Genomic DNA, 280,577 nt, shown 5'->3' on the forward strand with positions numbered 1-280,577 from the left:
GCAAGTGCTCCATACGTGTTACTATGATTAAGATTATGTGTGTGTCCATCCTGACCAACATGATGAAACCCCGTCTCTACTAAAAATACACAAATTAGCTGGGTGTGGTGGCATGTGACTGTAGTCCCAGCTACTCTGGAGGCTGAGGCAGGAGAATTGCTTGAACCCGGGAGGCAGAGGTTGCAGTGAGCTGAGATTGTGCCACTGCACTCCAGCCTGGCACCTGGAGCCAAAGTGAGACTCTGTCTCCAAAAAAAAAAAAATTATGTGTGTGTGCATCCCTATGCAAGTGTATGCATGCATGTGCAAATATGAGTATGTAAAGGCAATAGGATATGTTTAAAAACAAGAAAAGGAATAAGAGAAAATATTATTGCCAATCTCTGCAACAGGAGTTCCAGCATAGGAGTGGCCCTTTTTAAGGAGTGAGACCACTGCAGGGTACAAAGGAAATTGACTCAGCTTTGCTAAGTGGGAAACAGAGTAAGAGGATAGTAAACCATAAGGAGAATCCTTAGTGGCACAGACTCAAGATTAGGAATTAATAGAAGGAGACAGGCAAGCAGAATGGGATGGGTTGTTATCGAGCTCAAAAGTAAGGTTAAAAAAGTAGTAGTTGAAACTGGTCTATGAAATTGACCTACATCAAAATTAGGCCTCAGTGCTCAGAAAATAGATAACCATCTCCCCCATCCTAAAGTTCTGGCCCAAGCACATGTTTGATTTTTTGGAACTAACATGAAAAAAGGTGGAAAAACATGTAAACAATGTTTTCAGACCTCCTGGTCTCCTCTTAAGATTTTCCCATTGAGCTGTATCTGAACTCAATCTGCAAAATAACGGTCATCCTCAGTCTAAAGAGAAGATATAGTAATAACAATAATTTTTAAAAGAACACCTAGTTTCTTTCTCTTTTTTTGAGATAGAGTCTCACTCTGTCACCCAGGCTGGAGTGCAATGGCGTGGTCTCAACTCACTGCAACCTCCAGCTCCCAGGTTCAAGCAATTCTTGTGCCTCAGCCTCCCAAGTACTCCCAGCCACCACGCCCAGCCAATTTTTGTATTTTTAGTAGCGATCAGGCTTTACCATGTTAGCCAGGCTGGTCTCAAACTACTAACCTCAAGCAATCCACCCATCTCAGCCTTCCAAAGTGCTGGGATTACAGGCGTGAGTCACTACGGCTGGCCTTGAGCACCTAGTTTTTAGTCCCAATTCTGCCCCTAACTCACTGGACAACTTCAAAGAATCCCATGATCATTTTGGTTGCAGTTGCCTTATCTGCAAGAGAGTAGCCAGTTTTGGCCATTATCTTTTGACTTCTTGCTCTCTTAGAGAAGACTTAGCTCCCTTGAACCACCTCTTCACCTCTTGTTATTTTTGGAGTCAGAGTCTCAGTCTTTCGCCCAGGCTGGAGTGCAGTGGTGCGATCTCAGCTCACTGCGGCCTCCACTTCCTGGGTTTAAGTGATTCTCCTGCCTCAGCCTCCTGTGTAGCTGAGACTACAGGCATGCACCATCATGCCCGGATAGTTTTTGTATTTTTAGTAGAGACAGGGTTTCACTGTCTGGATTGGCCAAGATGGTCTCAATCTCCTGACCTCATGATCCACCCACTTGGCCTCCCGAAGTGCTGAGATTACAGGCATTACAGGCATGAGCCATTGCCCCACCCTGCCAGCCTCTTAAAGTTGTATCACTCCATGACATTGTTAAGAGCACAGACCACTTGCCTTCCACTAACTGTGAGTCCTGGGATGAGTTATTTACCCTCTCTGTGTCTCAAGTTACCTCATCTGCAAAATAAAAGTAAAGAAGAATTTAGTGTATCCTTTAAAGAGTTAAAGGGCTAACATAGGTATTTAGAACAGTGCTTGACACAGATAAGGGCTACCCTGGTATTAGGTAAGATCGTTATTACTCACAGTTGGATACCTTTGTAATTTTAAATGAAATGTATTATTGATAAATCAAAAAATAGAAACATGAGCATAATCTGAGGATATGAAAAGACTAGTTGGTAACAGACAGGAGGACAACTTGGAGACCACTGCTTTTCATTTTTTTGAAAAAGCTTCTCTGTGCTTTGATTTTTTGCATATGTATGTATATACATGACACTAGTTTCTTAATTTAAACAGATTAAGCAAAAAGATCACTGAAGTCCCTCTAAATTCAGTCTCTAAATTCAGAGATTAACTATGATTTTTAAAAAGCAGTATTTTCTGTGTGTCCAGCTTATCCTTATTTTCATAGCTTGACCATTTTTACTTTTGACCTTCCCAGGAAATCCTTATGAAGTTTTAAAATAAACACAATCACTTTGGTATGTTTGGAATGGAGCAGGTTCCGATTCCTTGGATACTAGAGAAAATGGGAAAGGTGAAAATAGGAACTTTGTAAATACTTGGCCTTGGGGACTGGCTTAGGTTTTGCCTCTTATAATCTTTTCCAGAAACAATTCAGTTAACTAAAGGAAAGGACATCAAGTTAACCACAACAAAAGCGTCGTTGGTAGGCAGCAGCCTGGCGGTGAAAGCGTTAACAGGGCTGGGTAAGGCGATCCCTTGAAATGAGTAAGACTGAGTGGTTAAAGTTTTTGAGCGGTGGCTGCAGCGGCGGCGCTGGGGGAAAGGAAGCCAGTTGGAGGGAGCCGCGCACCCCTGCTGCGCGGAGGAGGGGGCTGAGCTGAATTCAGCAGAGGTTACGCGCACAAGGTTAGTGGCCCCCACACGCCGCCCCAGCCCGCCGCCGCGCTGACATCTTTGGAGAGGAGTCTTAGGCAGCGAGGCGCCATCGCTCATCCTGGCGTCGTGTCTTTCCTGCTTACTAGTCGCTAATGGGGCCACTGCCCTTCTTGCCAAACCTCTGGGTTCGGTGTTCACCGAAGCCCTGGCACTTGTAAGGGGCAGCTCACTTTTCCCCAGACTTCTAAACTGGAGGCTTCCTTTCATACATCCAAAAGGAAACTTGTTTCTGGAACAAGCACTGTTTTCAGACCGCACGCGCGAGCGCACACACACACACACACACACACACACGCCGACCCATACCTGTGTATGCTGCCCTAGTATGGTTCTTACAGGTTGTGACCACAATCCAGAATTCCTATCTGCTTCATTTGAAACTGAGAATAATGTCAAAGTAACTAAACAGGCTGCACGACTTTACCTTGTGGGAGGAATCTTGTTTCTGAGCCTTAGGTAATCAGAATGAGGAGGGGAAAAAAAGCTGACAAAAGAAAAGAAACAAAGCTTCCAAGTACCCTAGCCTGTAGTTAAGGCAAAACCATTTTTGGAAATGGGTTTATAATGGAAAATTTTCTTGTACATTGCTAGAATAATGTGGGAAGATGTATTATGAAGGAAATAATTCTACATCTGCATGAGATTCAGATGTACTTACCCACCTAAACTAATCCTCATGTGATGCAGATGATAGATACACTGAGATCTAGGGGATGGAGAAGGAGGAGATAGCTATTCAGAAATTGTGTTTGGAGGGGGCTTTGTTGTTAAGAATTGCAACTGTCCAGAAGATTTCACCAGGCAGGTGTAAAAGACCTCTTCCCGCCCTGGCTGGGCGAGAGGGGTTGGGTGGCCACTTCAGCAGGCCGGTTTATGTCCCTGCTCTCCTGTCCCCTACAGGCAATGAGCAGTCAGTCCTGTGCTGAATGTTCCCTCTGATCCTCAGAGCAAGCATGAGTTGAGTCTTATACCTGCTAGCATTGAATCAGAATGAGTCATTTGAAACTTGGGTGCCAGAACAAAGTGCTTGCGAACTGCCTCATGAGACACTGCCTCCATGTAGGTGGGATATACCTCTCAGAGCAGTCACATTTTTTTCCTCTCCTCTCTCTCCTTCAAGCAGGCAAGAATTCTGACGTTTTCAAGAGACCAGCTCTTCCCCGGGTGGCTCAAAGGACCCTGCCATGTGGACTCTGCTCCTCCAGGTGGGGACTGGAGTTTTGAAATAAAATGGATGATTTGACGTTACTTGATCTTCTGGAGTGCCCTGTGTGCTTTGAGAAGCTCGATGTCACGGCCAAAGTCCTCCCTTGCCAGCACACCTTCTGCAAACCATGTCTACAGAGGGTTTTCAAGGCCCACAAGGAGCTGCGGTGCCCCGAATGCAGGACGCCAGTGTTTTGCAGCATCGAGGCGCTACCGGCCAACCTGCTGCTCGTGCGCCTTCTGGATGGCGTGCGCTCAGGGCAGAGCTCCGGAAGAGGGGGCTCCTTCCGCAGGCCCGGCACGATGACCTTGCAGGATGGCAGGAAAAGCAGGACCAACCCCAGACGTCTGCAGGCCAGTCCTTTCCGGCTAGTGCCTAATATCAGAATCCACATGGATGGGGTAAGAGAGATCTTATTTGTTACTGTCATGTCCACTTTGGGGTTGGATTTGTGCATACAAGGAGCTAGAACTTATCTTCTTTTAGTTACATTTCAGAGTACCGCTGGTGATTCCTAAGTGATGTTTCTGTGGGCAGTGATCATTTTACTCAAATACAACAGAAGCCTGAGCTTATCTAATCATTCTCTTTAGAACTATCAAAGCTTCCTAGGTTCTTCTTTCCCTTTTGTCCAGAAAGTAGTAGAACAAGGAAAGCCTTTTAGATTATAATTTTGGTCTTTCAATTCTGCTTTTCTGAGGCCAAACCAGTGTCTGGCAAACGCATGGAGGGTGGGGAAAAAAAGAAAATAAATCCAACTGCTTGTTGCTTTTGAGATCTCAGAAATTTCTAAATGTCAGGTTGTTTTTTTTAATTTTACCCAAATCCATCATCCCACCCCTAGTCATAAAGTGCTGTTATGGCAATACTCATTCATAATCTGTTTCAAGCTATCGAGATACTTGATGCAGGAGATAGTGCAGGAGGGAAGCGTCTATGTGGGTGGACTGATTGATAGCAAAGGCTGGGCTGTGAAGTACATCAGCTGTGTATAGGAGCTCTGCACATGTGTCTCGTTTTGCAAAATGAATGAAATACACAGAAGATACACAGCAGAGGCTGCAATTAAAAAACCAAATGGACCCAGTTGAGCCTCACAGGAGATCACCCAGTAATGCTTTTATGTTTGGATAATAGGAATGCCTCTGTCCAGAGCTGACAGCACACCCTGAGGACTTCATCTGACCTGGCTATGAGCCTTGTTGTGGACTAATGTGTAGGGGCACATCTGGAGAGAAGGACATGCTCCTTGTGAGTCCAGCAGAATTATTTGCACTGTCACCCCTGGAGTCAGTGTGACAAAGTGGACATGGAAAGCTGTGGCTTGGGCCATTGGCATACTTAGAAAATCAAAACTGCATTCCTTGAAGTCTTACCTAGAGCAAGCATTAGAGTCTAAGGCTTGCTCGGGCAGCAAGGTCCCATGTCTCCCTGCTGTGAAGAGGATCAGCATGTGGGAGAGTCTTGCAGGACTCCTTCCTCACTCAGGAGTGAGGAGTGGCTTGAGATACACATTTGGAACAGTTTTCCAAAATTTTTCTTCCAACAGCTACCCTTCCTGGGTTCACTGCACCTTGAAACCACCCATGTGTAAACATTCAAAAATGAGGTTGCGAAGAAGTGGGACATTTTTTCACTATAGACTCTTGATTTCTTCGCCGTAGACTCTTTATTGCCATTGTGCTTATGTGCGAATGCATTCCAGAAAAGGGCTTGGAACTCTTTTTAAGTCCCTCCACTAGCCCTGGTCTAGTCATCAGTCAGAATCCACAGGTCTGGAAATGGCGGAGTCGAGGGTAAGGAGGCAAATTGTTCTCCAACATGCCTTGTTGGTAGAGAAAAGGGCTCTATCTCTGGGTCAGCAAATCCTCCTTGAATTCCTAAGACCCAGCAACCTCTCCCCCTCCCCACCTTGCAGAAGTCTGACTGCCTTTTAGCAGAGTATCATCACTCACTCAAGAAGTGGTGTCACGCTGGGAGGAGGCAGTTCCCTTATCAACTTGAAATATTTTTGCTGTGGTTTTCATCTTTCTCAATGTGGCTGTGTTGCAAAGAAAAGGTAGCGATGAATTGATTTACAGCTACCGAGTTTTTAACCGTAGAGGATTCCCAGAGTCCTTCTGGCACAGGCAATAGAGGAGAGAGCTGGCTGTACAGAAGAGACAGCCTTTAAGATACAGGGTCTCTCTGGAATTCTTTCGCAGGGACTTATAACACCAGACTATGGTCTGTGCCCACCCTCCAAGCTGTGATGGACCAAGTCCTGTCCTGAGGCTGAAACTCAAGAGCTCCTGTGTTCAGGCAGGACCTGGGCTAGAAAGATGCTCTGTAAGAGAGCAGAGCTGGCACTCCCTTCCCCCCACCTCCCAATTCCTTTGCTTCCTACCTATCCTTTCTTGAAGTGACTCCTCTCATCCCTTTTGCCTTCCTCAATGGGAATATGAACAAACCCATTTCTGGATGTCAATATGGCTGTCGTTCTGCAACATGCGTCTGCTCCCAAAAATATTAACTGTATTTTCGGCAAGCATGAAAGCAACCATGCATCCCTCAGTTAAAAGAACTAAGGCTTGTCTGGATGCTATGGTCTGTTCAAAGTCAGAGGAATGGACTTTCATCCTTGGTCAAATCCTCCTGAGTTCCTTGCCCTCTCTGCTGTAGTTCAGCCAATCTAGTCAAATGCTAATAACACTTGCTACCCATTTTCCTCCAAGATAGTGTGAAAATTACCTTTGCAACATATACTTACTGCCTTAGAAAACATCTGCTACGTGAATGCAAAGCATCATCATTAAGATACATATAGACATGCTGTGTGACTTTGGGCAAGCCACTTATGTTTGCTGAATCTCAATGTAAAATTCTATAAAATGGGAAGATGTCTTTTATAAAAACAGACAACCACTGTGAGGCTTTACTAATTAATGTCTACCAAACACTTTGAGAGCCTTAGATGAAACACATTTGGAAGATCGTTATCACAGTGAACATGATTATTGACTGTGTATTGTGCCCTGCCACGCATGAGGCATGCTACAAAATGTAGGAGTAACAGCCCTCGCGGGAGAGTGTCATAGGTATGATTATTATTAAACTTGATTCTGTGATGAGTGCAGGCCAGGATAACACTAAGTATAAAGTACTCCTCATGGAGAGCATAAATAACCTGTTGTCATAGGGTGCCATTTTGTAAAACACCTCTTTCAAAGGACTTGCTGATAACCTGGCACTCCAAAGAGTTCATTTAACTTTCTGTCCATGAGCTTTTGAAGCTGAGAGTCTGTTCTGTTCACCTAGACTCATCTAAAAAACAAGCTCATCGAGCTCTTTTTGTTGGCTCAAAGAGGCCCGATGCATCCTGTGCCAGCCAGTGTTCTAGGGTGGAACCAATCGTCACACCTCATGGTGCCAGCCCAATAGAGAGAAAAAAAGTCTATTGTGCCTACATGTCTAAAACCCTCCCAAGATGACTGTGTAAAAAGAAAACTTGAGAAACAGCTGTAGGTTTCTACAGCATGCAATTATTTCAAACCAACAGGCAAGATTACCAGACTCCTCCAGGAGGAGCCCATGGTGGTACAAATCCCAGTGGTTCCTACTCCTTCCCCTACTCCAGAGAAAGCAAAGGAAATTGGCAAGCCTTCAAAAGGATTGTAGGTTCCTGAAAGCTGACCTCTCTTCCTCCTCATTCTGTTACACTTTAGTAATATTTCTGACTTAGGATAGGTGGTAAAGCAGAGAAGTTAAGAATCTGTGGACTTGGGTTTGAGAAATACCAAAATTCAAATCCCAACTCTGACCCTCAACAGTTGTGTACTTTGGGTGACTCACTTAAACCTCAGGTCCTCCAATTTCCCACCTGTAAATTGGAGATAATAGTAGTACCTACCTCAGAGGGTTGTTGTGAGAATAAGTGAGATGATTCATGTCACTTAGCTCTAAGCACAGTGACTGGGTCATATTAAGTGCTCAGTAAATGTTAGCTGCGGTTGTTATTGAAATGACTCAATACTTTCTACTCTAAATTACACATACCTTTCAGCCCCTTATTAAGCAAGTGCCATCCAGGGATGGTCCTTGGTGGCCTGATTTTTCACTGTTTTGTTTGCTTCCATATGATCTGTGGCCATGATTCAGTTGTGTGATTCTTCCCAGCATGTGCTGGCTTCGCAGCTCACTTCCAGCACCCTTAAGGTGCTAATGATCAATTCTAGGAGAAAACTCCCTAACTAATTTCACTTCCCCAAACAGCGCATTCAAAGGAAAACCATGCACAGGGCAAGAACGTGGTCTACTTCCTCAGCATCATCAATTCTTCATTAACTTTTCTATCTTTCATTTTTTTCCTGCTCACTCTATGCCCCAACACAAATGTTGCCATGGGTTCTGCGAGCCTGGACTTTCTACATTGCTAGTATCATGCCAGTCACACACATTTCTGTCTTATTTGCCCCTTGTCAGCAAGAACATCCCTGCCACCTCCAGCACACAGACCAGGTGGCTTTGTCCTAGAAACTTTTCAGCTGGTGTTGCAAACAACCAATGGGGAAAAAAATGAGGTCAGAAAGCACATCAGGGAATTGAGGTTGGGCAGAAACCAGAAGGCAGGCCAGCCCTTTTCCTGGGTCTCAGACGCTGTATCCTGTGACAGAGCTGTGATGTAGACAGTAGGGTTTTTTTTTTTTTTGCTAAATTTGCAAAGGAATTAAAATCATACCAGGCCCCTGAAAACAGCAGATAAGTGCCATTTGGGACAGCAAGGACCATATGTGGCAGGTGGAGAAAGACATAAAGGTAGGGGCTGAGGTCGAAAAGTCAAGAGACCCAGATGGTTCTCCAGCTTCACACACATTTGCAAACATTTTTAATAACCACATGGCCCCACATTGGCACTGCCTCCAATCTCTCTCAGTGCACCTCTTTCCTAGTTAGTTTCCTCTCTTTTATTGCTTACTGTAGCATTTTAAGGATTTACGGTGAAGTGGGCTATATTTGTGCTAGGATTGAATTGCTGGTTGGCTGTGAGGCCTTTGGCAATTCACTTAACCTCTCTGATCCTCAGTTTCTAGATTTGTATAATGGAATTAATAAAGGTGTACATATATCATACAGCTATTGTGAGATTAAAATGAGATAATATATATAAAGAGCTTAGCACAGGTGCGTGGCACATAATAGAAGCTAATAAATGTTAGCAACAGTAAATAACAAAAGAGCAAGAACAGAGGAGAAAGTCTGCTGGCACTAGAGCTCTTTGCATATACACAGAAACATGCAGGGATCCCTGCTAAAAAAAATAATAAGCAAAGAGAATTGCAAGAGGAAAGGGAGTTCTCAAAAAGACAAAACCATGTGATGGAAAATAGATGAGTGGTTGCCAGGGGTTACAGGATGGGGGAGGATATGACCATAAAGGGGCAGAATGAGGTGATGGAACTGCTACGTATCCTGATTGCAGTAGTAGTTACATGAAACTGTGTATGTGTTAAAATTTGTAGAAATAAATGCCAAGAAAAAAGAGTCAGTTTTGCTGTATAACTATTTTCAGAAGGGAACGTAAGCTCCTGCGTGTTTCTTTTAGACTCTGCCTGATTTTTACCTGACTCACTCTGATCACCTTTCATTTCGATGTGTATTAGATCAATGCTGTTTCCGAGAACATCTTTGCTACCATTTCAGTGACCAAGTAATTCCTGTGAAGGGCCCCTCCATGTTGTAGCCAGTCATTCCATTACCTACTTCAGGACTTTTTTGTTTGGTTTTGTTTTTGTTTTTATCAGTTAAAGGTGTCTGGCCAAGCAGTGGACAAACACAAACAGCTTGCTGCCCACAGGATGGCCTAAGCTCTGAGGCAGTGGGTGGAGCATAAGCTTTTTCTTACTCAACCTCAATTATCTGCCATGTGCATTAGGGACATGTTACCTAAGGGTTTAGCCAATGCATATTTTTGTGTTGTTTTCATTTCCTCTTAGGAAGAGTTGCCTGCCCACCTGTCCCTTCACACTACAAAAAAGACTTAGGAGAGAAGAAAAGTGTCTATTCAGCCCTTGCCTCTTGAAGAGCATCCTCATCTGGCCCATTGCAGGCACCGTTATATCACTTTGGGCTTAGCTGGGACCAGCTCAAATATGGATTGTGTAGCCCTAATTTGAAAATCTGATATTCGAAATGCTCCAAAATCCAGCCCTTTTTGAGCACTGACATGATGCTCAAAGGAAGTACTCATTAAAGCATTTTGAAATTCAGATTTCAGATTTTTCAATTTGGGATGCACAACTAGTGTGTATTCTGCAAATATTCCAAACTCCCCCCAAAAAATCTGAAATCTGAAACTCTTCTGGTCCCAAGGGATACTCAACTTGGACAACTTTACTCAATTTCTTTTCCCTTTAAAAAAAAACTGCTTTAGAGACGGGGCATCACTCTGTCACTCAGTTATAGTGCAGTGGCCCAGTCATAGCTTTCTGCAGCCTCAAACTCCTGGGCTCAAGCAATCCTCCTGCTTCAGCTTCCTGAGTAGCTACAACTACAGATACATGCCACCACACCTGGCTCTCCCTTTCCCTCTCCTTCTGTTTATTCATGCTTGTACTTTAGACCAGCCTTTCACATGGTGAATTCTGTAATGAGGGGTGCCACAAAATGCCAGGGTCAAACAAACCTGAGATTAAAGCTAAACATTTTCTCTTTGCTCCAGGACTTTTTGCAAGTTTTAGCATGCTAATGAATTGTGGATTTCCAAGTGAGATTTTAATAAGAAACATGTCCCAAATTCCTATGGCACTGACAGCCCCTTCTTCTCCCTTGTGTTGTATTAGCATCTTAGTAATATTAATTGTCCATGGAACAAACTTGAGAAATGCTGTCTCAGACTTCACATGCTCAGTCATAATGCAAAAGATATTTTTAGAAAACTCTTGGAAACTCACTATTGCCACCCTCTGTGGTATTTATTTAGTTCCTACCAGTTTTCAGCTATAGGCTCTATGGTAACCTACACAGCAAAGCAAAGATTCTCACCTCCTCAGTGCAAAAAACAGTCAAGACTAGTTGGTAAACCAACTTGTCAGTATCCATGTATACAAACATATATATATATTATATACGTAATATATATAATATAGATAAATATATCAAAAGTAGGGGTATTGATGCTGATTTTAAGGTATTCGTATAAGATGTATTGTCTGTTTAGTTACAGTTCTTAGAGAGAAAGAAAAACACTACCATGTTAGATACTCACTGTAAGATGCATCCAATTTTAGAAATGTTAAGATGTGAAAAAAAGAAGTGTCTTTCCAAAAAGTACATATTGTCTTATTCTACTTATATAAAATTGAAGAAAAGACAAAACCATAAACCATAGCAATTTTTTTGGATAATGAAAATGTTTTATGCAATGGTATAAAGGTTTACCAAAACATCAAAGCGGACACACTTAAATGGGGTACATTTTTTACGTAAATTATAACCCAATAAAGTTGATTAAGACAAAGAATTCTTAGACTCAAGAAATGATGGTTTATGAAAATGTCAGGTGGTGAGGCAATTCATACTGAACAAAATAAAGCTTGATTAGTAAAAAGAAACTTCCTAGAAACATGTTTTAAGGGTCATTACACTTATGATCAAGGGAAGAAAAGGGAGGGTCTGTCCTGGGCATGTGGACCTAGAAAAGGCAGGACAGGGCAGGGATATCTTGAATGAGAATGGAAGCTGAAAGAGAAGGGACAGAAACAGATGGAGGAGAGGCAGAGTGACTAAATACTTGCCTTCCTATCAGGGTGACTAGATACCACTAGGAAGATGCATGTCAAGTGCTCTCTGTAATAAAGTTTCTCCAGCAGCTGTCACGCCAGACTGCTTGCCTGCCATCATGAGGCCTATCGGCTGTATCTACAGCAACTTCTTGGATTCAAGGCAGCCAAACAAGAAGTTATCTCTACTCCAAGCAGGTGACCAAGCTTACTGGGTAACTGTGGAGCAGTCTCCATGTCCCTGGCAGACAGAGCCGTTCTTTTCTATTGAAATGGTCAGGTTACCCGATACCCCTAGCACACATGAACACAAGCAAGAACATCCAAAGTAGGTGATAGAAAATGGGCAGGGAAAGATAAATCCATTCACCATGACCTGCTTCCTACAACTGGGACCTGTGCCAGCCCCCAGGGTCACACTGCTCCAGATCTCCAGCTCAGAAGCCAGAGGATTCAATAAACTATTCCTAAGTGCCTGCTATGTCCCAGGCTCTGTCTTGAGAGCTCACACCAGAGACACTCATGAGCTCAGACTCCAGGACTCAAATAGAAGCTGAGTTCATCTCAGAGCTCTGTCATTTCTTCGATCTTTTTTCCGAGCACCACCAGAACAAGCACCTCATCTTATCTCTGAATACTGTGCTCAGAGCACCCAGCGCACAGCTTGGCCCATATTAGGAATTTTTTTAATGGAAGAGTAAATAAATAAACATGGTCATGTCTGTGGCAGACCTCATAGGATCACAGAATAACTCCTCATTATGCAGAAATGCACCCTTCATGAATTAAGCCATTACAGAGCTATTTGAGGAACAAGCAGCACATTATATTAGGCATAAAGTCATGTGGTGATTGAAACATTCTTGCTGTGAATCACCTTACTAAATACCTTTTTTAGGTGATGAACATCATTCTCAGGAAAATACAATGGGCCAGCTTCAAAATCTCTTAGCTCATGAGTTGCTAACCCTAAGAAGATAGGCAATGTCACTCTGCATATGTCTAAACTCTTGCGTCATACACCACAAATTTCATGTGCTCTTTGATCTTGAGAGAAACACTTCATCTTCATTGATACTTAATTGTCACAGGGATACCAGTGACAGAAAGGCAGAGGCTCTGAAAGAATTTGTCACTGCGTTTATGAGTTGAACTGATATGGCCTCCAATATGAAGGGAAGACAGCATTTCCAGTGGAAACATGGCCGCTGTACTCATGCTGTACTCCTGATGCCAAAGCCCTAATTTTATCTGTTTTTTCAACAATTGTATTTTTTATTGTGGTAAAATACACATAGCATAAAATCTACCACACTAGCCTTTGCTACATGTTCAGTTCAGCAGCATGAAGTACATTGACCTTGTTATGCAAGCATCACCACTATCCATCTCCAGGACTTTTACATCATCCCATACTGAAACTCTGTATCCATTAAACAATAACTTCCCATTCTCCCCTCCCTCCAGCCCCTGATATGTGTGTATATGTAAATGTGTATATATTTATATTTAAAATTACATCTCAATAATGGGAATACATAGTTTAGTATTATTTTTAAAATATGTATTCCAATTTTCTGCTGCTTCTGACTTGAGACATCTGATGAGACAAGTAAACAAGATAATGTGATTTGGAACAAAGGCTGTCCATCATGAGTACTGGCTGTGTGCTTCTGCGCAAGTTACTTAGTGACTCTGAACATTGTTACTATGAAATAGAAATAGTAAGGCTCACCTTGTATGGTTATTGGAGGATTTAATGGGATGATGTCTACAAAGTGCTTAGTACAGGGCCTGGCACCAAATAAGCTCCCAGTAAGGTTAGCTACCTGCTTGCACTCATCCAGGTAGGTTTCTCTTTTCACATGCTATCATGTCTGCCACAGTTGGACTGCTATTTCTCTGTGCTATAGACATGGGGATAATAAAAATCATAGCATCACTTGGAGGCTTTATCAAGATAACTTTTATAAAGCTCATAACACAAGGCCTGATTCAGTAAGCTCAGCAGCAATCAATGTCAGGCATTGTTATTGTTAATATTTCTCAGGTATCACTTATTCAACAGAAACTTATAAGATGCCTTTGATGGGTAAAAACTCTTTGCTTGGGATCCAAAAGTGAGAGAGACAGGATCCATGTCCTCAAATGGCTTGTGGTCTTTTATGTAAACCACATACCACTTCAACTTTAAAGTTTATTTTAAAATTTATCAACTGCATCCTACTTATTATGCATGATGCAGTTAATAAATCTTAAAATAAAGGTGTTCACATGTGTTACAAGAGCACAGATGTGGGACTGGTCAACTCTTCCAACAGAGTAGATGTATGGAGGACTGACTGTGTGTCATTCACTGGGCTCTACCTACAGAATCTCATTTAACCCTACCTACACACAAACCACTGAGAACAGTGCTGCTGCTATCTCCACTTTAGACAAGAGGTTTGTGTTCTGTAAGTGTAAATATTAAGAAAACAAAATAGGAAAATATGATTACACACCAAAATTTAGCATCCCTCTAGTTGTGGGAACGTTCAGGGAAGATTTTGAGGTTGTACTTTTTAAAAATAGGCATCAACAGAAACCCACGACACTGAGGATTGCAAACCTCAGAAAGCATTGAGGGGCACATAAGTTGGGTGGTGAGTCCTGGCCTTGTGGTCCCAACACTGCTGGCTTTGGAAAATGTGCCTTTCAGGTGCTACTTGCATGCACAGCTTAGAGGAACCAAGAGCAGACATGAGAGAATGTGGATCATTCACTGTCACCCTTTCCTGAAAGGCTATTAGGAAAACATTAGCCTAGAGATAGGAGAAATGAGGCAAATAATCCCAGAGTGTCTGAAGCAGACCACCGAGCTGAGGGCATCAGACAAACTGCCAGTGTTAGAGAAGGCAAGAATGAAACTGTCCAGCTAAGGGGGAAACTCCCCATGTGGCTGACTGCAACCCATCTTCAGGTACCAGTGTAGCCTGTATTCCCCCAGAAGTCAGCCCTCTGTCTCAAAGCCAGGTTGGCCTTAGGTTCCTCCTCAGGTTCCCAGAGTCTCCAGTGCTACCCTCCAGCCTCCAAAGCATGTATCAGACTGTACAGTGCTATCTGCTCATGTCTCTTTTCTACTAGACTATAAGCTCTATGAGCAAGGAGATATCATGTCCTTCTCTGTACCTAACACAGGGTCTGAAATGCAATCAGCATTCACTAAATACTTAATTATAATGCATGATGTTTTCCATATTGCAAGAAACTGCGGATAGATTAGCCAGCCTCGTGGCTGAGCTCCTGGTATCTTCCCTTGAGGCTAAACGAATGGAAACATTATCAGCCATTTTGTCCCCAGGATCTCTTCCAGCCCCTGCCTTGTTGATGAGGGTGTTGCTTGACTTGAGGCCAGGTGTGTTAGGAATGACACGTAGGTGCTTGCAGGGGATTCGGAGGTAATTGGGAGGTGAAAAAAGAAGTCAAACCAGAATGCAGCCAGATACCAATGAGAACACCACTGACTGGCATGCCAAAGCCTTCTGAGCAGGTTGCCCTGGTTTTTGCAGAATTAAGAATGATATCGCTGTACACATTAAAGTATTTAATTGGTTGCCAAGGCAATACAGCGGAATCACGGGGCACAGAGCAGGAACAGAACTCTGCAGGACTCTGCTCAGGAAAGGTGTTCATCTGCGATATTAACGAGCTGCCTGGATATGAGAAAGGCAAAGTGGCAATAAATCTTATCTGAGACTTTTGCTTAATAAACAGGATGGCAGAGAAATGGAGGGGCAGAAGAGAAAACTTCCCTTCCCAGCTCTCTGGAGAAGGAGGAGCGGTAATCTTCTGGATTCCAAATTTCTCCTCGGAGTGGTGGATTCCCATGGATGAGAGAAAGCCAAGTAGATTGGTTTGATGCGTAAAGGAAGGAGGAATAGCGGGAGAGAACAATGGAAGGAGAGAGCAGTGTTCTCTTCCTACTGAGAGGTGATAAAAAGGATCCTGGATGCAGGAGGCTGCATTTCAACAGGGGAAAATGAAATTTACCATCTCCCTCTTTTACTTCTCTTTGTATTAGAAAGAAAAATAATTTGCAGTGAGAGAACAATGGAAGGAGAGAGCAGTGTTCTCTTCCTACTGAGAGGTGATAAAAAGGATCCTGGATGCAGGAGGCTGCATTTCAACAGGGGAAAATGAAATTTACCATCTCCCTCTTTTACTTCTCTTTGTATTAGAAAGAAAAATAATTTGCAGTTAAACATATTTCTTTCTATTGTTTCTGTTTTCTGCAGCTTTTCAAACACTAGGATTTTTTTTCACAACATAAAGTTTTATAGCTGAGATATTTCTGGGATTCCTACCTTCCTCCATTCCAGTTGCTATACCAAAGCCTGGAGAATTGCACCAACATAACCAAGTGGAACGATTATTCTCACTGACTGGGCATGGAGGGGAAAAAGGAGCCAAAGAAGAGGTAGATACAGCTGCTAATCATCACCTTAATAACTACTACCATCATGTAGCTCACCCCATGTGCCAGGAACTGAGCAAAAGTAATGTATTTTCTTTAATCCTCTCAACTCTCCTTGGAGGTCTGTGATATTTTCCCACTTTACAGATGAGGAAACGCTTAGGAAGTACAGAGTCAGAACTTGAACCAGGTCTGCCTGAATCCAAGGGCGGGGTTCTAACCGAGAGGCAGGGTTCTAACCGGGGTTCACACCAAGACTGGTGTGGTGTTTTCTTTTGGAACCTCATGGATCCCTGCACTGGCTGCCATTGCTGGTTTAATCTTTTGGCACCAATATTTCCATTCTAATGTCAATAAGCTTCTGGAGCATGATTTAATCCATAGTCAATCTAGCTCCATGTTAATTGTGTGCTGTGTCTTCACTGGGTACTTCTTGATCAGAAATTTAGGAACTTAAGTAGTAAAATCAGTGTTGGTGAATAGAGAGGGAGACAGGAGAAGGGGAAATTGAGTGAGAGAAAAGAAGGAGCTAGAGAAGAAAAAAGACAGAAAAGGTATACATGTGATCTGGATGGTAAAAAGGAAACCCAAGAAGAAGGAGGAGAAAGGGAGGGAAGCCAATCAGAAATCAAATGTGCAAGGGAGGGAAATTTGGGAGAGATGTTTTATCTAGAATATGACAAGCTCTGGTCCAGAACTGATCTGCTTTTCCTGAAATGTAAGCAGATTCAGGACAAAACATATTTCATTCCTAATAGAAACCATTATCTACACAGACAAAATGGTCCATTGTAGGTGAGGAAAAATGGAGCCTGAATTCAGGAAACTCAGCTTCCAATCCTGTTTTAGCTGAAAACCAATCATGTGACATGAAATGTATCTGAGTGCTTAATAAATCTTAGTCTTAATTATGGTTATGGAAAAAGTTCCAAATTCTTTAAGTCTCAAGATTCCAGCAACCCAAATTTAAAACTTTCTCTTTTCATTTTTATAGAGTATGCAGAAGATACAGAAATATTTGCATTTATGTTTTTAAGAAAAAATACACATTTAAAGGTTTTCCGAAAGATAGCTAACATTTTTGAACCCTTACCATCTTCAAGGGCCTGCGCTAAATCCTTTACTCACAAAAGCTTACTTAATCCACAGAGCAACACTTGTTTACAGATAAGAGGCTCAGGAGTACTTCGGGCAAGCTACCCATGTAGAGTGACACTAAGCCTACATTCTTGACTGTCACTTTGTCAGCTCATCTTGCAGCACAGCAGCTCTGCTCCCTCATGCAAAGAGTATGCATAGCATATCTTTTTGTTTATTAGTGTGGCATTAGCAAATTTCTCTCAAGTCATATAACCAGTTTAAATCTGGGTTCTCCAAAACTACATAGAACCAGCCACATATGTAGGGACTGAGCAAGTCTCCTAATTCCTTTGCATTCTATTTTTTTTAATTTTTATATTGCATTTTAGGTTTTGGGGTACATGTGAAGAACATGCAAGATAGTTGCATAGTTACACATGTGGCAGTATGATTTGCTGCCTTCCTCCCCTTCGCCTATATCTGGCATTTCTCCCCATGCTATCTCTCCCCAACTCCCACCCCCGACTGTCCCTCCCCTATTCCCCCCAACAGACCCCAGTGTCTAGTGCTCCCCTCCCTGTGTCCATGTGTTCTCATTGTTCATCACCCACATATGAGTGAGAACATGTGGTATTTCATTTTCTGTTCTTGTGTTAGTTTGCTGAGAATGACGTTCTGCAGGTTCATCCATGTCCCTACAAAGGACACAAACTCATTGTTTCTGATTGCTGAATAATATTCCATGGTGTATATGTGCCACATTTTCCCTGTCCAGTCTATCATCAATGGGCATTTGGGTTGGTTCCGGGTCTTTGCTATTGTAAACAGTGCTGCAATGAACATTCGTGTGGATGTGTCCTTATAGTAGAATGATTTATAGTCCTTTGGATATATACCCAGTAATGGGATTGCTGGGTCAAATGGAATTTCTATTTGTAGGACCTTGAGGAATCGCCACACTGTCTTCCACAATGGTTGAGCTAATTTACACTCCCACCAACAGTGTAAAAGTGTTCTTATTTCACCGCATCCTCTCCAGCATCTGTTGTCTCCAGATTTTTTAATGATCACAATTTTAATTGGTATGAGATGGTATCTCAAGGTAGTTTTGATTTGCATTTCTCTAATGACCAGTGATGATGAGCATTTTTTCATGTTTGTTGGCCTCATGTACATCTTCTTTTGTAAACTGTCTGTTCATATCCTTTGCCCACTTTTGAATGGGCTTGTTTGTTTTTTTCTTGTAAATCTGTTTACGTTCTTTGTAAATTCTGGATATCAACCCTTTGTCAGATGGGTAAACTGCAAAAATCTTTTCCCATTCTGTTGGTTGCCAATTCACTCTAATGCCTGTTTCTTTTGCCATGCAGAAGCTGTGGAGTTTGATTAGGTCCCATTCAACTATTTTGGCTTTTGTTGCCAATGCTTTTGGTGTTTTGGTCATGAAGTCATTGCCTACTCCTATATCCTGAATGGTTTTGCCTAGATTTTCTTCTAGGGTTTTTATGGTGCCAGGTCTTATGTTTAAGTCTTTAATCCATCTAGAGTTAATTTTAGTGTGAGGTGTCAGGAAGGGGTCTAGTTTCTGTTTTCTGCACAAAGCTAGCCAGTTTTCCCAACACCATTTATTAAACAGGGAATCCTTTCCCCATTGCTTGTTTTTGTCAGGTTTATCAAAGATTGTATGGTTGTAGATATGTTGTGTTGCCTCTGATGCCTCTGTTCTGTTCCATTGGTCTATATCTCCATTTTGGTACCAGTACCATGCTGTTTTGATTACTGTAGCCTTGTAGTATAGTTTGAAGTCCGGTAGTGTGATGCCTCTCACTGTGTTCTTTTTACTTAGAATTGACTTGGCTATGTGGGCTCTCTTTTCGTTCCATAAGAAGTTTAAGGTAGTTTTTTCCAGTTCTGTGAAGAACGTCATTGGTAGCTTGATGGGGATAGCATTGAATCTGTAAATTACTTTGGGCAGTATGGCCATTTTCACAATATTGATTCTTCCTAACCATGAACATGGAATGTTTCTCATCTGTTTGTGTCCTCTCTGATTTCGTTGAGCAGTGGTTTGTAGTTCTCCTTGAAGAGGTCCTTTATATTTCTTGTTAGTTGTATTCCTAGGTATTTTATTCTCTTTGTAGCAATTGTGAATGGCAGTTCGTTCTTGATTTGGCTCTCTTTAAGTCTGTTACTGGTGTATAGGAATGCTTGTGATTTTTGCACATTGATTTTATATCCTGAGACTTTGCTGAAGTTGCTTATCAGTTTCAGGAGATTTTGGGCTGAGACAATGGGGTCTTCTAGATATACTATCACGTTGTCTGCAAATAGAGACAATTTGGCTTCCTCCTTTCCTATTTGAATACCCTTGATTTCTTTTTCTTGCCTGATTGCTCTGGCTAGAACTTCCAGTACTATATTGAATAGGAGTGGTGAGAGAGGGCATCCTTGTCTAGTGCCAGATTTCAAAGGGAATGCTTCCAGTTTTTGCCCATTCAGTATGATATTGGCTGTTGGTTTGTTGTAAATAGCTTTTATTGTTTTGAGATACATTCCATGAATACCAAGTTTATTGAGGGTTTTTAGCATAAAGGGCTGTTGAATTTTGTCAAAGGCCTTCTCTGCACCAATTGAGATAATCATGTGGTTTTTGTTTTTGGTTGTTTATGTGGCGAATTACGTTTATAGACTTGTGTACATTGAACCAGCCTTGCATCCCCGGGATGAATCCTACTTGATCATGGTGGATAAGCTTTTTGATGTGCTGTTGCAATCGGCTTGCCAGTATTTTATTGAAGATTTTTGCATCTATGTTCATCATGGATATTGGCCTGAAGTTTTCTTTTCTTGTTGAGTCTCTGCCAGGTTTTGGTATCAGAATGATGTTGGTCTCATAAAATGATTTGGGAAGGATTCCCTCTTTTTGGATTATTTGGAATAGTTTCGGGAGGAATGGTAACAGTTCCTCTTTGTGTGTCTGGTAGAATTCGGCTGTGAACCCATCTGGACCTGGGCTTTTTTTGTGTGGTAGTCTCTTAATTGCTGCCCCAACTTCAGGTCTTGTTATTGGTCTATTCATGGTTTTGACTTTTTCCTGGTTTAGGCTTGGGAGGATGCAAGTGTCCAGGAATTTATCCATTTCTTCCAGGTTTACTAGTTTATGTGCATAGAGTTGTTTGTAATATTCTCTGATGATGGTTTGAATTTCTGTGGGATCTCTGGTGATTTCCCCTTATTTATTCCCAAATAGATTATTGCATCTATTTGGTTATTCTCTCTTTTCTTTTTAATTAATCTGGCTAGTGGTCTGTCTATTTTGTTGATCTTTTCGAAAAACCAGCTCCTGGATTTATTGATTTTTTGAAGGGTTTTTTATGTTTCTATCTCCTTCAGTTCAGCTCTGATCTTAGTTATTTCTTGTCTTCTGCTAGGTTTTGAGTTTTTTTGATCTTGCTCCTCTAGCTCTTTCAATTTTGATGATAGGGTGTCAATTTTGGATCTCTGTTCTCATGTGGGCACTTATTGCTATATATTTTCCTCTAGAGACTGTTTTAAATGTGTCCCAGAGATTCTGATATGTTGTGTCTTCATTTTCGTTGGTTTTGAAGAACTTCTTTATTTCTGCCTTCATTTCATTGTTTATCCAGTCTACATTCAAGAGCCAGTTGTTCAGTTTTCATGAAGCTGTGCGGTTCTGAGTTAGTTTCTGAATTCTGAGCTCTAACTTGACTGCACTGTGGTCTGAGAGACTGTTTGTTATAATTTTCATTCTTTTACATTTGCTGAGGAGTGATTTACTTCCAATTATGTGGTCAATTTTAGAGTAGGTGTGATGTGGCACTGAGAAGAATGTATATTCTGTGGATTTGGGGTGGAGGGTTCCGTAAATGTCTATCAGGTTTGCTTGTTCCAGGTCCTGGATATCCTTGTTAAATTTCTGTCTGGTTGATCTGTCTAATATTGACAGTGGAGTGTTAAAGTCTCCCACTATTATTGTGTGGGAGTCTAAGTCTCTTTGTAAGTCATTAAGAACTTGCCTTATGTATCTGGGTGCTCCTGTATTGGGTCCATATATATTTAGGATCATTAGCTCTTCTTGTTTTATTGATCCTTTTACCATTATGTAATGACCTTCTTTGTCTCTTTTGATCTTTGTTGCTTTAAAGTCTATTTTATCAGAGACGAGAATTGCAACTCCTGCTTTTTTTTGCTCTCCATTTGCTTGGTAAATCTTCCTCCTTCCCTTTATTTTGAGCCTTTGTGTATCCTTGCATGTGAGATAAGTTTCCTGGATACAGCATACCGATGGGTTTTGGCTTTTTATCTAATTTGCCAGTCTGTGTCTTTCGATTGGTGCATTTAGCCCATTTACATTTAGGGTTAATATTGTTATGTGTGAATTTGATACTGCCATTTTGATACTAGCTGGCTGTTTTGCCCATTAGTTGATGCAGATTCTTCATTTTGTTGATGCTCTTTACCATTTGGTATGTTTTTGGAATGGCTGGTACTGGTTGTTCCTTTCTATGTGTAGTGCCTCTTTCAGGAGCTTTTGTAAAGCAGGCCTGGTGGTGACAAACTCTGAGTACCTGCTTGTTCGCAAAGGATTTTATTTTTCCTTCACTTCTGAAGCTCAGTTTGGCTGGATATGAAATTCTGGGTTGAAAGTTCTTTTCTTTAAGGATGTTGAATATTGGCCCCCACTCTCTTCTGACTTGTAGGGTTTCTGCTGAGAGATCGGCTGTGAGTCTGATGGGCTTCCCTTTGTGGGTAACCTGACCTTTCTCTCTGGCTGCCCTTAGCATTTTCTCCTTCATTTCAACCCTGGTGAATCTGACAATTATGTGCCTTGGGGTTGCTCTTCTTGAGGAATATCTTTATGGTGTTCTCTGTATTTCCTGGATTTGAATATTGGCCTGCCTTGCTAGGTTGGGGAAGTTTTCCTGGATAATATCCTGAAGAGTATTTTCCAGCTTGGATTCATTCTCTTCATCACATTCAGGTACACCTATCAAATGTAGATTAGGTCTCTTCACAGAGTCCCACATTTCTTGGAGAGTTTGTTCATTCCTTTTTGTGCTTTTTTCTCTAATCTTGCCTTCTCATTTTATTTCATTGAGTTGATCTTCGACCTCTGATATCCTTTCTTCTGCTTGATCAATTCTGCTGTTGAAACTTGTGCATGCTTTGCAAAGTTTTTGTGTTGTGTTTTTCAGCTACTTCAATCCACTCATATTTCTCTCTAAGTTGTCCATTATTGTTATCATTTCCTCAAATCTTTTTTCAAGGTTCTTAGTTTCTTTGCATTGAGTTAGAACATGTTCTTTTAGCTCACGGAAATTTCTCATTACCCACCTTCTGAATTCTGATTCTGTCATTTCATCACACTCATTGTCCATCCATCTTTGTTCTCTTGCTAGTGAGGAGTTGTGATCCCTTGTAGGAGGAGAGGTGTTCTGGTTTCGGATGTTTTCCTCCTTTTTGTGCTGGTTTCTTCCTATCTTTGTGGATTTATCTGCCTGTCATCTTTGTAGTTGCTGATTTTCAGAGTGGGTCTCTGCGTGGACGTACAGATTGTTGATGATGAAGTTATTTCTGTTTCTTAGTTTTCCTTCTAACAGTCTGGCCCCTCTGCTGTAGGACTGCTGTTGATGATGAAGTTATTTCTGTTTCTTAGTTTTCCTTCTAACAGTCTGGCCCCTCTGCTGTAGGACTGCTGTTGATGATGAAGTTATTTCTGTTTCTTAGTTTTCCTTCTAACAGTCTGGCCCCTCTGCTGTAGGACTGCTGTTGATGATGAAGTTATTTCTGTTTCTTAGTTTTCCTTCTAACAGTCTGGCCCCTCTGCTGTAGGACTGCTGAGGTCCACTCCAGGCCCTGCTTGCCTGGGGATCACCTGCAGCAGCTGCAGAACAGTAAGAGTTGCTACCAGTTTCTTCTTCTGCTATCTTTGTCCCAGAATGATGCCTGCCAAATGTCAGTCTGATCAGTCTTTTGTGAGGTGACTCTTTGGATATACAGGGGTCAGGGAGCTGCTTGAGAAGACAGTCTCTTCTTTATAAGAGCTCAAGTGTTGAGCTGTGAGCTCTGTTGTTCTTTCAGACCTGCTAGGCAGGTACGTTTAAGTCTGCTGCAGCAGAACTCATAAATCCCCTTTTTTCCCCCAGGTGCTCTGTCCCAGGGAGTTAGGGCTTTATTTATGAGTGTCTGTTGTGCTGCTGCCTTTTTTTTTGTTTTCAGGGCTGCCCTGCCCAGCAAGGAGGCAGCCTAGTCACTGTCTGCCTGCAGAGGCTTTGCTGAGCACCGCCCTACTGCCGTTGAGCTTCCCTGTAGTCCTGTTTAGATGGATGTGGTTAGAACTTCCTCAGCAATGGTGGCCTGCCTTTGTAATGGCGGACTCTCTCTGTTATGGTGGGTTGCCTCAGCAATGGCAAGCTGCCTCAGCAATGGCGAACTTCCTCCGTAGGGGTGGAGTGCCTCAGTAATAGCGGATGCCTATCCCCCACCAAGCTGCACCATCCTGGGTTCAGCTGTGCTTGCCGTGAAACTCTCAACCCCGAGCATTTCCAATTGCTGTTTTTTTTGTTTGTTTTTGTGGGGGTTGGACCCGCCAAGCCTGATCACCTGGTTCCCTGCCTCAGAGCCTCTTTTTTTGTTTAAGTTGAATGGTTGACTCTCCTAGGTGTTCCAGTCGCCTGCTGAAAGGGCACCAGGATCTGAGTGATTTCCCATGCAGTGACCCACTCTGCCGGCTAAAACAACCGTGCTGCCTGGGAATCTCCTGGCCAGCTTAAAAGGGCAACTTGACCAGTGTATTTTATACAGAGAGCTGCCCCGCCACAGTGCCGGCAAAACAGCCGCCCGGCTAAAACAGCCACACTGGCCAAAACAGCTGTGCTGGCGACCTGTAGGGCTCCTCCACCTAGGGATCTCCTGGTCTGTGGGCAATAAAGATCCATCTGGAAATGTGGCGTCCACTCACCCTCTACGCTTTCACTGGGAGCTACAATCCTGAGCTGCTCCTAAAAGGGCCATATTGGATCTTCCTCTTCCTGTGCATTCTAAAATCTCACATCTGCAAGACATTTTGAAGGTCCTCCAAGCCACCCCCCTACACTTCAGTCCTCTCACTGACTTCCCCCTGAGAGGCCCACACAAGCAGTCCATTTGAATCTCCAGTTCAGGGAAATTTTCTGTGTCTGAGCACATACTATTCCCTCCACCTCTGAACAGCAATATTAGAAAAGACTCCCTGAAATTAACCCACATGAAATTTGGTTAACCCACATCACTCTTTGATGGGCATCTGCCGCTCTTTGAAGGCAACTCAGAAGGGTTGCATCTTATTTTAACAGCTTATTTTCAACGTTACTTTCTCTAGGCTGGACTACTTCACTTAGTTCTCCTGTTGAACTGGTTTTAAGTATTCCTAACCCAGGGGGCAAGATAGAGAACTAGTTAAGAACAGGGGCTCTGAAGGTAATAGCTAGTTTCAAATCTCAGGTCTACCTTTTGATAGCTGTATAACTTTGGATAAGTCAACCTCCCTAAGTCTCAATCTCTTCATCAAGAATGGGAGTAATGTGTCATCTACCCCCTACATCAGTTCTGAGATGAACAAATATACTTGAGGACTGACCCATAAATGCACTTACCACATGTTAATTATTTTTGTTATTATTTAATATTATTATTGCCACTCTCTCTGCATAAGTATCCATCTTATTCCATTGAGGGTCCCTGGTCAAGGGTTCAGTTGATTTCTGTTTAAATCACCCAAAAATAGGCAGAATGGGGTTTTGTTGCCTAAAACATCTCTAGATATTCATATGCTGGGGTTTCTGGTCATTCCAGGAAGAATTGACACAATCCTAGATAATCTTTGTTGAGATTCCTTCCCATAAAGAGCCTCTAGCCATAACAAACCTTGCTAAAACAGTATCTTAACGGTAGTGCTACTTTTGAGCACTATAGGAAAAAACAACTTTTCTTCATCTAAGTTTTGGAAGGCACAGCTCACATTCTGTGGGGGCATGGTAAGCTACTGATATAACACAACTCAGTGAAAGGAAGAAATTCTACATTTCAATAATAACCACAAGTATTACTCACTACACAATGTATATTGAGTGCTCACTATGTGTCAGACACTAAACTAAGCTCTAGGATATACCATGAACAAGACAGACATGTAATGTATACTCTATTGGGACAGATAAAAAGAACAAAAAAGTTTATTATGGCAGCTAGGTTCCCCTCAGACACAAACCCTAAGATGAGGATTGAATGCTTATAGATTATTTGGGAGGTGTCATTGGCAGGGGCATAGTGACATACAGGGAAGAGAGGGTGACCAACAAAGCTGTGTTATGAGGCCAGCTACCGCAGTTGTCAATGAAGCATAGTCTTTTGAGGAAACTCTGAGAAACAGTATAAAACCCAGACCTTAGAACTATGCTGGCCAATAGATGAGAGATCTGGGGTATTTATACCCTCATGCCTGTCAGTCGTTGGTTAAGCGCTGCCCCCAAAGGCAAAGTACATTCTAGAAGCTCAGTAGAAGGCATTCAACAAAATAGTAGGTGCCAACTATTGGAAGTGAAGCTGAATTGCACAAAAATGGTAAAGGCCCTTTAAAAATGTAGGCAGAATACCAACAGTATCTCTCTCTCTCTCTCTCTCTCTATCACACACACACACACACACACACACACACACGCAATAATAATAATTGCAAATTGTGAAGTGTCTGCTATTTAAACTAAATATAGACAATGGTATGAAATGGAGGATAAAAGGAAAGATCTTTGATTAGGGTGGTCAAAAAAGAGGCCTCCCTAAGGGAGGCATTTATGCTGATACCTGAAGGATAAGAGGAAGGCAGGGAAGTGGGTTCCAACAAGGGAGAACATCCTGATCCTGTTCTCAGAGAACAGAGAGAACTTGGCAAGTTCTCAGTCCTGGAAACTGAGAGAAGACCCACGTCGTTGAAAGTTGAAAACACTGAGGTGAGTGGCATGAGATAAACTGCAGAGGAAGGTGCAGAGGGACTAAGAATCCATTCCATGGTAATTGTGTTAGGCCATTCTTGCATTGCTATAAATACCTGAGGCTGGATAATTTATATACTTTTTAAACTTTTATTTTGGTTCAGGGATACAGGTGAAGGTTTATTATTTCAGTAAACAAATGTCACAGGGGTTTGTTGTACAGGTTATTCCATCACCCAGGAATTAAGCCTAGTACCCAATAGTGATTTTTTCTAGTCCTCTCCCTCCTCTCACCCTCCCCCCTCAAGTAGATCCCAGTGTCTATTATTCCCTTCTTTGTGTCCATGTGTTCTTATCATTTAGCTCCCACTTATAAGTGAGAACATGCCATATTGGTTTTTTTGTTGTTCTTGTTTCTGCATTAGTTTGCTAAGGACAATGGCCTCCAGCTTCATCCATGTTCCCTCAAAAGACATCATCTCATTCTTTGTATGGTTGCATAGTATTTCATGGTGTATATGTACCACATTTTTGTTATCCAGTCTGTCACTGGTGGGACTTTAGATTGATTCCATGTCTTTGCTATTGTGAACACTGCTGCAGTGAACATTCATGTGCATGTGTCTTTATGGTAAAATGCTTTATATTTATCTGGCCACATACCCAGTAATGGGATTGCTGAGTGGAATGGTAGTTCTGCTTGTAGCTCTTTGAGGAATCGCCATAGTTTCCCACAATGGTTAAACTAATTTACACTCCCACCAACAGTGTATAAGGATTCCCTTTTCTCCACAACCTCACCAGCATTTGTTATTTTTTAACTTTTTGATAATAGCTATTCTGACTAGTGTGAGATGGTATCTCATTGTGGTTTTAATTTGCATTTCTCTAATGATCAGTGATATTGAGCTTTTTTCATATGCTTTTTGGATGCATGTATGTCTTCTTTTGAAAAGTGTCTGTTCATGTTTTTTGCCCACTTTTGAATAGGCCTGTTTGTTTTTCTCTTATAAATTTAAGTTCTTTATAGATGCCAGATATTAGAACTTTGCCAGATGCATAGTTTGTAAATATTTTCTCCCATTCCGTAGGTTATGGTTACTCTGCTGATAGTTTCCTTTGCTCTGTAGTAGCTCTTAAATTTGATTAGATTCCATTTGTCAATTTTTGCTTTTGTTGCAATTGCTTTTAATGTCTTTGTCACAAAATCTTTGCCTGTTTCTATATCCAGGGTAGTATTACCTAGGTTGTCTTCCAAGATTTTTATAGTTTTGGGTTTTACATTTATATAATGGATAATTTATAAGAAAAGAAGTTTAATTGGCTCATGTTTCTGCAGGCTGTCCAGGCAGCATAGCTCCAACAGCAGCTTTGGAGAGGCCTCAAGAAGTTTATGATCATGGCTGAAGGCAATGTAGGAACAGGCATGTCACAGTGAAAGCAGGAGCAAGGACCAAGAAAGAGAGAGAGAGGGGGGAGAAAAAGGAGAGGAGAGGGTCGGGGAGTTGCCACACACTTTTAAATGACCACAGGTGTGGGGAGGTGCCACACACTTTTAAATGACCGCAGGTGTGGGGAGGTGCCACACACTTTTAAATGACCAGATTTCATGAGGACAGCACCATGGGATGGTGCTAAACCATTCATGAGAAATCCACCCCCATGATCCAGTCACCTCCCACTAGGTCCCACCTCCAATACTGGGGATTATGATTCAACATGAGATGTGGGTGGGGACAAATATACAAAGTATATCAGTAATGAAGGGGGCTAGGTACTAGATCTAATAAGGAATATTAAAGCAGGGAATAACCTGATCTGATTTTCGGTTCACAATGTCACATGGGGTACAAAATCATGTCCTGTGCAGCAACATGGATGCAGCTGGAGGCCATCATCCTAAGTAAATTAATGCAGGAACAGAAAACCAAATACTGCATGTTCTCACCTGCAAGTGGGAGCTAAACATTGGGTACTCATGGACATAAAGATGGCAACAATAGACAATGGGGACTACTAGGTGGAGAAGGAAAAGAGGGGGATAAGGATTGAAAAACTACCTATTGGGTACTATGCCCATTACATGGGTAACAGGATCATTCATACCATAAATTTCAGCATCCCACAATATACCCAAGTAACAGACTTGCACAGGGACAGGAATCTAAAATAAAAGTTAAAGAGAAAAAAAAAAGATGAGGGTATTAGAAAAGTGGAAAGAATATAAAATGAGCTTCCATTACCAAAACTGTCAGAGAAGTAGAGCAAAATTTTTCTACTCTCCCTGTCTTTCTCTTGTTGGAAGGGCATTAAGGATTGAGGTACCTGACCATACAGAGCTGTTTTATCTGCCATAGATAAACATGAGCATATATGGTCAGCCAAACGTGTCTATAATTCAAGGTCATATAAAATGTTACTTTGTCTACACATAGAAAGGAACAACCAGTACCAGCCATTCCAAAATCACACTAAATGCTAAAGAGCATCAACATAATGAAGAATCTACAACAACTAACAGGCAGAACAGTCACTTAGCATCAAAATGGCAGTATCAAATTCACACATAACAATATTAACCCTAAATGTAAACAGACTAAATGCACCAATCAAAAGATTCAGACTGGCATATTGGATAAAAATCCAAAACCCATCAGTGTGCTGTATCCAGGAAACCCATCTCACATGCAAGGATACATAAAGGCTCAAAATAAAGGGATGGAGGAAGATTTACCAAGCAAATGGAGAGCAAAAAAAAGCAGGAGTTGCAATTCTCATCTCTGATAAAATAGACTTTAAAGCAACAAAGATCAAAAGAGACAAAGAAGGCCATTACATAATGGTAAAACGATCGATAAAACAAGAAGAGCTAACGATCCTAAACGTATATGGACCCAATGCAGGAGCACCCAGATACATAAGGCAAGTTCTTAATGACTTACAAAGAGACTTAGACTCCCACACAATAATAGTGGGAGACTTTAACACTCCACTGTCAATATTAGACAGATCAACCAGACAGAAAATCAACAAGGATATCCAGGGCTTGAACTCAGACCTGGAGCAAGCAAACCTGATAGACATTTACAGAACTCTCCACCCCAAATCCACAGAATATACATTCTTCTCAGCACCACATCACACCTACTCAAAAATTGACCACATAATTGGAAGTAAAGCACTGCTCAACAAATGCAAAACAACTGAAATCATAACAAACAGCCTCTCAGACCATAGTGCAATCAAGTTAGAACTCAGAATACAGAAACCAACCCAGAACCGCACAGCTTCATGGAAACTGAACAACTGGTTCTTGAATGTTGACTGGGTAAACAATGAAATGAAGTCAGAAATAAAGAAGTTCTTCGAAACCAATGAGAATGAAGACACAACATGCCAGAACCTCTGGGACACATTTAAAGCAGTCTCTAGAGGAAAGTATATAGCAATAAGTGCCCATATGAGGAGAATGGAGAGATCCAAAATTGACACCCTATCGTCAAAATTGAAAGAGCTAGAGGAGCAAGATCAAAAAAACTCAAAACCCAGCAGAAGACAAGAAATAACTAAGATCAGAGCTGAACTGAAGGAGATTGAGACACGAAAAACCCTTCAAAAAATCAATAAATCCAAGAGCTGATTTTTTGAAAAGATCAACAAAATAGACAGACCACTAGCCAGATTGATTAAAAATAAAAGAGAGAACAACCAAATAGATGCAATAAAAAATGATAAAGGGGAAATCACCACAGATTCCACAGAAATTCAAACCATCATCAGAGAATATTACAAACAACTCTATGCACATAAACTAGTAAACCTGGAAGAAATGGATAAATTCCTGGACTCCTGCATCCTCCCAAGCCTAAACCAGGAGGAAGCTGAAACTATGAATAGACCAATAACAAGGTCAGAAGTCGAGGCAGCAATTAAGAGCCTACCACACAAAAAAAGCCCAGGTCCAGACGGGTTCACAGCCGAATTCTACCAGACACACAAAGAGGAGCTGGTACCATTCCTTCTAAAACTATTTCAAACAATCCAAAAAGAGGGAATCCTTCCCAAATCATTTTACGAGACCAACATCATTCTGATACCAAAACCCGGCAGAGACCCAACAAGAAAAGAAAACTTCAGGCCAATATCCATGATGAACATAGATGCAAAAATCTTCAATAAAATATTGGCAAGCCGAATGCAACAGCAAATCAAAAAAAAATTATTCACCATGATCAAGTAGGATTCATCCCGGGGATGCAAGGCTGGTTCAACATACGCAAGTCTATAAACGTAATTCACCACATAAACAGAACCAAAGACAAAAACCACATGATTATCTCAATTGACGCAGAGAAGGCATTTGACAAAATTCAACAGCCCTTTACGCTAAAAACCCTCAATAAACTCGGTATCAATGGAACGTATCTCACAGTAATAAAAGCTATTTATGACAAACCAACAGCCAATATCATACTGAATGGGCAAAAACTGGAAGCATTCCCTTTGAAATCTGGCACTAGACAAGGATGCCCTCTTTCACCACTCCTATTCAATATAGTTCTGGAAGTTCTAGCCAGAGCAATCAGGCAAGAAAAAGAAATAAAGGGTATTCAAATAGGAAAGGAGGAAGCCAAATTGTCTCTATTTGCAGACGACATGATAGTATACCTAGAAGACCCCATCACCTCAGCCCAAAAACTCCTGAAACTGATAAGCAACTTCAGCAAAGTCTCAGGATATAAAATCAATGTGCAAAAATCACAAGCATTCGTCTACACCAATAACAGACTTAAAGAAAGCCAAATCAAGAACGAACTGCCTTTCACAATTGCTACAAAAAGAATAAAATACCTTGGAATACAACTCACAAGGAACGTAAGGGACCTCTTCAAGGAGAACTACAAACCACTGCTCAACGAAATCAGAGAGGACACAAACAGATGGAGAAACATTCCATGTTCATGGTTAGGAAGAATTAACATTGTGAAAATGGCTATACTGCCCAAAGTAATTTACAGAATCAACGCTATCCCCATCAAGCTACCATTGACTTTCTTCACAGAACTGGAAAAAACCACCATGAACTTCATATGGAACCAAAAGAGAGCCCGCATAGCCAAGTCAATTCTAAGCAAAAAGAACACAGCGGGGGGCATCACACTACCGGATTTCAAACTATACTACAAGGCTACAGTAATCAAAACAGCATGGTACTGGTACCAAAACAGAGATATAGACCAATGGAACAAAACAGAGGCACCGGAGGCAACACAACATATCTACAACTATACAATCTTTGATAAACCTGACAAAAACAAGCAAGGGGGAAAGGATTCCCTGTTTAACAAATGGTGTTGGGAAAACTGGCTAGCCATGTGCAGAAAGCAGAAACTCGACCCCTTTCTGACACCTTACACTAAAATTAACTCCAGATGGATTAAAGACTTAAACATAAGACCTGGCACCATAAAAACCCTAGAAGGAAATCTAGGCAAACTATCCAGGACATAGGAGTAGGCAAGGACTTCATGAACAAAACACCAAAAGCATTGGCAACAAAAGCCAAAATAGACAAATGGGACCTAATCAAACTCCACAGCTTCTGCATGGCAAAAGAAACAGTCACTAGAGTGGATCGGCAACCAACAGAATGGGAAAAAATTTTTGCAGTTTACCCATCTGACAAAGGGCTGATATCCAGAATTTACAAAGAACTCAAACGGATTTACAGGAAAAAAACAAACAAGCCCATTCAAAAGTGGGCAAAGGATATGAACAGATACTTTACGAAAGAAGACATATATGAGGCCAACAATCATATGAAAAAATGCTCATGGTCACTGGTCATCAGAGAGATGCAAATCAAAACCACATTGAGATACCATCTCATGCCAGTTAGAATGGCGATCATTAAAAAATCTGGAGACAACAGATGCTGGAGAGGATGTGGAGAAAAAGGAACACTTTTACACTGTTGGTGGGAGTGTAAATTAGTTCAACCATTGTGGAAGACGGTGTGGCGATTCCTCAAGGCCTTAGAAATAGAAATTCCATTTGACCCAGCAATCCCATTACTGGGTATATATCCAAAAGACTATAAATCGTTCTACTATAAGGACACATGTACACGAATGTTCACTGCAGCACTGTTTACAATAGCAAAGACCTGGAATCAACCAAAATGCCCATTGATAATAGACTGGATTGGAAAAATGTGGCACATATACACTATGGAATATTATGCAGCAATCAGAAATGATGAGTTTGTGTCATTTGTAGGGACATGGATGAATCTGGAGAACGTCATCCTCAGCAAACTGACACAAGAACAGAAAATGAAACACCGCATATTTTCACTCATAGGTGGGTGATGAAAAATGAGAACACATGGACACAGAAACGGGAGTACTAAACACTGGGGACTATTGGGGGGAAAAGGGGAGGGCCAGTGGGAGGGGGAGGTGGGGAGGGATAGCCTGGGGAGAAATGCCAAATGTGGGTGAAGGGGAGAAGGAAAGAAAAGCACACTGCCATGTGTGTTCCTACGCAACTGTCTTTCATGCTCTGCTCATGTACCCCAAAACCTAAAATCCAATAAAAAATTTAAAAAATAAAAAAAGAACGTGATTCACTGGTTCTGGGAATCAAGACAAAAAAAAAAAATGTTACTTTGTGTGATCATATCATATAGTCCAAAAGAAGAGAATTGGAAAGAAGAGCAGTGTAGGGTTAATTATGCGGAGATCAAGGAAGCGGTAGTCTTATTTAAAAAAAAAAAAAAGGCCATTCACACTTTACGACTTGTAATGAAATTTAAGTTCGAAAGACATGAGGAAATGGAGTCCAGATTCCAAAAGGGTAAGTTAAGCTAGAAGAGTGTGGAAGCATATTCAGAATAGACCAGAACTTCCCAAACTCCAATAAGTCAGCTGAGGACGCTGTTAAAAATGTACATTCTGATTCAGCAGATCTGGAAATCAGAATCTCTCATAAGTTCTCAGGTGATCCTCTTGCTGCTTCTCCTTGAACCACACCATAGAGAAAGCAGGAAGGAGAGTCACTGGATAACATTTCAAGATATAACAGGTGACAGAAAGCATTCTTTAGCTTTTGTATTTTTACTATTTTTTTATTTTTGAGACAGAGTGAGACTCTGTCACCCAGGCTGGAGTGCAGTGGTACAATCTCGGCTTGCTGTAAACTCCACCTCCCAGGTTCAAGAAATTCTCCTGCCTCAGCCTTGCCAGTAGCTGGAATTACAGGCATGCTACCATGCCCAGCTAATTTTTACATTTTTAGTAGAGATGGGGTCTCACCATGTTGTCCATGCTGGTCTCAAACTCCTGACCCCAAGTGATCTACCTGCCTCAGCCTCCCAAAGTGCTGGGATTACAGGTGTGAGCCACTGCACCTGGCTGTCTTTTGCTTTTGTTTCTACCTAGAGGGGAAAGAGCAAAGAGATTAAGAAATAGAAAGTATAGATGTCTACTACCATTGAATGAAAACGAAAGAAGGGATGGGAATAATTTGTAAAAAGCTTGTAGAAGGGGCCGGATCAAGACCACAGATGGAGAGATTACTTTTGTAAAGAAAGAAGGACTGTGAAGGGAGAAGGAGGGAAGAAAGAAGTTACCTAGGTAATTTGGGAGTTAAAGACAAGGAAATGGGAGACAACTCACTTCAGATGGCTTCAGTATATCCGTTCTCAAACAGAAGACTGGGTTATTTCTGCTCCAGATCTTACTGGAGGAAGGAAGCTGTGCTAGAATTGGTATAAACTGCAGCAACTTATTTCTCCTCTTCATAACAATCAGGCAGCAAAGATAAAGTTTTGTTGTATGAGTTAATCAAATGAAATCAAGTTGATCAATGAATCTTTGGCTGTCTTTTTCTTCTGAGATAGTCAATTCTTTTATATAATACCTGTTTCAGAAAAGTCCTTTACAGAGCAACATGTTAGACCAAACCAAACTAATGTTAGAAACAATCACATTATAAAATTTATTCCATAAATACCAAAGTTGTTACTTTCAACAAGTATTGCATTGATCTTGAATTACAAAATGTTGTTAATGTGTAAAAACAGACAAGCAAACAAAAACCCCTACTTTGGCTCCTGTTTGGGAAATGAATTTCTGCGAACAAGAGTGAAAGTAGAAAACCAATTCTGGTCTTCTCGGTGGGTGGCCTGGCCTAAGATAGTAGCTGTAATGCAGAAAAGTGGATGAATTAAAGAGTAAATTGAAGGTAGAAGAGTAAATTTGCAGTAGAACTTGCTGCAAGTTGGACAAGCAAATTGGACCCTTTGCCTATCGCTAACCTTACTGAAAACGCAGTATGCTAAGCACTTCTGTTCAACTATTGCAGCCCCTATGGGAGGCAGGTATTATTATCTCTATTCCCATTTTGCAGGTAAGGACACTGAGGCTCAGGAAGATTAATCTGCTCAAAGTCACACAGAGAGCAAGAAACAAACCTGAATTTGGCCAAAGCTGATGTTCTGAAGGTGCTATACTATAACATTATAAAAACTTGGGCTGGGAGTCTGTCTAATGTCACCTTCTCTGAATATGCACCTCACTGTTCACTTCAACAATGTTCACCTGTGGGTTGTTTTCAGGCAGGGGGAACATCACAGGCATTAAAACCAAAAGACCAGCCAGGTGCAGTGGCTCACGCCTGTATTCCCAATTTGAGAGACTGAGACGAGTGGATCATTTGAGGTCAGGAGTTCGAGACCAGCCTGTCCAATATGGTGAAACCCTGTCTCTACTAAAAATACAAAAATTAGCTGGGCATGGTGGTGCATGCCTGTAATCCCAGCTACTTGGGAGGCTGAGGCAGGAGAATTGCTTGAACCCAGGAGGCGGAGGTTGCAGTGAGCCAAGCTTGTGCCACTGCCTCCAGCATGGGCAACAAGAGCAAAACTTCATCTCAAAACAAATAAAAAAGAAAAAACCAAAGACTTGTGTTTGAATTCAGCTCTCTCAGATGCCAGATGTCACTAGAACTCTTGGAGCCTCAGTTTCCTCCTCTATAAAACCATAACACCTACTTCAAATGGTTGTTAGACTAGATGGAACCCTGTAAGGCTGAATCATTAGTTGTTCCAGAGTCAACTCAGACCACCTCCCTGGGTGCCTCCAGCTGGGAGCAGAATTGAGGTGCAGTCAGGCCAACATTCTTAGAAGTTGATTCAAGGGACTCAGCTCTAAGGACTCAGGGACAGATTTTCATCTCAGAAGAATGCATTCAAGCAAATTCTTCTCATGACTCTGCCTGAGGCCTGATCTGCATTAGATATGACATCAAAGGCACTCCTAAACCAAGTTTATCACGGGTTTTCTTTTAAAATGCCACCGTATAAGGAATCATAAAACATAGGTGCTGAGAGCTGACCATATGAAAAGGTCCATAAAACACACCTGGTCCAATGTCTTATACAAATGTGCGGTGTAGGCTTAATGAGAAAATTGGAACTTTTCAAGGTCGCCCCATTTGCAGGGAGCACACACAAGGAGCAAACTCCAGGTTTCCTAACCCTCGGTCCATGTATTTTGTATTTCACCAAACTGCCTCGCTTCTTGCCCGGGCCATTGTAATCAGTTTGCTGGGCTTGGGTCAGAAGCCTTCAAACCAGGCTGCAGCATAAAAAATTTCATTAGAAACACGACCACATCCAAGATCATGTGTGGTGTTTTACAATGTGGCCTGCTCAGGGCACTTTCAGACCTCTGGCGCTCAACTGCAATTTAGTCTGAAAAGCAAATAAGCATTTACATGGTCTCACAGGTTATGGCAATTTTGAGCCTCAAAAAAGCAGTTTTCAAAGACTCCAAGGAGAGAGGCAGGGAAAAGCTGTCCAGAGAGACATAAAATAAAACTAAGGCAGCAATGAAAACATCTCCAAAATGTAACGTGAAAAGGACAAAAAATGTGAGCATGGAATTGATAGCAAATACCTCCAGCTTTGTGGATATTGTCATCTAAAGGCTCTTTTTATCCAACCATTTGCCCAATCCCATCAATTATTTTGGGTTTGTTTTTTAACATTTTAAATTATTTCCAAAGAATAGAAAAATAATTACCAGGTCAAAGGGGTGAACATGTTTGAGACTCCCGATACGTAATATTACTTTGCTTTCATCTGTGTTTGCCAGAACTCTTTTAGTCACAAGTGATAGAAACCACCACAAACTAGCTCAAACAGAACTTGGTATTTGTTAGCTCACAGGCTGGAAAATTCAGAGTGAGAGCCAGACTAAGAGCCTGTAAGGACCCAGGTAGCTCTGGCAGATCATCACCCTCTGCCTTAAATTCTCTCCATTTACAAAGGGCATTCTCTATGACTTAGATTCCCCAGGCTTCTTGCAAGCAATAAAATCTATTGCAAAAAGAAAAGAAAAGAAAAGAAAATCAGCAGAGGCAGGATTAATAAAAAGAATCTTAGGTTGTTCACAGAACCTCTAGGAGGGCTGGAAGACTGGTTTGAGGCCACCTTGCAGGAACAAATGCCCCTTGGCCCCCTCCTATTGCTGTAGTTGGAGGTCAACCTGCTTTAGCTTCTACCAGCATCACATGGAGGTGGAGAGGAGTCTTCCCTGGTCCTCTCTTTGGGTCACTAACTCCCAATTAAAAATTCAAGTCAGGTACATCTAATTGACAAAACCTAGATCTCTGGCTGAAAGCAACACTATTAAGCTGGCATTTTCAACTTCTCTGGGTTTTTTTTTAAATTTATCTATTTAATTTTGTTTTAGCGACAAGATCTCATTCCATCACCCAGGCTGGAGTGCAGCAGTGATCATTGCTTGCTGCAGCATCCAACTCCTGGGCTGAATCAAACCTCCAGCCTCAGCCTCCTGAGTAGCCAAGACTGCAGGCATGCGCCACCATGCCCAGCTGTTCAACTTCTAAATTTTGAAGCAAGTTCTGCCAACTACCTACACTTATAAGCTGGATGAATTCCCAAACATGGAAAAGGGATTCAGATGCAGGACATTCAAAAGAATCAAAAATATTTACTATAAAAACATTGCAACAGATAGCTTAGACGTATATAGTTTCAGCTCCACCAGCCCAGAAAAGAAGGACTGTCTCTTACAGTATCATTTAGTTTAATGCATGGCCCTTTAATAAACATGGATCTGATTTAATTGATCTAGAAGCTTCCCAAAAAATCCCTGATTCTAAGTCCTAAGACTCCTTTATATCTAATACTGACAAAACTAAGATGGAATTAAAGTGCTATGCCCCCTGGTTTCCTAGTGTCTGAAACATTTTTTTCCCCCAACTTTTGTTTAAAATGGGCAGGCTAACCTGCCTCACTTGTGTTTAACTCCTATGGCTGTCTGATTTTTTTTGTGGTAGGTGGAAAAAGATATAATATTTCTGAAAAATGGAAACCTCGCATTTTTACTCCTGGAAGTCTACAGAGACAGAAAATGAGATTCTTACCTAGGAAGAATATTAACAAGATGTAAAACTGCTATTGGCACTTAAAGATACATTAGCAGGGTCAAAACTGGGATCAAAACGAACTCAATAGGCAAGGCAGCTGGCAAACAGAAATCTCACTTTCATTGAAAAACAGAGCAGGAAGTTAAAATGCAATTCCTCAAAGAGTTTCACAGGTAGTGTAATATTTGATAGCAGCAAGCAACTGATGGAAATTTTTTATACATGTGCTGAAATTAGTTTTGCTAACACATACTCCTACAGTGAACACCACCCAGCCTTGACTCCTGCAAAGTTTCCCATGGAGATAAAATGAAGAGGGCAAATTGATAATGTTCTTGAAGACAGTGGGATTTTTTCAGGAGCTGCGGCATTCTTGCATCTTCCTCTTCTTTTATTATTTATTTATTTATTTATTTTTGCCTCATATCAATTCCAAAGAGTTTGTAGTGGGGGAAAGCTCTGAGGGGTCATCTTTAGTTGTCACTTATGATAATCTTATTTGGTAATAGAAATGAGAATGTGGTGACTCATTAGACTTTTCTTCCTTCTCAGGGCTGTACATTCTTTAACATTTCTCTTCTCTAAGAACCACTGCTTCATTCTGGCCTAAGGGGAGGGAGGGAGCTGAGGAGAGAGATAATATTTCAGATATGGATAAAGTGACCAACATTCATAGGATTCTTGGTACAGATAAGAAACTATTTTGGGAGTCGTTGGGATGAAAGGACTCAAATACCTAAACTACAGGACATAATTATGGCGAATAGTTGTTAAAATGATTGATCTGAAAAGCAGAAGTTTGGGCAACCACCTGGCCACATTCTATAACCACAGTGGTGTTTTATCATTTTAACTGAAGTCGTGAACAGAAGCCATCAATTCAGCCAGAAAGGTAAGTTGATCAGGGCAGATGTGAGCCTGAGTTAAGGATTTTTATTAATACTCATCATATTAACTTACCTAGGAAAATTATTTCCCTTGTGTCAATACAGTTTATCTCTCTGTGTAGGAAGACATTTTCAGTTGTAGTTTGCAAAATTCCTCTTCAAACTGGTTTAAGATTAAAAAAAAAGGCAAGAGAGTTCATTTCATGGGGATTCGGAGGGTAGACCTCAGACCCAGCAGGATCCATGGGCTCCTTGTCATTTTGATTCGGCATCTTTCGTCATCTCTCAGCTCTACCTCTTGCTTTCTGCATTCTCAGACAAGTTCTTTCCAGGAGCAATATACTGACAGCCAAGGCCTACATCATTCTTTAAGCTCTTTATCTTAGATAAAATATGGGTGTTTTTTGTGACAGCTTTGCCAAGAAGACTCCAATTAACTTACCTGGAGTTCTGCATGCATCTTGGACCAAAGGTTTTGGTACAAAGCATATAAGGAATACTCTGATTGGTCAGACCTTGGTCATGTGGACACCCCTGAAGCCAGAAGTCTGGGCAGAATCAGCCCTCCTGCACCACATGGCCTGAGCAGAATTACTAGGGAATAAAGGAAAGATGGCTCACAAAAGGGAGAGATCCTGTGCAGACAAATATCTCAGTGAGAACACATTTAAGCCCTAAATGCATTTTTAGGATTACTAACATTTTATACGTAAGTGTTAAAAGCAAAAAGAAACCAAAATTCAAAGTACTTTCTAGTGCCTTATTCTCTTTTTTAAAAATATTTATATTTTATTGTGTTTTAGGTTTTGGGGTACATGTGAAGAACATGCAGGATTGTTGCATGGGTACATACATGGCAATGTGGTTTGCTGCCTCCATCCCCATCACCTATATCTGGCACTTCTCCCCATGTTATTCCTCCCCAACTCCCTACCCCCAGCTGTCCCTCCCCTAGTTCCCCTGCCACAGACCCCAGTGTATGTGATGCTCCCCTCCCTGTGTCCATGTGTTCTCATTGTTCAACACCCACCTATGAGTGAGAACATGTGGTGTTTCATTTTCTGTTCCTGTGTCAGTTTGCTGAGAATGATGGTCTCCAGGTTCATCCGTGTCCCTACAAAGGACACGAACTCATCGTTTTTGATGGCTGCATAGTATTCCACAGTGCATATGTGCCACATTTTCCCTGTCCAGTCTATCATTGGTGGGCATTTGGGTTGGTTCCAAGTCTTTGCTGTTGTAAACAGTGCTGCATATAACAGTGTTAATAAGGACACATGAACATTCGTGTGCATGTGTCCCTATTAATTCTCTTAACACTTTGACTTTTGATCTAACCTCTTCACTATTTGACAAATCAATCTCTCAAAATCCTGTCCACAGTTATTAGTGTTCTGGAAAACACTGCCTCTTTGGAAAATCTTCTCAGCTGGTCTCTGATTCTGTCTCCCTCTTCAGCTCCTATGACAGGACTTCCCTGGTACCTACTTCATCCTGCCCTTCTACGTCTTACAGATACATGGTTGTCCCTTATGCCATCCTTCCTCTCCCACCCCTCCACCAGATTAAAAGCTCAGAAAATAAAGAGAGTGAGGGAGCAAGAGAAGGAAGAAGTGAAGGAACTGTCTGAGTCAAGACCCCCTTAAGACTTCGTACCTCCTCCATTGTACCTACCTCCCTTTATTGGCATTTATCTCTTATCTGTTTGTCCTTCTGAACTCAGAGTTCCTCAAGGGCAATCACTCTATTATTCCACTTTTTTAAAATACCTTGCACAAAATAAATACTGGATGGATGTATAAATGGATGGATAGAGGGATGGATGGATGAATAACTATATATGTATAGAGTTAGCTGTAGTTTCTGACATAAATCTTCCCCTTGGCCAGCCAGAAATTTGGGAGGCCAAGGCAGAAGGATCACTTGGGCCCAGGGTTCAAGATCAGCCTGGGCAATATAGTGATACTCTATCTCATTTTATTTAAACAATAACAACAAAACCTTTCTCTCGCTACAATAAGTAAGAGTTCCATACAATGAAGGGATTAGGATCAACTGAGTGAGGTATGAAAAATTTTATACTGGAAGGTATCATAACCATATTGGAACACAATATGTTTAAACTATTGCACAAGAGAGTTTGTTTTAATATTTAAAAATTACTGTCCTGTCAGGCTAATTAGACACCCAAATTCCTCCCATCATTATTTATAACTGGTTTCCAAGTCCCTTGGAGACAGAGAGCAGAATTAAATGGCATCAGGTAACTTTCTGCAGACCTATCTCTCTCTCTCTCCCCCTCCCTCCCTCCTTCCTTCCTTTTTTTTTTTTTGGACAGACTCTTGCTCTATTGCCCAAGCTGGAGTGCATGGCGCCATCTCAGTTCACTGCAACCTCCACCTCCCTGGTTCAAGTGATTCTCCTACCTCAACCTCCTGAGTAGCTGGGACTACAGACAGGGACCACCACACTCAGCTAATTTTTGCATGTTTAATAGAGACAGGGTTTTGCCATGTTAACCAGGCTGGTCTCAAACTCCTGACCTTAGGTGATCCACCCGTCTTGGCCTCTCAAAATGCCAGATTACAGGCTCACCGTGCTCGGCCAGTTTTGGTTTTTTCATTGCTGCATTTCCATACCATAAGAAAGTCCATAAACTGCAGTTATAATTAAGTTACATTTGCAGCAAAATGAGAGGTGAGCAGGCTATAGAGATTTGCCCTGTGTTCATTTTGACTGTGGGTCCTTAAGTGATCCACCGAAGGGCTCCCCTTTGGTGCTCACAAAGCACGCTCCAGCAGAAAGTAATTTTCTCATATGTCTTGAGATTAATTAAATGAAGTGACAAACTCATTTTGTAGGCTTTTGTTATTTCTGACAAGGCTGTTCACAAAACAAAAACTAGAACTGTAGGCCACATGCGGTGGCTAACACCTGTAATCCCAGCACTTTGGGAGACAGAAGCAGGAGGATTGCCTGAGCTCAGGAGTTCAAGAGCAGCCTGGGCAACATGGTGAAACCCTGTCTCTACTAAAATACAAAAATTAGCCAGACATGGCAGTGTGCACCTGTAATCCTAGCTACTTAGGAGGCTGAGACAGGAGAATTACTTGAACCCAGGAGGTAAAAGTTGCAATGAGCTGAGATCACACCACAGCATGGGAGCATGGGTGACAGAGCGAGACTCCATCTCAAAAAAATAAAAATTTTTTTAAAACCTAGAACTGGATTCCAGCCACCCACTGCAATTTTTAGGTTTTTCTCCCAGAAATGGCACTGCCTGTTTTGTCAATGGTATTTACCCTCTGGCAATGTCTGATTCTGTAGGTAGCCACTAAGTGAAGAGTCCTGTGAGTTCACTTGGTTATCTTGGGCTTTATTAGGCCAGAATAAATGGCCAGCTGATAAGCTTTGTTACAAATCCTCTTAAATCTGTTCTGAGCCATCATCATTTTTTGCCATCTAGAGCCATCATGGTTTTGGACTAGGGTGGGGCAATTTCCTCTTAAACTAACAGGAAAAAAAAGTTGTAGTTCAGTTGTATTCATTTCCATGAACATTGCCTTTTGTACAGAGAGCATTAGACTAGGCATTATGAGGTTTTGAAAGTGGAAGAGAACTGAGGTAATTAGTGTTTACACTCACTACTTGAAGTGTCATTCATCCTTTCAACAAATATTTATTTGTTAATGCCAGCCACCATATGCCAGACAGACAGGCGACTAGGCCATTGGGTATACAGTGCAGAAAAATGAGAAAAATACTCTCACCGAATGTGCAGTCTCATCAGAGAGATGTTAAGAAGTAAAACGCACACATAAATATATAAAGTATGGTTAGTAATAAGGAGAAATAAAAATATTGTAAAAATATTTTAAATGTTATTGGTAGTAAGAAAAAAGCCTGAAAGCTCTGGCCTATTTGAGGAAAGAGACTTAATTAAAATGAGAAGCATTTTATCAGAAAAAGCTATTTCCTAAGGGAGTGAAGGATGAGTCTAAATAAGCCAACCAAAGAGTTGGGCGAGAGTATGTGAGGCAAAGGGAACAGTAGCTTGTGCAGAAGCGGGAGGAGGGAGGTGGAGTTGTTGGAAGCCACGATCTCACGCCTGTGCAGAGGGGTAAGGAATCATGAGACAGGCGTGAGGGAGACAGGGACCCTTTAGATTCTTTGGACAATAGGAAACTACTAGGAAGATGGAACCGGGAGCAGTCTCATCAATTTATATTTTCTAAAGATCATTCTGGCTGCCTTGGTGAGAAGGATTGCGCGAGGACAAAGTGGAAATAGGAAAACCTATCAGGAGAACATGGCAAACAGGAATGATGGTGGCAGCAGAGACAGAGTGAAATGACTGATTTGAGATGGATTTTGGAGACTCAATTTCCTCACTGATGTAGGTGAAATCGATAACGCCTACATCCTAGGGTTGTGAGAATAAAGGGAGACAATGAATGTAATGAGTTTGTTACAATGCTTGACATGCTGTAAATACTCAATAAATGCTCGCTATTATTGTCGTTTTTATTATTTTCAGGTCAATGGGAATCATTTGAATAAAAACTCACTTCTTTTCTGTTATTGAAAACTCTCAAGACAGGGGTTCCAGTTCACAAGAATTAAAATACTCATTCTATATCCAGCACTGTACCAAACGCTGTGGGGGAAAACAAGAAAAAGATCTCTTTGTCACTCAGAACAATCCACATTTTGTGGATGGAAAGAAAGAGGTGATAAGAGGAATACTCAGGGAACAAATAGAAATAATTACTTTATAAGGCTGGGCATGGTGGTTCATGCCTGTAATCCCAGCACTTTGGGAGGTCAAGGCAGGTGGATCATTTGAGTCCAGGAGTTTAGGACCAGCCTGGGCAACATGTTGAAACCCTGTCTCTACACAAAACACAAAAATTAGCTGGGCATGGTTGCACATGCCTGTAGTCCCAGCTACTAGGGAGGCTGAGGTGGGAGCATCACTTGAGCTCAGGAGGTAGAGTCTACAGTGAGCTAAGAGCTCACCACCGCACTCCAACTTGTGTGACAGGATGAGACCCTGTCTCAAATTTTAAAAAGAAAAAGAAGTAATTACTGTATACGCAGGGACCTAAAGATCCTTCAAAGGAATAAGAACTCTTTAGCTTCTATAATTTAGGTGAAAATCATCCTATTGGAACAATGATATTGGAACAGAAATCCTAGTATGAGCTAAAGACTGTTTAAAGTTTCCTGTTTGGGCAACTGCTTCAAAACAATAGCTTTGTGTGAAGAAATGGCTGCAAATGTTTAAGTAAACTTTCTATATAGATATCAAAGGACTCCTCTAATTGGCCCATTTATGAATCCTGAGCCAGTCAGTCTCTGACCATTAGCTGAGCACTGAAAGCATCCTGATAACTCTAAGATACCTCAAGGAAAAAAAAAATCCCACAGAAGTGACAAAAAGAAAGCCATATTTATTCAGTACCTGCCATGTGCCAGATCCCATGAGTAGGTATTATGCTTCCATTTCATGGAGGAGGAAACTGAGGCGTGTTGAGTTTCAGGTAAGTCCCTATGATTACAGAGATTAGAAGTGTAATCTCTAATTACAGGGACTTAATTAGAGATTAATTAATTAAGGTTGCCTAATGCTTGATGCAGGTTCTTGACCACAATGTGGGACTGTCTCTGTCTTTTCTAGCCAACAGTTAGAATACAATGTACGGTGAGTTATTTATTTATTTATCTATTTATTTTTGAGACAGAGTCTCACTCTGTTGCCCAGGCTGGAGTTGCAGTGGTATAATCTCGGCTTACTGCAAACTCCCCCTCCCAGGTTCAAGTAATCCTCCCGCCTCAGACTCCTGAGTAGCTGGGACCACAGGCGTGCACCATCATGCCTGGCTAATTTTTGTATTTTTAGTAGAGACGGATTTCACCATTTGGGCCATGCTGGTCTCGAACTCCTGACCTCAAGTGATCCACCCACTTTGGCCTAAGAGAGTAGGCCCACTCTTGAGTTAAGAGAAATAACTCACCATAGGGCCAGGCGTGGTGGCTCATGCCTGTAATCCCAGCACTTTGGTGAGCTAAGAGAAAAAGAGTTGGCCCTATAGTGAGTTAATAGAAAGCAAAGTTAAAGATCAAAGTTAAAGATCTTAACTTTGCTTTCCAGATATCTGTGAATTCCTGACACTGTAAAAAATCTGTATAGATATTTGCCTATGTACAGTTTCCTGGGAGAATCTATAGCCTTCACCAGATTCTCCAGAGGGTCCATGACACCCAAATGTTAAAAAGTTTGCCTAATCTGTCCAAATTATTGTACAGTGTATGCCTTACTGATTGAATAAATACTAGTACACTGGTTAACAATATTTATGTCCAGATGCTCAAACATTGCCACACTGTTTAGAGAAAAAAATATTGGAAACAACCCCAAATCCCATCAACAGGGACTTAATTAAATAAACAGTGATATATCTCTACAGCAGAATATTATGATCATTTTTTAAAATGAATTAGCTCTAAATATTCTAATAAAATATGTCCCAAAAGTACAGCTAGAGGAAAGCAAGTGGCAGAACCTATCTACGTATTTTTGTTAACAATTATGTCTGTGTGTGTTTGTTCACGTATGTGGAATTGATTATGTATGCATAAAGAAAATCCAGAACGTTATTCTATAGTAGAAACACAACGTAAGTCACATATGTGATTTTAAATTTTGAGTAGCCACATTCAAAAGTAAAAAGAAAGGTGAAATTAATTTTAATAACTTATTTAATCTATCAAAATTTTATTTCAACATGTAATCAATATAAAATACTATTAATGAGATATTTTACATTTTTATAGTAAGTCTTCAAACTCCAGTGTGTTTTTCAGTTACAGCACATTACCATTCTGACTAGTCACATTTTAAGTGCTCAATAGCCACACAGAACTAGCAACTGCCATACTGGACAGTGTGGTCTGGAAGTATATGTGTCAAACTATGGTCACAGGTTGTCTTCACTTGGGAGTGGAATTGGAAGAGAAAGAAAACAAGATATGCATATTTTCTTTATATATTCTATAGTGTCCGGATCTCTATATAGAGAACATATAACTCTTTTTTACTTTTATATATATATATTTTAAAGAACTCTCAGGTGCAACTTGTAAGTATCTGAATTTGCTTCTCAGGTCCCGCCAGATAATTCACCCAGGCTAGAACTTACTTGATATCAGGGATTCATGGCCAAGGCTTTGCAAATATTTATGTGCTTCTACCAACCAGACAAGCCAAGCCTACAAGTGTTTATTAAAACTTTACAGTGTGAGCTGCACCCTACAGAGCGTATGAAAAGGCATGAGCCACAATTCCTGCCCTCTGGAGGAAAAGACTTATTTATGAAACATTTAGAGGCAAAACCTCTCAAGTCTGCATGTCTTCACCAAATAGTGTAGGGTTAATAGTGCAATCAGAATTAAAAAGAAGAGGAGTTGGTGGGAAGTAAGAGGTACGAAAGCAAGGGGAGGAGGAAAGGAGACAACAAAAGATGCTCACTATCAGCATATTGGAGCAGGCAGACCCCAGACACTCCTGCATCACTGAGTGGGGATGGAAAAGAGGCAGAGGGCAGATTCCAACACCCCCTGATTCTCTGCCTGGTTAATGTAATAGCTACAGACTTTAGAGGGCAAAACAGGTTACAGGAAAAAGAGATTCAGCCATGTGTGGTGGTGCATGCCTATGATCCCAGCTACTTGGGAGGCTGAGGCTGGAGGATTGCTTGAGCCCAGGAGTTCAAGACTGCAGTGAACTGTAATTGTATCACTGTACTCCAGCCTAGGCAGCAGAGCAAGACATTATTTCTAAAAAAAAAAACATAAAATGTAAAAATAAATAAATGATTATTCTTAAAAAGAGGGATCCAAGCCTTGAATTGGCAAAGAATACCAGATAAATTGGGATGAGGGTGATTGATATACACTCTAGTGCCAGCATGCAGTTCTTTGGCCTGCTGGTGACCTTGCTCATGAGGTAGCCTTAAACGTGAGTACATTTTCCCTGGACTCTACGTTATTACCTCCCCACTCCCTTAATCTGAAAATTCTCTACATTCTCAAGAAAGAAGAGATTCAGGTGCAAAATAAATCTACTCATATTGCCTAATAGTGACAATGGCTAACTGTGACCAAGTCCTTACTCTCATTAGCTTTACATGTGTTAACTCATTTAATCCTTCACAGATATATCACTATTGTTCCATTTTTAAATTTTTTTTTAATTTCAATAGGTTTTGGAGAGCAGGTGATTTTGGTTCCTTGGATAGGTTCTTTAGCGGTGATTCCTGAGATTTTGGTACACCCATCACTCAAGCAGTGTATACTCTACCCAATGTGCCTTTATTTTTCACCCTCACTGCCACCCTTCCCCCAGAGTCTCAAAAACGATTATATCATTCTTATGCCTTTGCATCCTTATGGTTTAGCTCCCCCTTATAAGAGAGAACATATACTATTTGATTTTCCATTCCTGAGTTACTTCATTTAGAATAAGGGTCTCCAACTCCATCCAGGTTTCTGCGAATGCCATTATTGCATTCCTTTTTATGGCTGAGTAGTATTCCATGGTACATATATACCATATTTTCTTTATGCACTCATTGGTTGATAGGCATTTAGACTGGTTCTATATTTTTGCAATTGCAAATTGTGCTGCTATAAACATGCATGTGCAGGTGCCTTTTTCATGTAATGACTTCTTTTCCTTTGCGTAGATACCCAGTAGTGAGATTGCTGGATCAAACAGTAGTTATACTTTTAGTTCTTTAAGGAATCTCCACAGTTTTCCATAGTGCTTGTACTAGTTTATATTCCCACCAGCAGTGTAAAAGTCTTCCTTTTCACCACATCCATGCCAACATTCATTACTTTTTCATTTTTTAAATTATGGCCATTTTTACAGGAGTAAGGTGTTATCTCATTGGGATTTCATTTTGCATTTTCCTAATAATTAGTGATACTGAGCATTCTTTCACATGTTTGTTGGCCATTTGTATATCTTCTTTTGAGAACTGTGTGTTCATCTATGGCCATACCACCCTGAACGCGCCCAATCTCATCTGATCTCGGAAGCTAAACAGGGTCGGATCTGGTTAGTACTTGGATGGGAGAACTGTCTGTTCATGAACTCTGCCTACTTTTGGAAGGGATTGTTATGTTTTTCCTTGCTGATTTATTTGAGTTCCTTGTAGATTCTGGATATTAGTCCCTTATCAGATGCAGAGTTTGCAAATATTTTTTTCCCACTCTGTGGGTTATCTGTTTACTCTGCTGGTTATTTCTTTTGCTATGCATAGATTTTTAGTCTAATTAGGTCCTATCTAATTATTTTGGAGGGTTTTTTTGCATATGCTTTTGGGTTCTTGGTCATAACTCTTGGCCTAAGCCAATGTTGGAAGAGATTTTCCGATGATATCTTCCAGAATTGTTATGGTTTCAGGTCTTAGATTTAAGTCTTTAATCTACCTTGAGTTAATTTTTGTAGAAGGTGAGAGATGAGGATCCAGTTTCATTCTTCTACATGTGGCTTGACAATTATTCCAGTATCATTTGTTGAATAGCGTATTCTTTCCCTACTTCATGTTTTGGTTTGTTTTGTTGAAGATCAGTTGGCTGTTAGTATTTGGCTTTATTTCTGGATTCTCTATTCTGTTCCATTGATCTGTGTGCCTATATTTATATCAGTACCATGTGCTCTGGTAACTATAGCTTTATAATATTGTTTCAAATTGGGTAATGTGATGTCTCCAGATTTGTTCTTTTTGCTTAGTCTTGCTTTGGCTATGTGGGGTCTTTTTTTGGTTCTATATGAATTTTAGCATTGTTTTTTCTAGTTCTGTGAAGAATGATGATGGTATTCTGATGGGAATTGCATTGAGGCTAGATTGTTTTTGGCCATATGGTCATTTTCACAGTATTGATTCTACCCATCCATGAGTTTGGGATGTGTTTCCATTTGTTGGTGGTGTCAATGATTTCCTTCAGCAATGTTTTGTAGTTTTCCTTGTAGAGATCTTTCACCTCCTTAGTTAGGTGTGTGTGTATACATCACATATAAATATAAATTTTTTAAAATATATATAAATATATATATAATTGTACTTTAGGTTCTGGGGTACATGTGCAGATCATGCAGGACTGTTGCATACGTACATACATGGCAAGGTGGTTTGCTGCCTCCATCCCCTTGTCACCTATGTCTGGCATTTCTCCCCATGTTATCCCTCCCCAACCTCCCTACACCCCACTGTCCCTCCCCTAGCCACCCCCCAACAGACCCCAGTGTATGATGCTGCACTCCCTGTGTCCATCTGTTCTCGCTGTTCTACATCCCCTATGAGTGAGAACATGCAGTGTTTGATCTTCTGTTCTTGTGTCAGTTTGCTAAGAATATGTGCCACATTTTCCTCATCCAGTCTATCACTGATGGGCATTTGGGTTGGTTCCAGGTCTTTGCTATTGTAAACAGTGCCTCAGTGAACATACGTGTGCATATGTCTTTGTAACAGAATGATTTATAATCCTTTGGGTATATACCCAGTAATGGATTGCTGGGTCAAATGGAATTTCTATTTCTAGATCCTTGAGGAATCACCACACTGTCTTCCACAATGGTTGAGCTAATTTACCCTCCCACCAACAGTGTAAAAATGTTCCTGTTTCTCCACATCCTCTCCAGCATCTATGTTGTGTTGCCTCCTAGGCCTCTGTTCTGTTCCATTGGTCTATATCTCTGTTTTGGTACCAGTACCATGCTGTTTTGATTACTGTAGCCTTGTAGTATAGTTTGAAGTCTGATAGTGTAATGCCTCCCGCTTTGTTCTTTTTGCTTAGAATTGACTTGGCTATGCGGGCTATATTTTGGTTTCATATGAAGTTTAAGGTGGTTTTTCCCAGTTCTGTGAAGAGGGTCATAGGTAGCTTGATGAGGATAGCATTGAATCTGTAAATTACTTTGGGCCGTATGGTCAGTTTCATGTTATTGATTCTTCCTAACCATGAGCATAGAATGTTTTTCCATCTGTTTGTGTCCTCTCTTATTTCGTTGAGCAGTGGTTTGTAGTTCTCCTTGAAGAGGTCCTTTACATCCTTTATTAGTGGTATTCCTAGGTATCTTATTCTCTTTGTAGCAATTGTGAATCAGAGTTCGCTCTTGATTTGGCTCTCTGTTAGTCTGTTATTGGTCTATAGGAAGGTCTGTGATTTCTGTACCTTGATTTTGTATCCTGAAACTTTGCTGAAGTTGTTTCTCAGTTTCAGGAGATTTTGGGCTGAGATGATGGGGTCTTCTAAATATGCAATCATGTCATCTGCAAATAGAGAAAATTTGACTTCCTCCTTTCCTATTTGAATACCCTTTATTACTTTTTCTTGCCTGATTGCTTGGCTAGAACTTCCAATACCATATTGAATAGGAGTGGTGAGAGAGGGCTTCCTTGTCTAGTGCCAGATTTCAAAGGGAATGCTTCCAGTTTTTGCCCATTCAATATGATATTGGCTGTGGGTTTGTTGTAAATAGCTTTTATTATTTTGAGATACATTCCACTGATTGCTAGCTTCTTGAGAGTGTTTAGCATAAAGGCTGTTGAATTTTGTCAAAGGTGTTCTCTGCATCTATTGAGATCATCATGTGGTTTTTGTCTTTGGTTCTGCTTATGTGGTAGATTATGTTTGTAGACTTGTGTATATTGAACCAGCCTTGCATCCCCGGGATGAAGCCTACTTGATTGTGATGGATAAGTTTTTTGATGTCCTGTTAACAATCAGTTTGCTAGTATATTAATGAAGATTTTTGCATCTGTGTTCATCATGGATATTGGCCTGAAGTTTTCTTTTCTTGCTGAGCCTCTGCCAGGTTTTGGTATCAGGAAGATGTTGGTCTCATAAAATGATTTGGGAAGGATTCCCTCTTTCTGGATTGTTTGGAATAGTTTCAGAAGGAATGATAACAGTTCCTCTTTGTACATCGGGTAGAATTCTGCTGTGAACCCGTCTGGACCTGGACTTTTTTTGGTTGGTAAGCTATCAATTGCTGCCTCAACTTCAGCCCTTGTTATTGGTCTATTCAGGGTTTTGCCTTCTTCCTGGTTTTCTATTTCTTCCAGGTTAACTTGTTCATGTGCATAGAGTTGTTTGTAGTAATCTCTGATGGTAGTTTGTATTTCTGTGGAATTGGTGGTAATATCCCTTTATCATTTTTTATTGCATCTATTTGATTCTTCTCTCTTTTCTTTTTTATCAGTCTGACTAGTGGTCTGTCTATTTTGTTGATCACCCCAGAGGTGATTGCTCCTATATCCTTTGTGCCTTTCCAGGAGATACGGAGGCTACATAAATTATCTTTAACCCTAATTATTTGGCATCATGGCAAGTCACATGGCTTATTTGGTAAAAGGACCTGGAGGGTAAATAGGGCCTTACAGAGCTGGGGCTGGCAGTGTGTAATACCCTGATCCTAGTTTGAGCTCCATGAGGGAAGTACTTTGTTCTGCTCACTGCTATATTCATAATACCAGGCCCACAAGTAGATAAGAGAGCTACAGGAAGAATCAAGGCATGAACCTTGCCCTTAAGGAAGTCATGGTCTACTGGAGTGAGACCAACATGTAAACATGCAATTAAAATGCAGTGTAATAAAGCCTATGACTGGGGAAGGAAAGGGAAAGACACCTGACCTGTGCTTGGGACTCAGGAAAGGCTCTCTACAGTAAGTGACACCTCAACTGAGACTTGAAAGATAATAATGAATTTACCAGTCAAAGAAATGAAAGTGGTTTCAGAGCAGAGGAACAGCATGTGCAAATGCTCTAAGGCAAGACTCAGAAATCAGAGGCAGAAAGGGAAACAATGAAGCTGAAGACGTTGGCAATGACCCTTAAGCCAAATTAAGGGGTCTGGACTTTATCTTGAGGACAATGGGGAGACTGCTGAAGAGTTCTGAGTGGGAAAATGATATGGTCATTTCAGAACTGGGCATTCTCAACATTATCTTCCACATCACCCAGAACAAAAAACAGTGGATCAGAAACTAATAGAATTTCTCTCAGAATTAAATCTTTTGAGGCTCTTTTACTCTTTCAAGTTCTGGGTCATTTATGCAGTGGATATTGAAATGTCCCAAAACAGGTTTATCCTTTTAAGAAGGATGAGAAGTCAACTTTCTGTTGGTCCATATAAGAAGAAAGAGACAGTGCAGTGCTTCCGTTATGCCATAAAAATGACTGCAGCTTTCGTTTATCTTCCTCTAAGGATTCTTGAGCCCATTCAACAGAACTAAGCTCTGTTCTTTGTGGGTTTTTTGTTTATTTTTGGTTTTGACCTTAAGGCAAAATTGTTTTCTTCTAAATATTTCAGTAAGGGATATATGGAAGTGGTTCTACTGCATTTTCTACTTAGACATATATTTTTATTATGGAATTTGTGAATGAGTGAAAAGGGGTGAGGAAGAGTTAGAAAAGAAGGGACATTCATTTTCTATGCTGTGTAACAAATTATCACAAATTTAGAGGCGTAAAACAACACACACTTTTTATCGCATAGCTTCTGTGGGTCAGAAGTCTGACACACCCTAGCTGAAACCTCTACCATCAAGAGGTTGGTCAGGGTAGGATTCTCATCAGGAGGCTTGACTGAGGAAGGGTTCACTTCCAGGCTTGCTCAGGCTGTAGTCACAACCTCTCCTTGTGGCTGTAACACTGAGAACCCAGGCTTCTTGCCTGCTGTTGACTGGAAGCTGCCTTTAGCTCCTAGAGATTGTCCTCAGCTCTTTGTTATTTGACCTTCTAACATAGCCACTTCTCCAAAGCCAGCAAGAGACAGAGTGTCTAGCAAGATGGAGTCTTATATAACATGAATTAATCACAGGGTAGAGATATCTCATCACCTTTGCTATCTTCCATTGATTAGACACGAGTCACAGATACCACCTACATTCAAAGAGAAGGAACTTCATGGGGACATGAGCATCTTTGGTCATGGCAGGGGTTATGAGGGCCACCTTAGAGTCTGTCTGCCAAAGATGGATAGGAAGGGAAGGAAAAGAAGAGAGCAAGAAGAAAAGAAAAATAGAGGAAGGAGAAGAATGTATCTATGGTATATAGCATTTATTAACCATATATTATGTGCAAAGTACTGTGCCAGTTATCTTCACATGCATTTTATCATGTAATTTTTCTCTAAACCCCATGTGATTGGTGTTAATATTATAGCCATTTACAAAAAAAGAAAACTAGAATTCAGAGATGTGAAGCAAGTTTCCTGAGGTCATACAGTGCAAAAAGTAAAACTAGGAGTCACACTTGTTTCTACTACACTCTGTAGCCCAAGCTTTACCTACCACATTGTAGTTTAAGAGAGGTTGGGGAAGGAAGAAAAAAGGAGAAAAGGAAAGAGATAGAGAAATGAGAGATAACAGAGCTTCCAAACATATGCCAAGTTGTTCCTAAAAGAGATGGCAATCAATAAGGAAATCTGTAGGTCTATAATATATTGAATTGGTTTTTCCAAGAACCACCCAATTAAAAAAAAAGAATCTAGAACTGAAGCCTGTGGGACCACAGCTGAGTCTCATGCTTCTAAACTTTTTTCTGGCCCCCCTGAGTTTCAGAACCTGGAGCCGAACACTACAGCCAAACTGTGTCCAGAACCTTGGAGACACCTGGCTCATCCAGGCAGTGCCCTACACGCATGCTCTGCCAAGCTTCTGTGGGAGCACATCTGGGCCCAGGCAGCCAGGCCAGGGCCTGGGTTTGTTTTTCACAGATCATTTGCAATGTCCTGTTCTATTTTTGGACACTTCATCTTTCCCAACTGACACCGGAGCTCAGTTTCCCAATAGCCACTTTAACAAGATGGCTCCAAAAGTCCCACTCAGCATTAGTCCATGGAAGCCAGAATTTTCAAATACTTACTCTAAGAAGGCTGGCTGAACATGGCACATCCCTGACTCCTATCCTAGTTGGCCGAGTCTCTTGTCTTAGAGGGGCAGCTGCAGACATCACAGGAAGCCTCCTCATGCAGACACAGGTGACCCACAGCAGTGAGAAGAAAGGAAGGTATTTGGAAATCGGATCCCCCTTCCACCAAGGAAGGGAAGGCAGGTGTGCAAGGCCCAGCTCTCACCCCAGCTGCCTGCACTCTGACTTGATCAAGGCGATAGCTGGTTCCCTCTATGCACTTCCAAACCCACCTTTCCAGAGGAAGAACATCTGTGACCTTGGTGGTTCATAGTCAACCCTGCTACAGTTTAACGAAGCAATGAACTTTATTAAGTTCAAACTTAACGGGGCCACTGGACCCTTCGTAGAGAGTCAAAGGAAACGGAGGATGTTGAATCATTCTCATACCTGGGACAGTGCCTGGCTGTGGAGCTGTGGGGTTGTAGAAAAATCCCTGCTCTGTGCCTCACCTCCCTTATCTGTAGATAATTAGAGGCCCTGCTTCCTGGATTGTTGTAAGGCTTAGATGAGAGAGTACATTAAGACATGGTATCACTTGACCAATAAATATTACTTACAATAGGCACTCAGTAAGAGATCAATGGTGTTACCTCAAATACATCATTATACAGCTTGCATAAGATAATGAGACAGGTCACATACACACCAATGAAGGACCTTCTTTTGCAATGAGGTGGGTTTTTAGTAAATATTTATGGAACATTAATCGACTTAGAATATTGAGCAACTACAATAGAGAAGCCACTTCACGTAACGCTACATAAAGATAAATAATTAATAAATGCAAGATATTGCAGGGGAAAGAGACCAGGCTTTGCCCTCAGACCCCATCACTTACATATCAGCTGTGTGAGCTTAGGCAGGTTACTTCACCTCCCTGAGCTTCCAATTCTTCACATCTAAAATGGTAGTAATACCTGACTCATCAGCTGGTTGTAAGGACTCAAGGAGATACTTTATCTAAATGCACTTTAGCCCAGTTCCTGACTTACAACAAACTCAATAAATGGTGACTTTTATTAGATATTTTGCATATGGAACGGAATTACTAATGGAATTAAGAAGGAAAAACCAAAAAGGGGGGTTTTGGAAATGCACTTGCCTAAAGGCTAAAACACTGACTGCTCGGAAACCACCTTGCAGTTTCACTCCCTAAATTGAAAGAAAGATTGCCTCATTCAAGTGCCTGATAAGGAATTTGAATAATCTAGTTCTAACTAGAAAAGTCAAGAAAAAGGGAAGGTGTTAGTCACTGACTGATGGACTATCTGAGCTGGATAGAATCTTAGATCACATTGACCAGAAGTGACCTAGCCACTGTTAAACCTAGCCCAGGCAAGACTAGAATACAACACAAAATCTTGCATGCTTAAGCCATCGATTAACAGCTGGGTTTGCTAGCCAGTTCTCCCCATGGTTCTCAGTTAAAGGTCATTTGACACCACATAGTGGTCACCCACTGTGTGGCAAGTCTGTCGTCTCAGTTAGAGCCTGTACAGTAAGGCAAGTTGGAAGAGGAAGTCCCAAGACTCAGTCACAGAAGTCTTCCCTTCCCCGAATCTGGCTCATGCCCTTATTTGTCTAGACACACTCTAGGCAAAGTAAGAAACTGTTACAATGAAATGCACTCAGGTGATCATACCAGCACATGATTCAGCCAGCCCACACCTTCATCTCATTTACAAATGGGAAAACTGAGGCTTGGTGAAGGTCACCTCGGCAGAGGCCAAGCAAGGGTGAGCTGGAGCAAGAGCAATATCTCCTTCCTAGTCCAGGGCTCTTTTTCTTAGGCCCAACTACTTCTTGCACTTGGTAAAACAAAAGACAAGACAGTTTGCTAGTGGTCGCTCATCACCTACACTGTTAGTATAATGTTACTACTACGTGTTACTGTAACCATGACATAGACAGTTACTATTTTTCTACAGACCATGAGGAAGGGAGCTAACAGTTACTGAACACCAACCATACACTGTCGATGCCTTGCTTACATTCATTCTCATCACTCACAGTAATAACAGCTAGTACTTATTGAATACCTACTATATGCCAGGGGCTTTACATGTACCTGTACAAGGTACCCAGCCACGGAGGGACTCTGTAGGCTGAATTCGGCCTCTGCTTACCAAGTTCTGAAATGGGACCACATCAGCCCCATGATAAGACTGCCCCTTCATGTAACTCCTGTGTCCAAAAAGATGCCCTTTCCAAATGTACACAAAGGCAAGTATGGATACGCGGTGGGGCTTTTACAGTATCCCCATATGGCTGGTCCTATTACCATTAGCTTGCTGAGATGTCACAGCTAGTCTGTGTTAGAGGCAGGACTTGAACCCAGGATTTGGCTCTTAGCTTACATTTCGCCTTCCTGAGAAGCAGCTTGAGATCAGCTCTAATGCTCCATACACATATACCTCGAGGACAGGAATTCTGACTGCCTTGTTCCCTAATGTAACTTCCATACCTAGAACAGTTTGGCACACACAGGCACTCATAAATTTTGTGGATTGATGGACCCCTCTTTCACAGATGAGAAAACTAAGTGTCAAAAAAGTTAGATGACTTGCTTAAGGTCACACAGATAGAAGATATAGATGGGATTTGAAAGCAAATCACTAACTGTAAAACTCTTGTTCTTTCCAAATTAATATTCTGTCATTCGTAAGCATTGGTTGAGATTCTTAAACACTAATTCTGTGCTCAGGAACATAGGGCCAGAAAGATTTGTAAGATTTTGTTCCTACTCTCAAGAAACGGTGATTCCAATTATCTGCAAAAAAAAAAACCATATTCCTAAAATCAGATTCCCTAAATGAAAGCAAGTCCATATGGTACAAGCCCTTGGTACATTTTAAGCCAAGGGTACCTTTCCTATCTCCCAAACCTAAGATTATAAAAGTGGCCACAAGAGCCCTCGCCCTGGTCTATTACCTTCTACAATATTGGCCAGCACATTCATAGAACATGGTTGCAGAGATAAGTCAAGTCTCTGCAAACTTGAAATGGCCAACACCCCATCCTAGTTTCTCTAGATTCCTTTGCAGCAAGGTCCACAGAGTGTTTTTATATATGTCTTCATGCCCTCCTGCTTCATCTACCCCTCATGCCCCATCTAAGAGTTTGTGAAAAATGAAATAAGTTAGAAAACTAGACTTGGCAAGTTGTACTTCCAAAAGCAGCAATTGTTTCAGTAAATAAACATGTTCTGATTGGGAACATTAATTCAGGGTTTACCTCATTTTCCTTCCTGGTTTTGTTTTCCATAATATTTAGGAGGCAGGAGGTAGTTAGGAGGGTGGTTTTAAGAAAAACAAAAACAAAACAAAACCTTCTAAATTCATTCGTTGAATTCCACCAGACTGTGTGAGAATCTCATCATAATCCTACATCAACACGAGAGAAGTTGTAACTAGTTCACTTAGGGTAATTATAGGGCAGCTTTCTGCCAGGTTTTAAAGATAGACTTTGAAATGTTCCTTTTTTCATTTGCCTCCTGCTGTGTGTGGGGAGAGGCCCTGGCTCCTGGGATACCCGCCAGAGCTAGATGGGGGCCAACTGGAGAGCAGGCACCAAGATTGGGTTCCTGTTTTCCTGTGCTCAAACTTCCGGGAAGACAGAATGGTCTCCTGTGAAAAACTCATGGCCTAGAATCTAAATTCTTTTGGAAAAGAACTGATAAAGCCCTGACCCTAAGTAAGATTATGGCAAGGTTTGTAGCAGAAAGCTTCAGATATTGCTCTAGAACAATGGTTCCAAAGTATGGTCCCCAGACCAGCAGGGTTACCATCACCTAGGGGAACTGACTGGAAATGCAAATTCTTGGGACCCACCCCAGACCTACTGCAGAAGCAACTCTCAGGATAGGGTCCAGCAATTTATTGCAGCAAGCCCTCCAATGATTCCAACACACCCTAAAATTTGAGAATCACTGCTCAAGTGATGTGATGTTAAAGAGCCTGTCCAGGACATAAGAGTCACTTTTAAAGAGGGATTTCTTCAAACAAAGCATATCTACAAATATCCAAACAAGACCTTTGGAATTAGCTAGAACTAGGCTCTGCCCCTCGTCAGCCATAGGGCCTCCGCATAAGCAGTAGCGTGCTGGTAAATGTTTAACAAGCGGCTCTGTGAGGGAAACAGGTGTCCTCATTTTCATGGCAGAAATACCCTACCATAGCTACTTTCAAACTGTCGACATGATGTCAGCCAACTCGAAAGATTTGTGAAAATTTAACAGCTAGCTTTCACAAGCCCATGGAAGCTGGCTCTAGCACACCACTGTCTCTAAGACTCAATTTCCTCAACTGTCAAATGGATGAATAATAGTGTTTACCTCATAGGGATTGTTGGAAGGTTGAAGTGAGAAAATGATAGTGGACTTTTATTGAGTATTTATTTCTATCCACTAGGCACTTAGTATGCATTATTCACTGACTTCTCATAACCATACAGTAGGTACTGATATTCCTTCTATTTTATACCTGAGAAAGTTGAGCTGAAGTAACTGGTCTAAAGTGACATAGTGGCAAGTGGGAGAATCTGAATTTACTCTAGAGCCCGTAGGTGACAGAGACATTAGCCCAATGCTCAGCATGGGGTAACACTCAATAATTGTGAGCTATTAAAATAAATAAACTTCTGAAACGTGCTCCGCTTTGGAAGTAGGGATGAACAATTTGTGCTGGAAACTTGTCAGCCCCAGAGACACGTTCATTTTCTTCTGGGAGAAAGGGCCAGGGTGTCTAATGGGAGTATCAGCTGTTGATTATCCATAGTAACGAATGACAGGAGTTGAAGCCAATTGACACCCACAGGTAACGGGGTGGTTGTAAGCTCCTCGCCTCCCTAGATCAATTAGGTGTATGTTTTTCCAGGCTTTATCTGTGTGTACACATACACATATGTATTTTGTATTGCATCAGAGTGTACATATTTTTTTTGCAACTTGCTTTTCTTTTTAACCTAAGGCTAAATCATGAATCTTTCCCATGGCAGTCCATACCAATCTATCTCATTCTCTCTCAAGCTGCTTAGCATTCCACAGTAGTTACTTGCTATCATTTATTTAAGTAATCCATGGCAGAAGGACACTTAGGCTATTTCTAATTCTTCACTATTATAAATGATCCTGTACTCCATGATCTTTTACATAAATTCCAGCATATGTCTATGGGAGAAATTCCTAAAACTAGGATTTTTAGGATTTGTAAGGCAAAGAAAACACGTAATGGTAATCTTGACCAATATATGCAGTCACTTCTCACTGTGAAATTTTAAGCTCCCAACATTCAAGGAAGGTGACTTTTTGCCCATACTCTCACACCAACATTAGGATTCCTCTGATGATTTGGTTTTTCAAACTTATTATAAATATTTCTATATATAAAAATAGAGAAAATAATAGTCATGAACACTTACGTACCTATCACCCGGCCTCCATAATTATCAACATAAGGTCAGTCTTAATGCATCTACATCCCACTTACTTCCTCCTCCTTCTGGACGAAACTGAGGCAAAGCCCACACATCATAATCTTTGATTGGTAAATACATCAAGGGCTTCCTCTAAAAAATGTTCAAATTTCCTCAATTGATTTTTTCTTTTTTCCTTTTTTTTTTTTTGAGACAGGGTCTTGCTTTGTCACCCAGGCTGGAGTACAGTGGCATGACCATGGCTCACTGCAGCCTCAACTTCCTGAGCTCATGTGATCCTTCCACCTCAGCCTCCCAAGTGCTTGAACTACAAGCTTGTGCCACCACATCCAGCTACATTTTTTTTGCAGAAACAGGGTCTCACCATGTTGCCCAAGCTGATCTTGAATTCCTAGGCTTAAGTGATCCTCCCACCTCAGCCTCCCAAAGTGGAATTGCAGGCACAAGCCACTGCACCTAGGCAGTCTCATAATTTTTTGATGGCTTGTTTGAATCACGATTCATGAAGGTCCACACATTGCAGTTGGCTGATAAGCCTCCTAAACCTTTTAAGCTCTAGGTTCCCACACCCACATACCTCTGCTTCCTTTTTCCCATGCAATTTACTTATTAGTGAGATTGGGTCATTTGTCTTATAGTTTCCCACTTTCTGAATTTTTCCTGTTGCATCCCTGTGTTGTCATTTAAGATGTTCATCAGTCTCTGTATTTCTTGTGATAGTTAGATCTTGAACTATGCTGTCTAACACAGTAGCCACTAGCCATATGCGGCTCTTCAAATTTAAATAATTAAAGGTAAATAGAATTTGAAACTCAGTTCCTCAGTCGCACTAGCACGTAGCACGTGTTCAATAACCACAGACAGGCAGTGGCTGCTGTATTGGACAGCTTAGAATAGCACATTTCCACCATGGCAGATAGTTTTGTTGAACAGTAGTGCTTCTAGAGGTATCATGCGATCCTCTGATAATTGTTAAAATATTTTTTTCTCATATGAACTCAAGAACAAAGCTGAACACCCTGAAGCCTGTGTCACTAGTTTGTATTGCAGGCTCACATAATATAAGAGAAGTAAGTAATGTGTGGCAGACTCTACTGCCTGTTTTAAGTGGCAGTGGCTGTGTTTACAGAAAATGATTAAATATTTGCACGAGTGCCTCAGGTATGTATGACAGTCTGTGGTGACAAAAGGTCAGCAGCTCCCCAGCATGCAAAGCATTCCGACTCTTTCCTAGCCTCCTAGGAGGAAAATGGAAGGAATCCGTGCTAATCCATAAGGCTCAGTCCTGCAATGATACTAGGACATGCTGGTTCCAGGATATCCATAAACATTCATCGTCTCATCAAGGTGCAGCTGCTTCTGGAGGCTTCTTCCTGACTATGTCTTTGTCTTGGCATGCATGTAATGAGCACATTTCGTAGCACACCAAACAGGTTTCTCAGCTTGCTTCTGTGACATTTTGCAAAGCCCAAAGGATCCATGTCAAGACAGAGGAGTTAGGCATCTGTACCCAGCCCACAGAGAAGTCTGGCTGACTATGCATTCTAACAGGAGCCTCCCTTTGTTCTTGAAAACCTTAACCAATCTATGAAGAAATTGGTATTTGTGGGTTCTGGTAGGACATATTTGGAAAATTTGAAATTAAGAGACGATCATTCATGGACTCATTTCTTCTCACAATACTTACTGGGCCAGACCCTGTATGAGGCACTGAAATCAGTGGTGGGCTGTGTAGAAGTTTCTGCCATCACAAAGTTTAGAGATGGTGAAGGAGGCAGATAAATAAACAAGCCACTTCAACACCACTGGTCAAATTCCACCATGAGAGCATGAGAGAGCATCATGAAAGCACATGGAAAAGGTCCCTAACCCTGACGTGGACATTCAGGAATGTGATATATAAGCTGAAACCTAAAAGACAAATGGTGATTGTGGAGTAGAGGGAGAAGGTGGAGTGTAGAAAGAATATTCTTAAGATTTACTCCAGATCTTAAGAGGTGAGAGAGCGTGAGGCATCGGTAGTACAAAAAGGATGTTTAGTTTGGCTGCCATGGGCAGTGTGAGAAGAGAATGGCCAGAGATGAGAGTGGAGAGATAAATAATAATGGTGTAAATTGTGCAAGTTAAGTCATATCCCCCCATGCCTCAGTCTCTTCATCCACAAAATAAGCATAATACCCCTCAATGTCATGATTAGAGCCCAGTGAGATAGCAGATGCAAAAGAATACACTATATCCTAAAATCCCAGTTGTAGAAAGGCAACGGTGCTAGCCCAGAGCAAGCTTTCACTCTGGAGTGAATGTGAATTAGACAGGGAGCTGTGTAGTGGTGTTTTGGAACCAGCTTCTACCAGCTCTTAGGAGGCAATCGGATACATCTCTTCCCAACTTCACATTCAGCGATGTCTGTTAGTAGCCAAAATAGGAATATTTAAACCAAGGAAATTGTCAAATGCTACAAACCAGAGTCTTTTTTTCTTTTTCTTTCTTTCTTTTTTTTTTTTTTTTTTTGAGAGCTGACTTACCAGCACTTACTGAGTGAGGGTGTAAAGCAACGAGAAGAGTAGAACCCCAGGCTGTAGTTATGAAGGAATGTCCACCCACAACAAAAACAAGAAAGTCTTTGGCATGATTTTCAAGAGTGGCCATTTAACCCTTTCTGCCATTTGAAACAGGCCCACCCAAAGCCTCAGGGATGAAAAGAGGAAGACTACTCCTTGATGCCAATTCATTCCCAGACAGGCCAGATGAGTGTCGATGACACCCTGCTCATGGAAATGAGATTGGAGCTTCTCAGATCAACAGCTGCTGAGAGCTGCTTTCTTTGGCTCATGAGGCCAGCGATAAATTGGGTTTCAATGTTCTGAATAGGCAGAAAAAGATACCTCCTTGATCTCTCCTGCTCCCTTTGCTGGAGCTGCCAGCTGGTACTTTTTGTCACTCATCATGGTTGCCTGCGGTGGTGATTATACACTCAGTGAAGAGGGCATGTGGGAAAGAAAAAGTTTTCGACAAGCGAGAGTCTCCAAGGCAAGTACCCATTGGAAAAACTGGGATGTAGATACAGCTTAAGGCATGTTTTAAATAATGGAGCCTTTTTAAAGGATGACCTAGAAAAATGCTATATTTACCTTTGCCTAGCATGCTTGGATGCTCCCCAATCTTGGGGAAATAACTACTTGGGTATGTTGGAGTTTCTTTGTTAAGAGTAGCGTTGACTGAATACCAAAGTTTGGGTTGGGTTTAACTGGCATAGTGTGATTTAATATTCATTTACTTATCTACTCATCCATTTGTTTGTTTAACAAATAAATGAGTGTTTACTAGATGCTACTGGAATGTAAGTCCCATAAAGGCAGATATTGTGTCTGTCTCATTTATGGTAGGCACTCAGTACTTTTTTGTTGAATGAATGAGTAGATGTAGGGAGTATACAGATGAATAAGTCACAGGGCCTGCTGCTACAGAGCTCACAATCTGGTGTGCAGGCAGACAAGTAAAACAGCAGTTGCAATGCAGGGTGAGTGATGAGGGTTGTGATAGGAGAAGCATAGGGTGCAATGGCTCACAAAAACGGGAGACCTGACCCAGCCTTTAGGGAAAGAGACAGGAAAGGCTTTCTAAAGACAAAGATATGAAAGACCCAGAGAACAATGCCAAAGATATTGGCACCTATGTGGATACAACCTTATGGAAAAGGAAAACTGTTACATTTTGGCCATATCTCATATTCCTAAGGAAGAGTTTTGGCTCTATCTCAGAGTGGAAAATGATTGCAAATAAGTGCTAGAATACTTCTTTTTTTTTTTTTTTTTTTTTTTTGAGACGGAGTTTCGCTCTTGTTACCTAGGCTGGAGTGCAATGGCGCGATCTCGGCTCACTGCAACCTCCGCCTCCTGGGTTCAGGCAATTCTCCTGCCTCAGCCTCCTGAGTAGCTGGAATTACAGGCATGCGCCACCATGCCCAGCTAATTTTTTGTATTTTTAGTAGAGACGGGGTTTCACCATGTTGACCAGGATGGTCTCGATCTCTTGACCTCGTGATCCACCTGCCTCGGCCTCCCAAAGTGCTGGGATTACAGGCGTGAGCCACTGCGCCCGGCCCTAGAATACTTCTATAACTTACCCATCGGTGATGTTTTCCATTTCTTAGAGACTTTCGGGAGGTTTCTCTAAGTTCAGCCTTTATGCCAGTAAGACAAATGGTGTGTGAGTCTTTAGACCCCTCTGATGCACTCCTTCCATGGAGTCCAGCTCTGTAGGCAGGCAGGACACTTCTTCTCCAAGGTCACGTCTATTTCACTAGGTATAAATGAGAAAAAATGCTCTGAATTTTGATTTGAAAGAGGCAAACTGCAGATTTGCAGAAAGTCCTGCTGATTAAAAATCATGGCTTCAGCTTGGCATGTGGCTCATGCCTATAATCCTAGCACTTTAGGAGGCACAGGCAGGAAGATGGCTTGAGCCCAAGAATTCAAGACCAGCCTGGGCAACATAGCAAGAATCCATCTCCAAAAAATTAAGAAATGATCTGAGCATGGTGGCACATGCCTATAGTCCCAGCTACGTGGGGCACTGAGGTGGGAGGATCTCTTGAGCCCAGGAGGATCAGGCTGCAGTGAGCCATGTTCATGCCACTTCACTCTAGCCTGGACAACAGAGTAAGCCCCTGCCTCAAAAAAAAAAAAAACAAAAAACTTGGCTTCAGGGGCAACTGAACTGAGAGGGAAGAAGTCCAACTTCCCCAGGGCTTGCGGTCTCCAACGAGGGTCATGCCAGGGTTTTTCCTTTGGTATCACCAAATTAAACTGCAAATAAGTAAAAATATGCACACACAAAAACACGTAAGTCTTAAAAGATGGAGCTTAAGAAGTAAATCACTTGAAATCAAGATGTAACTTTTTGACAACTGAGGACAAGCCAAGCCATTTCAGCTCTTCTTTTCAAAGTCATTTTCCCCAAGGGCCTGGGAGTATTTACAGTCATTTCATTCCTTCCACAACAGCCTGTCAGATTGTGGCACCTTTAACTCACTGACAGTTCTAAGGAGGAACACATACACGGAAGTGGAGAGAATAATCAACTCTATAAAATAATCAAAAGCAGAGAATGTAATGATCTGCCTTCTACCCATGACTAAAGTTTCAGCGGTTATCATCATTTTGCCAATTTTGTTTCAGCTCACCTGTCACCATTGTTTCTGATGTATTTTAAAGATACTCCTGGAGCTTTAATTATTCACCTTTAAAAAGCTCTGGGTCTGGTACAGTGTGACTCATGCCTATAATCCCAGTACTTTGGGAGGCCGAAGCGGGAGCCCAGGACATTGAGACCAGCCTGAGCAATATAGCAAGACCCCATCTCTAACAAAAATAAAACAAAAATAAAAATTACTGGGATATGGTGGCATGTGCCTGTAGTCCTGGCTACTTGGGAGGCTGAGGCAGGAGGATCCCTTGAGCCCAGGAGTCTCAGGCTGCAGTAAGCCATGATCGCACTGCTACACTCTAGCCTGGGCAGCAGAGCAAGACCTTGTCTCCAAAAAAAAAAAGTCTGTTATCCTTACAGTTGAGAAGAATGGTAAAAATCACCTTCTTCACTTTGCAGTTGAGGAAACAGGCCCAGAGAGGTTCAGTGCCTCACTCAAGGACACAGTGTAAAAGTTGTGAATCAAAGCCAGGGGCCACCTCCAGCCCCCAGGCCAGTTGGTCACATTACAAGAAACCTCCACGTCATTAGTCATTCCTCCTTCAATTCCAAAAACCTCTCAGAGGAGAAAGTGAGAGTAGAGCAACCAGAGTTTTGCTTTTCTTCTAAGCCAGGGGAGAAGTAGTGGTGGGAGGGTCATTTGACTCATTTTTTTCTCACTCTGCCTGGTGTATTTGGCTCAGTTTCTCAAACCATATGGAAAAAGACTCACCCACCAAGTGCCACACCTACTGGAAAACTCGCTCAGGAAAGGGGGATAATGAAAGAGGGCAGAGTTGCCTCCCAGGCCAAGTGAGATGGTGCTTTTCCTCATCCTTCAGTCTCCCACGTACCCCTTGTCCTTCTCCACAGGTGCCCTGTGCCCTCATGGAGAAGAGATGGTGACAGAAATGCTTTGTTTCCCTGGGGAGTGCTATCCCAATGAACATCTCTGGGAGTTGGTATTTAGCCCATTTCAAAAACAAACCCAAGCTGTTTATTGAGAACCAGCTTATATTTGGAGCCAAGGATATGGCTTCGGACATATCTTCAATTACCTCATAGAATAGGGAAATAAGATCAACCCAAAGAAATCTCAGAGAAATGTTTGGAGAAAAAAATGAAAATATGCCGGTGGCAGCCCTGAAGAGGCACTGCTATGAGCAGCTCTTTCTCTGCCCAAGTGGTGTAAACTCCTGCTTCCTTCCCTTTTCCCTGCTAAAGAAGCCCTGGAACTGATGAAGGAGGGACCAAATACTCAGAAAGCCTGGCATATTCTGAGTGTCTGAAAAATATTTGCTTGAAGGAGGAAGGAAGGGACGTCATGTCCAAGGACTCAAAGTGGCAGGAGTTAGGTAAAGAAGGAAAACGGAGCCAGTGATATCTTAGCATTCTACCAAGGACTGGAAGAAGAAAGGCCAAAGCAGAAGACTGGGGGGAGACAAAGAGAGAGAGACTTGCTAATATAGTCCAGGAATGAGAAAACAGTAAAATATTTTTTAAATTTTATTCCATAGGTTATTGGGGTGCAGGTGGTATTTGGTTACATAAGTTCTGTAGTGGTGATTTGTGAGATGTTGGTACACCCATCACCCCAGCAGTATACACTGCACCCTACTTGTAGTCTTTTATCCCTCATCTGCCTCCAACTCTTCCCCCCAAGTCCCCAAAGTCTATTGTATCATTCTTATGCTTTTGCGTTCTCATAGCTTAGCTCCTGCATATCAGCGAGAACATATGTTGGAGAAAACACTAAAATAAAGAGAGAAACACATAACAAAAGTCACAGAATAGAATAGAATTTCAGATTTAAATATGCAGCCAATAAAGAGAATCTTCCCTATGTTGGGTTCCTTTCCATCCCTCAAGTCTCTTGACCTCCCTTGAGGTCATAACATAATTCTCTCCCTTCATAACATTTATTCCAGCTTGCAATTATATATTGATTTGTGTGTTTATAAATCTGATCTTTGTTTCCCCAACTAGATTTTAAGCTCTCCATGAAGGGTCTTGAACATACCTGGCATGGTTGGCACTCAAAAAATAATCGGTGAAAGCAAAAATGAATGAATGACGCATGGAGCCGGGAAGTCAGGCCAGAAGCTATAGCCGCAGGCCTATTACCCCTCTCCTAGGCACCCTGATTTACGGAGCACTTAATATTTGCCAGGCATTCCACCAAGTACTCTACATTGTTTATCACATTAATCCTCTCCAAAACCACGAGGAAGTGTGCTCAGGGGTCCCAAGATCACCTTCACTTTCAGCTATTCACTAGAAGGGCCCACAGAACTCAGCAAAGCTGTTATACTCATGGCTATAGTTTAGTCCAGTGAAAGAGGATAAGTTAAAGTCAGCGATGGAGAAAGGCACATTCGGGCAGAGTCCAGGAGCTTTTATAAAGCTTCCAGCTGTCCTCTCCCAGTGGAGTCATGCAGACAGCATTTCTTTCTACCAGAGACTCTCTGTCCAGAATTTTACTGGAGATTTCATTGTTTGATGACATTTACCATCTCAGACCACCCATGTGGCTGCCCTCAGTCTCCAGTCCCTCCAGAGGTCAAGCTTCTACTGTTTGGCCCAAAGCCCCCACCATAAATCACATTGTTAACTTGGACTATCTCGTGTGACCCAAGGCCTCCAGGTAGACAAAGTCTCTCTGATCAGGCGAAATATTCTAAGGCCTTAAAGGTTATCTCCCAGGACAAGAGCCAAAACCTCTGTCAGAATATGCAGGGTTTGGATGACCCAGACTTGCTGAGTTTGCTGCACAGGGAAATACTAGCATTCACCCCAATTTGTGGATGATCCAAATCAAGGATCAGGGATGCTGAATGATCTGGCCAAAGTTAAAAAAGCCAGAATGCAAACCAACATCCCACTTGATTCTAACATACGTGTTCTTAACTATTGCATCCTAGTACCTCTCCTGAACAAGTAAAATTTTCTGTGAAAAACAAACAAAAAAACAACAACAAAAAACCTCGCACAGTGTCTTATAAAACGGTCTGAAAACTGAATGTTTCCACTTAGTAAGATCATCGTGAGCTTTCTGCTGATCTCAAGCACCCCAGCAGTGAATCATCTGGGATTTGCCAAGGCCAGGTGGATCTGATCCCCCTGTTGAGTGAGCACTGGGGGTTGCACTGTGTCTCCCACCTCACCAAAGAAGAGAAAATATGCACAAGGGCTAACCAGACCTTTCTAATATTTACTCATTTACCCCAACAAATCTGCTCCAAAAAGATTATCACTATACGTGAGGGAGGCAAGGTGTCTTCGCTGGCTAAGCAGCAACTACAAAGTTAGGGTGCAGGACAATTCTTGACCCCTTACCTCATCAGTAAAGTGAAGTTATATTATCCCTGCCCAGCATTCCCAAGACACGTGGGCTCTTCCTGCAAAGTGGCCCAGATGCACTTATGCAAATCATTCACAAAAAAGAGCTTCTGAAAAGCAAGTCAGCAAAGGAACCTGTGTGATTTTGCTGACTCAGTGATGCCTAACTTTGAGTATGGAACGTTCGTGTGTATATAACACCAAATCATTAACATTGGGGGATGTTTGGATAATATAATGAAAACAATCCTTCTTTACCCTAGCTCATACCAATAGATCTGCATTTGAGTAATTATTATCGGCCATATTTATTAATCTTGCATGCATTCTGTATATCTGAGAACACCAATTCCTGAATGTTTTCAGAGTAATTTGCTTATTCATTCATTCATCAAGCATTTCTTAAACACCTACTTATGTCCAGGGTTCAAAGATAGAGAGGCAGAGATGCTTCAGACACAAATCCTGCATTATCCAGCAGCAGAGAACTTAGCCCGGGAAATGATAGGTAACTTGAGTCGAAGAACAGTATGGTTTTGGCTTTGGGCTCCATTCTCCAGTGATGGGCGAGCTCATGACCAGCCCAGGGAAGTAAACCATTGATGATGACCATTAGCTCAGCATATTGATTTTGGTCCCACCTGATGCAAGGAGTAGAGAGAACCAGGCCAACCTTTATAAATTGGTGCGAAGTGTTGCCAGGGTTTGTCAAAGAGCTTGTTTCACAGCAACAGGTTGAGTTCTCATCTCAGCTCCGCCTTTTCCCTTGTTTGTGTCACCGTGGTGATCTGGCTCCACGTGCGTTCCTTTCTCCTTACCCTGTTATCAGTCTATACCTCCCTTTATTTTTAAAATTGGAAATAAACTCAGGGCTCACTGGCAGCTGAACCTCTGACTGTTTCTGAATTTTTCTATTTGTCTATTACATTGTTACGAAGTTTGTTGTTTCTGGGCTTCAAATATGTATTAATTAGGAATTGTTCAGTTTCAAGTGTCAGAGCTCCAAGTAGTTTAAGTAATCAGCAGTAAATTGGGGATATAGAGGATTAGAGATCTCATCTAAAATAACCTTCAGGCACCATTTAATCTAGGAGTTCACATTTTATCGTCAGGGCTGTAGCTATCTAGTCACCTATCTAGCTTGCTGTATCTAGTTCTGCTGTCTTCTACAGCTTCTTTCAGGAAAGTGAGTCTACTGGTTCAGAAATATCACCAATATTATAGTCAACATTGGACTGCAGCATATTGCACTGGTGGTCCAAGGTCCACAACCTGAAGGCTCATGATTCAAAAGCAATAGAGATTCTTTCCCAGTATCTCTATATCAAATTTCAGGTACTAATTACCCCTGACTGAGGCACATGCCTGTCCTGTACTGATCACTGTGCTGAGGATTTGGGATATTCTAACTGGCCAGCCTGGCCTGCATATCCTTGTGTGTATGACGTGGCCAAGGCGAATGACCTGCCCATCAGAAGGTAAAGAGAGAACAGGTGGTTCCTCACAGAAGGGGACGCTTCCCAAAGCAACAACATAATGTTATTACTAGAGTGTCTGCAAGGTCTTGTCTCTGAAGCCTATGCATCATCTTTCTAACAAAATCATGCTTCTTGGGGCTTCCAGACCCTACTGAGGAGACAAATGAATAGGTAAATTACAAGAGTATAAAGTCTTGAGCTTTTTTTAATATGAGAAAAGGAAAGCTTTTTAGGTACACACAAGGAAAAAGAGTTTGGTGATGACCTCACTGTGAGACCTCCATGCAAACTTTATCCCTGTGCCTTCTCACCCCTGCATTGGTAGAGACAGAAAACAATGATGGGTGAGAAAAGCTAGCACCAACAATACAACAGGTGAGAGGTGTTGCAGAACTTGGAATCTTTTTCCCTTGAGAGAGCAGTGGGGGACTGGATAGAATCAACCAGCTGAGTCTTCAGGTGCTTAACTTTTATGTGAGAGCTCTGGAGTTCAATAATTCATGCTCATGCAGCCAGCAGCAAGCAAATTGCATTTACACTCGATTCAGATTTTGATTACAAAACAGAGCCCCAAATGAGTTTTATGATGGAAAAACATGCTAGGTGACTTCAGCTTGATGGCAGACAATGAGAATGGTAAAACACCCAGGCTTTCAGGTCAAATGAGCCTCAGCCAATCTTGGATCTGCCATATACTGGCTGTGTGACCTTGTTTGGTGACATTTACCATCTCAGAACTTCTGTTTCCTCATCAACAAAATAGGGTAATACCACTTATATCAGAGGATTTTGAGAGCATATGAATGAGATAATATATGGAAAGTGCAGTAGTGCAATAATGTAAGAAAAATGTCTGTGGCCTGGCAGAACCCCAATAAATGTTAATTTCCTTTGCTCTTCAGAGTCATTCACTCTCCCTCTCTCTTCCCCTCACTCCACCCCTTCCTGCTTCCTTCTGCCCTGCTTTGCACTATGGAAGCCAATGTTTTCTGTGAGTATGACCATAGAAATGAGAATACCAGAGGAGGTATTGTCCAAAATGACAAGAAAGAAGAAAGAGGGTCTTCTTGTTAAAAATAGAATTTATGTATAGTTCATTTCTACAATTTTTATTTATGTTGGGGGAGATGGAGAAAAGTAGTACTATTTTAGGGTTTCAAGGTTTTGGCATCTTCAAAGAAATGTGAGAATTTTGTATAATTTTAGTTTAATACACTGTCTCAGTAAGTCATTAAAATATGTAAGCCACTTGCACTGCAAATATCTTTCAGAAGAAGAAAAGAAAGAAAGCAGCCTAGCAATTTACAAAGCCTACGTCAAAACTCCATTTATTGCCACCCTTTTGAGTTAGAATAAGATATAGCTTAGACCTACAGCAGCATCAAACTTGGTGAGGAAGCTTGGTAAAAATGCAGCTACTTGAATCCCACTCCAAGAGATTCTGATCAAATCAGTCAGGAGTTGGAACAAGGCATTTGCACTTTTAACACCTCCTAGAATCTCATACAGGGAAACCACAGATTATATTTTAAGAAATGGGTCTGGTGCAATGCCTCACACCTATAATCCTAACACTTTGGGAGGTCGAGGCGGTGGATCACTTAAGCTTAGGAGTTTGAGACCAGACTGAACAACATGGTAAAACCCTGTCTCTGCAAAAAATACAAAAAATTAGCCAGGTATGGTGGTAAACACCTGTAGTCCCAGATACTTGGACTGAGGCAGGAAGATTACTTAACCTGGGAGGTTGAGGCTACAGTGGCTGAAACCATGACATTGCACTCCAGCCTGTGTGACAAAGTGAGACCCTGTCTCAAAAAAAGAAAAAGAAAATAAATGCAGGCTTGGACTTGGGGATAGAACTGAGTTCAAATCCTAAATTTACCATTTTCTAGCTTTGTGAACTTGGGCAACTTTTAAATTTTTTGTATTAGTCCATTTTCACATTGCTGATAAAGATATACCTGAGACTGGGTAATTTACAAAAGAAAGAGGTTTGATTGGACTTACAGTTCCACGCAGCTGGGGAAGCCTCACAATAATGTCAGAAGGAAAGGAGGAACAAGGCACATCTGACATGGATGGCAGCAGACAAAACGAGAGAGCTTGTGCAAGGGGACTCCTTTTCTTAAAACCATCAGCTCTCATGAAACTTATTCACTATCATAAGAACAGCACAGGAAAGACTTGCCCCCACAATTCAGTTACCTCCCACTGGGTCCCTCCCACAACACATGGAAATTCAAGATGAGATTTGGGTGGGGACATAGCCAAATCGTATCATTCCACCTGGCCCCTCCCAAATCTCATGTCCTCACATTTCAACACCTATCATGCCTTCACAATAGTTACCAAAGTCTTAACTCATTTCAGCATTAACTCAAAAGTCCACAATTCAAAGTCTCATCTGAGACAAGGCAAGTCCCTTCCACCTATGAGTCTGTAAAATCAAAAGCAGGTTAGTTACTTTCTACAGTGGGGGTACAGGAATTGGGTAAATACAGCCATTTCAAATGGGAGAACTTGGCCCTAACAAAGGATCTACAGGCCCCATGCCAGTCCAGATTCCAGTGGAGCAGTCAAATCTTAAAAGCTCCAAAATGATCTCCTTGACTCCATGTCTCACATCCAGGTAATGCTGATGCAAGAGGTGGGTTCCCATGGCCTTGGGAAGCTCTGCCCCTGTGGCTTTGGTGTTGTGCCTCAACACCAGCCTGTGAAAGCAGCCTCCCTCCCAGCTGATTTCACAGGCTGGTGTTGAGTGTCTGCAGCTAGCTTTTCCAGGCATAAGGTACAAGCTGTCAGTGGATCTACCATTCTGGGGTCTGGAGGACTGTTGCCCTCTTCTCACAGCTCCACTAGGCAGTACCCCAGTAGGGACTCTGTGTGGGGGATCCAACCCCACATTTCCCTCCTCCACTGCCCTAGCAGAGGTTCTCCATGGTAGCCCCACCCCTGCAGCAAAATTCTTCCTCAACATCCAGACATTTCCATACATCTTTTGAAATCTAGGCAGAGGTTTCCAAACCTCAATTCTTGACTTCTATGTACTCACAGGCTCAATACCACATGGAAGCTGGCAAGGCTTGAGGCTTGCACCCACTGAAGTCACAACCCCTTTCAGCCACAGCTGGAGCAGTTGACACTTGAAATAATACGCACCTCAAAGGTTGTAAGAATTAGAGAGTGGTTAGCAAAGAGAATTAGAGCACTTAGTAAGGAATCTGGCATAAGGAAGAACCATTCAGTAAAGATTAGCTATTGATATTCTCATTATCATGCAAAGCCAAAGGGACTTGGATCTTTTCTTCTTTATCTTTTTATTCTTCCTTTCTTTCCTTTTCTCTGATTTTTTTTCCATAAATCAAAAAATAAAAAAAGAAAACACACAATGCATTCAGCAAAGTAGAAGTTTATTTAGCTCTCAGACAAAAATCCAGGATGGGTGCGGCAGCTCTGAAATCCAGGCTTCTTCCCTCCCTATTAGGTGTGGCCGCCGTCCTCAATATTCAAGATGGCAGCTAGAGCTCTAGGGCTCATGTCTGCATTCCACATAGCAAGAGAGAGGAGAGGAAAAGAAAACTCCGAAGTTTTGTTTTCCTAAAGGTTTCTTACTCAGGAAGTTTTATTCCTAAAGGTTGCTTACGTCCACACTGGCCTGGACTTAATCACCAGAGAGGCTGAAAATATGACCAATATTCCAGGTAGTCATGCACCCATAAAAATGTGATTAGTATTACAATGGAAAATTGAGAGAAAGAAATATGGAGGGACAACTACTGTTCCCGGATGTACCCAGCCCTCGAAGTCTAACAGATTTAAGTCATTCCCCAGAAATCCATTCTCATCCAGTTTTACCTGCTTATTTCTCAGATAGGGAACACCGTCTCCAAAAAAGGCAGTTGCATAGTTTGTTTATCCTACTCAGCTTGGCCTTCTTTCTTTCTAAATTCCTCTTACACTTTTAACCCCTCATCCACAAATGTCATTCATTTTCTTTTGACTGTCCAATTTTAATAAGCAATACAATTACTTTATTGTAGAAAAGTTAGAAAACACAGCTAGGCACTTAGGAATAAAGCATTTTTACAATATTAAAAAATCATACCACTTAGCAATAACCACTTCTAAAATATTGGTCTATAGCCATCTAGCATTTTCCCAGGTGAAAATATACATGTGTATTTATAATGAAAATCTAGTCTACATAATTGTTCTTAACACCTTCTGTTATACTTAATGGTATATTATCAGTAACACTCAATGTTATTAATTATAGATAGATTGATACATCATCAATTTTAATGACTGCAAAGTTTTTCATTGTATGGGTATGTAATAATTTATTCAACCAATTCCTTGTTTAATTCCACAGCATTTTTTAAACCCCCCATTACATACATCTTTGCTCATTTGTCCACCAGTTTCTTGGGGATGAGCTGTATTCCTGTGGTTTTCTCACCCCTGGGGTCTCCTTACTGTATGTGCAGACCAGCAGGAAAGGACAGCTCAACCATTCCATCAGCAAAGTACTGTTAGGTCTTGTCTCTACTTCTGAGTTGCTTGGAATTTTTTTTTCAAATGAACATTGCAGATTCAGGAGATCCATGAAGACCTAAATTAATGCCTCTCTATACCCCATTATATGACTAGCAAGACTGAATAGCAAGACTGCTATAATGAGAGGGGATTACATAATCCCACTGTGTGGAAAACCACAAAATAAAATATGACCCTAGGTGGCTGAAGCACTTCCTCTTAAACATAATCTGTTAGAACTTGCAGTTTGTCAAGCTGACTTCAAGCAAGACTGGAGTAAAGCCATTTCTATGTGGAAAAAAAAACAATTTTAATTAGTAAAATTGTATTTGACTGAAATAATTATTTAGACAACTGATTTGGCGAATGATTATGCTTGAACTGATTTTTTTTAAACCGATGATCGATTTCTGACTAATTGTTTCTTTGTGTCAGTTGAGCTTCCTAATGATCCAAATGCTCATTTTATAAATGAATACAGTTTAGGAAAGACTGAGTAACTTGGCCATGATTACGCAAATGGAAAGACGTGAAGCCAGAATTCAAAATCAGTATGCAGACCCAGAGTCCCTGACTCCACTCTCATAGATGTGGAGTCGAGTTCCTGACCCTGTTGCTGGCATAGTGATTAAGAAAAAGAGCTCTAGCATCAGGTAGTCTGAGTTCATGTCCCATATCTGCCATTTCTCAGCTGTGTCAACTTATGCAAGTTAATAAATCACTCTATGTCTCTGTCATCCTGTCTTATAAATGGAGATAATGAGTGTCTAACTCCAAGGGCTATATAAATGAGATGATCCACATACACACTTAGCACATAGGAAGTGCTCAGTAATTAGTTATTAATATTATGCAGGTGCTGTCTGAAAACCTTGGCCGAAAGGGTCATAGACATGGCGGCCATCAGGGTTCAGGTATACCTGTAAAGGTATATTACACAGGTAAACTTGTATCATGGGCATTTGTTGTGCAGATTATGTCATCACCCAGCAATGAATGAGACTTCCTGTTGCTCTTCATTCTCCCCAGCATTTACCATTGTCAATGTTTCAGATTTTCACCCTGCTAGTAGATGGGAAAACTGACAACCATGCCTGCAGGTCTGATATATGCATCTGTAAATGTACATGCAGCCAAAAAAGAGGAATCCAAAAAACAGCTAGTGAAACCAGAGCAGCTCCCCATATATGCTGCACTATCGCTCCATTCTAAATATGTTGAAGAGCAGCCTGGTCATTTACAAATGGGCTTTGCTTCCATCTGCACTGCAACTGGTCATTATATTGGCTGGGGCAAGGGTGTTTATGTCTTTGTGAAAAATGGGATAATGGATACAGTACAATTTGGAAAAGATGCTTATGTCTATATGAAAAATCCTCCTTAGGATTTTCTTCCAAAAATGGTAGTTATTACGGTTTCAAATGGGCTTGGTTTCAGCACGAAAAAGTTCTAAGTTTAAGAAAATTACTCATCCTCTAGGACTGGCCACTTTAGGAGCAACTGTTTGCTACCCAGTTCAGTCAGTAATAATTGCTAAGGTAACAGGGAAATGGTATACGCTACAAGCCAGCAGATTTTGGGAGTAGTTAAGTCATTGTGGATAAAAAGCAGCATAAAAGAGTCACTTCCTAAATCTAAAGAAAAAACTAAGCTAGGATCCTCTGCCAAAATAGAAGTGCCTGCCAAAACAACTCACGTCTTGAAACACTCAGTGCCCTTGCCAACAGAACTCAGCTCTGAAGCAAACACCAAATCAGATTCCACTTCAGGGGCTACACAGTTTATGCGTGACCCCAAGCTCATGGATCACGGGCAGTCCCACCCAGAAGACATCGATACGTACAGCACTAGAAGCTGAAGTAGACTGCATAGAGAGACTACAAGATGTGTGAAGTTGCAAATAATGATGAAAAAAATCACATCATGGGTAACTGATACATAGAGTATTACCTAAACCAAGTTTTTCCCTTACCTCTCCAAATGTGCAATTCGGTAAATTACATAAGTGGTTAACACACAAACTCTGAATGCAATCCAAACAGTATTAAATGACTGACGAGGAGACATAGGTAGAAATATTAGCTTGCATTTGATGACCTATAAGGGCATTTATTTTTTTTAAATGAGGATATGAACTCCAATGAGACTAAAATCTGAAAATGCATATATGTATGTATAAAGACATACATACTTATATGTATAAATGTATTTCTGCTCTACCTTTCCCAAATTAATGTTACTTAAATTAGAATGGTGTGTGGGAAGATGTGTTTCCCTCTGGTTTTTGTTGTTGTTGCTGCTGTTTTGTTTTGTTTTCCATGTCCTACAGCTGGAATAAAATATCCATGTTTTATGGGAAAAAATACTATGCAGGTATACCCCAGATAGTGTAGGTTCAGTCCCAGACCACTACAATAATGCTAATGCCGTAATAAAGCAAGTCAAACAATTTTTTTACTTCCCGGTGCATATAAAAGTTGTTTACATTACACTGTAGTCTACTGAGTGTGCAATAGCATTATGCCTAAAAAAGTATATCTAACTTAATTTAAAATACTTTACTACTAACAAAAAGTTAATGATGATTTGAGCCTTCAGCACGTTGCCATCTTCTTGCTGGTGGTGGGTCTTGCCTCAATATTGATGGTTTGCGGCTTCACCTTGCATTTTTAAGTTATAGAGACAGCTTCTTTTCTTTAACCTCAAACAATCTCAGCTAGCTTCAAACTTTTCTTCTGCAGCTTCCACACCTCTCTCAGCCTTCATAGAATTAAAGAAAGTTAGGCTCTTGATCTGAATTAGGCTTTGGCTTAAGTGTATGTTGTGGCTGGTTTGATCTTCTACCCAACGAGTCAAACTTCCTCCATATTAGCAATAAGGTTGTTTCACTTTCTTATCATTTATGTGTTCACCGCGGTAGCACTTCTAATTTCCTTCAAGAACTTTTCCTTTGCATTCACAACTTGGCTGTTTGTCACAAGAGGCCTAGCTTTTGGCCTATCTCAGCTTCAGTCATGCCTTCTTCACTAAGATTAATCATTTCTGGCTTTTGATTTAAAGTGAGAGATGTGCAACTCTTCCTTTTACTTGAAAATGTGTAGGCCATTTTAGGGTTATTAATTGGCCTCATTTTAGTATTTTTGTGTCTCAGAGAATAGGGAGGCCCAAGGAGAGGGAGTGAGATGGCAGAATGGCCAGTTGGTGGAGCAGTCAGAACACAAACATTTATTGACAAAGTTTGCTGTCTTGTATGGGCAGTTTGTGGCACCCACCCCTCAACTCAGGCATTATAATACTAACATCAAAGATCACTGATTACAGATCACCATAGCAGGTATAATAATAATGAAACAAAGTCAGCACGTGGTGTTGGAACAATTGCACGAATAGACTTTTTCAGCACAGGTTGCTATAAATTTTGATTTGTAAAAAGCTCAATATTTGCAAAGCATGTTAAAGCAAAGTATAACAAAAGAGGGAATGCTTGTATCTTCTGTTCCTCTAGACTCTAAGCTAAGTAGATATTTGAGCTAAGTATGTATTTTATTGGTCTGTGCCATTGCAGGTGCCTCGAGCCAAGGCCTTATGCAACTACAGAGGGCAGAGTCCTGGTGACCTAAGGTTTAATAAGGGAGATGTCATTCTTCTCCGGAGACAGCTTGATGAGAATTGGTACCAGGGGGAAATCAATGGCATCAGCGGGATCTTCCCAGCCAGCTCTGTGGAAGTCATCAAGCAGCTGCCCCAGCCACCCCCACTCTGCAGGGCCCTCTACAACTTCGACCTACGAGGCAAGGACAAGAGAGAGAACCAGGATTGCCTCACCTTCCTCAAGGTAGGATTCTGGGTGGCCACCACAGTCAGCTGGGACCACATAGAGACCATAGCAGAACCAGAGTTGCTTGTTTAACATTTGCTGATTTTAAAAAATTATATATTAAATATATTATATTATTGTTCATATTTATTCTTTTATGCATAAATTATATTTTAAGCATAAATTATATTTTATGCATAAATTACATATGTAATATGTGTGTACAATTCAAACTAAATGCAAGTAAAATCTCTACAGAAATCTACAAATAAGCGATAGAAATCTGTGAGCCTTTTTTATTGTAATTACAAAAGTATACACTCATTCACTCATTCATTCATTCTATCACTTTTGAGCACTTACTCTTTGCAGGTCCTGGGAATAGGACATGAATAAGTCACAGTCTTTGCTCTCCTGGCATAGTAATGGGAAGAACAGATACGTGAACAGAAAATCACAAACAATTTGATAACATGCTATGTAAAACCATGCCCCTACCTCTTAATCATGTATGTGGAAGGGTATTCTTGCTGACCAAGTTATGCTTACCTAATTCTACTCATTTACAACATTCTATGTTGTTGTAAACATCACATTCAAAACACTGCAGACACACATAACAACATAATCATGCCTTTCTACATAAATAATCTCTTACGAGACATACTTTTCAAACATTAATTACCCTAAGATTTCTTGTGCCTCTGTTTTTCATTAGATGATTCCCCACCATTTGCAAGTAATGACAGTTCTACTAAAGTCTACACTACTTTAACTCTCCGTATTCAGTATTTGTTATTCCATAGACATTCACATCTCTCATAGAAACCACAGTTGGAATTATTTTCATTCTTCACTACTGGTGATAAGTCGATCAAATATAAGTATAGAAAGAGGCACTGTTACAATACTTTAGCCAAAGTCTTTTGTTTTGCAAAATATTTTTATTCCACCACTACCAGAAAGGAGATTTACTTCAGGTTTCCTCAAACTAGACAACCTCCCTGTCCTCCACATTTTGAGATAACGACGTTTATTATTTCCTTGGGACCTCAGAGTGAGACTCCTAAGGAAGGTCATTCTACAGCCCAAACAGCAAAGTTTAGATGTAGACTACAGTTAGAGGAAGGTCAGTTCAATCCCGCAAATATGTAGTGAGTAATTATTTTGTGCCAGGCATTAGACACACAGCTGGAGGAAGACATAAGCAGGGAGTATCATCGTCTGCCTCTCTGACCCTTTCTGGGAATTTGCAAACTGGGACATTTACTCTACATGCTTATTCATTTTTTGAGCCCATCCATGTGCCAAGCTGGCCATTGGAGATAAAGTGATGAGTCATTGTCCTTACCTTCACAGAGTGGGCAATCTAGTGGAAGAAACACACTTATAAATGGGAAATTATGATAAAGAAACCGGAAAAAAGATTTGACCCATTCTGGAAGGCTGTGGAATACAGAGACTTCTAGGAAATCTCATGGTCTAAACTCAGCACATCCAAATTAAACTCGAGATATTCTTTCCCAAAGTTGTTCTTTTCCTAGTGCTTTCTAGCTCAGTAAATTATATAATTTATTCAACTTCATGTATTTATTTATGCATGGATGCATTCAGGAAATATCTGTTGCCTGACTACTAAAGGGAAGCCACTGCATTAGGTGCTAGGGACAGCAAAGATTAACAAAGCAGACACATGGAGTTTGGCCCTGCATACATGGAGTTTATGGTCTGATATGGTAGACAGACATTAAAGAAATAATAACCTCTGGGCACAGTGGTTCACGCCTATAATCCCAACACTGTGGGAGGCGATGGTGGGCAGATCACTTGAGGTCAGGAGTTCGAGACCAGCCTGACCAACATGGCAAAACCCCATCTCTACTAAAAATATATAAATTAGCCGGGTGTGGTGGTGCATGCCTGTAGTCCCAGCTACTCAGGAGACTGAGGCGGAAGAATCGCATGAACCTGGGAGGCGGAGTTGCTGTGAGCCAAGATTGCGCCATTGTACTCAGCCTGGGCAACAGAGCAAGACTCCATCTAACAACAATAAAAAAAGAAATAACCTACAAATGCATAATTGCAGATGTGTAAGAGCAGGAACCCCAACCCCTGGACCACCAACCAGTACCAGTCTGTGGCCTATTAGGAAACAGGCCGCACAGCAGGAGGTGAGCGGGACAAGCAAGCAAACTTTCATCTGTATTTATAGCTGCTCCCCATGGGTTGCATTATTGCCTGAGCTCCACCTCCTGTCAGATCAGTGGCAGCAATTAGATTCTCATAGGATCATGAACCCTATTGTGAACTGCGCATGCAAGAGATCTAAGTTACATGCTCCTTATGAGAATCGAATGCCTGATGATATGAGGTGGAGCAGTTTTATCCTGAAACCATCCCCTATCCCCCACCCTCTCTCCCTACTCCCTACCCACTGCAGCCATGGAAGAATTGTCTTTCATGGAACTGGTCCCTGGTGCCAACAAGGTTGGGTACCGTTGTGTAAGAGGAAGCTAAGAAAGGGTATAATGCAGTAACAGATTTAGATTTGAATTAATCCCAATTCCTGAGGAGCATGGAACATAATGTCAGAGAGATAAAAAGGTCTTTAGTGGATGAATATACAGGTTGAACTTGATGAATGTTGTATGGACATGGTAAGGTGTTCCTAAAATAGTATTAAGTTAAAAAAAAAATCAGTTTCCCATGTGGCTTCATTTATGTGAGGTACAGGAACAGGCAAAATAAATGTATAGTACTAGAAGTCAGAGTAGTGGTCGCCTCTTAATAGGTGGTGGGAAAGGGCACAAAGGAACCTCCTGGGTGCTGGGGATATTCTATATCTTCATCTGAACAGGGATTTCATGGATATATTCAGATGTAAAATTTCTCAAGATTTGTGCACTTCATTGTATTCATGTGTTATGTTTTTGGAAAGATTTTAAAAATATGTACATTTATATGTGTGTATGTTTTGTCTTGATAGAAAAGAATCTGGAAAAAATGTGTTATTCAAGCTATTGACATTTGATTGTATCTTTATTGTGGTATAATATTTTCCTTTTTTTTTGCTTATCTGTATTTTCAAATGTTTCTACAAATTTACATATAACCTTTTGTAGTAAGAAAAATCTGAACAAAATGTTTGAAGCATTAAAAATTGAATACATTCTGAAAAGTCTTCTAAATGAGCATAAAATTCATTTTTCTTTTTGCAAAGCTAAAAGTGCTTCTCCTATGGCTTCCATCTTGATTTCTCTATCAGATAAATTTAAATGAAAAGCTTGGACCCTCCTGGTGATTAAAAATTGGAACATTTCTAAGTTTTCCTATTGTATTCTATTGATTCTCCAAATTATTTCTACTCCTCTATGGTCTCGGTGACACAAATACTGCCCTTTATGAAGAAAGTTCATTTTAGCAAAAAGATTTCCCAAATAAATCAAGCACAAGCTATATTCCTCACACCTTACACCATCTGAGACTCCAAACTGATGTCTGCTGAAAGCTTCTACTGCCTGAAAATGGAAGTAAATGCTGACCATGAGACTTTCTCTTTCAGGATGATATCATAACTGTGATCAGCCGAGTGGATGAGAACTGGGCAGAAGGCAAGTTAGGAGATAAAGTAGGCATCTTCCCCATCTTGTTTGTAGAGGTACGTGAGTATCAAGTCTACATCTGGTTCACGCCTGTACAGAAATATGCATGTGCTACAGTGATGCCTGAGAACAATTCCTATTTGATAGGAGGCTTATTTCAGAACTAAAATCTCTAAAGAATAGATGCCAGACAATAACACCTAATTCTAGCAAGAGTCTGGGGAAATGAGTGAAATCTCTCATATGCAAACTAAAATAAACTTACACCAAAAGTATTAAAACTGTGTGCCTCCTATGAGTCCACAAGTCTACATATAAGAGTTTATTGTAAGAAAATATTTAAATAAGTATGCAAAGATAGATATACAAAATGTTCAAAACTGTTCACCATAACATTAGGTAATGATGTATAATTATGACAAACCAGAAGTACTCAAAATATTCAATAATAAGGACTTCATTTTTAAAAATTGTGGTGATGAAAAAAGTGTCTCTCAATGGAGAATACTATAATATATGGAGAATAATATTTACTATCATAAAGCATTTGATATTATGGAAAGATTTATGATTTATTGTTAAGCTTTTTTAAAGTTTAATAGATATACAGTTTCAGATTTGCAGGATAAAAGTTCTAAAGATGTATTTCATAACAGCGTGAATATACGTAACACTGCTGAACTGTACACTTAAAAATGGCTCAGAAGGTAAATTTTATGTTACATGTCTTTTATCACAATAAAAAAATAAGTTGGACCACATGGAACCAGCTTTATAAATATATGTGTTTTTATATAAATGGATAAAGGACTAGAGAAGTATATGTATCAAAATGTTAACATTTTGTGATCACTAGATGGTGAGATTCTAGATGCTTTTCATTTTCTTCTGCCAACTTGTATTTTCTATATCTTCTGAAATTAGCATATATTTATTACTTCTGTTTTTTTAAAGAAATATTTTTTTTAAAAAAAAAAAGAAAGAAAACATGCTAAGTTATCTGTATCTCCAGTATAATAATATAACGGGTCAGTGCCTAACCTTATTAGCCATGAGCCTCACTTTAGATTGAAGCAAGTCATTACATATTTAAGGAGAGGTTTCAGCCGGGTGCAGTGGCTCACACCTGTAATACCAGCATTTTGGGAGGCTGAGGCAGATGGATCACAAGGTCAAGAGATGGAGACCATCCTGGCCAACATGGTGAAACTCCATCTCTACCTAAAAACAGAAAAATTAGCTGGGCCTGGTGGTATGCACCTGTAGTCCCAGCTACTCGGGAGGCTGAGACAGGAGAATTGCTTGAACCTGGGAGGCAGGGGTTGCAGTGAGCCAAGATGGCGCCACTACACTCCAGCCTGGTGCCTGGCAACAGAGTGAGACTCTGTCTCAAAAAAAAAAAAAAAAAAGGTTTCATTGTTTAACTGCATTTATTAGGTGTTTAACATGCATAAAGCATTAAAAATGAGTAGTGGAAAGCTATGAAAGAAGTAAAAGGTGTGCTGTCTGCCCTGGGCATTGGAGGGTTTGAAACAGAGCAGACCACAATGGAAAAGCAACCAATTCTTCTAATCATAAGAGCTAAAGCAGGTTCTGAAATGAATGGCATACCCAGAGCATTGCACAGCTTTCAGTGTTCTCTGTAACTCCTCTACTCTATCAGTGTCAAAGGAAGGGTTGGAGGAAGGGTCCAGAGAGGCTGGTCTTCTTATTGTCTCTATTAATCTCATTCCTACTTCTCATTCCTAATACTTTTTCTCTTGCTGAGGCCCCTTTCAGATATACCACCCAATTCTCTTTACCTGTTCAAATTTCACTTATTTTATAAGGCTCAAATAGAAACCTACTTTCTCTATAAAATTTCAGCAAGTAGTTAAACCCTCAATGGTCTCTATCCTCACTGAATATCTGATGAATGTGTTAATTGTACTTCACAGGCTAACCTAATACAGAACAGGCACTCTGTTTTTAAAAAATTAGCTTAACAAGTGAATGAATGGAAAACAATTCAGAAAGTAGTCAAAGCACCCAAAGGGAAAAAAAAAATTAAAGAGCAAACCATTCAGTGTAACCCTGTCCTAAACATATATTTAATTATTCAACTAATTTTTCATTGAGTGCCTGCTATGCCAGGACCTGTGCCTAGTTCGAAAGACACAAGACAAACATGGGTCCCTGCCCTGAGAGACTGTAAAGTCAGAAAGTATTCCAGTAGTTACAAGTGTGATGAATCATGTAAAGACTGAAGAAGCCGGGTATAGTGGCTCATGGCTGTAACCCCAACACATTGGGGGCCAGAGGTGGGAGGATTGCTTGAGCCCGAGAGATTGAGACCAGCTTGAGGAACATAGTAAAACTCCCATCTCTACAAAAAACTTATAAACTAGCCAGGTATGATGGCTCACACTTGGTCCCAGCTACTCCAGAGGCTGAGGCAGGAGAATTGTTTGAGCCCAGGAGGTCAAGGCTGCAGTGAGCCATGATTGTACCACTATACTCTATCCTGGACAACAGAGCAAGATCCTATCCCAAAAAAGAAAAAAATAAAATACTGAAGTAGAGGAAACTATTAGGAAGTTATGATATGCAACTTACCTGGGCAGAAAGTCAGCAAATGTCACTTATGCCAAGATCTGACAGATAGAAAAGTAAGTATGGAAGGAAGAGCATTTTAGGTAATGGAGGTAGCATGTGCAAAAGTCCTGCAGAATGAGGAGGTAAAGTGTAGCCAAGGGAAAAAGGAAGTACCAGAGCTGGAGCTTAGACAGTAAAAGAACAAAAAGTGAAGCCAGGGAAGTAAATGTAAGGCAGATCACAGAGGACTAAACCATCCTGTATAGTCAGGATAGGCTAGGTTATGCCGTGGCAATAAACAGCATTCAAGTCTAAGTGGCTTAACAAAAAAAAATATTATTCCTCACCTACATTCCATGTTCAGTGCAGAATGATGAGGGATTCTGCTCACATAGTCACTCAGGAACCCAGACTAGGAAGTCCACCTGTTCCAGATGATATATCTTGTAGCTGCATCATCTGGAACAGGTGGACTTCCTAGTCTCCACAGTAGGGATGCATGAAAAAGAGTGAGTTGTATCAGCAACTAAACACCTCATCTCAGAAGTGACACTTGTCACTCCCACGCACAGCCCATTAGCCTGAATCAGTTACATAGCTTGATCTGATTTCAAGTCAGCTGAAAAGTATAAGGGAACACATGAAACATTGGGTATCATTGCATTTGTCATATCATAAGAAGTGTGGATTCGACCCAAAAGCCAATAGAAGCCATTGAAAGGTTTTTGAAGTGACCAGATTTGGATTTCTTAGACTGTCCTGGCTGCAGTGGGAGGAATGATTTGAGGAGGAGAGAGACAAAAGCAGGAAGTCCAGTTAGGAGGCTCCTGCATTGCCCAGTTAGATGACCGTGGATTAGACCAGGAGGTTCAGGGACATTTCAGGAGGCAGAATCCAGAGGACTTTGGGATTGACAGAGGCAGGGACACAGAAGATTAGTGGTCAAGAACAGCCCACTTCTTGATTTATGGACGTAGGTCAGTGGCAGAGCCATCTTCTGGGTAGGAGCCTTTTCGGAGAAGGAAGTTACTAAGATTCGGAAACAATGGTTAACTCTCTAAGGACAGAGATCAGCTGCAATTAGTACCTAGTTGGACCCATAAGAGGTATACTTAAGTATTTATCGAAATTGTTGCCTGGTCTACTGCATTATCTTGAGATGCTTCTTCATAAACTCTGGGAGAGCGGGGAGGCACCGCTCATCTTATTACCCATTTCTGAAACCCATTTTCCCAAAACTTCTCCATTTAATGATTATTCATTTGGATACACTTTCCTGCCACTTCACCTCTAAAATTAGCAAATACAAGAACCATCACGATTATCATTAAACTAGCCAGTGCTTCATTTGTTCTCCTAATTGCTTGGAGGGGAAAAAGATAATCAAGTGGTTGCTCTAATCTGGAAACTTGGTTTTCAAAAATTACCTGAAATCTAAATTGTGCTTTTTAAAGCAGCACTTAAATTTTGACTTCAGTCATTTCATTAAAACTAGCACTTGCTGAGATCTCTTTAAATAAGTTTTGAATTACCAGTGCCATGCAAAGCAATTAGAAGAAAGGGAGGCTTTCTTATAAGCATGGGGTGTGTGTGTGTGTGTGTGTGTGTGTGTGTGTGTGTGTGTGTTTTGGCATAAACAGGGTTTTTCTTGTTAATGTATCATTTTACTTATTTAATTGCACCTACATTCAAAGGTGATAAAACAAAGGCTCAGTCTATGCTCATTCTTATCAGGGCTCCTCCAATGGAGCCTGCCTGGGTTATATGAACTTTGCTCAGCCCAATGAGCCTCAACAATATTGTTTCAAATGAGTGGGTGCAAATCTAAGAGACCTGCAATTCTTCCCCAACAGAGCTATTAATCATGTTGGCAGAGGACAGGGCAGATGCAGAGTCTCCAGGGGCCCTTTGTCAGTGTTGATGTTAGAAAAGCTGAAGGTGGTGCTCACCTGTGGACAGAACAATTAGGCAGAAGCAGAAACAATTAACTTATTTCATTATAGCCATGAGTGACTGTATAAAGAACTTCACCATTCAATTCAGAGCATATATTGCCCTTTAACTGGGTGAACAATGGAGGGGCAGGTGCCCTGGGTCCTATAAGTCATTTTTCCTAGTTCAGAGCTTGCCTAAACAATTTCAATAATTTCCTAATTGGTCTCCCTACTTCTGTTCTGGCATTTCTAAATAACAGCCAAAACGAGCTTTTGGTTTTTTTTTTTTTAATTAACATACAGAAAAATTTACTCTTTTTAACATCCAGTTCTATACATTTTAATAAATGCATACAATTGCGTAACCACACCACAATCAAGGCATAGAATAGTTCCAACGGCTGCCCCGAAATTTCGCATGCTGCCCTTTTATATTCAATTTCTTCCCCAAGTCATAACCACTGGCAACCACCAGTCTGTTTTCTGCTCCTGTAGGTTTCTTTTTCCAGAATGTCATATAAATGGAATCACACAGAATGCAGCTTTTTGAGTCAGGCTTCCTTCATTTTGCATGATGCATTTGGGATTATCCGTGCTGTTTCATGTATCAGTAGTTCATTCCTTTTTGATGCTTAGTAGTATTCTATTGTATAGATGTGCCAGAGTTTGTTCATTCACCTCTTGAAAGACACGGGAGTTGTTTTCCAACTGTTGACAACTATGCATAAAGCTGCTATGAACATTTTCCTACTGGTTTTTGAGTGGGCACAAGTTTTCCTTTCTCTTGGGTAATTACTTTGGAGTGGAATTGCTGGGTCGATGCTAAATGTGTGTTTAACTTTCTAAGAAATTGCCAAACAGGAGCATAAGCTTTTAAAGGCACAAATCAGATCATATCACTCCTCTACCTAAGTCCTGCCAAAGACTTCCAATTATACATAGAATAAAATGAAACCCTCCCTGACTCTTGTGATCTGGCCCCTGCCTATCTCTGTGACCTCTTTTATCATCTTCTTCTCACATGCTCTGTTCCAGCCCTCTCTCTATTTCTTTCTTCTGTCTTTCTCTCAAGCAAGCTATGTCCTTTCTCGCTTTAGGACTTTCACGCTAGCTTATAGTGCCTCTTTGGGCATGTTCTAACCTCCATTGTTACATAGCTAGCTCCTTGTTGACATTTGTTGCTTCAGCTTAAATGTCACCTTCTCAGATCTTCCTCGACCCCCTAATTTACAGTAGCTGCCTCCCCCAATCACTCTCTATTACATCAGACCACTTATTATTATATGATGTTTTCTTGTTTACATGCTGGCTCTGTCATTTATAAGTCATCCCTTCCAGGCCTCAGCATTCTTATCTTTAAAGTAGACATAATAATACTCATTCCCCTACTTGATGAGGTTTTCACAATATTATAAGCTTCTTGAGGCAGGAACCACATTTTCTTTAAATTTTTCTTTTTAATAAATTTATTTATTTATTCCTCAACGAACGCCATATTCAATAAAATTTTCTATTTCAGCTATTTTAATCCTCTGTACATTGTCACTAAAAAGTCCTTTAATGGGCAAATTTCCTTCACCTCTATAGCTGGATTTCCACATTAGAATGAGATGTGGTTTTAGAGGGCAACTGGTAACAATAATAAAAATGGAAATTTAGGTAATCATTCTAAAATTTTAGAGTTATTGCACTAACCCTTGTTTGTCAACATGTTTCAGATTTCCAAAGAAAATGAACCCACAGGGGCCCTCAGTGAGTAGGGTACTCAAAATATTATTATATATTTTTTGTGAGAACTGACCGATAGAGTAGGGAAGACACACATAACACAGTGGTGTACCAGAGCTGGCTGGAACTAGATCACAAGAGCTAGTTGTTACATGTTCAGGAATTTTGCCAGCCAGTTGTTAAACCATTGGTGGCCTGAAAAACTCCACAAATTAGGACTTGTTTTCTTTCTTGCTTGCTACTTTTTGTTTTTGACAGCTGATTTACCAACACATCACTGGCCAAGAGATACAGAACAAGGAAGAATGGTGATTACATCAACGTATCTAGAGGAAATAGTAAAAGACAGTCTTAGCATAAGGATTCAGGGTACTGAATGTACTTATATTCTGACTCAAACACATCAAATGTATAAATTCGAGCAACTTCACTCACTCATTATTCCACAAACACTAAGAATCTACTCTAGGGTACAGGAGAGAATCATGTGTAGAAAAAGAAGGTCCCTGCAACCCAGGCAACCTACAGACTAGTGGGGGAAAGGCAAGTAAAGGATTGTGGTTTGGAGTGAAAAATGCAATGACTGGGAAGCAGAGGGGCTGCTGGGAGCACCAGGAAGGGCAAGGGGATTCCAGGATGGCTAAAGGAAGAGGAAGGAAGCCCACTAGGTGAAAAGAGCTGGATATGACTGGGAAAATGGGTAAAAACAGAATACTCTCAGCCAGGAAGGAGCACCATGGCTTATTTCTATCCCCTTTGGACTTCAGTAAAAGAGGAATACTTTGAGGAAAGTTGTGAGAATGCATTAATAGAGCAAAGTCATGAGGATGCACTGATAAAAGATGGAAGTTATTACTGTGCTCACCAAGGAATGAGCATCTGAGCCAGGGACTGAGGAGGTGGCATCTGACCTGGCTTCACATGGGCGTGGGTAGGAACTGGCTACTCACATTAAATCAAGAAGACAAACTTCTCATTGGACCTTTTGTCTTTTCAGCCAAACCTCACCGCAAGACACCTTCTAGAAAAGAACAAAGGTCGCCAGTCATCCAACACAAAAAACCTGTCCCTGGTGTCCTCGTCCTCCAGAGGCAACACACCCACCCTCCGTAGGGGCCCAGGGTCCAGGAGGAAGGGACCTGGGCACTTTTCCATCACAACAGCCTTGAACACTCTCAACCGGATGGTCCATTCTCCTTCGGGGCGCCATATGGTAGAGATCAGCACCCCAGTGCTCATCAGCTCCAGCAACCCTTCTGTGATCAACCAGCCCATGGAGAAAGCAGACGTTCCCTCCAGCTCGGCAGGGCAGGTAGGGAAGAAACTCCTGGGGCGAGGACACTTTGGAGTTGGGCAAGTGATTCATACATGTCACAAGCAATATTTGATGTTTAGTACTTGCTAAACACCCAGAATTCCCTGATAGTAACTAATGCCGTATGTACGCATGTCAGAATTGTATAAACATTTCCTTTCATCCTTGAACAGCCTGCGAGTTAGGTGTTATTACTTTTATCCCCATTTTACAGATGGGAGAACTGAGGTTTAGAGGGGTTAAACAGCATTTTCCAAATTCTCACAGATACTTTTCTTTCCCTTGCTGAGTGCCATGACATGGTTCTGTCCCTTAGAGAACTTCCCTCTGAGAAGATGATGGCACCTATTTTCTCAAGAGTGTTTTGGCATCACAATTTAAGATTCACTATGCCGTCCTCTGGCAATGTATTAAGCATCAGATGGAAAGAAAGCAAAAGAAACTGTGGGTTATTGAATGTTCTCAGGACTGGTTACCTACCTTTGTAGGACTCGGTGCAAAATGAAAATACAAGTTCTTTGCTCAAAAATGATCAAGAATTTCAAGATAAGAACAGCAGAGCATTCAACCTGTGTGGCTACGCAAGTCACACACTGGTGATGCCAGCCCTGGGCGTTTCCAGATGGAGCACCTGATAAGATAATACATGTAAAGTGCCTAGCACCATGATACCTGCCATATACTAAGCATCCAATAAGCGTTAGCTCTTAATAAGATTGTTGTTAACCCTGGTCACTGTATTGCCAGCTGAAGAGAGATAAGCCTAGAGTTGGTCGTGGCAATCCAGAAGCTGAAGTATTTCTAGCAGCATATGGCTATTTAGGTCGAAGCGTACTTCAAAAGATGAAGGAGTGGAGGTATGAGGCGAAGTAATTAAGAAGAGCCGCATGTTGGGTACTCAGCTGAAAACACTCTTTGGGACCATGCAGGTCACAACTTGAAAGGACAAAACTCAACTTGCACTGATGTGGTTTTTTTTAAGAAGCTGTAAATCTTGTTTTTAAACATGAATTTCTACCCTGGGATTAAAAGGCTTAATTGGACTCTAATCCCCTTTTAACAAGACAAGGAGGAAAGAGAAAGTCAAGGGCTCCTCAAAGACCTGTGTGCTATTCTGAAAGGAAAACAATCACCTCTTACAACACTTCATATCTTATTTCACTGTCTGGGTCGCTAAGAAGTTGGCTGCTCGTGTAATTCTGCCCACCACCTTCACCACATGCACACACATACACACTTTCTTTTTCTCCCCCATTCTACTCCCCTTGCTTTAACAAAACTATAAAACTTTCCGCATGCACACTGCACTTCTTTACAAGTACATATTAATATATGCTTTATGCCCAAAGTTCTCACACACACACACACACACTCTAAAATGGGAGCCTTGTGACTCACAGTTAAACCAAAGAGTCACAGAATTTTTTGAAACGATTCTTTATATATAGTCATAGATATATAAAGTGCAGCCCACACTCAATAGAAATAAGCTAACTCACTCAGCTGTAAGTTAGCTTCACAAAAGATTTAGCCAAGAGTCATTTTCTGTGTGCTTTTAAAATTCTTATTCTGGGCATTTATGTCATCTACAGAGGCTGGACTGGAGTGGGAGAAGTCTAGTAGGAGTTAAAACAAGCATTATTCCTTCGTAGTTTTCACATTAGTGAGAATTCCAGAGTATGGCATTCACACATCCGATGACCAGGGAACCACTTCACGGCAGCCTTTTCTCCATTCAGATGGCTGTGGATTATAATTATTTCTACATGTTTGTCCAAGGGTTGTAAAAACATACTCGAAATGGCCCACTTATGAGTTATACCTAAAGATGAGCAGAAAGTTGAACAAATGACAAGTTTTTCCCTTTTCTCTAACATTCTTGAGAGCTGTGGTTGGGTCTAGCTCATCACACTCTTCCTACCTCCCCCACTCTAGCCACGCACATGGTGCCTAGACCCTAGCAGGTGCTCAATAAATCAAGGAATCAAGACTTTTGACATAAATATCTGGGCTGATGGCAGTGACATATACTTAGGGAAGACTGGAGAAAGAATTAATTTCTTAAAGAAAGATTACAGATTAAGGTAACTCTTCCAGCCAATAAACATCTGTTGAACGCTTATGATGTGCTAGTAACCATAGTGAGTACTGGGGATTCTACTCCAAAGCAAGAACAGTAATATAACCTCAGACTTTACTGAAACTACCATGAGATGGATGGATCTGTAGGAGGTAGGTAGGTAGGTAGACATATAGATAGATACATAAATAGAATGATAGCCTGTAATGGGAAAGTCTCCTTTGACTGCCAGTCTCCGAAGTTCTGCCCTCCATTCTAAAACTGTAGTAAGAGCCTTTGCAGGGGAGGTATTATCAACACTTTATAGCAAGGTAACTAAGGCCCCAAAAGAAAAATGATTAAGCCAAGCTCATGTAATTTAGTAAAGAGTCTGGATTGAATTTAGAATTGTCGAATTCTAGAACATAAGCTCTTGTCACTACACTATGCCGTCAACCAAGACCGCATTAAGCAACATTGTTATGCCCATGTAGTGTATCCCGGATGTCTGCAGCCTCCCTTTTCTTGGTCATCTTCACTTGACTCCTTTTCAATGCTAAGGCCTTCCAGCATTCTCTTCTCCACCCACCCCCTCAGTAAAGAATTTGTCCTAAGTGTTTTGCACCTGAAAAAGGCTTCCATTTACTGTTTCCTCATGAACTACCAGTTGCGTCCAAACATTGTGTACGGTGCTGATGGCACCAGGAATAAGCTGCTGCCTTTCTCCTCCTGTGGTAGAGACAAGTCTTGCATTGTCCCTCAAACCCCAAAGGGGAGCAATTGCTCCCCTTTCATAATCAGAAGCCAGAGTCAGGAATTTTTTTCCCTTTGTCATTGTGTCTTTCCACCTGTGGGAAACAACTTGGAACTTCTGGGTAGAACATGAGGAAATGACCTCACAGATGAACTGCAACTATAGACTAAAAACAATGGCACTCAAAACAATTCAGGATTAGACCTGAAGTCGCTGAGTAAGATCTGTGGAAAACTGCAGTGGAGGAAGTTAAGTGGGTGGATTGAAACCAAGGCAGTTGGCCTCTGGGAGAGTCCTGCAGACAAAGAAAGTCAACTACACATGACACAAGTTAGAAAGAAGTCCTTCAGCAATGCCTCTTTGGGAGAAGTCACATGTGCAGGGCACTCCCTGGAGATTCTAAAGTTGACTTGGTTCAGGATGTGGAGCCTGCTCACCTCCTGCCTCCCACACTCACAGAGCAATGAAGCATTCTTGTTTTTCTAAGATGTTCTGCTCCTCAATATGCCCTCTTTCTCTCCTTCCCTTTTCCCTCCCTGTCAATCCTTCAGCCCCACTCCCTTAGCCTTCCTCCTTCTATATTACAGATCCAGAACAGCTGAACTGCCATGCAACTAGAAAGCTCGCTTTCCCTCACCTCCTACATTCAGCTAGTCAGCTGATTGTGTCACCTAAATAGTTATTGCTTTTGCCCATTGCATTTCACAGCCTTAGTGTGGATCCTCATCTCTTGCCTAGACTATTGCTCCAGACTCCTCACTGGCCTCCCAGAGCCCACACTGAATCACTTCGCCTCACCCTGCCCAATCCCTCCCACTCCCATCCATGCTTCCAATCATGGCTTCCATAATGACCTCTTGCAAACCCAAATCCCTTCGGCTACTTCTCTTCCCCAAACCATTAATAGATCCCATTACTGAGTGATCACTAAAACCCAGAAACTACAATAAGGGATTTACAAACATATGATGCTCCTCAAAACTATTCTGAGTAGGTATTGGTATCCTCATTTTACCAAAGAGGAAAACTCTGGGAGTGAAAGATTAGGTATTTTTCTTAGTCTTTTTTTAATTTTAATTTTTTTACTTCAGCAGCTTTATGGATACAAGTGGTTTTTGGTTTCGTGGATGAATTGTACCATGGTGAAGTCTGAGATCTTAATGTACCCATCACCAGAGCAGCCTACATTGTACCCAATAGATAATTTTTCTTCCCTTAACCACCCTTACCCTCCCTCTCTTCCTTAAGTCTCCCATTTCCATTACACCACTCTGTATGCCTCTGCATACCCATAGCTTAACTAACTCTCACTTAGAACATGCAATATTGGTTTTCCATTCCTGAGTTATTTCACTTAGGATCATAGCCTTCAGTTTCATCCAAGTTGTTGCAAAAAACATGATTTCATTCTTTTTTACGGCTGAGTATTCCATGGCGTATATATATGCACACCACATTTTCTTTATCCACTTATCAGTGGATTCCTTATCTTTGCAATTATGAGTCTTTTGTTATAATGGCTTCTCGTCCTCTGGGTAGATACCCAGTAGTGGGATTGCTCAGTAGTAGGATCAAATAGCAGATCTACTTACAGTTCTTTGAGAAATCTCCATACTGTTTTCCATAGAGGTTATACTAATTTGAATTTCCACCAGCAGTGTCTAAGTGTTCCCTTTTCACCACATCTATGCCAACATCTATTGTTTTTTTACTTTTTAACAATGGTCATTCTGACTTGGGTAAGGTAGTAATTTATTGTGGTTTTAATTTGCATTTCTCTGATAATTGGTGATAGTGAGCATTTTTGTACGTTTGGTGGCTGCTTATATCTTATATATTTTCTTTACCCCACTTTTCCGTGGGATTGTTTACTTTTTTCTGAGTTCCTTGTAGATTCTGGATATTAGTCCTTTGTCAAATGGATAGTTTGCAAATATTTTCTTCCATTCTGTAGGTTTCTGTTTACTCTGATGATTATTTCTTCTGCTGTGCGGAAGTTTTTAATTTACTTAGGTTTCCTTTATTTATTTTTGTCTCTGTTGCATTTGCTTTTGTGATCTTAGTCATAAAAGCTTTGCCTAGGCCCGGGTCCAGAAAAATTTTTCTAGGTTTCCTCTAGATTTTTTATGGTTTCAGGTCTTAGATTTAAGTCTTTAATTCATCTTGAGTTAACTTTTGTATATGGTGAGAGATAAGGATTCAGTTTCATTCTTCTGTATGTGGCTATCCAGTTTTCCCAACACCATTTATTAAATAGGATGTCATTTCCCCAGTTTACAGTTTCGTGTGCCTCGTCAAAAATCAGTTGTTTGTAAGTGTTTGGCTTTATTTCGGGTTCTCGATTCTCTTCCACTGGTCTATGTGCCTACTTTTACACCAGTACCATACTGTTGCGGTTACTATAGCCTTGTAGTATAATTTGAAGTCAGTTAATGTGATGCCTTCAGATTTTTTTCTTTTTCCTTAGAATTGCTTTGACTATTTGGGCTCTTTTTTGGTTCTGTATGAATTTTAAGATTGCTTCTTCTAATTCTGTGAAAAATGATGTTAGTATTTTGATAGGAATTGCAGTGAATCTGTAGATTGCTTTGAGCAGTATAGTCATCTTCACAATATTGTTTCTTCCAATCTATGAACATGAGATGTATTTCCTTTTGTTTGTGTCATTTATGATTTCTTTCAGCAGCGTTTTGCAGTTCTCCTTGTAGAGATCTTTCACCTCCTTGGTGAAGTATATACCTGGGTATTTTTTAATAGCTATTGTGAAAGGGATTGAGTTCTTTATTTAATTTTCAGCTTGTTTGTTGTTGGTGTATACCAATGCTACTGATTTGTGTACATTGATTTTGTAACCTGAGACTACTGAATTCATTGATCACATCTAGAAGTCTTTTGGAGGAGTCTTCAGGGTTTTCTAGGTATAATCATCAGCAAACAGAGATAGTTTGATTTCCTCTTCTCTAAGTTGGATGTCCTTTTTTCTTTCTCTTGCCTGACTGTGCTGGCTAGGAATTCCCAAAAAGATTAAGTAATTTGTACATCTCAAGGGTAGAAACAAGGCCCAGACTTGAGGAAAGACCTATGCTCCCTTCCCTAAATAAGCTTTTAGTATGGTATTCTAGACCCTCCATTATCTGGCTATAGTTCACCTTCCTAGACTTCCAGGTCTGCTGACATACACATGTGCATACACACAAAAGTACAGTGTTTGAGCCTGGGACAGTTGCTCACACCTGTAATCCCAGCACTTTGGGAGGCCAAGGTGGGCAGATCACAAGGTCAGGAAATTGAGACCATCCTGGCCAACATGGGAAACCCCACTCTACTAAATATACAAAAATTAGCTGGGCATGGTGGCGTGCGCCTGTAGTCCCAGCTACTCAGGAGGCTAAGGCAGGAGAATCACTTGCACCGGGGAGGCAGAGGTTGCAGTGAGCCAAGACAGCGCCATTGCACTCTAGCCTGGTGACAGAGCAAGACTCTCTCAAAAAAAAAAAGACAGTGTGTGTGTACATTCCTATATACACAGCATGTACTAGGTCACCTCATGGCTTTTTGTCCTTGTACCCAGCAGAATGCCTGGATTATTCTGGGCAATGAACAAATGTTTTTTGAATAAATAATTGCTGTCCCTTCTGGAATTTATTTTTGTCTCATTCATCTGTTGCACTCATATCCATACCCCAAGGACCTATAAGCATATTGTTTCTTCAAGGGAGCTCTTGCCACCCCTTTTCTGCAGAATTATTTCTCTCATATGTATCTCTCTTGTATTAACAGCACATTGTTTATACCTGTGCTGTAACATATATGTTAGAACATACAACACCCTCTTGGCACTATGAATACCGCATGTATATCTTATCAACATGCTTAAGATTGAACATTTTTTTCTTAAGAGCAAGTTTAATGTTTTGTTCACTTATGTGCTCTTGAGTTTCCAAACTCCTCTTCTGTTACCCGGAAAAAAAAAAAAAAAGATAAGAGAAAGAGAAAAAAGAGGGTGGGAGGTCACTTAAGTCAGTGTAAGGAATGTGATTCCTTCCCCCACCGTCCTCCATCCTATGCCAGGATGATAATGACAAACCAAGCATCTTTCCCGGGCTCCTCATCTGGGAAGATGAACTGTCATGTGCCTTGGTGGATTCTGAGGTCTATAAAGCTGACTCTCCTTTTCACCCCATATATGAAATAGTCTGCATAAAGTAGTTTTTGGGAGCTTGAACTATTATAAATCCAGATCCTCGCCCAGGGTGCTCCTTTGTCTCTATCTTTCATAGGAATCCCAACCCAACTTGATGGTCCTCAGGGCTGCCATGAAAAACGATTTTCCTTAGTACCAATATACATATTTTCTTCCTTTGGACACCCTTCTAGTACAAATTTATATTTAAGATTCTTAGCTAATCCTCCTTCTTGAGATAATTTACAGAGATAAACTAACCCTAAGTTTATAGTCTTATGATGATATCTCTCAAGATAAATATTTCTTCTATTTTACAATTTTCACTCAACAAATCCATACTCATATGTGATGTTGTCAGAGTACTCCGGAACTCACTGAGTACTCCCAAAGAGTTGTGGGTAGAAAAGGGAGGAGGCACCATTAGATGAACACCTATCCCTCCAATTGCTTTGTTCCATGTTATCATTATCTGCCCCCATAGTGGCTTTTATGGGGCCTACTGGGTATCTGAAACGTGTTTGTTAACTTTTTGAATATGTACACCCTGGGTGAAGATAGCCCCTTAAACTTTCTCATAAATTACCAGTTAATGCCTTAGCAGGAGTTCACAGGCAGACGGCTGAAAGCAAGAAAGGACCAGAAGGCCCCCTGCCTCTCTCTCTATTCTGCCAGAGCCCCCTGAGTAAAGAACTTCATGAGCCACCCAGAGAAACAGTGTTTTACAGAAGAAACCATGCCAGCCTCCCCAGGTACCTCTTCTCCAGCCCAACGATGGGATGTAGGACCAATCAGTAACCACTCTGAGCTTGTTTCCCATCAAAAGATGAGAATTAACTTCTGACTCACAAGCTTGGTGGGAAGATCAAAAAATAGAAAGTGAATATAAAGTGCTTGGCTACCATTTTTTTTTTGTTGGTCTTATTTTAAAATTTTTTTTAGCAGTCAAACTTTTTAGCAATCAGTTGCTGGATTGCTTTTCAATCTCTATCTTGTTATTTTTTGAACTTTTTATAACAGAAAGTCTCACTCTGTTGCCCCAGCCGAAGTGTAGTGGCACAATCTCAGCTCACTGCAAACTTTGCCTTCCAGGTTCAAGCAATTCTTCTGTCTCAGCCTCCCAAGTAGCTGGGACTACAGGCATGCACCACCAAGCCTGGCTAATTAGAGATGGGGTTTCACCATGTTGGCCAGGTTTGTCTTGAACTCCTGACCTCAAGTGATCTGCCCACCTTGCTTCTTGGGTTATTTTAAAGCACAGCCCAGACATCATATCATTTCATGAGAAAAATTTCAGCAAGTGTCTCTTTAAAAATATTTTAAACATAATCATGATACCATTATTACACACTAAAAAATGAACAACAGGCCAGGCACGGTGGCTCACACCTGTAATCCTAGCACTTTGGGAGGCTAAGGTGGATGGAATGCTTGAGGTCAGGAATTCAAGACTAGCTTGGCCAACATGGTGAAACCCCATCTCCACTAAAAATACAAAAATTAGCCGGGCATAGTAGCTCATGCCTATAGTCCAAGCTACTTGGGATGCTGAGGCAAGAGAATGGCTTGAACCAGAGCCAGGTGACAGAGGTTGCAGTGAGCAGAGATTCGTACCATTGCACTCCAACCTGAATGACACAGAGCAAGACTTCATCTCAAAAAAAAGAACAATCTTTTAAAAACATTATTCAGTGTTCAAATTTTTATATTTGGTTTATGTTTTTAGTCTTTGTTCAAATGTGAACAAAATGAAGTAAACACATTGCATTGGGTTAATATAGTTCTTAAATTTCTTTTTTTTATTACTATTATAACACTTTAAGTTCTGTGATACATGTGCAGAATGTGCAGCTTTGTTACACAGGTGTACATGTGCCATGTTGGTTTGCTGCACCCATCAACCCATCATCTACAGTAGGTATTTTTACTAATGCTATCCGTTCCCTAGCCCTTCACCCCACAACAGGCCCAGGTGTGTGATGTTCCCCTCCCTGGGTCCATGTGTTCTCATTGTTCAACTCCCACTTAAGAGTGAGAACATGCAGTGTTCGGTTTGCTGTTCCTGTGTTAGTTTGCTGAGAATGATGGCTTCCAGCTTCAACCCTGTCCCTGCAAAGGACATGAATGCATCCTTTTTATGGCTGCATACTATTCCATGGTGTTTATGTGCCATGTTTTCTTTATCTAGTCTATTATTGATGGGCATTTGGGTTGGTTCCAAGTCTTTGCTATCGTGAACAGTTCTGCAAAAAACATACATGTGCATGTGTCTTTATAGTAGAATGATTTACAATCCTTTGGGTATATGCCCAGTAATGGGTTTGCTGGGTCAAATGGAATTTGGTATTGCCTAGGTTTTCTCATATGCTTAGTTCTTCTGTTTAAGACTTTAATCCATCTTGGTTTAATTCTTGTTTAAGGTGTAAGGAAGGGGTCCAGTTTCAGTTTTCTGCATATGGCTAGCCAGTTTTCCCAGCACCATTTATTAAATAGAGAATCCTTTCCCCATTGCTTGTTTTTGTCAGGTTTGTCAAAGATCAGATAATTGTAGATATGTGGTGTTATTTCTGAGGCCTCTGTTCTGTTCCATTGGTCTATATATATTTTGGTACCAGTATCATGCTGTTTTGGTTACTGTAGCCTTGTAGTATAGTTTGAAGTCAGATAGTGTGATGCCTCCAGCTTTGTTCTTTTTGCTTAGAATTGTCTTGGCTGTACAGGCTCTTTTTTGGTTTCATGTGAAATTTAAAGTAGTTTTTTCTAATTCTGTGAAAAAAATTCGATGGTAGCTTGATGGGAATAGCACTGAATCTATAAACTACTTTGGGCGGTATGACCATTTTCATGATATTGATTCTTTCTATCCATGAGCATGGAATGCTTTTCCATTTGTTTTTGTCCTCTCTTATTTCCTTGAGCAGTGGTTTATAGTTCTCCTTGAAGAGGTCCTTCATATCCCTTGTAAGTTGTATTCCTAGGTATTTTAGTCTCTTTGTAGTAATTGTGAATGGGAGTTCATTCATGATTTGGCTTTCTATTTATTGGTGTTTAAGAATGCTTGTGATTTTTGCACATTGATTTTGTATCATGAGACTTTGCTAAAGTTGCTTATCAGCTTTTTTAATTCTACACATCCCTCCTTCTCCCCTAACCATATATACATTAAAAAAACAAAGTCATTTGTCCTTTTGAATTTTCCAAATTCAGGATATTACTGGTTGCATTTTTGCAGTGATAAGACATTTCTCTCTAGCTCATATTTTTTCTTTTTTCTTTTTTTAGACAGAGTCTCACTCTGTCACCCAGGCTGGAGTACAGTGGCATGATCTTGACTCACTGAAATCTCCACCTTCCAGGTTCAAGTGGTCCTCCCACCCCACCCATCCAAGTAGGTGGGATTACAGGCAGCACCACCATACCTGGCTAATTTTTATATTGTTAGTAGAAATGGGGTTTCACCATGTTGGCCAGGCTGGTCTCAGACTCCTGGATTCAAATGATCCACCCACCTATGCCTCTCAAAGTACTGGTATTACAAGCATGAGCCACCATGCCCAGCCTCCCCTGTACTTTCTGTAAACTGATAGTTAGAACCAAAGGCTTGACAGCTTCAGGCTCAATTTTTTTTGGCAAGAATACTCCATAGGCAGTACTAAGTACTTGATTTTTGGTTTGGTTTGGATTTTTTTAGGTGTATAATTCAATGGCTTTTAATATATTCACACAGTTGAGCATTCATCACCATAGTCAATTTTAAACATTTCCTTTACTCGAAAAAGAAATCTGACACTTCTTAGCCATCACCTTTCAAACTACCATTTCCTCTAACCCCAGCCCTAGGAAACCACTAAGTTAATTTCTTTCTTTATAGATTTGCCTATTCTGGACATTTTCTTTAAGTGGAAGCACACAGTATTAGAATATTTGGATCTTTGTGGCTGGTTTCTTTCACTGAACATGTTTTTAGGTTTATCCACATCATAGTATGTATTACTACTCATTCCTTTTATATTCCTAGGGCAAATAACATTCTATTGTATGAATATAACACATTTTGTTTATCCACTCATCAATGAATGTTTGGGTTGTTTTTACTTTTTGACTATAATGAATAATGCTGCTATGAACATTTGTGACATATGCTTTCATCTGATTATACACCTAGAGGTGGAACTATTTGATCATATAGTAACTCTGTGTTTAAGTAACTGCCAATAATTTTCAAAAGTGATTGCACCATTTTACCTTCCCAGCCTTGGTGTATGAAGGTTCCAATTTCCCCATATCTTCACCAACCTTTGTGTTTATTATCAGGCTTTTTTATTACACCCATCCATCCTATTGTGGTTTTGATAGGCATTTTCCTCATAGCTAATAATAGCATCTGCTTGTTGTACATGTGTTCTTTGGAGAACTGTCTTTTTATATCCTTTTCCCATTTTATCATTGGGTTATTTGTCTTCTTATTATTTGGTTATAAGAGTTCTTTACATATTCTAGATTCAAATTCCTTATTAGATATATAACTTGCAAATTTTTCTTTCATTCTGCAGGTTGCCTTTTCACTTTCTAGGTGATATCCTTTGAAGCACAAAAGTTTCTCATTATAATGATGTCCAGTCATCACAACTACTTTATCCTTTGTTGCTTGTGTTTTTATTGTCATATCTAAAAACCATTGCCTAATCCAAATTCACAAAGACTTACCACTGCATTTTTTCTAAGTGCTTACAACTTTTGCTCTTATGTTTAGATTTTATGATCCAGCTGGAGTTAATTTCTGTATATGTTGTGAGGTAGGGATCCAGATTCATTCTTCTACATGTAGATATGAAGTTGTTCGAGCATCATTTACTGAAAAAGACTATTTTTTTCCATTTTGTTATATTTACACTCATGTTAAAAATTAAGTACTTCTTAATAGCAACACATCAGGAAGCACATAATGCCTAGTTGCCTCTCTTTTTGTATTAAAGTTAATTCCATTCAAGTGTCAGCATGCTCCATTCATTATATGGTTCCCAAGTAGCCTTTTGCTTGGTGGTTTGAACATTATTTCATTAGGGGTTGCAAAATAGTGGTGTTCCAAATGTGTCACTCCTGAATTTTTTATACCACAATTCTTCTATCATATTGAGCTGACTACGTGTAAGACACAGCACTGTGAGCTTTATCTCACTATTGATCGCCACACCTGCACATCATAATCCCTCAGCATATACTGGGGAGTCCAAAGTTCATGTTCTTAACCTAACTCTCTCTCTTTCTTTCTCATTTGTTCCTGGGCATTCCCCTAGCTCAAAGACAAGATTCATTTCTTACCACCTTCCCACATGGCATGTTTGCCATCACTGAACAGCTATCCCTTCTTCCACTGGCCGCTGACAGCTGGGCTAATCTTACTGCCTGCCTGTGCAGTCTCCTTGTTTACATTCTTACCACTGCCCTAGGCTTGCCCCTAGCATGAGCCTCCTTGGCCTACATGTTCCCTCCCTTGACTTCCTGAGGTCTGGTTCCCACACTTGAGCCAAGCTCAGGAGAAAGAAGCCCGAGTTTGTTCAGCCTGGAGAAGAAAAGATTGATGTAGGGTTAAATGATGACTTTATTTTTCCAAACTTGTGTTTATATACTAGTTTTATTTTCCTGTGCTCTGAAGAGAAAAGAAACGTAAATCAAAGCATGAAGGATTTGGGGAAGTACAATGAGAGATCTCTCCAATCGCATAGACTGCCAGAAACTAAATACTGCCAATGCTGAAATGGAATCTATGGATTCTGTTGTTGTTACTGTGTTTGGTTTTTTTTTTTCTATAGAGGAGGGTAGCTTATTACAAACAAAAAGGTTTTGAGTCAGGCAAAGCTTCTTGTCGTGACTTTGCCATCTAATAACTAAATGACAATGAAATTAAGAATCTAACCCCATTAAGCCTCAGTGTCCTCATCGGCAAACTGGGATAAGTCCTTCCATGCAGGGTCTTGGTAATGTAGCAATAACTCAAGATGCAGCCACTGCTATTACCTTCCCCTTCTTTCCTCCAAGGAGAGCTTTTAGAATCTGTCATTTGTGTGGCTGGGGAGAACCCCTGACCTAAGCAGGGAATAAGCCAAATGTTTTTAAATCTAAATGATCATTCCAATCTGAATGTTTTAAGGTGTAGTTTTCACAACGACTAACAGATAAGGAGGAAGGGGTGATCTTGCCTCTCATATGTAAAACACTGGCAGGAAAAGGTACTTCCTTAACAGAGTGAAGGTCTTCCCCCCAAAATTAAAGAAACATATGAATTGAAATTTAAAATATAACTTAGAGTCTTTAAAATATACAACTGAATTCCACGTTTGAACCACATAGTCCCAGGTGGCAGTAACTATTATTTGCACAAGAAAGGTGATAGATACATCACCAGTGAGGACTCAAAGAATGTGATCCTAGCACTCCCACAGTTAACTGTGTAGCCCTGGACAAGGGATTTGGCCTGTCCAAGTCCCAGTTTTCTCACTGGAATGACAAAATTGACTTGGCAGACTATTATGTGCCTTAATTGGCTAACAGCACACTCTGAAGAGAGATAACGCTGGGAAAGAGCTGTTTCTATTATTTAATGAATCATGGTTATTGTTGTGATTCCTCCTGTCTTCTGCTCAAGCACACATTGACGCAAGAGACCTGTTTTCTTTCTGGCAGTTGCAAAGTTTTGTCAGCCCCCGCAGGTATTGGGTAGAGCTATTCTCAGAGGCAAAGAGCTTCTCAGCACAGGCAGCACAGTAAGGAAATAAAAATATGGGCTTTGGGGTCAGCCAGATCTATGGAGCTGACACTGCTTCCTACCAAAGATGCCTTGCACAAGATGCTTACTCTTTCTGAGCCTCAGTTTTTATATCTGTAAAATGAAACTGATGGTGGTAGTTTTCATAAGATGGCTGTGAGGATAAAACAAGGCAATGTGTATACATGAGATAATGGCCAGAGTTTAGCAGTGGTAAATGGCTCCATAAATGTTCATTCTGTTATTATTATCATGGGGTCAAGCCAGAAAGCTAAAACCGTCTCCCATCCCCACTGCCCCAGAGCCAGCCTGTACAAACAGGCCCTACTAAGAATGAGATTGATCAGCCACACACTTCAGAGCGATGATCTGTTGGAGCCTGCTTTGAAGTGCAGAGGCTTCCAAAAGCCCCTTTGCTTCCTTGATACGCAATGACAATTCCAGAAGCAGGGAAGGAGTGTGACTTTTGGCTTATACCTAGGCGGCCCCCTGGGGCAATTGCACTTGCTTTGTTCACACCCTCAGCTGAAATTCCATGTGAACCCATAGGAGAGAACCCAAAAATTAAGGCAAGATAAAAGGACTTCAGATTAAAAAAAAAAAAAGACCAAGGTAGAGACTGAGGCAGAGCCAGCCATCTGTCCACCATTTCCTATATGCGCCTTGCAGTTTTTTCTGTGAACCCCGTCCTCACCTGGCAAGTGTCCAGAGCCCACTGTGAATCTTAGTTGCCAGAGCCCCTCACCAGTCAACAGAGTTGCTGGCTGTCCACCTGTCAGTCAACCAGTCAACAGAGTTGCTGGCTGCCCACCAGGCGCTGAGCTGGGGATAGATGATACAGTGAACAAGACAGACATTGTCGCTACAGTCATGGAAACTCCAAGCTACCAGGGAAGACAAAAACTAAACAAATTATTAAAATACTTGATTACAAGGCATAAAATGTGCAAAGGGCTGTGAGGTTCAATGATGGGGATGAAGGGAGTATATAATGGAGGGCTACCTGGTCTAGGAAGTCAGAGAAGCCTGCCTTGGAAGACATGATCTGCAGGTGAAAACCTGGAGGCTGACAGCAGTCAGCCAAGTGAAAAAGGGAAGCGAGCTGAGGTTCTGCGTGCACCTCTCACTGCAGCCCAGTTGCCTTTGTACTGAGGTCACTCCAGAAAGTGCCAGCACTCCTGGGGCACAGTGACTCCTGCAGGACTCGGATCCTCAGCCCTGCCCAAGCTCCCCGAGGTCTTCTGGGGAAAAACCTTTCTGGTTTCTGATGACTAAAGCAGGTTTGATAATTAACCTTGCTTGCTTCCTTGATTCAGCATTTCTCCAGCAAGAGGTCAAACGTTACATCATAGTTTTGCCCAATTAATCCTGGCAGGTGAGCCACTGAGAAGACCCAACCCTGCCCGGGTGAAAAAGGGAGCGACCCATCCTGCACCTCAGACATTTTAACATAGACGCTATAGCTCTGGGAGCTGGGAGCAGGGGACACTGATGTCCAAGGCCACTGGAGCCTGCAAAACACACACACACAGAGAATTCAGCAAGAAAGGAAGACAAGAGAAGCAAAATAAAACAGAAGGGCAAAAGAAAAGGAAGAGCAGTGTAACAGGGCAGCATTCTGGGGACAAGGAAGGTAATATAGACACGTGGGCACAGACAGACCTTGATGGTGCAATGGCCTCGGCTGAGTGACTCAACCTTATAAGACCTCAGTTTCACCATCTTAAATGGGAAAACTAATAGCATCTTCCACACAGACCTGTTAGAGGATGAATGAGACATTCTCATGCAGAAGGCTTTCTCGGCCTCAGAACTACTGGCATTTTGGGCAAGAAAATTGTTGTGGGGGCTGCCCTGTGCATTGTAGGGTTTTTAGCAGCATCCCTGGCCCCTACCCACTGATGCCTGTTTGCCCCACCACCCACCCACGTGTGGCAACAACAGACGTTACCAAATGTCCCTGGTCTCCTGCATTATCTTGAGATGCTCATAACTCTGGTGGGGAGGGGGAGGCACCACTCTTCTTGTTACCCATCTCTGAAACCCATTTTCCCAAAACTTCTCCATTTAATGATTATTCGTTTGGATATACTTTCCTACCACTTCAACTCTAAAATTAGCAAGTACAAGAACCATCAGGATTATCATTACACTAGCCAGTGCTTCATTTGTTCTAATTGCTCGGAGGGGAAAAAGATAATCAAGTGGTTGCTCTAATCTGGGTCAAAGTTGCCTCCCACTGACAACAGCTGATGTACAGGACATAGCCCAGGGTCTGGCTCGCAGTAAATGCAGAATAAAGGGCAGCTAAGTCCAGGGCTGTGTGAAGAAGATGCCTTTTCTGAGTAGCCCCAGCAGACCACTCTTCCCAAACTCACGGGAGAATAGAAGGGCTTTGGGGAACCCTGACACTTTCCACAGGTAGGACAGGGAGACTTGCCAGTGCCCTGTCCCTGGAAATGTGCCAAAACAAACTAATGCGCTCCTGGCTAGAGAAGCTGAAAAGATCAGTGCATTGAGCAGATTTTTGGAAAAACAAATTGTGCAGAGAAACATACCCCCACGACAAACAAAGGCACAATAAATACATAATTCAGGCCCACTTTTCATTTCTGCTCAGCTCCAAGAAAAAGGGAACTCATTTTGTGACAGGCCCAGTGCCACAGTCTTACATCCTCTGTGTGTATTGTTTATAGTTGTTACTTATTTCCATTTTAGATGGAGGAACTGAGACACAGAGAGGCTAAGTAACAAGTTCAGTTACTCAGCGAGTATGTTTCAGAGTTTTTATCAGAACCCAGGTCTGGCTGTCTTCCAAACCCAGGCTGTTTCCCTGCCTGAGCAGTGGGAGTAGTGGGCATCTCACATGGTAACTCAGTTGTCCCCCGAGGTGATGGAGGAGAGATTCTGGGACAGCAACCAGACTCAGTGGAAAGGAATAAAGGGACTGACTAGCCATGTCTGTCATGGGCCCAGGAGTAGGAAATGGGTACATGTGCCATGTGTTTGCCATCTCCACGCAGGCCCATCATCTGAGATTCAGTGATTCCATATAATTCTGTTGGGTACTCCCTGGGGGCTATGCTGGGCTCGGGGTATATCTGGAATTGTTCAGCAAACAACTTGCTGTGCTATTTGCTTTCTCTGCGCATAAGCTGAATATCAGGCCTTCTACCTAAGGGAGAGTTTCTACAGAGGACACAAAAGGGGCATGTTCTTCAATTGTTTTCATGGAAAAACAAGAAATGGGCCCCTATCACAACCCTCTCTGAATGCCTCAGGAATTTCATTTTTGATAAATGACAGTGTGTTAAGAAAAAAAGAAAAGAAAAGAAAAAAAAAGAGAAAATTCCAAGAAAATGGACCGTTTTTTTTTTTCATGAAAAAAATAATAATAACATTTATAGTATCTCAAAGCATGAGCTTTGGGATGTGTAATATCCATTCTTCTCCCTCTCTCCCCCTCCCAAAACAATCATGCCGTGGTGGAAAATTACACAACTAGATGCATAATAAAAACTGCTTATATATGCAAAGAATATTGCAAGCACCAGTTTGTCTGTTTCCAATCCAAGACACTTCAGCTAGGGAAGCCCTGCTTTCTCACGCTGAGTATAGGGCAACTCTGAGGACAAAAAGGGCAGAGTCAGAAATGAGAACAAATCGTTTCTACTCTCTCAGCTGCTCCAGCTGCCTGAGCCCTTACACTCCCCTGCTGCCTTGGACTTGACCTGAGCCAATAGTGATGAGAGAAGTCTTGCTGCTTCCTTGCTTCTGTTCACAAATATGGTACACCTACCATGTCCCTTCATTCACTGAAGATTTACTGAGGCCCTATTCTTTGCTAGGCCTGGGGAATACACTCAGGAGACAAGCCCTAAACAGATTTGAACCAGACACACTGGAGCACAGAGAGGGTTTACAATTCTAATTGTTTGTCTGCATTAGTTTCAAGGAGGCAGGACACTGATGAGGTCAGAGAATACCTATCCTGTATTTTCAAAGTCTGATTCCCTATGCCTGGGATTAGGCCTTTGCTGAGTGAGCCCTCATCTGTCTACATCTGTAGAGAAAGCAGTCACCAGGAGAAGGACTAAAGCCTAAACTATTTCTGCTATTGACATCTGGAAATTATCCACTGTTCATTCATTTCTTTGAACTAAAACAAAATTAGCAAATTACAGCCTATGGGCCAAATACACCCACTGCCTGTTTTCATATGGCCAGCACGTTAAGAATGGTTTTTACAGATGTAATTTTGAATTTAATGAGGGGGTAGGGGCAGGGGGTAAAAATCAAAATAATAAAACTCCATGATGTGAAAATTATATAAAATTCTATTTCGTGTCCAAAAATAAAGTTTTTATATTTTTGTTTGTTTTTGTTTTAGATATATATTTTATTGCATTTTCAATTCTGGGGTACATGTAAAGAATATGCAGGATTGTTGTATAGGTATATACATGGCAATGTGGTTTGCTGCCTCCATCCCCATCACCTATATCTGGCATTTCTCTCCATGTTATCCCTCCCCAACTCCCTACCCCCACTGTCCCTCCCTTAGTCCCCCGCCAACAGACCTCATTGTGTGATGCTCCCCTCCCTGTGTCCATGTGTTCTCATTGATCAACACCCACCTATGAGTGAGAACATGCGGTGTTTGATTTTCTGTTCTTGTGTCACTTTGCTGAGAATGATGGTTTCCAGGTTCATCCATGTCCCTACAAAGGACAAGAACTCATTGTTTTTTATGGCTGCATAGTATTCCATGGTGTATAGGCCTTCTCTGCGTCAGTTGAGATAATCATGTGGTTTTTGTCTTTGGTTCTGTTTGTGTGGTGAATTACATTTATAGACTTGCATATGTTGAACCAGCCTTGCATCCCCAGGATGAAGCCTACTTGATTGCGATGGATAAGCTTTTTGATCTACTGTTGCAATCAGTTTGCCAGTATTTTATTGAAGATTTTTGCATCTATGTTCATCATGGATAGTGGCCTGAAGTTTTCTTTTCTTGTTGAGTCTCTGTCGGGTTTTGGTATCAGGATGATGTTGGTCTCGTAAAATGAGATGGGGAGGATTCCTTCTTTTTGGATTGTTTGGAATATTTTCAGAAGGAGTGGGCCCAGCTCCTCTTTGTATGTCTGGTAGAATTCGGCTGTGAACGCATCTGGACCTGGGCTTTTTCTGGTTGGTAGGCTATTAATTGCTGCCTCAACTTCAGCCCTTGTTATTGGTCTCTTCAGATATTCAACTTCTTCCTGGTTGAGGCTTGGGAGGGTGTAAGTGTTCAGGAATTTATCCATTTCTTCCAGGTTTATGTGCATAGAGTTGTTTGTAGTAATCTCTGAGGGTAGTTTGTATTTCTGTGGAATCTGTGGGGATATCCCCTTTATCATTTTTTATTGCATCTATTTGATTATTCTTTTTTCTTTTTTATTAATCTGGCTAGTGGTCTATTTTGTTGATCTTTTCAAAAACCCAGCTCCTGGATTTACTGATTTTTTAAAGGGTTTTTTGTGTCTCTATCTCCTTCAGTTCTGCTCTGATCTTAATTATTTCTTGTCTTCTGCTAGGTTTTGAGTTTTTTTTGATCTTGCTCCTCTAGCTCTTTCAATGTTTATGATAGGGTGTCGATTTTAGGTATTTCCTTGCTTCTCATGTGGGCATTTATTGCTATAAATTTTCCTCTAGACAGTGCTTTAAATGTGTCCCAGAGATTCTGGTATGTTGTGTCTTCGTTCTTGTTGGTTTTGAAGAACATCTTTAGTTCTGCCTTCATTTCATTGTTTATCCAGTCAACATTCAAGAGCCAGATGTTCAGTTTCCATGAAGTTGTGCAGTTCTGAGTTAGTTTCTGAATTCTGAGTTCTAATTTGATTGCACTATGGTCTGAGAGAGTGTTTGTTATGATATCTTTTTTTTGAATTTGCTGAGGAGTGATTTACTTCCAATTATGTGGTCAATTTTAGATTAGGTGTGATGTGGTGCTGAGAAGAATGTATGTTTTATGGCTTTCAGGTGGAGAGTTCTGTAAATGTCTATTACGTTTGCTTGGTCCAGGTCTGAGTTCAAGTCCTGGATATGCTGTTAATTTTCTGTCTCCTTGATCTATCTAATATTGACAGTGGAGTGTTAAAGTCTCCCACTATTATTGTGTGGGAGTCTAAGTCTCCTTGCAGGTCATTAAGAACTTGCTTTATGTATCTGGGTGCTCCTGTATTGGGAACGTATATATTTTGGATCATTAGCTCTTCATGGTGCATCGATCCTCTTACCATTATGTATTGCCCTTCTTTGTCTCTTTTGATCTTTGTTGGTTTAAAGTCTATTTTATCAAAGACTAGGATTGCAACTCCTGCTTTTCTTTTGCTCTCCATTTTCTTGGTAAATCTTCCTTCACCCCTTTATTTTAAGCCTACATGTATTCTTGCACATGAGATGGTTTCCTGGATACAGCACTCCAATGGGTTTTGACTTTTTATCCAATCTGCCAGTCTATGTCTTTTGATTGGGGCATTTAGCCCATTTACCTTTAAGGTTAATATTGTTATGTGTGAATCTGATACTGCCATTTTGATGCCAGCTGGTTGTTTTGCCCATTAATTGATGCAGTTTCTTCATTGTGTTGACGCTCTTTACCATTTGGTATGTTTTTGGAGTGGCTGGTTCTGGTTGTTCCTTTCTATGTGTAGTGCTTCTTTCAGGAGCTCTTACAAAGCAGGCCTGGTGGTGATGAAATCTCTGAGCAACTGCTTGTTCATAAAGGATTTTATTTCTCCTTTGTTTATGAAGCTTAGTTTGGCTGGATATGAAATTCTGGGTTGAAAGTTCTTTTCTTTAAGGATGTTGAAGATTGGCCCCCACTCTCTTCTGGCTTGTAGGGTTTCTGCCGAGAGATCCACTGTGAGACTGATGGGCTTCCCTTTCTGGGTAACCTGACCTTTCTCTCCAGCTGCCCTTGGCATTTTTTCCTTCATTTCAACCCTGGTGAATCTGACGATTATGTGCCTTGGGGTTGCTTTTCTTGAGGAATATCTTTTTGGTGTTCTCTGTATTTCCTGGACTTGAATGTTGGGGAATATAGCCTGCCTTGCTAGGTTGGGGAAGTTCTCCTGGGTAATATCCTGAAGAGTGTTTTCCAGCTTGGATTCATTCTCTTCATCACATTAAGGTACACCTATCAAACTTAGATTCGGTCTTTTCACATAATCCCATATTTCTTGGAGACTTTGTTCATTTCTTTTCACTCTTTTTTCTCTAAACTTGGCTTCTCATTTTATTTCATTGAGTTGATCTTCAAGCTCTGATATCCTTTCTTCTGCTTGGTCAATTCAGCTACTGAAACTTGTTTATGCTTCGCGAAGTTCTCGTGTTGTGTTTTTCAGCTCAGTCAATTCATTTCTATTCCTCTCTAAGCTGTTTATTCTCATTAGCATTTCATCAAATCTTTTTTCAAGGTTCTTAGTTTCTTTTTTTTTTACATTTTCCAATAAAAATTTTATTTTTCTTTTAAATGTCCAATGGAATCTAAATCCCAGGGCAATTCTGTGTCCCACATTATTCATTTTAAAAAATAGAGGAACAAACTCTAATTAAACAGCTTAGAAATTTACATTATTTCATTCTCTCCAAGAACTCACATTTCCATTTCACTCCTGTTACAGATTTTATGCTAATGTAAGGGGTTTTTTTTTTTTGAGACCTGAGTTTTGCTCTGTTGTCCAGGCTGGAGTACAGTGGTGATCCTGATTCACTGCAACCTTGATCTCCTGGGCTCAGGTGATTCTCTCACCTCAGCCTTCTGAGTAGCTGGAACTACAGGCATGCACCACCATGTTCGGCTAATTTTTGTATTTTTTGTAGAGACACAGCTTCACCATATTGCCCAGGCTGTTCTCCCAATTCCTAATTCTTAGTTTCTTTGCATTGGGTTAGAACATGATCTTTTAGCTCAGAGAAGTTTGTTATTACCCACCTTCTGAAGCCTGTTTCTGTCAATTCATTAGACTCATCCTCCATCCAGCCTTGTTCCCTTGCTGGTGAAGAGTTGTGATTCCTTGGAGAAGCGGAGACGTTCTGATTTTGGGTATTTTCATCCTTTTTGCACTGGTTTCTTCCCATCTCTACCTGCAGTCTTTGTGGTTTGTGACTTTCATGGGGTTTCTGAATGGATGTCCTTTTTGTTGCTGATGAAGTTATTTCTTTTTGTTTCTTAGTTTTCTTTCTAACAGTCTGGCCCCCCTGCTGTAGGACTGCTGGAGGTCCACTCCAGACCCTGCTTGCCTGGGGATCACCTGTGGTGGCTGCAGAACAGTAAGGGTTGCTGCCAGTTTCTTCTTCTGTTATCTTTGTCCCAGAAGGATACCTGCCAGATGTCAGCCTGAGCTCTCCTTTATGAAGTGTCTCTTGAGCTATATGGGGGTCAGGGAGCTCCTTGAGGAGACAGTCTGCCCCTTCTAGGAGCTCAAGTGCTGAGCTGTGAGCTCTGTTGTTCTGTTGAGAGCTGCTAGACAGGTATGTTTAAGTCTGCTGCAGCAGAACTCATAACCGCCTCTTTTTCCTAGGTGCTCTGTCCCAGGAAGGTGGGACTTTATTTATAAGCTCCTGTCATTCTACTGCCTTTTTTCAGAGATGCCCTCCCCAGCGAGGACATAGCCTAGTCACTGTCTGCCAGCAGAGGCATTGCTGAGCTGCCGTGGGCTCTGCCCAGCTGCTGTGTGAACTTCCTTGCAGTTTGGTTTATAGAGGTATAGTTAGAACAGCTTTGGTAATGGCAGACTGCCTCAGTAATGGTGGGCTGCCTCAGTAATGGCGGACGCCCTTCCCCCAGAAGAGCTGGACTGTCCCAGGTCCAGCTGTGCTTGCTGTGAAACTCTCAATCTGGAGTGTTTCAGATTGCTGGTCTTTGTAGGGGTGGGACCAACCAAGCCAGATCACCTGGCTCCCTGTTTCAGCACCCTTTTTTTCAGTTGAATGGGCAACTCTATCTCCCAGGCGTTCCAGTTGCCAGTTGAAACAGCACTCGGATTTGTGTAAGTTTTCGTGCAGAGACCCACTGCGCTGGCTGAAACAGCTATGCTGGAGACTTGTGGCGCTTTTCCACCAGGGAATCTCCTGGTCTGTGGGCAGTAAAAATTCGTTTGGAAATGTGGTGATCACTCATCCTCTGCGTTTTCACTGGGAACTGCAATCCAGAGCTGTTCCTATTTGGCCATCTTGGATCCTCCCAAAAATAAAGTTTTATCGGCACTCAACCAGGCTTACTCTTTACATAGTATCTATGGCTGCTTTCACACTACAATGAAACAGTTAGGTGGTAGCGACAGAGACCTTCCACACAGCCTGAAAGATTTACTTTCTAGCCCTTTAGAGAGTGTGAAGATCCCTGGGCTAAAGGATTGCCCTCTTCCTTTAAAATGCAAACACCCTCCTTAGGGCCACTTCTGAGGTCCCTAATGCCTTTGTGAAAATGTGTGTGCCTGGTCACTTTGGGCCCCATATGGAAGAAAGAGCACTGAAAATGGAGAACACCATCCCATTTCCACTTCCAAACAACTGACTTATGCCTCAGGTGGAATTCTGTCACTTCCTACTTTGTTTTGGAATTTACCTAAGTGCACCTTAATGCCCTCAACTCCTTTAGACAGTGTAACTGATGTCCCTCTGCTCCCTCCGGGGTTAAACCCAGTTGAGCCTGGCATGGAGAGATGATTAGTAAACGTTTGTTGAATGAATAAGCAATGAAGCAAGTGAAACCCAGTGAACATATACATAGCTATGTACATGAGCCAATAAACAGAAGAGACTGAATAAATGAATGAATGAATGAGTGAGGAAGAAATCTGATGAAAGAAAGATGTGAATGAGTATGTGAGGGAATTGTTATAGTAATGAGGAATTTAATAAAGAAATAAGTATGTAAGTGAATGAAGGAGGGAGAGATCAACAGGGTGGGTGAGTGACAAGTGAATGCACGCTGTGGGGTCTCTACAGGCCCATAAGGATGTAAGGGGCAGTGATGCCAAGCTCTGCTGTCTCATCATTTCACCTTGCTTGCTCATGTCCTGACAGCCCTGGGGATTTTGTGCTTAACCAATACCCTTCCCCACTGAGAGTGTGTCCATGCTTTAGTGCTTTAGCGCTTTGATATCTGGTTTCTGTCAGAAGGACAAAATCAACTGCACCCCTAAGCTTGAGACCAAGCAACCACCATCCAAGACTGCAGCCTCCATATATGGAAAAATACACCTTTGACTGGTACATCCCCAGCCCCATCTCTTCCACGTGCACCAGGTATATAAGACCCAACCCAAAGCTAGCCACCCCACAATGATGCATGCTCCAGGGACAAGAGACAAGCAGCATGTTGGGTTTAGATGAACTTCATAGCCAAGGTCACCCAGCCAGGTAGGAAGACATGGAATCAAAAACACCTTATCCAAAGGAGTTCTCCCATCATCTATCTCTGTTTCCTTTATGGTGTATATTTTATTAGTCTGTTTTCTTGGTTTCTGTTTCTTATATGCGTATCTTGTTTTACCTGCCATCTACCTAGAATATAAGCTCCATGAGGACAGAACGAGGCACATGGAAAGCCCAATAAATATTTGTTGAAAATTAGTGAAACATAATCTGGAAAGCAAGTCAAGCAAACGAACCTCTTGAACCAGCTACCAAGATATGGTACCCTCTCTCAGTGGTGGACTTAGGTCTGACTCTGTGGCCAAGCCCCATGGGTGGTGACCTTCCACATGCCACTTCCCCTCAGGGGATTAAATTGGGTGGTTTTGAAGCTCTTACAGCTTCAAGATCTTCAGCTTTTACATACTAGGTTCCTAAAGCCAGGGGAAGGGGCTTCAGATTTTTTTTTAAGATTCATATAGTTAGTATGAACCTGAGTTCCCTGACAACTGTTGAAAAAAAAAAAAATTGGCTATTACATAGGAGGCAGCGATTTCATCTGACCAGTGACAGAGGGGCGAGATGACACTAGGTGTGGTGACTAGAGATAATCCAGATGCTATCACAGCTCTCCTTCAGGCCAAAGCCCAGCCTGACATCCTACTGCCTATGCCTCGGGAAAGTTATACAAGTGTGCCCACAAATCACATTTCTGTCTCATAACAGAGAAATGACTGGGAAATCTCTTCTCAGGCCTCTTTGCAGAGTTCCCAGAAACGGGTAAACTCTTCCTGGCTTAGCCCAGCAAATGAGGGACAGAGAGCTAGAGAAGCACTTCTCCAAGAGTCCCAGCCCTCGTAAGAGTCCAGCCCTCTAGAACCTTCCAGCCCTTAGAGCCAGCACCACCTGATCCTCCCTCCAAAATGTACACACTGCCTTGTGTGCTGTAGTTAGGGCTGAGAGGAAAGGCTCTGAAGTCAGTCAAGTAGGTTCAAATCCCAGCTCACCTTACTTGCTGGCTCTGTGGCCTTGAGCATGTTACTAAACATGTTTTTGCCTTGACATTCTCAAGGCCAGATGGGGAAAAATGATGACAGCCCCTTGGTTTGTTATGAGGATTACATGAGATAACAGAGTGTTTAGGAATGTGTGGCCTCTGGCAAGTATTCTGTAAACGTTAGCTCTTGATGTTGGAACTCTGCTTTGTTTTTTTGCCATCTTATCTCAGTGAGATTACACACTCATTTAAGCGCAGGGACTATGCTTTCTTTTCAACCTTGTCTTTCACATTGCCTTACCTAGGAGCATTTGTCAATTGGAGGAGACCAGATATTCCCAAATTATGTCTCTCCAGATGTTACAGCAGGTTCCTTAGTGAAAATCTATGAGCACTAGCTCAGCCGTTTTGTGGGAAAAATGACACCCACGTTTTGTGGGAAAAGGTAGAGGTAGAGAACATCAAGGAAAGGTAAAGAACAAAAGTAACACGCCTCCCCCACAAATATGTCACCATTGTTTGTTGTTACAAAAGTCGTATTACCAACAGAAGAGAGAATTGAAAGGACCATTTCCTCACATCTGTCCCAGATGGTGCAGAAACTGATCTTCCTAAAAGCAGACTCAACAAACATTTATTGAGTGCTTAGGTATTGTTCTAAAAGGCAGGGATACAGATAAACTTATGGTTGTTGTAAGAATGGGCCAAAAATAGGGATTCTCTCCTTCTTAATGCAAATGCATATATTCATTCCTTTTTAGCACAGTAAGATAAAAATATCAGGATACCTGGAAACAAAGATTATCTGAAGGGTTTTATTCTCCCGTTATTTCCCATCAAATGCAGTGCTCTGAGGAGTGAGCTCATTAATTGTCCAGCCAGGGGTCCCGAGCTTCTGTGGCTCACTCAGTGATGGGAGAGGACAGCAGAGAGCTTGCATGCAGGGCAGCCAAACCTCTCTGGGTACCACAGGCTGGGCCCTCCGGGCAGGGATGGTGAGTCTCTGGGGACAGCCAACTAAAACTGTTTAAATCTCACTTGAAACCCTGAAAGCCAGCTGATTTCTGCAGAACCACACAAGGCCAGCAAGCCTGCCATCCAGAAGCTTTAGGTGATGGCTTTGGAAAAACACGCCCTTTTCACTTGCTGAGATCACCAAGCCTGTCTCAGAAAGGATTCCTAGATCTTGGTGGACTTTGCAGCCACATTCTAATAATCCCATCAGAAGGAAAAATTGTCGTATGGCCAACCAAGTTCTCAGCCTCAGTATGGGGGGTTTTCCCAGTTATTATCCAGTGATAAAAATTCAGAAGATGAAGGCAGACAAGCCAACAAGAAGGTATCAGGGAGTGTTTCAAGGCACCATGAGAGCACTGGAGCCTAAGTTTCCAAGGACGTAAATCCTTCATTTATTGAGGGCACTCAACTACTCAAAAAAGAACAGAGGCTGGGCATGTTTGTTCACACCTATAATCCCAGCACTTTGGGAGGCCGAGTCAGGCAGATCACTTGAGGTCAAGAGTTGGAGACCGGCCTGGCCAACATGCTGAAACCCCATCTCTGCTAAAAATACAAAAGTTAGCCAAGCGTGGTAGTGTACACTTGTAATCTCGGCTCCTCAGGAGGATGAGGCAGGAGAATTGCTCAAGCCAGAGAAGCAGAGCAGTGAGCCGAGATCGCGCCACTGCATTCCAGCTTGGGCGATGAAGTGAAACTCTGTCTCCAAAATAAACAGGAACAGAGACAACTGCTTTGATAATGGGTGGTGGTGGTAAGCGATTATTTTTTCTCTTTTTTAAATTAAGAATATTAATTGTGGTTACTATCATATTCTTTGAGAAAATTTTAAATTAATAGACAACAAACACATGGCAGAAAGTAAACTTTCTGAAGATGCTGAGATGAAATTGACATTGCCAAATTATTTCTAGGCTCACTAGATTCCTTAGAAGGGATTTTTTTTTATTAACTTTTTTTCATTCTGACTTCAGTTTGCTTCACCAGCCATCTCCCCTAAATAACTTGCCTATGGTCACACAGTCTGTGAAAGCATAGCAAAGTGGGGACCTGCAACCGAGTTCCTAACAGTTATGCTCCAATGTCTCCTGACTGTTTTCAGTCTGTTGCTTTCCCTCATCCACCTCTCCCTGTGGGCCCATAATTCCTTAGTTCAGAAAATAACTTCCATCACCAATATCTCCACCATAGAAAGCTACTTTATAAGGATGTAGGTCATTTAGTCCACATGAGAGGTGAGTGGAGCATGGAAATTTCTAGATGTCCAGAGACCCCATCTTTGGGATACTCTTGTCTGGGGAATGTGAGGGCAGGAGCCTGGGGTAGGATGGATAGAAGGTTGGATGCACAGTCTCCACTGTCTGTAAGTGCAGTGGCATCGTCACAAATCCCCAGGGTCTAGCACGGGGCTTGGTACCTGGCAGATGCTTAACAAGCATCTTCTGTGAGTAAATGCCATGAGGTGACCTGCAGCAGACTTCAGAGAAACTTTGCATACTTAAGTTTTTATGGCCTTTAATGAGGCCCGGTGAGAGAATTTAACCATAATTACTGCCAAACAGTTATTTCTTCAAGTGGACTATTAGGATGAGGAGAACAAGGCTTATAATTAAGAATTCTGTATACCCTGGCATTTCAAAAAGCCCTAACAGTACCCACCCCATCAGACTCTGCCTTGATTCCCAAACCCTGCTTTGAAGGCAGCAGGACCCTTGGGCTCAGGAAAGCATGAGACAGAAAACAGCAGGGGAAACCAGATGTGGTGGCTCGCACCTATAGTACAAGCTACTTGGGAGGCTGAGGCAGGAGGATCACTTGAGCTCACGAGTTCAAGACCAGCCTGAGCAACACAGTGAGACGTTATCTCTACTTAAAATAAAATAAAAAAAAATTAAATGGCCAGGCATGGTAGGTCACGCCTGTAATCCCAGCACTTTGGGAGGCCAAGGCAGGTAGATCACTTGAGGTCAGGAGTTCGACACCAGCCTGGCCAACATGGCAAATTCCCATCTCCATTAAAAATACAAAAACTAGCTGGGTCTGGTGGCATATGCCTGTAGTCCCAGCTATTCTGCAGGCTGAGGCACAAGAATTGCTGGAACCTGGCAGGCAGAGGTTGCAGTAAGCCAAGATCACGCCACTGTACTCCAGCCTGGGTGACAGGGTGCCTAAAAAGAAGAAAACAGCAGGGGTGTGGCAGGGCAGGAGATATTCTGTGCCCAACCAAAAGAGAAAGCATATTTGTCTTTGTGGTTTGATGTGTGGATGGTGTTTTCTGCTTTTTCCCCAAGAAGCCAATGCAGAGCACAGCTATAGGGAAGTGCCAGGGATGGAAGCCTCAGGGTGCATGAGAATGTTCAACCTAGTATCGGGGAAAGGGAAGAAGGACTCCTAAGTACCCATCCCCCACACTTGGGCTAAGCCACCCATCACTGGGTTTTCTTCAAAGGCAATCTGGATTATGGTGGCTGGCCTTTGTATCCTAGAGAATAAATCTTTCCTTCTTAAATCCAGTCCAATTGAAGAAGTCCTATTGCCTGCTTCTTCTCCCCAGACATCTGCTTTGTCTCCTGTGTCATAATAGTAACAATGGTAACCATTTATTGGGTACCTCATATGAGCCAGGCATTATGCAAAACACTCTGATTAAACCCTCATAAGAACCTCATGAGGTAGCCACCATTCTTGCCCTCTTTCATAATGAGGAAACTGAGGCTCAGAGGGATTAAGTCTGAGCCTCCCACAGCCAATAAATTATAATGCCTAAACTTAAACCCACATCAGACGGCCCCAAAAGTTCATTCCGTTAGCTGTGGCTGCATAGTCCCTCAAGGAGCTACCAAAGTCCACCTAACAGTGACTGCCCCCATGGGATTCCTCTTAAGTAAGGCACTGGGACTTTCAGGTTCTCTAAGGACTTGAATTGATGACAGTATGGGGGTCTGCTCTGGCTGGAATTTCCAAGCCTCTATGTAGATACTCCAAGTACCACCTTTTCTCCCCAACAGGGAGGCCACCAAGCAAATGCTCCCACAGGAACTTTTCTTGAACAGGGCTAAGGAAAAACATTTTACATCTGGTAAACAACACTTAAAAACCCTTCAGAACAACATTATAACCACTTAAGGAATAGAATCAGTAATTTAAAATCTTCCTATACAGAAAACTCCAGACACAGACAGATTTACCAGTGAGTTCTTTCATACTTTCAAGGAGGGGATAATTTATCTATTATATAAACTATATATATTATTCCAAAGAGTGAAAGAAAACATTCCCAACTCATTTCATAAAATTAGGATAGTCTTACTATGAAAACCAGGAAAAGATGACATAAAAAAAAAAGTATAGTTCTACCTCACTCAGGAACACAGATGCAAAAATCCTCAAGTATATATTAGGAAACCAAACCCAGGAATGCAGGGAAATATATCATGAGCAAGCTTGGGTTTTTCTCCAAGATTGAAGGTTGGTTTAGTATTAGAAAATTAACTGACATAATTTATCACATTAACAGCTTAAAGGAGATAAAAAGTGATACATTCAATAGGTACAGAAAATGTTTGATAAAATTGTATATTCACTCTATATATTAAGTCTTAACAAACTAGAAATAAAAAGAAACTTACTTAAAGTGATTAACAGAATCTATCTAAAATCTACCACAAACATCATACTTAATGGTGAAATGTTGAGGGCATTTTCTTTAAGATTAAAAAAAAGAACAGAATGCCTATTTTCATATTTCTGCTCAACATTGCCCCAGACGGCCTGGCCAGCACAGTAAGGCAGGAAAAATGAGTAAAGGGTTAAGTCTTTGAAAGGAAGAAACATAAATGTCATTATTTACAGATGATATCATTGTCTATATAGAAAACTCAAAAGAATCTAGGAAAAAATATAATGGGAATAAACATGAGCTTATCAAGGTTACTAAATACAAATCAATATAAGAAAGTCAATTGCATCTCTGTACACTAAATAGAAAAATGATTTTTACAAAGGTATTATTTACAGGAGCAACTAAATTATTTAAATCCCTAGGAATAAATATAACAAGACATGCAAGCCCTTTATTGAGAAAATTTATAAAACATTATTGAAAGACATTAAAAATGCTCTAACATAAATGGAGAATTATGAAATGTTCGTGAATGGGAAGACTTAATATTTTAAAGATGTTTATTTTCCCCCAGATTTACCCATGAATTCAAATCCCAGTGGGTCTGTTTGCTGTTTGTTTTTATGAAACTCAAAAGGCGATTTTAAGACTCAAATAGAAGAACAAAAGTGTCTTGGCCAGGAGAGCCAAGACACTCCTAATGAAGAAGAAGATGGAATTTGGTTAGGGTAAAGAATTGGACTTACCCAATCAGATTTCCATTTTTATTTCAAAGCTTATGAAGATGGCATGGATTTAGCATAGAGAGTCTATGAAACCAATGGAACATACTGGAGAACCTAGAAACAGACACAGCATGGAGACTTGATTTATGACAGCAGACTTTGCAGATCAGAAGGGAAGGATGAACTATGGTGCTGGGCTAATTGGGTATCCATGTGGAAAAAGATGAAATTGGATTCCTCCCTTGTCAAAAATCAATTCCAGGTGGATTAAAGACTTAAATGTGAAAGTCAAAACTATAAAACTTTTAGAAGACTGTATAGAAGTATATCCTTATGACCTTGGGAGGAAAAAAAAACTTATTGAAGACTGTTTAAAATCGTGAACCATAGAGAATATATTGTGAATTTGACTCTATGAAAAATAAGAACTTCAGTTCATCGAAAGATACCACAGAGTCAAAATACAAGCTACAGAGAATTCATATCCAATATATTGGAATTCCATAATTTAATACAAAAACAATAAATAACCCCATGGAGGAGGGGGAGACAAAGAACATAAACAGGCATTTCATACAACAAGAATGGCCCATAAATATTTGAAAAAAAAAAAAAAACCTAAAGCTCACTGGTACTCAAAGAAATTAATATAAAATCACAATGAGATAGCATTTCACACCCACCCAATCTGCAGGTATTAAAAAACCAGGCCTTCCCATATGCTGGTGAGATTGTGGGGTAACAGTAATTGTCATTCACTGCTGGTGGAAGTGTAAATTGTTACAGCCACATTGGGAAACAGTTTGTTATTGCCCAATAAAACTGAACAGGCTCATATCCTGTGGCCCATCAATTCCACCCTAGATGTACATTCTGGAGAAACTCTTGCACATGTGCACAGGGGACATGTACAAATATGTTCATAGTAACATCGCTCATAGCAGCCCCAAACTGAAAATTGCCCAAATGACACATAAATGACAGAATGGTTAAATGGTCAGAGAGTCACAGAATGAAATATAAGAATCGACAGTGAAAATTAGCCACGAACATATGCAAAAACTTCCTGTTAAACAAAAGATGTAAGTCACAGAATATACACATTGTGAGTCTGTTCATACAATGTTCACAAATAGGCAAAACTAAAGAACATTCTGTTCAGGGATATATGCCAAGGCGGCAACAACACAGAAAAGCCTTGGAATGATTAACACAGACTTTAGCATTATAGTTACCTCTGGGGTAACTTGGAGAGAGACTCGATTTCTATTTTTATTGGACTTCTTAAGTAGGGTGGTATGTATGCAGATATCTGTTTTATTATTATTCTTTAAATGACACAAAATATATACACTTATTTGTATGCATAATATATCTATAATTTTATATTTTAATAACAAAGGGAAGTTACAGCCAAACCAGAAATGGGAAGTGGGAAGTAACAGGGTAGGGGGATTGGCCAGGAGAGGTACAAGGTCAAGGGTGATAAACAGCGTGACCTGCTCAAAGTGCTAAGAAATGACCCCACTGAAGTGGGGCAGGGGGACGGGGAGGGAGTGAAGGAAGATGAGGCCGGAGAGCAAAATGGGAGCAGATCACAGAGGATCCTCCAAACTTTGATGGCTACTTGGGAACTGTAAATTCAGTAGTCTTCACAGCGTTATGCTATATAACCCCTGCAGACCTAGCTGTGTACTTTGGAAAAAAGTATTTTCGAGATGAACCTAAAGGGACCTGCTGACAGCTCATAAATGAGTTCTCTCTCTCAGACAGTGTTTTTACTTTCAGGACAAATAAATAGCTCTGGGTGGCTGCTCCTTGCTCATCAAGAACTGGGAGGGTTGCAGGCAGGGCTCTGAGGCAGGCGTAGATGGAGAAGGGCTGATAGCCATCTGGCAGCCGGAGCTCTGACTCCTTCGGATCTGCCCCGCCAGGGAAGGGAAGGGAAAAACAAGCACAAGTAGCTTCATATTCCACCTGCCTGCAGACCTGTTCTGTACTACTAGGGACATCAGACAGGAACAGTGGTCATCCTATCCACGAGCATAAACACATATGCCTCATATACATGACCCCTTGAGCCACACTGAGACCTGGAAATGTTCATCTTGGGCTCTGCAGAAAGGACTCTGAGGCTAGGGTCCTTGCTTCTGATATCAAGCTCTCCACCAATATGACCACTTTCTGAAAATTGTGAAATCTTTTTACCTCCGTTTCCCCATCTATAAAAATGGGGATAATGATCATGGGGCCCATGTATAAATTAGCACTGGAGTCATAGCACGTGAGGGTGAAGCAGCCCTAGGAGGTCCAGGCAAGCCTCTCCTGCTAGCTCCCAGAGCATCCTGATCTTCCCCGACCCCAACACACACCAGGTTTACACAGTATAGTTATAGGTGTATCCCTTTCCAGCATACACTGTGAGCGCCACATGAGAACGGAGCCCTGTGTGTCCTGCTTATTGTAGTAATCCCAGTGCCTGGCATAGCACCTAGGACCCAATAAGGTCCACACACAGCAAATACCAAATATGGCTCTTAACTCATTTTGAATCTGTAGAGAGGAATGAGCTTTCAACTTTATAAAGTCAGACAGTCAACTCTAGCCTAGTGGTGGGTACAGAAACTACCAATACCTAATTTTCTCTCTAAAATGCAGTCCTAGGCCAGGTGTAATCCCATGCTTGTAATCCCAGCACTTTGGGAGGCGAGGTGGCCAAATCACTTGAGCCCAGGAGTTGGAGACCAGCCTGGGCAATGTGGCAAAACCCCATTTCTACAAAAAATACAAAAAGCTATCTGGGCATGGTGGTGCACACCTGTAGTCCTAGCCACTCAGGAGGCTGATGCAGGAGGATTGATTGAGCCTGGGAGGCTGAGGCTGCAGTGAGCCATAATTACATCACTGTATGCTAGCCTGGGTGACAAAGCAAGACCCTGTCTCGAAAAAATTAAAAATGAATAAAATAAAATGTAGCCCTTCTCTCAACCCTGAGTGAACACTGTAGGTTCAAGGCCCTTGTTCGTTTTGGGGAATACCAAATGTAGTACCATAACCAGCTGTGGATTAGTTCACACTCTGCTGGGGGAGACAGTCACCCCATGCCTGCCAAGTTACCAAAAGGCAAGAGCCCTGGAGGAAATAGCTGAGATCCACGGCATGGGTTGGGTGGGGAAAAACAAACTTACATTTGGAAAGATGGTGAGGTTTTCCTCTAGAAGAGAGGAGCAAGGTTGCTACAGACACTCATCCCCATGCCCACCACATTCTTGGGTCCTGCTCTCAGTCCAAGACCTTGCCAGGCTGTCCCATAAGAAGTACTCCACCCACTGTGTCCCCACCCTATGCAGATCAAAATAAGTCATATCTATTGAGCACTTATAGTGTGTCAACCTGTGCTAAATAATTTATGTGGATTATTTTATTTAACCCTCATAACAACTCTAAGGGAGAAATACCATCATTGCCCCATTTTACACATTTTGAAGAAATGGAGGATCCACAGAATTTAATCACTTGCCCAAGATTGCAGCTCCCGGTAGAGGGTAGAGCCACTGGCCTGAGTCCTACGTTAGACATCCTCTCTGGACTCCTGAGAGGTAGCTGCATTTTCTATACCTGTGTGGCTAATGGTGAAGGCAGCAGGGCAGAGCACTGCCTAAAACTCTGTGCCAGGAGCTTCATACCCTCTTACTCCCTCACTTAGCACCTGAAGACCTGGAAATTCCCAGAAGCCACATAGCTGTGGATTCTGCTGTGGCTGATAAAGACTTCTTTTAAATGAGTCATTTCCTTCGAAAGGGAGGGGAAAAAATGTGTTTAGATTTCAGCAGAAATGCCCTTCCCCACCATACCCACACACCCATACTTAACCCTGATCTTGCTCAAGACTCTGAACCCTGGGCCATGGAGCATCGGTTGCTGGAGAACCTCCCAGCCAGCCTCTGTGGCACAGCACCCAAGGTCACAACTGACCCCAGGGAAAGGAACCAGGGCCAGGCCCATTTACTCAGAAAGGCTGGGCCTCCTTCTTCAATCACAGTGACAGGAGCAGACTTGTCTCCTCAGAAGCTGGCCATCCATCTATCTAGTTGTCTTCACTTAACCGGGTGGGGCCTGCCTTTCTGTCTTGTTCTGCCTGTCTTCTTCCCCACCCAGTTTCTCTCTCTTCTCTGCCTATGTCTATCTCATAGGTGTGTAGTGGTATCTCACAGTGCTTTTCATTTGCATTTCTCTGGTAATTACTGATGTTGAGCATATTTTCAGGTGTTTATTGACCACTCAATATGTCATCTTCTGTGGTCTCTGTTGCCCATTTTTATTGGGTTGTCTTGCCATGAATGTATTGTGAGAGTTTCTCCAAACCGTATTTATCTCCCCCTTTCTCTTTTCATTCTTTTTTCCTCTCTCTCCAATCATTCATTCGTTCGTTTTTCCTTTGCCTTATTGATTGAGCCTCTGATCCATGGGTTCCCATTCTTGGATTCTCTCCTATTCAGGTGGCTCCCTACCATGACGGTTACTTACTAGCTGCTCTCTATGAAGCTGAGAAATTCCCATCCCCTTCCCTGACTAATTCCAGAGCTCGAGCTGAGTCAAGCTAAGGCCCCTTGGATGTTTCCTGTGGCCTTAACCAGATAATATAGTCATGTTTTTAACAGTTATTGAGGTTTAATTATATACAATAATGTTTAAGCATTTAAAGTATACAGTTCAATAACTTTTGGTAAACATATACAGCATGTGATCACTACCAACATCAAGATATCAAATATTTGCATCATCTCAAAAAGTTCTCTTGTGCCCCTTTGCCATCGATCCTCTCTCCCCACCCAGGCTCTTGGCGACCCTTAATCTGTTTTCTGTGATATAGTTATGGCTTCTTAAAATCTTATCTAATTGGCATTATATAGTATATAATCTTCAGCATCCTGCATCTTTTAGTGCACTGTTGAGATTCATCCTGCTGTTGCTGTACCACTGAGGAGTACACCACTGTGGTTATACCACAATGTGCCTATTGATTCACCAGTTGATGGGCATTTGGGGTGTTTCTCATTTTTGGTTAAAATGAATGAAGTTGCTCTGAACATTAATGTACAAGTCCTTGCATGGACATGTTTTCATTCCTCTTAAGTAAACATTTGTGAGTTCAATTGCTGAGTAGTATGGAAAGTGTAGGATTAACTCTATAGAAAATGGCCAATCTGTTTTCCAACATAGCCTGTACCATTTTGCATTCCCATTAGAAGGATGTGAGAGTTCTAGGTGCTCCACATCCTCACCAACACTTGGTATGGTTTGTCTTTTTAATTTTAGCCATTTTCATAGGTGTGTAGCAGTATCTTCTAGTGCTTTTAATTTGCATTTCCCTGGAAATTACTGATATTGAGCATATTTTCATGTGTTTATTAGCCACTCAATATATCATCTTCTGTGGTATCTGTTGCCCACTTTTATTGGGTTGTTTGTCTTCTTATGAATGTATTGTGAGAGTTTCTCCAAACTGTTTTTACTTCCTTCTTTCCTCCTTCCTTCCTCCCTCTGTTCCTCTGGATCTGTCATTCTCCCATGGTATCTCCATCCCAGTTTTACCCTATGCCATTCACAGGGTCTTCCACTGTCTCCCCCTCTCCCCCCTTCTTTATGCTTCCTTCCTCTTCCTTCTCATGTCATCCCTTCTCTTCTCTTCTCTTCCAGGATACTTTAAAACCTAAGACTCTCACATCCTTTCCCATTCCATATTAGAAATAACTCTATCACAAGCCCACAGATTACTTTCCTGGCCAGGCTCACTGTTCCAAATAGGGGAAAGACGCCCTCCCCCAGTAAAGGCCCAGAGAAGTAAAAAGACACACCCTGGTGTAATGAAAAGATGGCTTTGCATTCTGGCATCTTCCCCCTCCCTAAAGGATGAACGGTGTTTGTGGATAGCAGTTCCTTTACTCAGACATAATATTGGAAATCCAGGAGTGTTAAGTGAAGTCCATCCTGCTTAATCAGTGCTCCAACAGTCTCCAGATACATAAGCCCTGTAGGAGTTTAACTTCCCCAGTCACAGACAAGGAGCAGCCTAGCCCAAAGCCAGCTCCTTGTCATGTCTGTTTGAAGGAACAGGTGGGACAATTACAAACTCAGAACACTTTATGCAGTGCTAAAAGTACCTCAGGTGGGTGATTGTGGAATGGTTTCTTTCTTCTTAATGCTTTATTATTGAGATATAATTCACTTGCCATACAATTCATCCATTTAAGGTATACAACTCAGTGGTTTTTAGTATTTTCACAGATGTGTACCCATTACCACTACAATTTTAGAATATTCTATTACTTCAAAAAGAAACTTTGTACCCTTTAGCTATCACCTCATATTCCCCATCATCCCAACCCTTGGAAATGATCATCTATTTTCTGTCTCTGTAAATTGACTTATTCTAGACATTTCATATAAATGGAATCAAATAATATGTGGTCTTTTGTGTCTGGCTTCTTTCACTTAATATAATGTTTTCAAGGTTTACCCATGTTCTCTTATGTATCAATACTCCATTCATGTTATGGCTGAACAATATTTCATTGTCTGGTTATACCAAATTTTGTTTATCCACTCATCAATGAATAGACATTTGGGTTGTTTCCTTCTTCTGGCTATTATGAATAATACTGCTGAAATATTTGCCTATAAGTTTTTGTGTGGACATATGTTTTCATTTATTTTGAGTATATACTAGAAATGGATTTACTGGATCATATGGTAATCCTATGTTTAAACATTTTAGGAATTGCCAGACTGTTCTGCAAAGAGGCTGTACCATTTGAAATTCCAACCAGCAATGTGTGAGGGTTTCCATTTTTATACCTCTTCACCAACACTTATTATTTGACTAAAGTGGTTTTTTGATTCTACAACTCAATCTTTGGACTGACTGTCACAAATACATACATGACCACACATACATTTACACAATCATTGACACAGACACACGTATAACATTACATGGTATGCATACCTGTACACTCCTCTAGAGTTCACATACACACATGCAGAATCTCATATAGATATTTACAATCCATCATACAATTGAATCTGCAATCTTATGCAGCACATGCAGCATACAAACATCAATCCATAACCCATATGTGTGAACAAAACCAGATTTACAATGGACCAAAGCCATCACACATGTATATTAAATTGTCATGGGCTTTGAACAAACATACACGTTTGCTCAAAACAGAGGGACATAAGTATTTAATAATGCACTCACACCTACATAAACACAAATACATAAACAATAGTTGTACCCACAAAGGCATGGTCCTAAAAAGGCATCGCTTATCAGTAGATGGTCTAGAGTTACCATCACTTATCAGTAGATGACTGAAAACAGACTGAATATATTTACTCTGAATGGCATGGAGAAGATTTCATTATCCTTGGTGTACTAGGTAGGAAGACCTTTTCATTCATTCATTCACTCATTCATTTGTTCTTTAAACTACAAGTACATATTGAGCACACAGAAATACAATAATGAACCAGACTGGCATAGTCCCTGCCCTTATGGAATTTACAGTCTAGCAAGGAAACTCTCATAATCTGTAATCTGTGCTCAGAAGGAAATAAGCAAGGCAATATGTTTGCCAAAGCCCTAGGATAGTAGGTAGTTTCCAGGAACTTTATCGCACTCTTTCACCCATGTTGGGGTACAGTGGCACAATCATGGCTCACTGTAGCCTCAACCGCCCAGGCTGAAGCGAACCTCCCATCTCAGCCTCCTGAGTAGCTGAGATGACAGGTACCTGCAATCACACCCAGCTAATATTTTTTAAAGAGATGGAGTCTCACTATGTCTCCCAGGCTGGTTTAGAACTTCTGGGCTGAAGTGATCCTCCCATCTCCGGCCCCCAAAGTGCCAGGTTTAAAGGCATGAGCCACTGAGCCCAGCCTTCCAGGAGCTTTTATAATTATTGTTTCCTCTTTTATCCTGGAAAAGTGAAAATGATCCAAATTCATCTTCTATAAGTCATCGGATAGGCTGGGGGGGGTGTGTGTGTGTGTGTGTGTGTGTGTGTGTGTGTGTGAATTTAGCAATAGTCAATATTAAGAGTATGGGCTCAAAACCTGGACTACCTGATTTTAGATTTTCTTTCATACTAATTGTGTGACCTTTCTTTCCCTCTTTGTCTCAGTTTCTCATCTAAATATGGGGATTATAACAGTTCCTTTAATAAGGATTAACTTAGCTGATGTTTATAAAGCACTTAAAACTGCCTCGCAAGTGCTCACCTCTGAATCAACATTAGCCACCATTTCATTTTCCAAGAGCAGATTTTCATAGAGGGAGATGGGTGGGGTGGGGAGAGGGACAGGAGAAGGAGCCTGGCAGTGCCCTGTGGACTGTAAATTGGAGGGCTCTTCATCTTCCACCTTATCTGAGCAGTCTTCCGGAATGCAGTCCTGGCATGCCACCCCAGCAGGCCATAAACCAGCTCCTCCCCACTTCCCTGTTCCCACAGCCACAAACCACAGAGAGGATGGATGCACAATGGGTGGCACTGGGCATGGTTCTTGGTTTTCAGCTGTGTGGGGCCCCTGCATAGCTTCACTGTTTGCTGTGGGCCTGGGCTGTGGCATTCACTGGTCTGCGTGGCCATCTTTTCTGTCTGTGCAGGTCAGCACTTATCACCCCGCACCTGCCTCTCCAGGACATTCCACAGCTGTGGTCAGTCTGCCTGGCTCCCAGCAACACCTCTCAGCGAACATGTGAGTAAAAGGCTCATCCCTTCGCCCCAGTCCTGGCACAGAGGGGTCATCTCTACAAAGTACAGTGGTGATTGAGCATCACCATTCCCAAACCATCCCATCCAAAGAGACAACAGGTCGCCTTTCTTTACCACTTCCAAGTGAAAAACACAAATTAGGGCTAGGTGCAGTGGCTCACATCTGTAATCCCAGCACTACAGTAAGCTGAGGCAGGAGGATTGCTTGAACCCAGAAGTTTCAGACCTGCCTGAGCAACATAGTGAGAACCCCATCTCTACCAAAAAAAATTTAAAAATGAGCCAGGAATGGCTGTGCACATGTTTTCCTAGCTACTGAAGAGGCTGAGGCAGGAGGGTGGCTTGAGCCTGGGAGTTTGAGGCTTTGGTGACCTATGATCATCCCACTGTACTCCAGCCTAGGCCACAGAGTAAGACCCTATCTCAAAAAAAAAAAAAAAAAGATCACACAAATTAACAAACCACAGCACTCTTAGCTCATTATTTTACAAAAGTAGAAAGAGACTGGAAGATTACAGACCACAACATCACTGGGAGATGGGGTACTGAGCACTTTCTATTGTCTTGCTTTAGATTCAAAATGTTGGATCATAAATAGATGTTGTTTTAGTAATCAGCAAAAAATAAATATAGCATTTTAGAAAGAAAAAGAAAAAAGCCATGTAGAGAACACTCCCCTCTTCCCTTTGATAAAACACTCCAGTGTCTCACAGTCCTTGGAGTCTGGAAGGGCTTCCTGAGGTCTGAGATGCCTGGGGGCCACATGCTGGTGAACCCTGAATCTGGCAAACCAATGGGTTGTTTCCTGAATGCCTTTGGTCAGGCAGCTATTCTCACCTCCACAGCCTCATCAGTCCTGATGGTCTCCACCCCTCTCTGACTCAGACCTGGATATTACCTGCCTGATTCCTGTGTGGACTTCAGGGAGCAAGTCTGCTCTAAGTTGAGGACTTTCTGCTATGTCACAGGCCCATTTCCCAGTCCCACCATGCAGCCAGGATTCTACTGGGTGCCAAAAGCAAAATTTCCCCCCTGCCTCTCACTTCCCAACGTCTACTTCTCTGCCTACGTTAAGCTAACTCTTGAGGACACTCCCAGGAGTCAAACACGGCCCTGCTTTCTGGATCAGAGAGGCTTCTATGCTGACCTCTTATTCCCCTGAACTTTGCTGGCTGCCACCATTTTCTTGAGGACACAATAAGCACTAGTGAAAAAGCATGGTAGGTAGAGTAGCACCTTCTGGGTTTGAGGCTCATCCCTGACACTAATTCCTGTCGCCAACTTCTTTCCTTGTTCAAGGCCTGTTTCCCCAGGGTTAAAGTGCCAAGGTTGGCCTAAATTAGTGATTTGCTGCTGTGCATGGAGGATGATGGGGAGATGAAGAAGACAGGGACCTGGCCTCCTCCACCACTATTTCAACCAAGGGTTGCATGTTTATCTGCCTTACATGTCCAGGTTTCTGTGTTAAGAAGGTTCTTTATTGTTTTTGTTTTTGTTCTTTGGGGTGGGGGAGGGTCTTTATTTGCTTTGCTTTTTGAAACAGAGTCTTACTCTGTCACCTATGCTGGAGTGCAGTGGTGCAATCCTGGCTCACTGTGACTGCCACCTCCTAGGTTCAAGCAATTCTCCTGCCTCAGCCTCCTGAGTAGTTGGGATTACAGACACCCACCACCACACCTGGCTAATTTTTTATATTTTTAGTAGAGATTGGGTATCACCATGTTGGCCAGGCTGGTCTTGAACTCCTAACCACAGGTGATCCTCCCACTCAGCCTCCCAAAGTGCTGGGATTACAGGCATGAGCCACTGTGCCCACTCAGCCAAGAAGGTTCTCACCGCTAACCACTGGGTGGTCTCTATCCACCACTGGCCAGCTCCATGCGCCCCATCAGGCACATCTTCCTTCCTCTCTCACCAGTTCCCTGTGTCTTCCCAGGTTTGTAGCCCTGCACTCCTACTCAGCCCATGGACCCGATGAGCTGGACCTGCAAAGGGGAGAAGGCATCAGGGTCCTGGGGAAGTGCCAGGACGGCTGGCTCAGGGGCGTCTCCTTGGTCACCGGGAGAGTTGGCATCTTCCCAAACAATTACGTCATCCCTATTTTCAGGTGCGTCACCTTTAATCCCAAATTTGGGGAGGTCAGGCCGCCCTAGCCCCGGGGCTGTCTGTAGGTTGAACGATGGAGGACCCAATGCTTTTGCAGAAAACAGGCCAAGAAAGAGCTTTTCGCTGTATTACCTGCCTATCTCTTTTAAAACAAAATAGCAAAACTAGTTATCTTTTTTGTAGCTCTTCACAGCTTACAAGCACTTTTGTATCTCTTAGCTCACTGGCTACGCCCAAGAATCCTGTAAGATAGATATTATTTTACAGATGAAAATGGTGTGCAGATTTAAGCAACTTGCTCAAGAACTGGATGTCGGGTTTTTCTTCTGCATAAATCCCAGGAACCCCACTTCACATCCTCTATCCCAGTGCTCCATCTAGTGGCATGAGGGGAAAATGTGGTCAGATGACCTCTCCAGAGCACCTTGGGAAACAGGCTGCTCCACCGACCCCTTATCAGTTTCCATGAACTCAGACCCCTACCTTTTCCTCCACACCCAAGATGAAATGCTAGCCACCCTGCGGGGCCTCCACCCTTAGAGGCTTTCCCGATCTTTTACGTTGCGTGGCATACTATTCATGCTGTTGACCCCCTCTTTGTCTTGCCACCTCATACCACTGCCACAAATGCACCCAGACCCCAAAACTATCCATGACTCCCCCTGCCTCCACCCCCCATCAGCCCAAGCAAAGCTTGTCTCAAGGCAGTGAGGCTAACACCACACCTCAAGCACTGTCTTTATGACATATCAGAGGGTCACAATCACTGGTAAAGAGCCCCATTGTGCTCTGTAGGGAGTCACACCTAGTCCACTTTTACGGACCTTCATTTAAGCGAGGTACTGCGGCTGGAGGAGGGCAGCAGGAATGGTGAGGAGACAGCAAACTACATCATGGGCGAAACCGATAAAGGAACTGGGCTTATTTCACCTAAAGAAGACAAGAGGCAGAGGGATCATCATATACTATGTAAATAGTGCAGTAAATTTGTTCTGAGAGAGGCCAGTGGACTGAACCAGTGTAAGCAACTGGTCTTGGTTCAGCAAACCAAGACATTCAAGAACATCTTGGTTCAATAAAAGGCAGCATTTTCTGGCCCATAGATTTTTCCAACCAGGCTAGCTGATGGGTGGTGAACTCTCTTTGTAGAAAGAGTGCACGTGAAATTAGTCAGAGTCCCCATAGATCTAGGGTTGTATAAAAAGATTTCTTCACATGGCAGAAAGTCGGGGTAAAAGATCATAGTTATTCCTTTCAAAGGAAAGTTCTTGAAATTTGTTACAAATCTGTAAAATATCCAAGGACAAACTGAAGTCTAAAACTGATGTTTTAATTCATTTCTTTGGCAAATATTGAGTGCAAACTATACATCAGGAACTTTTCCAGGCACTAGAGAAATACCAGTTAACAAAATAAACAAAATTCCTGCTTGCAGGAGCTTACGTTCTAGTGGGAGAGACACATTTTTTAAACACCAAGATATTTAAGTGATCCATATGATGTGTTAATGATACTGGCTAACAAGGAAAATCAGGAAAGGAGGATAGAATTTTGGGAAGTGGTTACAATTTTAGATAGATTGATCAGGGATGGCTTTGCTGAGAAGTAAGAAGGAAGGCAGGAGGCAAGCCTTGTGGACCTCTGAGAGAAGTATCCAGGCTAAAGAAACAGCAAGTACAAAAAAAGTACTGTAGTAGGCTAGGTGCAGTGACTCATACCTGTACTCCTAGCACTTGGGAGGCCAAGGCAGGTGGATCACCTGAGGTCAGAAGTTCGAGACCAGCCCGGCCAACATGGTGAAATCTCATCTCTAATAAAAATACAAAATTTAGCCAGGCCTGGTGGTATGCACCTGTAATCCCAGCTACTTAGGAGGTTGAAGCAGGAGAATCGGGTGAGGGTGGAGGTTACAGTGAGCTGAGATCGCACCACTTCACGCCAGCCCGGGAAAAAGAGCGAGACTCCATCTCCAAAAAAAAAAAAAAGGCCCTGCTGTAGTAGGAGTGTGCCCGACATGAAGCCAACAGAATTGGATTCGAACAAGCGAGGGGAGATTAGGAAGGAGGTCAGAATGGTAATGGGTAGCTAGATCATAAAGAAATTCCTAGGTCATAATGAAGGGATTGGCTTTAAGCCTATGGCTGGGTTTCGAGCAGAGATGTAATCTTAATTGTGTTTAACCAGAATCCCTCTAGTTGCTGGGTTGAGAATAAATTATACAAAGGAAAAGGTAGAAGCAGATAAACTAGCTAAGAAGACAATCATAATCCTGGGGAGAGTTGATGGTGCATTGAACCAAGGTGTTAGCTGTGGAAGTAGGGAGAAGTGGTTAGATTCTGAATACACCTTAGACAACAAGGTTTTCTAACAGATAAAACATCATGTGGAAGAATAGAGGATTCAAGGTGAGACCGAGTTTTTCTCCCTGAGTAACTGATAGAGTCGCCTTTAAATGAGACAGCAACTGCTCCATCAGAGGAGCATGTTTGGGGTATGGAGGGAATTAAAGCTTAGTTCACAGCAGGCTAAGCCTGGGATGCCTCTTAATAATCCAAGTAAAGATGTTGGTAAGCAGTTGAATATGCAAGTTGAGCATTGAAGGGAGAGCTCCAGGCTTGAGATGCTATTTAAAGCCCTGAGACGAGATGAGATCATCATGGTGGGATGAGTTGTATCCAGAGAGTGAAGCTGACGTCTTCAAAGAGTAAGGGGAGAGACTTGGAGAGCAACTGCTGACTGCAGGAAGGTGGAGTGGTGGGCAGTCAAGCCTGATAATATGAGTCAAAGCTGGGAGTATTGAGGAGGGTGGGAAATGGCCTAGAACTGACAGTGAGGAGCAAGGAGGATGCCTATCCTAATTTATGAACAGTTTCTTCCATGGCTTTAACATGAATTCCCCAAGACCCATCCCTGTGACTAGGGCATTTGCTTATGCATCAGGCCTTAGCCCCAAATCCTGGTTATACCGTCGAAGACCCAGTAGAATCAGACTAACATATACTTAATCATCCACATTCGGACACTTTTGAGCAGGTATCAACTGAAACTCTCCTGGGAAAATCAGGCTGTGTGGTCATCCTAAGTAGAGTGTGCTTAGAATTTCATCCCAGTATATTTTGAGGATCCAGTTTTCATTCCTCTCGTTGGCTTTCCTCAAGATAGGTCTATTGTGTTCTTGGGAAAGTCATGAGCATCTCTGCTCACTCCTGAGATGCCTACGTGTCAGACAATGGATGGAGTTTCAGTACAATAAGTCGCCATTGAGTTCTCCCCTCACTCCCAGTTCAAGGAAATCTGAACAGATGCAAATATGGAGGTGCTACTAACATTGAGGCATGGTTTTGTTTGTGGGGAACCAGCATTCTCAAAAAAAACAAGTCCCTATTAGAGGATATGCTCCTGAGGGTTATGAGGTGACAGAAGATCAATGCTTTCACCATGTTTATACTTTTTCTTTAATAATCTCTCTGACACACACACACACACACAAAAAAGCTCCCATCCCCACTAATCTCGGACATGAATGATATATACCCAGTCTGTCTATCTGTGCAGGTAATTCTTGTTCTTAACCACTCTTTCCTTGGTGGGAAGTTTATTTCTTCCCATGTCTCAGGGATTAATAATACTATCCTTTGTCAGCTGAGTTTCTACTATTAGCAAGTTTTGTGTAAGAACTGAGTGGATTGGGCTACATGTGCAAGGCCCCTTTCTGCTCTTTGATTCTCTGTGTTTGGGTCCTTTTCCTCCTAGCCTTTGCCTTCTGTTTGTAGTGATGGCTGTGCACTGCCATCCAGCCCCTTTGGCGTACACGGCAGCCTTTTATGAAATAGCCAGGGCCCAAAGGTGTGCACATTCGAACCTTTGCTATCGTTAACATCATCCCCTAATGAACTGAGCTAGCCAGAATTTGGGAATAAACTAGAGATTATAATTAACTAGATTGCTAGGATTTCAATTTAAGATTCAGCAAGTGAGCCTTTCAGTTACCAGAAGAGGAAAAGGCTGCTGTGCTATTCTGTGGTCCAGCCCTCTGTGCTAGATGGTGCCATCAACCTGTCCAGCTGTCATTGACCACAACTAAATCTCTGCTGCCATGATGCCTTCTTCCAGATCCTGGAGACCTTCATCGGCCGAGGTCATACAGAACATTTGTCAAGTTTTCATCTGTCCAGCATCTAAATCCCTCTTTAATAGCAGCAACATCCCTTTGGGTCCCCTCTGTTGTATGTAGTCTTGGTGGAAGGCAGAAGTTTCCTTTCTTTTCAGAGGTTAAAGAAATGCAATCCACCTCCTCCTCAACTCATCACCACAGCTAAGAGTCAGGCTCAGCCAATATGATACTCCCTCTTGGGACTTTTGGACAGAGGTAAATAGGATAAAGCTCTGATGGAATAAGGCTGGTGTGGGCCTGATTAGCTGTATTCTGCCCTTGCTGCTGCTGCTGCTGCTGGGAAAAATTTTGGAACTTGTCTTTCCTGTTGCTAATCCACTTTGCAACATCCAACACCTTGAGACTTCTTCTCAAAAGCTAGAAATTTGAACAAGGGAGGAAAAGATGTAGGCAAAGTTGAGACCACTCATGATGAGACAGCCACAGCATATGATTGGCCTCTTGTTGCTGCTGAGCTCCCTGTAGCCTCCTTGGGTCTTGTTTCCAAGTCCTCTACTTCCTGTCCTCCCAGTAAATTCCCTTCTGCTCAATTAGCCAGGATATTCCTCCTTCTTGCAACTTTCACAGACATATATGCGCACTTAGTGCCTTATGGGTGGAGAAAAGTGATCAATTGGCCACTACTCATTTGCCTCTAACTCTACACAGAGTATACAAAAACTGTCAATATCCAACTGCTCTCCTTACTGGGAGGCTGCTGCCAGTGGCAAATACAGTAGAGCTACCATTTGTGATGCCTTTTTTGCATATTGGGCCAGCTCTTAAGGGCTAACATCCCAGATAAAGAAAAGAACACGGGAACCTGCACAGTGGAGCAAATCAGAGGCAACATCCACTCTTCCCACCTAAGCCCAGAATGTCCTTCAGTCTCCCCATCTGGAAAACAAGGATCATAATGTCTTTAGGGTAGGTCTGGGGGTATGATGGGGATTAATTAATATTTGATAGCCAACTGCTTTGACATTGGAAGACAGTGGTAAGTAAGCGCTGAGCTTTTTGCTGAAAGATATAGAGGGACTCAGTGTGTTGGATGGGGCACTTGGGATTGAGGAGTTCTTGGAACCCAGCTCAGTGCTGAGCTCAGAAAAATGAGGTCACACCTTGGTCTATAAACAGTCATTCAAAGAAGGGACTGATGGAATAAGGCTGGTATAGGCCAAATTAGCTGTATTTTGCCTTTGCTGCTACTACTGCTGGGAAAATTTTTGGAACTTGTCTTTCCTGTTGCCAATCCACTTTGCAACATCCAATACCTTGAGGCCTCTGTTCAAAAGATAGGCAGATCGGCTGCACCCTGCCATGGAAGCCAGGTCGGGGATTTCTCCCCACTGCCCACGTCTTGTCCCCAGAATATGGTCTGACTCCTCTCTAATGAATGGACTTATTCATTTTCACTGACTACACCACCATGGAGACCAGGGACAGGTTGACCGCTATGTAAGTCCCCTTGCTGCGAGCATCAATTCCTAGAGCATTTGGTTGAATATACTTCTCAGGCAGCGTTGACCACAATTAAACAATGCCTTACTTATCTTCATACAACAATGGCTTGTTGTTAAACTGTATATTACTTTGTCAATCAAAAGAAGGGGAGACAAAGGGAAAGAGGAGAAATGAGGGTAAATGACCTAAAGGAAAACTTGGAGGCATTGGTAAGAAGGAAACCACATGGCATCTCTGTGCCGGGGTCTTAGTTGAGTTGGTTATTCCCAGGAAATTAGCAGAGGTTACTTAATCAACAGGGTGACAAGGTGATTAATGGACTGCTCAATAGGAGATGTGATGTTGGGAATGGATTGGTAAAAGGTCAAGAAAAGCATATAAAATGACAGTCAGTCCCCATGGAGTTCAGGGAGCTGCCAGCTGGAAACAGTGGATAAGGGATTGTTGTTTCATAAAACTTTAATGCAATGCTTGAAAATCATAGCCCAAGGCTGAAGAATTAGAGTCTTATGGAGGCATGTGTAGGGCCTACCAGCTACTTTAGTTCATTTATTTCAGGCAGAATAAAGGACTTTTCCTGCTACCAAATGATAAATACTCCAACTAGTCAGGAGGTACAGCTCACTGGTAAGAACAGAGAGCCCTCTTAGACCTGGGTTCAACTAGTTGCTTGAGCAAGCAACTGTTAAGTCTTTGTGTTTTTTTATTTACAAAATAGTGGCACTAAGAGTACCTACCTCAGAAGGCCATTGTAGAGAACCCATGAGATAATATGGGCAAAGCACCTGGCCAGTGCTTGGCACGCAGCAAGCACTCTACATCATTAGCCAAAATGGCTGGTGTCAGCGCTGAAAGCAGCATGACAGCCACTGAACAAATGATCACTGGTCCGCAGTATATGCAGAAAACAGATGTAAGTCATATAAAATCTCTGCCTTCAAAGACTTTGAATTTGTGAAAAAGTCACTGATCGAACAAGAACTTGCCATCGCAAAATGAAATAAACACATACAGGATCTTGTGCTCTGAGCTTAAGGGCTAAAAAGATGTGGAGTGAGGAATGATCAGAACTGGAGTGAAAAAGGATGAAATTCAAGTCTTCTAGTTCCACCAAGGCCTTTATATGATCCACCCCCACCCCCCGCATTCCTTCCCTCAGCACACTGTCACAGTTAGAGGTGGGGCCACCTTTACTTAAGCCTAGAGTTGACTAAACGGGTGTGTATGGGTGGGAAGAAGGTGAGAAGTGGCCACATTTGGTATGTGGTTGGAAGCTGATAGGTTTTTAAATAGGACTCTTGACTGAACATTTTCTTTCTCTATTTCTTCTCTTTAAAAAAAAAAAATGTCCAAAACCAGAAAGACTTCTAGTTTTCCAGACTCCCGGAGCCCTGGTCTCTACACCACATGGACGTTATCCACCTCCTCTGTGTCCTCCCAAGGCAGCATTTCAGAAGGTGACCCCCGGCAAAGCCATCCCTTCAAATCCGTCTTTGTGCCCACTGCCATAGTCAACCCTGTGAGGAGCACAGCCAGCCCTGGGACTTTAGGACACGGGTCTCTTCGGAAAGGGCGAAGCAGCATGAGAAAGAGTAAGTGGTGGCAGAGAGGTACGTGCCTAGAGCTAAGTGATGGGGGATCTGACCCCGGGATACACAGGATGCTTTTTGCAAAATCAGGATCTTGGCTTTAAACCAAGCCCCTGCAAAGGGTATTGTACAATTCCCAAATGATGAGTTTTATTGAATGAAGTGTCATACCAACTCAAGGTCATGGCCTTAGGTTACTTCATACATACTTGCTGAATGATAGCGGTCATGGCAGCCCTGAGTGCCAATATGTAATTAGAACATGCCCAGAGTGGACACTGGCTCCTATTAAGACAGTTTGATGAGAGCATTTGCTGGATCAGCGCTTCTCAAACTGTACTCCAGGGAATCCTTCATGGGGCGCCACAGGAGAAACAGAAGGAAGGGGTGGGTGGGCAGGCTGTGGGAGTAGGAAATGAGGATTAAGAAGGCAGTGACCAGAGCCCCTAGTTCCCACTGTTATTTAAGTAATGAATGCATAGAACTTTCTTTTAAAGGTTTATTGTATACGAATTGTGCAAAAGCAAATCTCCCTCATATCCTTAACTGAGTCCCAAGTTCTCTTCCACAGATAGATAGATGGAAACACACACACACCTGTTAACCATACTCATAACTCATTGTTCTGTACCTTGCTTTATTTTTGCCATCACAACATCCAAATTTCACACATGGCAATGCATACAGATTCTTCATCTTAAGAGCCACACTGTTGTCTCTACACATAGTGAACTTCCACACAAGACTTCCTTTTCAAACATTGTAAAAAGCGTTTGAAACCCAATTCTACAAAACATCAAGATTTTATTTCCTTATACCTCTGTAGAAGACGACAACTAGCCAAGCCCCATAAATATGATTTATTCTATGTTCTCTGAATTAAACTAAACTCTGTGATCTCTCTTACAATCTTAACAAATGAATTAATGAAAATGCAATATGAGTGGTCAAAGCAGAAGAATACTGTGTGGGACAATATACACCTTTTAAAGGAAAACTCCTCCGTTAAAAAGAAAGCACATATCTTACCTTCGCGGTCCCGTGCCTTTTTCATCTGACAGCCTGCCTGACCACCAGTCCCATGACTCTGGGCACTTCATTCCACTCAACCATGCCTCCCTCCACCACCTTCCTGTACTTCCCTCCACCGCTCCCCTCAACACACACACTGTAGGCAAACCCACCACAATAACCTTGAGAAAATGACTAATTTCTTCAGCCTTCAGTTCACTCTTCTGTAAAAGGGAAATAAAAATTCCTGCCTCGTCAGGGTTAACTTAATAAAACAACCCATATATGGCTGATAGCACAGTGCCTGGCACATAATAATCTGTCAAGAAACATTTGCTTTTTATATAGCTTTTTTATTACTATCATTGCTACTACAATTAAATCATCTTTGGTTCATCCTAAGTGAGCATGAACTCACTTAGGGTTGAAATGTTCATACACAGCTGAATGTGTGTGGCTCACACCTGTAATCCTAGCACTTTGGGAGGCTGAGGTGGAAGGATCGCTTGAGCTCAGGAGTTCAAGACCAGCCTGGGCAATATAGCGAGACCTCATCTCTAAAAAAATTAAAGGAAGAAGCTGAGCATGGTGATACATGCCTGTGGTCTTAGCTACTTTTGGGGCCGAGGTGGGAGGATGGCTTGAGCCGGGGAAGTTGAGACTGCAGTGAGCTACAGTCTCCAACTGAACTCCAGTCTAGCCTGTCTCAAGGAAATATATATATATATATATTTGATTTGAAAAAAGAAAAAACATTCACACTTAGATATGCAGAGTTGCATCCCAAAAGCAATTGCTCACACTTTCCTTAATATACTCCCTCTCCACCTTAGCAAAATCTTGATCGGCATGAAGCTTCGACTGCTTGCACTGTATGCACATGTAATAAGAAAGCATTAACTCTCCGGGAAATTAGGAATTGACAAGATAAATAGATAAGGCATCGGACCAATTTTTCACACATTTACAGGAGCCTAAGGACATGTCTGCCTGGTGCTTCTTTGACTTCCCAGGTCCCGGAGGCTTTCTCTTTCTGTCTTTTCCCAAGGTGAGGCTGGCAAGCTATCAGTCTCTCCAGAGCAAAGAGAAATGACGGGAGAATTGACCGTGTGAACCTCACAGGGCTGTCGGTAGAAAAATAAATGTCTAAATTGAAAGGTCACAGTTGTGTAAATAGTGACTGGCTTGCTTGCAGCAGCTGAGGACACCGACTCTGTTAAGTGAGTGTCCTGCTTTTCATGTACACATCTGGTTTGATAGAGTCACGATGCAGCCTGGCCTTGGCTCAGGCCCTCTGTGCTGGACACAAATGACTTTGATTCAAACTCGAGTCTGTGGAGTGTCACAGAAGACTAGCAGCTCTGGCTGGGATAAAACCTGCAGCTCTCTAAATGCTCTAAACCCTTATGGAGAAAGGGGTATCTCTTCCACCTCCCCACAGAATGCAATGAACTCCCGATTCCCCAGGTCAGCTGCAGGACATATGTAGCTGAGGGCAGGAGATCTCCTGCCTGCCAGAGAATTTCAGGGGAAGAAATGGCCTTTTACTGAGACAGTTCCATTTCAATTAAAAAAAAAAAAAAAGGAGAAGAAGAATGAGCTCAGGAAGTGACAAAACCAAACTCTTGGTTAAAGGATATGCTATCCTTTAACCAAAAATAAGGATAGCTTACAAACACGCAGCATTGATCATGGTCCAGGCACTATCCTAACTCTTAGCACACCTAATAGAATGCAATCCTCACAGCAGCCTGATGACATACTGTTATTATCTCCAGCTTACAAATGAGAAAACTGAGGTGCAGAGAGGTGATGTGACTTACTTATCCCAGGCTCCCCAGGAGGTCTGATTCCAGATCTTCTGTCATGAGACATTGCCAAGCCCATCCTCACAGCCCTCACTGTGGAATACCCTTTCCAAATTCGCCTCTGTCTGCTGTTGTGCTTGCCTAGCAGTCACAGTGATTTCCACTCACCCTTTCTCCCTGCAGGCCCCGACAAAAAGCGACCCCCCACCACATGCCTAAAGCTTCTGTTAGGATTTTCACAGCAAGTCGCTGGTCAGACTTTCCCTTTCTCTTTTCTTATTTTCCTCTCTCCCAGTCTTTTCAGTTGCCTCTCCTTTGTGTTTCTCAATCTCCTGTCTCTGATTCTGTCATTTGTTTCCTATTTGGTCTGCCTGCCTCTGTGTCTGCTTCGCGTGTGTGTGTGCGTGTGTGTGTGTGTGTGAGAGAGAGAGAGAGAGAGAGAGAGACCAAAGGCAAATGGAAGCAATATACCTTCTGCTGACAGCCCATCTACACACACACACACACACCATTCAGCCAGAGAGCTATTTGCTGCCAGCATCAGTAAACAGCACTAAAAAAAGAATAAAGTCACCTTTGAAAGACCCCAAGAGAATGTGAATGTAGTCAGATTAGGAAAGCACTTGTCTATTCTGGGATACCAGGATGCACTGCTTACCCAGCCCCACCCAACCTACTGCTAGCTGCCCCTGCTGCTAACCTCTCTGTCCTGTAATTCCCCAGATGGATCCCTGCAGAGACCCGTCCAGTCCGGGATCCCCACTCTCGTGGTAGGCTCCCTCAGACGCAGCCCCACCATGGTCGTTCGGCCTCAGCAGTTCCAATCCTACCAGCCACAGGGGGTCCCCTCCTCCCCCTCAGCCATGGTGGTGGAGATGGGGCCCAAGCATGCCCCCACGGGGGAGCCCGCCCTCACATGCATCAGCAGGGGCAGTGAGGCCCGGATCCACTCAGCAGCCAGCTCTCTCATCATGGAAGGCAAGGAAATCCCCGTCAAGAGTGAGTCTCTGCCAAAACCACCTGCGTCTGCCCCACCATCCATCCTGGTGAAACCAGAAAACTCAAGAAATGGCATCGAAAAGGTAGGATCAGAGTGACAGTGGGGGCCTGACTCTTTCGATCCTCCGCTTTGCACAGTGTCTCAGCTCTGAGATTTTAGTGTTGGTGGACAAGGAACCAAAATTGCAGCCTCAAAAGAATCCTCACACATAACACTCCTCCTCCCCAGCTCCCCACTGTGCTATGGCCAACATCCCTACATCATTCACACCCTCCCTACATGTGTTACTGAGTCTCCTTGATGTTTCCTGAATATTTTATACATCTTTTGAGGCCCCAAAGCGGCTTGTAACAAAGATGACTTTGGCATTAGACAAATCTTGTTTTGAATTCCAGCTCTGCTGCTTGCTAGCTGGGTGACTTTGGTCAAAATACTTCACCCTTCTGAAACACTTATTTTGCATAATCTGTAAAATGGAAGTAGAATAAGTAATGGCCACACAGTATTGAAGTGGAGAAAAATGAGATATGTGAAGTGCTTACGTAGGGTTTGACACATAATTATGCATTGTATAAAAGAGGCAACTGGCTGGGCGCAGTGGCTCACGCCATTTGGCCAGCACTTTGGGAGGCTGAGGAGGGCCAATCACCTGCGGTCAGGAGTTCAAGACCAACCTGACCAACGTGGAGAAGCCTGTCTCTACTAAAAATACAAAATTAGTCATGCGTTGTGGCGGGCGCCTGTAATCCCAGCTACTCAGGAGGCTGAGGCAGGAGAATCACTTGAACTCAGGAGGTGGAGATTGCAGTGAGCCGAGATCGCACCATTACACTCCAGTCTGGGCAACAAAAGTCTCAAAAAAAGAAAGAGGCAACTGAGACACAGGATAATGTAAGTTACATCGAGGTCACACTGAATGGTAATGACTCCAACTAACTTATTGTGACCTCCGTGGCAGAGGTCAGATCTGTTAACTTCTAGTCCAGGACTTTTCCCACTAAAAGACATAAGAGTTTTTGTAAAAGGCTTACGTTCTTGATAATATCTTTGAAGCAGAAGGGATGGTGGGAAGAGAAGACAGTAAGAAAGTTAGGTGATGCTTGTTGCTGTCTTTTAACTTATGGAACATCACCATCATCACATCATCGCCATCACTACCTCCATCACCACCGCCATCAGCGTCATTCTACCATCATCATCCATTCCCCTCAGAATGGAAAGAGGATGTAGTTCCCCCTGTTGGTTAAGCAGTTACTAAGTACTAACAAGCTGGCAGGCACTGTGCTCAGTACTTCATGTGCCTCCTCTATTTAATCCTGACAACAACCCTCTCAAATAGGCATTAGTTTCATCCTCATTTTAAAATTAGAAAATGGTAGCTCAGGGAGTTCAAGAAGATTACCCAGGACCACAGAGTTGACACATATATGTGGAGTAGAATCCAGATCTGATACAAACTCATGCTCTTAATACTAAGCTGTAAGCTCAGAGGGAAAGGCAATGGAAAAAGCATTGACAGATATAAATGTTGGGAGGTCTTATTCTGAATTAAAGAAAAAGTTCAAAGTTTTCTAGGCGCCAGTTGGCCATTACTCCAAGCTTTTAGATACAACCATAAGCATTTCATAAATGCCCAGATCTTGGCTAGATGTGATGAGGGTCAGAAAGTATGAGGAAACTCAGATCTTATTGGGGCACTAGGATTGAACTGCATGGAAAAAAAAGATATCATTCCTGAGCAGTGGCTAAGACAGAGACTGGCCAAAGCAAATGCTATACCTATAGGTACCTGACAGATACATAACAGGCAAGGAGAGGTGAAAGGAAGGAGGGAAAGGGGGAATTGGCATAAACTGGGGACCTTGTTTCTTATGTAAAGGGGGCCCTGCTTCTCAGGTCTGACCCGCTGTTGTCAGAATAAGGGATAGGTCCAGTGTGCCAGAACTTTAATTTTTTTTTTTGGGGGGGGGGGCATATGAAATTCTGATTTTTATATGCAATCTCCCAATTTTTATGTGTTGGCAAGTCAATCAAACCCTCAAACGTTCTGCAGGCTAAATTCAGCCAGCAGGTGTCCAGTTTGCAAACTGCACTCTAAGGACTTATAAGGCCACATGGAAATCTCTATCGGGAGAGAGGCTTCAAACAAAAGGAAAGCCTTGAGATTAGCCTTAATAGTAGGTAGACAGAAGAGAGTCAAGGTAAATTTCTTTTGTCTTCCGGAAGAGATCGTACCCTCTTGCCTCAGGCTGTTTTCATAGGCAGTGGCCTGCCCTATTTCTCCCAGATAAGTCCTAATCCTTTTGTGGTTCTCAGTTTAATGCCTCTGGAAGACTTCCCTGGCTTCTCCACTTCCAGATGGAGTTAGAGGGTCCTCTGCACTCTCAGCATCTCGTACTTCCCCCATCATAGCACTTGACACTCATGGTAGGCACTGATATTTGCAGAGTAAACACATAAATGAGGCCTTTCAAGTGGGGATAAGCATAGGAAAACTGACATCTCCCACTCACCCATGTCCATTTCCTCTCCTTTCTCTTGCAGCAAGTCAAAACCGTGAGATTTCAGAATTACAGCCCTCCTCCCACCAAACATTATACCTCCCATCCCACCTCTGGAAAGCCTGAACAGCCAGTCACCCTCAAGGCATCCCAGCCTGAAGGAGCCTCCATGGGCCCAGAGATGACCGTCCTATTTGCCCACCGAAGTGGCTGCCACTCCGGACAACAGACAGACTTCCGGAGAAAGTCAGCTCCTGGCAAGGCCGCAACCCTGGTGCCCACTTCCTCAGCCATGCAGACCGTGTTTCCCAGCAAATGAACCTACGGGTGGCTTTTCCTAGACCCCAAAGAGGTGAATTGCATTTAAATACAATCTGCCTCCACTGAGGGTATCCTGCCATTCTTTGGGGACTTGAGCGTGGGTCCCTGTTCTTTCTATTTTACCTCCAGGAAAGGAAAGGTGGGAGCAGGAATTCCTGCCCTGGGTGGGAGGATAGACTGGGTGACCTTCCAAACATACAAACATAATGATTTGATGCCGCAGAGCTCGCTTACTCAGACCAAGGAGTGAAAAATTATTGTGCCCACTTCATGCCCCAGCATGGAGTGTGCCTCTTGTCATTCCCGTGTTCCTGTGTAGAATTTCTATGGTGTCCTAAAGGGGGCTGCAGCAGGTGTGTGACAATGGTGGGATTGTTGGCATTGCTTCTTTGACCTTGCAGTATCCTCAACAAGCATCAGAACAGCTTCTCCCATCATCTGGGGCCTCTACACTGGCCACTAGTAGCTGCCATATCATTTTCCCTCTGTAAAATCATGATCCTGGCTGCAAAGGAGAATTTCTGTGAGGAGTGTGAGGTGGATACTTTGAGCGTTTTCAGAACCCAATAAAACTAGGAGTCAGCTTCCTGAGTATCCTCCACTTAAGAAGGTCAGAAAGATCTCTGAGTACCAAATATCAAAAGATTACCACACTTTAAGCTTCTCGGTCTGTTTTTCCCACATGTAATCTTAGGTGATAGATAAGAAGAAAGCATATGGCTATGGATAGGGCCATGTATGGTATTATGGACAATTAATTCATCCTGGCTCTACAGTCAAACTTCTAGAAAACACAGCATGCTTACAAACAATCCTATATGGGGTTAGGGTTTAGACATATAGTCTGACTTCAAGAAAGCGCAACGTGGGCCAGGCATGGTGGCCCACACCTGTCATCCTAACACTTTGGGAAGCGGAGGCGGGCAGATCACTTGAGGTCAGGAGTCTGAGAGCAGCCTGGCCAACATGATGAAACCCCATCTCTACTAAAAACACAAAAATTAGCCAAGCGCGATGGCATGTGCCTGTAATACCACCTACTTGGGAGGCTGAGGCACAAGAATAGCTTGAACCTGGGAGGCGGAGGTTGCAGTGAGCTGAGATCGCACCACTGCGCACCAGCCAGGGCGACAGAGCGAGACTCTAAAAAAAGAAAAAAAGCACAACATGCTTAAAAACAACCTTATGTGGGGTGGGTTTAGCTATATATTTGGATATATATTGTCCTGACTTCCCCTGGTTTCTTCTCACTTGGGGCAAATGAGCTGTTTCACCCACAAGACAACAACATCATGGGAATATGGCAGCCTGAGGCTGGGGTGGGGGAGCTTCCTAGGGGAAAGCTGCTATAAAATGGGGAGAACAAAGAAAACTGGAGGAAAGAAGAGGGTAAAGGAGAAGGAGAAAGTAGGAGGGCAAAGAAAATATGGAGGAAAGAAGGTGGGTGTGAGAGTAAGAGTGAAAGAGGATTGAGAGAAGCCACGCAGAAGAGGCTAAAGGAGACAAGGGATGGTCAACCTTACATTCCCGACAGGCTGTGGGAAGAAGGACGGAGCCTGCGATGAAGAATGGGCACAGCTAGGTGACCCCACTAAGATGGAACTGACATGAGCAGGACCAGCCAGGCAGAGCCTTGTAATCAGGGTAGAGGAGGCATCCCAGGAAGCCAAGACAATGCTGTGAGACAACCATTAATTCTCATTAAACTTAATTGTTGTGATTTAACATTTATTGCATGCCCATCAATGTGAGCACTTTAACACATAAATAACATTTGCTGCTAAGGCTGGGTGCCATAAAAAACAAAAAGAAAGAAAAAGAAAAGGCAGGTCTACTTAGACCTTTCCCCTAGATAGTTCTTGAAGGTCCTGGGATTCAAAACACGTATCTTTTTACATATCCACTCACACACTTAGCAAATTGAATTGTCCACATTTTCCAGACCTTAATAAAACAAAACAAAACCATACTCCTCTCATAACATGCTGCCATTGTGTCAGACCTTAGGGGGCAGTAGAGCCAACATGATAGCACGTTGTTCTAGCAATCTCAATCACGTTTGGGTCCATATCTCACAAACTTTGGGTCAATATCTCACCTTTGTGGACCTAAACAAATATGAGATATTGACCCATTAGTTCCACAAAATCAACATGCCCAAATCCATGCCTCATGGAACTAAATATAATAATCCAATTGGAGAAATGAGATAAAGTCACAAGGACAGGGAGGCATTGTGTGATTTGTCAAAATGTAAATACCTATACCTCATCTTTACCCAAAAAGCACTCTCAATGGCTTTAGCAATGTTTAGCATCTGCTCTACACCCAGACTGGCAGAGATATGACATGACTGGCCGATCAAGTATTTAGTCTGTTCCTCAGTAGTGATGCATCCAGTTAATCTTTATGTTTTGTGGCGGATGAGCAGGGTGTTTAGATGTAGTGGAGATGTCCTTGCCTTCCAAATGAAATGGAATGTTCTTCCCACCGTCTATTATCTCTATGGGATAACCCCTCTGAGAGATGCAAACAACTCCAAGCCGTGCCACCTGCACTCCATCCAGCCTCTTCACCCATGCACAGCATCAAACTCACCCTCTCCCAAAGCAAATCCCATCTTTGTGGAGTTTTAAGAGGGCATGAAAGGGGCAGAGGATGTTATTTCCAAGTAAAAGTTGGCTTCACTAGCAGCTTTAACTTATTTAACATGCTTTGTAAATTTATTGTGATACTTTTTGTAGAGACAGAGTCTTGGTATGTTGTCCAGGCTGGACTCAAACTCCTGGGCTTGGTCTTTTCATGCCTTGGCCTCTCAAAGTGCTGAGATTACAGACGTGCGCCATCATTCCCAACCACAACATGTTCTTAACCTTTACTGTGTGCTAAGCACAGCAATGAAGATTATAACACATCCTCTCATGTAATTTCCACCATATCCCTATAAGGCAGGTAGATTGTCCCCATTTCAGAGCCAAAGAGACTGAAGCTTGAAGGCTAACCACAGACAAGGATGCAATTTCAAAGTATCTGACTTCAGAGCCCAACTTGGGATTTGCTGCATGAACCAAAAACCCATCCTTGACTCCCGGATGCTGATTCTGGACTGCCAGGAGGCAGCACAGGGCATTTTTGGTTGCAAACGCAAAAGAGCCCAGAAGGCTCTGCTGTGCACACAGTTCAGGTCTTCATTTGCCACTTTCTGGCCATGGGATGTCAGGCAAGTTACTTCATCTCTCAGAGCCTCATTTTCTTACATCGGAATAATACAGTGTAGTGCCAACCTCATTAGGCTATTATGAGGATTATCTGAGATAATGATACAAAGTGACTTAAACAGTGCTGGCATCATGAACACCTGACAAATTTTAGATGGGATATTTTTAAGCAAGCAGGCTACTGAAATTTCAGGTGAGAAATTCTAACACAAGGGCCCGCCCAGGACTGTGGTGCTAAAAGGAGATACACAGACTAGTCCTGGAAGACAGAACAGCGTCTGAATCCTTAGCACAAGAGCGAGTCAGATACACAAAGTGGTGGGGAAAGGGCATTCCAAGCAAGAAAAGAGCCTCAGCATTTAGGTTTAACTGTAGCAGTGGAGCCAAATTCTCTTATACTTAGAGGAATTCATTTCCCTGTGGAACATTCCAGAGATCCCAGGTAGAACCCTAGCCCCTCAAGTCTGAAGGTGAAAATTCCATCTTGTGAGAGCACCATCACTCAGCTAAGGTTCGGACAGTCCCTAGGAAGAGTGCCCCTTTGCCCTGTGGTCAGACTCTGGTATCTCAGTGCTATGAAAGGTGCTAAGAATAGGATTTGATTGGGGGAAAATAGGAGATGTCTGAGCAGGGATGGCGGGTCACGCCCAGCTGGGGACATACTCTGAGGACCATACCTGAAGAAATGGTTTCATTAAGCAGCATCAAGATCCTCACTTGGGACTTGTCTCCTTCCCGTTGTGTGTGGAACCCACCCTTCTGTCCCACAGACAGGGATTTCAGAGCAGGAGGAGTTTAAAGGAGCGCACCCACCTGTGTCTTGAAGAGATGCAGGACTGACTCAAAATGTGGTTCAGTGACCTCCAGTGTGTCTTGAGAAGGCAGGGGGTCTGTCCACACCAGGCCTGCCTTCCCCGGCAGCAGCCATCCAGGGGGCTAGGTCAGGGTCCAGGTGGCTTCAAATAAATGAACGTTCATTCTTCATTGTGCTGCACCCCAGCAGCCTGCTTCACTCACCCACGTGGCCTGCCCCTGAATTGGACATATTCCCCCCAAAGACTGTGCAGGACTCTTATCTCTCAAGTCCTCATAAACCCCTGGAAAGTTGCAGATTCCTTAGAAATCAGCTGATCCAGGAAACTCAGATCTCAGGAGTGTAGTAAGCCTGGCCTGGGCCGTAAAGAGTCTCACTCAGTAGTTTGGAAGTGAGCTCTGGGCATCTGTTACTTTTAACAATCTCCCCAAGTGAATCTGATTCTCATAAAATGTGAGGCTCTAATCCACCTTTCTCAGAGCCAACATTCAGCCCTGATGTCCAGCAGGAGTGTGGCCACATTGGTTGGTGGAATGTTGAAAGAGGTTTGTACTGATAGGTGAATACTGGGTGCTCTGAGCTCCCCAAGGCTTCCTCATACCCACACCCTGGTCCTTCCCCCAGGTCCTCCCGATCACTCTCCCATCCAGCACCTAAAGGCTCAGGCCAGGTGCAGCTAAGACCTCTGGCCATAAAGACTTTCTCCATTCCACCTGACCAGTGCCTATGCCATCCTGCTTGCTAAATATCTTAACTATGACCCTAGAGTACAGCATAGGACCCAGAGAGGTTATGCAGAAGCCAAGAGCACTTCTAACAAGCCCAGCACTCCTCTCAGCCCACTCCTGACCACTGTCCAGCCCTTGACAATCACCTTCACCTGGCCCTGGGCCCAGGAAAGGAGCTGACTGGGAGGGAGGGCAGCTCCATGCTCACTGGTCTTTCTCAGCTAACACCTTCAAAGGTTTTAGCAATGCCTATGAACTTCCCAGCTCCTCTGGCATTGGTTCGGCAGGTACGGAAGTTATCTGTTTCCATGAGAGGAACAAGTATCCATCCTCATTCCTCTCACCCACCTCTGACCACACAGGCAGCTACATATCTTCTGGACTCCCTGCCTGGGAAGTGAACAGCTGTGGCAGGCAGAACGGCAAAGTCCTATCAAGTCTTTCCAGCTGGGACCAAGTGCTTAGCAAGCTGGCACGAGGCAGTGCCGGGCCAGCAGCTGCTGCCACTGATGCTTCTCTTGTTCATATCTTGAGAGAAAAGACCTCCCAGTTCTCCCTTTGGCTGAGAGAAGATAGTGCTAGCACTTCCAGCAACCTCTCAGGTGACCATGAAAGACAGTCACTTAGGAAATATGTTTGGCAGTCAGGACCAAACCAGAGACATTAACTCCAAAGATCCTTGCAGCAAATTGGTGTCATGGAGAATAACTCATACAAGGATGCTTTGTTTGAAATAGAACAATGTTAAATGATCAAGCAGATTGTTTTCCAGGCCTAGATTATGTCCGAGACCAAAGCAGAAACACAGTGTTCCCAGGAGGACTTCCGCCCACTGATCTACACTTTGACAAGGCTAAGGCAGCAAGGTGGGATCTGAGGTGTGCCATCAAGTCAAAGATGGTGGGGATGATAAGGATCATGGAGGAGGTTACAGATGCACCCATCCATCTATCCGTTTATTCGCTCAACAGCAGTGATCCATCACCCACTCTGGATCAGGCTCTGTGAGAAGCAATGGAGATGCAGTGGTTAACAGGAGAGGTGAAAATAGATACAGCCCTCAGAGAGTGTTGTTTCTTATTAATTTTTCCTGGATGTGGGTCCTACTTTCTGCTTTTCTCCCCTTTTATATTACATGTTTCACACATATGAAATACCTGTCTATACACGTAATTACACAGGATCTTAAAAAATAACCATATACCTGCCACCCAGCTTTTTTAAAAACAGTAATTGTCACTGCCAGGCTCGGTGGCTCACACCTGTAATCCCAGCACTTTGGGAGACTGAGGTGTGTGGATCACCTGAGGTCAGGAGTTCAAGACCAGCCTGACCAATATGGTGAAACCCCATCTTTAAAAACAATAAATATATAAAATTAAATTTAAAATAGTAATTGTCATTACCACTGAGGCCCACTGCATGCCTCTCCCAATTCCATTCCTTTCTTCTGCCCCCATAACTTCCCTCACAACCACCACCCTGCATTCTGGACTTATCTTTCCCATGTAATTCTCCCACACATAGACCTATGGAATTTTTAGTGCAACTCACAGAGATATTTGGTAAACACTACTCAAAGCAAATATTGCAACCTAAGGCCATAGATATTCTGCCTCAAGAGTCAAGCTCCCATCTGGCTTCTGTCCCTGAGATTCTAAGGCTTTGATTCATTGTTGGGAACTGATTTTGATACACCAACATGTCTGGTTTTAAGAATTTCTAGTTTGGAGGAATTTTGACAATTTTTCCAACTACACCTCTTTTGGGAGACCTTGTTGCTTCTGAATGAGGAAATACGGGTTGTGGCCAAGCCCAGATCACTTGAGGGCTTTTAAGCGTTGTGGGGGCCTTTAAAGGAGCTCCCCTCTGGGCCTTGCCTGGCATCTCAAGGTAGCTAATCATAGAAACCAAAAGCAGCTCCTCGGAATCTGAAACTGAAATGAGATCTTGCTTCTGCTGCTTCTGCTGTTACTCTTTTAATAAATTATCATAAGAACCTTGTGAGGTATGCAGGGAAATGCTTGTTTATTTTTGGTTGGTAGGCTGATTGGTTTTTTGAGACAGGGTCTCACTCCTGTCACCCAGTCTGGAATGCAGTGGCACAATCTCAGCTCACTGTACCCTCAACACCCTGGCTCAAGTAATTCACCCATTTCATACCCCCCGCCTCCAGTAGCTGGGACTACAGGCATGTGCCATCACACCCAGCTAATTTTTGTATTTTTTGTAGAGATGGGGTTTTGCTGTGTTACCCAGGCTGGTCTCAAACTCCTGGGCTCAAGTGATCCACTTGCCTCAGCCTCCCAAAGTGCTGGGATTACAGGTGTGAGCCACTGCGCCTGGCCTGGGAAATGCTGCTTTTGTCTTCAGACTACAGATCAGAAAACTTTGAGACTCAGAATGTTTCATTTCCTTGCTTTAAATCACAAAGCTAGTTTAAGGTGTAATGGAAACTGAAAAAAAAAAAAAGTAAAACTAAAAAGCATCTCTGACTCCTCATCCAGCAATAATTGGCATCATTTATCAGGTACCTACTATATGCCAAGCGCTTTACATGCTACATGCCTTGTGTCATTTAATTCTACCCAACCCTATGACAGAAGTACTGCTATTATCCCATTTTAAAGATTAGAATTGAGGCTCAGGGGTCAAATGACCTGTCCAAGGCAACAACGACTAGAACCCAGGACTCTAATCCAAAACCTTAATCCCTTTTCTTGAATGGCAACTATCAACATGGGTGAGATTGGAGAACACGGACAAATGAGATGTGCAGCTGAGTTCGATAGATGGGGAAGGAGATGGAGGGGGCTTTATCTCAGAGGGTCCAGCCCTCCCAGAGAAAAACTATGAGGTAAGGTCTTGCTGTCCAACAAGTAGGGGTGGGAAGTAAGACACCTGAGAGTTTTATGCACAGAAAAATCCAGAAAGCATATCTACCCCTGCTGCAAGAGTTGCCAGACACAGCCAAGCCACTTGAAAAAGAACCGGAGCTTGCAGTGTGGGTCTGATGATCACTGACATCAAAAGAAAATGATCATTTTGCATTCCCCAGGTTGCTCTCTCTTTGTGAGATTATTTCTGGTTTTGCCTGTCTTCACTCTAAATGATACAGAGCAGAGTCCTATGAGAAGAGGGATATGATCTCCAAAATGACCTCCACTTCTGTCTCCTCTGTAGGAACAAAAGGGCTCTCAGAGAGCTGACATCTTCTTCCAGTGTTCCTTGCTAGTGTTTATCCAAAGTTCAAATGCAATTACTTTTGGGGGTAGATACACACCCACAGATGCAAGCTAATTAAGTAAATGGGGTCACTGCTGTATGAACAAGAGCTGCAGCCTGATAAGGACTAAAAGGATGCCAGCCAAGACCTAGGGAGAAAGGCAAAAGATATCTGAGAAGCTGTTTTGTGCATTGTGTACGTTCTGTGTTAATGCTCTTGGAATCAGTGCTAACATGACCGACCAACTTGATGAGAGCCATTTTCGATGTCAGAGTTTCAGTGCTATAGGTCACACATGTCCTGGAGGCCAATACTATCCTAATGACCTTCCCTGACCATCCAAGAGGATTGAGAAGGCTATTGGCATTCAGGAGACCCTCACAAATAAATAGAAAGCAAGCTTCAATCAAAATGTAGAGAGGCAGCTAAAACAGGCCTGGAGGACCAAAGAGGAATTCAAACAAATAGTGCTTTCAAAAGGTCGTATCCGGATTCCTGCTGGCCCCACCACCACCTTCTCCCCAATTCTGTAGGAGACGTTTTATTCTCTGTCAAGGAGAGAGAGGACTGCATTGCATGAATAGGACATATCAGTTACAGCTAGAGAGAGATAGCACTACCTTCCATGACAAGGAACAGAACAGTCAAACAGTCAGAAGGGGTGATACTGTTTTGAAGGGAAGGCTAATTTTAGATATCAGAACCACATTTCTAAATATTCTGTCTGCACATTCTATTTATAAGCTGAATTCTTTTTTTAAGCTTAAGTTGTTTTAGATGTTGGCAAGTTTTGGAGCTTAGGACTTCTTTGTTATGGGGGCCTCCAACAGAGAACTAAAAGCAACAGTCAAGGACCAGCTATGTTCCCACTCCACTAGAATGTTACAAGATCTGGAGAAGTAATTAATGTAATAGCTGGAATGATGAGATGGAACCGGATCACCTGGGGCTTTGTCACAGCTTTATTACTTACAAGCTATGTTTCCTTAGGCAAATAACTAAAGAAACTTGGAAAAGTTACACCTCCCTAGACCTGTTTTCTCATTTGTAAAGTTAGGATCAGACCATATACTTCCTAGTAGAGTTCTCACAGGATTAAACAAGTTCAGCATGTCCAGCACTGAGTATGGTATTGGGTACATAGAAATGTTCAATAAATGGTAGCTATTACCATTTATTTGATGTAGAGGCACAATTCAAAACAGAGTACAATCTAGGCTCTACCAGACAGAACTGAGAGGAGAGAACAATGAGAATGTTTTAGTTGTCAAGAGAGCTTTGTGGAGAAGAAAGATTTAGAAAAATAAGCAGCACAAAGATGTGTGAAGAGGGAAGTGCCTGGACTCTGGAGTCATACATCCCTAGGTTCAAATCCTGACCCCACTTCTCAGCTACCTGACCTTGGACCAAGTTAACAAACTCTCTTAGCCTTTCTTTACTTATCAGAAAAGTGGAAACAATCATCAGCACTTCATAGTATGACTGAGAAAATCAAGTGAGACAAGAGGCAGATGTTGGTGTACAGAAGGGACCTCAGAAGTGGTAGCTGTTGACATGAGCAGGCATGATGTAGGCTTGAAAGCAGGATGAGCAGGAAGAATGCGAAATACGAGAACGGAGTCTCTTACTAGCTGCCATTCATTAGATGTGGACTAAGTGCCAGGTACCTAGTGAATCCCTTAGAGGGTTTGTTACAGGGTTGCTAAGAGTCCAGTGGAGTCAGATGACCTGGATCAAATACAGGCCCCGTGTTTCCTTGCTGTGTCACCATGGGCAAATCATTTAACTTTTCCAACCTGTAGTTCCCTCCCTTGTAAAATGTGGGTATTCATTGTGCTTTCCTCGAGTGGTTTGATGGCGATTAAGTGAGACAATCAGCACAGTGCCCAGCACAAGAAAATACTGTAATGTTAGCTACCAACATCGTTCTTTACATTCATTTTCTCATTTAATCTTCACAACCCACAACCCCCATGAGTTGTGTTGTTGTTCCCTACGTATAGATCAAACAACTGAAACTCAGAGGATAAATCACTTGTCCAAGGCAACCATTAGCAGACGTTGGGGCTAGCTCCGAAGGATAAGAAATCTCAGCTTTGTTGTCTGACCTTTCAGATAAGCTGGTCAGTGGTGCCAGGGTTGGGGAAATATGACAATCATTTTAAAATGCATTTTATGCCATGATTCTCATCAGTCTTTTCTCTTCTGGTTGTCCCCACCACCTCACCACCTCATCTGCTGAAGGTTTCAGATTCAGGGCTGTGTGTAACGCAGAATGTAGCCAGCAAGCACATCGGTGTTGCCCCTCTGGGCACTTGCAGCTTCCCAAGGGTGACACGGTTTATGAAATGTCCATTCTGATTTGCAGACAGGTCTGACACGGACATGCTTCCAGCTGGCTGGTGATTTCAATAACAACCCCTCCTCCTTGGTGCCAATTAACAGAAATTAAATGTCCCTGGCACAATTTGTAATTCAGAAAATGCATGTACTGATTAAACCCCCCACTGGGCATCCATTATGACCTATGGGCTCCAGCCAAGTGCTACTCTCACTCCATCTCCATTTAAAGTCACAGAATGTTTTCTTCCTGGGCAAAAATCAATATCACTTCATTCATTTATTCATTTTTTATTCAATGGATATCAACTGAGCATCTACTACATGCTACGTGGCCGGTGTTGTTCCGTACAGTTGGGATATAGCAGCGAACAACACAGATGAGGTTCCTATCTGCAGGAAGCGGGGGAGTAAATGGTAGACAAGCAGGAGAATTTTTACATTTCAGATGTTATAAAAGGAACAAAGGAAGGTATTTGTTGAATGAACAATTGGAGAATAAATGAATCACCTTTTTTTCCTGACAAGAAGGCCCATCATAGGAAGGATGAACGTGGAGAAGATGTCGCTGGAGTTATTGCAGGCAGAGAGGCAAATTACCTCCCTTTTCTCTGCCCTATTGCCCGTCTCTAAAACAAGGGACTTGGCTTAGGCACTTGCTTTCCAGCGCTGTGAGATTTTAAGAATTCACCTTTCAGAGGAACTGGCCCTTGCAGTTATTTAAAGCAGTGACTACACAACAAACAAAACAAAAACGGTCATCTTTAAAAAAAAAAAAAAAAAGCCAAAATGGGTGTTTGGAATTGTATACACAAGACATGAAATATCACTTCCTTTGTTATCATTAGGGTATACTTACTGAATTTCTGCACCCACTTATTCAGAAAGTACTTATTACTAGTTGTGTCTCTTCTCTTCCTCCCTTCAGCCCTCTTCCCTTTCTCTCTCTCTCTGTTTCTCTCTCCCTCTCAATCCCCCAAGCTTTCTCTGGCACAGGATTTCAGAGCCCAGGCTTTAGAACTGGAACACCTAAATTGTGCTAAAGTGTGTCTTGCTATGTGACTTTGGGCAAGTCACTGCACCTCTCTGAGTCTCAGTTTTCTCATCTCCGTAGAGGGAATAATAATAGAAGACATCTCACAACATCACACAAAATAAACACTAAGGTACTGTTACCTTCATTCGTATCCATTATTATCCTCTTGTAGATAAGAATGTAAAGTTTAAAGAACTCAACTTAGGAAACTGAGACAGGTTTTTAGGGCAGAAGAAACTCTAGTAACAAATGTGACAGCCACTGTTTAATAACCTGTTTCTACCTGCAGGATTTTCTATTCTTTGAGATAATTAAGAAGCAGAATCACAAGAAATAGCCTTCAGGAGGTCTTTGAATCAATAATAATAATTTTGAGCCAACAATTATAGAGCCCCTGCTATGTGTCACTGTACTATGTGCTTTACTTATATCAAACATTGACTTATTTGAAACTCCCACAGCCACAATAAATACTATTACTACCCCCATGTTAAAGGCCTAGAGAGATTAAAAAACTTCCATGAGGTCACAAAGCTAGGAATTGTGGAGTTTGGAAATAAACCCAGGCAATCTGACTTCAGTCTGTGGCTGCTAACTGCTTTCCACCTCATTTAAGATTGAATGAAAGGCTGGACACAATGGCTCACACCTATAATCCTAGCACTTTGGGAGGCCAAGGCAGGCAGACTACCTGAAGTCAGGAGTTCAATACCAGCCTGGCCAACATGGCAAAACCCCTCCTCTACTGAAAATACAAAATACATAGTGAGTATGGTGGCATGCACCTATAATCCCAGCTACCTGGGAAGCTAAGCCGGAGAATTGCTTCAACCCGGGAGTTGGAGGTTGCAGTGAACCGAGATCATGCCACTATACTCCAGCCTTGGGGACAAGAGCAAAACTTCATCTCAAAAACAACAACAACAACAACAAAAAAAGATTGGATGGAAAAGCAATTCCCAGACATCAGGGGTTTTTGGTGATGTCTTTTTGTTTTTACTTCAAATAGACTTGTCTTCTGGAGTGCTCAGTAAACAAAGAATTATTACCTGCCTAATCTCAAAACCCCTGGCCTGCAGACACAGCGCTGATAAGGGCTGCTACTTCTCACTGCAGAGTGCCAGCCATAGGAAAAGTCACACCTCCTACCATTGATGGGATTTTTCTGGGTGCCTATTAAAATGTCAGTTGATCTTAGAGTTGAAGTTCTTTCTACATCATTTAGCACAACCTGGAAGGTCAGATTAATGTGGCAGCCAGCTTTCCCTTGGCAGTTACTTCCTTATTACTTCCCTGCCCCTGCACTTGTTCTCAGAAATGTTACATCACAATAAATGTAGTTAAAAAGAGCAAAGAAATCACTGCTACTCGCTTGGGATGCAAATGCTGTAATCTGGGAGAGACATTCTCACACCAAGACTAATAATACAGATCAAAGCGGCCATCTCTGGGCCCATTGTGATATTAACAAGCCGAACTGTCTCCATATGCAGATGCCCAGCATCAGCACTGGCACCAACCTACGCACAAGGAGGAGAGGCAGGGTATGTCTAAGGCAGGCCACCTTCCTTTTAAAATTCGTGAATAGCAAAATGAAACCCTTACCCACATTTAGTGGTGTGTAGTGAAGACAGCATAACACCAAATCCTGTGTAATTTATTGACATGGTGAGACACAGAATGTATCCTCATAATCACGGAATGCCTGCTTCTCCTGCTGAATGTAAAGCAGCCACCTGGAGCCTCTGACAGCTCTTACTTGCTGTTGTGCTGAGTGGAGCACATTAGCTAATGAGGAAGTGCTGCATTGCATTTGCAGGCCCTGGGAGCTCAGGGCAGCTCCATTTTGAGCCCAGCTGTGGTTGCCTGCTTGAGAGCTGAGCCTCCTCTGGTACCTTCAGTCTCTGGAGCCACAGATCTTAGTTCTGCTTTTGTAAGTTGGGGGTTTAGGTAAGACTCCCCAGATTGATAAGACTTCCACAAACGGCTTGTGAGATCTGACTGTTCCACCCCACCCCCACAAAGAATGAGGCTGTGATCATTATTAAAGTTTCCCCAAAGCGAAAACTAGCCCGTTACATGAATCCCTGGACAGAGAAGAAATCCGGGTATAGATGAAAGAAAATTGGACAGGAGATAGAAAATTATTGAACGAACTTCTCATCATCCTTTTAGCTTTCTCCTTTCCTCCTGCAGGATGATCAGTTTGGACTTTATTAGTACTCAGAAGGGCCAAGAGCTGTGCAACAAAGTCATAAAAAGCAACCTCCTGTTATGTGCAATCAAACCACCTGCCCTCACCTCACAGGGGCTGCCAGAGAGGTTTGGTTGCACTTTCCTCTGGAGCATCCTCAACCTAGGAAGAGAAAGGAGGCAAGAGATTGGCCAGGGAGGGGAGGATATTGATTATATGTGTGAGGATGATAAGAATGCAGGTTGAGTTTGGTCATCAAAATACAATATTTAAGGCCTCTGAGAAATTCTGGGGGCTCACAGGTTTTAACTTTGTATTTATGAAATAACTTCAGATTTCCATAAATGTTTGCTAAAACAGTGCAAAGAGTTCCTGTAAGGTCTTCCACTAGGTTCCCCAAAAGTTAAGATTTTACCAGGTTCATTTTTATTTTTTATTTTTTGGACCATTTGAGAGTAAGTTGGAGACTAAATGCCACTTATCCCTAAACATTTCAGTGTGTGTTTTTCAAAAATAAGGATATACTTTTACATAAGCATAATAAAATCAGGAAAATCAGCAAATCAGTGTTGATATAGTACTATTAACTGGTCTACAGGTCATATTCAATTGGCCTACTATTTTTTAACTGTCCTATTTTCCCTTACAGAAAAATTATTTCAAAAGTCTTTTCTAGGATCCCTTTCAGGACCACATCTTGCATGTAGTTGCCATATCTCTTTAGTTTAATGTGGAACAGTTAACGTGGAACAGTTCCTTGAGATGCGTTTTCTTTTATGGCCTTAGAATTGTGACTAGTACAAGCCATTTATTTTACGGAATGTCTCTCAGTCTGTATTTGTCTGTTATTTCTTTCTTCATCATTAGATTCAGGGTTTAGAGCAGGGGTCAGGGGCTTGGCAGTAATGGACGATAACCTGTAAAATGAAATAGGAATCCCTGAGGCTATGCTGATATATATAAACAAATGCAGGAGAAGGAAAAGCTCCCCCTTAAAGTCAAGTGCCAACCTCTAAGTGTAAAAGAAATTACGGAATTTAAAAACAACCCATTTGGCAACCACTCAGTAATAATTTGTTCAGGCAATAACCATGAATGAATATTAAAACTAGCAGATGAAAGCTTGAAAAGTCTCAGAATGTCTCCTCACAAGATACTTATTAGTCACAGAAGGAAAAAAAATCACAACTTTACAGTAGACAATCACCTTAACCAAAACACCAAAGTTAGCATCACCAGCAATGGAGAAACAGATACTGTGTACCTCCTGATATGATGCACTGAGAACACAGCATCTCTTCTGTGAGAAGACAAATTTCTACCCAAAAGGTGTAAGAATCCTGAAGAACTATAGTTCTTCCCAGCTGTATTTGCACACAACAGATTCTGAAATCCTTTTTACTTTGCAGAGTCTGCCTTGGTCATCATCCCAGGAGGAGTTTGTGACAACTGGGATGCAGAAGAGAGCAAACAATCTGCTGGGATGGAAACTGCTCAATGGAAAGTTTGTGGACTGCATGATATTCCTTGACCATGAGGGATGGTACAGGGATAGCAATAGTCTGGCCTCCAAGACAGGAGAGTAATAGGAGGAAGCAAATCCATCTTCACCCGCAGAATTAATGGGTGGTGGGCCAGAGTTGAGAAAAGCAAGTGAGTCATATGCTATTACAGGTTACACCAGACTCTCATCCCTCTGTTACTCACTGCTATTGCCAAAGCCAAACTTTATCTTGCTAATTTCTCATAGCTTGGCACCTAGCAAATGACAAGACAGGACATCCAATGCCTTCCAGTTTTGTGGTCTGGCCTGTCTCTCCAGATCAGATTTAGAGTGATGCAGCAGATGACTTAATATTCTCTTTGATGTTCAATCTGAAGAGGCCAATGCTTCAGCACAATGCCCACTAGCCATCACCCCCAGCCTGATTCCCCATCAAGCATCCTGCATCCCTCTGCCACATCTTTTTTCTTTTCCAGTCTGTCTTTTCGCATGATACCTTCTGACCCAAAGGATTTCTAATAAAACATAGTGATCAAGGAAATAAAGACTTGGTACCTAAAGAGTCTCAGACAAGAAAAAAATCCATGATGTTATAAGAAAGATATCAAACTGCAATGCTTACAAAGAGGCTATTTCAAGTAGAAAGATATAAATATCACTTATAACTATGCATCCTTTTATGTTCATAGATAAATCATCATCAAGAACAAACCATTAAAAGACATTCTCCCCATTTTTTTAAAAAATACTACAATCTAAAATACAACTTTAAAATTACCTGTGCTAACCTACAAGAGACATTGCTCACATAAGTGAAATTCATAAAGACCCTGAGTTATTTGAACCATATATTTCATCTTCTCCTCCTCTCTTAAGACATCAATAAGAATGGGATTTTTTAAAAGCGTATGCTGCTCTGATTATCAAAGACAATAACACAAACGCAGCATCACTGAGATATGTCACTTGTTTCAAAGTTCAGATCCTAATTTTACACGGACACATCCTCAGTGTTTCATCCAGCCCTGCTTGTAAACAGGAGCCAGCATTGGCCAAACCACGAGCACAGTAAGGATTGCATCTGAAGGCTACGGAAATGCTTTCTTCTATGTGAAGGTGTCACGTGCAGGGATGAAACTGGCAGCCATCTTTGAATGTGATGAATAATTTGGACTTCTTAGCCACACCCTTCTCTCTGTTAACCACAGGAAGAGGTGATAGTACACCATAAGAAGCCCCAGGGTTCTGGCTTTATCTGCCAAGTGGTAGGTGAGAAGGGAAGAGATGTGATTGAGCACACTGGCTATTTACACCTTGTTTTCAAAGCCCTCTTAGTCACATTTCCATCTTCATGCATTGGCTTCTGCCTTACAATAGAGCAACAGGAAACCATCGCTCTTAATTTTTGCACCTGCTGTTTTCTAAGTCTCTGGGAGCTTTCCATGATGCCTAGTGGGGGTTTCATAAGGATTTAGCTTTTCCTTTGAATAAACTAAATATTTTCTAAAACACAAAATGAAGAATGTGATTTGTTTCCAGAAGCTTAGAAAAAGCTCCCCACTTTCCTTTTTTTTTTTTCTTGGGACAGAGTCTCGCTCTGGAGTGCAGTGGAGCAATCTCGGCTCACTGCCACCTCCATTTCCCAGGCAAAACCAATTCTCCTGCCTCAGCCTCCTGAGTAGCTGGGACTACAGGTGTCCGCTACCTCACCTGGTTAATTTTTTTGTAGTTTTAATAGAGACAGGGTTTCACCATATTGGGCAGGGTGATCTCGAACTCCTGACCTTGTGATCCACCCGCCTCAGCCTTTCAAAGTGCTAGGATTACAGGGGTGAGAAACCACACCCAGCCAAGCTCCCCACTTTCTAAAGTTTTCATCTCTGGACTCTTGGTGTCAGCATAAAGATTCCAAAAGATCAAGGATCAAAAAGCACTGGAGGTGGCAGGGAGGAGGCAAGAATGGGCTTGAATGATCACAATGAGTCAATCAGAAATGTGCAGTAGAAGAGTTTGTTAATGATGTCTGAGTTCCATCTCCCAGAATTATTGTTTCTTATTACTACACTTTAGGTCAGACGGAAGGGGTGTTAAGAGTAAAAAGACTAAGAAGAAAATGGATAAAGAGAAAAATACACACCTCCATGAAAATAAAAGCAGAAAAACTGTAGACTCTTGTCTCGTGTCTCTGCTTATTTTTCTAAGTACAGTGTTTTAGTAGACCAAAGAGAATCTTTATGAGTTAATATATATGTGAATAGTGTTTATAAAAGGGGTATAATGTTAGTCATTATGGAATATTATATAAATAAACCTTGCATATATACAATATATAAATATAGAAAAATGATTGCTTAGGGCAGTGGACACTTAAGGACTTCCAAACCTTTCATATCTTCATCCCAAAAAATAGAGAGATCAGGGCTGGCGGCTTATTTCCTTCGTATATTCCGCTGTAAAGCCAAGAGGTTTGGGGGCTTGTTTGCTGGTTTTGTAATTTATAATGATCTGTATGGATTACTCTGAAATGTCTGTTGCATGCGTGTGGGTGTTGTTTACCCACATGGAGTCATCAGAGATTCGTTCCACACTTTGTATCCTGGAAAACCAAAAGGAATTTTCTAGTAAGAAGAAAAACATACAGAATATGTCTTCACTGTTGGGTAACTCTCAAATTTGTAGCACTCCAGATTTCTTGTAAAACTGTGCTAATGGGTGTTTAATGTCAGGGTTATTGTCTCTCACTTCAATACCCAGTACTGGATAATGTTTCTCCTGGGAGCACATATTTTTTTTTCAAGTGCTTTTTTCCTGGACTTCACATGTTCTTCTAGAAGGTATCAGAAGTCATGACCCTAAGCCACATCCCTTCAGGACCACTTTCTACCATCAGTTTTCAAAAAACTATCCACATGATCCATGTGTTAATTCTGTTTTATGTTCTGTGATTCTGTGGTAGACTCAGTGCTTTCAGAGTCCAGAGCTTCACTTGGGTTCGTGGCCCTAATGAAGTGCTAAATTTGCTCTTTACTACCGAGACTGATCAGAAGAAGCAAAAGGGGAAAGGGGGCTCCCTTGCTGGAGAGGTCCACTCGCATCTTTTACATCAGACGAGAGGAGAACTGTGCGGGAAATCTGTGCATGAAACACCATCTGCTCTTCATGCAGGGAGGGTCAACCATGTGAACCTGCAGAGAGTACTCAAGTCTCCTTTGCCAAAAATGTGTATTGTTCCCAGATGTAAGTGTATGAAGCCCAATACATCCTCTAGCATGAGACAATAAAACATGTCTATTTTCACTTAATAGGGTGTTCCCTGGGCCTGGATTTTTTTGTTTTTTTCAGTAGCCGCTTTGGAGAGGGCAGCACTTTGTCATAGATTAAATGTCAACAGTGAACATTTGATTCTCCCAAAGGGGTTTAGCTCTTGGCAGGTGCTCTGGACATCTGAAAGGGAGGGCTGGGAGGAGAGGAAATCACTTTGTCGGGTGGGAATTGCTTAGTTTCGGTGGAGGCAGGTGGAGGAGCGGGCAAGTAACATTTCTTTTAATGCCGAGCAGGCTGAATTCACCTCTGTGGAGCAAACTCTGGTTTGCACAACCCTGTGGGCCTATGAAGGCCTCGTGGCTGGACTCCTTCTCTGCCTGATTAATGCAAAGGTTAGGTGCACAGCCTCAAGTGCCCGATTTCCTGTGTTGCTGTGTTGCCAGCTCTCTGGGCTTGGGCAAGTTACTTAACTTCTCTGTGACTCAGATCCCTTTTCTAGAAAATGAAGATATAATAGCACCTTTCCAAGGGATGTTAAGGATAAATGTCTTAAAACATGTAAAGTGCTTGGAACAGTGCCTGGCACATGTAAGTGCTCAATAAAATTAGTAGTTTACACCTTCACGATGTTTGCCATATCCATCTACTACCTGTTATATTATTTACTTACAATTCTTATTTTAATTGACTTTTGAGGTGGAGGCAACTTCATCTCTAGTATCAACTTTCATCTACAATTTAATTTAAAAGAAAACTGTATGTTCCAATGGTAAACTAGCATAATTTGGCCGGGCACAGTGGCTCACATCTGTAATCCCAGCGCTTTGGGAGGCCAAGACAGGTGGATTGCTTAAGTCCAAGAGTTCAAGACCAGCCTAGGCAAAGTGGCAAAACCACATCTCCACTAAAAACACAAAACTTACCCAAGCATGGTGGCACATGCCTATAATCCCAGCTACTCCAAGGCACAAGAATCACTTGAACCCGGGAGGCAGATGTTGTGTGAGATGAGATCACGCCACTGCACTACAGCCTGGTCAGCAGAGTGAGACTTGGTCTCAAAAAAAAAAAAAAACAAACAGGAAAATTAGTATAATTTGCTACAAATATAAAGTAGCCATAAAACAGTAATCACAAATATTTACTGAGTCCATCCTAGCTGGGAGGCAATGTGCTAAATGTCTTGATTTACAAGCCTCGTGCCCTATGAGGTCATTATTACCATCCTAGGTAACTGAAACTGAAACAGAGAGAGGTTAGCAAATTTGCCTATGGTTGTGTAATTAGTAAATAGAGGAGGCATTTCAGACTACAGAACCCAGGTTCTTCGGCACTCTTCAGTGCTGCTGCCCTAACAAAAACATCTGAGGCAGGCAGATCATCTGAGGTCAGGAGTTTGAAACTATCCTCGCCAACACAGTGAAACCCCATCTCTACTAAAAATACAAAAATTAGCTGGGCATGGTGGTATGCGCCTGTAGTCTCAGCTACTTGGGAGGCTGAGGCAGGAGAATTGCTGAAACCAAGGAGGTGGAAGTTGCAGTTAGCCAAAATGGTGCCACTGCACTCCAGCCTGGACAACAAAAGCAAGACTCTGTCTCAAAAAAAAAAAGAGAGAGAGAGAGAAAGGGCAGGCACAGTGGCTCACACCTGTAATCCCAGCACTTTGGGAGACCAAGGCGGGTGAATCACCTGAGGTCAGGAGTTCAAGACCAGCCTGGCCAACATGGCGAAACCCCATCTCTACTAAAAATACAAAAATTATCTGGGCATTGTGGTATGCGCCTGTAGTCTCAGCTACTTGGGAGGCTGAGGCAGGAGAATTGCTGAAACCAGGGAGGTGGAAGTTGCAGTGAGATCAGTGAGATCACGCCACTGCACTCCAGCCTGGATGACACAGGGAGACTGTCAAAAAAAGAAAAAAGAAAAAACCTCACCTCTAGATCTGCTTTATATGGCTGGACTGGAATAGCAAATTCAGACAAATAATAAAGTCATCAACAGGGGAATGTGTAAAGAAAGAGCAACAGCAGAGACAGTAGGGGGGAAATCATTTATTTTCATATCATTTCAGTAGAAACTTACAAAAAAGCAATTGTTCTACTGAGAGGCTAGAGAAGAGGGTGTTGGAGAGTAAGGAGGAGGAGTTATCTTGCTCTGCCAAACCAGGGTGTCCTTTGGCACTGCACGGATTTCATAGACATGGGAGGTCCTCATCTTGAGTTCCCGGGCCACCTGGCAGATGGAGAAAGGCCAGCAGCAGTGCACCACCAGCCAGTCTTCACACAGTGTGCCCTAGGGAAAGACCAAAGTCTCTGTTCTGCTGCAATCACACAGGCTCATTTTTCTTCTCCAGAGGCCTATGCAATATAATCTCCTAGCCCTTCAACCACAGCTTCCAAGATTCACCAACATCCGTAAACCAATGCCCAGGAACGCTAAATTGTGTAAATTCGGAGCCCTGCCCTTAGGACTTCTGATAATGGGCCTTTATCATTGAAACCACTGATTTCTCTATTTCTTGGTTCTTTCTCTTAGGATCTAATATTTATAATTATTTCTTTGGAGTAGGTAGTAAGTGCACATGGCCTAAAATTCCATTGTAAGAGGCCAGTGCGGTGGCTCACACCGATAATACCAGCACTTTGGGAGGCCGAGGTGGGTGGATCACGAAGTCAGGAGTTTGAGACCAGCCTGACCAACATGGTGAAATCCTGTCTCCACTGAAAATACAGAAATTAGGCCAGGCATGGTGGCTCATGCCTGTAATCCCAGCAATTTGGGAAACTGAGGCAGGTGGATCACCTGAGGTCAGGAGTTTGAGACCAGCCTGACCAACATGGAGAAACCACATCTCTACTAAAAAAATCAAAAAAAAAAAAAAAAAAAATCCAGTGTAAGAAAGGATAGGAAGTAAAAAGTAAATCCCTCTCTCCAGCTGTCCCAGTCATCCAGTTGTCTGCCTGGAAGTAACCATTGTTACCAGTTTCTTGTACCTGGTAAAATAAATTGTATGTCTACATAAATATATACATATATAGTCTTTTTAAATAGTTCCAGATAAATTCTATGTCTACATAAATATATATATATATATATATATATAGTCTTTTTAAATAGTTCCATACTACTGTTCTTTACTTTTTGTTTTCACTTAAAAATATATCAGGCTGGGCTGGGTGCAGTGGCTCACACCTGTAATCCCAACACTTTGGGAGGCGGAGGCAGGCAGATCACTTGAGGGCAGGACTTTGAGACCAGCCTGACCAACATGGCAAAATCCCATCTGCACTAAAATAATATGGTATTTTAGTTAACTTATACTTCCTAGTAAAGAATAAAATTTTTAAATGTATTTCCTTTCTCAAAGTTTCCCATTAAACATGGTATGTTTCAATATTCTCACCCTCCCTTCTTTTATTTGGAAAATTACAGGTTTGGAAGGCATCCAGTTCTCATATAGATTCAGGTTCACATACACCTTCAAATACACTTACCTGTATTTTATGTCTCTCCCTGGTGCCAATTCTCAGTGCAAAGGTGGACCCAGGTAACAACGGCCAACAAAGACACTCACCATACTGCCTGGCGATGTCACACTCAAGACACATAGGACAGAATAGACCACAGAAACCTGTCAATAACCACATCAAAGAAAGCCAAGGTTCTCAGATTTCTTGGAGCAACTTCACATCTCAAAGAATATTTACAACCCTATGCCACCAGTTTAATGCTGCACTGTCTCCCTGCTATCAGAGACTGAAAATAAATAACCAAGTCCCAAAACTCATTGCATGAAAATTGCCATAACTGAGCCACATCAAAATTGCCTTCTTTTGTTAAACACTGGCAAAGCTGAACCTGATATAATTCTGTTAGCTTTGACTATGGTAATTGTTTTGTTCCTGTTAAGAGAAAAAGTATCAAATAATTTTTTTACAGTTGAATCATAACTGTTGCCTCTATTATGTTCATCTATCTAATTTCAATATTTAAAATCAACATGGCATACAGGATACTTTTGAATAACAGACATCTATTTCTATAAGTGTGATGGAAAGGTCTTTTCATAGCACTCTGATTATGCCTCCTATTCTGAACAGGGCTTTATTCTATTTCTCAGACCAAATTACTCAAATTTTTGTTAGTGTCACGGAGCCACTGACACCTGCCAGTTTTAATCTGCAAACTATTAGGGGCTTGGTTCCTTGACCACTGACTGGAAACAATGTGTCAATTATTAGTTCACTCATCTTTACTAATATTATTTTCTACACATTCTGCATGAAACTTCTAACACAGAGGTTTTATTCTGAATATGTTTTGGTTCACAGACTGTTTTGAGAATACAATGACAGCTATGAACTCAGTCCACAAGGGAGAAGAAAAATACATGCACATAGACATTCAAAATTGTGCATTCAATTTCACGGAGTTCATGGATCCATTGAAAATTATTAACAGACCACAGGTTAAGAATCCCTGATATACAGTTAAGATGTTATGTCATCTAGCATTGGGAAAGATGACAACTGATGAATGCAAATAATGAGGGCTGTGAAACAGCAAGAATTCCAAGCTGACCCTAATCTCTGAAAATTTTCTCAAATAAATATTTTACTGAGGTATAATTCATAGGTAAGAATATGCACAAGCCATAAGTGTTTAGTTGGAATGAGTGTCAACAATCACATACACCCAAGTAACCAAACGTGTGGAACATTGCTCTCACCCCAGAGCTCCTGTGTCCCTTTCCAATCAATCCCAACCCTCCCACTGCTCACTAGAGGCAACCATTGTTCTGACATCTATTCTTATAGATGAGTTTTGCCTCTTCTTGGACTTCATATAAATGAAATCATGTTTGCTTTTGTATCTGGCTTTTTTCATTCAACATCATGTTTTGATGCATTTATGCTGTTATGTGAATCTGTCTCTTTTTTTATAGTTGAGTCGTATTCCATTGTATGAATATTCCACAAATTGTTTCTCCATTGATAAACATTTGATTATTTCATTTTTTGCTATTATGAATAAGACTGCTATGAAGACTCATCTGTAAGTGTTTACGGAGACATATGTTTTTGTTTCATTTGGGTGGATTCCTGGAAGGGGAATTGCTAGGTTATGGGGTAGATATATATTTAACTTTACAAGAAATGACACTTATCCAAAGTATTTGTACTATTTTAGACTTCCATCAGCAGTGCCTGAGAGTCCTATTTTGTTTATTTATTACTGTATTGATTGATTTTGAGACAGGGCGTTGCTCTCCATCACCTAGGCTTGGGTGCAGTGGCACAATTATGGCTCACTGCAGCCTCAACCTCCCAGGTTCAAGTGATCCTCTCATCTTTTCACCTCAGCCTCCTGGGTAGTTGAGACTACAGGCATACGCCACCACATCCAGTGTATCAGACTGCTCTTGCATTGCTATAGAGAAATACCTGAGAATGGGTACTTTATAAAGAAAGGAAGTTTAATCGGCTTACAGTTCCACAGGCTGTACAGGAAGCATAGCAGCTTCTGCTGCTGGGGAGGCCTCAGGAAACTTACAATCATGGTGGAAGGCTAAGGGGGAGCAGGCATGTTTTACATGGCCAGGGAAAGAGGAAGAGAGCAAAGGAGGAGATGCTACACAGTTTTAAACAACCAGATTTCTTTTTTTTTTTTGAGACGGAGTTTCGCTCTTGTTACCCAGGCTGGAGTGCAATGGCGCGATCTCGGCTCACTGCAACCTCCGCCTCCGGGGTTCAAGCAATTCTCCCTCCTCAGCCTCCTGAGCAGCTGGGATTACAGGCACGTGCCACCATGCCCAGCTAATTTTTTGTATTTTTAGTAGAGACGGGGTTTCAACATGTTGACCAGGATGGTCTCGATCTCTTGATCCACCCACCTCGGCCTCCCAAAGTGCTGGGATTACAGGCTTGAGCCACCGCACCCAACCTTAAACAACCAGATTTGATAAGAACTTACTCACCATATAGTACCAAGGGGGGATGGATCCAATTGTGATCGAATCATAGGGGCAGCTTCTAAAGGTTTAGCACCATTCACCCTTGGTACTATATGGTACTCCCAGATCCCATCTGCAGCATGGGGGATTACAATCCTGTGAGATTTGGTGCGGACACAGATCCAACCCATATCACCTGGTTAACATTTTTTTCTATTTTTTTTTAGGGATAGGATCTCCCTATGTTGCTTGAACTCCTGGACTCAAGCAATCCTCCCAGCTTGGCTTCCCAAAGTACTGGGATTACAAGCATAAACCACCACACCTGGCAGAGAGTTCAAATTGCTCCACATCCCCACCAACATTTGCTATTGTCAGTTCTTTTTATTTTAGCTATTCTAGTGAGTGTGAAGTAGTCACCATAGCCTTTGAGTGCACCAGACACACATATCATGACAGCAGCACACTGAAAAACCTCCTGACAACGGCCTGTCACTGGCTAGCCCTTGTTCTCCCACAGTGAGCACTACAAAGTTCCACTCCCAAATTCAGTGACAAAGAGGCAAAAAAATAATAATAAAACCTAGGAATTCTGTTTTATCTTAGACTCTCCAAGGCTCCAGGACTCTGGACTTCAACTTTGAGTAGTGGATGAAGTAGCACAAATATGCAAAGGGCATGAGGGATGGGGCAGGGAAGGAAGTCGCCTGCCCTTAAAGATTAGAACATCTGTTTCATCTATTCAGGAGCCTCAAGATAGTCAGTAAATGATCACTGTAGACATCTCTTGGCCCAAACAAACTCTGAGTTCAGTCTCAAATAAGACTGGGATATTTCACCCAACATTTAAAAGGTAATCCCAGGGAGATCAGCAGGCGCCACCCAGCCTGGATACCTGGTATGAACAGCTTAGAGGACAGCAAATGGTCCAGTAAATTTACTGAGAGTACAGGGTATTCACACTGTATCAACCCTGAATTAGGGGATTTTGAAATCAATGGCACACAAAAATCAATCAACTCTCACGTGTAGATAAAAAAATAGGGTAAATCCCTATAAATAAAAAAAATCAAAACTTGCTTAATTGTAAAGCTGGCAAAGTACGTGACTGATAAATCCTTTTACACAATTGCTTCAGCTGCATCACTTTAACTGATAAAGAGAAATGCCCACCAGCCTCAATAAGTATATTGTAAAGATATTGTTTAAGTGCATTTGAAGCCTTGCACCATATTTTCATGACTCATATGCATTCTTTAAGAAAATGCTTTTATTTTTATTTCTAATCTTTTTTGTCATATAATAATGTAATGTGAGTGTTCATCAGGAGGTAGTACTACGTGCTGAAAGGAACATACTTAAAATTCAATCACTGTACTTTGAAGCAGAAATCACATGTGATTTTTATCAAACACCATGAAAAACCAACTTTTATTATACAAAAGCTAATATTTCTACAGAGTTCACTATGTATCAAGCCCAGTTATAATCAATTTGCACATATTAACTCGTTTAATCTTTGCAACAGTCCTATAGGTACTCTTCTTATCCCCATTTTACAGATAAGGATGCTGAGGCCCAGAAGATTTAAGTAATTTGCCCAAATTCACACATTTATCAGTGAAAGGCAGAGGTGAGATTGGACTCAGATATGCATATGTTCTCATGTCTTATGTATTTATCTATTATGCCACAATGATTGTGGATTGGTGTGCTAGATAGTATCCTATCACCACTTTACCTTTATTCCTGTGGGGTAGTCTTAAGTCACGCAACTTCTTTTTCAAGATGAAGTCATGCTCTGTCGCAGAGTCTGGAGTGCGGTGGCTCAATCTTGGCTCACCGCAACCTCCACCTCCTAGTTTCAAGCGATTCTCCTGCCTCAGCATCCCGAGTAGCTGGGATTACAAATGCCTGCCACCACACCCATCTAATTTTTGTATTTTTAGTAGAGACAGGGTTTCACTTCTTTGGCCAGGCTGGTCTCAAACTCCTGAGCTCAGGTGATCTGCCTGCTTCAGCCTCCCAAAGTGCTGGGATTACAGGCGTGAACCATCGCACCCGGCATCAACTTCTTTAAGAAAGATCCTTTCAACAAGTAAGTGTTGCTGCTCTGTACTGTGAGGAATGCAGTGGGATATGGAAACACTGTCAGGTCACACCCCAAGAAGAAATGCACAAAATCGGGATGATGGGATTCTTTGTACTAAAGACTCTCTAGGAGAAAACTTTGCAACACATATCAAAGGCCAAGGATAAGTATCTAGAATATATAAAGAACAAATCAACATATAGAAGATTAAACAAAAGAATAAAATGGGCATAGGACATGGGCAAGTAATTCACGGAAGAGCAAACACAAATGGCCAATAATGAAGGCAAAAAGTTGCTCAATGTCATTAGAGATGAATACTAAGACAATCAGAAACCACTTGCTATCCATGAGAATGCCAACTTTAAAAAATGTGTCAAAAGGATATATTGTGGGAAGTCATGAAGAAATAGGTACTCCACTCACAGATGGAAGTAGAAATTAGCACAGCCACACTGGAAGGCAATTTTGCTGAATCTGTGAAAATGTTACATCCTCTAGGACCCAGTGATTTCATGTATCAGTGTCTACCCAGGAGCAATGCTTATACATGCCCACAAAGAAGCAGGTACAAGAATAGTCACTGTAGCATTACTTGTAACTTTAAATTTAAAACAACATGAATGTATAATAACAGACTGAAGTACAAATAAACTATGACGGTATAACTATACATCCTATGGAATACAAAAGATCAATTAAGCACCAACAAGTTTAAATCTCTAAGACATACTTTGAGTTTAAAAAAATCAAACTGCATGATGATATGCAGAGCCTAATACATAATACCATTTATGCCTTGTTTAAAGAGTTATAAAGCAATAATATATGTTACTAATAAGTACATTTGTAAATACAGAGAAAAAGATCAGGAAGGAACCCATCCAAAATTTCAACACTTTGGTAAGTCAAGGCAGGAGGATCATTTGAGTTCGAAACCAGCCTGGGAAACATAGTGAGACTCCATCTCTACAAAAAAATTTTAAAATAAGCCAGGCATGGTGGCATGCAGCTATAGTGCTAGCCACTCTGGAGGTTGAGGCAAGAGGATCACTTGAACCGAGGAGTCCGAGGTTATAATGAGCAATAGTCGCACCACTGCACTCCAGCCCGGGCAACAAGCAAGACCCTGTCTTTATAAATAAATAAATTTAAAAGAGGGGACATGATTCCCTTTTCTGTAATATTTCATTTTTTTGCAAGGTAAATGCATTCATGTGTCACTAGTGAAAAAAAAATTTTTGTCTTTTTTTTTTTTAGGAGCTCAGGTTCAAAAGATAAATTTAGCTTCTTCCTCTTACACCTAAAGGCCTGGTGGTTATGTAAGCACCCACAGTATAAATGATCCAGGCCTGTTCTCTGAGATGAGTTTCACCCGAATGTGTGGAATGTTGCTCATTATTCATCCTTCCAACTCATAGGAGAGTCAAGAGAAAGAAAAGAAACCTACACAAACCAGAGTGTGGGGCCCCAGAGGGAAGTAGGAAAGGTGGGTGGAAATTGCAGTGGGAAACATTTCAGATCTATTATTACAAAAAAGGCAGAACTTTCTTTCTTTTTTTTTGAAATGAAGGCTCACTTTGTCATCCAGGCTGCAGTGCGGTGGCGTGATCTCAGCTCACTGCAACCTCTGCCTCCTGGGTTCAAGCGATTCTTCTGCCTCAGCCTCCCGAGCAGCTAGGACTACAGGTGCGTGTCACAACACCAGGCTAATTTTTGTATTTTTAGTATAGATGGGCCTTCATTATATTGGCCAGGCTGGTCTCGAACTCCAGACCTCATGATCTGCACACCTTGGCCTCTCAAAGTGCTGGGATTACAGGTGTGACCCACTGTGCCCAGCCAAGGGGCAGAACTTTCTAACAATGAGATGCTCAGAAAAGAAATGGGGCACATTTATACATTTTTAGTGGAAGTGTCAATTAGTACAACTTCCAAATGGAAAACCATTTGGCAACATTTATCAATATTTAAAGTAGCACATCCTATTTGACCAGCAGGTTTACTCTTTACTGGTTATCCAACAGATATACTCACACACGTGCAAAATGACATCTGTGCAGTGATATTCATATAGCATTGGTTTGAATGGCAAAGTCTGGAAACCATATAAATGTCCGCCAGTGGAGATTTTCAGATAAAAAAAGACAATGGAATCTTTGCAGAAATTTAAGAAATTAGCTCCAGATATGTTGATATCATCTGATCATCTAGATACGTCTTTTTTCTTTTATACTTCTTTCAGAAGAATGTGATGTGAGATATATTGTTAAATTAAAATAAGCCAAAGGTGCTGGACAGTGTGTGTTTATGGTGCCACCATTTGTGCAAGTTATACCCACACACAAGCAAAATATCTAGAAGGATAGCTACCAAAATATTAACAATTTTATCTCCGAGAGCTGGGATTACAAGATGCTGTTTTTTTCTTTTACGGTTTTTTGCATTTTTTGTTTCACAATGATTATATAATACTTTTATAATTAAACATCTATTTTAACTTTTTAGATTTTTACATCTTTACAAGTATATAAACTATATCTGAACTGAAGTATAGGTATTTGACTATGGAGATAAAAACTAGGTGTATAGAGAGCAAGAACGGAGTACTACTTGCTTTTCATATATAAAAGGGGTAGGTACTTATGAATTCTGCGTTATGTGCATGGCGATCTATTCAAAATAATTTTTTAAAGCACTGAACTTGGTCTGAAGGAAATGAGCCCTCCTCCCTGGAACTGCTCAGAAAGTCAAGGCTGTCAGGTCTTTGCCAGGCATGTTGCAGAGGGGATGTAGGCAAACAGATGGGGAAGCAGACAAGCTGACTCCCAATATCCCTTCTAACTCTGAGGCTCTATGAGTTTTTCAATTAAATACGACAAAGAAGCAAGTGACAATACAGTTAAAATTCATGTATGTGTTATTCAGAAAACATGTTTAAGTGCCTCCTATGGTCTAAGTGCTCTCCTGGGCATAAGAGCATTGAACAAGAAAACTGTGGTCCCTGCTTTCAGGGTGTCTACAGGTTGCCTGAGATGCAGTGTGGGGACACGAATCCCAGTCCAATTCTTTCTCACGCCTCCTTCCTCTTCCAGAAAATCAGGGAAAATTCTGGCTTGCTTTCTTCTTCCCACCTTGGGTATCTGATATAGTTCCTAGTACACATCAGTCTTTTTACTGCCTGGTGCTTATAATGCGCGCTACAGGGAAGTTGTTTGGGTGGCTGGCTCTTTCATATCTTTCAGGTAACAGTTTAAATCAGCTCCTCAGAGCGGCTGTCCTTTACTTCATTCTCCTATAATTTCCTTTCATAAGGAAATTTTCTTTCCTTTCTTCATGGCATTTATCACAACTGCAATTATTTCGTTTATAGATTTTTGTTGTTGTTGTTTTGTTTTGTTTAGACAGTTTCGCTCTGTCACCCAGGCTGGAGTGCAGTGGCATGATCTCGGCTCACTGCAACCTCTGCCTCCCAGGTTCAAGCGATTCTCCTGCCTCAGCCTCTCGTGTAGCTGGGATTACAGACATGTGCCAACACACCCAGCTAATTTTGTATTTTTAGTAGCGATAGGGTTTCACCATGTTGGCCATGGTTGATCTTGAACTCCTGACCTCAGGTGATCCGCCCACCTCGGCCTCACAAACTGCTGGGATTACAGGCATGAGCCACCTCACCCAGCCTATAGATTTGTTTATTATCCATCTCCTCTTAGACACTGTCTTGTCCTATTCACTAATATTTCTTGTGTCACCTACCTTGTGCCTATACATGGGAAGAAACTCAGTAAACATGGTTGACTCATGAGCTGAATTATGAGTTGATTACACTTTCTGCATAAACCTTCTCTGAGGCCACATCACAACCATTCCCAAAGCTAGACTACCCTGTCTTTTACTCACAATGCCATTTAGCAGCCACTTATTTCACCTCAGCTTAATCTTCACATCTGAGCTCTCAGCTACCCTATCTTCAAAGGACACAGAGACACCCATTTGCTAATCCCAGTGCAGTGTGAATTCAGATAAAAGCACAGAGGTGGGAAGAGGGAGGCACTTAAAGTATATAATTACAATAAAATGAAAAAACAAAATGTCAAAAGAAAATGGAAATCACTGCTGTTCATAATGTACCCTTTGCTTAATAGATGACAAATTGTAACAATAATTCTTAGTATTTGATGAAAATGTCCCAGGATGGGAATCTGGCATGGAACAATCAGGAGAAGAAGCTCTCCCTTTGTTCTCACGTCTGTCAAAACGATGTATAGAGTTATTTACTCAGAATAAAACTTTGTGGATGAAACAATCCCCAATTAAAAGTCTTTCTAAACAGGGATGAGAGAAATCCAAGATGCATAGCACTCACACTCCAGCAGCATCCTCAGAATTACAGTGCAGATAATGAGTGTACACAGTAATAGATTGCCTTTAGGTTTTCTTCTAAAAGAACTTTAAAACACTATGAGCAGTCACAAAATGGAAGCACAAAAAATTATGACACAACATTGAGATCACCTTGAACTCTCTCCATGGCCCTTCCTTCATAATTCATGCCAATTGTAAAGAAGGTTGTATTTCTCCATATATCCTTTCTTCTTTTCACTAGAATGGACTCTCAAGTGGACAACCAGGGAATCCTCAGGAAGTGTGGTTGATGTCCTAAGCGTTGATGTGGGTTGAGAGCAGAGATGAGCAGTGAGGCAATGCTTAAGGCAAACGGTATGGCTGAAGAGTAAGCCTTTCCTTGACCAGCTTTTCTAGGTGCTCTTAGGATTATGTAGAAATCATTCTGCAGCATCTAATCTAAGCCTTCTGACTCATCTACTCTTTGCTCTCAACATGCTGAAGGATACTTTTTTTTTAAATAACAGTAATATTAATAGCTAAGATTTACTAAGTGCATTGGAATGATTTTTTTTTCTTCCTGGTAACTGCACCTCAGTTGTAAATTTAGGAAATTATCCCTCCCTTATTGTGAACAATATTGGTAGGACTACCATTCAGAGATCCCTGGCCTGGCCAAGAAGTAGGCACATGATCTGAGCTAGGCAAATCGAGCTGCTTCTGCTGAAGCATCAATTCTCAGATGGGATGACACAAGGATAAAAACATTTAAAGCTGATGGGACTGTCAGCTAGCACCTAATAATAATGTGTCTTGTCCCTTTCTGGACTTGGCTTTTAGCTGACTCATTGAGTCTGTGAGCTATCCCATGGCCTTCTAATGAAATTCAATTTTGGCTTATATGTTCGTTTCCTAGGACTGCCATACCAAAATACCACAAACTGGGTGGCTTAAAACAACAGGAATTGGGCCAGGCATGGTGGCTTATGCCTGTAATTCCAGCACTTTGGAAGGCCAAGGTGGGCGGATCATAAGGTCAAGAGATGGAGACCATCCTGGCTACCACGGTGAAACCCCATCTCTACTAAAAACACAAAATTAGTCAGGTGTAGTGGCATATGCCTGTAATCCCAGCTACATGAGAGTCTGAGGCAGAAGAATCACTTGAACCCGGGACTCAGAGGTTGCAGTGAGCCGAGATGGTGCCACTGCATTCCACCCTGGCGACAGAGCAAGACACTGTCTCAAAAATAAAAAAAAAAAAAGCAGGAATTATTCTCTCATGGGAGAATTCTGGAGGTTAGAGGTGTGAAACCAAAGTGTTGGCAGAGTTGGTTCCTTTTGGGGGTTCAAGGGAAAATCTGCTCCCTGCCTCTTTCCCGGCTCCTGGGGGTTGCCGGCAATCCTTGGTGCTCCTTGCCTTGCAGGCGTGTCACCCCAGTCTCTGCCTCTGTCTTCACGTGGCCTTCTCCTCTGTGTGTCTGTGTCCATATCTCTCTCTTCTTATACACAAGGATTGACTTTATTTTAATTTGACTACATTGTAAAGACTCTATTTCCAGAGAGAGTTGCATTCAAAGGTTCCAAGTGAACATGCATTTTAAGGTGACACTACTCCTCCTGGTACGGCTTGCAACCCCAAATCCCTAATTGATCCAGTTATGCCTCAAACCAGTGTTAAGAGTGCATTCTGTACATGATCTGTTTTCGTCTTTACAGTAACCCTTGAGGTAGGCACCTTTATTATCTTCATTTTAGAAGTGGAATAATGGAGACCCAGAGGACTTTTTCGACGTTAAATGGCCAATAAGAGGCAGAGTTAGAATTCATGGTGTATATGTGATACGAAGTCGTTCTCCTAACAACCACGCCATATTCCAGGCTTGACCCTAGTTACAAGTGCAATGAAGTTCCCCCAACCCCCAACCATAAGCTATGAAAGGGAAATGGTCCACTTATTAATCCGGGGCCAGATCTGCACATCTGTGCATGGCTACTCTATTCTCTCTGTACCTTACTACTGGGTGACTACCAAAGTCATGAAAAGAGCTGACAATCAGGAAGAATTCTGAGAGAACCAGAGAACAGTTTCCCTAATCGTCTGGTCAGAAATCCACATAGGTAGCAGTGACAGGAAGAGACTTGCCAAGCTGTGGGTCACAGAGAAGACTCTCAGCTGAATGAGGACTTGCTCAGCTCTCTCTGGTTGATACATCCTGTGAGACTTTAGGACAAATTCAGATCTTCCCAAAAGTCTGCTATAACCTTCAAAAACATTAGACCCAGGGTCTGTTGGATTTTGAACTTAAGAGACTTACCCTCACCCATCACACATATCCTCCCACCATCAAGAAAGATGCTGTGATCCAATTGCTCCCTAGGGCAAGACCATCTGGTCTTGAAAGGGGATCCTGACATGTGGTAGCAAAGATGGGTCAGAATGTCCTAAGGTAAAAATAGAATCGATGAGCTTTGAACTCTAAACCCAGGAGGGAATCATGTAGCCAGAAGACATGATTTGCCCGTCTTTATAGCTGAAAAATGTCTAACCAGTGTCTAAAAAGATTTCAATCAATGAAGGGAGTTTCTTTTCGTGATTGTTCTTATTGACATGAATACTACATGATCTTCCCAGAAATACTGAGAAACAGAAAAGCAAAAAGGAAATAAACATTATCAATTAACCTACCTCTGGAGACATCTGCTATACATATTTGTATTTGTATTCTTTCAGACCTTTAAAAAATGTTTTCCTCTCCCCCAAAAAATGGTATCTATTGTGCACAGTTTTGCCATGTTTCTTTAACTTAAAAATGTATCAAAATCATCTTTTCATCTCATTAAATATTATTCTGTATTACGACTTTTGGTGACTGTGTAATAATTCATTGTGTGGATTCCTCTTGTTGAACATTTAAGTTGTTCCAGATTTCTGCCGCAATAACTGATATGGCAAAATTTAATGTTCCTGCTAAATCTTTGCACATGATTTAGTTCCTTAAACTCCTAAAAATGTAATTACTGGGTCAAAAGCTATGCAGCAGTTGAAGTCCTTTCTATACGGATTGCTAAACCATCCCCCAGAAGAGTTGTACCAATTTCCACTCCCACCAGCAGTGGGTAAGAAAGCTGATTTTGTGCACTTTGCCAACAGAGGAGTCTGTCATTTAGAAATCCTTGAAGGCACCACTTATTTTATAAAAGCATCCATATTGCTGAAAAGCAAGATTTTTCCAGACAAGGAGTACTTTCGAGTCACTGAAAGATTAGTCCAGTTATTCTGAAACCATTTAATTTCTGTCCCTGTGCCTGCTGTAGCTTTTCCACTCACTGATTTCTTGGAAAAGAAAATAGTAAGGAGGAACTTAAATGAGGAGGAAAAACGTACAAATTCTCCTGTCTCTGCAGACACTGAAGAGACCGGTGCTCCAGCCCCCGCCAGTCTGGACAATTGCTGTGATTGTCGTCCTGCCACTGGATCCCCGAACAGGCTGCTCCACCACAGCGCCAGCTGATATGTGGCCCCTGGAGAGTCAAGGAAAATGATTAACTTGGAAACGAAGGTGTTTCAGAACAATAACCATTGGGCCAATTCAGAACCATAAAGAAGAGAAAGGGACCCAATGATGCCAAGGGGCTCATAATTCATAGCCCAAACAGACTTTGCCATCTCCCTCCCGACTCCTCCATCATACCTTCTCTTCTGGCTTTTTTGCCTCATCTCCATTAATGGCATTATTGTTCTAAATCCTGACACTAAATTCAAGCTCAATGTCCAGTCTACTTCCTTAGTGTTTCCTAATAGTTAAATTCACAAATCTGGAATCGAGGCCTCAGTTCAAATCCCAGCATTCCTAGAGGCTTGGCCTCGGTTAAGTGATTTTACCTCTCTCCTTTCCATTGATTCTGGTGAAAAAACTACCTCATGAGATTATTGTGTCTATTGAAGGACATCTGATTCCTTTACTGTGCCCAGGGGATGTGTGACAAAGTAACTCTGAGTTGGCTGCATCCCTAGGATTTTGAACCTTTGCTGAAGGGATACTGAGAAGGAATTGGACTGAGTGGGCAGACTGAAACCTGGACTACCATGCGGACGTTGACGTGGGTATCATTTAAGTGAATAACCCAGACCAAATTACTGTATGATTGACCTAATGGTGCCGCAAAGTATACTTTGGGTTGATTTTCCCAGAAAGGATGGGATATTCCCATTGTCAATCATTCTGAATTAGAAAATGAAAACCTGGTGGCTGGGCTCCAAAAACCAGGTAAGGAAATACTTCTCTTTCTGAGGCTGAAAGTCAGTTTTGCCTGAACTTCAACCACAGGATGTCTGGAGTTATCCCCACAGTGAAGGGTAAGTTGCACTCACGGAAGGGGCGGGTCAAGAGTGGGGTAGAAGGGCCCTAGAATGAGGCTGAGCCTGTGCAGTGTGGTAATGATTCTGTTCTGTGCTTCTCTCTCGGCAAGCCTCATTCAGAGTTTGCACCTGGTTTCTGATGTGCTATGAAGAATTAAAGAAAGCGCTTGCCTCATAATTGAGACAAAACAAGAGACAGCAGCATTCCTTCCTGTAACGGTTGTCACAGTAATAGCCACCAAAGTTCAGCACCTGGGACAGGGCCCGGAGGCCGAAGTGGAACATTCCTAACTACCCTTGAGACAACATCCTGAGGGCATCGTGGAAACAGCTGGGGAGCCCATTATGCCTCCGGTTTCTGGTAATAAAGCCAATAGAATTTCATAGTGTCGTAGTATAAGCTGCATTGTGGATCTTACTAAAACCCACATCTCTTTTTCATCTTTTCATCCCACCAATACTGATCATGTCTACACTTTCCCAAATATGACAGCACATTATCTTGTTTGTTTTTTTTTTTTAATTTTTTTAAATTTTTTATTTGATTATAGGTTTTGGGGTACATGAGCAGAGCATGCGAGACAGTTGCGTAGGTACACACATGGCAGTGTGCTTTGCTTTTCATTATCTTGTTAAAGAAATTCCCAAGCTTTCCCTCAGACCAACTGCACAGGTTTCCAAGAATGAGGTACAGAAATCAATATCATAACAAGGATTTCAGGTAATTTTTAAGCAGTCATGCCATTCTGAAACCTGATACCAGTAGATCTGGAGGCTAATGATGGTGACTGCAGCAGTCGCCCACTAGCTAGGTGGCGATGTCAATGCGAGAGAGATGGCGGCCAGGCACAGTGGCTCACAGCTGTAATTTCAGCACTTTGGGAGGCCGAGGTGGGTGGATCATGAATTCAGGAATTTGGGACCAGCCTGGCCAACATAATGAAACCCCGTCTCTACTAAAAATACAAAGAAAATTAGCTGCGTGTGGTGGCGGGTGCCTGTAATCCCAGCTACTTGGGAGGCTGAGGCAGGAGAATTGCACTGAGGCAGAGGTTGCACTGAGCCAAGATGGCACCACTGAACTCCAGACTAGGTGACAGTGCGAAACTGTCTCAAAAAAAAAAAAAAAAAAAAAAAACCACAAAGAAAGAGAGGGATGGCAAAAAATAAAAAAGAATCGAAGAACAGGAGGTAGGGATGATGTTTGGAACATACCCAGTCTAAATGTCCATGAGAATCAAGACAATACTTAAGAAAAGGCTGGAAAAGATGTACGAAAGCTTGGAAGAGAGGTTAGGGTTGGAAATGACCTGCATGCAAGTGCGAAGTGGAGCTATGAAATACCTCCACCCCTTTATCCATTAGACATTATAGACAGTTCTCATGGTCTAATGAGCTTTTCAAGAACCTACTGTGGAAAAAAAATTGGCTCCAAAATAAAAAAGTGCAGATAAATTAAGGCTCAATTAAACACAAAAATCTAGCATTATGTCAATTTTATTAATTGCCAAATTTAGAATTCACAAATATTTAACGTTTTGAAAATAATTTATATGTTCTCATTTTGCAAAAATTCCCAAATATGAATAGTTGCTGAGAAGCAGCAACTAGTCATAAATAAGTTATTCATAGTTGAATAACCTCAAAACCAAAATTATAAAAATTCTTTCAAGTATTGTATAGAAAAAAATATATGGATATAACAAATTGTGTGGGAACATTTTTTTAATTGTAGTTTAGGTTCTGGGGTACATGTGCAGATCATGCAGGATTGTTTAATAGGTACATACATGGCAATGTAGTCTGCTGCCTCCATCCCCCCATCACCTATATCTGGCATTTCTCCCCATGTTATCTCTCCCCAACCGCCCCACCCCCTGTTGTCCCTCCCCTACCCCCCCAACAGTGTGTGATGCTCCCCTCCCTATGTCCGTGTGTTCTCTTTGTTCAGTGTGGGTACATTTTAATATGCTTGTTATGATGTAAGTTAAGGCCTATTTCTGTAGACTAAATTGCATGCCCCAAAATTCATATATGTGGAAGTTCTAGCCCTCATTGTGAATGTATCTAGAGACAGGGCTCTTAGGAAGTAGTGAAAGTTAAGTGAAGTCATAGGGGTGAGATTCTGATTCAGTAAGTTTGGTGGCCTTACAAGAAGAGGTGGCCTTAGACCAGGCACAGTGGCTCATGCCTATAATTCCAGCACTTTGGGAGGCTAAGGCAGGTGGATTGCTTGTGCTCGGGAGCTTGAGACCAGCCTAAGCAACATGGTGAAACCCCGTCTCTACTAAAAATACAAAAAATTAGCCAGGCATGGTGGCATGCACCTGTGGCCCCAGCTACTTGGGAGGCTGAGGTAGGAGGATTGCTTAAGCTTGGGAGGAAGAGGCTACAATAAGCTGAGATTGCACCCCTGCATTCCAACCTAGGCAACAGAGAAAGATCCTGTCTCAAAAAAAAACAAAGAAGCAGAAGATAACAAGCTGGCCTTATAAGAGAGATTGCTCTCTCCACATGCGCATACAGAGGGAAAGGCCACTTGAGCACACTGCACACCAGGAAGAAAGTCCTCACCAGAGCCCAATTGTGCCGGCACTCTAATCTCAGACTTCCATTCCAGAACTGTGAGAAAATTAATTTCTCTTAAATCACACAACCTATGGTATTTTGCTATGGCAACCGAAACAGACTAAGACATCTATGCTAATTTGAAATTGGCCCTGAAGAAAATACTTTTATATGCCTTGTTTCCTCTACCTCCACGTGTGCTCCCTGAGGTTGGGAGCCTGTGCTGTTCCTCCCTGTGTACCCAGTATCCTGCACACTATCCTGAAACCTCTTGGGTGCATAATAAGTATTTGTTGAATTGGACCAAATAGATTGACTTGTCTCCTCTGTTATATTTGAGTTCTCCTCAAGGCCAGCTGCAAATTTACTTGAACATTACTATGTTTCATGCTCTAGTAAAGGCACAAGTCTTAGGCATGAATTGATGAAATACAAGCAGGTGGTAGCCTAAAAGCTTTCTGCATTCCTCCATACAATCCAAGGCATTTACCTCTCAATGTGATGGCCACAATTTGGGGCTTCCATCATTAGGCTCAGACCTTCAATCATCTTTAATTGAGGAATTTCTTAGGGCTAAAGGCATGGATTAGAAATGAACCATTTACAGCTTGCAGCCTAAGAATAGAATTTTTGCTTCTAACTCAATATTGTGTGTGTGACACCTTTTATCATAGCAAGGAATACTCTCTTCTATCCATTCCAAATCAAATAACTGAGAGGATAGCTTTTCCTTAGTGGGGGAAAAATGTTTTTTCTGCTTATCTTTTTGTGTGTGTGTCTTTTGTCTTTTTTCGAAACAGGATCTTGCTCTGTCACCCAGGCTGGAGTTCAGTGGCATGATCATAGCTCTCTGCAACCTCGAATTCTTGGGCTCAAGAGATCCTCCTGCCTCAGCCTCTCAAGTAGCTGGGACCACAGGCACATGCCACCATGCCCAGCTAATTTTTAAAATTTTTTTGTAGCTATCGGGGTCTCGCTTTATTGCCTAGGTTGTTTGTCTAATTTTGAACTCAAGGATAAACATATTATTTTTTTCCTTACTACCCTGAACCTTCAGTTTTGGCTAAGACATTTCAGTTCAAAATGATTGCTTATGTGTTGTGATTAAAATAACAACCATAGCTACATTTCACTGAGTACCTTCCACGTCCAGGAACTCACTAGTTCATTAAGAACTGAAAGATTATTCAGGGACTGCTACAGGTTTCAGACGCAAGTAGCTCTTGTAGCTTTCTAGACAACCTTTCTATATATTATGCCCAGGGAATCTTATGCTACCGTGAAGAACAGGAATGAGTAGGCAAACAGCAGATGAAGCTGACGGCCACAGAGCTCTGCTAAAACAGAAGATGTTCATTTACCTGTGAAATTCCACAAGTTCTTCATTTAGTAGAAAGAGCAAAGATTTTCATTTCAGGCACAGAAAGTTCAAATAGTTACATTCTAGTTGTTTGCTCTTAGGAAATACAACTCCCGAGGTGGTGCATCATGAGGTCAAGAGATCGAGACCATCCTGGTCAACATGGTGAAACCCCGTCTCTACTAAAAATACAAAAAATCAGCTGGGCACGGTGGCGCATGCCTGTAATCCCAGCTTCTCAGGAGGCTGAGGCAGGAGAATTGCCTGAATCCAGGAGGCGGAGGTTGCGGTGAGCCGAGATCGCGCCATTGCACTCCAGCCTGGGTAACAAGAGCGAAACTCCGTCTCAAAAAAATTATAAAAGAAAATACAACTCATCACAACCCTCAGCTCTGGCCTCCTCCTCCATAAAACTGGATTTAAAATAGCCTAGTTCCTCAGTTGCCAGAGTATTAGACAAAATCGTGTACCTGACACATAGTAGGCATGAGGCATGAAGTCGACGGCTACTGTTACAATATATTCTAACTTCAGGATCCTGTATATGCTCTAGAGCATTCTGTATACTTTTCTCAGAAACAAAGAGAAGAGAAAGAAGAGCTGGACCAGGTTTTCAGTTGTCATATGTGCTACCCAAATGCCTTAAAATTCAGTCAGAGTGATGGCCAGGCATGGTGGTGCACACCTATAATCCCAGCTACAAGAGAGACAGAGGTGAGATGATTGCTTAAACCCAGGAGCAAGACCCCATCTCTTTATTTATTTATTTGTTTGTTTTTGTTTTTGAGACACTTTTGCTCTTCTCACCCAGGCTGGAGTACAGTGGTGCAATCTCAGCTCACTGCAATCTCCAGTTTCAGCCTCTCGAGTAGCTGTGATTACAGGCATGCGCCACCATGCCTGGCTAATTTTGTATTTTTAATAAACACAAGGTTTCACCATGTTGGCCAGACAGGTCTCAAACTCCTGACCTCAGGTGATCTGCCCACCTTGGCCTCCCCAAGTGCTGAAATTACAGGTGCAAGCCACTGCACCCAGCCTCAGACCTCATCTCTTAAAAAAAAAAAAAGATTCTGTTAGGGTGACCAACCATTCCTATTGGCCTAGGACCAAGGGTTTTCCCAGGATGGGGAACTTTTAGTGCTAACACCAGGACAGTTCCGGGCAAACCAAGATGGTTGGTGACCCTAACCCTCAGAAGCTGAGGAAGGCTTTAGCTCAGGAGGTAGGCGGCTGACTCCTGTTAAAGTCTGATAGATGAGATACATACTTTTCCCCCTTTTTGACCTCACTCCATCCCTCTTCCTCTTCTAGCACATGCTCTACCACGTCTCCCACATGTCTCCCACGTCTCCCAAATGTCTGCCACAGGCTTTCCCATACATCTCCCACATGCTCTTCCACACGTCTCCCACATGCTCTCCCACACATCTCCCACATGCTCTCCCACACGTCTCCCACACGCTCTCCCACACATCTCCCACACGTCTCCCACATGCTCTCCCAGATCTCCCGCATGTCTCCCACGTCTCCCACATGTCTCCCACATCTCCCACATGCTCTCCCACATGTCTCCCACATGCCCGGGACTTCAACCTGGGATGCTTCATGTCACTCTTCCTTAATCAAACTTGGACTATTGAGAAATCATTCTGCCTTCCACCTAGGCTTCCTTGATTATCTCAAACTCAACTGAAGCCAAAACCCTTGAGTTTTTATTTCAAAAGGGTGGAAATGATTGGCAATCTCTAAAAATAAAGTTCCACTTGGTCAGGTTCAACATTTTAAGGAATAAAGAGATACCATTTCACCCAAGCCAGCCCTTTTCTTGTCATCAGCCAAGAAAAGCCAGAAGGAACAAATATCACTTGCCCTCTTTTCAAGTTTGCATGGAGAAAAGATAGAAACCACTTTCTTCCCAAGCCCACTTTTCTTTTCCCTGGCTCCTTATGAGTAGAGGTTGATTTGATAGTCCAACTAAAGAGCAAAAGCTAGGGAAAGAATTTATCCTATCCTATTCCCTACCTCAAGTTGGAAATAAAATAGTGTTCATCTTCAGATGACGTGTGCGACAACAAAGGTGAGTGTATGTTGAGTAAGGAAATATCCTCAGGACACTTGAAGAAGTCACTTCCAAACCAATTCATAGTAAGAAGTGTTTTCTTGTCACTTGGGCTATCCTTTTTTCCTTTTGCAATAAGCTGATTTCTAAATTTAAGATTAGTCCAAAGTGAAACATCTCTTGAAAGAATGTTCCCTTAACATTCTGGAACCTGAGGTCATAGTAGTGTAACTGACAGACATCTTTTTGCTTTAAAGACAGATGTTCACCTAACTGTGGACACATTCATCTTACTAATCTGTAGGGAGATACTGCTGGAGTATAGAGAAAGTAGAAAAAGAAAAAACTTATCTTTGGTGGGAAAATCTCTTGGCTTTAAGAAATGCCTCTAGTAAACATTTATCTAGCTAAGTGCCACTTGACCGTTCCTTGGAAGATTCAGAAGGCTGCAGATTTCTGCCATGCCATGTGGCTGAGAGGCAACAGGGATCTCTCTTCCTCCCCTGAACTGCTAGTCCAATTCAGCAAGATGATACAAGTCCCATAGCCAATGCAAAAGCAGAGGCAAAAAAGTCTTTCAGCACAGGTATTGTATTTGAATCCATCTTATGAAAGGTGGTCTCTTCAAGTTTGAGCTGTGGTAGATTGCCACAAGCCTCTAAGCTTTTTCAGAACTTCAAGAAACTCTCTGCTCTTCCATTAACTTCACGGATAATGCCAGGAAAGTGGTGTTTCTCCTTTCCTACCCAGTCCAGATGGAATCTAGTAACCGAAGCAGGGCTTGCCTGGTGATGTCCTTAAATCCTCAAGGTCTCAGAGCCTCTGAATCATGCCTCTAGCACATGCCTTATGGAGGTGTGGACCCTAAAAACACTGGGAAATATCCTAAGACAAAAAATTAGACAAAATCGCATGTCGAGGGATGGGCTCTGCAATGCATAATTTGATATTACATTAGAAAGATATCAAGAGGAAACTGCCAATTATACCATATATTCTTTTCATCAGACCCATAGAGAACGGTTGTTTAGGGTTCTGAACTGCAAAGCATTTACTTGAACAGAATTGTTAGGAAAAGCCTATAATACCTTCCAAATCAAGATTCTTCAGACACAGCTTCATAATTGCCTTCAATCACAGGGTTCTAAGCAACTCTCATTGTCTTCTTAACTGTAAGGATGCACCCTACGTTAAGGACAGGTATGTTTTTTTCTGCTTACTACTCTACTCCAAGTGCTTACCACAGCGTCTGGCACATAAAAAGCACAGAATAGTTTGCTGAATAAATGTGCCCTACATGAAAATTCAGGTTTATAATAATAATAGAAATTGGTCAGGCACAGTTGATTCACACCTGTAATCCCAGCACCTTGGGAGGCCGAGGTGGGTGAATCATTCGAGGTCAGGAGTTTGAGACCAGCCCAACCAACATGGTGAAACCCCATCTCTACTAAAAATATAAAAATTAGCCGGCATGGTCACACATGCCTATAATCCCAGCTACTCAAGAGGCTGAGACAGGAGAACTGCTTGAACCTGGGAGACAAAGGTTGCAGTGAGCCAAGATTTCACCATTGCACTCCAGCCTTGACAACAAGAAAACTGCATCTCAAAAAAAAAAAAAGACCTATATTAAGATTCCTTTGAAGAGTGAACAACAATCGTACATGTAAGCTCTGACTCCATATTTTTAAATTTCATTTGCACCCAACCTTTCTAATCAAATGCCTATTGTATGAAGTGACTAATCCACATGCTACACAGCTTTTTCACTTAAAAATAAAATGAAAAAGAGAATAAAAAAGGAATGTTCTTTACAAATGCCAAATATTTATGAAAATAAATAATAGCATTGGAATATCACCGTTTTGCATAGCCCCTACATAACAACTTATCAGGAAAGAACTTCAGAAGTATTAAAACCATTAGATAAAAAAGATTGGCAACAGAATACTCTCAAGGTGCCAACATATAACTATTCCATATACTTCTAATTGCAAAAGAGAAAATGTACCTTAACTACATGCCTCCACTTTTGTGGAGGCATATATTCATGAGGTTACTCACTGTATCATTCTATACAAATTCTATAAAACATTAAAAACTTAGAAACAACCTGTATGTCCATTCATAGAGACTGGTTGAATAAACTGTGGTACACCTTTACAATAGTATTACATGAGCAAGGGAAAGAGGAGGGGCAAATGAGAAAGGAGGGAAGAAAAAGGAGGAGGAAAAAAAGATTTTTTTTTTAAGAGACAGGGTCTCACTTCTCACTTTATCAACAAGGCTGGAGTGCAGTAGCACAATCATAGCTCATTGCTGCCTCGAATTCCAGGCTCAAGTGACCTTCCTGCTTCAGCATCCCAAGAGGCTGAGACTACAAGTCCATGCTACCAGACTTGGCTAATTTTCAAATTTTTTGAAGAGACAGGATTTTGCAATCTTGCCTAAGGGGATCTTGAACTCCTGGGCTCAAGTTATCCTCCGCATTCAGCCTCCCAAAGTACTGGGATTACAGGCATGAGACACCATGACTGGCCAAGAAAAAGATTTCTACGAACCAAAGTAGAAAACTGTCCAGGCTGTATTGTTAACTAAAAAAGCAAGCTGTATAATAATTATATATAAAATTATTTATATATATTTATATATTTTAAGTATTTATATAAATCAAATTATATGTATAAATTTATATATAAATATATATCATGCTACTTTTTATATAAGAAAAAAATTAAAGTATGAAAAACTGTCCAGGCCATGGTGTTAACTAAAAAAGCAAGATGTGAAATAATTATATACATATTTAATGCTACTTCTTATATAAGAAAGGAGAAACTAAAGTATAAATATTCATTTATTTTTGGAAAAAGAAACACGGGAAAGGTACTCCAGAAACAAATGACAATCATTAGCTGTAAAGAGTAAGTGGAAATGTGGTACAAGACAGTAAGAATTTTCTTGGTTTCGACTTTTGAAGTTTTTTTTTTTTTTTAAGAGATAGGGTTTAACTCTGTCACTCAGGCTGGAATGCAGTGAGATGATCACAGCTCACTGCAGTCTCGAACTCTTAGGCTCAAGTGATCCTCCTGCCTCAGCCTCCCAAGTAACTGAGACTACAGGTGTGAACCACCACACCTGGCTAATTCTTAAAAATTATTTTAAAGACAGGGTCTCACTATGTTGCCCAGGCTAGTCTTGAACTCTTGACTTCAGGGAAACTTCTCACCTCAGCCTCCCAAGGGGCTGAGATTACAAGCACGAGCCACCATGCCTGGCTGAATCATGTATTTTTGCTTATTTAAAAGTCAGATAAAAAGCAAAAAAGCAAACCATAAAACTGAATATAAAGAGAAATGAATGACTTTAATTATACATTAAAAGCACATACAAGAAAGAATCCAAGAAACATTTCTTGATTAAAGAAAAAAATCAGCCAGGCATGGTGGTGCATGCCTGTAGTTCTAGCTACTTGGGAGGTTGATGCAGGAGGATCACTTGAGCCCAGGCAGGAGATCAAGGCTGCAGTGAGCTCTGATTGCATCACTACACTCTAGCCTGGGCCACAGAGTGAGACCCTGTCTCAAAAAAAAAAAAAAAAAAAAAAAGAGAAAGAAAGAAGAAAAGGAAAGAAAATAAAAAGCAAGCAACCACATACCAAAAAAAAAAAAAAAGAACTTAAGAAATGTTTAAAATAGTGCTCTGACTATATCCCTTAGAGAGCTATGTTCTAAGGACACAAAGAATTGCAAAACAAAACCAAATACTGTACTCTACTTATTTACTGCTAATAGAATTGGATTGGCGATTCTGAAATTATTAATAGACTAAATGAGTAAATATATTTAGGTTCATGAGAACCAGAGTTCTTACTGTGTGAGAAGGGAAATACAAATGTAAAGGGGGAAAGATGAGAAAGAACTCAGTGGTATTACATAAAATTATGCTTAAAAAACACTATGCATTTCTTAGCTCTTTCTATTGGAAAGGCCTAAAAAACAATGTCCTTAGTCGCGTCTGGATCTTGGTTTCTTAATAACACTCTCCATTAAAATGAAGCAAGGCTCTTTGGAAAAAAGACTGATTCTACTTCTGAAACAGAAAACACAAGCAAGTTGGGAACTTCTTATGCCATTCTATAAAGAAATGCCCCAAAATTAATGTGTAGTTATAAAAAGGACAAACACTGTACTCAAGCCAGCTTGAATGTGCTTCCATTGGGTAGCTTAGAATTTGAGCATTCAAAGAATAATGATACTAGATGATAGCACATATGAAAAAAAAAGAATTCATCAGTCCACATGATTTTAAAAGAATGATGAAAGAAAAACACTGGGTCCAGGCACAGTGGCTCATGCCTATAATCCCAGAACTTTGGGAGGCTGAGGCAGACAGATCACTTGAGCTCAGGAGTTCAAGATCAGCCTGGGCAACTGGTGAAACTCCATCTCTATGAAAAATATAAAAAACTTAGCTAGGCGAAGTGGCACACACCTGTCGTCCCAGCTACTTTGAAGGCTGAAGAGGGAGGATGGCTTAAGCCTGGGAGGCAGAGGTTGCTGTGAGCTGAGACTGCACCACTACACTCCAGCCTGGGCGACAGAGCCAGACCCTATCTCGAAAATAAAAATAAAAAAAGGAAAAAAAAATTGACAGTGAAAAGGAAACATCTTCATAACTGAATGACATCTAATAAATGTATAAGAAATCATAATTTTATCATTTTTAAGAACTCACCATATTACAATCATCAGTGTAATAACTGACAGCTTATCCATGAATGCTACCACTTGGCAAAAGCTAGCTGATAAACAAATGTCTTAGTCCCTTCAGGCTGCTCTAACAAAACACCTTAGATTGGGTAATTTATAAACAACAGAAATGTATAGTTTCGGAGGTTAGGAAGTCCAAGAGGAAGGCACCAGTAGATTCAGTTTCTGGTGAGGGCCCATTCCTCACAGTTGGTGCCTTCTACATGTCCTCACATGGCATAAAGGCAAGAGGACTCCCTCAAGCCTCTTTTGTAAGAGCACTAATCCCATTTATAAGGAAGCAACTCTCATGACCTATCACCTTCTACAGGCCCCACCTCTTAGTACCATCACTGTGAAGATTAAGTTTCAACATATAAATTCTGGGGGACATGAACATTCAGATCACAACAACAGGATATTCATGTAAGCCTCAAAGTATCAGCTCACAGACTACTTAATCACAAAAAGGAATAGTACCTTTTCAATTGAGAACTACGATGCTAATCAAACTTAGCATCAACAATAATGGAACAAACCCACAATATATTAATCCTGACACGATGCAGTAGGAAATACCACCTATGTAGTAATCTTGCCAAGACTTTTAAATATGATTATAACCATGAGAAAATACACAAATCCAGACTTGTAAGTCATCGTGCTAACGACCAGCTTAATGTCTTCAATGATGTTACTGTCACAAAAGACCAAAAAAAGAAAGAGAAACTCTCCTAAAGATTAACAGACATAATCACAAAATGTAATACTTGATATTTGATTGAATCCTGAGGGTTTTTCAAAGAATACATTATTGATGAGACATTGGGGAAGTTTCATTAGAAAAGCTTATGATCTAATATTATTGTATCATGTTAAATTTATTGGGCATAATAATGACACTGTAATTATATAGGAGAATGTCCAAGTGCTTAGAAGTTGCCTGATAACCTATGGGAAGATGAAGTGTCATGGTGTCTATAACTTACTGTCAAATGGTTCTGAATTTTTAAAAAGTATATTATAATTCAATGTGTTATCCTGGATAGGATCCCGTAATAGTAAAAAGACAGTAGATAAACTGGTGAAATCCAAACAAATTATACAATTTAGTTAATCATAATGTACTCATGTTAATTACTTAGTTTTAACAACTGAACCAAGGTTAAGTAAGACCTTTTTTTTTTTTTTTTTGAGACTGAGTTTCACGCTTGTTACCCAGGCTAAAGTGCTATGGCACGATATCGGCTCACCGCAACCTCCGCCTCCTGGGTTCAGGCAATTCTCCTCCCTCAGCCTCCTGAGTAGCTGGGATTACAGGCATGCACCACCATGCCCAGCTGATTTTCTGTATTTTTAGTAGAGACAGGGTTTCACCATGTTGACCAGGATGGTCTCGATCTGTTGACCTCGTGATCCACCCGCCTTGGCCTCCCAAAGTGCTGGGATTACAGGCACGCGCCACCATGCCCAGCTGATTTTCTGTATTTTTAGTAGAGACAGGGTTTCACCAAGTTGACCAGGATGGTCTCGATCTGTTGACCTTGTGATCCACCTGCCTTGGCCTCCCAAAGTGCTGGGATTACAGGCGTGAGCCACGGCGCCCGGCCAAGTAAGATCTTAACAGGAGAAACTGGGTAAAAGATGTACAGATTCTCTCTATATTAAAGATGCAACATTTTTATAAACCTAAAACTATTCCAAAATTAAAAAGTTTATTTTAAAAGTATGTATTTATTTGTGCAAGCTCTGCAGAGGAAGACTAATAATTTTTAAAAAGTACGTATTTAGAGAGAGATAAAGTAACTGTGACATAATATTAACAACTGGGTGACAAGTGCATGGATGTTTAATGGCCAAATCTTTCCACTTTTCTGTAGGCTTAAAATTTGTCAAAATGGAGTGTTAAAAGAAAATAAAACCACAAAATGTTAAAAGAATGGAAAAGATAATCTGCATGGACGTTAACCACAAGATAGATGGTGTTACTATATTGTTAGGCAAAGTGGCTTTACGGCAAAAAATAAATTAAAAATAAGGAGAAATGGCTGGGTGTAGTGGCTCACAACTGTAATCCCAGCACTTTGGGAGGCCGAGGCAGGCAGCTCATGAGGTCAGGAGTTCTAGACCAGCCTGGCCAACATGATGAAACCCTGTCTCTATAAAAATACAAAAATTAGCCTAGTATAGTTAGTGGTGGGTGCCTGTAGTCCCAGCTACTCCGGAGGCTGAGGCAGGAGAATCACTTGAACCTGGCGGAGGTTGCAGTGAGCTGAGATCACACCACTGCACTCCAGCCTGGGCAACAGAGCAAGACTCTGTCTCAAAAAAAAAAAAAAAGAGAGAAACACTTTCTAACTAGAAAAAGTTCAACTTACCAGAAGGAATACAATCTAAATGTATATGTACCTAACAAAACATTCTCAAAATATGTAAAACAAAAACTGTCAGAACTATAAGATATAGGTAAATCCATGGTCATGAAAGATTTTAGTATACCTCTCAAAAACAGAAAAAGAGAGAAAACAGTAAGGATATATATAGGTTTGAACAATTCGATCCACAACTCTGGCCTAATGGACACATAGAGAACTCTGCATTTAAAGAGTACATATTCTGTTCAAGCTCACATGCAACATTGATTAAAAACCAACATATGCTGGGCCAGAAAGCTTATCTCTAGGGACCAGAGGAGGCAAAAGGCAGACCTCTGTGGTGCTGGCACTGTGCCATTCTTCAACTGGTTAGTGACTATGCAGGTATTTGCTTTATTAATAAATTCTTCTTTTTGGAGGTGGGAGAGAAAGGCAGTTCGTTTGTGTGTATATTATATATTTTTTGCGCACTTTTTGTGTATGTGCACTGCATTTCAAACCTTAAAAAGATAAAATCCTCTAGGAAGACATTAAAATACTAAGTTATATAACATTCTTATATACTCAATTACATTACTGTTAATATAATAAGCCCAATGTAGCCTGTTTTTCTTTCAGCATTTCAACTAATTGCTGTTTCTTCTGTTGAGTGCCAGATGAAGTAATGGGCTTATGCTTAGATGACTCCTTATACAAAACATTGGTGTCTCCACACATGAGCAGCATATTCAGCCTATCAAGAAGCTCATTCTAAGAGAGACACACAGAAATTGTGACTGAAAAAGCAGGGGATCCGTGAATCCCAAATTCACACTTAATCCAAAGCAGCACAGGTTCATAGGCTCATAAAATGAACACTATCGAAATATTTTTTTTTTCTTTTTTTTTTTTTCTGGCCAAGCACACATAATTTTCCTAAGTTAAACATAAGTAGGTTTGTGTTTAGGCACCAGAAAGCATTACTTAATTTCAGAAATAATTAGGGCTTTCGGATCAGAGAGGACAGCAAAAGAATCTAGGAGTGCAAACAAAGAATCAGTTGCCCCAGAGGAACTAATACAAAGGACATGTTTACAGCCTGCATTAATCATAAGCCAATAGGCCTTGGTATCATCTTCTTCAATGGTAAAATTCACTAAAGACTTACTACTTGCTGGGCACTGTGTTATGTTTATGATTTTCCTAAATCAGTTCATCTAAACATCTCATGATAAGCCTACAAGGTACCAGTATTAGTTCCATTTCACAGATGAAGAACTGAGGCTCTGAATAATTGGCCAAGGTCACCCTAGTAGCAAAAAGAACTGGAAATCTAACCTAGCTACTCTGACTTCAGAGTACGTCCTCTTACCCCACTATGCTATACTGCCTGTCCCTGGCAGATAAGTGATTATTTGCACTTGATGATTTCTAAGGAGTTTCAGTTCTAACATTCTATGATTTGCTTCAATAAATCTGTGATAAAGCAGACAGCTAGGCCTAGAAGTCTCTAACTGTGGAGAGCAAAATAAGGAAGCTCAATAAACTCGATTTACATAAACTCAAAGTTAGTGTTCAGGTTCCTTTGGGTTATCAAAATTGTTCTTTCTCCATATTAAACCCATCAAAATTAGAAACGTTTCTCCTGTTATTCAATGCCTTATATATTTTCCTCATATGAAGACAGATGGCACAGATAATATTAAAAGACATTCCATCAAGAATAAAAGAATGAATCTGTAATACAGTCAGCATGACTTTATGTATTTATTTTATTTACTGAGACAGATTTTCGCTCTTATTGCCCAGGATGGAGTGCAGTGGCGCAATCTCAGCTCACTGCAACCTCTGCCTCCCAGGTTCCAGGAATTCTCCTGCCTCAGCCTCCAAAGTAGCTGGGATTATAGGCACCTGCTCCCATGCCAAGCTAATTTTTGTATTTTTAGTAAAGATGGGGTTTCACCATGTTGTCCAGGCTGGTCTCAAACTCTGACTTCAGCTGATGGTCCTCCCAAAGTACTGGGATTATAGGTGTGAGCCACCACACCTGGCCAGCATGACCAGTAAACACAACTGGACTCCAGACAAATTTAGTAAATGCAGATTTCTAGGGGTGGAGGGGAATGCCCAAATTTAGTGTAGGTGAAATACACTGCTTATAAACTATTAATATTAGCCTTGAAGAAGCCATTATTGGTTCTTAGTTGAATATATTAAAGCTCTAAAAAGTCTTATAAAACGCAGGACCTATTTGTTCTTTATACAAAATATTTAGTAATCAAAGTAAAGTCAAAATATTCTCAATCATTCTTTTAAATCATCACGAAAGTTCTCTTCATTAAAAAAAAAAATGAGCTAATAATTTACTATTTTTCTTTAAAAAAAAAAGCTAACTCCATAAATGAATATACAATTTAAAAAAGCTGTTAGGTACACCTAAGCTGTCATAAACAGTATAAAGCACACCTCATAAAAGCAGCATACTGACACTTCTGTGTTCATCTTAAAAACTAGAAACTTCTAAGAAATAGCAACAATTTGTTTTCTTAAAAAAGTTCGGCAAAAACCATTTCTTAGACACCCAAAGAAAAGAAAAAAAATTTATTAGGTTCAGGAATTAAAGATGACTTGGCAGAATTATGGTTACATGCAGAATTGACTGGTTAGAAATGAAATCAATCCATTTAGGTCCAGCCTAAGGTTCTGATAGCCAATTAGTAGGCACAATCAGAGTAGTAGTATTCCTAGAAACCAGGATAAATCTCCAATGTGCACGAGTTTAATGAACCAGATAGATTATCGTATCACCAATATCCACCCTTATCCCATTCTCAGTCAGATGAATTTTCTTGCTCATGAGGTCCACATCGAAAACAGCATGCTCAGAAATGGGGGTCTTCTCGGTGTGCTCTTTTCCCAGGACAGGAACTCTTCGAGGCCCCCACAGTGGATCATCAAATCTCATTAATTTCACTTTGGAAAGGTCTACAACAAAACAAATTATCAATATGAGCATTTAATTATGGTCACTTACTCAAACCCTGGAAGCAGTCTGAGAACTCACATTTTAAACACACTGGTTGTTGTATCTAAACAAAAATATTTCCTTAAGATTATTAAATAATAACCATGCCAGCCGTGGTGGCTCATGCATTTTCAGAGGCTGAAGCAGGTGAATCACTTGAGGTCAGGAGTTCAAGATCAGCCTGACCAACACGGCAAAACCCTGTCTCTACTAAAAATACAAAAAAAAAAAAATTAGCTGGGCATGGTGGCAGGTGCCTGTGATCCCAGCTACTCAGGAGGCCGAAACAGGAGAATAGTTTGAACATGGAAGGCAGAGGTTGCAGCAAGCCAAGATTGTACCATTGCACTCCAGCCTGGGTAATAACGTGAGACTCTATCTCAAAAACAAAACCAAACAACAAAAAAAACAATCTCAGGAGCAAAGCTAAAATGTAGCAAATCTTCATCCCTTTTCAACTTCTACCCAGATCAAAGGAGATTATGACATCTCCTGGAACTATAAACTGAGAGAGAGAAAGAACTGAGTGTATTTTTTAGCATTACCCTATATGGTCTCAAATCATTTTTATATGCTTCAATCAACCATTGTACAGAGTATCTAAAAACCTAAAACTTATTCCTATCTTGAGCTTCCTAGAATACATTAAACCTGCAAGAGCTGTCGCTTTTCTTGGAGATACTTTTGGATAAATAATTACCACTTCAAAAAATGGCATTACCAGTTTCTCGTTTGCTCAAAAGATGAAAGTGTTTGTATTAACAAGTTGATGAGACAAGGAGAGAGAGGACAAGGCAGAGAAAGGACAGAAATTTAAGCTTTCAGAATGAGCTTTAGGATGAGCTCCAATACCCACCCTACTTGAGATTTTCCTAATCTGCTCTTATGTAAACTGATAAAATACCTCCTGAAAAAAAAAAGCGCCCATCCCTTTAAAATTCAACAATCCTGCCAACAACTGAGCCCAAAAGAAGTATATTTACTTCAGCAATTCTGAGACTTCCCATCATCAAATGGGTTTATTTCATATGGCAGAAAAACACCAGAAATGACTACAAATGCTGATTCTGGGTTTATATCTCATTCTAAGTGTAGCATGGCTACTTACACTTAATCTGATCCATAGAAATAGAAGATATTTTCGGAATTACTTTCCAACCCTTTGTGAAACAGACCTGAGCTACATTCCCTCATGTTGAGTCGAGAGTACAAAGCTTAGCATAAGAGGGATAAGAGATAAAAGAAGACATTAATGCAGCTGGCGGCTATGCCAAGAATACAAGTCATCTGTGCATTCTGTTCTCTCTGGGAAACAAAGACCAAAGGACTCCAAGTTCAGAGAAGGGGCTTACAGAACAATTACCTGCAACTACCACAAAAGCAAACCCTGCATAAGAGTCTTTGGAAAGTTTCTGCAGGGACCATACAATCTATTCCCAGACTTAGTACAAGCCCTGAAAATTAAAATGGGAAGGGAGCAGATACAATCTTCATGAAAGCCGTGATCTTATTTTGGGGAAGAATACAATTCATTTTAACAGCTACTGCAATTCAACTTACACATCAGTGGTACCAAATATTTTGCTATGGAAGCAGTGACAAATTCTGTCAGCAGATTTTATGCATAAGGGCTTTTATTGCAGATCTGCCTCTGCCTCTCTCTCTCTCTCTCTCACACACACACACACGCATGCACACACACACACACACGCACACTCTTTCTGTCTAAAACAGACCTCCCTCATCATTCCAAGCAATTCTGATTTCAAAGAAACCTTAAAACTCAATCAGGTTTCTAAGTGACAAAACATTATTTGCTTTGATGTTTCACCATGATGTTCATTACTGTCCATGGATTCTTAGTGGTTTAACTGTCTTTATCCCAGACTTCTCTTATCATTGAAACTGTTGAAATTTAAGTCTGCAACTGCATCAGATATAAGGCTCTTAGAGAAAAGATGAGAATGATTTTAAGTCCCTAGAGACTGATAATGTGAAATGAAGGCCTTCACCTCCAAGTTATTAGCTCATATATGGCATGGGTTGTGAGTGACTCAAATTTATTATCATCAAATAGTGTACTCAGTGGCCTTTGTGAAATGAAATGATAGTTTCAGTCCAGTTCCTCCTGGGCCTAGATCATAATCACCCTCAATACAATTGGCATTAATTGGACAACTTGCTGACTATTGTAGCAAACAGACCAAGAACTATGTTACTGAATTTAACTCTTCCATCTCTCCATCTCATATACTCAATATACTCAGGCCCTTTAGATATCAAGGCATCCTGAGGATTTTTAGTCAAGTATCAAGGTTGGACCTCTTCTACAGATACTTATAGAAATAGCAATTTCAAACACCCTCTAATGGTTCTATTTTCTAAAATTTATAGCAGCTACTAACATCAAACTTAAAATACTTTAGATGGCTGGGCATGGTGGCTCACGCCTGTAATCCCAGCACTTTGGGAGGCCGAGGCGGGGGGATCACGAAGTCAGGAGATCAAAACCATCCTGGCAAACACAGTGAAACCCCACCTCTACTAAAAATACAAAAAATTAGCCAAGTGGGCTGGCATGTGCCTGTAGTCCCAGCTACTCAGGAGGCTGAGGCAGGAGAATCGCTTGAACCCGGGAGGCAGAGGTTGCAGTGAGCCGAGATCATGCCACTGCACTCCAGCCTGGGCGAAAGAGCAAGACTCCGTCTCAAAAAAAAATAACCACTTTAGATAATATTTTTCACTGCTAGTATGACAAAGGAGATAAGAATTATCCCAAAGGCTTAATGAGAAAACACAAGAGATAGGAATTCTGCAGAACCTAGTCAGTACTGTATTTGAGTACATTTGAAACAGAGGTAGATTTAACATAATACAATTTTCAGTAGAGAAATACATCCTTTCATCTGCTATAATCTCATAATAATTCTATCCAGGCCGGGTGCAGTGTCTCACACCTGTAATCCCAGCACTTTGGGAGACTGAGGTGGGCAGATAACTTGAGGCCAGGAGCTTAAGACTAGCCTGGCCAATATGGCGAAGCCCTGTCTCTACTAAAAATACAAAAATTAGCCTGGTGTGGTGGCGCATGCCTATAATCCCAGCTACTGAGGAGGCTGAGGCATGAGAATTGCTTGAACCTGGGAGGTGGAAGTTGCAGTGAGCCGAGATAGTGCCACTGCACTCCAGCCTGAGTGACAGAGAGAGACTCTATCGCTAAATAAATAAATAAATAAATAAATAAAATCCTATCCCGTGGGTCCACGCAAATACCTATTTTCTTTAAAAGCCACTATCATGCTCTTTCTGATTCTTGTGGCCTATAAGTTCTGAGGATAAAAGCTGTCATTCTATGGTACCTAGTTCACTGAGAGGACATAATAAACGCAAATAACAATATGATGAAACTTGAAGATATTTTTCTAAGTGAAATAAGCTAGACACAAAAGGAAATATATTGTATAATTCCACTTACATGAGGTACTGAGAACAAATACATAAAGGTAAGAAGTAAAACAGTGTGGTACAAATGTAAATTTGTATAGCCACTATAAAAAACAGGATGGAGGTTCCTTAAAGTATTAAAAATAGAGCTACCATATGATCCAGCAGTCCCACTACTGGATATATATCCCGTAAGAAATGAAGAAATGAAAAAAAGAAATGAAGAAATGAAATCAGTATGTTGAAGAGATATCTGTGCTCCCATATTTATTGCAGCACTATTCATAATAGCCAACACATGCAATCAACCTAAGTGTCCATTAACGGATGAATGAAAAGAGAATATGTGGTATACAACGAAATATTATGCAGACATAAAAAAAATGAAGTGCTGTCATTTATGACACCACGGATGAGGCAAGAAGGCATTAAGTGAAATAAGACAGACAGAATGACTAAATCACAAGATCTCACTCACATGTGGAATCTAAAAGTTGATCTCATTGAAGTAGAGAGTAGAATCGTGGTTATCAGAGGCTGGGAAGGATGGAGGAGAGAGGACTGAACGGAGGTTGGTCAACAGGTACAAAGAGTTAAATAGGACAAATAAGCTCTACTGTTCCACTGCACAGCAGATGACTACAGTTCCAAATAATATACTGTATATTTCAAAACAGCTGTAAGAGGAGCTGTTGAATGTTCTCACCACAAAGAAATGATAAATGTTTGAAGTCATGGATATGTTAATTATCCTAATCTGATCAACACACATTGTAAATATGTATCAAAAACTCACACTGTACTCATAAATATGTATACTTATGTGTCAAAAATAAAACTTAAAAGGGAAATAAGAAAGTAGAGCAGTGACTACCAGGGACTCGAGGGAAGTAGAGTGGGTGTTATTATTTAACAGGTACAGGGTTTTAGTTTGGAATGATGACAAAGCTGTAGAGATGGATGGTGGTTTGGTTTCACAACAACGTGAATGTATTCAAGCCTCCTGAACTGTACACGTAAAAATGACTAAAGTAGTAAATGTTATGTATATTTTACCACAATTAAAAAACATGTCTATAAACAATAACATCCCTAACACTAGTACACTGTTGTTGCTGATGCTCCATACACAAGGAAACAAAAGCAACTCATTATTTCCCTGCTTGTATACCCTTTCTCCTTCCCTTCATGGGTATAATGTTCAAGGCCCCATCCAAACAATATTTTCTCCATAAATTAATCCCTGATCACTACGACTGGAAATAATATCACATTCCTCTGTGCTATACGTTTTATCTGTATCTTTCTTACGGCACTAAGAAGTTTCTCCTTATATTATCATACACTTCAATAGCTTAGTTCCCTACTCCTTCACTAGATGTAGCTCCTAGTGAACAACTCTCTGTGGACGCCCCCTAGTACATACAAAGGAATCTCTATACAATTGTCTCTACATATGGTAGTGTCTCAATAAACGTCCACAGAAGGGAAACAACTTCAAAAGAACACAAAATACATGACAGAATAAATTCCAAAGAGCTATTTCTAGTCTATTTTAATTAATGTTACTACTCTAATATAGTTTCATAAATTAGGTTACTGTTTGGGATTTATAAATCTTTTTACAAAATTTTTATAGTGATAGAAAATGGCCAATCAACTTTTGATTGCTATCAGAAAGAAAAAAGATAATACAAAATAGACAATCACAACATTAATTTGTTTTCATAGCTCAGAAGAAAAATAAGAGCGACATTCTATCTCCCTTCACACTCTGCTTACCCAAGGACCTGGCTGGATGGTGAAAGAAAAGCCAACAATTATTACATTGAATCTAATCACAAAAGATGCAGACTTAATCTTGATAATAAGTTAAGATTACTGACATATTTTACCTGATGAGCTTTGGAGTCAGACCTATTTGGATTCCAGCTCTAGAGTTTACTAAATGAACTTGGCAAGTTACTTAGCCTTTTTGAGCTTCCATTTTATCATTTGTAAAAGGGAAATAATCAGAATACCCTGTACCTTATAGAATTGTAAAAGGATTAAATGGCTAATACACGGAAGACACTCAATAGCTTTTACTCTGTTTCTTGTCCTTCTCCAGGAACATACCCTGCTGGGCAGGTTAGTTTAGAGTATTAAGGGTATGTGTTCCTTAATTCTGAATATCTCTGAGAGACAGAAATAACTCACTACAATTTAAGAGCTAGAATGAGAGATGGAAAAATGTCTAATTCCTCTATTGTCTTCTCATTAGTAAACAAAAAATAAGTTTTGAGCTTAAGTGACATGGCAAAGCCACCAAGCTACCTAGCTACAGAATCCCAAAAAGAGGAGTTTTCTTGATTCTGAACCCAACACTTTTTCCCTAATAATAGACAGCTGTCCATAAACAAGCCAGTCTCTTTTCTTTTTCCTTTCTGCTTAAAACTCACCTAATCTACAAGCTACTGACAAATAAGAGGTTCAGGGAACAATTTACCTTTAATTCCTCGGTTCATTTTCATTAAACGCCTGATTATAGAATCACAGTTATCTCCTTGCCTGATTTCAATTTTGGTTGAGAAGTGGCCATTGGATGGCTGGGGATTCACGAGAGAAACAGACACACCAGGCTAGGAAAACAAAAAGAAAATGATTGTTATAGGAAATGAAACTTGAATGCTGCCGAGGGAGGAGGAATATCTGCTATGTTTTTCAATGCCCAATGGAAAGACAGATCTAATTCTGATATTTTAAAATCATGTCTAAGCCATACTCCAATATGAAAGAAAAGCTGTATAAGCTCATGCTTATAACCAAATGCCTAGGTAAAGATGACCAAAACTACATATATCAACACTGATGATGGACAATAACAATAATTACATTTTCTCTCCCACAACCACCATCAATCACTGAATCCCTACTATGTACCAGGCATCATAAAGCACTTTATCGACGTTAGTTCTATATCCCTGAAGTAGTTCTTTTGGACCCTTTTCTACAAATGAGAAGCTGAGAACCAGAAAGATTAAAAATCAGCACAAGGTCATACAGCTAGTAAGTGGCAAGGCCAGCATTAAACATAGTTCTATGTTGTACTTGCAGAAGCTACATAGTCCAGAACCCTGTTGATTATTTCTAAGTGGAACAAAGTCAACTGAGTCTTGTGAAAGATTTATATACATAGTAGCTTAACAGAATACTTGAAAATGGCTTGAAATAAATATATTTCTATAAAGAACACTTTCACATACCTATCTCCCATGGCTCAAATGACTGAACTATTAAAAGCTACCACATCTTAATGTAATGAGAGTATTCCTTACATGATGCTAAATTCAGGAGATACCCATGATCATGATTTCCTTATTATTTTCAAAATAGACCTTTTCTGTTTGCTGGGTTTTCAAATGTGGCAAAAGTAACAAAACATATCTAAGTCCTCTGCTTAACAAGACAAGGAGGACATTTTATACACTCTCACAACTGCAGTCTCCTGGACTTTGCTAAATGCTGCCAATATGAATGGATTCTTTGAGACTAAAAAACAGAATCTCCTTCTTCAAGGATCTAGATCCAGAAATACCATTTGACCCAGCAATCCCATTACTGGGTATATACCGAAAGGATTGTAAATCATTCTACTATAAAGGCACATGCACATGTATGTTTATTTTGGCACTGTTCACAATAGCAAAGACTTGGAACCAACCCAAAGGCCAATCATTGATAGACTGGATAAAGAAAATGGGGCACATATACACCATGGAATACTACTCAGTCATAAAAAAGGATGAGTTCATGTCCTTTGCAGGGACATGGATGAAGCTGGAAACCACCATTCTCAGCAAACTAACACAGGAAAAGAAAACCAAACACTACATGTTCTCACTCATAAGTAAAAGTTGAACAATAAGAACACATAGACACAGGGAGGGGAATATCACATACTGGGCTAGTTGAGGGTGGGGAACTAGGGGAGGGATAGCATTAAGACAAATATCTAATGTAGACGACAGGTTGACAAGTGCAGCAAACCACCATGGCACATATATACCTATGTAACAAAAGTGCACATTCTGCACATATATCCCAGAACTTAAAGTATAATTAAAAACAAACAAACAAACAAACAAAAACCCAGAATCTCCAAAACCTCTTTATCTTCGACAATAATGGCCAAAAACTAAGGAGTTAAAAAAAAGCTATTCCAGCATAACTTAAGATGATGCATCAATCCAGTTTATACTAAAAACCAAACAGCCTTGAATAACAAACCAAAACTTATCTGAGGTTTAAAAGCTCCTTTTAACTGTTTAAAAGGGTCCTAAATTTCCTGTATTTTTAAATAAAAACCAGATTTTGAAAACCATAGTTTTATTTTAAACCCCACAAGTAACATCTGATAGTTCCTATAATAGTAAAGTGAGGAAAAAGTTAAGTATTGCACTGACCAGGGAATTAGACACTTCAGGTACAGCCCCATTTCTATGTGGCATACAACAAACCAAACAATTTCTCTGGGCCTTACTTTGTTCTATTTTTTAAATGATAGGTTTCAATGTAATGATCTCTAAGGTCTCTTCTGGTTTTAAAATGCAGTGATTCAGTGAGATTCCTTTAACTTACTTCTATTCTAAAAACATTAAGTGGTTTCCCAGGACAGCAGTCTTCTGTGACTTTATCTTCTGCTTCAGAGGCAAACTTGACTTCTATGTGTTCTAGCTAAATAGAGGGAAAAAAATGGAAGTTATTAGTATCACTTAATGTGATTCAAATTAATCATCACCTCATTTCACCAAGAGCAAAACTAGATTCCCCACTTAACATGAAATGGTCTGTGCAATTTTACTATTTTCCATATAAGTATTAAATGAAATCTGTAATCAGGTATTTAACATTTATTTTAGATGCCTCATAGTATTGTTATTTATATAGTCATGTTTATCATTTTCTATAATGAAATCTGGCATCTATCTGCCATATAAGAGAAAATGGAAATCAGCCTAAGAGGGTTCCACTTAAGACAAATAGAAGTTCAGAAATTTATCATTTGAGAATAAAAGGATTCTGCTTACATAAATGGAAGAAAAGCTCAGAAATACAAAATAGTGCATATGTCTGAATATAAGATGACCCTAAACATGAGGTGTGTCCATACTGTCCAGGTGAAAAGATCCAAGAAGTTTTTTGACCTACATGAATATATATGAACATTTAGATACACATAAAATAGACGTCATTTAATGTTTTATTAATCTCATTAACAAATTCACAATAAAATGCTAAATAGAAATAACTTTCGTTATACTCCATATTTCACAAAACAATTTTACTTAAACTCCAAACCTGCATTTTTTACTTTAGTGTCTTCATTATTACTAGGGCCACATTTTTTTGTTTTGAGATGGAGTATTGCTCTGTCACCAGGCTGGAGTACAGTGGTACGATCTCGGCTCACTCCAATCTCCACCGCCTGGGTTCAAGTGATTCTCTTGCCTCAGCCTTCCAAGTAGCTGGAACTACAGGCAGGCCCCACCATGCCCAGCTAATTTTTGTATCTTTAGTAGAGACAGGGTTTTACCATGTTGGCCAGGAGGGGTCTCGATCTCTTGACCTTGTGATCCACCCACCTAAGCCTCCCAAAGTGCTGGGATTATAAGCGTGAGCCACTGTGCCTGGCCAAGAACCACTTTTTGAGTGCTCTAACAGTTTCTAGAGCAAATGACATTTCCTTTTGCCTAAGTTGTCTAAGGCTAGTATATTTACAATCTATTTTTAAAGTTGTGACTGGGGCTCAAAGATTGGACGGAGAGAAAGTCAGACATGTAAAAGCTATTGGTACTCTCCTAGTTCTTGGATTGGGTAGGAGATTCATGTTCATTTTATTATAAATTGGGAGAAAAAAACATGACAAGATATGGAATAATCATAATATACTTTGAACCAGAAATTATAATCAATCCAGTTCTTCAAATCAAAAAGGAAGGAGGAAAAAAGGCAGCAATTCAGAGTACTCCATGACATGAGAGGCTTGGAAAGCATTTGAATATAAGTTTTCTTAAAAACAATTTGTGGCCAGACGTGGTGGCTCACTCCTATAATCCCAGCACTCTGGGAGGCAGAGGCGGGTGAATCACGAGGTCAGGAGTTTAAAACCAGCCTGACCAAGATGGCAAAACCCCACCTCTACAAAAAATACAAAACTTAGCCAGGAGTGGTGGCAGGGACCTCTAATCCCAGGCTGCTCGGGAAGTTGAGGCAGAGAATTACTTGAAACCAGGAGGCAGAGGTTGCAGTGAGCCAAGGTCATGCCACTGTACTCCAGCCTGGGTGACTCAGTGAGACTCTGTCTCAAAATAATAATAATAATAATTTTCAGTAGATATCCAGACATATACAGTTTTTAAATGTATAATGAATTATATGTAAATTAGGAATAATTGATGAAAAAAGATGACAGATCATTTTTTTCCTGCAATTTTTATACTCACCCATTTTTCTCTCTCCAAAAATATTTTTTGACTGACATATTTGTCAAAGATACTAAACACAGAAGATGAAGTTTATAAAAAGATTTCTTATAAAATAAAAGAGCTGGATTATGGTTTACTATAGTTGACTAGTTATTACAATCCCTGGCCTTCTTACCTCAAGGGAATTAGTCAAGTAGACTATATTCTCCATAAGCACAGCTTTTTCATCAAATTCTAATTGCAAATCCAGAACACGAGGCCCCACCTTCTCTAGATTTTCCTAGTAGCCAAAATGGTACAGAAAAACAAAAATCACAGTAAGAATACGTTGAAAACATATTTCCTCCAAATCATGCCTCTCAATTGATAAAATCTCCAGATTTCAGCAGTTAAAGGAAAGACCTTAGACTCATGATTTCCTTTACCTACATTTGCTTGTTAATGAGATTTACTAGCTCCGAACAATTATCATTTAAAGTATGATAAGATTATGGCAGCACTGAAAAGATGACAAGGCACAAGGTTTTCAGATTTATAAAATAAATATGGTTTTACGACTGTTTATTTAGACTGACTTAATATGCAAGCCCAAAGAATTCACTTTACAGGATCAACCAAATATATAAAAATATCCCTTTAGGTAACCAAAAAAATTTTTTTAATTTTCTGAGATACCACCTTCTTAAAACTGTTTCAGAGAAAAGTGAATTAATACCAAACAAAAATCCCCAAAGATATTCCTGCAAAGTTTAAAGGAAAAAGAAAGTCATACTACATAAGTCCTCAGATAATCCTATGGCATGTAAAAAATAATTTCTTACTCTTGATTTTCTTGGATAGTCAATATTCGCTACACATCCTAGAGAGCCAAGTACATATGCAGAGATATAACTGCCTAGAACATGTTATACTTACATGAAAAGTGACCTGACATTATTCCTGCTACTCACTGTTTTAACTTATTATGCAAGTTCTGTTTCATTTTCCCATGAAAAGCACTAAGAAGTCATTTTTTTATTCCCAGATTTATTAATCCCTTTCAAAGTTTGCAAAACCAGTAATTTCCCTAGCAAATCACCAACATAGTTTTAAAAATATATTACTACTCAAACAGTCTGATGCTGGTTTTTCTAATTTAAATGAGATCGTAAAGAAGCCAACTCTTGAATCTAATATCATTTCATACACACACACACACACACACACACACACGCACACACACTATATATATATATATGTAACTACATTTCAAATACATTTCCCTGGATTCCTTTAAAACATGTCATCAAAATTAATTGCCTTTGCAACCAACAAATGAATATTTTGTTGAATCCACATGCTGACAGTGATTCAGCATTATGATCAATGACACTAGGGAACCAATGAACTATGAGCATGTCAGCAGTTATATTACACCTTGATTGGTCTAGGTCAACCCAGGACTCTAAATTACTTCTGAAAGTTAAAATACCCAGAGGATCAAATAGTGACTTTGGTCTAAGAGAATTAAAAAGTTTTTCCAAGAATACCAATCTATTATAATATTGGAGAAATTAAGAGGTTGGTCTCCATGAGACATCTGCATCCAAGAAGACACAAGAATTAAAGGACAATACACAAATAACTATAATATGCTTAGCAGGCTGCAAGACACTAATTTGCATTTTTAAACAACATTTACTGAGCCTACTTCTTGACTGGTGCTATTTAAGTGTATAAGGTACATTATTTACTCCTCACAGCACTCCTAAAGTTAGGTTCTATAGTATCCTCATTTCATGGATAAAAAATCCTGTGGCCCAGAAAATTTAAGTGATTTGTACAAGGTCTCAAAACTAAGAAGTGGGAGAACGATCCAAGATGGGCGATCGCTAACATCCCGGGATTGCAGCTCTCAGGGAAGGCGCGGAGAACTAGAGGACGCCACACTTTCAGACAAAGTCTGGTCGCTCATGGAGCAGAAGATCCCCCAGTGGTGGAAACACACGAGTCGCCAGCGCGACTCTCGTGGTCGGCGCAGCGGTTCCGCCGGCACCTCGACGCGGCAGCACTCAGCGCAGAGTAAACGGGACCGGTTCCCCTTCTGACCGAGGTTTGGAGCCCCGGGAAGGCAGAGTCGCCTACTACGGAAACAAGAAGGAAGCCCGACAGGAGAATCCTGGGCAGAAAAGCACCATCAGTTTTAACGCTGCTGCTCTGGCCCTGGGAACTAACAACCTGGACGTCCACTCAAGAGACCTAATCTGAAAGTTGGTAATTTCAAAGACGACAGGAGGAGAAATTTACAATGACGGGAAGAAACCAGCGTAAAAAAGCTGAGAATACTCAAAGTCAGAACGCCTCTCCCTCTAAAGATGATCACAGTTCCACATCAACAATGGAACAAGGCTTGATGGAGAACGAGCGCCTCCTGATGACAGAATCACTCTTCAAGGAATGGATAATAACAAACTTCGGTGAGTTAAAAGAACATGTTGTAGCCCAACGTAAAGAAACTAGGAACTTTGAAAAAAGGTTTGATGAAATCCTATTGCGAATAGACAACTTAGAGAGGAGTATGAGTGAATTAATGGAACTGAAGAATACAATACAGGAACTCCGAGAAGTATGCACAGGTTTAAACACTCGAATTGTTCAAGCAGAAGAAGGGATATCAGAGGTCAAAGTCCAACTTAATGAAATAAAACGTGAAGAAAAGATTAGAGAAAAAAGGATAAAAAGGAATGAGCAAAGTCTCCAAGAAATGTGGGACTATGTGAAAAGACCAAATTTACGTTTGATAGGCGTATCTGAATGCGACGGAGAGAATGAATCCAAGCTGGAAAATACCCTTCAGGATATTATTCAGGAAAATTTTCCTAAACTAGCAAAGCAGGTCAACATTCAACCCCAGGTAATACAGAGAACACCACAAAGATATTCCTTAAGAAGAGCAACCCCAAGGCACATAATCGTTAGATTCACCAGGGTTGAAATGAAGGAGAGGATACTAAGGGCAGCCAGAGAGAAAGGTCAGATTACCCACAAAGGCAAGCCTATCAGACTTACAGCAGATCTCTGGGCAGAAACTCTACAGGCCAGAAGAGAGTGGGGGCCAATATTCAACATCCTCAAAGAACAGAACCTTCAGCCCAGAATTTCATATCCAGCCAAACTAAGCTTCACAACTGAAGGAAAAATAAAATATTTTATGAACAAGCAAGAACTCAGAGATTTTATTAACACCAGGCCTGCTTTACAAGAGCTTCTGAAAGAAGCATTACACACAGAAAGAAACAACCAGTATTAGCCTTTCTAAAAATACACCAAAAAGTAAAGAGCACCAACATAAAGAAGAATTTACACCAACGAATGGATAAAACAGCCAGTCAACATCAAATGGCAGCAACCCTAAATTTAAATTGACTGAATTCCCAATCAAAAGACACAGCCAAAACCCAACGGCATGTTACATCCAGACCTGTTTCACATGCAAGGATACACAAAGACTCAAAACAAAGGGATGGAGAAAGATTTACCAACCAAATGGAGAGCAAAAATAAATAATAAATAAATAAAAAGCAGGAGTTGCAATTCTTGTATCGGATAAAATAGATTTTAAAGCAACAAAGATATAGTGGTAAAAGGATCAATGCAACAACAAGAGCTAACGATCCTAACACCCAGATAGGAGACATAGATTCAATGAGACAGAAAATTAATAAGGATATCAAGGACTCGAACTCAGATCCAGAACAAGTAAACTTAATAAATATTTATAGAGCTCTCCACTTCAAATACACAAAATATACATTCTTGTCAATACCACATCACACTTACCCATTAGTTTAAATGAAACATTGATTGGCCATTATTAATACCCAATGTTTTTCAAAATAAAGCAATATTTCCATTTACTCTCCCTCTTTCTCTTCCTCTCCTTTACTTATTTTTTTTTTTTCTTTCCTTCTCTCAAAAAAAAAAGAAATCAACTTGTAAACCTCTAGATCCAGGTCGGCAATGTCTCTTTCATTGCTTGATTTCCTTTCTTCCCTTCCTTCCCTCCCTCCCTCCCTCCCTCCCCGCTTCCTCCCTTCCTTCCTTCCTTCATCCCTTCCTTCCTCCCTACCGTCCTTATTCCCTTCCCTTTCTGCCTTCCTCCCCCCGCCCCAAAAAAAAAAAAAAAAAAAAAAAAAAAAACTAAGAAGTGATAGATACACAGAATTTCAACCAAGATTTTTCTGGCCCCATAACCTGAGATCTTAAGCAATATAAGCCTTCTTTCAGTTTCTTTTTGTCAAAAAATCCAATAATACATCAGTTATGTATATGAAGAAAACTAAGAGTCTAACCCAATAATTCTAAATGATGGGCCAGTGGAAGGTGATTCCGCCCCCAGCGGACATTTGGCAATGTCTGGAGATATTTTTCGTTGTCATAACTAGCAGGAAAGGGAGTTCTACCAGCTTCTAACGAGTAGAAGCCAGGGATACCATTATACATCCTACAATGCACAAGAAAGCACCCCACAAGAACTATCTAGCCCAAATACCAATAGAGCTATGCTGAGAAACCCTGCACTAACTACTATAATCAATGTTTACTCTCTTAAGCTATACCTACACAAATATTAAATCCTGGTTCCAGGAACATGGTGTAGGAAATGTAAGCCACTATAAGCCTAATGTAAGCCAGAAGAATATGTTTCTTTCCCAAACTTGAAAGAAGGGAAGGTAGAATATGAAGGGAATAGTTCAGTGCAGCAACTCTAAACCAATTTTTCTTCCGTAATATATATTTTTCACATATTCAGCAATTCCACAAGTAAATCCAAAATCTGATAGCTCATTTCTCACAACCATTGATTGAAAAGTGCTATTTTAGCAGATTTCTGGCAGGAGACTATGTTCAAGGCTTTTCCCCATCCTTCTATTGTCCTATCTAACCATTACTCATGTGGTCACAACTTATAAGGTCCACGGCTTACCTTAATCATGGCAACAAATGGCATGACTTTCTTCATATATTTCTTCAGTTCTGGCATACTGCCTAGTTCACTAGCAATGACTTTGTTATCAGGCAGTTTTCCATTATTGGCCTAAAAAAAGGAAAGAGGGAGATTAATGTAGAAAAAAGAGTCTCAAGAATAAGGCAGAATAATAGATGTGACAATAGTCTGTCAGGGATAGAATGGTGGCCTCTATCAGTCTCTCAAGGAACAGCAGAAAAGTGTCCAGCCCTAGCATCATGGGGAAGTGAAAGTTGAATGAACAATGCAGAAGGAAGTCTCTTATTTCCTATAAATTGACAACACATACTTTATAGTTTAAAGGAGAAAAAGAAGTGATTTGTGTTGAATATTTCTCCTGTTCAGAAACTAAATGGTCTTATAAAAACTCGCTTGTTTTCAAACTTCTAAAAGCATTTCATTAGTCATATTAAAATAAAAAACTACACAACTGTCATAGAAGTTTATATAATGTCTGCTTTTGGACACTCTTTCTTATAAATTATTACCACAATTGTGAAAAGAATCCCTAGCTATTGACCTGTTAAAAATATAATTTCTATCTACTCAAAAATAAATGTCTATCACATCTCACTAATGAGTACAACCCAAGTGTGCTTTAAATGAATCTAAATTCATTCTTTCCACAAATATTAATTGTCCCCTCAAGAGCGAGAAACAAAGTAAGCAGTGTTTTCATAGTTTTGGGTGCCTTACTTTCTCCTTATTATAAAACCAAGGGTTGGTAATGAATCTAAAGGAAAACAAACATATTTTCAAATAATCTATTTACCTTCAATTCTAACCTTTACTAAAGTACATAGAAAAAATATTCTATTTATCAATATATTCCTCTGAAACAGATAAAAAAGAAAAAGGGTAAAAGAAGGCTGCTAATGCCAAAAGATACCATTGTTTTCAATTATCTAGCCAATGAACACAGAGTAAAAATACAACATCAAAAAGAACAGAGGTGATGAATTTTTTGATACCTAGGACATTACATACTCTATTTGGATTCTTTCATTGCTTCCTTGAAATTGCTGGTATGAATATATATTCCACTGAGGCAGTTTTACTTTTCTACCAACCAAAGTAGCTTTTATCTTTTACTTACCTTAATTCAAAATCTGCAAGCTGATTCTAAAGGCCACCTTGTACTTCTATGATACATAATCAAAGGCTGAAGTAGTTCTCCATAAAAAGCCTCACAAAGAATACAAAAACATTTGCTCTTCTCTATCAAATTTTACAAATGTAAAAGCAGCTTTTCTTAGCATTTCTTAATTAACTATGAAAAGTAATGAAGCAAAATTTCAATAACAGTCTAGAAAATCAAAGCTAAGAATTTTTCCTTTATGTTTCTGCTTTACGTTCTGACCACTAACCTCCTATTTTGCATCCCTCCTATTTCATCTCTCACTTTTAAGTGCACCTTAGTAGTCTGCATCTAGCAATAATTGTTCAATAACCCCTAAGCAAAAAAGCCAAAGTCCACAACACATACTTTGTTTCCACATTTTTAATGTAGAAGAAAAATAGATTTTTTTATTTAACGAAAACTTAAGTTGTTGAGTTCCCTTTAAATAGGATTATCATTACCTGGCACAGCCAAAAATATCTTCAAGCTCTGCATTTCTATAGGTAATTATCAAACCAAATGACACTTAAAGTACTCAAGAACAAAGCTTCACTTTTTTCCAAACAATAAACAAGGTTATGGTTTGAAAGAATTTAATGAATGAATACATTTAATGAATGACTCCCACTGCTCAAGTTACAACAAATTCCAAAGGCAAACGCTGTCCTTTTGTTTCTACATTTCAACTACACATATGAAAACCCTCACTTCTTCTGATTACATTCAACTAGATCCAATGTATTTTTGTATAAACATTTCAGAAATGACAGAAAAACAGCAGCTTTTCCTCAACATACATTTAAGAGCCACCAAGAGTAATAAAGTATGCTCTCTTCCTATAGGAAATGAAACAAAGCCGACTGTCTCTCTTTGCCCAGACATTACCAACAACCTAAAAACAAAAACAGCATAGACAGCATACAACAGTGTTGGGGGCGCCAGAGGGGGAGTCTACTGAGAGCATCACCTCAAAGTGTTTACGTAGTACAGACAGGGCGGTATGTTGCCAAGGTGGATAGGTCTTCGCCACATAGATGGTGCAATGTGAGGGCTTCTGCAGGGGTTGTTTGTCAGTCTTCTAGGTGGTAAAAGAAAGAAAAACATTCAGTAGCTTTTATATAAACCAAAAATAAGAAGAACCCTACCCCAATATACACCACCACTGTCTTCACCATTAATGAAAATCTTTTAACTCTCATTACTGTTAAGTGTTATCTGACCAATAATTTTTAAGAAATGAGCTTTAAAAAAAAAAACTTTACCTTCCCTTTGGCTGGCATCATATAGGTCTTGAGTCGTAGTCTAAGGTCATGTGTTACTTCCATGAGATACTGTGAGGAGCGTATTAAAACTTCATCCACAGGACCTGCCACAGGCCATGAAGCATTCATAATTGAGTTGGGCTTTTAAAGAAAGAAAAACAAAAAAAAGTTCAGTGAGATTAGACAATATAACTATTTTATGGTTCTTGATTATAGTTTCATACCAAGGATACCATCTGTAATTGTGTGCTCAAAGTTCAAACTTGATACACATAGCATACTTCCACAGCCCCTGATCTAATGTTCCCTAGAATTCAAGCTGTGAAGTCTGACTACATTCTTAATTAGCATCCATTTGTACAAGCATATTAATACCCACACACATATGCTCACTTTCAAAGAAAATTATGTAATGCTAATTTGTCTAAATTTAATCATTATTATATAAATTATACATACACTCAGTTTTTATCCTTTTAATACATCTAGTATTCAAGTATGGCTATTTGGTACATAGATCATGAGCACATTTCTGCATTGTTCATGCATTAAAAATACAAAAGAACCCAGCTCATAAGTTTGGAAAGTAGCTACTAAACCAGCCAATCTATTTATCTCCAAGCCTAGGAGAAATAACTAAATTTATATTCACAGTAAGAATGCTAATATAACATCTCTGAATATTAAGTCCTATGTATGCCAGAAGTTTTATATAAAACAAGAATATTTATGCAAATATACACCTATATCTCTGTTTATAAGCAGCTCATAATAGTTGTTTATATCGTTCTCAATATTTTCAACTTTTAAAAATATGTATACACTGTGTGTATATAAATAAGGGCACATATATATCCATCTGAATAGGAGATAGCTCTGGTTTAACCTGTCACAATTATGATGCTGAATCCAGCACTATTCTTGAATTACTCACTTTCAGACCCTCTCTCTAACAATATTAGCACATTTACTTAATGAAGCCAAAATCAAAGCCACTGAAAACATTTTAAATGCATAAAGGTACCTTTCCCAGGAGTGTCCAGATGTGCTCACACAAATGTGGACAGAATGGAGCCAGGAGAAGTGTCTGAACTTCAATAAACCGGAACACAAGTTCTCTGTGCATCCCTTCCACAGCCAATTCACGGTACTTATCTTTTGCAGCCTGTAAAATTTGAAATTATTTACCATTTCCCTCACCTTCTTCAAAATAAAAATTTTGTTTAAATTTCAGTATCTTGGTTTTAATATTTGTGTGTGTGTGTGTGTGTGTGTGTGTGTGACAGAGTCTCACTCTGTCGCCAGGCTGGAGTGCAGTGGCACGATCTCGGCTCACTGCAATCTCCGCCTCCTGGGTTCAAGTGATTCTCGTGCCTCAGCCTCCCGAGTAGCTGGGATTACAGGCATGCGCCACCATGCCCAGGTAATTTTGGTATTTTTAGTAGAGACAGGGTTTCACCACGTTGGCCAGGATGGTCTCAATCTCCTAACCTTGTAATCCACCCACCTCAGCCTCCCAAAGTGCTGGGATTACAGGTGTGAGCCCCTGCATAGCCAGTTTAGATTATTTTTAAGTTTCTAGTCTTTTAAAAATCCATAACAAAGGCTAGGCGCAGTGGCTCATGCCTGTAATCCCAGCACTTTGGGAGGCTAAGGCAGGCGGATCACAAGGTCAAGAGATCTAGACCATCCTGGCCAACATGGTGAAACCCCATCTCTACTGAAAATACAAAAATTAGCTGGGCATGGTGGCGCGTGCCTGTAGTCCCAGCCACTGTGGAGGCTGAGGCAGGAGTATTGCTTGAACCTGGGAGGTGAAGGTTGCAGTGAGCTGAGATCACGCCACTGCACTCTAGCCTGGCGCCTGGTGACGGAGCAACACTCTGTCTCAAAAAAAAAAAAAAAAATTCCTGACAAATTCTAACAAATTACTGTAAAGGTTTTACTTTAAGAATTTGCAAGTATTTATCTTTGTCCAAAGTACATGGCAGTTTTATACTAATAATTTTCAAAATAAGAATTTTTTTACAGACAGTCTGTAACTGAGACATAAAAGCTGAAGAACTTTTTTAACTGTATATTAAAACTGCTCTTAGCAGCATATAGAATATTAAATATAAAAAAGACTATAAATACAACACATTGCTATGCTCAGCATTTATCCTTATTTAACCACATCTCTGAAAACCAAGTTATATAAATCTCAATGTGATCTTTTTACATAGCTCATTGAGTAAAGCTACATTTTTACTTTAAGCACTTCAAATGCCAAACTTGAGGAAATACTGACACCTTGTGGAAAACCTCAGAAAACACTTACTCTCAAACTAACGGCAATTAATTGCAATTTTGCCTTAGTTTTTATCAATTTTGAAATGTTTTCCTGGAAAGTATAGCTGAACTTTAGATCTAATCTCCTTTATATTGATGTTCATGGCTTAACTAGGAGCAGAATTATTTATATTAAGTGAACACAACAGAAAAAATACCAAAGAAAATATGCTAAAATCACAATTTATTGAAGAATTGTTAAGTTTTCTGGCAGGATTTTCATAGTCTACACTTTAGGCAAGTAATTGTGCTATAGCAGGAAGATAAAAGAAGGAAAATACATAATGTTCACACTGACATGTTTTATAGCTACCAAAAGCATCAACAGCCTACCTGAAACTCAAAAAATCCTGTTTTTAAAGCTTCTTTAAACATCATCTTTTCATAGTTTTGATCTGTTTTTATAATTCCTGCATTCAATTCACTAGTGAATAAAGGGAAAAAGGTTATTGAGTTTAAAGGCACTTATACGTAGGTATACAAAACTGCTGCATATACAAATAAGCAGTAAAATGAGAACAATGTCCAAAACATTGAAAACTGCTCAACACAACACCATCTTTGTGTTCCTTAAAACTGTCTATGGCAGTCTCTCTATTCTCTCTGCATCTGTAAGTACTGAGATCTGACACTGCTTACGGCTCCTGTTTATGACATAGTAAATGATGCCTGTTTAAAAATTTCTTGATGGACACTTTATTCTTATAAAGCCCAAAATGCAATGTGAAAATAGCTTAACTAAGGCTGTAGCCAGGTTTGGGTTTTTGGTTTGTTTTTTTTTTTTTTGAGACAGGTTCTCTCTCTCTCACCCAGTAGAGTGTAGTGGCATGAACACGGCTCACTGTAGCCTTGAACTCCTAGGATCAAAGGATCTTCTCACCTCAGCTTCCCAAATAATAGGACTACAGGCATACCCAGCTAATTTCTTTTTTTTTCGTAGAGACAGAATCTTGCTTTGTTGCCCAGGCTGGTCTCGAACACCTGGGCACAAGCAATTCTCCCATCTCAGCCTCTCAAAGTGCCTGGTTTACAGGTGTGAGCTACAGTGCCTGGCCATAGTCAGGTTTTAATTGTTGCATTTACAATAACTAATACTGGATATTAGGAAAAAAATTTCTCATACCAATCCAGGTCCTTCTTAATTTGGCCTAATCTGGCCCCAACCTATTTTATCTCCTACCTCTGCCCACCAGATAATGTACTTCAAATAAATATCAGACCCTTTCCATGGCTTATCCCCACTTTCTCTTCTCCCTGAAAACATTGTTTATTTTTCAAGAAACCCAGAATTCACAAGACATCTCTGAATTCTCCTTATCTCTATTATTGCACTTAGAAACTGACTATTTGTCTCTCTTGCTAGACAGTAAGGAAGAACCATGTCTTATTATCTTTGTAATACCATTGCTTAGGATGACTCCAAAAATATTTATCCTTTTCTTTTAATTTACGTTTCCTTTAACCATTTTGCCCCGTTTTAAAGCAAGACAGCATGGCAAAATGGTTTTCAAGACAGACAGAAGCAAGGTCATATCCCAAGTTTGCTACTACTAGCTTTGAAGCATGTAAGGAAATACTTAATGTTCTAAGCTTCAGTTTCTTTGTTTACAAAACAGAGGTAATTATATCTATATTATATAAGGTTGTTTTGAGGCTAAAGTCAGCTAACGGACACAAAATACTTAGCATACTACACCTGGCACAAGTAAGCCTTCAATGAATACTAGCTATTATTATCATTAATTTATTTGAAAAAAGAAAAAGGAAACTTAAAAATGCACCAGGACTAAGTAACTCTAAAACACAAAATGATTGGGATCTACAGATTACCTGGCAAAAACTCTGTCATTGAAAGTGTCAGCAGGACCACTTCTTAGGCTGTCCCAGTTGGCAACCATTTCTTTCACCCATTCTACCCAGGTGTACAGACGAAGAATACCTGCATCTGCCATGGTTTCCACAAAGTTGGCATCTTCTACAGTGTCACCAGCATCAGCCAGAGCCAAACGCATTCCTGGAAGAAGAAAAAAAAGTCAGTGAATTAAAAATATGGTTACTGTGTATCAATTATGTCCTATATGTGTCCAGCTGGGTACACTGCAAAGCCCATATATAAATTAACAAATGCGATTGTGTGGGGGAAGATGTAGCAGACTCTTCTCCGAACCACCCCTTTGCCTTCAGACTTCTCTGGGGCCAGCAGCCGCCCGACCACGGACCCGGGGACACGGGCTCAGCCAACTACCATGGGCTCCGTGTCCAACCTACAGTGTGCAGGTGGCTGCGCCAAGGCGGCAGAAGAGGCGCCCTAGAAGGCACTGGAGGACGCGGCCCGGGCGGAGGACAAGCCTCAGCTGCTGCACGGTGCAGGCATCTGTAAGTGGTTCAACGTGCGCATGGGATTCGGCTTCCTGTCCATGACCACACGCGCCGGGGTCGCGCTCGACCCCACAGTGGACGTCTTTGTGCACCAGAGTAAGCTGCACATGGAGGGCTTCCGGAGCTTGAAGGAGGGTGAGGCCGTGGAGTTCATCTTTAAGAAGTCAGCCAAGGGTCTGGAATCCATCCATGTCACTGGACCTGGTGGGGTGTTCTGTATTGGGAGTGACAGGCCGCCAAAGGGGAAGAACAGGCAGAAGCGCAGATCAAAAGGAGACAGGTGCTACAACTGTGGAGGTCTAGACCATCATGCCAAGGAATACAAGTTGCCACCCCAGCCCAAGAAGTGCCACTTCTATCAAAGCATCAGCCATATGGTAGCCTCATGTCCACTGAAGGCCCAGCAGGCCCCTAAGGCACAGGGAAAGCCAAAATACTTTCGGGAGGAAGAAGAAATCCACAGCCCTGCCCTGCTCCCGGAGGCCCAGAATTGAGCCCCAATGGGTGGGGGCTATTCTTTTGCTATCAGGAAGTTTCGAGGAGCAGGCAGAGTGGAGAAAGTGGGAATAGGGTACATTGGGGCTAGTTGGCACTGCCATGTATCTCAGGCTGGGGTTCGTACCATCACCCTTTCTTCCCTCTAGGTCGGGGGAAAGGGTGAGTCAAAGGAACTCCATCCATGCTCTGTCCAAATGCAAGTGAGGGTTCTGGGGGCAACCAGGAGGAGGGAATCACCCTACAACCTGCACGCTTTATCTGAGGCTCCATCCCCAGAATTTCCAGCTTTTGAAAGTGGCCTGGATAGGGAAGTTATTTTCCTTTTAAAGAAGGATATATAATAATAATTCCCATGCCAGAGTGAAATGATTAAGTATAAGACCAGATTCATGGAGCCAAGCCACTACATTCTGTGGAAGGGAATCTCTCAGGAATAAGGCAGTTTTTTTTTTCCACATCTTATATCCTCATACCCACTTCTGGGATAGGGTGCTGGCAACTGTCCCAAGCAATGGGTAGTGATGATGGCAAAAAGGCTGTTTGGGGGAACAGTTGCAGACCTGCTGCTCCTACACTCACCCCGCCCCATTCTGGGTCAATGTGATTTTATTTATTTGCTCCCTTGGATACTGCACCTTGGGTCCCACTTTCTCTAGGATGCCAACTGCACTAGCTGTGTGCGAATGACGTATCTTGTGCATTTTAACTTTTTTTTTCCTTAATATAAATATTCTGGTTTTGTATTTTTGCATATTTTAATCTAAGGCCCTTATTTCCTGCACTGTGTTCTCAGGTACATGAGCAATCTCAGGGATAAGTCGGCAGCAGCTCCAGGTCTGCACAGCAGGAATACTTTTTGTTGTTTTTGCCACCATGGAGAGCAACTATTTGGAGTGCAGAGCCTATTGAACTACCTCATTTTTGCCAATGACAGCTGGCTTTTCTGCCATAGTGTCCTCTTGAAACCCCCTCTGCCTTGAAAATGTTTTATGGGAAACTAGGTTTTAACTGGGTTGCCCCATGACTTGATTGCCTCCTACTGGAAGATTGGAAGTTAGTCTAAACAGGAAATGGTGGTGCAGAGAGGCTAGGAGAGGCTGGGCTAGGTGAAAGGCCCAGAGAGGAACCCAAGATTAGGTGAGGGTTGTCTAATCCTAGGGCACAGGACGGGCTTTACATCCCAGATCCATTCTTCACCAGATTAGACGAGGCCTACCATGCACAACAGGGTGTGTGTGTTCATAAAACAGGAGTTGGTAAGGGTAAGTTTTAAGACCAGTACCCCTGTACTTAATCCTGTGCTGTCAAGGGATGGCTATATGAAGTAGGGTCTAAAATCCTCAACCTGTCAAAATTCTTGGGTTGCAGGAAGACACACGAGCAGGGCTTTGTGGTGCCTGGGGCCCGTGTCCTGCCCTGCTGCAGTAGTGATTCCTAGTGTCACGGTGGCTAAAGGAGAAAGGGGGTTTCGTTTACATGCTGTGAAATCACCGCAAACCTACCTCACTGTGTTGAAACGGGACAAATGCAATAGAACACATTGGGTGGTGTGTGTCTGATCCTGGGTTCTTGTCTCCCCTAAATGCTGCCCCCCTCTAGTTATTATATTTGTCTGGGCTTTGTAGGACTTCACTAATTTGGTGATTGCTAGGTGGCCTAGTTTGTGTAAATATAATGTATTGGTCTTTCTCCTTGTTCTTTTGGGTTTTGTTTACAAACTTCTTTTTGTATTGAGAGAAAAATAGCCAAAGCATCTTTGACAGAAGGTTCTGCACCAGGCAAAAAGATCTGAAACATTAGTTTGGAGGGCCCTCTTCTTAAAGTGGGGATCTTAAACCATCCTTTCTTTTGTATTCCTCTTTACCCATCAGACCAGATCTTCTGTCCTAAAAATGTGTCTTCCACCCTGCCCTCTTTTCTGTTCACCCCCAAAAGAAAACCTATACACCCACACTCATACACATTTAATGCTTGGAGTGTCTCCACAACTGTTAAACAATCTATGCAAAAATCTGGAAGAAGCTAGAAACCCTCCATTCCTTGTTCCAGCCTCCTGAATCAAGACCAATACATTTGTCTTGGTGAGCCACCATGTCTGGCCGACCATTTCTTGATGTATTCATGACAAACACTTAAGACACTGCTTTAGGCCGGGCGTGGGGCCTCACGCCTGTAATCCCAGTACTTTGGGAGGCCGAGGTGGGTGGATCACAAGGTCAGGAGTTCAAGACCATCCTGGCCAACACGGTGAAACCCCATCTCTACTAAAATACAAAAAATTAGCCGGGCATGGTGGTGTGTGCCTGTAATCCCAGCTACTTGGGAGGCGGAGGCAGGGGAATCACTTGAAACTGGCAGGTAGAGGTTGCAGTAAGTTGAGATCGCGCCACTGCACTCCAGCCTGGGTGACAGAGAAAAACTCTGTCTCAAAAAAAAAATAAAGACACTGCTGTATTTTAGATGGTTCAAGCCTACTTAATTTTTAATCCTAAAGTAGAGAGATACAATTGGGGGCCATCCATATAGAAAGTGGGGTCAGGAGGCCAAGAAAGGGAATATGAATGTATATCCAAGTCACTCAGAAACTTTTATGCAGGTGCTAGAAACTTATGTCAAAGTGGCCACAATATTGTTTAATAGGAGATGAACGAATGTAACTCCATGTTTATTGCTAGAAACCAAAGCGTTGGGTAAAATCTTGAATTTATGGCAGGGAGGATAGGAAAACCTATACCTGTCTGTTCTTTTCCCAATCCCTTTCCCTCATTGCTAAACTGCAGGAGATTGAGCCCCTTTGGGCTTTGGTGACCTCATCACTGGGGTGCGTTTATTTGATGGCTGATTTTGCTGTACTGGGTATTTCCTTTCCCATTTTCTAATCATTTATTAACACATGCTGACTCTTCCCTTCCCTTCTCCTTTCCCTGGGAAAATACAATGAATAAATAAAGACTTATTGGTACTCAAAAATAAAAAATAAAAATAAAAATAACAAAGGTTTTAAAGGACTGTCCCAGATCAAAAACAAAAATTAAAATCACTAAAAGGTAGCATCCCTAACTGTGATGTTAAAATATTCGAACCATCTCTATTGATTTGCATCTGCTTAGCACCATTATATGTTTCTTCTCAGGCATGTTGAGTTAATGAGATAAAGTGATCTTTAATGAGGCAGAGACAGAAAATGATAAACTGGGGATAGATAAACATTTCTTTGTGGTTTTCTTAACATCTCAGCCTCATTTAGAGGTAGCATAATATATTTTAATGCATAAGAATACATACTGGTACCTTATATGTACAAATGCATATAAATTTTTCTCAGGTTTAAAACTAGGTTCTTACGAGTTTACCACTAATAAAACTATACTTTTTCAAATCTCACCTCTTAGTACAACCAAAATCTTCCATTCTAAAATATTGGAAAAAAAATGTCCATCAATTAAACCTTAGGACATTCCGATAATGGAACACTATATTGTTAAAAAAAAAAAAAAAAAAAAAAAAAGAGGGAACTCATTACGTAGTTCTTTCTGTCTTTAGCTTTGGTGTCCAATCAAAACATTCAAGTTCTACCCTTTGCCTTTTTCACTTAAAAATTCATATCTGTTTGTAGGGACATGGATGAATCTGGAGAACATCATCCTCAGCAAACTGACACAAGAACAGAAAATGAAATACCGCATATTCTCACTCATAGGTGGGTGATGAAAAATGAGAACACATGGACACAGAAAGGGGAGTACTAAACACTGGGGTCTATTGGGGGGAAAAGGGGAGGGCCAGTGGGAGGGGGAGGTGGGGAGGGATAGCCTGGGGAGAAATGCCAAATGTGGGTGAAGGGGAGAAGAAAAGCAAAGCACACTGCCATGTGTGTACCTACGCAACTGTCTCGCATGCTCTGCTCATGTACCCCAAAACCTATAATCAAATAAAAAATTTAAAAAAATAAAAAATAAAAAAAATTAAAAAAAAATTCATATCTGTATACAACCCATACATACCCCTATCTATGTCTATTTTTATATCTATATACCTACATACAAAATAAAAATCATAAGCTCATACTTTTATCACCAAATCCAATCTAACCCCATAGGGCTCATTCTAGCATTCTCTCATTACTTATTTATAGCTTCTTTTTCTGATAGTGAGCTCTGTGAGGCAGAGGTTCTTATTATCTACCTGTTTACTTATTTATTCAATCCTAATATATACATAAAGTATTTTCGTAACTGCTTATATATCTTATAAGAAACAGACTAACTATAGTATTTGGATACAGTTCTTTCTGCTGTTGGCTTTGGTGTCTAGTCAAAATACTGAGAACACAAACTGCATTAGCCATGATCAATAAAAAGAAGTACCATGATGACCAATGACTAGTAATATAAGAAATTAATGGTTCCTTCAGCACAGTGCATTTCTTCTCTTGACAAAGTAATAATAAAATGCAACAGGACTGAGGCTAGGCAAAAAAAAAAATATTCTGAAAAAAATGAAAGTTCCTGAATTCAAGACACCTTTAGGAATACCAAATACAGACCAAGCCATGGTCCCAGCACTTTGGAAGGCCAAGGCAGGTGGGTCACTTGAGGCCAGGAGTTCAAGACCAGTCTAGCCAACATGGTGAAATGCCGTCTCTACTAAGAATAAAAAAAATTAGCCAAGCGTGTAGGCACATGCCTGTAATCTCAGCTACCTGAGTGGCTGAGGCACAAGATCACTTGAACCCCAGAGACGGAGGTTGCAGTGAGACAAGATCCTGCCACTGCACTCCAGTCTGGGTGACAGTGAGACTCTGTCTCAGTTAAAAAGAATGGAATATAAAATACAGAGGGAATATCTTGGAAAACCTTCTACATATTCAACATCTTTACAAAACAAGGCTGGAATCTTAGCAATGATAGCGAGTTCATTAAAAGAAGACTCAAAGTAACTCCCACTTGATTTGTTCCTGAAGACATTATGTCAGCAGTTCTGATATTTTAAATATTATGTTGCTCATCCACAAAGGAAACATTAATATTTTTAAATTTTGTTAAAAAGCAAGACAGAAAGTAAAATTAAAACACCAATTTTAACTTGTCTTCTATTAGGAGAGCTGGACCCTATGGAACAGCAATAAGAAAAATGTTTACTCACCATCTGCTGAAAATTTGTCAATAGCTTGGGTCAAAGTGAGGAAGTTGCCTGTGGATTTTGACATCTGAAAGAGTCAGTGATCAAGCATTAATAATAGTAATATAAATAAAATAAATCAAATCAACCAAATAAAATTAACTAGGTTGGTCATGACCAGATAAAAACAAAAAGGAATTTGAAATACAGAAAGGGAAAGAGATATTACATTAATTTTTGAGAGGTCAAAACTGAAGTTCAGCCAATAAAGTGACTTGTTTGGGTTACTCAGCTATCAGTGACACAGCTAGAAGAGGACCTCCAGACTCAGACTCAGTTCACTGTGGTTTAGCCTATACTGTCTCCTGGTAATTGGGTTAGACATGTGTAATGACTCTACTATAACTCTGGAACACCAGCTGGTTACCTAAGGAAGAGCTTTACAGCAATTAGAATCATTCTGTAATGGAATGGACCAGCTCATGAGGTTGGGAGTTAGAATTTTAGGAACCCTCCTATCATTAATTAGGGTCACAATAATCAGTTGTTCAAGTTGTACTCTGCCTGAGGACAATGCATCTGAAGAGGGGCCACTCACAGCCTAGCAATCTTTATTGTTCCAAAATGCTGATGTCCAAAGGAAATGATGACTGTATCAGTTTTCTATTAAACTACATGGCAATACATATCTTGTTCTAATAAAATCAATATAGTACAACAACGTTCAGACAGACCAAAGAAAGTGTCATGTTCTAAGAGAAGTAATATATACACTGTTCCTCTTTGACTTAAACAAAGAAGAAACGAGTTCAATAATCAAATTCTTTGTTGATCTAACAAAATCTATTAAAATCGCCTGTGCTTCTAAACAGCAGTTTTTCGGTCTAATATATAAATCATCTTGAAGGAATTTTTTAAATTACCTTTCAATATTACAGCATAGGCTCAGTCTGATGTTACATAATGCAATTTATATCATCTGCCATTTGTTTAAACCTACAACTATTTTCTTTCTTTTTTTTTTTCTGAGATAGTTTCACTCTTGTCGCCCAGGTTGGAGTGCAATGGTGCATTCTCAGCTCACTGCAACCTCTGTCTCTCAGGTTCAACTGGTTCTCCTGTCTCAGTCTCTGGAGCAGCTGGGATTACAGGTGCCCACCACCATGTCCAGCTAATTTTTTTGTATTTGTAGTAGAGACACAGTTTCACTGTTGGCCAGGCTGGTCTCAAACTCCTGACCTCAGGTGACCCGCCCACCTTGGCCTCCCAAAGTGCTGGGATTACAGGCATAAGCCACCGTACCCGACCCCCTACAACTTATTTTCATTATGACACAGACACTTATGACAACTAATACTGTCATTACTATTCAGTTGGTTACAGCAAAATTCATTGGTTGTAACAAATCCAATTTGTTACCACTTTTATTAATGAGAAATAAATAATATTGTAACTTTTAAGTCAAGGAGGGGTGCCCTTCTCTAATTTGCACAAAAGTATCATAGGGGCAAGTGAGGGGTCTGTTAAGTTTGCAGAACTTCCTATTGAGGATATTGATTAATAAGATAAAGTCCTATGAAGTCTGTTTTAAAAACACACACACACACACATACTATTAACAGTAACAGTAGTGATAATAACAGTAGAAGCATAGAGAGGACTGCTATACTGCTTGAGAAGGAGCATTAAGTGACACCTAAAAATCCTACAGACTCCAAATTTCTATCTTTCTACTAATTTAGTGGCCAGTCACAGTATAAAACAAAAAGCACCAAACCATTTTCTCAAATTAGTAAGAAAAATAGCTCTTCCTGCCAGCTTGGATCCTGTGGAAGCCTGCTGGGAACAGGACTTCTAAAAGAAAGTATGTCTGGAAGGCTGTGGTCCAAGGCCATTTTTGGTGGCTACAAGCAGGGTCTCTATAACACATAGCTCTTTGTAAAATTGAAGGTGCTGGCTGGGAGCAGTGGCTCATGCCTGTAATCCCAGAACTTTAAGAGGCCAAGGCAGGCAGATCACGAGGTCAGGAGTTTGAGACCGGCCTGGCCAACAGAGTGAAATTCCATCTCTACTAAAAATACAAAAAATTAGCCAAGTGTGGTGGCAGGCACCTGTAATCCTAGCTACTCAGGAGACTGAGGCAGGAGAATCACTTGAACCTGGGAGATGGGTGGAAGCAAGCCAAGATCGTGCCACTGCACACCACCCTAGGCGATAGTGCAGGACTCCATCTCAAAAAAACAAAAAAAAATTAAGGTGTTTATACTCAACATGAAACAATTCTATTTGGGAGAAACGTGCTTACGTATACAAAGCAAAGAACAATACAGCAAGTCCTGGCGGCAAACCAAACAAAACCAGAGTAATCTGGGGAAAGGTAACTCAGGCCCACAGGAACAGTAGCATAGTTCATGCCAAATTCCTATTGGGCACAGAATCTGAGTGACGTTGTAACCCTCAAGGATTTAAACCAATGAAAAATCAATAAATAAAAGTGAATTTGTTTAAAAAAAAAAAAAGTCAGGAGTGGTGGCTCACGCCTATAATCCCTGCACTTTGGGAGGCCGAAGCAGGAAGATCACAAAGTCAGGAGTTCGAGACCAGCCTGGCCAACATGAGGAAACTCTGTCTCTACTAAAAACACACAAAAAAATTTGTGTCACCTTTTGCCACTCTAAATACAAGTGTTATAAACAGGTAACTTTTCCCTATCTCTCCCTTCAATTAATACTACCTACTCCCCTTGTTCAATTTTAAAGATAAAAATTAATTTATGCATAGTGCTAAGTATGCTAATTAGAAGGTTTTTAACTATGATTAATTTATATTATTTCTTATTTATTAATTTTTTTGGTAGAGGCTCACTATATTGTCCAGGCTGGTCTTGAACTCCTGGCCTCAAGTGATCCTCCCACCTTGGCCTCCCAAAGCTCTAGGATTACAGGCATGAGTCACCATACCCAGACACATTATTTCTTACACACATTAAAAAAAAAGTGCTATACCCCAAATCTGGAAAGCCTTCCACAGAATTTTAAACTTTCAAGATGCAGTAAGCCTTACCTTCTCAGAGTTGAGGAGGAGATGTCCATTTGCTCTCACAGCTCTAGGCCATTTGTCACTTCACAGGTAAATGTTTAAAGATAGAAAATAAGAGACAAAAAAAGATGATGGCTCAGGCTTAAAATTCTGAGGTAAAAGCTAACAGACTCATAAAGGTTTGCTAAGATAAATTTTGTACAAGGATATATATATACTGTAGTCTTTTTTAATGGGAAATGAAAACGAACCAAAGGACTGGCTACACAAACTATGATATGGGTACACAAGCATGTACCTACTTAAGTGGGGCTACACGTATGGATGTAAAGAGATCTGAAAAAAGTGTGAAAACATAAGACAGAACAGTATAAACAACGTGGTTTCTTTGTATACATTAAAAAATAAATAGATATAACTCGATTAAGACAGTTGCAGGTGAGCAAAATGAAAAAAGGAAAAGAAATTTAAAAAATTTTTAAAAAGCAAAAGAAAATTTTTTAAATAAAAAATAAATAGAGTTATAGGTTGCTGGTATATAAAAATCACAAGAAAACAATAGCATCATGAGTTCTGGGAAATAGAGCAGTGTGCAGGCAAGGGTGAAAGTTCACTTTTAACTTTTCATCTTTATGTACTCTTTAAAATTTCAAAGTATGTACATGTCATTCATTCATTCTAGCAATGAGAGCATATGGGAGGTTGACAGCAAGAGTTCTGGAGCCAATCTCTCTGGATTTCCATACTGCCATTTATTAGCTGGGTAGCTTTGGGTGATGATTTGTTCCTCTATTCCTCAGGACAATTCCCTGCCTATAGAAAATGAATATTAAAGATCCTCCTTGAAAAGCTCTAGTGAAAGGAATTACTAAAAGTGATTTAAAGTACCTGACATAAGCACTTGATGTAATTATTTATCTGTAATTTTCAAAAACCTAATAAATGTGAAAAAAATTGGTGCAAAGGGATGAAGACTCAACTTATTGGTAAAGAATACTTCTGGGATACCCAACTTGCCTAAAAATACATTTTTAAACAATAGAGAAAAAGACTAGGGACAGCTACGGTGGCTCACACCTGTAATCTGTGTACTTTGGGAGGCTGAGACAGGAGGATCACTTGAGGCCAGGAGTTTGAGACCAGCCTAGGCAACAAAGTGAGACTTCATCTCTACAAAAAATAAACAAACTTAGCCACACATGGTGACATGTGGCTAATCTCAGCTACTCAGAAGGCTGAGGTGTGAGGATCCCTTGAGCCCTCAAGGTCAAGGCTACAGTAAGCCAAGATCATGCCACTGCACTTTAGCTCAAACAACAGAGCCAGACTCTGTCACAAAAATAAATAAATCCATTAAGTAAATGATAACACTAGATGACAAGTAGTGCAAGAACCACATTAAATTTATTTATTCCTCTGGGCCAAGCACGGTGGCTCATGCCTGTAATCCCAGCACTTTGGGAGGCCGAGGCAGGCATATCACCTGAGGTCAGGAGTTCAAGACCAATCTAGCTAACATGGTAAAATGCCGTCTCTACTAAAAATACAAAATTAGCCAGGCATAATGGCAGATGCCTGTAATCTCAGCTACTCAGGAGGCAGAGGCAGGAGAATCACTTGAACCTGGGATTCCACGCCACTGTACTCCAGCCTGGGCAACAAGAGCAAAACTCTGTCTCAAAAAAAAAAATTTAATTTATTCCTCTACTTCAAAATCTTCCTTTTATTCTTTATCCTTGTATTCTAAATACAAGAAGCCACAAGAGATTGTGTTGGTTTTATGAAATAAAATTTGAACAGACTGAGGTTTGTTTCCTCAGCTACTTGAGAGACTAGAGGGAAAAGTAGAGACATGTCTAGGTAAAGAGGGAAAAGGATAGAAGGATTACTCTGAAGAAACAAACTCTAGTCAGAATGTTGCTACAACTAATGGTAGAACCTTGGGGCTCTCTGCTCTAAAGAGAAGGTTCTTTCCAATTCTAATGTTCTAGAATTATTCCTGTATCTAACAGGTCAAATGAATTACTAGCAGACCAGCAATGCACCTGAGATGATGTGCTTTGGTGCCCTCGGGTAGGTATGTAGATTTCTGGATATAACAGATAGGAGGTAACCTTTCTGCTTTAGTACATATTTAAGATAAGAAAAAGAATGTAACTGGCAAATCTATCTATAGTACATATTTAAGATAAGAAAAAGAACATAACTGGCAAATCTATCCCCTCCACAATAATTTCTTAGATACCTGAAGGCACAAGACACCCCTGTTGACCACAAATTTAGTCCACACCTATTTTGGTATTCACCTTTGTTCCGGCCACATAGCCACGTGATTATAAAGGTAGTATGTAAGATGATTTGGAACAAGATCCTTGCCAGAGACTCGAAGATCAACAGGATACCAGAACTCAAACTCGTGTTTTAACTGATCTAATTTTTCCTTTGGGATCTGAGTCTTAGGAAATGGAGCCTCCTTGAAGAAAACATAATCCCAAACTTCCTTGGTCATCTGTTGCGGTCTGTATTAAAAATAAAACAAACTATTTTATATATATATGTAATTTCTTTGAAAGAATCAATACCCAAATCTGACCACGAATTAGGAATCTCTTTCTTAATGTAGTTACAGGAACAAATAAGGACAACAGCTTCCATAAGAATCAAGAGTAGATAATGGTAATAAGGCTATTTATTAATTTTTCCCAGTTCAGTAGTAAAAAAGCAAAAATATTACAACTAAATTCTGCTAAATAAAGTCTTAAGAAAATATTTCAGTATGTAAATCAAAGATTACAACTCTTACTAACAAATTATGCTCCTTTCCATTATCTGTTTACCAACCTAATGCCCAGTGGAGACTCTGCCTGTCCATGCAAGTCATCCCCCTGCAACAGATGTGCAACTGTGTAAAATGCCATGTAAATAGTGGAGTCAGAAAGTGATTCAATCAACCACTGCTCATCCCAAGGCAGGCGAGTGCCTGAAAAATAAAAAGTAATGCATGAGGAACCTAAGACACATTTCAGCTACAGAATCCACATTTTTAAGAAGAAGGCTTTAGCATTTACAAAGATAACTTATTTAGGAAGCTTTTAAATTATTCTTGATTAATAAAAATAAAATAGTAGATAAAAGACAAAATGGTACAGGCATGGAGGCTCATGCCTGTAATCCCAGTACTTTGCGAGGCTGAGGCAGGTGGAGTTCAAGACCAAACTGACCAACATGGTGACATCCCATCTCTACTAAAAATACAAAAAAAAATTAGCCGAGCATAGTGGCAGGCACCTGTAATCCCAGCTACTCGGGAGGCTGAGGCAGGAGAACCACCTGAACCTGGGAGGCAGAGGTTGCAGTTAGCCAAGATCACATCACTGCACTCCAGCCTGGGCAACAGAGCAAGACTCTGCCTGAAAATAAATAAATAAATAAAAGACAAAATGGTTGAAGCTTGGAGTCTCTCTATAAAAAAGTCACACCATAAAACCTAAAGAGATTAGAGAGGACATATTTCCACTACCAAGTAGATGATAGGGGACTACATCCTAGTTTTCCTGACCATCTAACCAAAACCTCTTGCTTTCAATTCAGAAAACACTAGAATGGAGGGGAGGGGAAAGGTAAGAATGTATATTTTCTGTGTAACTGACAAAGTTACCCAAACAGAAAAATTTAAAGTTTGTTTACCTAGGCCATAAGTTCTTGAGCAAGCATGTTCTTGTAGCCAACCTAAGGTGGCTTCAAAATTCCTCCTGGTCTCCTCACAGAATCTAGAAAAGAGAAAAAGACAAAGTATCTTTATCACTTCACTTCTTTGTTTCATTTCAACTTTACTGTTTCCACATTTTTCATCTTCTTTTTCCTCCCTCGTCACTTTCTCCTATCTTACGTTTCCAGGTTCTTCAAGCACTGAGATGTCTGTTTCTTCCAGTTCTCTTCTCCATAATCCAAGTACCTGGGAGTGGACAAATTGATTTTTTTTTTTAAGTCAAAGATGAGCAAATTGACTAGGGGAATTATCTTGCTATAAGAGAGACTAACCACTGGTCACACAGAGCCACGACACATTCATCTGAAGACCTGGACATCACTTCTTTCTCTGGTTCCATGTAAATAAGCGCATCTCCCTAAAGGAAGGTAAATAAAATGTATTAGATACTATGTCAAATCAATCTTCATTCCTCAAAGATGATAAAAATTTCTTCAAAAAAATGCTATACCACCAATAACTAAAACCCCACATTTTCATTATGTCTTCCCCATCTTCCCGGGGTCAGTTATCTTCTACCTTTCCGTCTATATAACACTTGCTTTTAAAAAGGCATGAATCTTCATCAAGTGGATCACTTTCTCCAGCTACATATTATCTCGTTTCAGTGAAAAATAAAACAGTGAACAAAGAGGAAAAAAACACAAAAGATGGTTAGCAGTTTTGAATCCTAAGGTTTGAAGGCTAAGTTTCCTATTGTCATAGGAAGCTTTCTGGGTTTTTTTGGGGGGTGGGGGGGCACAGCCCTATGGAAGCTTTTTAATTCTTCTTATTAACTGCTTAAAAAAAAGACACACAAAGACTAAACATAGAAAATCTTGTTACTGAAGATTTATAGTGCCATGAAAAATTTCCACTAGAAAACTGACCATGCTTTTGATTTTTTACCAAATATAAATCTCTCTTAATGCTATTATGATCCTAAATATTTTAAGCATAAAAATTGACCATGCTTTTGATTTTTTACCAAACATAAATCTCTTTTAATGCTATTTTGATCCTAAACATTTTAGGCTAGGATAATTTTTAAAAACAAAGTTCAGCATTATTATTCATAAAATGATTCCATGCTCTGTTTTTAATGAAATTCTTCTCATTGAAATTAAATAGCTGGGATTTGGTTTAAAGATGGTAAATTAAAAACAGACATTTAACTCCCTCTCAAAATACCAATAAAAAGACAACAATGAGGGTTTTTTTTAACAAGTGGCATGAACCTACAAACACAAAATGAATGAGAGAAGAAAAAATATTCACTAAATTTTGAAAACAAAAAAGCAACATGAATGAGAAATGTATTAGCAGAAATAAAAAGCTATCTGAATCCTAAGACAACAACAGAAAAATCTGAGAAGCAATCCAGTTTCTACTCTAGTACCTCTAAGAGACTCAGAAATCGATGGCATTAAATAGCCCTAAAAATAGAGATAAGGTGAGACTGAAAAGAAGAACACCAACTAAAGTCATTTAAAGAAGTGGGTATCCTGGAAGTGGTGAAAAAATAAAATAAAATAGAGGTGAGAACCCCATATACTGCCCCTACCTATGCCAGAACAACAACAACAAAAAAGGCTAATTCTCTGGAAAAGATTTTTAAAAGTCTCTGAACTAGAGAGAAAGCTAAAGTATCACAGTAAAAACAAGGGAGTTAAGTGAAAGTCAGCATACCAGATATTGGTACACAATCCTAGCTATCTTCTCCCATTCAACTCCCAAAATGCTCAGTTGCTTAGATCTTTTTTCTTTTCTTTTCTTTTTTTCTGAGACAGTGCTCTGTCACCCAGGCTGGTGTACAGTGGTGCCATATCGGCTCAGTGCAACCTCTGCCTCCCAGATTCAAGCATTCTCATGCCTCAACCTCCCAAATAGCTGGAATTACAGGCAGGTACCGACACGGCCAGATAATTTTTGTATTTTTAGAAGAAACAGGGTTTTACCATGTTGGCCAGGCTAGTTTCAAACTCTTGACCTCAAGTGATCTGCCTACCTCAGCCCCCCAAAGTGTTGGGATTACAGGTGTAAGCCACCATGCCTGGCCACTTAGACTTTTTGAGCTAGAGATTGGAAGAATCCTCTGTAGGGAAATCTAACAAACCCAAACACAAATACTAAAACAAAAAAATTAACATCTGAGAGTCCCCAGGGTCCAAATGGCCCTTTCTAGATCTCCCCCAGTGAAGCCCAGTGACAACTCCTACCCATATGCAAAAACAATCCTTTTACATCAAAATATATTACATATCAACAGCCTTCCTCAGACAAATAAGATTAAGATGTCCCATCTATGAAACAAGAATAGCATCCTACAACAAAGGACCAATCAGCCAGGCATGGTAGCATATGCCTGTAGTCCCAGCTACTCAAGAAGCTGAGATGGGAAGATCACTTGGGCCCAAAGCCAGACCAGCCTGGGCAATATAGCAAGGCCCCTATTTAAAAAGAAAATCAATCAGAAAATAAGAATCTATTATTGGACTGGCCCAAAATTAGTAATTGTTGAATCTGGGTGATAGGTATACAGGAATTTATCATACTACTCTCTACTTTCTTATATATTTGAAATTTTCCAAACAAAGATTCTTTAAAAAGAATTTCTTATAAATTTGTTGCATACACACACACAAATAGTAAATAAAAGCACATAGTAAACCAAAGCTCAAGAGGAAAACACTGAGGGACTATCCCACAAAGAAGACTAGCAGGACTGCCAGGAGCTAAGAGGTTCAGTATCTGAATGATAGGAAATCAAAAAGTGAAAATAGAGAATAAGAAAAAATGAAGAAATCAAGAAAAAAGCCAAGAAATGTTCCCCAAATCGAAGAACACAAAGTTTCCACATTGAAGGGGCCCACCAAGCACCCAGTAGAATGAATGAAAACTGACCTACACCAAGGCAAATCATGAAATTTCAGAACACTGGGAGAAGAAAAGACTGTACAAGCCTCAAAAGTCAGGAGAAACAAGTTATTTACAAGAACATCAGTCACTACCAAAGAGTTTTCAACTCTTAATATCATCAATGAACCAGAAGACAATGGGGTAATAATGTTCTCAAGTCTCTAAGGGAAATTATTTCCAATCCAAAATCCATACCCAGGCAATCCAATATAAAGGTAGAAGACATATTTCAGACATGAAAACTCATAACAATTTACCTTCCAGACACCCTTTCTCAGAAAAGCTTAGAGGCAGACCTTCACCAAAATGAGAAATAATACAAGAAAGACGCAGACATGGGATCAAGGAAACAGGAGATCCAGCTCAAGAGAAGCAAAGGGGATTCTTAGTAATACTAGAGGAACATCCAAGATAACATCTGTGCATCAGGACAGTAAGCAACAAGTTCAGACTAAAGCCAGAAAGCTCTGGAAGAGCTTTCTCTGAGACAGAACTGAAAGCATACTGATGTGTTTGAACTGAGAGAGAGAATATACAGTTGGGAAAGAGTTGAGAAACAGAGTATTGATATTTCAAATTAAGAATTTTAAGGCCAGGGCATGGTGGCTCATGCCTGTAATCCGAGCTTTTTGGGAGATGGAGGCAGGCGGATCACCTGAGGTCAGAAGTTTGAGACCAGCCTGACCAACACGGAAAAACCCTGCCTCTACTAAAAATACAAAATTATCCAGGCGTGGCAGTGCATACCTGTAATCCTAGCTACTCGGGAGGCTGAGGCAGGAGAATCGCTTGAACCCGGGAGGTGGAGGTTGTGGTGAGCCGAGATTGCGCCACTGCACTCCAGCCTGGGCAACAAGAGCAAAACTCCATCTCAAAAAACAAAAGTTAAGAATTAAAAAAAAAAAAAGGCGGGCACAGTGGCTAACGCCTATAATCCCAACACTTTGGGAGGCTGAGGCAGGCAGATCACAAGGTCAGGGGTTCAAGACCAGCCTGACCAACATGGTGAAACCCTGTCTCTACTTAAAAACACAAAAATTAGCCAGGCATGATGGCATGCACCTGTAATCCCAGCTACATAAAAGGCCAAGGCAGAAGAATCGCTTAAACTGAGGTGGAGGTTGCGGTGAGCCGAGAATGCGTTGTTGCACTCCAGCCTGGTCAACAGAGCAAGACTCAGTCTCAAAAAAAAAAAAAGAATAAAAAAAAAACGTAATTATTAATCCTACGGAAAACAAAAAGCTGAGGATGAAAAATTATTGTACACTACATTGTGGATGAGCTATGTCTCAAAAATGTAAATAATGACTATTGATCTAACATTAGTTATTGCTACAGTATATGGAGAAGACAGTGTATACAGCAGTATATACCGATAAATGTGGGACGTAAGAGAAAACAAAAAGTAGGGGGAAGAGTATAACCTTGATCTTCCTCCTACTCCTTCTAAGAGTAGGTCATCAGTGGCTGATGCCTAACCCTGGGGGAGAAAAAAAATCATACCACAAGCATTTAGACCAGATATCTATAAGAGACGGAGATCAATACTAAAATGGTTAAATGTTAACCCCTGAAAGGAAGAGAAATTTAAATTACAGAAAGGTAATGAGGAAATTTGCTGCTTTTTTATTTCAAAAAGCCTAACAGACTTATTGTCTCTGTATTATGGGTATACGAAGTTGTCAAAAATAAAAATGTAGGAGTTGCCCATCAATGATAGACTGGACTAGGAAAATGTGGCACATATACACCATGGAATATTATGCAGCAATCAAAAATGATGAGTTCGTGTCCTTTGTAGGGACATGAATGAATCTGGAGAACATCATTCTCAGCAAACTAACACAAGAACAGAAAATGAAATACCGCATGTTCTCACTCATAGGCGGGTGATGAACAATGAGAACACATGGACACAGGGAGGGGAGCACTATACACTGGGGTCTATTGGGGGGAATAGGGGAGGGATAGCGGGCGGGGAGCTGGGGAGGGATAGCATGGGGAGAAATGCCAGATGTAGGTGAAGGGGAGGAAGGCAGCAAATCACACTGCCACGTGTGTACCTATGCAACTATCTTGCATGTTCTGCACATGTACACCAAAACCTAAAATGCAATTAAAAATAAATAAATAAAAATAAAAATGTAGGAGTTAACTCAGCTACTTAGAAGAGAGTTGTAACAAAAATGGAGGATGAGAGGATGACAGTAAAAAACACCAAAGAAAGAGGGGGTTGTAACTACTACCAGTATCTACAATGGCCACTGCCAGAAGTATCATCCAAATTCTCTATATATGCTATGCACACATTGACTTTAGAACACGACTTTTAGCACCATTATAGATGGGATGTTCAAGTTAAATGAATTGCTAAATAGGTCTATTTTCTGCTGCAAAACTATATATCTTTATCACAGCCCCAGGTTCTACTATAGAACTCACTGCTAGTAACACTGTCAAGTTTATTAACTAACAGTTCTTCTAAAACAGCCTTCAGAGCATAGCCTATCACATACAGTGTCAATCATCTTTTTCTGAATCGTCTTCTTTACATCTTGAACCTTCTGTCCTTTAAATCCATCCACCAACATAACCTAAAAGGATGAGAAGGGAGAAAAACACATATAAAGCAGTTAAAATCTTCCTTGAGTTTCTTTCCTAATTTTCCCTAATTAATTTGCTCTGCCCACAGAAATTTTTGTAGTATGAAATTTATCATATTTATAATGATAACTTTTCATTTTGGTATAGCATGATAATTAATATTTATAACACACTTATCTTTCTGTCAGTAACTGAGATACCTAGCATGAGCATGATTAGGACAGGAATACTCACTTCCACCTCTTCTTAAGTTTCCACGTGAACAGACTTCAACTATGCTAACTCACCTCATTCCTGATGGTTTCAGAAAGAACTAAGCATATTCGGCTTCATCTAATTTAGGCTCCTCTTTGTAACCCCACCTGCTGCAGGTGAGTATTCTTTGCCTGGCCATGTGATAAACCTTGCTCTTAAAAGGAGGCCTACTGTTTCACCTCTATCTTTTTCTCAGTAGGCCAATTATATTCTAGGGCAAAGTATTAGCTTATCCATTGTTGCCACCAATTAAATCTCAATTCCCTTCCAGCTTTCTTAGGTAATAAAGCAGATATATTCATCTTCATCTACATGACTCTTGTATTTCTCTCAAATTGTTCTATCTTAGGTAGAAAAGGCATGCACTCTTTTTTGATATTCTAAACCTCTAATGTACCAAAATACTTCATTATCTATTTAATCCAACATTAAATATAACTTAATGACCATTATGGTGTAGTTAACAACACAAATCCGAATTAGCTGGGCGTGGTGGTGCCCGCCTGCCACTCGAGAGGCTGAGGCAGGATAACTGCATGAACCCGGGAGGCAGAGGTCGCAGTGAGATGAGACCGAGCCACTGTACTCTAGCCTGGGCAACAGAGCAAAACTCCGTCTCAAAAAGAAAAAGAACACAAATCTGGCCGGGTGCGATGGCTCACACATGTAATCCAGCATATGTTATTGGGAGGCCGAGGCAGGCATATCACTTGGGTTCAGGATTTTTAACATATTGGTTAAAACCCCGTCTCTACTAAAAATATGTTAAAACCCCATCTCTACTAAAAATACAAAAATTAGCTGGGTATGATGACACGCGCCTGTAGTCCCAGCTATTTGGGAGTCTGAGGCAGGAGAATCTCTGGAACCCAGGAGGTGGAGGCTACCTCCCCACTCCCTCCCCCCCCACACAACCCAGGCTACCTAGTTTGAATCCCTGGCTAACTATCTGACCAATCTCGAGGAAATCAGTTAATCTCTTTGTGCCTCCATTTCCTCATCTGTAAATTGGGGATAAGACTGCCTACACTTCAGAATGGCGTTATTTTCAGAATTAAGTAAGCCAATATATAAGTGCTATATAAGTGTTGGCTTTTATCATCACTCAAAATATGTATCACTTCAATAAAAGATATATAACCAATTCTTGGTTATCCAGAAAAATGAAGGAAAGCTGAAACTAAAAAACATACTTGTTGATGTCCTTAAAAGTCTTCCTTTAAACCTGAAGCACCTAACAAATTGTTTAAATTTTATGTTCTCTAGCCTAGCCTTCTTTCCTTAGAAATGTAAACCACATTAACATATGCACAATTAGGACAAAAGAATGGTTCAGAACATGTTTGTTGAGCTCACCTGGCATTTAGTAGACATTAATAAATAAATTAATGGACTGAATAAAACTGCTTATCTAAAATATAAACTCCTTAACTAAAAGAGCCAAGGAAGGGACCAGGTGTTCTCCATTCAATAAACCTTTGAGGTTTATTGTATAATAATATGAACTAATTTGAAATATCATGTCAAGAAATTCACTCCATAGAGATCCCTAGAGGGCACAAAAAAGACAATTTCTGCAAATGCTTTTAGGCAAAGGACATGAAAAAAAATAGAAATTTGGAAACAAAATACATTCTCATATTAAGCTCTTAAATCAATGTATAGCTGAAACTATGTTAAATTTTTCTACATTTTTTCTAATTAAGAAGAAAGCCACAGAGCATGGAGTAAATCAAATAAAAACAAAAAAATTATTACTTACACCATCATAAAATCCTTTTAGATATAACTTCTCCTTTGCTTCTGCAAGTTTTTCTCGGTCATTCTGGCTCTGAATTTTCAACTCATCACAAATGGTTACGGCAGAAAGATTTCCAAAACCTGGGATTTCAATGACTGGCACCTGCAGCAAACAGCAATCAGGAGCCTGTTCACACTGACTGAACACACAGCCCTATGGGGCACAGTCTTTTTGCCTCTAATGTCCAGTAAAGACATTTCGGATTTTATATGTCATTACGACACTGCCACACACGAAGTAATCACAGAGAGACTAACTTCCGGATGTAAATTTGTCCTCCTACTCTCCACAGGAACCACTCAAACTCTGTGCACCAAACCCTCTTCCAATGCCCTGCCTCTACCACACACCCTTTTCCCAGCACTCTATCCTCTGCTGGCTTATAATTATCTAAGTAATTCATGCTGAAACTAGCAAAATATATAAACCAGGGGCCCCCAATTACAGGGATACAGACTGGTACAAGTACATGGCATTAGGAACCAGACCACACAGCAGAAGGTGAGCAACAGGCGAACATCACCCCCTGAGCTATGCCTCCTGTCAGATCATGGGTGATGTTAGATTCTCATGGGAGCACAAACCCTATTGTGAACTGTGCATGAAGGGATCTAGGTTGCACACTGCTTATTAAGAATCTAATGCCTGATGATGTAAGGTGATACAGTTTCATCCCGAAACCATTTCCCTACCACACCCTGCCAGTCCATAGAAAAACTGTCTTCCACAAAACCAGTCCCTGGCACCAAAAAGGTTGGGGACCACTGAAGTAAACAACTAGTTTCATGGATGCTGTGCTTTTGGTTTACATTAATTCCTCTGGATCCTTCATGAAATGAAAATCACTTGCTGGTAATTTAAAAGTTTTTTTCTACAGACACTAATATGAAAATACAAGAAACATAAAACAGAGTTACATAGGATTTTGTTAAAGTTATTGTGGTTACAAAAAACATTCATGCATAATAGGGCAAAATTTTGTCTTCAGAAGTCAGGAAATTGATCACACTAGCAAAGCAAACTACTATAAAACTGGTAATGTTAAAAAGCTATTTGTAGGCCAGGCGCAGTGGCTCAAGCCCATAATCCCAGCACTTTGGGAGGCCGAGGTGGGCAAATCACCTAAGGTCAGGAGTTCAAGACTAGCCTGGCCAACACGGTGAAATCCCAACTCTAATAAAAATACAAAAATTAGCCAGGCGTGGTGGCAGGCACCTGTAATCCCAGCTACTAGGGAGGTCTGATGCAGAAGAACTGCTCAGAAGAATTGCTTGAACTGAGGAGGCAAAGGTTGCAGTAAACCAAAATCACACCATTGCACTCCAGCCTGGGCGAAAACAGTGAAACTCCATCTCAAACAAAAGCGCTATTTGTTCCAGAACTGCAGATGCCAGGTGGTAAGAAAATAACTGTTAGTTTTTCTTTTGCTCTTTTTTTTTTTTTGAGATGGAGTTTCGCTCGTTACCCAGGCTGGAGTGCAATGGCGCGATCTCAGCTCACCGCAACCTCCGCCTCCTGGGTTCAGGCAATTCTCCTGCCTCAGCCTCCTGAGCAGCTGGGATTACAGGCACATGCCACTGTGTCCAGCTAATTTTTTGTATTTTTAGCAGAGACGGGGTTTCACCATGTTGACCAGGATGGTCTTGATCTCTTGACCTCGTGATCTACTCGCCTCGGCCTCCCAAAGTGCTGGGATTACAGGTGTGAGCCACCGCGCCCGGCCCTCTTTTGCTTTTATCTACCATAGCAGATATCAAATTAAAGTGAGTAAGTCCTTAAGTAAACTCTCTTATTTTCATACTCCACCAATTAATTTTGTTACAAGGAAAACATGTTAGTGCTTCTTTTTCTCTGATAAAGAGATGGATGTAAATATTCTGAATTATCTAAGTACTCACCGGCTCAAATGGCAAGACCATGTCATCTCTAATTCCATACTTTGCTCGTAAGGCCTACAAAAAAATTTGCAAGTTAACACTAATGATCAACACTTCACTGGTAAAATCACTGAGAGAAGCAACCCCCAAACTTTCTTAAAACTATTATTTGTTCCTCTCTCCATAGAGAGCAATTTTCTAATTTTACCAAATATTTTAAGAAGGGGTCTGCAACCTTCAAAAATGTAATAGCTTAAGTTATAATGAACAGCCTAAATGATGAAATGTATAGCCAAAAGCAAAAATGTACAAAGACATACACATATCACTTAAATTGAGGTTCATAAGCTAGATTTCAATGAAAATGTGAATATCAGAAAAACTTTTTCAAAATTCTGTGAAATAGAATTAAAATTCAAACCACAGAAAATATATAAACATCAAGAAACAGGTTAGAGGTAGCAGTTTAAAAATAAATGCATAGCTTTTTTGCCTAGTCCCACAGTGTAGTTCAGCAGTACCTAAGCAATGAGATGGGAGGAGGAAATACAAACATGAAACTCAGATACTTACTTGCTTCTTCTTCAAGTCTCTGAGGGCAGCATTATCATCAGGAGAGTCGGAAGGAACACTTGTAACCACACCAGTGCCTTATAAAACAAAGTGTGGAATTAATAACTAGAACCAAAATGTGATTAGCAAAATATTTGTAGAAGTACATAAACTCTTTACCTTTATCCTCCTTAATAGTTAGCATCGGGAGAACATAAATCACCTTATATGATGCTAAAGGTGCAGAAAGTGATGCACCAAGAATTTCCTGCATAAGAAAAAAAAATCAATATAAAAGGTGAAGAAATTCATTGTGACCATTAAAATTAAAACTATGTCAATATTTTAAGCCCTGAGAAGCTAGTAATCAAAAATATATAAATTCAAGAAGTATATTGTATAACATGATGACTATAGGAAATAACAATGTATTTTATACTTGAAAACAGCTGTGCAGATTTTTTTTAAGAGACAGAGCCTTGCTATGTTGCCCAGGCTAGAGTGTAGTGGTTATTCACAGGTGCTATCACAGCATTCTACTGGCTCAAATTCCTGGGTTCAGGCAAGCCTCTTGAGGTCTCAGCCACCCAAGTACCTGGCACTACAGGTGCACACCACTGCACCTGACTTAGATTTTAATTGTTCTCACCACAGAAAATATGTAAGGTATGAATTTGTTAATTATCTTAATGTAGCCATTTCACAATGTACATATATGTCAAAACACGTTGTGTACCATAAATACAATTTCTGTCAACTAAAAAATGAATATAGGCTGAGTATGGTGGCTCCCATCTGTAATCCCAGCACGTTGGGAGGCCGAGGCTGGCGGATCACCTGCAGTCAGGAGCTTGAGACCAGCCTGGTCAACATGGTGAAATCCCGTCTCTATAAAAATACAAAAAATTAGCCAGGCATGGTGGCGGGCGCCTGTAATCCCAGCTACTCAGGAGGCTGAGGCAGGAGAATTGCTTGAACCCAGGAGGCGGAGGGTGCAGTGAGCTGAGATCATGCCACTGCACTCCAGCCTGGGTAACAAAGCAAGACTCTGTTTCAAAAAAAAAAAGAAAACAACAAAAAAAATGAATATAAATAAAATCCTTATGAAGTAAAACAAAACACATTATTTTATACCTACGAGAGGAAAAATAATTTTTTTTATTTACTAATAGTTAATTTGTTGTTGGAAACAACAAAAGCTTTCAATGATAGAAAAAAATGATTTAACAAATTATTCTACAGGAACAAGAATGGATACTACACATCTATTTAAAATAGTAATTATGAAGACAAAGTAAAAGGATAGTTCTAATTTCACTTGAAAAAATCCAAAAGATAGCCAAGCGCAGTGGCTCACGCCTGTAATCCCAACACTTTGGGAGGCCGAGGCGGGGAGATCATGAAGTCACGAGTTCAAGACCAGCCTGTAATTCCAGCTACTCGGGAGGCTGATGCAAAAAATTGCTTAAACCCAGGAGGTGAAGGTTGCTATGAGCCAAGATTGTGCCACTGTGCTCCAGCCTAGGTGACAGAGGGAGACTCCATCTCAAAAAAAAAAAAAAAAGCCGGGTGTGGTGGCTCATGCCTGTAATCCCAGCACTTTGGGAGGCCAAGGTGGGTGGATCTTCTGAGGTCAGAAGTTCAAGACCAACCTGGCCAACATGGTGAAACCCTATCTCAAAAAAAAAAGAAAGAAAGAAAAAATCTACTGCACCACAGCCTGGGCAACAGTGTGAGACTCCATCTCAAAAGAGAAAAAAGTTATTTAAGATACCAAAGAAAAGATCAGCATTCACTAAATGGAATAAGACACACTCAGAAATATTGATAATAAAGTAGATGAGGTGTGTAGCCATCCAGATTTAATTAATATCAACCAAGACTTTCTTCACCCAAAAAAAAAAGCACAATTCCAAATTTAGTATTACCAGGAATTCAGGTAATAGTACTTTTAAAATAATATAATGCCTAATGTAGCTATTAAATCTCTTGGGAAGGACTGCCTATATTTTCAACCAGATATTTACTGAGTTGAAACATAAAAATCAAATACACTATGTTCATGATACAGTCATACAATGACAATGAATACTACACAACAATTAAAAAAAAGCCTTCTACAATATGTACAAATCTCACAAACATAATGTTAAGCAAAAAAAGCCAGACACAAAAGAGTGAGACTGTACAATTCCATTACGTAAAGTTCAAGAATAACAACTAATCTTCGGTGAAGTCAGAGCAGTGGTTACCTGTGGAGGAGAGAAGTGAGTACTAATAATATCGACATGAGAGAGCTTTCTGGAGTGCTGAAACCTTCTATGTCTTGATTTAGGTGGTGCTTACGAAAGTATGTATACATATGAAAATGCACCAGAATACACACTATTTACACACTTTACTGCATGTATACCTCATTTTTTAAGGTTTAAATGCTCTTTTCTCAATATTCACTGGTAAAATTTTCCTTGAAATGTGTGAATTAAAATTAAAATATCTGCTATCCAACTTACCTCCCCCATTAATTCCTTAACCACAGGGACCACGCCATTGTCTTTGGTAAAGCCCTGGTAGGACATATTCCTGGCTGCTCTTTGGGTACAGATGAATATATCACCATTCACTGTCTCAAATCCAATGTACTTCATATCAGGACGAACCCAACAATTTGTCTGCCCAAACATGGTCTCAGGTCTGAGAGTAGCAGCCACCAAGAAAATATTTTTACCTTTTAGGCCACTAAGAAGAAAAAACAAATATTGATGTAAAAACATGTTGTCGACTTTATAGTAACTATCTGATGGTTCAGACATGAAGAAGCAATTACTCTGGCAAACCTACCTTAATTTAGATGGGTATGGCTCAAGCACCTTCAATTTGACTAAAGTATATTCCTGAGGTCCAACACCCTAAGCAAATAAACAATACAAAAATTTAAGGGAAAAAACACTTGACTTAAACCTGCTAATCAATGTGAGAGATCTGATTCAAATCCCTAAAATGAGTTCCTGCATTATTAGAATAATTTTTCTTTCCAGCAAAGAGATTGCCAGTGGTGTGCTAACCATATCCACACAGAAGTCCAGTACGTAAGGAGAGATTTGGAGTAATCACCCAAAATAGTGCTTGCCAAAACGGAGGTAAGAAGATACAATCAACCCTAATTCCATCCCAGAGCACGTCCCACAGAGTAGTCATCCAGGAAAGACACTGGACCAGAGGTCAGAGATAATGTGTATTCTAAACGTAGTTTGCTCCCTTACTAATGGTTTGACACAAGGTAGTCACACTCTCTCTAAGCCTTTCTTTCCTCATCTATAAAATAAGGATGCTGTGTCTCAGATAGGACTGTCCTAAGGAACACATAAGATAATGGATAAAAACTGCTTTGAAAAATCTATAAAGGATTATTGAAATCTAGTATACAGCTGCCATTGGCTATATTAAAACTTTACTGGGTCTTCTTAAGTCTCTCAAATCTTTTAAAATTTTGATCAACTCTCACTTTGATAAGTTATATCAAAATTGAAGGCTGATTTTGAAAATATGTTCAAAGACGGTAATTAAGAATGACGCAATCATAGAGGATCATAAGTTCAGATGCTGGCATTCTCACCGATTTCTACTGTGCCATCTATTTAGCCAAATCACTTACCCTTGATTTACTCAAGTATTTCAGAGAACAATGTTAATAATGTGTTATACAGGAATGTGGGATGAACTTCTAAGCACGGCTAGAAGTACTTTAGAAATATGCAATAAGGCACATGATCAAAGCAAATATAAATGGAATCTGTGTACATCAAATATTAGTCACATATCTCATTAACTCTCCCCATGCTTTCTTTTTAGAGCTGTTTATTTTCCAAATGGTGCTTCACAACATTAGCATGCATATAAATCACATTGAGAGCTTGTTAAAAGATAATCCTGGGCCCCACCCCCAGAACTTTAGATTCAACAATTTTGGAGTGAGGCTGAACAATGCGCCTTCCAGTAACAAACTGATGCAGCTGTCCTCAGACGACTCTTAGAGTAGCCAGGTACTATACAAGATACAGATACCTGTATTGATATTCTATCTCCTCTTCATACCCACCAGAGTATCAGGACTATATCCCTCAGCACTGCAATCAAGTTATTTTTAGGTTTCTATTTCCTAAACTCTATGGTCATATTAAGGATTATTATAAAAGCGACTCTATCTCAGAAATAATCACCTCTCCAGTTTGTCTATCATGATCCATGCAAGGCTGTCCATCTTTTGGAGAATAAATGGTATACCTAAAAAATAAACAGTAAGTGACAAACATTATTAAAATATTTACAGTTTATCCTAACATATTTGCCAGTGTTGCACCTAATTTCTTACACGTCTTGTAACTAAAACTTCTGAGTAGATATCTATATCTATTATGTGTACTCTTAGGGTAGTTCCACTGTCAACCTACTTATTTAATGAAAGCTTTCTACCTTCATCAAAGGTAGTACCACTGAAAAATATATGCTGATCTTGGCTTTGTGGTATGATACAAAAGATTATAAAATATAAGTTGACTTAAGAAATGAAACTATCAGGGAAGTTGATTATGTAGATTAATCAAAACAGATAACTTATTTTCACGTCTTTAGTAAGATGATGAAAGCCCACACTCCCATTCTCCCTGGTTATACCTGTCATAAACACTGAGTAGCTCAGAGAAATTAAGACACCGGTAAGGAAAAAAGGAAAACAAAGGACACAAGAGAATAGAAACAAAAAACGTATTTTAAAAACAGAAAGATAATGGAAAATGATAGGTTATGAGGTATTTATTTATTCATGTAAGTAATCCTCCTGCCCCATCCTCTCAAGTAGCTAGGACTACAGGTGCATGCCACCATGCCTGGCTAATTTTTATAAATATAGAGAGAGAGATGTGGTCTTACTATGTTGCCCAGGCTGGTCTCAAAGTCCTGGCCTCAAGCAAGCTCCTCACCTCAGTTTCCTAAAGCACTGTTTACAGGCATGAGCCACCATGCTCAACTGAGTTTTGCTTTATTATGCTCAAGTACAACAAACTTACCGCTTCCCAAATTTAATTTTGTTTCTTTCTCTTAAAGTCAAAAATTGCCATCTGACAAATGAATCATAGTAAGGATTAACATCAGTGGTAATGAAGGAACGACGCCAGTCTACCTATAAAAAGAAAAATTTTACAAGGCAATTATTGAGAAATATGAAAATGTTGTAAGAATAAGAATTCCTATGAATCAATTATTTATTCTTCTAACCTAGAATTAGATCAACTATTAAAAAAATTTTTCCAAGTTCCACTATTTTTTTTTTGAGACGGAGTCTTGCTCTGTCACCAGGCTGGAGTGCAGTGGCTCAATCTCAGCTCACTGCAACCTCAGCCTCCTGGTTTCAAGCGATTCTTCCGCCTCAGCCTCCCGAGTAGCTGGGACCACAGGCGCGTGCTACCAAGCCCAACTAATTTTGTATTTTTAGTAGAGACGGGGTTTCAACATGTTGGCCAAGATGGTCTCGATCTCTTGACCTTGTGATCTACCGGCCTCGGCCTCCCACAGTGCTGGGATTACAAGCATGAGCCACCATTCCTGGCCCAAGTTCTGCTATTAAAAGTATATCACAATTATTACCTTAATTTATTAAAAGTATGTTTTTAAGCAAATACATTTACATATTGACAAACATATAGAAGCTATAATAAATTAAGAAGAAACATTTAATGCTACTTTTATGTATTCCTAAATATTCAAGCTAAATTTAGGCTTCTTCATATTCTTTGAATAAAGCTCCTTTCTACTAATTGCTAATAAGTCAATATGAAAATTTTGTAAGAATAAGAATTCCTATGAATCAATTATTTATTCTTCTAACCTAGAATTAGATCAACTATTAAGAAAATTTTTAGAAATTTTCTAAAAATTCAACAAATATTCTAATTCAACAAATAGTAAAGTTTTCATTGCTTATGAGACCCATAAGCAGGCCAGGTACAGTGGCTCACAACTGTAATCCCAGCACTTTGGGAGGCCAAGGTGGGCTGATCACAAGGTCAGGAGTTCCAGACCAGCCTGTCCAACACAGTGAAACCCTGTCTCTACTAAGAATACAAAAAAAAAAATTAGCCAGGCATGGTGGTGGGCACCTGTAATCCTAGCTACTTGGGAGGCTGAGGCAGGAGAATTGCTTGAACCCAGGAAGTGGAGGTTGCAGTGAGCTGAGATCACACCACTGCACTCCAGCCCAGGAGACAGTGCAAGACTCTGTCACCAAAAAAAAAAAAAAGAAAAAGAAAAAAAAAACCCATAAGCAATGTTAGGTTCTAGTCTAACAATAACAGTACTAATTCTTTAGTGGCATACAGGGCAAATATATTATTCTAAAATTAAGAGTTGGTCCAAATCTCATATAATCACACAAATATATAAACATATCTGAGAAATATTGTGGGTTTGGTTCTAAACCACCACAACAAAACAAGTCACACAAATTTTTTGATTTCCCAAAGCATATAAAAGTTATGTTTATATTACATTGAATGCTATTAAGCATGCAATAAAGTTATGTTTAAAAAGACAATGTATATACCTTAATTTTAAAATACATTATTGCTATAAAATGCTAATAATCATCTGAGCCTTCAGTGAGTTGTAATTTTAGTGCTGCTGTTGAGTCTTGCCTCAATGTTGACGGTTGCTGACTGATCAGAGAAGTGGCTACTGAAAGTTGGGATGGCTATGGCAATTTCTTAAAATAAGAAAACAATGAAGTTTGCCACATCCATTGACTCTTCCTTTCACAAAAGGTTTCTCTGCAGCATGCAATGCTGTCTGACAGCATTTAACTCACAACAGAACTTTCAAAATGGGGAGTGGGCCAGGCACAGTGGCTAACACCTGTAATCCCAACACTTTGGGAGGCTGAGGCAGGTAGATCACCTGAGGTCGGGAGTTCAAGGTCAGCCTGACCAACATAGAGAAACTCCGTCTCTACTTAAAAAAAAAAAAATTAGCCCAGCATGGTGGTATATGCCTGTAATCCCAGCTACTCAGGAGGCTGAGGCAGGAGAATCACTTGAACCTGGGAGACGGAGGTTGTGGTGAGCCAAGATTGCTCCATTGCACTCCAGCCTGGGCAACAAGAATGAAACTCCATCTCAAAAAAAAAAAAAAATTGGGAGTGAATCCTCTCAAAACCTGCCACTGCTTTATCAACTAAGTTGATGTGATATCCAAAATCCTTTGTTGTCATTTCAACAATGTTCACTGCACCTTTACCAGAAGGAGACTGCATCTCAAGAAACGACTTTCTTTGCTCATCTATAATAAGCAAATTCTCATCCATTCAAGTTTTCTCATAAGATTATAGCAATTCAGGCTTATCTTCAAGCTCCACTTCTAATTCTAGTTCTCTTGCAATTTCTACCACATCTGCAGTAACTTCCTCCCCTGAAGTCTTGAACCTCTCAACATCATCCATCAGAGTTGCAATCAGCTTCTTCCATATCCTGTTAATGTTGATAATTTGACCTCTTCCCATGAATCATGAGTGTTCTTAATGGCATCTACAACAATGAATCCTTTCCAGAACGTTTTCTATTTACTTTGCCCAGATCCATCAGAGGATTTACTATCTACGACAGCTATAGCCTTATAAAATGTATCTCTTAAATAAGACCTCCAAGTCAAATGATTCCTTGATTCATAGACTGCAAGATAAATGTGTTCCCAGGCATAAAAACATTCATCTCCTTGTACATCGCCATCAGAGCTCTTGGGTGACTAGGTGCATTGTCAATGAACAATAATAATATTTTCAAAGAAATTTTTTTCCTGAGCAGTAGGTCTCAAGAGTGGGCTTAAAACATTCACTAACCATGCTGTAAACAGATGTGCTGTCACCCAGGCTTTATTTTTCCATTTATAGAGCATAGACAGATTTGGCATCATTCTTAAAGGCCTTAAAATTTTCAAAATGGTAAATGAGCACTGGTTTCAACTTAAAGTCAGTAGACACATTAGCCTTTAACAAGACCATTCTTTGAAGCCAGATGCTAACTTCTTTCTAGCTATGGACGTCTTACAGCATCTTATTCATTGGAAGAAAGATGTTGTGTCTGCATTGAAAAATCTGCTGTTTATTATAGCCACTTTCATCAATGATCTTAGCTAGATCCTCTAAATAAATGTAGAAGCTAGCTGCAGCTTCTCCAACAGCATTTTCTTTCACCTTGCACTTTTTCTTGTTTTTTTTTTTTTTTTTTGAGATGGAGTTTTGCTCGTTACCCAGGCTGGAGTGCAATGGTGCAATCTCGGCTCACCGCAACCTCCGCCTCCTGGGTTCAGGCAATTCTCCTGCCTCAGCCTCCTGCGTAGCTGGGATTACAGGCACACGCCACCATGCCCAGCTAATTTTTTGTATTTTTAGTAGAGACGGGGTTTCACCATGTTGACCAGGATGGTCTCAATCTCTTGACCTCGTGATCCTCCCGCCTCGGCCTCCCAAAGTGCTGGGATTACAGGCTTGAGCCACCGCGCCCGGCCTTTTTTGTTTTTTTTAGACAGAGTTTCACTCTTGTTGCCCAGGATGGAGTGCAATGGCACTATCTCGGTTAACTGCAACCTCTGCCTCTTGGGTTGAAGCAAATTCTCCTGCTTCAGCCTCCCAAGTAGCTGGGATTATAGGAGCCCACCACCACACCCGGCTAATTTTTGTATTTTTAGTAGAGTCGGGGTTTCCCCATGGTGGCCAGGCTAATCTCGAACTCCTGGCCTCAGGTGATCCACCCACCTCAGCCTCCCAAAACGCTGGGATTACAGGCATGAGCCTTCACACCCAGTCTACACCTTGCACTTTTTTTTTTAAATTTCAATGATTATGCTATGAGCCTTGTACTTTTATATTAATGGAAATGGTTTCTTTCCTTAAACCTCAAGAACCAACCTCTGTTAGCTTCCAAGCTTCCAACTTTTCTGCATCTTCCTCATCTCTCTGACTTTACAGAACTGAAGAGTTAAGGCCTTCCTGTGGATTAGGCTATCATGGCTGGTTTGACCTATACAGACTAAACTTTCTTCATATCAGCAATAAGGTCATTTCATTTTCTCATCATCATGTGTTTACTGCAGAAGCACTTTTAATCTCCTTTAAGAACTTTTCTTTGGGCCAGGCACCATGGCTTACACCTATAATCCCAGCACTTTGGGAGGCCAAGATGGGTGGATCACCTGAAGTAAGGAGTTCAAGACCAGCCTGACCAATGAAACCCTACCTCTACCAAAAATATAAAAATTAGTCAGGCGTGGTAGATGCCTGTAATCCCAGCTACTCAGGTGGCTAAGGCAGGAGAATAGCTTAAACTCGGGTGGTGGAGGTTGCAGTGAGCTGAAATCACACCACAGCACTCCAGCCTGGGCGACACAGTGAGACTCTGTCTCAAAAAAGAAACAAATAAAAAAGAACTTTTCTTTGCATTCACAACTGACTGCTTGGCACAAGAGGCCCAGCTTTTAGCCTATCTTGCCTTTCAACATGCCTTCCTCACTAAGTTTAATCAGTTCTAGCTTTTTACTTCAAGTGAGAGACATGCAACTTTCCCTTTCACATAAACACTTAGAGGCCATTATAGGATTAATAACTGGCTTCATTTCAGAATTGTTGTTTATTAGAAAATAGGGAAAGCCAAGGAGAGAAAGAGGGAAACAACCAGTCAGTGGAGCAGTCAAAACACACCAATTTTTCTTTTTCTTTTTTGAGACGTAGTCTCACTTTGTCACCCACGCTGGAGTGCAGTGGCACTACCTTAGCTCACTGCAACCTCTGGCGCCCAGGTTCAAGTGATTCTCCAGCCTCAGCCTCCCGAGCAGTTGGGATTACAGGTACATGCCACCACGACCAGCTAATTTTTTTTTTGTATTTTTAGCAAAGATGGGGTTTCACAGTGTTAGCCAGGATGGTCTCAATCTCCTGACCTCATGATCCACCCACCTCAGCCACCCGAAGTGCTGGGACCACAAGCGTGAGCCACCGTGCCTGGCCAAACATTTACCAATTAAGTAATGCCATCTTACTTATAAGTGTGCCATCTTATAAGGATATAGTTCATGGCAACCTAAAACAATTACAATAATAACATCAAGGATCACTGAACATAGATCACCATGACAGATAATAATAAAGTTTGAAATATTACAATAATTGCCAAAATGTAACATGAATTAAGCAAATGCTGTTGGAAAAATGGTACCAACAGATTTGCTCAACGAAGAGCTGCCAGAAACCTTCCATTTATAAAAAACAATCAATTCCTGGAAAGCACAATAAAGCAGCGCATGCCCGTAAATGCTTTCCTCATATTTTCTTTAAAGACATACCTTCAAACCCATTCTCTTTAGATCCCGAAGGGCCAGTGGCGGAAAATAATCAAGCCAATGCTCCGCTTCAGAAAATCTTACTATCTCTTCATCAGACAGACCAAGGGATTTCATAATGCCCCACTGGTATTTAGAAGATCCAGCTTTAGCAGCAGCTTTACTCTGAAAATAATGGACAAAAATAAACTTGATCAAAGAATAATCAATATTCCAGGAAAATGACCCAAGATTTAAAAATAAAAAAGGAATAACCAAAAATTGCCTAACATCCAGAACCACAGTAATTTTAAGTCAATAATCCCATTTGGTAATTTTTTTAAATTCTAAAATAATGCTGCTGATACATCAGAACACTAAAGAAATTAGTTGTACTATTTAGTCTGTCAAACTGCATAGCCAGGATATCCGCCAATACACTGGCAGCAATAAGGATGGCTGCATAAAGAACTACCCATCATGAAGATAAGATCTCAGTACCAAATCTTCTGTTTCCTTTATCCTAATACAACATGTACCTTATTTATCTATAAAGAGGCTACTCACAAGACTTTCCTCCTTTTCCAGTAATTATGAATATCAAAAAGACAACCAAATGCCAGAAGTTGAAGGTAAGAAATTTGGTTAAACTTTAACACTATAATGAGGCAGCATAAGAAAATTTGGGGGGGGGGGGCAACAGAACTGCTCTATATGGTACAGTGCCAGTAGGAATATTACTCCAGGCATTTTCAAACCCATAGAACTATATACTACAAATAGGAAATTTTCAGCCAGGTAGAGTAGCTCACACCTGTAATCCCAGCACTGTGGGAGGCCAAGGTGGGCAGATCACTTGAGGGCCAGGAGTTCAAGACCAGCTTTGGTTAATGTGGTCAAACCCCATTTCTACTAAAAATACAAAAATTAGCCTGATGCAGTGGCACACACCTGTAATCCTAGCTATTTGGGAGGCTAAAGCATGAGAATTGCTTGAACCCAGGAGGAAGAGGTTGCAGTGAGCCAAGACTGACTGCATCACTACAGTCCAGCCTGGGTGACAGAGCAAGACTCTCTCAAAAAAAAAAAAAAAAAAGAAGAGCAAATTTTATGGTATGTAAATTTTTTTTAATTCAACCAGAATGAGGCCAGGCACAGTGGCTCACTCCTGTAATCCCAGCAATTTGGGAGGCCATGGTGGACGGATCACAAGGTCAGGAGTTCAAGACCAGCCTGGTCAGCATGATGAAATCCTGCCTCTACTAAAAATACACAATTATTAGCCAGGCATGGTGGCATGTGCCTGTGTAGTCCCAGCTACTCGGGAGGCTGAGGCAGGAGAATCGCTGGAACCTGACAGGCAGAGGTTGCAGTGAGCCGAGATTGAGCCACTGCACTCCAGCCTGGATGACAGAGCAAGACTCTGTCTCAAAAAAAAAAAAAAAAATTTAACCAGATATTGGAAGAACCTAAGGTGGAATGCAGACTGTGAAAAATCTATCTAACTGCATTACAAATGTATGATATACCCACATTAAAGGGAGAGGGAAGAAAGGAGGTAGGCAGTTTTGGAAAACAGTGTGTTAATAAGATTCTAAAGACAAAAAGAATTACACACAAACATTGTACTTTAGTCGGTAAAACTGTTTCTCCCAGGGATATTGGGTTGGCAATTCTGAAACTACTTTACTAGTAGACTAGGATTGAACAAATAAATAAATATACTATAGGTAATGAGAGCCGAGTTGCTCACTATTGTAGTAAGAAGTCACAATTAGCCAAGGGAAAATGCTGGAATGAGCCCCATGGTGCTAAGATGGAGCCAGGGGTATGAGTATAAACTTGTTTTTTAATATACATAAAAATAGATAAAGAAATAGAAACAGATGTGTATATACATGGCTTAGCAGACATAAATATATTTCCTTGCTCTTTCCACTGAGAGTGCCTAGAAGCAGTGATACCCCAGGCAATCAGCACACCCAGCACTCAGACCTTAGTTTTTGAATATCATTCTTCAATAAAAGAAACCTTGGAGAAGTAGTTGATTCCTTGGTTGACTCATGGAAAATATAAGATAAGCCTGGAGCAGCTTATGACACCACAAAGAAAGAAAGTGCTTTGAACAAAGGAAGATGACAGAATGTCTAATGGTCATAGGAGCCAAGCTAAAAGAACTCCCAATGGCCAAAGCTAGAACAATTTATTTATTCTAGTTTTATTCTAATAAAAAAGAACAATTTGAAAACAAATTATGGTGTTGTTAACAACCATGCACACACAAAAAAAACAACCCAATAGTAGCCAGGCACAGTGGTACAAGCCTATAGTTCCAGCTACTCAGAAGACTGAGGTGAGAGGACAGCTTGAGCCCTGGAGCTGAAGGCCAGCAACATAGTGAGACTCCATCTCTTAAAAAACAAAAAGCTCAATGGTATTGGCTTATAACCTAAAGAATAAAGTATCCATGAATCCACATGACATAGAAAGGATAGAGTAAGTGGGGGAGAAAGGACAGCTCTTCCTTTCAGAAGAATTCTAGATAACAAATGTAGAAAGAATGAGGAAAATGGAAAATCACCGTTAGAACACCACAGTAATAACTGTTGCAGGCAAGATCCACTGACGAATGCTAAAATTAATGAGCAAATATTTTAAAAGAAACACAGTATTATTTCTATGGCCTCAAAAGATCTCTCCCAAAATATATATTAATTACAAAAAGAAAAACAAAATCTTTATAGAAGAAAAACCTGGCAGACACCATCTTAACCAAATGATCAATGTTAACATCACCAATAAGATGACATATTAATATTACATACTTCCTAATATTTGAGAAGGACAAATTCCTCTCTAATAGTCTTCCTCCAAACGAATGATCTCATTAGATTAACGATGAAAAAGTATCAGACAAACAAAATGAGGCATAATCTATAATTATCTGGCCAGTATTCATTAAAAGAGTAAAGGTCGTGGAAGAAAATGAAAGACAGAAAAGATTAAGGAAACACAGTAAGGAGACAGGACAACTAACTGCAATGTGGGATCCTGAATTGGACCTTGGAAGAGAAAAGAAAATTAGTGAAAAAACTGGTAAAATCTAAAAAGTCTGTAGTTTAGTAAATACTACTGTACTAATGTTAATTCCTTAATTTGAAAAATAGTATCATAGTTATAGAAGTTGTAACATCTCCGCCTGGCGCAGTGGCTCACGCCTATAATCCCAGCACTTTGGGAGGCCGAGGCAGGTGGATCACAAGGTCAAGAGATCGAGACCATCCTAGTCAACAAGGTGGAACCCCGTCTCTACTAAAAATACAAAAATTAGCTGGGCATGGTGGTGCACGCCTATAGTCCCAGCTACTCGGGAGGCTGAGGGAGGAGAAGTGCTTGAACCCAGAAGGCGGAGGTTGCAGTGAGCCCAGATCATGCCATTGCACTCCAGTCTGGGTAACAATAGCGAAACTCCGTCTCAAAAAAATAAAAGATGTAACATCTCTAGACTATCTTGCAACTCTTCCGTGAATCTAAAATTAGTTCAGAAAGAAGAAAAAGGCAGTAAGAAAGAAAGATAATTTTTTGCTTTGATACTTTTTAAAAATCATCTACTATATTTTAAGTGTCAGATACCATGCTAGTACTGGGAATGCACATATAAATCAGAAAAATATAAAACTTCAACTAACATAAATATCAACCACCATCAAACCTTTTTTCCTTTGGCTTTATCTTTAATTATTGTATCTTCTGTTTTAACATTGGTTTCTTCCTCTTCCTCTTCTTCATCTGGAAAATCAGGGGGGCAACCATACAGCTCTATTTCTCTTTTCAACTTATCAGCGCACGCCTACAATGAACATTAAGAGATACCGAAGTTCAAAATTCAAGGTAGACACAATTTCAGTTTTTTACTATTTTTACTGCCAACTAAAACCAACTCTGACATTTTTTGCAATATATTGATACATATATGGATCCATTACAGAAAACTGAAATGGAGGCTGGCAGCAGTGGCCTACACCTATAATCCCAGCACTCAGGAGTTCAAGATCAGCCTGGCCAACGTGATGTCTCTACTATATATAAAAATTAGCTGGGTATGGTAGCACATACATGCCTGTAAGCCCAGCTACTCAGGAGGCTGAGGTTGGAGGAACACTTAAACTGAGGAGGTCGAGGGTACAGTGAGCTGAGATCACACCACTGCACTCTAGCCTGGGCGACAAAGTGAGAATGAATCTGATGTCTCAAAAAAAAAGTATATAAATCATGTACCTCAAAATTCACTCATTTATAAATTCGTATTTTACCTCATTTACTCAACAAGCATTTATTCAACACCCACAATATTCAATGTAGTATACTATACTGTATATATTAGATGTATAAAGATATAGAAAACATAATATGTTCTCATTTTGAATAACACTATTTCTCAATTTAAAAATTACTGTCACAGATACTCTATTAGTTATCATCACAAGCCTATCAAGTAGTTAGGATACGCATTAAGCCAGAAAACAGAGATGAAGTGACTTATCCAAAGTTTTACAGCTAGCAAAGTTACAGAACAAACACTTAAACCCAGACTTTCCACCCTAGCTCTTAACAATTATATTATGTGTCCACTATCAAAAACAAACATGACACCAAGTAAACACTATTAAAGTTATGAGAAAAATAAAAAATGAAGAAGTGGCTGGGCGCAGTGGCTCACGCCTGTAATCCCATCACTTTGGGAGGCCAAGGCGGGTGGATCACAAGGTCAGGAGATCAAGACCATCCTGGCCAACATGGTAAAAGCCTGTCTCTATTAAAAATACAAAAAAATTAGCTGGGCATGCTGGCACACACCTATAGTCCTAGCTACTCGGGAGGCCGAGGCAGGAGAATTGCTTGAACTCAGGAGGCGGAGATTGCAGTGGGCTGAGATCGTGCCACTGCACTCCAGCCTAGGCGATTGCGAGACTCCGTCTCAAAAAAAAGAAAAAAAGAATTAAAAAAATTTTTAATAGAAAAGGCTCTTATATTTAGAAGAATTTCAGCCACTAATACAATAATTAAAACAGGCAAGGATGATTAAAGGATACTAAAACCACTGGGTTTTTAGTAACAGGACATTCACAGGCTCTCAAAGTGTTATCCTATACATTACTTTTTAATTCCTTTGTTTTTTTTGAGATGAAGTTTCTCTCTTGTTGCCCAGGCTGGAGTGCAATGGCCCGGTCTCAGCTCACTGCAACCTCTACCTCCCAGGTTCAAGCGATTCTCCTTCCTCAGCCTCCCAAGTAGCTGGAATTACAGATGTCTATAACTACACCCAGCTAATTTTTGCATCTTTAGTAGAGACAGGGTTTCACCATGCCTGCCAGGCTGGTTTCAAACTCCTGACCTCAGGTGATCCACCCGCCTCAGCCTCCCAAAGAGCTGGAATTATACGTGTGAGCCACCATGCCCAGCCTTACTTTTTAATTTTATAGGCAGAAAAGTATCCTAAAGAATAAAGAAATCTGACAGGGATTAACAATTTCACGAAAATGGGACAAACCACCATTTTATATGCTTTTGAGGTGATACAATGGGAAGTTTATACCTCACCAATGAAATATTCTTGTCAAAATATTAAGCCCAACCCTAGTAATGAAGAAACAATAAAAAAACTCATATTATGGGACTTACCAACTAGCTTAGACTTCAAAAACATCGATATCACAAAAAACAATTAAAAGATAATGAAAAGAATGAATAACTAAATTCAATGTGTGTTCTACAAAATAAAAAGCGAAAAACAGCCGGGTGTGGTGGCTCATGCCTGTAATCCCAGCACTTTAGGAAGCCAAGGCAGGCGGATCACTTGGGGTCAGGAGTTCAAGACCAGCCTGGCCAACAAGATGAAACCCTGTCTCCACTAAAAATTCAAAAAAATTAGCCACACATGGTAGCAGGCACCTATAATCTCAGCTATTGAGGAGGCTGAGGCAAGAGAATCACTTGAACCTGGGAGGCGGAGGTTGCAGTGAGCCAAGATTGCACCACTGCACTCCAGCCTGAGCAACAGAGCAAGACTCTGTCTCAAAAAAAAAAAAAAAAAAAAAGAGGAGGGGAACAGATGGAAAGGATATTTTGAGACTACAGAAATTTGACTACAGATTAGATAAATATGATAACATAACATCAATGTTGAATTTCTTGAAGGGGATAACAGGACTCTGATAATGCAGAAAAATGCCCTTGTTCTCAGAATACATGCTGAAGTATTTAGCAGTAAAATGTTATGATGTCTGCAATTTTCTTTCAAGAAGTTCACAGAAAAAGCAAAGGGCCAGGCATTGTGGCTCACATCTGTAATCCCAGCACTTTGAAAGGCTGATGCAGGCAGATCACCTGAGGTCAGGAGTTCAAAACCAGCCTGGCCAACATGGCAAAACCCCATCTCTACTAAAAGTACAAAAAAGCCAGGCATGGTGGCGCATGCCTGTAATCCCAGCTATTTGGGACGCCAAGGCAGGAGAATTGTTTCAACCTAGAAGGCAAAGGTTGCAGTGAGCCATGATTGCACCACTGCACTCCAGCCTGGGCGACAGAGCAAGACTCCATCTTAAATAAAAGAAAAAAGGAAAAAAAGAAAGAGAAAAGTGTGCATGCATTCATATTGAGAGACAGAACTAAAACAAACATGGCAAATGTTTACACTTGGTAACTACAGGTGAAGGGTGGAGAGTGTTCATTTTACTACCATTCCACTTTCTGTAGGATTGATATTTTTAAAAATAAAAGGCTAGAGAAGGCCAGGTGCAGTGGCTCACGCCTGTAATCCCAGCATTTTGGAAGGCCAAGGCGAGTGGACCACCTGAAGTCAGGAGTTCAAGACCAGCCTGCCAACATGGTGAAACCTCACCTCTACTAAAAATACAAAAATTAGCCAGGCATCGTGGTGGGCACCTGTAATCCCAGCTACTCAGGAGGTTGAGGCAGAAGAATCACTTGAACCCAGGAGAAGGAGGTTGCAGTGACCCGAGATTGCACCATTGCACTGCAGCCTGGACTACAAGAAAATAAAATATAAGGTTGGAGAATAAACAGAAACAGGATTTAAATTTCCTAATCCTATTACATTAAGGGAATCCTTTCAACTCTACTTTTCTGTCCTATTCTTCATTGAGAATTATTTAAAGTACAAACTTAAGGCAAATGAAGATATTTACAAAAATGATCAAAATACGATACAACTGTTTATTATTTTATGCCAGCATATTACATATGTCACAAATGCACAATGGCCGTACATTTTTCTTTTCAGTAAAATAGAATTAGTTATTACCTAATTCTAACACGGACATAAATATATAAGGTAACCAAAAGACATTAAAATAACTTAGTAATCACTTAGACTGTAATGGGTGCCCTTTATTTAAGCACTTCTTCAAATGTTGTTTCAATTTTAAATTAATTTTCATTATAATAAATTCAACTCATTTCATACTTTAAAGTAGCAATACTTGAAAATCGTATTTTAAGCTCTTGAATTGGGTTATTACTATTTGTTCCAAACTAGAAAGAGTAGAAACCAATCCTATAAGCAATCTTACCTTAATAGGCATGCCAGTGCAGTGCAGGCCAAAGGGAAACAGACAACATTTTCCTTTCAGTCGTTGGTACCCTACAGCAAACTACAGAAATAAAATCAAATTGAAATTGCAAATTTAAATGCCAAATAGAAAATGTGAACTTTTCACACAAAACAGTTAGTGTAGTTTTTTTCTTCACATCCTCCTTTAGAATGCCAGTTACACTTTAGGCATTCCAAAACTCAACAACGTAGGAATTGCTTTTGAATATGCATACATGCCCAGACCCTTGCACACATACACACACAGCACAGGAAAATTAAATATAAAAATTACTTAAGGCCGAGCACGGTGGCTCAAGCCTGTAATCCCAGCACTTCGGGAGACTGAGGTGGGCGGATCATGAGGTCAAGAGATGGAGACCATCCTGGCCCATCTCTACTAAAAATACAAAAATTAGCTGGGCGTGGTGGCATGCGCCTGTAGTCCCAGATACTCGGGAGGCTGAAGCAGGAGAATTGCTTGAACCCTGGAGGCAGAGGTTGCAGTGAGCCGAGATTGTGCCACTGTACTCCAGCCTGGCACCTGGCGACAGAATAAGACTCTGTCTCAAAAAAAAAAAAAAATTACTTAAATATAAAAATTGTGTTTTAAGGAATTCTAAGTCCTCTTAACAGGAAATAATAAATTCTATAGATGCCATTTTCTTCAAAATGATATTTGTTAAACACCTTCCTCCCCATTATAGCAAACATAGGGAAACTTTACCTCACATTTGGATAAAGAAAACGTGTGTCCCAAATGAAGGCGTCCATTCATATATGGATATGGGAAGGTTACAAAATACTTGCCCTTGCTGCAAAACAATAGTATAAAAAAGAACGTTTAGAAGAATAAATGTTAAATTTCCTGTACATTAAGGAAGTGGGATGAAGGAAATGCTTGTTTAAGTTTAGTTATTTTTACAATATTTAAAAGTAAATTTATAAATTAAGAAATTGAAAACTTTCTAAAATTGAAAATTACTTTAGATTTATAAAGAATAAGACATTTATAGGTGGCTATTAAGAATTATATAGCCTTGGGAAGAGGAAGAAGGAGAAGGAAAAGAAAAAAAAAAAAGAATTACATAGCCTTAAAACAAATATCAGAGGTTTAATTTAAGCTAAAATACTTGAGTAATGGCCAGGTATGGTGGCTCACTCCTGTAATCCCAGCACTTTGGGAGGTCAAGGTGGGCGAATGACCTGAGGTCTGGAGTTCAAGACCAGCCTGGCCAATATGGTGAAACCCCATCTCTACTAAAAATACAAAAAATTAGCTAGGTGTGGTGGTGGGATGCCTGTAATCCCAGCTACTCAGGAGGCTGAGGCAGAAGAATCGCTTGAACCTAGGAGGTGGAGGTTGAAGTAAGCCAAGATCGTACCATTGTATTTCAGCCTGGGCAACAGAGAGAAACTCCATCTCAAAAAAATATATATATATACTTGAGTAAAGAAAATATACTAGGTCGGCCATGGTGGCTCACACCTCTAATCTCAGCAATCTGGGAAGCCAAGGCTGGTGGACTGCTTGAGGCCAGGAGTTCGAGACCAGCCTGGGCAACATGGCGAAATCCTGTCTCTACTAAAAATACAAAAACTAGGCTGGGCACGGTGGCTCACGGCTATAATCCCAGCACTTTGAGAGGCCAAGGTGGGCAAATCACCTGAGGTTGGGAGTTCGAGACCAGCCTGACCAACATAGAGAAACCCTGTCGCTACTAAAAAAAAAATATATATATATATATATATATATATATACAAAATTAGCCAGGCGTGGTGGTGTATGCCTGTAATCCCAGCTACTCAAGAGGCTGAGGCAGGAGAATCACTTGAACCCAAGTGGCGGAGGTTGCAGTGAGCTGAGATTGTGCCACTGCACTCAAGCCTGGACAAGAGTGAGATACTGTATCAAAAAAAAAAAAAAGATAATATACTAAAAAAAAAAAATTCTTTAATACCTTTATGAACCTTGGTTAACTTAACATTTTACTGATAAAATAAGATTTGTTTTCACTAGACACTAGATATATATAAAGCAATTCAAAGTCCTTCAGGTAATATAAAACATCTTCAATATTACATATGTAGTAGATGCACTTTAAAAGCATCCTTCAAAGCTATTTATTATATTATATTCTTTTTAACAATTTTTTAGTTGTTTTTGTAAAGACAGGGTTCTCACCATGTTGCTCAGGTTGGTCTCAAACTCCTGGCCTCAAGCAGTCCTCCTGCCTTGTCCTCCCAAAATGTTGGGATTACAGGCATGAGCCACCATGCCTGGCCTGTATTGCTTTTTCTTATGAAGTATATCTAGCATACATAATATGTTATGAAGCATAATACAATGAACACTTGTAAATACACCTTCTGACTTATGAACCCACTGAAACTACCTGTTTCCTCTCTACTATTCCACCAGAGATAACCAACATTCTGAAATTTGCTTTTGCCATTCCCTTGTTTTTGAATAGTTTGCATACCTGCCAGCACCCTTAAACAACTTATCATTTAGTTTCGCTCACTTAGGAGCTTTATACCAAGAATGGCATACTTCATACAGACTTCTGCAATTTGCCTTCTTCAGTTCACATTATATTTCTTCAGTGTTACGGCATACACTGAATTTAGTGAACTCTCTTTCACTAAACAAAGCAGCTTTTTCAGTTCACTTTTAGTTATTTTAAATTACCTTAAAGTTGACCAAACTTCGAGAAGCAAATAGAAGCTTCAAATTATAGCTTAAAGTATAACACCAGAGACAGTACTACAGCAATTTCTTTTTCTCTTAAAAAAAATCCATTCGAATATAGCTTAAATAAGCAAGGAGAAAAGACTTTGGAATCAGAAAGTCCTTAAAACGAGCCCAGGCCCAGTCAATTCCTGGTGATGTAAATTTGAACTGGTTACTGAGCCTCTCTGTGACTCAGTTTTCTCAGCTATAAAAGAGAAATTGGAAAAGTTGTTACTCTTAAATAATATTGAGAAGATGGGCCAGGCACAGTGGCTAAAACCTGTAATCCCAACACTTTGGGAGGCAAAAGTGGGAGGATTGCTCGAGCCCAGTTCAAGACCAGCCTGGGCAAGACAGCAAAAATTGATAAAAGAGTTTTTTAAAAAGGCTGGGCCCAGTGGCTCACACCTGTAATCCCAACACTTTGGGAGGCTGTGGTGAGCAGATCACTTGAGCCCAGGAGTTGAGACTAGCCTCTGCCACATAACAAGACCCCATTTCTACTAAAAATAGAAAAATCAGCTGGGTGTAATGGTGTGTACCTACAGTCCCAGCTACCCAGGAGGCTGAGGTGGGAGGATCACCTGAGCCTGGGAGGCAGAGGTTGCAATGAGCTCAGATCACACCACCACACTCCAGCCCGGGTGACAGAGGTTCTGTGTGACACCACAGACTCTGTCTCCAAAGGGGGAAAAAAAAAAAGATTATGGCTGGGCACAGTGGGTCATGCCTGTAATCTGACCACTTTAGGAAGCCGAGGCTGGTGGATCATTTGAGTTCAACACTAACCTGGCCAACATGGCAAAACTCTGTCTCTACTAAAAATAAAAATTAAAAATTAGCCAGGTGTGGTGGTGCATGACTGTAACCCCAGCTGAGGAGGCTGAGAAGGAGACTCACTTGAACCCGGGAGGCAGAGATTGCAGTGAGCTGAGATCGTGCCACTACACTCCAGCCTGGGCGACACAGTAAGATTCCACCTCAAAAAAATAAATAAATAAAAGATTAAATGAGCCCATGAGTAGTGGCTCATGTCTTATAATCCTAGAGCTTTGAGAGGCCAAGGCAGAAGGATAACTTGAAGCCAGGAGTATGAAGCCTGGGCAACATAGCAAGACCCTGACTCTATGAAAAAACAAATTAGCCAGGCATGGTGGGTGTATGCCTGTAGTCCCAGTTACTCGGGAGGCTGAGGAAGAAGGATTGCTTGAGCTCAGCAGTTCGAGGTTACAGTAACCTATGATTGTGCCACTGCACTCCAACTTGGATGACAGAGCAAGACTAAAGAAAAAGAAGATTAAATGAGAATATACATGTAAAAAACTTGCTACATTTGCTAGCACACAGTAAGTGTTCAATGTTAACTTACTATTACTGTTGTTTTTATTACTGTATTTATTCCCTTTGAAAAAAAGCACATTTTCTTACATATCAACATATACAAATCTGGAATATATCCTATAATCGATGCATATATTTATTGTGGCACTGTTTGGGGGAGTTACTTTGTTTTTGTTTTTCCCAAATATCATGTCATTATGTTTGTCTTTAAATCAGTATTATTTTAGCATCAAGGCAATGCAGTATTTATGAAATCATATCTTCAGCATTTATATTTTTACAAGCATTAGGTTTACTCGTTAAGAAAAAACATAAAAATTTACATTTTCTGTCTTTGGAGATAATAAACATTATGAGTATAAGAATCATTTCTTTTTATCAGTTAGCAAGAGAAAAAAATCTCAAAACATCCTTCTTTGTCAAAATATGCTGCAGTCTTAAAAAAAAAAAAAAACTTTATTTAGAAAAAGAAATCTTTAAAAATCCCATAAGAAAAAAGATTCTAATTCATATGCAAAAAGTGCCCTCACCTATGGCAGGGCACGGTAGCTCACGTCTGTAATTCCAGCACTTTGGGAGGCCAAGATGGGCAGATCACAAGGCTAGGAGTTCAAGACCAGCCTGGCCAATAAACTGAAACCCCGTCTCTACTAAAAATATAAAAATTAGCTAGGCGTGTGGCATGAGCCTGTAGTCCCAGCTACTTGGGAGGCTGAAGCAGGAGAACCACTTGAACCTGGGAGGTGGAGGTTGCAGTGAGCTATGATCGGGTCACTGTACTCTAGCCTGGGCAACAGAGCAAAATTCTTTCTCAAAAAAAAAAAAGTCACCTCCTTCACCCTCTTTCAGGCATTATAAATACAATCTGCCTTATGGGTTGCACCAAGCTGTTTCTGCACTATAAAGCCAACAGTTTTAGAAATATACCGTGTAAAACTTCACAAACTATTATTACTCACTTGGTCTGTTTCTCTAAATTAGATGCATTCATCTCAAACACTCTCTCAGTATCCCATTTCTGTTGGATTTCTTTCTCAATCTTCTTCAAAAAGTCCACTTTGGCTGTTCCTTTTCTTTCCTATTGGATACAAAAGAGAATAATCCATTGAATATTTCAGCAGGCTTCTTTAAAAAAGAATTGGGTTCACAGAACGGAGCTGCTCACTGATAGATCAATTTTTCCATGGTTATCTTGAAATTTAAATGCACATTAAAAATTAGGGTTATCAGCCAGGCACAGAGGCTCACACCTGTAATTCCAGTACTTTTGGGAGCCCGAGACGGGTGGATCACTTAAGATCAGGAGTTCGAGATCAGCCTGGCCAAAAGGGCAAAACCTCATGTCTACTAAAATACAAAAATTAGCTGGGGTTTGGTTGTGGGTGCCTATAATCTCAGTAACTCGGGAGGCTGAGGGAGAGAAGAAAACTCTGTAATATGAGCTTCATGCACATAAAAGATTACTTTAAGAACCAAAGGAGGCCAGGTGCAGTGGCTCACACCTGTAATCCCAGCATTTTGGGAGGCCTAGATGGGCGGATCACCTGAGGTCAGGAGTTCGATAGGGAAATCCCATCTCTACTAAAAATACAAAAATTAGACAGGCGTGGTAGCACATGCCTGTAATCCCAGCTACTCGGGAGGCTGAGGCAGAATTGGTTGAATCCACGAGGCAGAGGTTGCAGTGAGCTGAGATCACGCCACTGCACACCAGTCTGAGCAACACAGCAAGACTCTGTCTCAAAAAAAAAAAAAAAAAACAAAGGAAAATAAACAAGTAAATTTTTGTTTCCATAAATCCTGACCAGATCATAACTGGTATGTACAGAAATCATATTAAAATACAAATCTGCTGGGCATGGTGGCTCATGCCTATAATCTCAAAACTTTGGGAGGCTGAGGCAGGAGTACTGCTTGAGGCCAGGAGTTCAAGACCAGCCTGGGCAATACAGCAAGACTGTCTCTAGTCTTTTTAAAAATAAAATAAGGCTGGGCGCGGTGGCTCAAGCCTGTACTCCCAGCACTTTGGGAGGCCGAGGCGGGTAGATCACGAGGTCAAGAGATGGAGACCATCCTGGTCAACATGGTGAAACCCCGTTTCTACTAAAAATACAAAAAATTAGCTGGGCATGGTGGTGCGTGCCTGTAATCCCAGCTACTCAGGAGGCTGAGGCAGGACAATTGCATGAACCCAGGAGGCAGAGGTTGCAGTGAGCCGAGATTGCACCATTGCACTCCAGCCTGGGTAACAAGAGCGAAACTCCATCTCAAAATAAATAAATAAAATAAAATACAAATCAGACCAAGTTAATCCCCCTTCAGAAGATCCCTACTGCTCTTAGAATAAAGTCCATCCTCTTAAACCTACCATTTAAGACCCTGCTTGTCTCATCTGCCAGGTCAGTCCTTCCTTCACTTCCTTCCATTCTCCTACCCCCATTCTAGGACTATCAGTATTTTGCCAAATGTGGCCTTTATTTAAGCTAACTGGGCCTCTACTTAAACTATCTGCTCTGCCCTCAGACTCCACCAATCTCTTCACTTAGCTATCTCATCCTTCAGGTCTTAGCTAGTCACCCACCTTGACTCCCCAAGAGTTCATGAGATGCCCCCTCTTAGTATGTTCCTACCCGCCAATAGTTCCCCTTTGATGGCACTAATCACACAGTGATGTCAGTATCTGGTTCCTCCACTGGACTACAGGTTGGTTCATGGTGGGAACTCTATCTCATTTCTTATCATATCCTCAATGTCTACATTGCAGTAGATCTTCCACAAATATTTGCTGAATATTTAAATATTTTAAAAGAGAATAACACATTGCCAGCTTTTGTATATTGTGGCCATAAAGAAGTAACATGAATTAGAAAGTGGGCTGTATATTTGAATCAATGTGTTAAGAAATCTGGGCCAAGCGCAGTGGGGCATGCCTGTAATCCCAGCACTTTGGGAGGATTGCTTGAGCCCAGAAGTTCGAGACCAGCCTGACCAGCATGGTGAAACTCCATCTCTACTAAAAATACAAAGTTAGGCGGGTGTGGTGACGCATGCCTATAATCCTGTAGGGGGAAGACCCCATAAGTGCTGAGGCAGGAGCCAAAAGCCTCAGCCTATTTCCATAAAAACAATGAAGAAGAAAGTAATTAGAAATATAACCTTAGTAGTTGTTATTCATAGGTAATCTTAGTTATTCATAGGTGATCTTAATTCATTTACTAATGCCTCTCAGGTTGGAAGTGTGAACCTGGAGCGACCTTGTGAAATGAATGACCCTAAAGCAAGCCGCTTTAAGCCCTCTGTCACAACCCTGTAAGGGCTGCTGAAGAGCGCCTCAGCTGAGCGGCAGTGCCTGTGCTGGGAAAGCACCGCTGTTTAGCCAGCTAGGGAAGGAGCCATCCAAAATATCTGAGACGTCTCCTTCCCGGAGGAGTTAGTAGAAAACTCCGCTTCTCCAAGCTCTTGCAAGTAGGTCTGCCACTGTCAGGCAGGCCTGCAGACAACCAGGGGCTTAATTGTCTCTAGGTGATGCTGTGCTTCAGCGGTCACCATTCCATGTCAATCTCATGATCTGCTTCTGCACCTGCTTCCTTTTTTCTTGTAAGAATTAATCAGTAAAAGTAATGTAAATCTTAACGTCTTTGTGACAAGTATGGAAAAATTGTTGATGCATTATGCCCCTTACCTCTTCTCGGCTATGGAAAATTCCTGAGCCCCTACCTGTCTGGCACCTGATGTACTTGACCCCATCACTGCCACACCATTTTACCCTGCCCCCAGTCTCCAACCACCAAGGCCACACCCTACTTTCCCTGCCCCAGCATTTGTACTCAATAAAAGTCAGAGTATAAGGACACTAGGGATGACTGCTGGACTCCGAGTTTTGGTTAGCGATGGACTCCTGGGCCCAAACTTTCTGTTCTCTATCTCCGTGTCTTGTGTCTTTTATTTCTACAATTTCTCATCTCCACCCCAGCAGAAAGGGGCTCACAGAACCCTCTAGGGCTGGACCTTACATAATCCCAGCTACTCAGGAAGCTGAGGCAGAGTAGTTTGAACCCAGGAAGTGGAGGTTGCAGTGAGCCAAGATCACATTGCACTCCAGCTTGAGCAACAAGAGAGAAACTCCATCTCAAAAAAAAAAGAAAAGGAATCTGGACTCTTTTCAAGTTTAAAACAGTGGTTGCATAAGGTATTTTCTTTTCTAAGAAAGCAGAAGCATGCACATCTGTTCGTCCTTTTCCATTCCTGCTACCAACAACCTTCATATAGAATATCAACTCCACTGCTCCCTCTCACTCCAAAACCTTTTCTCAGTAAGTAACTTGGCTGAATGTAGCACCTCCTGCCTATATCCCAACACTTTGGGAGGCTGAGGAGGGAGGATTATTTGAGGCAAGGAGTTTGAGACCAGCCTAGGCAACAGAGCAAGACCTCTTCTTTAAAAGAAAAACAATTTTTTTGGCCAGGCTAGGTGGCTCACGCCTGTAATCCCAGTATTTTGGAAGGCGAAGGCGGGTAGATCCCCTGAGGCTAGGGGTTCAAGACCAACCTGGCCAACATGGCGAAACCCTGTCTCTACTAAAAACACAAAAATTAGCCTGGTGCGGGGGCACGCACCTATAATCTCAGCTACTTGTGAGGCAGAGACAGGAGAATTGCTTGAACCTGGATGGCAGTAGTTGCAGTGAGTAGAGATTGAGCCACTGCACTCCAGCCTGGGCGAAACACAGCAATCTCAGCTCACTGAAACTTCTGCTTCCGGGGTTCAAGCAATTCTCCTGCCTGAGCCTCTGAAGTAGCTGGGATTACCAGCACACACAACCACACCCAGCTAATTTTTGTATTTTTAGTAGAGACAGGGTTTTGCCATGTTGGTCAGGCTGGTCTCGAACTCCGAACCTCAGGTGGTCCACCCAACTTGGCATCCCAAAGTGCTAGGATTACAGGCATAAGCCATCATTGCCCAGCCTGTGAAATATAATATCTAATATTTTTACAGGGGAAAGGACCCCCACAAAGACAAAAGTATGTAGGGCCTCATGAAGCCTAGTTGTATCTCCTACTCTGCAAACATGGGTAATATGAAATTTCACTGTATTTATTTGTGTGTTTGTGTGTATGTGTGAGAGAAAGAGGATCTCCCTCTGCCACCCAGGTTGGAGCATAATGGTGCAAGCACAGCACATCGCAGCCTTGACCTCCTGGCCTCAACCAATCAAATAGCTGGGACTTACAAGCACATGCACCACCACACCCAGCTATTTTTTGTATTTGTTTGTAGAGACAGGGTTTTGCCATGTTGTCCAGGCTGGTCTTTAACTCCTGGGCTCAACCAGTCTACCAGCCATGGTTTCCCAAAGTGCGGGAATCACAGGCTTGAGCCACCACATGCAACCAAATGATCCTTAAGACATTTACACAGTTGGACTGTAAATTCCCAACAGGGAGGAACTTTTAAAAGAAAAAAAATTTTTTTTCAAGACAGAATTTCGCATTTGTTGCCCAGGCTGGAGTGCAATGGCGCAATCTCAGCTTATCACAACCTCTGCCTTCTGGGTTCAAGTAATTCTCCTGCCTCAGCCTCCCAAGTAGCTGGGATTACAGGCATTCGCCACCACACCCAGCTAATTTTTTATTTTTACGAGAGACAGGATTTCTCCATGGTGATCAGGCTGGTCTTGAACTCTCAACCTCAAGTGATCCACTCACCTTGGCTCCCAAAGTACTGGAATTACAGGTGCGAGCCACTGCACCCAGACAGGAACTTTTAAATCATTTATAGTCACTTTAGCACCAAGTACAATGTCATAGACACCTAAGTTATGTAACAAGCATCTTTTACCTAAAAATGACCATGGGCAGGGTATGGGGAAAGCTGAGGCCAGAGGATCACTTGAACCCAAGTCAAGGCTGGCTGCAGTGAGCTATGATCGCACCACCGCACTACAGCCTGGTTGATAGAGAGAGTCCCTGTCTCAAAATATAAAAAATATGGCCAGATCATGCCACTGCACTCCGGCCTGGGTGACAGAGTAAGACTCCATCTCAAAAAAATAAAAATAGGCCAGGTGCGGTGGCTCACGCCTGTAATCCCAGCACTTTGGGAGGCTGAGGCGTGCAGATCATGGGGTCAGGAGTTCCAGACCAGCCTGGTTCACACGGTAAAACCCCATCTCTACTAAAAATACAAAAATCAGCTGGGTGTGGTGACACGCGCCTGTAGTCCCAACTACTCCAGAGGCTGAGGCAGGAGAATCACTTGAACCGGGAGTCGGAGGTTGCAGTGAGCCAATCACTACTGCACTCCAGCCTGGCGACAGAGGGAGACTCTCAAAAAAAAAAAAAAAAATTAGCCGGTTTTAATGGAGCACGCCTGTAGTACCCGCTGTGGGGAGGCTGAGGTATCGCTTGAGCCCTAAGGTCCAGGCTGCACTGAGCCATGATCACGCCACTGCTCTCCAGTATGGGCAACAGAGTGAGACTATCTCTCGAATCTTAAAAAAACTTTTTTTAATTGCAACTGTATTCCCCCACCATACACTCCCTAGCACCTCTTCTTGCTCTATTTTTTCCCCATAGCGTTTATCAGCACCAAACACAGTATTTTACAATATATTTTACCCACACACATAAACCCTATGAAAAGAGAGATTTTTGTTTCACAGAGAAGCACTCAATTTTTTTGATTGGAAGTAGGAATCAATGTTACATACTCCTCTCTCCACCTCTGATTGATTGATTGATTGATTGACAGAATCTCACGGTGTTGCCCAGGCTACAGTGCAGTGGCGCGATCTCGGCTCACGGCAGCCTCTGTCTCCCGGGTTCAAGTGATTCTCCTGCCTCAGCCTCCTGAGTAGCTGGGATTACAGGCGCTCACCACCCCGCCAGGCTAATTTTTGGATTTTTAGTAAAGACAGGGGGCGGGGGTCTCACCATGTTGGCCAGGCTGGTCTCCAACCTCGGCCTCCCAAAATGCTGGGATTACAGCCGTGAGCCACGGTGCCCCGACCCTCCACCTTGGTTTGAGAAACTCCAGAGAAATAAATATGATATCCAAGTACTCCGTAAAGTTAATAGATATTAGTTCCTGGTTCATCAGCTAGCAAGAAAAAGCAAGGTCTCCAGGACAGGCATGCCGTAACCGTGGGGCGTTGAGCAAGGGCTCTTCCCTTCAGGACAGCACATGGAGAGCCCCTACAGACTGGCCAGTCCGGCTCCAGGGCCCAATCCAGGGGACTCTTCCCGCTCAAACTCACCGCCATGGCACCGCCCAGCCGACTCTGCAAATGCACGACAACGACCCTGGCGACCTCCACAAAAGAGTGGTTACAACCTCTCCCCTTCCTCTCGAGGATGCCAGGCCTCCCACCACACTAAAGCACACGCTTCACAACTGCTGAGGCAATCATCCAGTCTCCTACTAACTATAGCCGAGGAATCTCGCAGCCCACCGGGAATTGTAGTTCCAAGACCACACGAGCAGACGCACAGCATGCGTCTACCGACTACAATTTCCAGAGGAAAACGGGTTACCAAAAGTCTACCCGATAGGCCCACTCAGAAGGAAACCGGCAGTGATGTCACTAGCATGCTAAACTACAAAGTCCATGATGCAGTGCGGGATCGCAGAATGCCGCGAGTGCGCCCTGGTTACGCGGCTATAAACCTTTTCACCCCGGTGGCCTTGGTTGCATATCAGGATGCCAGGATACGCAGCCAATTACTATTCGGTGACTGAGGTGCTACTTATGGCTTGCCACTACGCACAGATATTTATTACTGTCGGTGGCATTCGACAGCTCAGCATGTAGACATTGTATAACCGCTTATTAACAATCTCTTTTTTTTTTTTTTAAGATGGAGTCTCACTCTGTCGCCCAGGCTGGACTGCAACCTCTGCCTCCCGGGTTCAAGCAATTCTCTTGCCTCAGCCTCCCGCGTAGCTGGGACTACTGGCGCACGCCTGGCTAGTTTTTTGTTTTTGATTTTGTTTTTGTTTTTTTTTTTAAAGGAGTTTCGCTCTTGTTACCCAGGCTGGAGTGCAATGGCGCGATCTCGGCTCACCGCAACCTCCGCCTCCTTGGTTCAGCCAATTCTCCTGCCTCAGCCTCCTGAGTAGCTGGGGTTACAGGGACGCGCCACCATGCCCAGCTAATTTTTTTATCTTTAGTAGAGACGGGGTTTCACCATGTTGACCAGGATGGTCTCGATACCTTGACCTCGTGATCCACCCGCCTCGGCCTCCCAAAGTGCTGGGATTACAGGCTAGTTTTTTGTTTTTTGTTTTTTTTTTTTAGGTTTCACAGTGTTGCCCAGGCTGGTCGCTAACTCTTGAGCTCAGGCAGTCCGCCAGCCTTGGCCTCCCAAAGTGCTAGGACTACAGGCGCACGCCACCACGCCCGGCTAATTTTTTGTATTTTTAGTAGAGACGGAGGTTTCACCATGCTGGCCAGTATGGTCTCGATCTCATGACCTCGTGATCCGCCCTGAGCCTCCCAAAGTGCTAGGATTACAGGCGTGAGCCACCGTGCCGGGCCAACAATCTCCATTTTTTTAAGCGAGAGACTGACTGAAAGCCTACTGCCATTGCCTGGCTCAGACCATTTATACTGCTACCATCCAGGGCCGTGTGCAGTGGCTAATGTCCATAATCCCAGCACTTTGGAAGGCTAAGGCAGGCGAATCATGAGGTCAGGAGTTCGAGACCAGTCTGGCCAACATGGTGAAACCCCATCTCTACTAAAATTACAAAAATTAGCTGGGCGTGGTGGCACGCACCTGTAATCTCAGCTGCTCGGGAGGCCGAGGCAGGAGAATTGCTTGAACCCAGGAGGTAGAGAGTGCAGTGATTCGAGATTGTGCCACTGCACTCCGTTCTGGATGACAGAATAAGACTCCATCTCAAGAAAAAAAAAAAATTTAAAGACTGGGTGCAGTGGCTCACGCCTGTAATCCCAGCACTTTGGAAGGCCAAGGCAGGCAGATCACCTGAGGTTGGGAGTTCGAGACCAGCCTGACCAACGTGGAGAAACCCCATCTCTACTAAAAATACAAACTTAGCCAGGCATGGTGTGGCACATGCTTGTAATCCCAGCTGCTCTCGAAACTGAAACAAAAGAATCGCTTGAACCCAGAGGCAGAGGTTGCAGTGAGCTGAGATAACACCATCGTACTTCAGAATGGGCAACAAGAGCGAAACTCAGTCCCCCACCCCCAACTGCAAAAAGACTATGTACCATTCAGAGATATACAGTGTCTGATAACGGTAGTCACTCGCCACATGTGGCCATTTAAATTCAAATTAATTAAAGATAAATAAAACTTAAAATTCATTTCTTTCAGGGCACAGTGGCTCACGCCTGTAATCCCAGCACTTTGGGAGGCTGAGGTGGGCAGATCACTTGAGGTCAGGAGTTTGAGACCAGCCTTGCCAACATTACAAAACCCCATCTCTACTAAAAATAAAAAAATCAGCCAGTCATGGTGGTGGGTGCCTCTAGTCCCAGCTACTTGGGAGGCTGAGGTGGGAGGATTGTTTGAACCTGAGAGGTGGAGGTTGCAATGAACCTGGACAGCACCACTGCACTCCAGCCTGGGGGATAGAGCAAGACTCCATGTCCAAAAAAATAAAATAATAAATAAAAGTCATTTCTTCAGTCACACTAGCTACACTCCAGGTGCTCAATAGTCCATGTGGGAAATGGCTTACGTACTGGACGGTACAAATATGGAATAGTTCCAGCATCAGAGAATCGACTGAACAGTGCTGATCCAGGGCTTTTACTTTCTGGTGGTCGGAGTAGTTACTCAAGGCTGGGCGCAGTGGTTCATGCCTGTATTCCCAGCACTTTGGGAGGCCAAGGGAGGCGGATCACCTGAGGTCAGGAGTTCGAGACCAGCCTGGCCAAAATGGCAAAACCCCCTCTCTACTAAAAATACAAAAATTGGCCAGGCACAGTGGCTCACGCCTGTAATCCCAACACTTTGGGAGGCCAGGGAGGTGGATCACCTGAGTTCAGGAGGTTGAGACCAGCCTGACCAACATGGTGAAACCCCCTGTCTACCAAAAATACAAAATTGGCCAGGCGCAGTGGCTCATGCCTGTAATCCCAGCACTTTGGGAGGCTGAAGTGGGCAGATCATGAGGTCAAGAGATGGAGACCTTCCTGGCCAACATGGTGAAACCCCGTCTCTACTAAAAATACAAAAATTAGCTGGGTGTGGTGGCACGCACCTCTGGTCCCAGTTACTCAGGAGGCTGAAGTGGAAGAATAGCTTGAACCCAGGAGGTGGAGGTTGCAGTGAGCCGAGATTGCACCACTGCACTCCAGCCTGGCAACAGAGCAAGACTCCATCTCAAAAAAAAAAAAAAAAATACAAAATTAGCCAGGCATGATGGCACATGACGATAATTCAGCTACCCAGGAGGCTGGAGTAGGAAAATCACTTGAACTTGGGAGGCAGAGGTTACAGTGAGCTGAGATCGTGCCACTGCACTACAGCCTGGAAGACAGAGTGAGATTCTATCTCAAAACACACACACACACACACACACACACACACACACACACACACATTAGTTACTCACATGCGATAATTTATGAATCCAGTAAACAGTAAGCATCTACAATGCACTTTAAGGGATTGCAGACTTTTTAAGGGGATGGGGGAACCCAGCCCAGATGTGTGTCTACCTAAAGGATTAAGGGAATACACACACACACGCGCACGCACGTACACACACGCTTGCGGAGCTCTACCTAAAGGATTAAGGGAATACACACACACACACACACACACACACACGCTCACGGAGATTTTTTTTACATGTTTTTAACAACTAGTTTTGAAATGTAAATTTAACAGTGGCCTAAAACCATATTTGGCATATGATATGGGCTCAGAACAAATTTGTTGGATGAAAGGAAAAAGTTAAGAAGGAACCTTAGGCTACCAGTAGCTCTCCTGCCTCTAGGCTGTCTCCATCACTTTCCATACCCTCTTCGTTTAGCTATCAACCATTTAGACATCACTTACTGACAGCCTAAGTCTGAGTTAAATGTTCCCCACCAGATGTTCCCTGAAGAACCCCTTTCCTTGTAAATTTCGTCTCATGAATTGCCTGTTTATTTATCACTAGACTAAAATCTGCATAATAGCAGAGACTGTGCCTAGCACAATGTCAGGCAGATAGTCAGTGCCTTATAAATATTAAACAAATGAAAGAACCCTCATCCTCCATAGCTCTTATAACTACAGCTATACTTTCCTGTCCCAATTCTGCCCTAACCAGTACTATTTTCATCCCTTTGATTCATCACCTGCCAACCCACATTGGTAATTGAAACCAGTCATACAACAAATATTTATTGAGTACCTCCCATGAACCTGACACAGAGCTAGGACAGAGTCAGGAACGAGGCAGACCATGGTTCCTTCCCACATGGAGCTTACAGTCTAAAGGGCATGAGGCATTAAATTAGAAAATAAACAAGTAATTATTTGATTACAAATTACGAAAAACCTGACTTCATGTCTCCAAATTCATCTTTTGTAACTTTCCTATTTAAGTGACTAAGGCCAGGCATGGTGTCACACACCTGTAATCCCAGCACTTTGGGAGGCCAAGGTAGGTGGATCCTTTGAGCCTAGGAGTTCAAGACCAGCCTGGGCAACATGACGAGACCCTGTCTCTACAGTGTCATGTGTGCTTGTGGTCCCAGCTTCTCGAGAGGCTGAGGCGGGAGACTAAGGCAGAAGGAGCCCAGGAGGTTGATGCTGCAGTAAGCCATGTTCGAACCACTGCACGCCAGCCTGGTTGATAGAGCAAGTCTGTCTCAAAAAAAAAAAAAAAAAAAACCAACAAAAAAATAAGTGACTAAGATTCCTCTTTTAAGGATCATTTAAATCCCACTCATTCAACAAAATGTATTTAGCTTAAAACTGTATACAAGGCACGATTCTAAATGGTGCAGATACAACACTTGAAAAAGAAAGGCACAGCTGGGCATGGTGGCTCAGGCCTGTAATCCCAGCACTTTGAGAGGCTGAGGTGGGTGGGTCATCTGAGGTCAGGAGTTTGAGACCAGCCTGACCAATATGGTGAAAACCCATCTCTACTAAAAATACAAAAATTAGCCAGATGTGGTGGCAGGTGCCTGTAGTTCCAGGTACTGGGTAGGCTGAGACAGGAGAATCGCTTGAACCCAAGAGGCGGAGGTTGCAGTAAGCTGAGATCGTACCACTGCACTATAGCCTGAGAGACAGAGTGAGACTCCATCTCAAAAAAAAAAAAAAGAAAGAAAGAAAAGGAAAAAGACAAGCACTGCCATATCCTTCAGAGAGCTTACTTCAGAGTGTTGTGTAAGGGTCAGACATTAAACCAGTGAGAGCAATGGGAAGCCATCGAATATATATATATATAATTTTTTTTTGAGACAGTTTCACTCTTGTTGCCCAGGCTGGAGTGCAGTGGCATGATCTCGGCTCACTGCAACCTCTGCCTCCCAGGTTCAAGCAATTATCCTGCCTCAGCCCACTGAGTAGCTGGGATTACAGGCATACACCACCACACCCGGCTAATTTTTGTATTTTTAGTAGAAATAGGGTTTCACCATGTTGTTCAGGCTGGTCTTGAACTCCTCACCTGGTGATCTGCCCGCCTCAGTGTCCCAAAGTGCTGGGATTACAGGCATGAGCCACCGCATCCAGCCCATCAAAGGATTTTAAGCAAGGAAGGGACATGGGCCCATTTGTGTTTTATAAAAATCATTCTGGGGCCAGGCACGGTGGCTCATGCCTGTAATCCCAGCACTTTGGGAGGCTGAGATGGGCAGATCACGAGGTCAAGAGATAGAGACTATCCTGGCCAACGTGGTGAAACCCCGTCTCTACAAAAAATACAAAAATTAGCTGAACGTGGTGGCACACACCTGTAGTCCCAGCTACTTGGTGAACCAAGAACACGCTGTTGCACTCCAACCTGGGCAACAAGAGCCAAAAAAAAACCATCATTCTGAGAAAGAATTGGAAAAGAACAAAAGTAGAAACAGAGGCTTCTACAGTTGTCCTGGTGAAAGGTGATGGTGTTTTAGACTATGGTGGTAACCAAAATAGAGAAAGGTAAACAGATTCAAGAGATACTTAGAAATAAATGTGTTACAGCTTAGTAATATGGCTTTTTAATTGGGAATTGTCAATTCTTTGCTAGCCCATGTAAAATACCCCCTAGATAAATTAATTTAGAAAGGTGTCATAGTGGATAATAGCTTAGGCTGTGAGTCAGAGTTCATTTACTAGCCGGGTGACCTCAGGCAATTCAGCTAACCACTCTGTGAAACAAGGATAATAATACTGTGTAACTCATAGGATTGCTATGAGAATTAAAGAAATAATATGTGTATAAACCCTGTTTATGTAAATGTGTATGTCAGGCATATAGTAAGCACTTTAAAATGTCAGCTATTTTTAATATTGGTCTATAAACATTAGTCTGATTAAAATAGAAAAAGCTTACCTGTGCCCCATAATAATCTCTTCCCTGGCTTAACTGAGCTAGTTACCACAATATAATTGTGTGTTACAACTTTTACAACTTTTAAACCATATCACATTCATTCTTCAAAACCTCACAAAACTCAGTTCCTCCCTGACTGATTGATTGATTGATTTTTTAAGATGGGGTCTGTCTCTGTCACCCAGGCTGCAGGTAAAATCTTGGCTCGCTGCAGCCTCCGCCTCCAGGGTTCAAGCAATTCTCCCATCTCAGCCTCTTGAGTAGCTAGGATTACAGGGTCATGCCACCATGCCTGGTTAATTTTTGGATTTTTACTAGAGACAGCGTTTCGCTATGTTGGTCAGGCTGGTCTTGAACTCCTGATCTCAGGTGATCCACCTGCCTCAGCCTCCCAAAGTGCTGGGATGACAGGCATGAGCCACCACACCCGGCCTCCCCCTGATTTATTTTTAAACCCATCCCACTGGTCAATCTGCTCAATTTGGCAATTTGTCAGCATTTCTAAATTTAGATCCAAAGGCTATAATCAGTTTTACCTTGTCTCTGAGTCCTTCTATATTTGTTTTTCATGCATATTTACCTAGCTTCCCTACCTTCAGAAGACAAGGTTCTCTGAGGAAAAAAATTATAGGAACTTCTTTATATGCTTCTGCTCTGAAGGTGTGTGGCATTCAATGAAAATAGTTATTATCCTTTTAGACACTTTTTGTTTTTCAAAGTTTTTTCTTCTACATCTGTGTTCTGCCTTTACTTGTATGCTTCCTGAATGGCAAACAGATTTCTTTTTTGAGACAGTCTTGCTCTGTCTCAGGCTGGAGTGCAGTGGTGCGATCTCAGCTCATTGCAACCTCCACCTCCTGGGTTCAAGCAATTCTCTGCCTCAGCCTCCCAAGTAGCTGGGATTACAGGCACCTGCCTCCACGCCCAGCTAATTTTTGTATTTTTAGTAGAGATGGAGTTTCACCATCTTGGCCATGCTGTTCTTGAATTCCCGACCTCGTGACTACCTGCCTCAGCCTCCCAAAGTGCTGGGATTACAAGCCTGAGACACCGCACCCGGCCCAGATTTCTTTTTTAATTGACACAAGTGACGAGTAGAAGTATAAAGAGAAGAAGGTAGGATTTTTTTAGGACTAACAGCTTTAGCCGATGCTGGGGTTGCTCTGCATGCAACTTCCGACAAAACTAATGGGTCAGCAGAGGAATGCAGGGTCAGGGTGTTGTGGTGGTTGTGTTCACAGGCTTTGGAGTCAGATGACCGGGTCTGCATTGATGCTGTGCACCAGGCTAGCTCTATGGCTTTAGGCGAGTTCCTTAAACCCTCAGACCTCTGGTTTCTCATGGGAACCATGAGATAATGATAATACCTACCTCTTAAGCTTGCTATGAGAATAAAATGAGCTACACCAAGGTGATTAGCCCAGTGTCTAGAATGTGGTAAGTACTCAGGAAACATTAAGAAGGGAGGAAGGAAGGGAGGGAGGGAGGGAAGGAGAGAGGGAGGGATTAAAACTATTGGAAGCCAGTTTGGTCAGTTAATTAATGAAGTTCTGATTGACATGAGCTAGGAACAAGAACAAGTAGCCATGATAATTAGAGAAACTGCCTTTTCATTTGGATAAATGTAACCAAATTAAAGAAATCGTACTTCTCAGTTGCCAAATTTCTTATTTCTAGGTTTCGTTTTTGTTTTTGTTGAGATGGAGTTTCACTCTGTCGCTCAGGCTGGAGTGCAGTGGCGCAATCTTGGCTCACCACAACCTCCACCTCCTGGGTTCAAGGCATTCTTTTGCCTTAGCTGCCTCCCAGGTAGCTGGGATTACAGGCACTCACCACCACGCCCAGCTAATTTTATATTTTTACTACAGACGGGGTTTCTACATGTTGGTCAGGCTGGTCTCGAACTCCCAACCTCAGGTGATCCACCCTCCTCGGCCTCCCAAAGTGCTGGGATTACAGGTGTGAGCCAAACCACAGCACCTGGCCCTAGATTTCTTCTAAAGTGGTATATTTGTAACTGCCAGAAACTAAAAATCACTAACTCATGATCCAGACTTTGGACCCACAAGATTTAACCTGCCATCGCATCAACATTCCACAGAGGATAGAAGGCTGTGTCATGGGCTCATATGGGAAACGTGACACCTGAGTCATCAAATCGCTGCTTGTGGTTTCTAAATAGCCAACTATCTACCACTATGGTTAATGTCTCCTCCATTAACACCACCATTGTGGAGCGGTCCAAAGGCTCCACAAGAAATGGAAGGAAAAAAGGAAAGAAGACAAGAAATGGAAAAAAGAAAAAAGAAGGAGAAAGAGCAAGAGGGACACAGGAAGGAAAGTGGGAAAAGAAGGAAGAAAAGAAGGGGAAAAAAGAAACAGGTAGGCTGGGCACGGTGGTTCACACCTGTAATCCCAGCACTTTGGGAGGCCGAAATGGGTGGATCACCTGAGGTGGGGAGTTGGAGACCAGCCTGACCAACATAGCGAAACTCCATCTCTACTAAAAATACAAAAATTAGCTGGGTGTAGGGGCGCACTCCCTTAATCTCAGCTACTTAGGAAGCTGAGGCAGGAGAACCGCTTGAACCCGGGAGGCAGAGGTTGCCATGTGCCAAGATCATGCCATTGTACTCCAGCCTGGGCAATGACAGTGAAACTCTATCCATCCATCCATCCATCCAGAAAGAAAGAGAGAGAGGAAGGGAGAGAGAGAAGGAAGAAAGGGAGGAAGGGAGGGAGGGAGGCAAAGACAACAAATCATATATTATTGAGGTTCCAATCTCATTGAGTTTTTCAGAATTTAATTTTGTGCATTTACAAAGTTTAAGATTCCTGTTTCTATCATATCAATGAGATTAGACTGGTCTAAACTATATGAACTAGAGAAACAACCATGGTCACACCCTTTTTTTTCCTAGTAATCAGTCAGATCCCTAATATCTTATTAGCCAGAAGTCTAGTATCTTCCTCTAGATGCTATTCCACATGGAGTCTGAGAGTGTGAATTCTGGAGTCAGACTGCTTGACTTTGAATCATGAACCCCACCCCCATACCCAACTTATTGTGTGACCTTGACCTGTCCGCACCTGCAGCATGGTGATAATCATGGTACTCATCTAGCAATCATTTCTAGTAAATGGATGATTATATCAGATTATTCATTAAATATTTATTAAGCATCTTTTTTTTTTGAGACAAGATCTCATTCTGTTGCCCAGGTTGGTGTGTAGTGGGGCAGTCATGGCTCACTGCAGTCCTGACCTCCCTGCCTCAAGAAATTCTCCCACTTTAACCTCCCAAATAGCTGGGACTACAGGTACACACCACAATGCCCAGCTAGTTTTTTAGTGTTTTATAGAAATTGGATCTCACTCTGTTCCCCAGGCTGGTCTCAGACATCTGGTCTCAAGCGATCCTCTCACCTCAGCCTCTCAAAGTACTGGGATTATGGGTGTGAGCCATTGTGCTTGGCCAAGCCTCCATTATATCCTAGGAATTTCTTTTTCAGTGCTACAGACAAACTTAACAAAGAAGGCCGGGCATGGTGGCTCATGCCTGTAATCCCAGCACTTTGGGAGGCCAAGATGGGCAGATCACTGGAGGTCAGGAGTTCGAGACAAGTCTGGTTAATATGATGAAACCTCTTCTCTACTAAAAATACAAAGATGAACTGGGTCTGGTGGTGCGCACCTGTAATCCCAGCTACTTCGGAGGCTGAGGCAGGAGAATCACTTGAACCCAGGAGGCAGAGGTTGCAGTGAGCCGAGATCATACCACTGCACTCCAGCCTGGATGACAGAGCGAGACTCTGTTGTTAAAAAAAATAAAAAATTAACAAAGAGCACAAAATCCTTGACCTCATGAAAATTTATATTTTAGGTGGAGTGAGGCAGAGAGAGCACAAATAAATGAAAAAAAAACCACTTCATAAAGTGAGATATGCTATGAAGGGCTGGGTGCAGTGGCTCACACTTGTAATCCCAGCATTTTGGGAGGATGAGGTGGGTGGATCACTTGAGGTCAGCAGTTCAAGACCAGCCTGGCCAACACGGTGAAATCCGTCTCTACCAAAAATATAATAAATTAGCCCAGTGTGGTGGTGCATGCCTGTAATCCCAGATACTCAGGAGGCTGAGGCAGGAGAATTGCTTGAACCTGGGAGGCGGAGGTTGCAGTGAGTCGATCGAGATCACGCCACTGCACTCCAGTCCGGGCGACAGAACAAGACTGTCTCAGATAAAAAAGGAGATATGCTATGAAGAAGATAAAGCAGGATGATGCAATAGAGAATAACTAGGGGAGGAAATTGGGGTGATAGTTTAGGTTGGATGGTCAAGATCATCACTTAAACTGAGAAAAAAAACTCAGCCACACAAAGATGTGTGAAAAAGAGTTTCAGGCAGGAGAACTAGCAAATGCAAAGGCATGAAGTGGGAAAGAGCTTAAGTTTTTTGTTTGTTTGTTTTTTGTTTTTTTGAGGCTGGGTCTCACTCTGCTACCCAGGCTGGAATGCAATGGCGCAGTCATAGCTCACTGCAGCCTCAATCTCCTGGTCTCAAGCAGTCCTCCCAGCTCAGCCTCCCAGTGAGCTTAAAATATTTGAGAAACCCAATATGCTTTTCTCCTCATACTTCTCTTTTCAAACACCAGCATCCCCTTCTCACCTTCTACTGGACAGCTTCTTCATTCACTGACAGCATAGAAGCAATCAAGAAAGAACCTTCATGACTTCCTTTTACTACATCTGCTATCACATCTCTATCCACTAGTATGTGCTCTTTTTGTCACTTACAGTGAACAACAATTAGGGCTCCTATTAAGACCTACACTCCATTTGTACCCTAAATCCCGTTGTCTTTTACCTGCTAAGAGATTTTATTCCTGCAGTTTCTCATCTCACCTCTTGTGTCATCAGATTTTTTTCTCTCTAGATCATACTTGTCTGCATTCACACATAACTTCTAATACAAACAAACAGACAAGCAAGCAAAACCAAACTGAACAAAATGCAAACAAATCCCATCCTTTGCCCTATCCCACAATACCCTTCCAGTTACTTCATTGCTCTACTCTCTTTTACAGTAAGGCTCTTTAGGAGGACTGCCACGATTTCTCTAATTTCTCTCCTCAACTTTTTATTTTATTTTGTTTACTGTATTTATTTAAATCTTTTTGTGACAAGGTCTCATTCTGTTGCCCAGGCTGGAGTGCAGTGGCGTCATCACAGTAGCCTCAAACTCCCAGACCCAAAGGATCCTCTCACCTCAGCCTCCCAAGTAGCTGGGACTACAGGTGAGCACCACCACACCTGGCTAATTTTTTATTTTTTGTGTAGATGAGGGTCTCGATATGTTGCCCACATTGGTCTCAAACTCATGCAATCAGGCAACCCTCCTGCCTCAGCCTCCCAAAATGCTAGGATTGCAGGCATGAGCCACCATGCCCAGTCTCTCCTTAACCTTTATTTATTTATTTATTTAGAGTCTTCACACCGTCACCCAGGCTGGAGTGCACTGGTGTGATCTCAGCTCACTGCAACCTCCACATCCTGGGTTCAAGTGATTTTTCTGCCTCACACCTTTTTTTACAGGTGTGTGCCGC

General features: G+C 41.1%; 3 protein-coding genes and 2 pseudogenes across 19 annotated transcripts; 3 read left to right on the forward strand and 2 right to left on the reverse strand.

Annotated features, from left to right (window-relative positions):
- Positions 1-2,581: 2,581 nt before the first annotated feature.
- On the forward strand, positions 2,582-162,142 carry SH3RF2 (SH3 domain containing ring finger 2). Of its 10 annotated transcripts, none has more exons than XM_035287542.3 (11): positions 2,582-2,714; positions 3,865-4,352; positions 77,113-77,382; positions 80,927-81,022; positions 88,200-88,514; positions 127,719-127,810; positions 129,764-129,934; positions 136,910-137,160; positions 140,682-141,040; positions 143,503-143,811; positions 158,746-162,142. In XM_035287542.3, exons 2-10 carry the CDS (start codon positions 3,975-3,977, stop codon positions 143,776-143,778), a joined length of 2,208 nt encoding a protein of 735 aa, XP_035143433.2. In that variant the 5' UTR covers positions 2,582-2,714; positions 3,865-3,974; the 3' UTR covers positions 143,779-143,811; positions 158,746-162,142. The 10 variants fall into 10 exon arrangements, with proteins under 10 accessions (XP_035143433.2, XP_035143438.2, XP_035143435.2 ...); XM_035287547.3 differs by having other exon boundaries at positions 136,910-137,142; XM_035287544.3 differs by having other exon boundaries at positions 3,868-4,352.
- On the forward strand, positions 74,409-75,577 carry LOC118150423 (MICOS complex subunit MIC27 pseudogene; annotated as a pseudogene).
- Positions 162,143-163,880: 1,738 nt separating the features above from the next.
- Positions 163,881-185,039, reverse strand: PLAC8L1 (PLAC8 like 1). Its single transcript, XM_002744383.6, has 4 exons — positions 184,813-185,039; positions 177,885-178,021; positions 165,602-165,738; positions 163,881-164,399 (listed from the first exon to the last, which is right to left on the reverse strand). Exons 1-4 carry the CDS (start codon positions 184,932-184,934, stop codon positions 164,205-164,207), a joined length of 591 nt encoding a protein of 196 aa, XP_002744429.1. The 5' UTR covers positions 184,935-185,039; the 3' UTR covers positions 163,881-164,204.
- Positions 185,040-194,543: 9,504 nt separating this feature from the next.
- Positions 194,544-268,878, reverse strand: LARS1 (leucyl-tRNA synthetase 1). Of its 7 annotated transcripts, none has more exons than XM_078362305.1 (33): positions 268,713-268,878; positions 262,413-262,531; positions 258,106-258,193; positions 257,359-257,439; positions 253,479-253,616; positions 249,791-249,952; positions 244,474-244,586; positions 243,628-243,691; positions 242,249-242,316; positions 241,921-242,146; positions 239,588-239,675; positions 239,429-239,505; positions 238,877-238,930; positions 236,940-237,080; positions 234,835-234,912; positions 229,693-229,778; positions 229,541-229,606; positions 229,339-229,421; positions 228,493-228,631; positions 227,958-228,170; positions 225,676-225,733; positions 222,637-222,700; positions 221,371-221,412; positions 216,445-216,628; positions 214,948-215,038; positions 213,308-213,448; positions 212,284-212,424; positions 211,989-212,096; positions 209,860-209,970; positions 205,069-205,173; positions 203,047-203,142; positions 200,915-201,047; positions 194,544-194,942 (listed from the first exon to the last, which is right to left on the reverse strand). In XM_078362305.1, exons 1-33 carry the CDS (start codon positions 268,716-268,718, stop codon positions 194,737-194,739), a joined length of 3,570 nt encoding a protein of 1,189 aa, XP_078218431.1. In that variant the 5' UTR covers positions 268,719-268,878; the 3' UTR covers positions 194,544-194,736. The 7 variants fall into 7 exon arrangements, with proteins under 7 accessions (XP_078218431.1, XP_078218428.1, XP_078218441.1 ...); XM_078362302.1 differs by having other exon boundaries at positions 211,989-212,099; XM_078362315.1 differs by lacking the exon at positions 258,106-258,193 and having other exon boundaries at positions 211,989-212,099.
- Positions 216,626-217,664, forward strand: LOC103789738 (protein lin-28 homolog A pseudogene; annotated as a pseudogene). Its single transcript, XR_615973.5, has one exon. The product of XR_615973.5 is annotated as a protein lin-28 homolog A pseudogene (transcript).
- Positions 268,879-280,577: the final 11,699 nt, after the last annotated feature.

Source organism: Callithrix jacchus, chromosome 2 (assembly GCF_049354715.1).
Source record: "Callithrix jacchus isolate 240 chromosome 2, calJac240_pri, whole genome shotgun sequence".
Classification (NCBI taxonomy): Eukaryota; Metazoa; Chordata; class Mammalia; order Primates; family Cebidae; genus Callithrix; species Callithrix jacchus.

Bases quoted from the DNA above. Each gene is read 5' to 3' on its own strand.
- SH3RF2 (XM_035287542.3), top strand. From the start codon at position 3,975: ATGGATGATTTGACGTTACTTGATCTTCTGGAGTGCCCTGTGTGCTTT. The intron at 4,353-77,112 runs GTAAGAGAGATC...GTGCCATTGCAG, and splicing joins TCAGAATCCACATGGATGGG to GTGCCTCGAGCCAAGGCCTT. The intron at 77,383-80,926 runs GTAGGATTCTGG...TTTCTCTTTCAG, and splicing joins ATTGCCTCACCTTCCTCAAG to GATGATATCATAACTGTGAT.
- PLAC8L1 (XM_002744383.6), bottom strand. From the start codon at position 184,934: ATGAATTGGTTTGGAAGTGACTTCTTCAAGTGTCCTGAGGATATTTCC. The intron at 178,022-184,812 runs GTAGGGAATAGG...TTGACTCTCCAG, and splicing joins TATTTTATTTCCAACTTGAG to GGGCCACATATCAGCTGGCG. The intron at 164,400-165,601 runs GTAAGTGTATTT...GTCTTTCCCTAG, and splicing joins GGGAGAGACATAAAATACAG to GGCACACTGTGTGAAGACTG.
- LARS1 (XM_078362302.1), bottom strand. The intron at 249,953-253,478 runs GTTTGATGGTGG...CATTATTTTCAG, and splicing joins ATAAAGCCAAAGGAAAAAAG to AGTAAAGCTGCTGCTAAAGC. The intron at 243,692-244,473 runs GTAAGTTTGTTG...TTTATTTTTTAG, and splicing joins AAAATTAAATTTGGGAAGCG to GTATACCATTTATTCTCCAA.